The sequence below is a fragment of the Pseudorca crassidens genome, chromosome 13 (assembly GCF_039906515.1).
Source record: "Pseudorca crassidens isolate mPseCra1 chromosome 13, mPseCra1.hap1, whole genome shotgun sequence".
Classification (NCBI taxonomy): Eukaryota; Metazoa; Chordata; class Mammalia; order Artiodactyla; family Delphinidae; genus Pseudorca; species Pseudorca crassidens.
Window position 1 is genome coordinate 7602036 of NC_090308.1, and position 258296 is coordinate 7860331.

The following is a 258296-nucleotide window of genomic DNA, read 5'->3' on the forward strand; positions in this document are numbered from 1 at the left end:
CAGCGTGACGCCAGGCGTCGGGATGAGATGAACAAAATGGATGGGGGCTTTGACTTCATGGGCGATGGAGGAAGTGACCCGGTAATGACAGCACAGTGTGGAGAGTGTGCCTGGGGACAAACAGGAAGGAAAGGCCTGCGCTCCCAAAGTCAGAGCTGGGTCTGCTTCCTGAATGGGGACAGGTCTCCCTGGGGAGCTGACACTTAGCCACAGTTCCAGGAATCTGCAGACAAAGGAGAAAGTGCGTTCCATGTGGAGATGGCAGCAGGTTTGGGGAAAATACCCTGGGTGGCTGAGGTTCAGTGTGTGCAGGAAGTGGACAGGCAGGCAGAGTGGCCAGGGGTGTTGACCTTGACCTTGTGGGCAGAGAGTCGGGCAGGGAGAGTTGGGCTGGGCAGCCGGAGGCATGTGGAGCCGCCAAGTGCTGGCCCGAGGAGGGGCTGAGAGAGGGAGGCCGATGAGAGAGAGATTTAGGGAGGAAAGCAAAAGGATGGCTATTAGATGTGGGGGCAGAGGCTAAAGAGGCATTTCAGAAGAGTCTAGCAGTGTGACTTATCCCGTAACAATCTAAGAAAACAGACACACTAGAAACTAACTGCACATGCTCGGCAGCCCGGGGACACTTCACAAAGGGGCAAATGTCCAGGAGCCGGTCTAGATGTCCTGAGACTGTCGGTAGCTTAGAGCACCACACAGTAATTTTTGTCCACAAAACAACCATAAATCGTAAAAACAGTTTCAAGTATTTTCAAGTACTCTTTCAGAAAGCAAGAAAAAACAGAAAACATTTTAGAAACGCTTCGATCCAAAAATGGTTCAAAGAGAAATAGCGTTAAGATTGAGAGTACGGGGCTTCCCTGGTGACGCAGTGGTTGGGAGTCTGCCTGCCGATGCAGGGGACACGGGTTCGTGCCCCGGTCCGGGAAGATCCCACATGCCGCGGAGCGGCTGGGCCCGTGAGCCGTGGCCGCTGAGCCTGCGCGTCCAGAGCCTGTGCTCTGCAACGGGAGAGGCCACAACAGTGAGAGGCCCGCGTACCGCAAAAACAAAAGAAAAAAAAAAAGATTGAGAGTAGGGATAATAATAAATTTTCTTCTTCATAATTTTGGCATTTCCTCGATTTTCTGTAATGCATGTGTTTTTTAAAAATATTTGTTAGGGACTTCCCTGGTGGCGCAGTGGTTAAGAATCCACCTGCCAATGCAGGGGACACAGGTTCAAGCCCTGCTCTGGGAAGATCCCACATGCCACGGAGCAACTAGGCCCATGTGCCACAACTACTGAGACTGTGCTCTAGAGCCCACAAGCCACAGCTACTGAGCCCACGAGCCACAACTACTGAAGCCTGTGCCCCTAGAGTCCGTGCTCTGCAACAAGAGAAGCCACCGCAATGAGAAGCCTGCACACCGCAACGAAGAGTAGCCCCCACTCGCCGCAACTAGAAAAAGCACACACGCAGCAACAAAGACCCAACACAGCCTAAATAAATAAATAAATAAAGTTTAAAAATATATATATTTCTTAGTCAGTATTTGCTGCCTACAAAAGTACATATGTGACAGATGGGTCACTGATAAAAGTTTCCTTCCCGAATCCATTCCTGGTCCAGCGCCCATCACACCAAAGGTAACAACTGTTCCAGATTTTGTCTCTCTCATTTCCTTGCTTTTAATGTTTATCACACACACACATGCATACACACACACACACACACACACACACACACACACTCACGTATGTATGCATCCTGTTAGAAAACAAAATTCCCCTGAGTAAATCTTAAAGACCTAATTGGCTTTATTGAACAATTCATACATGAGCCTGTGTCCCATCCATCGTGTACAGGGGTGCTCCAAAGGGTGACAGAAAGGGAAACTTTCTAAAGGCAGGACAAGGAAGTCATAAACAGAAAATAGGATTATTTCAGATTAGGTCAACTTCCTTTGGTGAAAGAGGGGTCTTATTAGGTGGGCTACCTCACCTTCCTTTGGGGGATGGAGAGGGCCCATGTGACAGATTCCCTCACTGGTCCTGACCAGAAAATCCCTGATTGACAGGTTAAGGCTGTATTTCTGGGGGAGTTTGAAGCTTCACTTAAGTTAGGTATTAAGCTCTGGTTTGGTGGCCTGACCTAGCGTCAGTGACTCCATTTTGGGTCTGTGGTCTTCTTTTATCAATCTCTACTTTATTTTTTTTAATATATTTTTTAACTGTATTGAAGCATAGTTGATTTCAATCTCTTTCTTTTCATCTCTGTTGTGTATTTCATTACTTTCTGCTTTTATCTTTATCTTCATTTTTCTTACTTTGGGTTTATTCTGTGGTTCTTTTTCTAATTCCCTATTCTGAATAACCATTTAGACTCTGAGCCTCAACCATCATGAATAACTAGGATATTGGCTGATTCTTGTCTGGGAGGCTGCTCCCACCTGGGAAGCGTTCGCCACATCCCCACATCCTGTGCCCCTGTCCCATGTTCCCTGGCTGGGACCCTCACACTCAGAACGTAACTGGGAGACGGTCCCAAAGCTCCATCCCCTCTCACAGGCTCTGTTAGGCCCCTTATCAACATGGGTTGGTATAAAATACACAAAAATATTTTCCCACAGCCGACAATGTGGGTTGCTTTTTTCTTTGAGCCGTGCTGAGTTGGGAGGCCAGGAAAACATCTGTTCCTGGGTCTCCAAAGGAGAGCAGCCACTGGTGCTTTCTGGGGACCCCTCCAAAGCCAAGCCCTGCTGTCTCTAATTTTCCTACGTGGGAATAGACTGCCCCGGGTGAGACACTGACGCATCATCATCTCAGCTCAAACACGTAATGGTTTTCTCTCTTCTAGGGCCAAGAGAACGCTCTTCAATGTGAAGTGCAGCGGGGATAGTAATTAATTTAATGAGAGGACAAAGGGAAACTCTAAAAAAGAGATTCGCCCTCCCTCCTTTTAAATTTGGCTCCAGAGAACGTGGCCAAGTTCAACTAGTGAGTGATTCTTTCTAAAGCATCCCAGAGAAGGGGGGATTGGTCAAGTGTTCCTAAGGAAAGGAAGTCCCATTAAACCGATTAAACAGGGTTCTCCAACAGATCAAACTAGGTAAGTCATTGCGATGGGGTGAAGAGACAGTAGAAGATAAAGAGGGAAGACAGTGTCAGAGAGAAGTGAGGAAGGCCAGAGAGAGAGAGAGGCTTGACTTGTCTTTACTGCTGTTACTTTGTGTCTGCAACTGCAGTAAAGCTGAGGCAGTAGACAGGAGTGCTTAAGAGCTGGGATAGTGTAGCGATGAGAGCTTTCCATTTACTAGCTATGTGATGTACATTTAAAGACTTTTGCCGCATGTATCAAATTGTCCTTCAGAATGTGTTACGAGTTAATTCCACCAACACTACCCGGGAGAGTGTGCTTTTCCGTGTCCGCACCCCCACACACGGTTTCTCTCTCGCTCACTCACTCTTTCTCTCTCACCCCCCTCCACACACACACACACGCACACGCACCACTGACACACACAGTTTTGCCAAGTTGATCAGCAAAAGGTCACACCTCATGGCTGTTTACCCTGTGTTTCCTTGAGCAGTGAGGTTGAGCATGTTTTCATATTTCTTGGCAATTTTCTTTTTACTGTAACGTGACTATTTTTGTCCTTTGCCCATTTTCCCTTTGGGATCTTCCACTTTTCCTTATTAATAGGCAAGATCCTCTTATATATGAAGAATATTAACACTTTGATTGGCATGGAATCCTCAATTTTAGTTTCTTATTTTAGTTTCTTATTTGGGATTTTTCACATATAGAAATGTTTTTAGAATTTCAGTGGACAAATCTATGTGTGGTTTCCTTTATGGTTTCTTGATTGGTATTATATGTAGAAGGTCTTGCCTAAACCAAAATTATATAAATCTTGGCCTATATCATCTTCTAGTATTTTAAATGGTTTTATTTTCCACTTTTAGATAATTCAACCAGAATGTACTTGATGTAAATTGGAGGGCATTGTTGGAATTCCCCACCTTCTAGGGGTGTTCAGGATTGTCTCCATGCTTGTGGGGTAACTTTGGTGTGATTAGATTGGAAGGTCTTTTGTCTCGATCCAGTAATTCTGGATATCACCATATCTCTGCCATCTGGAAGGGGCTCCCTGCCCCACTTCCTCTTCCCACACTGCCAGCTTCACCCAGATTCCATTCCCCAGCAAAGCACTCCTCTGCTTTCTGTGGAACTCAGACGAAGCCCCAAGCTTAGGGGTAAAACAAAAGGAGACGTCATATCGAATATTCTGCATCTGCGTATCGCATCGAGGGTTTCTGCTTTCCTTGACTTTTTTTTTTTTAACATCTTTATTGGAGTATAATTGCTTTACAATGGTGTGTCAGTTTCTGCTTTATAACAAAGTGAATCAGTTATACATATACATATGTTCCCATATCTCTTCCCTCTTGCGTCTCCCTCCCTCCCAACCTCCCTATCCACAACCAGCCCCCCCACCCCACCCCCACCCCGCTCTAGGTGGTCACAAAGCACCGAGCTGATCTCCCTGTGCTATGCGGCTGCTTCCCGCTAGCTATCTATTTTACGTTTGGTAGTGTATATATGTCCATGCCTCTCTCTCACTTCGTCCCAGCTCACCCTTCCCCCTCCCCGTATCCTCAAGTCCATTCTCTAGTAGGTCTGCATCTTTACTCCTGTCTTGCCCCTAGGTTCTTCTGACCATTTTCTTTCTCTTTTTCTTTTTTTTTTTAGATTCCATATATATGTGTTAGCATGAGGTATTTGTTTTTCTCTTTCTGACTTACTTCACTCCATATGACAGTCGCTGGGTCCATCCACCTCACTACAAATAACTCAATTTTGTTTCTTTATATGGCTGAGTGATATTCCATTGTATATATGTGCCACCTCTTCTTTATCCGTTCATTTGTTGATGGACACTTAGGTTGCTTCCATCTCCGGGCTATTGTAAATAGTGCTGCAATGAGCATTTTAGTACATGACTCTTTCTGAATTATGGTTTTCTCAGGGTATATGCCCAGTAGTGGGATTGCTGGGTCATATGGTAGTTCTATTTGTAGTTTTTTAAGGAACCTCCATACTGTTCTCCATAGTGGCTGTATCCATTTACATTCCCACCAACAGTGCGAGAGGGTTCCCTTTTCTCCACACCCTCTCCAGCATTTATTGTTTGTAGATTTTTAAATGATGGCCATTCTGACTGGTGTGAGGTGATACCTCACTGTAGTTTTGACTTGCATTTCTCTAATGATTAGTGATGTTGAGCATTCTTTCATGTGTTTGTTGGCAGTCTGTATATCTTCTATGGAGAAATGTCTATTTAGGTCTTCTGCCCATTTTTGGATTGGGTTGTTTGTTTTTTGATATTGAGCTGCATGAGTTGCTTGCTCACCATTGCCACACTTCTCCTCGTTCTAGCAGAATTTCTCAAGCTCATCTCCTAATTCACTAATTTGGTTTTCTGTAGTATTCAGTGTGCTCTTTGTTACCTCTGTTGGTGTTCCAGATTTTTTCTTCTAAAAGTAATACAGTAAGTCACCTACATACAAACAAGTTGGGTTCCGAGGGCGCGTTCCAAGTCCAATTTGTTCCTAAGTCCAACAAAGTTAGCCTAGGTACCCAACTAACACAATCGGCTACACAGTACTGTGCTGTAATGGGTATATAATACTTTTCACAAAAACATACATAAAAACAAACACAAAAAATAAAGAAAACATTTTTAATCTTACAGTACAGTACCTTGAAAGGTACAGTAGTACAGTACAACAGCGGGCATCCAGGGGCTGGCATCGAGTGAACAGCAAGAAGAGTTACTGAATGGAGGAGGGAAAGAAGGTGGGAGATGGTAGAGCTGAAGGATCGTCAGCAACAGGAGATGGAGGGCGAGCTGCAATGTCACGCTCGCCTGACTTTGATGGAACCGACGTTCACCTCTTTGAAAGTTCGCAACTTGAAGGTTCATACGTAGAGGACTTACTGTATATCTATTAAAAATTTCTTTTCCCGGGCTTCCCTGGTGGCGCAGTGGTTGAGTCCACCTGCCGATGCAGGGGACACGGGTTCGTGCCCCAGTCCGGGAAGATCCCACATGCCGCGGAGTGGCTGGGCCCGTGAGCCATGGCCGCTGAGCCTGCGCGTCCGGAGCCTGTGCTCCGCAACGGGAGAGGCCACAACAGTGAGAGGCCCGCGTACCGCAAAAAAAAAAAAAAAAAAAATTTCTTTTCCCTCTTCATGACTCCATAATCTTCTAGAAACTGGGAGAGGACATGAATTAGGGATTTTCTTGAATTTTCTCCTTTTTGTGGGGGAAACTCTTTTAAAAGGAAACATTCGCTGATAGCTCACTTTTTGTGTTTGTCACTTTGGCTTGAACTCCTAAATCTTTCTAATATTTGGTTACGTTTTCTCTGCTGATTTCTTTTTTGAATATGAAATCTCCTTTTTTTTCCCCTAGAATTAATAACTAAGGTAGTTTCCTGGATTGTGTTTCTTGTTATTAAATGGAAATGTCACCACCACATTCACACAAGCAGAATGTGTGGGTCACTCTTCAAAGTTTGGGGGTACAGACAAGTGGATATTAGAACAGTTTTAATTCACTGCAAAATGGGTTTGCCCCCCATCTCCAGCCAGACTGCACTTTGATTCTCTGGCTCACAATGAGATGGAAATGTCCTGGCATCAAGAGTCTGATGTTGGGGCTTTCCCTGGTGGCACAGTGGTTAAGAATCTGCCTGCCAAAGCAGGGGACACGGGTTCGAACCCTGGTCTGGAAAGATCCCACATGTCACAGAGCAACCAAGCCCATGCACCACAACTACTGCGCCCCTGGGCCTAGAGCCCGTGCTCCGCAACAAGAGAAGCCGCCGCAATGAGAAGCCCGCGCCCCACAACAAAGAGCAGCCCCTGCTCGCCACAACTGGAGAAAGCCTGTGCGCAGCAATGAAGACCCAACACCGCCAAAAATAAGTAAATAAATAAATTTATTTTTTTTAAAAGTCTGATGTTGGTTAAAGGGTTCCACCCACCCATTTTTTCTGATTAAGTGTGACACCTAAACAGTATCTCAATATTACTTGAGTTGCTTTCAGCCTTCTGCATGGGAATTGGAAAATTACAAGAGCAGATGGGAGGCCCTGCTCCCAAAATTACAGCAACAGTGGGAGCTGTTGTTCCCACTAGAAGCAGACAAATAAAATAGTGTGCCCGCTGCCTAGAGCTGAAACTTGGGAACTGGGGGGCCATCCCACTCCAGTAATTGAAAGTTAAGAAGGCAGAATTTGTAGCTTCATAAAGAAATTCACTCACAGCCTCCCAGAGTTTTAATGTCAACAAATCTTACTGGACAAGAACAGTAAACTAAGACACAATTCTCTGTCTAAATAGATTTAGGAAGGGGTGTTACAACCAGGGGGCAGAAAAGAACATCAAATAAAACGATTTACATGTATTTTTAATCCTTCCTCAGAAGAGAGAAGGGATATACACTTTTCAGGAACCAAGGTATAAATGTATACATATTCTCTATCTGAGAAAAGAGGAAAACATTTTTTACAGAATTACTTAAACTAAATTAGCTCGGGGGGTGGGGAGGTTACATTCAAGTCTTTCTGCATCCGGTTGTCCTGTGTGACTTCACTTCCTTTGAAAATTACTTAAATCATTTGTTTATTGGTTTAGTTTGTCTCCCCCAACTAGCACTTAAGTTCTATAAGAGCAAGAGATTTTGTTTCTTCTTCTCTAACTGGATCTCCAGTACCTAAACTGTCTGGCACATAATAGATGGTTTGTTAACGACTGCTAAGTGAATTAATGGTTGGATTGATGGATTGATGAATTGATGGAAGCAGTTAAGACACTTCTTGAGGCATAGCATGCCTTGATCTTGGCCTTTATTTATCCAAGACAAAATAAAAGTCTGGGGATATGGGTGAGAGAAGCCCATTTGTGCAGCCTGACAATAATGATTATCGAATAATGACCCAATTCCTAGGTAAGAGCATTTTTACCTAGGGTCATTAATTCATTCACTGTATTTCTTTGGTGTTGATTTTTTTTGTCTTTACCAAGTATGTCATTTTTCTTTAACTTACAATTAATTAGCATCTCTGCATCCTTCTGTGCAGTGGCTCTCACACATGCATTGCCAGAAACTATGCTACTTTGACTGAATTAACCAGGATTCCTGCACCAAATGTTAGAATTACCCAGCCTTTTCCCACAGATAGTGGTGGTCCAACATCGCACAACTGTCCTTTAGAGCAAAGCCAGCACAGAACAAGATTTCAAGGGCCACTTGTATGTCTTCCATGAGCCTTTGGGATGAGATGGAAATCCATCTTTCTTGTTAGAGGACAGCCTTTGGTTTAGGACCTGGAACTCCAGTGGTCAGATGCAGTGGGTTGTGTCTCCAGCTTTTAACAATCACAACCATGTCAGGAGCAGCTGGTCCACAGGGACCGTACTGGAAAAAGAAAAATCTTCAAGAGTCTCCCAATTTCAAATGACAGTGGGTCATCAGTTTTATTTCCCAAATCCCTGGACAATATTTTTCCATGCCCTTGAATTGGGTCATAGGTTTTTCTTTTTTTCTGTGTTTAATTTTTATTGGAGTAGAGTTGATTTACAATGTTGTATTAGTTTCAGGTGTACAGCAAAGTGAATCAGTTATACATGTACATATATCCACTCTTTTTTAGATTCTTTTCCCGTATAGGTCATTACAGAGTATTGAGTAGAGTTCCCTGTGCTCTACAGCAGGTCCTTATTAGTCATCTATTTTAGTCTTGGGTTTTTCACCTTATTCTGCCCCTCCCCTATTAGCCTTCCGGCTAATTGTTAGTGGATTATCATCAAGTGAGTCCCTCATATTTTCTGGAAAAAAGGAGAAGAATACATATTGTTTTAAGTGCACATGTCTGATTGTTCTCTTCCAATTCAATCATCAAGGCAACAGTTTGGACTTGCTCCTCCATGGGGTGTGACGCAATCCCGTGAAGGTGGGCTTCACCAGGTCTCGCTGGGCCATGGCCCCTTCACTGTCTTCACCCTCCCTGATCATGTCCACAAGAGCAGGAGGAAGTGGGGAGAGCCCATGTCTGCAAAAATTTCAGAATTTTTCAGGGTGCTGGCCTGGGATTTATAGTGCCACTTGAAGGTTTGACTCTAATTACTATTAGAGTGTGACAGATAAGGTAGGAAGGAACAGTCTCATAATTTCCATCTTTTCAGGATGAATTAAGAAATTGTATCACTTTGAAATATTTTTTTTTTTTTAATCTTTGAAGGTGATAATTCCATGACTGTTTCTGCCCAACACACAACTGGCTTGTTGGGCAGCCAGGCCCACATCAGCAGCTACCTGTTGGCATCGTGAGTCATGGTTGGGGCAATGCCCATGGACCTCGCCCCTCTCCATCTGCCAGCCCTCCATCCTGCTCGGGTCATCTTTTCCCATGTGGACCAAGCAAGTCTACATGCTCTATTCCTAACCTATCGTTCTCAACTTGGAATGAGTCCCTGAAAGACTTGACCTTGGTTTCCAGGTCAGTTTAATTCTGGATGGCCCACATATTTTAATTTAAAATGATAAAACCATAGATGTTATATATTTTTAGCATGTTTTCTTTCCTTCTACATCTGTTTCTGATTTATGATTGTTAACCTTGGCATTAATCTAACCGTGAGTAGCAAATTCATATTAGTTGTGTTGAACAATTAATACAATGCCTTATAAACTTTATTGGAAACTCATGTGTGCTTTTTCCTTGGCTCAATTCCTATTATTTGCTCCTTTTAAGTATTATCATGGATTGTGACTCTTTTTATAGTCTCAGCTTGTTCCAATAGACTCTAATTACTGTTTTCATGATGTTGAAATTGTCCCTGCTTGGCCATTACGAGCCCTCCATATGTAGGCATCTTTGTCTTTTTAGCGTGACCTTAGTCATCCCTGACAGTCTTTGCTCTTTGGCAAAAACGTTCCCCCCACTTTTGAATTTTGAATTTTTCTTGTCCCTATAGGCCTAGCCACAGCAACTCTTTCTGTTTGTTTTTTTTTTTTCGGTACTTTTTTTTTCGGTACGTGGGCCTCTCACTCACAGCAACTCCTTCTGGATCTTAATTTCTTTCAAGCAAGTGTGAACGGGAGACTAAAATATGGGCGCCTGGAGTGCATATGAGATGGTCCCACTGACTCTGTCAGCAGGCAGGGCAGAGGCAGCCTCAACCACGAGCGAAGTTACAAGTATTTCCAAGACACTTGGCCACAAGTTCAAATTTGGACTGAGACTAAGATTAGGCCACAAAAGCTGGCCGTACGCAGGTCAACGACCAAATGTTTAAAGGGTACTTCTTTTAATGAAGAGCTATTCTAGATTTTATTGCTAATATTAATGTCTGGGGTTACGATAGCAGAGCAGATTAAAAACCAAACATTCTTTGGACAGTTAGAGACGTATGGACCTTTGGACTGGACGGCAAACTGTAGAGGGTAGATTATGAGCGCCAGTGTTTGGAGTCAGAGAGGATGTCAGCACATGGAGAAGAAGTCAGAGAGCTGGAGGATGAAGGGCCTGAAATCTAGGCCTGGAAAGGGGAGGAACTTTTTTTTTTTTTTTGGGCGGTACGCGGTCCTCTCACTGTTGTGGCCTCTCCCGTTGCGGAGCACAGGCTCCGGACGCGCAGGTCCAGCGGTCATGGCTCATGGGTCCAGCCGCTCCGCGGCACGTGGGATCCTCCCGGACTGGGGCACGTACCCGCGTCCCCTGCATCGGCAGGCGGACTCTCAACCACTGTGCCACCAGGGAAGCCCGACCACAGGTCTTTGATCATGCCACCAATTCACATTAGAATCTCTTTTCCCCCAATGTACTCCGAAGGGTGCCCAGTATGTTGCCTTTGTGGTTTGTCTCATGCTTAAAGAAATTTAAGTAAAGTTTTTGTGTACTCCAGGAATGAAATCACTTCTTGAACCAGATCTTGAACCAGTTACTACTAACTCACAGTAAACTGAACTCCTCTCTTTGCTATATTTACTGTGATATTCCATAGTTGGCATGAGTTCACCTTCTAGTATCTCCAACAAGAACTAAAAGCAAGAGTGAAATAGAATAAAGTATTCTTAGAATGTAAGTGGCAGAAACGTCTTCCCTAAAATAAAGCACACAGTACCTCTGGTCTCTGGATGAGGAGCATGTTTTATGTGTAAGCGGGACTCGGGGAGAGTTTGCTGGAGGAACCACCATGTTTAAAAACCAAGTGCTGGGCTTCCCTGGTGGCGCAGTGGTTGAGAGTCCGCCTGCTGATACAGGGGACACGGGTTCGTGCCCCGGTCCGGGAAGATCGCACATGCCGCGGAGCGGCTGGGCCCGTGGGCCACGGCCGCTGAGCCTGCGCGTCCGGAGCCTGTGCTCCGCAACGGGAGGGGCCACAACAGTAAGAGGCCCGCGTACCTCAAAAAAAAAAAAAAGTGCCCTCCAAGAAATCTACATGTTGAAATACTTTTGCCAACACAGGCACCTACAAATACAAAGACATTTTCTTTCAGAGAGTGAATAAAACAATACTTATTCTAGGAAACCAGTTACGGAGGTCTATTTTATAACAGTATTTAAATTCTATTGGACCTTCCAAATAATTTAGATAATTAAGTACCTGGTAACCACCAACAGCTTTCACTGGAAAGGATAAGTAGATAAAAGACAGCCAGGGCTTTGAGAGACTTAAAACAAAGAAAATAAAACAAAACAAAGCACAGTGTTCTTTAGAACTGATATTGACTTAGGGGCAGGCAAGTAGGAGGAAAAGCTTAGGGCTTCTGAGCAATTCTTCAGATGATAACTCTGTCCTCATCTCTGCCACCCGGTCCCCAGCGGAGCATCTCTCTCGGGTGCCTGCGAGTTGAATTCTGATGTTTGGACCTGAAGGTAAATCTTGTTTTCTTTGGGCTTTGCTTTCCTGTAGCAATCAAAAATTTAAAATCTAAGTTAAAACACATAATGGGGGACTTTCTTGGTAGCGCAGTGGTTAAGAACTCGCCTGCCAGTGCAGGGGACACGGGTTTGAGCCCTGGTCTGGGAAGATTCCACATGCCGCGGAGCAACAAAGCCCGTGCGCCGCAGCTACTGAGCCCACGTACCACAACTACTGAGCCCACGTGCCACAACTACTGAAGCCCGTGCGCCTAGAGCCCGTGCTCCACAGCAAGAGAAGCCACCGCAATGAGAAGCCCACGCACCACAACGAAGAGTAGCCCCCGCTCACCGCAACTAGAGAAAGCCTGCGCCCAGCAACAAAGACCTAGTGCAGCCAAAAATAAATTAATAAATTAATTAATCAATCAAAATTAATTAATTCAATAAAATACATAATGGCTTGATTAAGAAACTGTTGCAAAGTTGTACCCAGGAATAAGTCTCAAAAGAAGAGGTGAGAACAAGAACAGCAGGTGACAAAGAAGACAAGGGTCAGCAGAGACCGCCAGTGACCAGTTCTGGTTCTCTGCCTGTTTTGCTATGGCCTGTGTGCTAAGAACAGTTTCTTACATTTTTAAATAGTTTTTGAAAATCAAAAATAAAATATTATTTCTTGACACTTGGAAATTAGATGAAATCTAAATTTCAACATCCATAGATAAAGTTGTGCTGGAACTCACAAACCCATTCGTTTGTGTCCTGTCTGTGGCTGCTTCCCTGCTGAAAGGGCAGAACTCAGCAACAGAGACAATGTCCCTGAAGCCAGAAATATTTACTCCCTGGCCCTTTAACAGGAAGAGTTTGCCAACCCTTCACACAGAGCACCTGTTGTGTTGCTGCCTCACTCCATCACCTGACAGTCAACATTCCATTTTGAAGCTGGGGACTTTGAGGGTATCTGTCATTATTGCTTTCATCTGTAGAATGGGTATGCTAATGACAGGAGCTGCCTCGCCATGTTTTGGGAGGATGGAGTGAGAAGGCACCTGAAACTCAGTGAAGCTGACGCACCATGAGCCCTCTGTTAGCTAGAGCTACCACTACTCCCATTCCCTGGCCTTGTTTCCTGGAAAGTAGGGAAGAAGGTGTCATTGAAATGATCTCTCCGGCAATAGACTGTGGCCACTATTTATGGAATTAGGATAGCGGAGAAAGCAGATAATGAAATAAGTGATGATTATACTTTGTGCAGGGCATTATCAAGAACACAGGGTGAACAGGGAGGTGCTGGGCTCAGAGCAGAAGCCCCTGGCCTCACCTGGCAGGCCAGGAATGGCTATGAAGATGGAGTGAAGGGATAAACACAACATCTTAAAAGATGAGAAAGTGCCTATTAACAAATTATAATGAAACATTTTAAAATCAGAGAGTCAACCTTAGCTATATATGTCTACGACTTGGGACCAACAAGAAGCTTATTGCCAGCAATTACAAGATGTGTTTGCAGTTAAAATAGAGTGTCTGTCCCTTATCAGCACTGAGAAATGCAGATTTCCTCAAAGCGAGGAGCACAGAGGGCCTGAACAGGTATCGACTGTCATTAAAAGTTCAGGTTTCCGGGTTCCCTCATTCATTTACCAAGTCAGAAACCTAGAAGGCCCAGGAGTCTGCATTCTTCTGCATACTAAGTTTGAGAGTCACTGAGGAAATCACACCATATGCAAGAAGAATGGAGAGAATCTAAGATTTATTGAATACCTACTATGTGCCAGGCAATGGATTAGTCGCTATCACCTACTTTATCTCATTGAACTTTCACGGCAACCCTCTCAAGTATTATCATGGCTATTCTTCAGGTGAGGAAATGAAGGTTATAGGGTTCCATGACATTCCCAAAGTCACTTGGCCAAGTAGGCGACCACCCCTGGACTGAACCCAGGCCCTAATGAGTCCACGGAGTCTATTCTCTACTTCCCAGGGACACGTGTGTCCTTACGGTGGGATCCAGAGAACCGAGCCTGTAACGACCACATCATCAAATGCTTTGTCTTTCTTCCTTTCCTTTTTTTGTTTTTTCTGGTACGCGGGCCTCTTACTGTTGTGGCCTCTCCCGTTGCGGAGCACAGGCTCCGGACGCGCAGGCTCAGCGGCCATGGCTCACGGGCCCAGCCGCTCCGCGGCATGTGGGATCTTCCCGGACCGGGGCACGAACCCGCGTCCCCTGCATCGGTAGGCAGACTCTCAACCACTGCACCACCAGGGAAGCCCCTTCCTTCCTTTTTTATGGCTTTAAGGGTAGGACCTGGGACTCCATTGAGCACTTGTCCCCATCATAGGAATGAAAGTTTTTAGTCATTCTTCTTTGTGAAGAAAGTCACTAAGGAATCTGAACCAACAATCGCTAAAAAGACAAAAGATTGATTTAAAAATAACTTCCAACTCAGAGCTGTTAACTCGGGGGGTGACCTAGGGACCTTGGTGCTCCATGTGCCCAGTATCACAGACAAATCATTCTATCTCACAGTTTAGACCAGATGACTGTCTGCCCCAGCGCCCAGAGCTCACCTCCGCAGGTTCTCCGCGTCCTTGATGGTCTCTGGCAAAGCGACCCCCTTGGTCTCCGGAAGAAGCAGCGTCATTCCCCCGGCAACTAGCCCCAAAGCCGCTTCAGATGAGACAGATTTCACATGGAGCCATTAGAGCATGGTCAATACCATTTACATACGATGACAGCTAACTAAAGAGATGCCTAGGTAACACGCGTGTGAGGGTCACTTTTAAAAAGTTGGGAACATCTAGAAAATTAAAGCAATAGAATAACTGGGGAAATGGCAGAGTAAGAAAAGGGCATATTGTCTTTGTTTTACTTCCACATAAGTATCTAGTTCCACAGTAACTGATGTTTAAGTATTAAGGGGATTTATTGATTCAGGTACTTCAAAAACAATGTGGGACTCAATTTTGACTAGTTACTATATATACAAAATACTATATTAATTTAACATAATACAATATAGTATTTGTATATACTAACTATAATTTATATATTATCATTTATATTCAGTAACTATAATATATGTTATATACAATAATTTGTTGTCATATATAATAATATATAATTATATAATACTTTATAACATACATTATATATAAACTATAACATTATATTACAGTTACTATATATAAATATTATGTTACCATATATACATTTGATATGGAGCCTAGGTGATATGTATGTGGGCAGTGTGGGCCTCTCTTGTTACTCATCACTCCCCATCGCCCCTCGTGGGTTCGCCTGGGCCCAGGCCTGGAAACTCTCTACATGGGCAGCCGTTTTGCCCTCCACCGAGTGGTAGGTTTGGGAAGAGGTGGGAGAGTCCCCTCCTCCTTCTCTAACCCAATATAATCAGTAACAAAGCTGATACTAAACTTTGATTCCCATTTGTCCCCCTGTGTCTGCTGTCAATTGTTAAGATCTGGAAGCAGAACAGGGATGATAATCTAGCATCTTCAAACCTCTAGCAATTACATGTTAAATACACAAAAATTGGGAGTCAAATTCGTAAGAAACCAGGAGGCTATGTCAAATGTTCTCTCCGATTCTATTCCATAGAATGAATTATTGGACTCCAGAGCCGTAGGACATAAACCTCTGGCCCCCACCTTCTAGGAACAGCATCTTATCTTCCCCGTGAGGCAAGACAGAGTGATCCAGGAGCCAATGAAAGAGCAGGGGCCATCCTTCCCTTCTGTACACTCGCTGAGGGGTACCATTTGCTCATCAAATAGTTCTCGAGTATTCACACTGAGCTGGAAACAAGGAATGATAAATGTTCCACGAAGTCTTACCAAACAAAATGAGTGGTAAGCCTTGCCAAACCTCCATCAGCCTGAAGACCAGGAAGGGGGTGATGACCCCACCCAAGTCACACAGGGAGGAACACACCATCACTCCAAGGTTCCTGATAAAATACAGAGAACAAAAAAGATGACATCTCTGTGAATCAATTTTCCAAATGATAAACTTGTTTTAAAGCAAACACACCATTCCTGAACCTCCAGGGAGGGGAGAGGGGCTGGAGATGGAGTTAATCACTGATGATTTAATCAATCACACCTACATAATGTGCCGAGAGGGTGGCACACCCCAACTCCACAGGGATAGAAGCGCCTGTGCTCAGGACCCTTCCAGACCTTGCCCTGTGTACCTTTTCATCTGGCTGTTTCTATCCTTTATAATAAACCAGTAAATGTAAGTGCTTCCCTGAGTTCTGTGAGCCATTACAGTAAGTTACTGAACTCAAGGAGGGGGTCACGGGAATCTGATTTATAGCCAGTGGTCAGAAGTGTAGGTGTACAATGAGGGGCTTGCAACTAGCATCTAAAGTAAGGGCAGTCATGTGGGACGAAGCCTTAACCTGTGAAGTCTGCACTAATTCCAGGTAGTTAATGTCAGAATTGGATTGTAAGAATTGTTTGGAGATTGGAGAATTGGTTGGTGTCATTAGAGTTCTTTCTTTCACATAGAGGGACAGGGAAGGATAAAGAGAGGATATTAAGAAATGGAGGACAAAGAAAGCCAGAGGGGAAATGTAAGGAAACTGTCTACTTGAAATGACCTCCCTCTTCATCCCTGACAATAGTCTTTGCTCTGAAGTCTACTCTGTCTTATAGGAATATAGCCACTCTGGCTTTCTTTTTATGAGTGTTCACATGGAATATCTTTTCCATACTTCTACTTTTAAACTATCTCTGCCCTTAAATTTAAAGTTAGTTTCTTGTAGACGGCATACAGTTGGGTCTTTTTTTTGCCAACCTGATATCATTTTCCTTATTTCTGAAAGACTTTTACATTTCTTGTAGTACAGGTCTGCTTGCGACGAACTTGTTCAGCTTTTATATATCTGAAAAAGGTTTTATTTTCCATCCATTTTTTGTAAGTTTATTTTTTGATGAGTCAAGAATTCTAGGTTGACAGTTTTTCTTTCAGTACGTCAAAGATGTTGTTCTACCACCTTCTTGTTTGCATTGTTTCCAATGAGAAATCTACTGGCCTTATTATCTTTGTTCCTTTTTCTGATGTCTTTTTTCTCTGACTGCTTTTTAAGGTTTCTGTGATGTGCCTTTCTTGATGTTGTGTGTGTGTGTTCTGGGTCAGTTTGTTCTGTTACACGGCATATGCCACTCCAAATTATAAATCCAAGCATTCTTTTATTTTCAGACATTTTCTTCAAGTTTTTTTTTTTCTTGACGTTCTTTTGTTTCATTATTTCAATTATCTTCTGGGGAACATATGTTTAAACGTGATCTCTAAGCCTTTTAAATTCTGTTTATTTCAATCTTACTTTGCAATTCTTAGGCCTGTCTTGCCTTTACTATATCAGTTCTCCTTTGTAATGCTTTCAAAGTAGTTTTCATTTGTCAAATATTTTAATCTTTCTTTTTGTTTTTTTTAGCCTGAGCTGACTTCATCTATTGTCTTATCACATAGTCTCCCAAGAACTTGCATCTCTGCTTTACACTCTTTTTTTTTTTTTTTTTTTTTTGCGGTACGCGGGCCTCTCACTGTTGCGGCCTCTCCCGTTGTGGAGCACAGGCTCCGGACGTGCCGGCTCAGCGGCCATGGCTCACGGGCTCAGCCGCTCCGCGGCATGTGGAATCTTCCTGGACCGGGGCACGAACCCGTGTCCCCTGCATCGGCAGGCGGACTCTCAACCACTGCGCCACCAGGGAAGCCCTACACTCTTATTTTATAGAGATGATTGATTCATTAATATTTTGCATTTAGCTGTAGTATATTTGGCCACACTTTTTATTTGCTTTCTGACAATATTTATCCCTGTGCATTTTCTTCATTTGCCATTTGCTTTTCCTCTTCCTTTCCCCCTTTCATCTCATGATATATTTGTATAGCTCCTGGGCAAGTTACTTTTTAAGTTATTCTTCTTCTTTTAGTACTATGATTTCTTTCTGTATCAGCTATTTTAGAAGGATTTGTGGGGAGGGGCACGTTCTAGGCTACTAGACGTTTTCTTTCTGACCAGGGTTGTCTGTGATGAGATGCGTTGGCCTCTCTTATCCCTAGTCTACAGGGGCTGACAGTACAGGACTTCTCACCCTGCAGGGTCTCTCTCTTCCACCCCACCTCACAGCACACTGCTCCCTCAAAGGTTCCTGAATGTTCTCCCACAGCCTTGCCCTCCCTGGCTCATCTCCAGCCACACAACACCCAGGGGAGGAAGCACACGCCCCCAGCCCTGCATCCTCCCTGTTATTGCAGCAAGGGCTTGTGGGTTAGACCCTTCAATGTACACTTCCTGCTTTGGAAAACCACTGGCCTTGTCTCAAATTTGCCGCCACAGGGAGCTTCCCTGGAGTCTTCCAGACCCTCTTAGACTCACTGCATTAGGCAGCCCTTCTTGTTCACTATTGTCTTTCAGGGTCATCCTAGTTTCAAAAATGGCATTTGCATTTTTTTTTCTTCTGTTTCTCATTCTTCTAATAGCATTAGTGTGATTTCCAAGAGGAGGAAAAAAAGACACCCTTATTTTTTTTTACAATTTTAAGAAAATAAGTCTTAAAAAGAGAGAAAAATTTGATAAGCACACAGACGCTAGACAAAGTGAAGAACTAGGCCCCTTCTTTAAAGTTCATACATCTGTGATACTTCATTCGTTCATTCTACAAGCACCAGGTGACTGGTTAGTATAGCTATAGAACAGTGTCAGGAGGTACAGAGAGGTATGACATGTAGTTCCTGCTTTCAAGGAGCTCATAATATAGTGATGAGGTAAAAGCAGGAGGATGATTTTCAACACAAGGCAGAGCAAACTGAAGCCAAAAGAACGTTCTTGACAATATATGTTGCAGACAGTTAGAAGGAGGACGCCGTTCAACTCTAAAACCTCCTATGAATAAGAAGCAGGGTCAAAATGGTTTAACTAGAAACTGTTTGCACTTGAAGTGTTTGTAAAGTAATAATCCCTTTTTTCCAATTTCAATTTGATTCAATTGATTGAAAATATCGAAACTTTCATGACTGCCTTACTTTTGTGTGTGGTGTGTGTGGATCAAGTTTAAGTTATTTCTAAACACCTGGCCTCCCTTCCTAATTACTGAGAATCCTCATCAGACTGACTCTCTGCACAAACAGTCAAGGGCTCCTTGAGGACATGTCACTTGGCCTTCTTCCACCCAGCGCCAGGCGCTCAGTACCTTAGGCAGTTTACATTCTGAGTCAGTCCCCTGGGTCCAGTGGCCATGACAATGGAATTGTTTGGCCCGGCTATTTTAGACTCGGCTCAGAACTGCCAGATGTAGGTTTTTCTCCTTCATTTGTCTTCGTCTGTTTGTACTCATTCCAAGCAACCTTTTCCAGATGAGGATATGAGAGAGGGCCTTTTAACGAAGGGATGGGCAGGAGAGAGGAAAGAGTGAATCAGAGTCACCCTTGTGTCTTCTGGCATAGGGAGGGGTTCTGAGAGCTGTCCCGCTGTAAGAGGGGGATATGGGGAGCTGGAATATTTCTTAGGCTTCACTGGTCTGATGACATGGGGAGAAGAAACAATTTATACAGAGGAAAAACGAGTTTAAGGAAATCTGCCAAATTCTAACAAAGATCAGAATTAAAGCTTTAAATAAAGTGGTTAATTACTTTTACAATAAAAATGCTCTTCATCTGGGGCTTCCCTGGTGGCGCAGTGGTTGAGAGTCCGCCTGCCATTGCAGGGGACACGGGTTCGTGCCCCGGTCCGGGAAGATCCCACATGCCGCGGAGCGGCTGGGCCCGTGAGCCATGGCCGCTGAGCCTGCGCGTCCGGAGCCTGTGCTCCGCAACGGGAGAGGCCACAGCAGTGAGAGGCCCGCGTACACCAAAAAAAAAAAAAAAATGCTCTTCATTTAAACGAAGTCTTCTAAGATACAGATGATAACAAGTCCATGCAAAGACGCTCAACATTATTAGTAATTAGGACAATGTAAATCAAACTCACAATAATAGCTCTTTCCGTGCCGATAGTGCCCTCGCAAACATGGTGGACGTTCCTAAAGCCCGCCGGACTTTCTGTAAGAAGTGTGGCAAGCACCAACCCCACAAAGTGACACAGTACAAGAAGGGCAAGGATTCTCTCTGTGCCCAGGGAAAGCGGCGGTATGACCGGAAGCAGAGTGGCTATGGTGGGCCGACTAAGCCGATTTTCTGGAAAAAGGCTAAAACTACAAAGAACATTGTGCTGAGGCTTGAACGCGTTGAGCCGAACTGCAGATCTAAGAGGATGCTGGCTATTAAGAGATGCAGGCATTTTGAGCTGGGAGGAGATAAGAAGAGAAAGGGCCAAGTGATCCAGTTCTGAGCTTCATGTTTTGTTTTGTTATGAAGACAATAAAAATTTGAGATTGTTTACTTCGTTTAGTTTCAATTGTTTATTTATTTATTTATTTTGGAAGGGAAATAAACTAGTCCCATCAATAAAATTCTCCTTGGGGAAAAAAAAAAGTCACAGTAATACCACCATTTCCGAGAATTACTTATTTTTTCAAAAGCTGGCGACACCAAGGACTGATGAGGATGTAGAACGACCAGCTCTCTCACGTGCAGCTGGTGGAACAGAAAATGGTGCGGCCACTTTGAAAAACATTTGGACAGTTTCTCATGAATTTAAACTCACATCCACCACGTGACCCACAAAGCAACAATGACTGCAATTACCAAACACGAAACACACTCATACTATGTCTTAATATTGACGTTCAGTCCAGGAATCCTCCACTGTAACCGCTCCTTTACTTTGCAGTGAAAATTGATTTGTATATTTTTTGCCTCTGAGTCCTTGTGGGATTTTTTTTTTTTATTCAAACAGAAAGTCACAAAAATTATAATCACCCTCATCAGTTCACTCAGTCCCACGTAATTAATCACTCCTAAGTTTTTACCTAAGAGGAATGAAGACATATGTCCACTCAAAGACCTGCATGTGAATTCTTATGGGCAGGTGTATCGTAATTACCCCAATCTGGAAAGAGCCCAAACCTCCATGAGCTGGGAGATGGACAGACACATCCTGGCACATCTTCCACACACGGGACACTACTCAGCAATAAGAAGGAGCGAAGCACTGATACACGCCACAGCGTGGACGGGTCCCGTGATGCCGAGTGAAAGAAGCCAAACACAATAGGCTACACGCTATGTTATTTCATTTACGTAATATTCCAGAAAAGGCAAAACCACAGGGAGAGAAATCAGACCAGTGGTTGCCAGGTACTGGAGGTGGGAGGGGAGAAGATGGCCCACAAAGGGATATGAGGAAGCATTTGGAGGTGATGGAAATGTCTCTATATTACATCGACTGTGATGGTGGTGAAACGAGTATAATCAACACTAATCAAACTGTACCTTTTAGGGGGAATTTTGCTCTAAGAAAATTCTACTTCAACAAACCTGGCTTTAAGCAATGAGTCATCTAAGCCTGTTGCTATGTTTACAGAGTCATCATGGGAAAAGCATCAGCTTCAAGGTCAGAAAGAAGTGGGTTCTTGGTTGCCAAGAGGGTGAGGGGGTGGGGGAAGGATAGTCTGGGAGTTTGGGATTAGCAGATGCAAACTATTATATACAGAATGGATAAACAACAAGGTCCTACTGTAGAGCACAGGGAACTATATTCAATATCCTGTGATAAACCATAATGGGAAAGAATATGAAAAAGAATATATATACATATTATGCATAACTGAATCACTTTGTTGTACAGCAGAAATTAACACAACATTGTAAATCAACTATACTTCAATGAAAGAAAGAGAGAGAGAGAAAGGAAGGAAGGAAGGAAGGAAGGAAGGAAGGGGGAGGGAGAGAAAGAAAGAAAGAAAGTGGGTTCTTGTCTGGGCCCTGCCACTTTCTAGCTGTGTGACTCTTGGAAGGTCTCTTTCTCTTTGTAAACCTCAGTTTTCTCATATGTAAAATGGGGATCACAATGGTATTATAGGATGACCCGCAGCCCATGTCTGGCAATGCTCTGTCACTGTACAAGTATGAACTGCTCTTAAGCAACTTATGTCCAGAGGTGTCAGTGGAGCTGCGGAAGTTTAGACAACTGGTCGGCGCTAAGGACAGGGCTGCACCTCAGCCTCCCACGCGCCGCGCAGGGCTCTCTCCTCTGTGCCAGGTGCCTTTCTCTTGCACTTGCCCTCCGTGCAGGGCACGATGCGACCCTTAGTCCACTGAACCTGTGCATTTCACCTTCTCTACCAGGTTAGGCGAGGCCCCGTCTTTGATGCCCAGCCCCCATCTCAGTATCAGACAATCCACCCTTGGGGCATCTTGGCGGATGGTACTCACCGAGCCTGGCTGGCCCACAGCTCTGCCAGCGGCCACCCAGCCCACACCACCGTGCACTCACCTGAGGAACGTAGGGTACAACTCAGCATTCACCAGGCACACCATCTGGAACGCGAGGGTGATTCCCATTCGGCCAACACAAGCTACCACGATATTCAACCAGTGCAGATCTGGAGAAGAAACACACAGAGGGCGTGGAGAGCAAGTGAGGACTGTGCCCGTGGAGTTGCCGGGAAAAGCCGTGATCGGAACCTTGGACTTCAGAGCTGGAAGGGCCGGAAAGATTGTCTTATCTGACCCCTCCATTGTGGATACGTAAACTGAGTCCTGAAAGGTTTCGGGACTTGATGATGACGCATGAGGGGAGGCCCCGCTGGGCAGAGGGACGAATGTGCTTTTCGAATCTCAGCTCGGCCTTCCGTCAGCGGTGGGACCTGGCAAATGCTTTACTTCTTCTTCTTTTTTTTTTTTAATCAATTAATTTATTTATATTTTGGCTGTGTTGGGTAGTTGTAGCTGTGGCTCACGGGCTCTAGAGCGCAGGTTCAGCAGTTGTGGCTCACGGGCTTAGTTGCTCCGCGGCATGTGGGATCTTCCCGGACCAGGGATCGAACCCATGTCCCCTGCATTGACAGGCGGATTCTTAACCACTGCACCACCAGGGAAGTCCACGATTTACTTCTTCATGCTTCAGTCTTCTCAGTTGTAAAATGGGAATAATTTTACCCAGCTCATAGGTTGTTGTGAGATTTAGAGATAATACGTGTCAGATGTGCACCGTGACCACGCCATCAGTGTTGGCTTTTTAATTATCGTGGATACTGTGGTTGCTGGCATGGTGCCTGAAATATAATAGGTCCTCAACAGCATGGTTCTCTCGGGCAGAAGTCCTGGGGCTGGTAGACCAGATTTCTCATCCTCAGTCGAGTGTTCATTTCCCAACACATTTTTAACCCAAACACCTTTCAGAACAGTCTGAGAACATGAGGAAAGCGAACCCTCGTCTCCTCCCAGGAGACTGCTCTCGGTTCTTGATTAGCTGGAGGTACAGGAAGCCCTCTCCTTCCTGGGGCACCATCATCCACTTCACTTGGTTGGTAGGTGTTTACCCGAGCCCTAAACCACCAGTGGCTCCTGAGACAGACCAGCTCACCAACAAAGCCTCTGGGGTCACAGACAGCGTGTCATCTTGGCCCTTGTCCCCACGAGCCGGCTACCCATGGAAGGTATGCTTCCTTCACTCCGCCAGCATGAGGCTCCCGGGAGAGCGGAGCCGGTGGCCCTAAGACCCAGACAGCCCAGGGCCATCATAGTCTCTCCAGGTCTCAGCTGCCCTCCGCCTGGTGGAGAACCCAAGTCAAGCCTTTAGTGAGGGACCACACCTCCCAGCTCCGAAAAGATAGAAGATAAAGGAATTCACTCAGATATCTAGAGGGGGGCCCTTGTCACAAATTCTGTGGCCTTTGATCGATTTGGCAAGATGCTCTACTGGACATGCACAGCATCCCTGCCCTCAGAGAACTGCCCTGCCTCTGTCAGGGCCCAGGCCGCCCTCCTCAGCAGCCAGAGGGCCCAGTTAGAGCCACAGTCCTGCCACGTGGCCGCCCTGTGCAGAGCCAGGTGGTTTCCTTTCATGATCGGGATAAAATCCACGCTGGCATCTCCTGCTAACCCCTGACCTCACTCTGGCTGTCCTCGCCCCCGCCTGCCCAGCCCCAGTCACAAGGGTCCCGCCGCTCCTCCTCCAGTGCCAGCTCTCCCCATCCACGGGGTCCTCGCTCTTGCTGCTCCCCTGCCTGCAAAGCTCCTTCCCCGGATGCTTACGTGGCTCGTCCCCACTTCATTCAGGTTTCCTAAGGCCACCTGTGACCACCAGACAAAGAATTATCGCCCTGTCCCTCTCCCTCCTTCTCTTTTTCATCTAGAACATAAGCTCCACAAAACAGAAACTTTCTCTGCTTTGCTCACATCTGAGATCCTAGGGCCGAGGTGCTGCTACATCGAGTGCATAGAAGTGACTGAAATATTTCCTTGCTGTGGGGGGGTGGGTGGCAGTGAAGGTTTATCATCTAATGTGATGGGGACTAAATGGGGGCAAGCGGAGAGGGCGGGCACTGGGAGGAGGGTCCTGCGGGGGGCGCAGGACAGAGGGGGTGATGCCTGAGTCACCTCTCAGCTTAGGAATCACCTAAGGTTTATCCCTGAGGTGATAAACAGTCTCGACCTCAGGCTCCCTCTCAGCACTCCATGCTGTGACTAAAAAATAAAAATAAAAAGCTGCCCATTCATTCCATTTTACCAGGATTCCAGAAAAAGGGAGATGGGGAGAGAATGGGTAAGATCGATTTCAGATGCACTCTGCCTCTTTTCCTGCCTTCTTTGTTCTCTCTCCACAAAAGGAGGGAGAAAAAAACTTGAGTTGCCTTTTCCCATCTCTTTAAATTTCCAGCGCGATCTATAGAACCTGGTTCTTGGGAATACAGATTTTACAGGACGTCTCCCGTAATATCCTACCCAAAAGCCTGCCCAACCGACTCAAACCAATGAGCTCAGAGCACAAGCAATAAAAACTGAGAAAATAGCAAATCTGCCTTCGTATTTTTTTAACATTTCCAAAAGTAACCGATGAGAAAGGCAATTTATGTACTTCAATTAAAACCACCCAAATGAATCTCCTTTGGCTTATCTTGGATTGCTAAGAATTATGGAGTAAAGCACACAGGCACCAAAATGGCTGGTGTTAGAAAGGCCAGCATACCAAGCATTGGTGAGGACGTGCAGCCATGGGAATGCTCACGCATCGCGGTGGGAGCGTGAATTGGTCCAACCGCATGGAAAGCTGTCTGGCTATATCTGCTAAAACTAACATACATCCCCCTCGTAGCAAGGGAAATGACTGTCCACGAAAAGATGTGCCCGAATGTTCACTGCAGCCTTAATCCCAATAGGCAGACACTGGAGGCCACACAACTGTCAATCAACAGTGGCGTGGATATATAGTGGGGTATTCATACACTGGGATGCCTCACGATAAGGAAGAAGTTCAAACTTCACTCTCGTGACAACGTGGACGAACCTCGTGGACGTAAGGATGAGCAAATGAAGTGAGGCCACACAGAGCACGTGTGGTATGGTTCCGTTTGTATGAAGTTCAAGAACAGTCAACATTAATCTGCAGTGGCAGAGACCAGGGTAGTGGTGACCCACGCAGGGGTGGTGAATACTGACGGTCAAGGAGGGTGAGGAAACCTTCCGAGATGTTGGCAATGTTCTTTATCTTTTTGTAGGTCGTGGTGCCCAGACATACACTTATGTAAAAATTCACTGGCTTGAACACTTATAATGGGCTCATTGTACGTATGTTATACCTCAACGTAAATGTTTTAAAAAATGATTCTAGACTCGGGTAATGCCTTGTCTTTGTGTCTGTGCCAGAGGCTTATGAAAGAGTTAACACACCATTCCCACAATTCAATGACCCGGAAGATGATGAAAGTGGACCACTCACCGTGTGAGATAAAGATCATGAGGAAGCAGGCTGCCCCCACCACCAGATTGGACCCAGCCAGCGGGTAGAGGCAGCCGAAGCGCTCGATGGTGACGAGGATGATGAAGGCCGCCGGGAATTCGACCAGAGCAGAGTAGAAGAAATCCAGATAGAGGTTCCCGCCGGTGACGCCCATGTGCATGATGAGGCCCTGGTAGAGTACGGAGCTGGTGAGCCTGAGCAGGGAGGAGAGGCCGGGTCAAAGGCAAGCTCCTGGGAGGAGGGGAGATTTAGGATTCTGGCTGGGAGGATAAAGGACACCGCGAGCTGGGTGTAGAATGTTCTAGAGCGATATGAGAAGGGGGGATCAAAATCAAGAAAGGGGCCCTTGAGGGGCCCTCGATGAGACCCTCCTTTCACAATTTATGGGAGGGTGTGACTTACAGGATAGGTTCCCGTTTTCGAGAAATGGCAAACAATGGTAGCTACTGTTTACCGCGCACCTGGGTGCTGGCCCTGCCCTGAGCACTGCATATGCCCTACCTCATCAGATGCTCCAATGGCCTCCAAGGGGACGGGCAGGAGAAGGCAGTGGTGAGTGAGCAGTTTCAGGAATCAGACTGCTGTATGAGCTGTGTGGTCTTAAGTAAGTTAACTAACCTCTCTGCGCCTCAATTCCTTCAGCTGTGAATTTGGGTTGTCTTGAGAATTCATTGAGGTAATGGACAAGACGTGCTCAGTATAGTTCCGGGCACAGAGTGGGCACTCAGTGAAGGTGAGATTTTACTGCTGTCATTGTTGTCTCTCCAAGGGCAAGGACCCAGAACACACCAGGGTGGAGAAGTCGGCCAAGTCTTTCCAGCTCCACAGTGGTCCTCCCTCCACACATCACACCATCTTTAACAGGCACTATCCCCTTACTCTTTTTACCTCATTTCCCGCTGCACGACCCCTTCATCCATATTGGAGGAAAGAATAGCAGTGTCACAGAAAATGGCACACAGACCGATGGGGACCAGCACAGCCACTCCCACTCAGGGGGGAATTCAGAGAGTCCCATGTGTCACTTTTGGTCAAACTACATAATTTTGGAACGTTGAATGATTCTACCGGTACAGCTGTTCCTCACTATCCTTTGGGGATTGGTTCCAGGAGCCCCCAGGATACCAAGATCCAAGGATGCTTAAGACCCTTGTATTTGCATAGAACTTATGCACATCCTCCCGTATACTTGAAATCATCTCTAAATAACTTATTATACCTAATATAATGTAAATGCTATGTAAATAGTTGCTAGCATGCAGCAAATTCAAGTTTTGCTTTTGGGGACTCTCTGGAATTTTTTTCAGATATTTTTGATCTGCAGTTGGGTGAATGCCCAGAGGCAGAACCTGCAGATGTGGGGGGTCGACTGTATTCACACTGTGAGAAGAGATTTAGGTGGATAAGAAATTATTTTCTTATAGAAATGCCAATTGCCCATCAGCTCCAAAACTGAGATCACAGCGTATGTTTCTCATTACTATACCCCCTGGTTTTATAAAGCTGCACCCAGAGAAGCATGGGATGCTTTTGTTTCTAGTCCTAAATTATTCCTGGTTGAACCAAAGGGTCAAGAATACAAGAGGACTTCCCTGGTGGTCCAGTGGTTAAGAATCCGGCTTCCAATGCAGAGGACGCAGGTTCGATCCCTGATCGGGGAACTGAGATCCCACCTGCTGCGGGGCAACTAAGCCCACGCGCCACAGCTACTGAGCCCACTTATCCTGCATGCTGTAACAAAGATCCTGTGTGCCACAACTAAGACCCGACGCAGCCAAATAAATAAATATTTTTTTAAATGTAAATTAAAAAAGAAAAAGAATACAAGAAGGAAGGCCCTGGCAGCAACTCAGTGAGTTAAGATGAGCCCGGTAGGGTCCTCCATGCTGGTTCGCTTAGCCGGTTAAACGGGAACGGTCACCTTTAACCCACAAAGAGACTGATTCAAGAGAAAGGAATGGAGAACCCTGAATTTTCTGTCCAAAAAGACCCCCAAAAACAAACAAAAAACTAGCAACAGTTAACAAATGTGCAGGGCTGCCATCTCTTGGCAGGACCCGCGAATTGCATGCACACATTAAAACACACAGCAATTTGTAGTTGTCAGGCATAAGCCCTTTATACATATTATCTCATTAATTCTTCCAACAGGCCTGTGAGTAGGTCCTATCATTACATCCACTGGCTGATGAGGAAACTGAGTCACAGAGATCACGAAGCTGCCTGACAGTCACACAGCCAGGAAGTGATGGGCACCCCTCCCGAGATGCTGTGATGAATGGAGTGGATGGGGGGGCAGGGGGGAGGGGAGGGGACAGCAGGAGAAGGGGTCCAGGGGCCAGGGCGCGTGAGGCCTTGTAGGAAGGAATCTGGTTTTCTTCTCGGTGGACTAGGAAGCCGGTGAGGATGTGGACGAGGGGGTGACCCGGGCCGTGACCTTTGCCTGCTTTGTGAGCAGTTCCTGGGGGGACAGGAGTGGGGGCAGACCACCAGCGAGGAGGCTGCCCCAACAACACGGACGAGAGATCACGACACTCCCAGGGGGACCTGAGAGAGCAGGTGACGGGGAATGGCAGAGTCTCAGTATATTTGCAAGACAGAGCAGAATCTGCCCAAGGATTGCGTGGAGGAGCGTAAGACAGCAGAGGGGACAAAACCACCACCTTGACAGGAGTGCTTAGGGGATGGAAGTGGGCCATGGAGTAACATAGGAGGGGAGCAAGCCTTCCTATCTGCAGTGTCCCGGGCCTCCACACCGAAGAGACATTGCTGAGTCGAATACTGAGCATCATGAGAAATGCACCAGGCACCCGGGGTGTTTGCAGAGGCCCATCACGTAGCGGGCACAGGACTCCTGGGCCTGCCCGGAGACACAGTGACCGGGGCTGCCGGGACAGGGTCAGGTTAACCTGGCATCTAAGGAAGCTGGGATGGACTCTGTGGAACAGTGGTCATTCATTCAACCTTCAGCAAGTAATTACTGAGGGTGCCAGGGGCTGCCCTCTTAGTTGGAACCCTGATTTCATGGAAGGGCACACAAGGGCAGGGCAGCAGAGCGACTCCAGTGGAAGGGAAGCCCAGGGTGCAGCTACTCAGCCCCGGCATTCGGGGAGTAACTGAACAACCTCCCTCGTGCTGAGGAGAAAGCCCTGATGTCGGGAGCTGACCCGGCGCCCCTTGAGGAAAGAGCGCGGAGACCCCGTCTCCAGGTAGCTACCTGGGAGGTGGATGCAGCCCTGGGGGTGTGCCGGGGGTACATGGGTGAATCTGGATGTGAGTTTCCTAATCGGGGGGTGAAAAAAAGCACTGATACTCTCATCGGGGTCTATAAAGGTCTTAGATGCGAGGAAGGGCTCTTCCTCCGTGAAAGCACCAAGAGCCACTGACATCTCATCCACCTTCTGACGCTATGTCAAGACTCGGCTACTCCCCAAAGACGAGACGTGTGGGATTTGAGGCAACCTTGAGAACCCTCCGTCCAGCTTACTGTTGACCTCTCCTATGTAAGAATTTCTTCTTACTAAAATGAGGCCCTTCCTCTACTATGCAATCCTCAAGGAAGAAATCAGGTGTCTTTTTAAGGGCTCTCTGACCACTAGAAACATCTGGAAATTCCTTTTCATGCTTCTCTTTTTCCACCTGAGTTGTTCCACTGTCTTTAACTTGTACCCGGGTATGCAGGTAAGCCCACCAGTTCCATCTGGGGACAGGCGTCGGAAAGGGCCCTTACCACAGGTACATCAGGATGAAGGTGTGCTTCCTCAGGTGCGGCGTGCGGAACAGGTCTACAAACGAGGGGCTCAGCTTTTCAGTGACATCCTCTTTGAGAGACAGCATCTAGGAAGGAGTCAGGGCGTCAGCTGCACCCAAGCTGCCGTGAGCAGGAAACGCCATCAGGGTCCCCTTTCCCGGCCCCCGCCCCAAGGTCGGTCCTCGCATGGCTGCCCGCCACACCCATCACCCCAAATGTCACCAGTGCCCTCTTGCCTCCCAAGGCAGCCCCACAGGCATGCTCTAAGTGATAAATGCAACCCAAAGTTCAGTGACGGGAGAAACCCGCTGCTGGGCTGTCACCTTGAGGTCGGCAGGGGGCAATTTCCCATTCTTCTGGGCTATGTGGTCCATTATCTTTACTGCTTGAGTGTTTCTCTTTTGTGATAACAGCCATCGGGGAGACTCGGGCACAAACCTGTGGACACACATCATCACTACGTCTCATTTTCCGCGGAGCTCATCTGATGTTAAGCCCCGATCAGGGGCTCACGCTGGGACTGTGATTCCTCAAGCGTCTGGTGGACGAGCATCTGGGGCCACTGTGTGCTGGCCCAGAGCCCACACAGGAGCTCTGTGAGTCACTCGTGGTCTTAGTGCCACCTGCTAGGATTGACGGACCAGAAGAGAACCATCGCTTCCTATGTAACCTTCATCCGGTGGGGCGGGGGTCCCATTCTCTCCTGGAAGCCAGCAGCCCTTCTCCCCACCCCAGGAAATCTCTCACACATGCTCCACATGCCCCACCCCTTGCGATACAGCCGCTGCCTCCTCGTAAGACAGGGGCTGTGGAACATGTCTCAAAATATTTCCAAAACAAAATAAACTATAGTCACTTTTTTTTTAGCATCAAGTACACCATGGTGTTTATTTTAAATGGGACAGGGATGTTATAAAGTCAAAGATTGGGAATCTCTGGTCATCTGAAAACACACAGGTATAGTCTCACCCAGCCCGGCCATCGGGACTCAGCCAGGGGGTCCCGTCACTGGAGGGCCCCTTGTTTCACACTGACAAGGAGGGAGCAGGCTCTTCCCGGACGGGAGTGTGCTTAGAGCCGCAGGTTTGAGAAACTGGGTGGACTCGATGCCTCCCACGGATAAGATCTGCCCTCAGCAAAACGGTGACGAAAGCTGCATGGACGCGATCGTTCTCTCCACAAACCTCTCTGCTACCACGCCCCCCCCCACCGACCCCCACTTCCCTCCCCCACAATAAAAACTCAGCTGTCTAGTTGCCCCTCCCTTCACCCTGCCAAGGGCTGACAGCTAATAAGATTAACAGCTCACTTGAACGGGTTTTGTTCCTAACGGTTTAATGTGCACACTCCCCAAAGATCCTTTCATCCCTTCATTCACTCGACAGACAGCAGATGCCTCCTTTGTGACTCGGCGCCCTTCTGTCTGACTCGTAGCATCCCAGCCTCTATCTTGGGGACGCGAGTTGAAAGAAGCTCTATTTGAGGGCAGCGCCCCCGGGGGAATGTGACAGAGCTCCCCAAACGGCACAGATGGCTGTAAGCCCCAGGCCTGCGGGTAGGGCCGCCCTGGCCGCCGGGAAGACGGGGTCCCCGCGAGGACACAGTACCAGTAGCACAGCGGGAGGAGGAAGGTGGGCAGAGACACGGCCAGCTGCAGCCAGCGCCAGTGAGGGACCGCGTAGGCCAGCCCGGAGAGCAGCACGAGCCCCACCGTGAACGCCACCTGGTAGAGGATCGCCACCGTTCTTCTGTAGCCCAAGCCCACGAATTCTGTGACTGAAACAGGAGAAGCGTCACTGGTGAGCTCCACCGAAGAGAGAAGCCAGGGCGGCGCGCCCCCGCCTCCTCCGTGCGCCTCCGGGGCTCCTTCCCCAAACGCCCTTCCGTCTCCTCCCCAGGAGGCCCAGTCCTTTAGTCCCGGCTCTCCTGCAGCCGCCCCTTTTGGAAACCCCCCATCTGCCGTCTGGAGTTCTCCTTTTCACGCGGCAGGATTCAGTCTGCCGGGCTCTCTTCCCCGGAGCCTTCCTCCCATCGGCTCCAGGCCGAGCTGGACTATTTTCCACGACCCCCGGGAGCGCTCGTCAATTTCACGACGGTCTTTGCGTGCCCGCCAGGGACCTGGGCGTGTTGTGGGTGTTTGGATGTATCGTGAGCTCAGTCGGCAGAGTCCTGCCCTCCTAAGCCCGCATTCTCGTGAGAGATGGTGGACGACACACACAAGTGAGAAGTCACAGCCGGTCATAACGCGCTGCGCGCTGTGCGGAGAGAGAAGGTAGATGGCCCGAGGGGATTCAGGAGGGTCCAGGGTGGAGGGGGTGCAGATTTTCAGAGAGCAGTGGGGTGGAGCTCGTGCATGACATTTGAGCCAAGACCTGCAAGAGTTGAGGGAGTTTAGCCAAACACAGAAGGGCGAAGCGAGTTCCAGGCAGAGGAAACAGCAGCGCGGTGGCCCTGTGGACGAGGACCCCGTCAGTGGGGCAATGCGCCCTCCTGGGGGGCCTCACAGGCTTGCCCAGAACATTGGCTTCCACTGCGGGAAACGCAGAGCCGCCGCAGCACAGGGGTGACGCGATCCCACGTCTATTAAAGACTCGCTGTGCTGCTGCCTGTAGGTGCCACAGGGAGACCACCGTGGAGGTGAGGTGACGCTGGTGTCTGGGAGCCGTGCAGACAGCGGAGGAGTGAGATGATGGGGTTCCGGAGGGATTTTGAAAGTAAAGGGGACAGCAGGGCTGGGGAGGGGGGCATAGGTGGGACAGACTGGGGGATGGGGGAGCACAGTCTCCTGGGTCCTGCCACGTTGAGGGGTCGGGGAGCAGAAGAGGAGTCAATACAGGGGACTGCGCAGGAGCAGCGTGCACAGGACCAGGGGATGTGTGGCCCACAGCAAGCAGGGACAGCCGCGGGAAGAACGAGGCCAGGGGTAGCTCTCGCTCCACCGCGGGTAAATGGGGTTCCCAGTGGGTCTCCCTTTCTCTCTAGCCTTTGAGCTCCTTGAGGGAGGACGGGGGCCTTATCCCTCTTGGCACCCCATCTCGCCCCCTGCCTGCCAAGTGGCAGCAGGTGCGCGTGCTGCAGGGAGGAGTCCCTCTAGGCTACACCTGGGGCACCTCGTCTACCTCACAGCCTTGTCATTCCCATGCGGAGGAGCCTGAGGCACGGAGAGGTTATGGAACTTGTCTGTAAGCCCACACAGCCGGTCCGTGTTGGGTGTAGCTTTGACCTCAAAATTAATCCTCTTCACCACGGGCCAAGTAGTGCACGTTCAGCATATAGGTGGCTGGGCTCTCACTAAATATGTGCTGAACTCACTACACTTAACCGGCGTGTTCATGGTTTCTCAAGGGAGGAATATGATTTTTCTTGGCTCTAGTGAACTGTTTCTCAGGATGCCAAGCCATAGGACTTCGTCTTCAGAGGCGGCACGACATGGCAGAAATGTGGGTTATCCTCACTGCTGTCTGACGTGCCCAAAACCGGCTGAGGGAAGCACAGATGGTTCTTATACTACCTTCTTCTAAGGAAGTATTTTTCATTTTCTATTCTTACCCTTCAGAGAAAATTCGGAAAAAAAAATAGTATATAGAATTACATTGCTTTGCACTTCATTTTTTAAAATCATTATGTTTATCTCTTCTTTTATTTCCTCTATGTCTTCTCTCCTAACTGTTCAGTGTCCTTCAAACCAGTTGAGTTTGTTGTATTTACTTTGAAAGATGCTGGTTCTTTCCTATTTAAAATGTTAAAATACTCTCCCACCTGTCTCCCCTTCCTGCACACCCCCATCGTTGTAACCACATCACATGTGATCTTCTTTTCCCAAATGGATTAGTTGATAGGAAACACTGATTTATTAAAGTGGTTATATAAGTGTCTCTCAAACAGAAAGAAAGAGAGCGAGCAAGAGAGAGAGAGAAGGAGGCCATCCTGACAGCATGCCCAGCCCTAGTCACGCAGACAACGAATACAGCTGGAATGACCACCCTTTCTCTAGACCCTGCAAACATCCTCTTCCCCAAAAAAACCCACCTCCACATTCGGCTTCATCCCATTCTACCCCACCACCTGACTTCCGTGGCTCCTTAAAGTGTGTGGAAACTTCAGGCCAGCAGGTGCTTACTCAAGGTGTAACCAGCCGTCCAGCTGCCCTTGCTGACCAGCCCCTGCCCCAGGCGGAAGAGCAGCAGGGACGTGTAGTCTGGAGCAACGGCCGTCAGGACGCCCAAGATGGCGCTGATGAGGGTGGTGGCCAAGAGGCATACTTTACGGCCAAACCTTCAGAGGCAAAGAGACAGCGAGGTGAGGTGAGTATTGAGTGTTCACAGGGACAGCAAGTGTCTCTCGTGGGAGACAAGACAGTTTTTCTGAGGGACCATGCAGTCCGTTGATCACTGCCCCTCCTCAAAGCCTGACCTTGTCCATCCTCAGTGAACAGCGACCAGCGGCTCTTGCGGGGTTCATTAAGCCACACTGAAGAGGAATCCTGAGAGCTCTCAGCAGCATGGCATCGCAGCCAAGGATGAGTGGCCTCCCTCACTGACTCTCCTGCTTCTCAGACTCATCTCCTCTCGTTACCTTTGTATTTAACAGACTGTATTGTTATTAACAGGGTGCACCAGAAGCCAGGCTTTTCCCCCACATAGTTAGTCTTATCGATGGTCATACTAGTTTTTCTGGGAAAACCTTCAGTTCTAATAGTATAAATATTTTTTAATAAACTTATTTATTTTATTTTATTTATTTTTGTCTGCGTTGGGTCTTTGTTCCTGCGTGTGGGCTTTCTCTAGGTGCTGTGAGCGAGGGCTACTCTTTGTTGCAGTGTGTGGGCCTCACATTGCAGTGGCTTCTCTTGTTGTGGAGCACGGGCTCTAGAGCGCAGGCTCAGTAGTTGTGGCGCACAGGCTTAGTTGCTCCGCGGCATGTGGGATCTTCCCAGACCAGGGCTCAAACCCATGTCCCCTGTATTGGCAGGTGGATTCTTAATCACTGCACCACCAGGAAAGCCCCTAATAGGATAACTATTGAAAAGCGTTTTTCCCTTCCTTTTTCATGAATAAAATGGGCAAATTATTTGCTAAAACTTCATCCCATAATTGTGCTTTATTGATTCGATCTTTTAAATCTTATCCCACATTCTCTGGCAGTAAGGCAAGGAAGGAAGGGACCAACCTCTTATGTGGTTACATTGAACTTGCCCACACCCAGGATCTCTCCCCACCAGGCCCAGCAAGCCCTCTGCCTTTCCCTGTCATCCTCCTTCCTGGCTTCCAGCATGTCTACTTCATTTATCTACTCCATGTCTTCTTGCCTCAAACTTCTATATAGAGACACTTCTTGTCTGAAGCCCACATCTTCTTACCCAAGAATGTTCAGACATAATAGTACCAGCATCCGTTTTCTCCTGTGTCTCCTCCCAAAGGCAGCCTCACCCACTGCACTTGGGTCCAGCCCTTGACTGAGCCCCTTTGGTTCCTTGCTCTCTCCATGATATTGTTCTCATCTTCCTGGACCCTTCACCTCTCCACTTCCACATTTCCTTCACAGCCATCTTGTTTTAAAGAGTCATCTATGCAATGATCTAAAACCTATGGGATGCAGCAAAAACAGTTTTAAGAGGGAAGTTTATAGTGATACAAGCCTACCTCAGGAAACAAGAAAAATCTCAAATAAACAACCTAACCTTACACCTAAAGGAACTAGAAAAAGAAGAACAGATAAAACCCAAGTTAGTAGAAGGAAAGAAATTATAAAGATCAGAGCAGAAATAAGTGTAATAGAGACTAAGAAAACAATAGAAAAAGTCAATGAAACTAAGAGCAGGTTCTTTGAAAAGATAAACAAAATTGATAAATCTTTAGCCAGACTCATCAAGAAAAAGAGACAGAGGGCTCAAATTAATAAAATCAGAAATGAAAAAGAAGTTACAACTGACACCACAGAAATACAAAGGATCATAAGAGATTACTATGAATCATTATACACCAAAAAAATGAACAACCTGGAAGAAATGGATAAACTTCTAGAAATATACAATCTCTCAAGGCTGAATCAGGAAGAAATAGAAAATATGAACAGACCAATTACCAGTAATGAAATGGACTCAGTAATTTTTAAAAAAATTTCCCAACAAACAAAAACCCAGGACCAGACAGCTTCACAGGTGAATTCTACCAAACGTTTAAAGAAGAGTTAACACCTATCCTGTTCAAACTATTCCAGAAAATTGAAGAGAAAGGAATGCTTCCAAGCTCATTCTAAGAGGCCAGCATCATCCTGATACTGAAATCAGTCAAAGACACCACAAAAAGAGAAAATGACAGGCTGATACCACTGACGAACATAGATGCAAAAGTTTTCAAAAAAATATTAGTAAACCAAATACAACAATACATTAAAAAAAATCATACACCATGATCAAGCAGGATTTATCTCAAGGATACAAGGATGGTTCTATATCTGCAAATCAATCAATGTGATACACCACATTAACAAATTGAAGAATAAAAACCATACGATCATCTCAATAGTTACAGAAAAGGCTTTTGACAAAATTCAACCTCCATTTATAATGGAGAACTCTCCAGAAAGTAAGCATAGAGGGAACATACCTCAACATAATAAAGGCCATATATGACAAACACACAGCCAACATCATACTCAGTGGTGAAAAGCTGAAAGAAATTCCTCTAAGATCAGGAACAAGACAAGGATATCTACTCTCACCATTTTTACTCAACATGATATTGGAAGTCCTAGCCACAGCAATCAGACAAAAAAAGAAAGAAAGAAAAGAGAAAGAAAGAAAGAAAGAAAGAAAGAAAGAAAGAAAGAAAGAGAAGAAAGAAGAAAGGAATCCAACAGAAGAAGTAAAACAGTCACTGCAGAAGACATACTATATGTAGAAAATACTAAAGATGCCACCAAAAAAACTATTAGAACTAATCAATGAATTCAGCAGTTACAGGCTACAAAATTAATTTACAGAAATCTGTTGCATTTTTATACAGTAATGACAAACTATCAGAAAGAGAAATTAAGGAAACAATCCCATTTACAATTGCATCAAAAATAAAATAAAATACCTAGGAATAAATCTAACCAAGGAAGTAAAAGATGTGTACTCAGAAAACTATAAGACATTGATGAAAACATTGAAGACAATACAAAAAAATGGAAAGATATACTATGCTCATGGATTGGAAGAATTAATATTGTTAAAATGACTATACTTCATTCAAGGCAATCTACAGATTCAATACAATGTATTGAATTCAATACAATACAATACCATAGAATACCAATGACATTTTTCATGTAAGTAGAACAAATAATTCTAAAATTTGTATGGAAACACAAAAGACTCCAAATAGCCAAAACCATCTTGAGAAAGAAGAACAAAGCTGGAGGTATCAGGCTCCCTGATTTCAAAATATACTACAAAGCCACTGTAATCAAAACACTATGGTACTGGCACAAAAACAGGCACATAGATCAGTGGAACAGAATAGAGAGCCCAGAAAAAAGCCCACACTTATATGTCAATTAATCTATGAAAAAGGGGACAAGAATATACAATAAGAAAAAGACAGCCTCCTCAATAACTGATGGTGGGAAAACTGGAGAGCTACATGCAAAAGAATCAAACTAGACTACTTTCTCACACTATATACAAAAATAAACTCAAAATGAATTAATGACTTAAATGTAAGACCTGAAACTACAAAACTCCTGGAAGCAAACATAGGCAGTAGGCTCTTTGACATCAGTCTTAGCAATATTTTTTGGATATGTCTCCTCAGGCAAGGAAAACAAAAGCAAAAACAAACAAATGGTACTCCATCAAACTAAAAAGCTTTTGCACAGCAAAAGAAACTATCAACAAAATGAAAAGGCTGTCTACAGAATGGAAGAAGATATTTGCAAACAATATATCTGATAAGTGGTTAATATCCAAAATATATAAAGAGCTCATACAACTCAATATCAAAAAAACAAACAACCAGATTTTAAAATGGTCAGAGGATCTGAATAGACATTGTTCCAATGAAGACATACAGATGGCCAACAAACACATGAAGAGATGCTCAACATCACTAATCATCAGGGAAATGCAAATCAAAACTACAAGATATCACCTCACACCTATCAGAATGGCTATTATCAAAAAGACAATAAATAACAAGTGTTGACAAGGATGTGGAGAAAAGGGAACCTTAGTACACTGTTGGTGGGAATGTACATTGATGCAGCCACTATGGAAAACAGTGTGGAGTTTCTTCCAAAAACTTAAAATGGAACTACCATACAATCCAACAGTTCCACATCTGGGTATTTTTCCAAAGAAAATAAAAACACTAATTCAAAAAGATATCTGCACCTCTATGTTTATGGCAGCATTATTTACAATAGCCAATATATGGAAGCAACCTAAATGTCCATCAATGGATGAATGAATAAAGATTTGGTGTGTGTGTGTGTGTATATGTATATACATATATATATATATATATATAAAATAATGCAATATTACTCAACCATAGAAAAGAATAAATTTGTGACAACATAGATGGACGTAGAGGGTATTATGTTAAGTGAAAGTAGTCAGACAGAGAAAGACATATACCATGTGATCTCACCCATATGTGGAATTTAAGAAACAAAACAAATATATATTTTTTAAACTCATACATGAAAATTATCTACTCCTGAAAATAAATAAATAAATGCTAAAAATATTCTAATCTATTGTGACTGAAAAATTCACTCCAACTTCTTCCCACATGTAAAGATGAAATTAAGGAAACACGGGGTGCTTTAAGGAAATACGGGGTGGGGAGGTGTGTGGGGAAGAGTCGTCCACACACAAAAATCCACTCTCTCATCTCTCACTTACCTTCAACCTTCCACTGACACTGCCATTGCCCACCAACTCCTACATGTGGCTCTTCTCTCCATATGCCCTCTCCTCGCTTATCTCAGACATGGTTTATAGCTTTAAATACCAATCGCCGGTGACAAATCCCAAGTATTTAACTCTAGCCCAAACCTCATAATCCAGCTGCCTACTTGGCAGCTCTTCTCTGTCTCACAGGCTACCCTGAACACATCTCCAATCTTACCACTTCCAAGACAGAGCTCTTTTTTTTTTTTTTTTTTTTTTGTGGTACGCGGGCCTCTCACTGTCGCGGCCTCTCCCGTTGCGGAGCACAGGCTCCGGACGCGCAGGCTCAGCGGCCATGGCTCACGGGCCCAGCCGCTCCGCGGCATGTGGGATCTTCCCAGACCGGGGCACGAACCCATGTCCCCTGCATCGGCAGGCGGACTCTCAACCACTGCGCCACCAGGGAAGCCCCAAGACAGAACTCTTGCTTGCTCCCACCCGCTTCACCCCAAAAAGCAGCAACCGAGGCTGTCCCTAACCTGTTCTGTCCCATCTCAAAAAATGGCCCTGCCCGCCTCCACCCATCTGCTAGAAGCATAAACAGTGGCTTTGTCCCCCTTCCTCTCAGCCCCACACCCCAGCTATACACTCTGCGTGCAGTTTCAACCTCTGAAACCCATCCTAAATCCCCACCTGCCTCCGTCCTGCTGCCCCACAAAGTCCAAAGCACTCGCTGTCATGTCTTGTCTCCCTCAACTTCTGCAAAGATTCCCACTGGCCACGTTATCCCGCCATTGGCCCCTAAAGTCCATTCTCTCCATGGTGTTGGTGCTGTTTAGTCGGATCGGCCTTTACGTACCTGTCTGCAATGTAGCCGGCGCCCAGAGAGCCCAGGAAGAAGCCCACATTCACACAGGACTGAAAGAGGTCCACCTTCCAAGAGTCATCGCACACCAGGTTAAACTGCGGGTCACACCGCGGTCGGAGGGGCCGAAAACACAAGACCGTTTGTGAGTCAAACTACACCTTCCATCCTCCCTCCGGACAATGTAAACGTACAACACAAAATGTGGGATCCCCCAGGTGCTTCACACCTTTTTCTCTTTACCACATTTTCATAAGACAAATTCAAGGTTTCTGGTGAATCTCAGTCAATGTCATTATATGCCTAATATATTTATCGTGGCTTTACCCTCAATATACACTAAAGAGGCTGTTGTCAAGTGCCGCTGACAGCTATCAAAAGACAGCATGGCCAAAAGGGAAGGTTTCTAAAGGAAATACAGCAAAGTAATTATCCAAAGACATAAATGTGGTAAAATAAATGTTTTCCAGAGTTGGTCAAGGCCCTTAATTAAGTACATATTAATTATATGTTTAATTATGTAAATTCTACCCATAATTATGTAAATTGGTCATGACTGATGGAGCTGTGAGTGTCAACACGAGAATCGCTGAGCAAAGACACACAGGCCCGGCGGTGGGAGCTTCTAGGGAGCAGCCTGTGTGCTGCACAGTGTGCAGGGAGTGGGGTGAGGGGGACCCAGGGGTGGCAGGAGACTCAGAGGGAGGGATTGAGGGGGAAAGACCTAGGCAGAGGCAGGAGCGGGTTCCCTGGGGAAGGACACTGGTGTGTGCGGGGTTCCCTCCATGCCTGGCACACGCGTGGTGATGCCCACACGCCTGGGCAAGCTGGGAGGCCCGAATGCGGGAGCATCACCGCTTAGAGCTCAGCGGTGCAGAAAGCAGGACGGCGCCCCAGGGACGCGAGAGGGGCTGCGGGGTAGCAGCCGGGGCCCTCGCCTCCCCATTCCTGGCACAGCACCAGCTGGGTGGTGTCCAGGGACACTTTGGAGTCATGGTTCCGCCCCACCAGGCGACACTGTGGGGTGTGATGCAGGGAGATCACTTAGCAACTTTGGGCCTTAGTCTCCCAGTTTCCCAGTCTGATAGGTGTGTGGTGCCCGTCCTGTCGCCGTCACAGAGCTAGTGCAGGCACTGCAGGGACAGATCATGTGCACATGGTTTGGTAGATAGTAAACCATTTAACTTTCTCAGTGGAGGCTTTGTACCCACCACCTTTAAAGATCTGAAGTCGCCTACACGAGCCATGCCCTTTTCCGGGTCCCGGGGCTCCGTCATGAGCACTGTTAAAAAAACACAGGTAAAACTCCTTGCTACCACTGGACTTTCAGAAACTAATACTGAGCTCGCGCTACCATCTGTCTCATGCCCAGAGCCCGCTGTCTGCTTGCAAGAGTAGCTCAGATCTGAGAGACAGGAAGAGATACCAGTAGCTCCCGTTCTCTGCCGGTCCAGGTGTTTATTCCCTTTAAAATTCAGCTGAAAACGCCCTCGCCAGGAAGCTCCTCCTGCAGATCTTTGGCTTTCCTGCCACCTGGTCCCTGTCAGCAGAATGCGGGGGAGGCCACTCCTGGGTGTTATCTAGCTGTCCCAGGCCTGCACCTGCAGCTGCCTCTTTGCAGCCTCCGCCCACTCCGCCCAAGACGACTTTCGGTGCATTCTAGATTTCACCAAAGCCGCAGGCCACCGGTTTTTTTGCCCTGGGTTTGTTCTACTCTTTGCAGTCAGCATCTTTGTAAGATGTCCCTGCCACCCCTCCTGAAATGCCCTGGGTACCATCCTTCCCCGGGGGCGTGCAGAAGCCAGAGTGTTCACGGAGCTCAAGGAAGGGGCACCCGGCCTTCCCTGCTAACCCCGCCTTCCCTGAGGACTCTGCCCCCAGCTGCGCTGAGGGTCTCGGTCTGGAGGCATCTGCAAGGCTCGTGAGCCTGCCTGGCCCTGTGCTCCCAAACCCTGCCACTGCCCCCAGACACTTCTGTGCCACCAGGAAGACAAGCCTGGCCCCTGGGGAAAGCCTGGGGCTGCACAGGGGGAGTACAGGATGGGGTGTTCTAGGCCGGGTCACTGTCCCTGCTGGAATTTCACTGGGACCAGGAAGTGTGGTGGGAATACAACCTATAGAGCAGCATGGTATCCACCAAGCTCGCCCGAGCACAGAATCGCCCAGCGTCCTCGTTAGAATACAGGTTCCCGTGGACTCTGTCTCAGCAGATATGGGTCAGAATCCAGGTGATCCCTGGGATCAGGCAAGGTTGGAAACAGCACATTCCTGCCCCAGATGGACCCTGACCTCCGTCCCCAGGACGAGGGGGGTAGCGGAGCCGGGTATTCAAACAGGTCGCCTCATCGTCCTCCCTTAAGCCGGTTCCAATGTCCAAGGCAAGGCCAAGTTAAAGATTATTTCTGCAGAAATGAACAACAAAGGTGAATTCTCTCCAAATTAAGCTTCAGCTTTGGATGAGAAGGGGGGCAAAAGGGGTTTTGAGGCAGTGGGAAGGGAGAGTTAGAGGGAAGCCCACTCCTTCCAGGAGAAATTGTGCTCCCGCTGCTGACCTCAAGGCCCGCGCTCTCATGGCCTTTCATCGCCTCCAGCCGGGTCCCACCGGCCCTCACACTCCGCAGGTCCCCAGATGAGCTCTACCCTACAGCCCCTCAGCTCGCCCTCCCAGGCCTCCCCAACGCTGGATCGTAGGGCAACTGGAAGCCCACGGTTGGCCAATCGTTTCTGTGTCCCCTCCTCTCCAAGTCCACGGCCCCGCTCAGGCCACCACCTGGCCAGGCTCCCACACCTGCACAGACTGCCGCTGCCCTGTGTTCTAGCCTCAGTTTTCAGGAGCTCGGTTCCCCTTCCTTCCCAGCCAGAGCCCTCTGGCAAATTGGCCCCCAGCCCCTGCCGGGCCTGTGTCTCTTAAATCGGTTCTTCTTTTCATTCCTGTGACAACCACGTTGGTTGACAGTCCCGCCGGGACTCATGTCTCAGCCTCCTCAGGCTCTCCCCGCCTGACGAAGCCCCCAGCCCCACGCCCACCAGCGCCTGGACCATCCCCAAGGTCCAGCGAGGACAGTCTTTGTCCTCTGCCTGACCGGCGAGCTCCCTTGTTTGGCACAAAGGCAGGGTGGCCAGATTTAGAGAAAAAAAAAAAAAAACATGGTGCCCTGTTGAATTGGAATTTCAGATGAACAACTCTTGTTTTAGTATAAGGATGCCCCCTGCAGTATTTGCATTCTCAGCCTCCGTTGTGTTCCCAGGTATTGCACAACAATTGTAGCAAATGTTGTACAATACCTGGGACTTAATTATCCTGAAAAAGTGTTCGCTGTTGACCTGAAATTCAAATTTAACGGGCGTCCTGTATTTCATCTGGTGACCTGCGTAAGGACTCAGTGCTCTGGCCTGAAGGTGAGCTGGTACCACCATTCTCCCCTGGGACTCCTCTACTGGACCCTGGATTCCAATCAATTTAACAGCTCATTGCTGTCCGAATGTAGCACCGGCTCCCTCTCCCCTGAGCTTTGGCTCACGCTTCCCCGCCCACTCTGTTCCCCCTCCTTGCTGCTCAAAATACCACCCGAGGCTCCATTCAAATGCTACCTCCTAAGGACCTACTGTCTAGCACAGGGAACTATACTCAATATTTTGTAATAACCTTAAAGGAAAAAGAATCTGAAAAAAAATAGGTATGTAGGTATGTATACCTGAATCACTTTGCTGTACACCTGAAACTAACACAACATTGTACATTAACTATACTTCAAGTTTTTAAAAAATGCCACCTCCTCCTGGAAGACCCCCATGATCAGCTCAGTAGCTAAGATCCCCATCCTTAGAGCCCACTGGCCCCTCCGCATCTCCCACACATGGTCTGGGATGCCGGTCTTATTCTCACCACTGCCATCTGTCCCTCACTCCCTGGAGACTGCAAATTCCTTAAACCTCATAGGTTTCTTCTCTGTCTCCCTCCTGGCATCACACCCAGTGCCCGAACAGAGGAAAAGCTCGGAATACGTTTACTGAATGAACAGATGGAGGACTGAGTGGATGAATTCTTGCATCTGACCCTTTCCAAGCAGAGTATACTGCAGACACAGAGAACAATACTTCCCCGTCCTGGTCTGTTTCTAGATTCCCAGTGCCCACGCTTGTCACGGTACAACGCTTCCCAAAGGGTCTGTGAAGGAAAAAAAGCCTGGTGCCTTTTTACTAAAATATTCACAAAGAAAACGCTCAGATAACTCATTAAACTGTGCAGGCAAAGCCTTTGCCGCCATCTCCCTCCCCCGTGGGCCGTCCGTGGGACACCCAGCGTAGCTCGGCTTGTCTGGTAAACACCTTCATGCTGACCCCTGTGAGGGCAGGGCATTGTCATCGCTGGTTTACTGATGAGGAAACTAAGGCTCAGAGAGGTTGAGTAACCTACTCAGTTTCGCTCAGCCAATCCGGGGCAAGGCTGGGATTCTGTCTGACTGCAGGGCAGCTTCCACCCAGCTAGGAGGCCAGTGTCTAGCTGTCACGTGTCCATGGCTCTTGAATGCAGCGGGGCGGGGGGGGGGGCGCTTCACAATTCTAATAGTGGGGAAGCTAGACCCCAGGTGAATTCCGCAGGCCTGCCGAGGAGCCAGCGGGGCAGAGAGAAGAGGAGCCCCGGTCTCCCCAGAGACCCGCGCTCAAACAACCCAGCTCGGCCCGGCTCTCGATGGTCTCTCCTCAGTTTCTTCCTTTAACACCCAGAGTCTGTGCAGGATTAAACAAGGGAAGAATCCCGAGTGCCCAGCCTGGAGCCTGCTGATGCTACAGTTCAGGGAACACAGCCCTGCTCCCTCTTTCCTGCCGTGAAGCTGAACCTTGTAGTCTTCGTCATCTATTTCCTCCCTGGCCCTGAAACCCACAGGCTCGGCCCAGCGCAGGGCCTGCGCGTACCTCGGTCACGATGGAGGAGCCGGGCGTGTCGTACACCCAGCCGTGCCGACAGGGGCCCAGAGGCAGGAGGCTGCTCTTGGCGGCCAGGCCGGCCAGCGGGTCCACGCAGCCGAGGGCGCTCTGGTTCCAGTCCACCTCATAGCGGCGGCACTGGTGGGGGAAGGCCTGGCCCTCGGGCCCGGGGCCCGGCACCGTGTAGTTGAGCTCCTCGGCCAGGCTCCAGCCGCATCGACGGCTCAGCTCGGGCACCCCGGGGCTCCGGCAGCGGTGGTCCGGGGTGAAGGCCAGGAAGACGATGCCCACGTAGATGGGGGCGAAGGCGGCAGAGAGCAGGCATAGCGTCAGAAAGGCTTGCTTCTGGAACCAGCCAAACTCCCCGACCTGCTCCAGAGCGTCGTCCACGGTGAGCATGGCTGAAGCACCACCCTCATAGCTCTGACCAGACCTCTTCGGCCGCAGGGCCCAGGGCCAGGGTCTCATGTGGGTTTCTGTGCAGTGGGCTGGTCTGAGATCAACTTGCTGTCTAAGCGTAACAGCCCTGGAAGCCAACCAACTGGAAATAATCTTTCACCCTGCGGTACAGGTTTCAGGCAAGGGCGGGAGGATGACGGGCCAAATTGTTTGCTGGGCCAGGGAGTCCCCTGGGCTGAGGGCCTAATTCTGTCGAGTTGGAGTTCACAGAGCAAGAGCAGTGAGCAAGGGCGCCGCGAGCCTCCCCGCACTCTCTTCCAAAGGGATTACCTACTTTAAAACTCTTTATCACCGAGATAAACCAAAGACAGCAGCTGGCCACCGGGCACAGCTACAGGACCTACTACTTGTGATTGGCATCTGATGCAGGGTGGAGTGAGGGTCTGCCTGGGGTGATGGGAGAGCCAAGCCCTCCAGACAGACCCGTCTCCCTACCTCCTTGTCCCAGCGTAGGACGACCGTGTTCTCTGGGACCCACGTGGGACTTCACCCAGCTTCACTGCGTCCCCAGGCAGGCTCCCGGCTGCTGGACTCCACCCTGAATCCCCAGGAAAGAGGGTCAACGGGGCCGTCTGGGCACAGACCTCCATGGCCCCGGCCAGAGGTGCTGATAGAAGACCTCAAAGAGCCCCAGGCAGAAAACACCTCCCCCTCCCCCCAGCTCAGCCCGGACCTTCAGGCCAGGTCCCTCCCTGTGCACACAGGAGGGACAGATAACAGATGCAGGGGCTGCCCGTGCACCGTCTCGTTCCTGGGACTCCCGCCTCTTCACTCCGTGGACAATGGGAGCTGGCCACCAGCTGGCCTGGTAATACAGCCCGCCTCAGGGAGCTGCAGCTCTGCAAACCACCCCCTCACCTGGACTGAGCGCTCACTGCTGGGGAGGGAAGGAAGAGTGCTGGGGGCAAACCTCCCCAAGGCAGGGCCTCGGCACGCCCAGGCCAGGTGCTGAGTTAGATAATAGAAACTATATCTTGGTCTCCCCCCACCCGCCCTGTTCCTGGCACGGGGCCCCTGAAACCCTTGACATTTCCTAGCCATAGGAGTGTCTTCCGCTCAGCGAGGTGGCCCCAGGTGGGCTCCTGGATGGCTCCTGGCCACAGGAAAGACCAAGCCGTGGTTAGAGACTTGGAACTTCCAGCCCTGCCCCCATTCTCTTGAGCGGGGAGAAGGGCTGAAACTGGGGTTTGTGCTGACGACATGAGAAGTGTCCATTAGAATCTCAGTAACCAGGGTTTGGAGCGAACACACCCACACACCCCAGCCCCACGGGGACAGCAACTCCTGCACTGGGAGCCTCCCCGACCTCTCCTGTGTATCTCCTCTTGCAGCTGTCCTCCGATCCTTCACCACATCCTCTAATAAACTGGTGACCAAATCCATGTTTCCCTGTCTTCTCTGAGCCGCTCTAGCAAATCACTTGAATCCAAAGGGGGAAGAGGTCATGGGACCCTGATTTACGGCTAAGTCGGACAGACGTGTGGGTAACCTGGGCACCTAACAGTGATTGGCATCTGAGGTGCAGGGGCAGTGTCATGGGTCCGAGCCCTTAACCTGCAGGGTTTGACGCTCTCTCCAGGTAGATGGCGTCAGAATTGGGCTACACTGTGGGACACTCAGCTGGTATTGCAGAGAAGTGCTTGGCGTGGGGCAAACACCCCACATTTGGTGACCAAAAGTGAAGTGTCCTGTGTGAGGAGTGAAGGGGACTCCCTGGAGAAGGGAGAGCTGGGTTCTCCCTGCACTGGAGGAAGTGACTGGGTTTTTCTAACACAGCCAGCCCCAAATGCACGGGCTCCCCTGACACGAGTCCTTGGCTTGGGAAGCAGCCAGGGTGCGATCCTGCCCCCAACACAACCTGGGGAGGAAGCAGGACCCTCCCTGCCCCCGCCTCCCTGGCCAGGCCGACACCACTGCCCACTTTTCTCCGGGGAGAGAGCGCCCTCCGGCTCTCCGTGGCCTGGGAGCTCTGTTTTCCTCTTGGACCGGAGAACAGGGAGGCCCTCCCCTTGCCCTGCATCACTCCCTCCCCCGGTCTCCCAGCCCCTGGTCCAGGCTCACATCGGGGTGGCCGGGTCCTCCTGGGCTCAGATCGCAGAGGGCAGAAGCGACAAGGCCCGTGGGTAAGTGCCAGCTGGGAAAGGCCGGCGCCGCCGTCCTCACTGGCCCCTCGGGTGACGGCCAGGCTCCTCGCTGATCTTGATATTTACGTGATCTTGCGAGAACCCTCGAGTTACCCACGTGTTAGAGACAAGAAACCAAGGCCGCAGAGGTCAGTCCCTTGTCCACTGTCACGCTGCTGGCTCGAAAGCCCCAGGGCCAGTGACCAGCGACCAAGTTTCCAGGACTCTTACGCTGCCACTCAACTTGCCCAACGGCCAACGAAACACAGATTTCACGCAAATACGCTTCTTTCGTTTCAGGACTGTTCACCCCAGGCCTTGGGACCTCCTGAGGCCTCAGAGGTAAGAAGAGAGGCCGGGATCCCCTCCGGGAAAACAGAGAAGGAAGAGGCCTTAGGGGCAAGCCCAGATCTGCAGGTGAAAACCTGGCCACCAGGGCTCCTGAGGTTCAGGTGACCCTCACAGTGGCGTGATTCCACCACGACCGGGCTGACTTTCCAGAAGGGCTGTGGGAGAACGGGCCTGCCTGCCACCCTGCGATCCCGGCCCTGGAGCTCCTGACCTGCCGCCACTGGGCATCCCCCGCCCCCCGGGCTGTGCTGCAGCGGGGCGGGGACGGGGTGGGCCGCCGCTGCCCCGGCACCAAACCCCAGGGTCGCTGTTTCCCTCTCCGTGCTGTCAGGAGGGGACCGTCCTGGTGGAGCAGACCTCTCCTCTCAGCCCCTGACCCCGGCACCTTCTTCCAAAGCAGCACCGCTCAGTAAGGCCATTAGGGGACAGGTGTTAACTACACCAAGAAGCACGGAAACGGCCAGAAGCGTGGGAGCAGCACGGGAGGCCACCGTGAGGCTCCAGCCTGGCCATCAAAGGCCCAGCCTTTCTTAGGGGCACGGACTGTCCCTCACACCCCAGGCTCCTCCCCAAAGCCGGCGGCCAGCTCCGACGGTTCTGCTCTGCCTGCACCCAAGCCACTGACACAGAAGGCTGCCAGGAAGGATGTTCCCACCCAGGCCTCAACCAGAGGACAAAGCAGAGGCGTCCTCGGCCTCCGCCTTGTCCTCCAGGGACCGGGGCTGCCCTCCCCATGGCCTGCATCTGCCTCCGCTGCCCATGACAGTCTTCTTGTCCTCACCTGTCCCAGGACACAGGCAGCAGGGCATTATTAAATCCCTACTTACCCTCCCCACCTCCAGAGCTCAGAGGGCCGGGTGCGCACAGACGCCACCACTGAGGCTGGGGTTCCTGGGGCGTGGGCTAGCCCACGAGCGCAGGCAGGAGCCAGTTCGGTTCTATCCCTGATGAGGCGCCAACATTCCAGGGCGGGGTAGCCTCGAGACACTGTGTGGAAGCCTTGTCCAAGGGAAGCCGCTCAGCCCTCAGCTACCCACCGCCCTGTCCCCACAAAGGGACCCACTCACTCCCCCACTGCACAAAGTAGAGTGCCTACTGTCTGCCAGGCTCTGCTCTGGGCACTGAGGACGCAGCAGTGAACGAAGAAACAAACATCTCAGAGCAGAGGTCTGTACTCAGCAAGGGACATGCTAGACTGTATCACAGTAGGTGGGAAGAGCGACGGAGAAGGTCTTAAGCAGGAAGGTGTGGGCTGTGACCGCTGAACCAGTGGTCAGGGATGGCCTCTCAGAGGTGATGTGAGCCTTGAGGGAGGGAGGAGGGCAAGCCCTGTGATTGGAGGAAGAGTGTTCCAGAGAGAGGGGCCGGCAAGAGCAGGGGCCCGGCGGGCTTAGCGAGGAGGCCAGCAGGACTGCCGGAGAGCCAGCGTAGGGAGCAAAATGACGGACGCCGGAGGGGCCATGGGCCAGGGCACAGGGCTCTGCAGGCCCTGCCGGGACTGGGCTTTACCCTGCGGGCCCCCGGAGACAGTCTGAGCCTGAGCACGAGGCCGGGATGGAAAGAATCAAACTCAGGATATGACTGAAGGTAGAGAGGAGAGGATTTGCTGACGGACTGAGTGTGGGTATGAGAGCAAGGGAGGGGTCCAGAGGTGCCACGTCCAAAGAGCGTGTGGACAGCGCATGGGAGAGGGGCTTTGGAGTCAGCGAGCCCGTTCAAAGCCTGCCTCCATCAGCACCAAGCTGTACGCTATTCATCTTCTAAGCCTTAATCCTCAACGACTGCAAAATGGGTCTGCACCTGCCCCACCCCATGGCACGGCTATGCGGATCAGAAAGCCTGGGGCGGGAGGTAAGCTTTTCTGTAAAGGGCCCCGTGGTAAATGCCTGGGCGTAGTGGCCTTTCTGGGCCGTCTGGTCTCTGCAGCTGCTCCCCTTCAGTCCAAGCACTAACACAGCCCTGGATGAGACGTAAATGAACACGTGCGCCCAGCTCCCCATAGAGCTTCATTTCGGCACATGGAAATTTCAGTTTCATCCAATTCTCATGTGTCACGTAATATTCTTCTTCTTTTAATTTTTTTCGACCATTTAAAAACATAAACCCCATGCTTAGCTTGTGGGCCGAACCAACTCAGGTGGGACACAGCAGATGGACTTAAAGCTCAGGCCTTGGGTCGGGGTGAGCTGTTGTTATGACAGCAGGGGAGGGAGTCCGATGACTCCTCCTGGCTGTGCACAAATGCACAACTTCCCCCTCTTGGATGACATGCATTTCCCAGACTGGTCTCTGGTGAAAATCCAAAACAGAAAAAAAGAAGAGACAGTTAAGGGAATTCCCTGGCAGTCCAGTGCTTAGGACTCCTTGATTCCATTGCAGGGGGCATGGGTTCAATCCCTGGTCAGGGAACTAAGCTCCTGCGTGCCATGGGGCCAAAAAAAAAAAAAAAAATTAAATTAAATTTAAAAAAGAAAAGACAGTTAAAGGAAGAGACTCAGGACCATGGGACTCAGAAACCTCTATTTTGCTCACAACTGCCAAGCTCCACTGTGCCCAGCAGATAGAAAGCATTCAAGAAACAGTTCTTGACAGAGCATCTACTGAACGCTGGCAGAAGACCTCAGACCTCCCAAAAGGCAAGGAACCCCCCACGTACCTGGGTAGGGCAAAAGAAAAAACTAAACAGAGACAAAAGGATAGGGACGGGTCCTGCACCAGCGGGAGAGAGCTGTGAAGGAGGAAAAGTGTCCACACACTAGGAAGCCCCTTCGCGGGTGGAGGCTTCGGGAGGCGGAGTGGGGGAGCTTGGGAGCCGCGGAGGAGAGCACAGCAACAGGGGTGCGGAAGACAAAGCGGACAGATTCCAGCGCAGAGGATCGGGCCGACCGGAACTCGCCAGCCGAGAGGCTTGTCTGCTCGCCCGCCGGGGCGGGCGGGACTGGGAGCTGAGGCTCCGGCTTTTGTCGGAGCACCGGGAGAGGACTGAGGTTGGCGGCGTGAACACAGCCTGCAGGGCGTTAGTGCACCGCGGCTGGCCGGGAGAGAGTCCGGGGAGAAGTCTGGAACTGCCGAAGAGGCAAGAGACTTTTACGTCCCTCTTTGTTTCCTGGTGCACGAGGAGAGGGGATTAAGAACGCTGCTTGAGAGAGCTCCAGGGACGGGCGCGAGCCGCGGCTAAAAGTGCGGAGCCCAGAGACAGACATGAGACGCTAGGGCCGCTGCTGCCGCCACCGGGAGGCCTGTGTGCGAACACAGGTCACTAGCCACACTCCCTTCCGGGGAGCCTGTGCAGCCCGCCACTGCCAGGGTCCCGGGATCCAGGGACAACTCCCCCGGGAGAACGCACAGGCGCGCCTCAGGCTGCAACGTCTCGCCGGCCTCTGCCGCCGCAGGCCCGCCCCACACTCCGTGCCCCTCCCTACCCCCCGGGCCTGAGTGACCCAGAGCCTCCGAATCAGCGGCTCCTTTAACCCCGTCCTGTCTGAGCAAAGAACAGACGCCCTCCGGCGACCTACACGCACAGGCGGGGCTAAATCCAAAGCTGAGCCCCTGTGAGCTGTGAGAACAAAGAAGAGAAAGGGAAATCCCTCCCAGCAGCCTCAGAAGCAGCGGATTAAAGCTCCACAATCAACTTGATGTACCCTGCATCTGTGGAATACCTGAATAGACAACCAATCATCCCAAATTAAGGAGCCCTGTGGATGAAAGGCTCTTGGTGCTGCAGCCAGGAGTCAGTGCTGTGCCTCTGAGGTGGGAGAGCCAACTTCAGGACACTGATCCACAAGAGACCTCCCAGCTGCACATAATATCAAACAGCAAAAATTTCCGAGAGATCTCCATCTCAACGCCAGCACCCAGCTTCACTCAACGACCAGCAAACTACAGTGCTGGACATCCTATGCCAAACAACTAGCAAGACAGGAACACAACCCCACCCATTAGCAGAGAGGCGGCCCAAAATCATAATAAGTCTACAGACACCCCAAAAACACCACCAGACGTGGACCTGCCCACCAGAAAGACAAGATCTAGCCTCATCCACCAGAACACAGGCACTAGTACCCTCCACCAGGAAGCCTACACAACCCACTGAACCAACCTTAGCCACTGGGGACAGACACAAAAAACAACAGGAACTACGAACCTTCAGCCTGCAAAAAAGGAGACCCCAAACACAGTAAGATAAGCAAAATGAAAAGACAGAAAAACACACCGCAGATGAGGGAGCAAGATAAAAACCCATCAGACCTAACAAATGAAGAGGAAATAGGCAGTCTACCTGAAAAAGAATTCAAAATAATGATAGTAAGGTTGATCCGAAATCTTGGAGATAGAATGGACAATAGAATGGACAAAATGCAAGAATCAGTTAACAAGGACCTAGAAGAACTAAAGATGAAACAAGCAACGATGAACAACACAATAAATGAAATTAAAAGTACTCTAGATGGGATCAATAGCAGAATAACTGAGGCAGAAGAACGGATAAGTGACCTGGAAGATAAAATAGTGGAAATAACTACTGCAGAGCAGAATAAAGAAAAAAGAATGAAAAGAACTGAGGACAGGCTCAGAGACCTCTGGGACAACATTAAACGTACCAACATTCGAATTATAGGGGTTCCAGAAGAAGAAGAGAAAAAGAAAGGGACTGAGAAAATATTTGAAGAGATTATAGTTGAAAACTTCCCTAATATGGGAAAGGAAATAGTTAATCAAGTCCAGGAAGCACAGAGAGTCCCATACAGGATAAATCCAAGGAGAAATACGCCAAGACACATATTAATCAAACTGTCAAAAATTAAATACAAAGAAAACATATTAAAAGCAGCAAGGGAAAAACAACAAATAACACACAAGGGAATCCCCATAAAGTTAACAGCTGATCTTTCAGCAGAAACTCTGCAAGCCAGAAGGGAGTGGCAGGACATATTGAAAGTGTTGAAGGAGAAAAACCTGCAACCAAGATTACTCTACCCAGCAAGGATCTCATTCAGATTTGATGGAGAAATTAAAACCTTTAGAGACAAGCAAAAGCTGAGAGAGTTCAGCACCACCAAACCAGCTCTACAACAACTGCTAAAGGAACTTCTCTAGGCAAGAAACACAAAAGAAGGAAAAGACCTACAATAACAAACCCAAAACAATTAAGAAAATGGGAATGGGAACACACATATCGATAATTACCTTAAATGTAAATGGACTAAATGCTCCCACCAAAAGACACAGATTGGCTGAATGGATACAAAAACAAGACCCATATATTTGCTGTCTACAAGAGACCCGTATGCTAACACATATATATGGAATTTAAGAAAAAAAAAAATGTCATGAAAAACCTAGGGGTGAAACAGGAATAAAGACACAGACTTACTAGAGAATGGACTTGAGGCTATGGGGAGGGGGAAGGGTAAACGGTGACAAAGCAATAAAGAGGCATGGACATGTATACACTACCAAACGTAAGGTAGATAGCTAGTGGGAAGCAGCCGCATAGCACAGGGAGATCAGCTCGGTGCTGTGTGACCGCCTGGAGGGGTGGGATAGGGAGGGTGGGAGGGAGGGTGACGCAAGCGGGAAGAGATATGGGAACATATGTATATATATAACTGATTCATTTTGTTGTGAAGCTGAAACTAACATACCATTGTAAAGCAATTATGCTCCAATAAAGATGTTTAAAAAAAAAAAAAAAAAAAGAAACAGTTCTTACATTTATGACTGGATCTAATTTTACGGGTGTGCCAGCACTGTGTGTGTATGTGTGTACACACGTAGGGGTGCCCCTAAGGGGTGTTCAGAGGTTCCCAGAAGCCTGGCCTGAAAAGCATCTGTGTTCCCCACCTCCTGAGTGGACTGTAGCTTCTGTTCCCAGTTAGGGGTTGAACTGTGCTCTCCCTCACCCCAAACTCACATGCTGAAACCCTAGCCCCAGTACTTCAGAATTTGGAAACAGGGTCTTTAAAGAGGTAATCAAGTTAAAATGAGGTCAGTAGGTTGCGCCCTAAACTTATACATAGAGTTTCTTATTTTTATACAGGAGATTAGGACACAGACACACACAGAGGGCAGGGCGACCATGTGAATACCCGGAGGAAGGCGGCCGTCTGCAAGCCAAGGAGAGAGGCCTCAGGAGGAACCAGCCCTGCCAACACCTTGACCTCAGACTTCCAGCCTCCAGGACTGTGAGAAAATTAATTTCTGTTGTTGAAGCCCCAGTCTGTGGGCCCTTCTCTGCCACGAAGAACGACGCTGATGCACTGAGGGCGGACCAAGCACCAGCTGTTACTTCTCAGTCTCCATGCTAACCCGGTAAAGCAGGAAGCACTCTCTCCTCACCTGAGAAGCCAAGCTAAGTAACTAACCTGCAGGAGCTACTTGGATGCAAAGCCAACGCCAAGCCTGACCCCTCCCTTCACAACCAAACCACCGGCCTCCTCCAGCCTCATTCCCACCCGTGAACTGGCCTCTGAGGGGCTACTATACACAGGCAGTTAAGGGCGCAAATCCTGAGCCAGAAACTCTTGGTTCAAATGCCATCTCCGTCGTTCACCAGCTGTGACCTTAGACTGACTGCCTAACCCTCAGGGCCTCAGTTTTCCATCTGCAAAATGGGATACCAGGAGTATCCACTCCACAGGGTTGCCATGAGGTGAGGACTAGATGAGTTGGTATCTGTCAACTGCCTGGCACACAGTTAAAGGTGTATCCGTACCAGCTACCACCCCAGGGCCCTGCACCTGTGGGCACGACTGTAACCTGCATCGTGACTCAGGAGGTGTGCTAGCATCTCTCATGGTACCTGGCCTGAAAGACTTTCAGGACTGTTTGCATGGATCTTCTTCATAGTGTTTTCAGGAAATTCCAGGAAAGGCAACTGGCGTGGGCCATGATGGGCATGAAAAGTAGTGAAAGGTCACGTAGGGCAGCCTGGCCTAGGGGCCAGCGCCCAGCACAGCCGTGGGGTCGCCCTCCACAAGTCTCATCACTGCCCGGCCGCTCTGGGAGGCTGTGAGCTCCTGGAGGCCAGAGGCTGGGCCTCTGATCTCTGGATTAATTCCTGTAGCAAAGCACCATGGGCAGGGTGGCTTAAGCAACGGAAATACATGGCCTCACAGATCTGGGTGCCAGAAGTCCAGAATTCAGGTGTCAGCAGGGTTGGCTGCTACTGAGGGCCGAGCGAAGGCTGTCCCAGGCCTCCGTCCTTGCCCCGTGGCTGGCGGGCTCCTCCCTGTCTCCTCACACCTCTTCCCCCGGTGCCGTCTGTCCCTGTGTCCAAATTTCCCCTTTTTATAAGAACACAGCCCTAGTGGGTTAGGACTGACCCCACTGACCTCACTTGATCACCCCAGTAAAGACCCTGTCTCCATGTCACATTCAGAGGTGCTGGGGTTAGTACTTCAACATGTGGGTTTTGGGGAGACGAGATTCAACCCGTAACAACGTCTATACCCCAGTATTCAAATGAGGGGAAATAGATGAAGGATGGGGTCAGAGCACCATTTCAGTGGTTCCAGTACAGTGGTCCATTGGTATCCACAGGAGGCTGGTGCCAGGGACCCCCCCCGTGTCCTGAAATCCGGGGGTGCTCAAGCCCAGAGTCACCCTCCTCCACACTCACAGCTCCGCACCCACGGATTTGGCCAACCACAGAGCGTGTCGTACTGTGGTACCTACTGAAAAAAGCTCGCGTCTAAGTGGACCCGTGCAGTTCAAACCCATGTTGCTCAAGGGTCAACTGTACTTCAAGATCAGGGCTCAGGGTCAACTTCTTGGGGAACTTGACCCCAAGGAGAGAGAAGTACTGGGGGACACAAATGGCGGGGGCAAGGGTGGGGGAGGCAGCGGAGGCTTCCTCTGGGGAGGGCAGGTCTGAGGTAGTGGGTGCCCACTTGGCCTTGTGGTCGTTAATCAGCAGTGGTGTGTTCTCGAACAGACAACCCACGACCCTGCCCCTTGGGACTGTCCAGAGAACGACAAAGCCATGCCCATGGTGACAGCACCCTCAGTGGGCTGTCCACACCCCACCAGGTCCCCCAAGGGGACACGGGCCAGCATCCAGGGACTGCTGCGTGCCGTTCCCCTGCTCGGAGACTCACCGGCCACGTTTCCTACTGTAATTTCGCCCAGCAGTGTCTCCTTCTAGACTCTCTGAGAAGCCTCATAGCAAGAAAAGGCATTTACCTTTCATTCAACATTTTCCAAACTTTCTTGCACATAAATCGTTTCCAATTTTTGCAGAACATGTGTCACAATCACACAGAACAAGTGTTCCGTGGGGTGCCCTTCGGGAAATGACACTATACGACAATCCGTCTGCATGCCAATGCGATCTTCTAGTTCAGGTGTGGTTTCATTCATCCTGAGCCCCTCGCCTCTTGCCCTGTGCTTCTAGAACGAGTCCCAAAGCCGTGAGGTGGGCAGAGCAGGACAGGCCTCGTCCCAGCGGCAGGGTGGGCAAGGGCATCCCTGAGGGGAGAGTGACCATCAGGCGTGTCAGAGCGCCGTCAGGATGAGGAGGGTGACCTCACGTGTCAAGGTCACCAAAGTCAAAGGGTGAGGAACTTTCCAGACTGAGGGAAACTCAAGAGACAGGGCAACTGAATTGGACAGGATTCTGAATGGGGTCCTCTTAGTGAAAACGGTGTTGCCATGACAACTGGCAGGACCACGTGGGTGTTCTGGGTCCAGAGGGTGCATTGTGCTCGTGGGGGGTGACATCCTGAGGGGCCTGGGATGACAAGGCACCAGGGAGGCAGCTCACTCTCGCAGTTGCGGGAAAAAAGTTCTTTGTCCTTATGTTCAAATTCTCTGTGTTTTGTCAACCTTTTTTTTAAATTTGAAGCCAAGGGTCACAGGGTCTGCCTGGGACCTGACCCTCTACGCACCCACCCCATGGGATCCAGCGCCCACGTCACTTCCCTGCTCTGGTGGAATGAGCCTTGCTCCCCGGGCCGCTTTCTCCAGGACGGCGCTGAGAGCAGCTGTCGAGTGACCTGCACTGTCACCCTGTCCAGGGGCGACGGCCAACAAGACCCCACTCAGCTGTGCTCTCCTCTGACTCCGCGAGTATCAAAGTAACAGTATGAATTTCACTGAATTTGATTCACAAACTGGTCAAAACAAAATAGAGGGCTTCCCTGGTGGCGCAGTGGTTGGGAGTCCGCCTGCCGATGCAGGGGACACGGGTTCGTGCCCCGGTCTGGGAAGATCCCACGTGCCGCGGAGCGGCTGGGCCCGTGAGCCATGGCCGCTGAGCCTGCGCGTCCGGAGCCTGTGCTCCGCAACGGGAGAGGCCACGACAATGAGAGGCCCGCGTACCGCAAAAAAAAAAAAAAAAACAAAAAAACCCAAAATAGAATAAGAGGGAAAGAAACATGAGTAGCTAATAATTCGCCGCCTACCTTTGGCCTTTCCCTGCCTTTGGCCTTTCCCTGCCTTTGGCCTTTCCCTACCTTTGGCCTTTCCCTCTACCTTTAGGGGAAACACTGCATTTCCCCCAGGGTGGTACTGACAGCGACTTCCATAGGACTCTCCAATTTCCAGGACTGTTCCAGCCTTACCCTTGCAGCGCCTCCAGCCCCTCTGCCCCTGAGCACACAGCTGCCTGTCTCCGGGCCCACCCCAGCCCAGAGAGGAGCTGCAGGACCACCCGGCCAGGCCACCCCGCCCGGGCTTTGTGCAGCGAGCCACCCTGGGTGCCCGTCCTTCCAGGAGGCACAGCACGCTCAGCTTCCCTTGAGAGACGCCGGCCCCACATCAGCCACGTTCACTTGGGGAAATAAGTCGTGTCGTGACGTCAGAGTCGCGGGGATTCTCCAAAGCTGGTGAGGGGGGTTTTATCGATCTAAGCTGGCCAGTACCTTCCGCTTCCGAGGCACACCATCCCCTTGTGACCTGATCCCCTGGAAGGGAGCTAAGACCTCCATGCCCACTTCTTGAACTGGTACAAAGGGACCAGAGAATTCCTTCTGAATGCCCGGGTGGCAGTCAGCCTCCCTAAAGGAATCGTCGGAGGATCAGCCTATGTCAGAGGTTGGTGGAGAAATGGACTCAGCTGCGTTTAGAATGTTCTTGGCGGGAGCCGCGTTTCCACTCTCCCGTGGTTTTCCTGGGCCCAGGGTTTGCCTACACCGTCCTGACCCTCCACTTATCCCATTCCTCCGCCATTCAATGGACAGTCTCAAAAAAGCGGCGGGGCTTAAAGAATTTGGTTAAAAGGAAACTAACTAGAATCTAGAAGATTCTAATTCCTATTTGCTGTCAGGGAGCGTTTTCCTGAACTACCTGTGACCACAGCTGGCACGGGCTGTTAGTCTGTTTGCAGGAGCTCAAGAAAAGAGCCTGAGCGAAAGCTTCACGCACACGGCCACTTCCCCATCCCTCTGCGGCCGGCACAAGCTGGGCACCAGGGCAGGTGGCCCGAGGTGCAGACGGAGAACTCCCCCACCATCAAGTTCACCAACAGGGCCAGTGAGCACCTGCAAGTGCCCCGCCCCCGGAAGAGAGGGGAGTGGCTTAGAGAACAGCCCCCTGGGCAGTGTCCAAGGACCAGCAACTCTGGGGTCACAATGTAAACCTTGATAAGACCCCAGAGTGCCTGTCTCAGGAGTGACATTGTAAAATCCTTAAACATAAAAAAAAAAAAGTCACCCCAATTGGAAATAATCAGAAAATGAGGAGGGAAGGATGCTAACGCGGAGAAGTCTGGTCTGACACTGTAGTAACTCCCTGTCGGGTCTGCTTGCACATTAATATCTAAGCAGCTCTCATCACTAGTCAGTAATTTCAGATGGAAACCCGATTTGTGCAAGAGAAGCCCTCCTGCCCCCATGTTGGCTCGGGCTGCGCACCAGGATGCCTTCTGGTAGTATGGGATCTGCACACACGGTGGCTGTTTTGGTAACAATACCCTTTCTCGGAAGGAGGAAGAATCAGGCGTGGATGAAGCTGACAGAAGCCCTGGGGGCCTCGGGTGAGCACCTACACGCAGGGAGACTCCAGAGAGAAAGCTGATGTGCTGCACGTGAAGGGTCGGCTGCCATCCGGACGTGTAACAGGAGGCACAGAGAGGGCACTGGGCTTGGCAACTAACCAGGCAGCTTTTCACTCCCGTGGGGAAAAAGCAGGAACACCCGGTTAATAATTTATCTTTTATTCAAATTGTTGAATACTTCATATTACAGTAAATTTGATTGAAAAAAAAATGAGGAAAGAAATCAACTTTTAAAAATACACTCATGTTGAAATCAAATAAGCCATCAGCCAAACGGAGTACAAAGCAAGGAGCCCTTAGGCTGGTTTGCTTTCCAGGATATGAATACCACTGAGCCTATATACAGTTCTATAATGCAAGAAAGGTCATTCATTAAACACTTCAAGAAAGGAGCCGACAGCCGGGAAGGACAGTGGTCTCGCCCTCCCGTCCTGCAGACTGAGAGGCCGGCCTTGGCCGCCCCCCTCCCCACCCCCCACCGAGCAGGAATCCAGGTGCAACGCTAGGAGCGAGAATCTGGCCCACTGGCTTTCATGCAATTTCCGTGAGTCACACACTGTGCAAATTAAGGCTTCTTATAGGTCGAATGGTTGATAAACACTTTCTTCTTAAAAAAAAAAAAAATAAGCACAGTAAAGGTGGTATCATGTGAACCTGAAGAGGTGAGACCTACACCCCCAAGTCCGGAAAAAAGTCTGACATCTCAACTCCATTCTCTCTCTCTCACACACACATACACACACACACACACACACGCATGCACGCACAAATCAATCTTTGGGTGGGTTGTCTGACTTCACCAGCTGGCGAAAGAAATACTGATAACTGTGCTCTGTGCACCTAGGATTGAAGACGTCATGCAAAAAGCTGCAGCCGTTACTGACCAGAGGCAAACAGCAGGCAGACCCTCCAGAGCCCAGGCACTAGGGACCCACACGTGTGTGTGTGCGCGCACGCACACACGCGCCCTTACGAGACAGAAGCAAAAGGGAAAAGAGACAGAACGGCGGAGTCTAACTTAGAGGACGTGTCGTGGAGCAGTTCAAAACCTCGTATGAAACCACCCGAGCGCCCCAGCAGCCTCCCCGCTAAGGGACAGACAGATAGATTACCCCCTGCCGGCAGGAAAAAACTGTTGTTGTTATTGTGTTTTTCCTTTTTCGCAAACCTGAGTAATTGTCAAAGTCAATAAATAGGAGGAGAGAATTAAATGCTAAAATATAATGATCAAATACCCTACAGGGCCTAAAGCAGCACGGGTTTTCCGCAAACGCAGCCCTCTGTTCCCAGACGCGTCTGGCCCGGGCGCGGTAGGAAGCGCCCGGCGGCCACGTTCTGTGCGAGGACTTGGGACTGAACACGGGGCCCCGGCGCCGCCCTCTGGCAGCTGGAGCGATGCCCCATCCCGGTGACCACAGAGAGCGGCACCCACCTCCTCACCCTCTCCCCCATCAGCAAAACTCTTCCCTTTTGAAACAGTTTTTGTTAAAGGCAAAAATGACAGAAGCATCACGGAGTCAAAAGTCTCATTTGGTTGGAGGTGCCGGCGGAGGCGCCGAGCGCGCCCCGCAGTCTAGATGTGCAGGAGGTCCTCGTCGCTGTCGTCGTGGAAGGAGCTCACGGCCTTCTGCGCGGCCCGGGGCCTCCCCCTCCTGGCCTGCTCCCCACTCATCAGCCCCACCCGGTCGTCCGCTCGCTCCCGAAGTGCCTTCCTGGGCGGGGGCCTCAGTGGCTGCACGCCCTCCGCCCCGGTCCCTCTGCCCAGGTGCACTTTCACTTCCGGGATGGTCAGCACCTCATCCTCGCTGTCTTGGTCGTCCCCGTGCAGGGAGGTGAGGGCTTCGGCTTTCACGGACTTGGTAGTGATGTGACCGTTTTCCTGCCCCTCCTTCCCGGGCCTCGGTGACGGCAGCTGGATCTCTTCCATCAGCCACTCAGTTTCGTTCTCGTCCGCCTCTTCCTCCTTGTTCACCTGCCGGGACACAGCAGAGACCGTGGGTCCGCCTGAGACCTCGTCAGCCTCCTCTGCCCCCCTCCCTCCATGACCCACCCGGAGTCGGGGACCTCTTCCCAGCCCACCACAGCCATCATGGTCCCATGTTCCTCCTCAGGGAGAAGCGGAGGGCTGGCGACTGCCAGCTCCTGCTGAGACCCAACCAAGGCAGATGGTGTCAGGAGGCAAGAAGGTGGCCAGCGACAAGGCGGCAGTGCTGGGGGACGGAGCCCCTCTGCTCCAGGTGCCCTCGGGCAGCAGGGAGAGGGGCCGCGCGCAGGACACGTGGATGACTGTAGTTGAGGGAAGCCTTTCAGAAAGCAGTTGGCAGTACAGTCAAGAGCCGTGAGCGCATTTAGGCACTCTGGCCTAAATTTCTAGACACTTTTCCTAAGGAAGCCATCTAAATGCCAGAGGCACAGAAATTTTCATTACCATCTTTTTTTGTAGAATAGCCAAAAAAGTAGAAGTAAGCTAATACTGAACACTGTAAGAAATTAGCGGCAACCACGACGACAAAAACTTGAAGGAAAAAGAACAAAAAGTGTGTTCGGGTTAAGAGCAGAGGGACATTTTCCCTCTGTCCATTTCAGGCTTCCCGCGATACCAGTTTCCTCGTAGTCACTGACCAACAGCGTGAAAATGGTTCGAGCGCGCGCGTGCGCGCTGAGTCACCCAGACCTCAGCAGGGAACTACCTTTGAGTATTTGTAGGACACGTTTGCGCTTCTTCGACAGCAGCTGGTGAGCTTGCTCATCACCGTCTCCCTGAAAGGAGACCCAAGTTACTCCAGGCTGGAGCCGCGCCCCCCTCCAGCTCCCGAGTGCCTGCTACCGGGAGGCTGCACCCCCAAGAGCACGCGCTCCCTCAACCCACAACAGCAGGGCTGTAAACCAGCTCAGCAGGAAGGACGCTTTACAATCAGACGGACGCGGGTCCAAATCCTGCTCCCCGTTTTCATGGTGTAAGAAGGGCCAGAGTGAGTGAGCCAGCATTTGTCCTTCTGCTTTTTCACGTCAATACGATGACCCACACCTTCCCGCCACCCCAGGGCTGCGCTGAGATTACTGGGCCGACGGACGAACGCAGGGCCGGCTCCCACCCAGACCTCCTGCCCCAATCCTGAGTCCCGCTGACAGCCTCTCAGGGTCGGGATGGCTGCGGTCAGCACTCCCCGACCCTCTCTCGCTTGCCTCTGGCTCCTCGGGCAAGTGAGAGAGGCAACAGGGAGCCCCAGAGCTGGACCATCCCTGCGCTCTGGACAGGGCTGACTACACACAGAGCCCTGGGCCTCATTCGTGTGTGACATGAAACCTGCTGGACAGTCGTGCTGCCTGTGAGTGACAAGACCTTTCACCAGCAAAGAGGAGCCCATAGAGAAGGTGTCACAGCCGGTCCCTAACAAATGCTCCCCTTTTAAAGGGCAGACAAGCCAGCTGATCAGAAGGAAGTCAGCTTGTGACAGGTGTTTAACTCTGTCCATCTGTGGACACGTGCAGAGAGCCACATCCTGGGAACAGGTGGGCCAGGCCAAGGCCCGCAGAGCATCTGCCACGTGACCTGACAGGATCCACAGCCCTGGTCAGACAGGACACATCGTCACAAGGATGCAGACGTTTACAAAACACAGCTTTGGGGACCGCTTCCACACTCTGGCTGCTGACGGGCTCAAAATAAGGAGCCCAGATATCAACTCTGAACCACTGGCCCGGCCCCCGGCCCACTCCCCTCTCCTTACCGTCGCTCCTTCTTATGGAGCAGCAGGGCGAGCAGGCAGCCAGTGAGCGCCACCAGCAGCAGGCTGAGGACGGCCCCGACGGCCTGGCTCCGCTCCGAGAGCCCCTTGCGCTCCTGCGCGTCGTCCCCGGCGCTCTCACTGTCGAAGCCCACCCTGCGGGGAGGCCACAACACTCAGCCACCGCCAGCGCCACCGCCAGTGCCTAGCGAGGCCCAGCTCAGGCGGAGGCCCTGCCTTCGCAGCCCCGCACAGTGAGGCGGGATCCACCAGAGGTGGAGGTCAACAGCGGACAAACCCCTCTGACCATGAGACTAAGGCAAGAGGACTAGGAAAGGCGACCCCCCAGCCACACGACCCTCGTCACTAAGGGAACAAGAAAAGCCGAGCTTTGGGCAACATGCCTCCCCAAGGCCTCTCTGATCCTCTGCAAGGCCCCGAGAGCACAGAGGCGCTTCTGGAGCAAAGACTCAGGGACACGCTGGCCGCCCTCGTCTCCCGGGAACACGGCTCTCTTCTCTGGGAGGAAACAGTGATCAAAGCCCAGGTAATAGCTTCTCCCTCTCAACAACTCACCTTGGGACACAGCCTCAATGCTCCTGGAGTTAAGGGAACACCACGGGGCAGGACCCCACTTACCCCAGAGGACACACGGCAGAGGTGTACCAGGAGAAGAGGTACTGGCAGTCGGCGGTCTCGTGGCTGAACTCGGGGATCCCGTCCTTCACCAAGGGGTCACAGTGGAAGAAGATGGTGGAGGAGACAGATTTCGTCTTGTCTTTTCCACACTTGGAGGAAGAGGCAAACACCACATCCAGATCGCCATCTGTCAACAAGGCAGGCGCACACACAAGCACAGCACCATTACCATTGGTGTTTCAGTAGTGGGCCAAGTTTACCTTTTCATAGCCTGTAAAAAGTTTGCAGAGACTTAAAATCAGACGTAAGGGTCCTTCATCAAATGTCCCAGATGAGCTCTCACAGACTGCTCAACACACGTTATGGGGCCCCTGCCCTAAGTCAGAATGTGGGAAAGACTTGAACCTTATCCAAAAAGAGGTCTGGCCTTTGTCCTCCGCTAACAGTATGACCTGGAGGGGGGGGCTGCCTACACGGTATCAGTGCACCTGGAGACCGAGGTTGACCAACCAACCAACCAACCAGCCAGCCAGTCAGCCAACCAACCCACCAGTCAACCAACGAATCAGTTAACCAACCAACCAGCCAGTCAGCCAACCCACCAGTCAACCAACGAATCAGTTAACTAACCAACCAGCCAGTCAACCAACGAATCAGTTAACCAACCAACCAGCCAGTCAACCAACTAATCAGTTGACCAACCAACCAGCCAGTCAGCCAACCCACCACTCAACCAACGAATCAGTTAACCAACCAACCAGCCAACCAACAAATCAGTTAACCAACCAACCAGCCAGTCAACCAACCCACCAGTCAACCAACAAATCAGTTAACCAACCAACCAGCCAGTCAACCAACAAATCAGTTAACCAACCAACCAGCCAACCAACCAGCCAGTCAACCAACCAACCAACCAAGTGATCAATCAGTCAAGCCTACGTAATGAAGCCCCAATAAAACCTCTGGACACTGAGGGATGGGTGGGCTTCCCTGGTCAGCTCCTGAGCTCTTGTGTGTGCGTTGTCACGTTTATGCTGAGAACATAACACGTCCTGATTCCACAGGGAGAAGACACCAGAAGCGTCTGGCTCCCTCCCAGACCGTACCCTACACACTTCTCCCACTGGCCGACTTGACTCTACGTCCTTTCATTGTAATAAACTGTACGCACGACTAAAACAGCTCTCGGTTCTGAGCATCCGTCTAGTGAATTATCCAATCTGAGGCGGGGATGGAGCCCCCTGAACTTGCAGCTGGTGTCACAAGTGAGAGGAGCTTGTGTGGACTCTGCCTTGTGTGGACAACTTTGTGGTTGGAGACTCAAAATCCTCACGACCGGCCACCACTGGAGCACCAGGGAGTGCAGCGTGTGCAGCAACACGCTCGGAGGGCGGCCGAGACCCGGCCCCGCGGGCTGGGCTCGGGAACGCCCCACGTGTCCTCACTCATAACTGTCTGAGCCATGACCCGAGTGGGCTGTCCCCCAGGCTGGAACGAGGGCACAAACTGGTGAGCCAGTGAGGGGCCGAGGTGGCAGCTCTGAATCTCAGCCAGAGACGGGATTTGCGGCTTCCCACTCTTGCCCACTCGGATGCATGCAGACTCGTGAAGGGCGTTAAACTGCATTCTTCCTGAAATGTGGACGAAGGCTTAAAACTAAACCTACTTCCTAGCGCTGGTGAATGAAGGCAGTGAAAACATCTGAAATGATTTCGTTAACCAAGAATAAACAAACGTGCGCACACAAGTGTGTGTGTACATATAGACGCACGCACACCCTGAAGCTGGGGGGCCGCAGGAGGCCAACTAGACTAGATGCAGGCCGTACGGACGCGAAGGTTCTCACTCTAGTGGCTGGGCCCCTGACCTGGGCTGTGGCGTGGAGCCTGACCACTGCTGCAGGCACACCCGCAGCTGCGCCCCTGGGTGTGAGAAGGGAGCACGTCGCTGGGACAGGCAGCAGGAGGAGGATAGGGCAGGCAGAGGCAGTCCAGCGGGAAGGCCCGTGCAGTGGCGGCGTGGGACCTACAGGGGCTCGTGAGTAACCTGATGGCTGGGTCTGGGTGCATTTGCAGGACCAGCTGCTAAGAAAACGGGAGTCTGTCAAAATCTTCCAGGCTGTGTTCAAAAGAGCTTGGACTGTCCTTCTCTGCAGAGCAGTGGCCTTGGAGGCGTTTAAAGCAGCCCTTCAGTCAGTCAACAAACATTTACCAAGCGCTTACTACAGGGCCAGGCCCTGAGGACAGCACCTCAAGAGAGGGCCCAACGCCACTGCATGACTCCAGCATCTGACCCAGAATCACCGGAAGAGAACAGGGGACCAGCGGGCTGACCCTATGACAGGGAATCACGGAAGCGAGCCAGACTGACCTGGCAGGTCTCTGCCCGGCCCCTGGTGGGCGCTGTCAAGTGCAGCGACCAGCTCGGTGCCTGAGCACGGACACGCCCTCTTCTAGCTACACCTACTCAGGGAGCAGCTGCTCCCCCCTCCTCGCCGGGAATCTCTCTCTCAGCAGCCCTTTGAGGTCGAAGTCAGCTGGTTTTGTAAACACATTTAATTGTTTAAAAAGCGAGTTCATTCACCTCGTTCAAAAATCACATCATGGGGCTTCCCTGGTGGCGCAGTGGTTGAGAGTCCGCCTGCCAATGCAGGGGACACGGGTTCGAGCCCTGGTCTGGGAGGATCCCACATGCCACGGAGCAACTGGGCCCGTGAGCCACAACTACTGAGCCTGTGCATCTGGAGCCTGTGCTGCGCAACAAGAGAGGCTGCGATAGTGAGAGGCCCGCACACTGCGATGAAGAGTGGCCCCCGCTCGCCACAACTAGAGAAAACCCTCGCACAGAAACGAAGACCCAACATAGCCATAAATAAATTAATTAATTTAAAAGAAAATCAAATCATGAAATGGTATATAGTGAAAGACTAGCTGTTTAAAACAAAAGCACATGAGCTGCCTCCTGGAAATATTCTTTCAAGGTCAAGAAGGAATTAGGAAAGAAGTAAGCGAGGGCAATTAAGAGGTACAAACTTCCAGGCGCAAAATAAATGAGTCACGGGTATGAAGTGTAGAGTGTGGGGAATATGGTCAATAATTACGTAATATCTTCGTGTGGTGACACATGGTAACCAGACTTAGCGGGGTAATCATTTTGAAATAGCATTGTAGGTCAACTGTACTTCAAAAAAACACAAACTCACAGAAAAAGAGATTAGATTTGCGGTTACCGGGGGAAGAGGCTGTGGGGAGAGGAAACTGGATGAAGGTGGTCAAAAGGTACAAACTTCTAATTCTAAATTAATAACAGGGATATCATACGCTACATGCTGAACATAATTAGCCCTGCTGTGTGTTATATCTGAAAGTCACTAGGGGTGTGAATCCTAAGAGTTCTCATCACAAGAAAAAAAAAATTGTTTTTCTCTTTAATTTTGTGTCCACATGAGATGACAGATGTTCATTAAACTTGCGGTCATCATTTCATGATGTATGTAAGTCAAATCATGATGCTGCGCCCCTTAAACTTATACAGTGCTGTATGTCAATTGTATTTCAATAAAGCTGGAAGGGAACAAAAGGAACAAAGGAGAAGCTCCCTCAGCGCAGCGGCGCGCCCTCCCCTCCGCACCCACCCAAACACCTGGGTCAGGCCTCTCTTTTCTTCTCATCCTTCTGACAAACACGAAACCTCTTACCCTTCTACAGTAACATCTGAAGTTTCAAAATAAAGATGTATTGTGACAAAAACTAAACCGAAGGGAATTCCGGATGTGGCCATGCACGCCCACCTCACCACCTCTGGTTTAGACCAGGTTTTGCTTGTTTGTTTAGGAGGTAAATCTTCCCTACAGTGAACCGCTCGGGTCTGACACACGCTGCTCAGTCCGCTATGACAGCGCGTGTCAAGACACAGGATCGGACCCAGGGCTTTTGTGCTAAAACTGATCTGACGTTTCAACCGCAGGGCGTTTGTTCATGAAAATGTGTTACAGATCCTCCAAGGAAGTTAAACGTGGCACATGGATGGAGAGTTACCTTGAACGTAGTATTTGGTTTTGTCCGAAGTCCCAACTTTCCTACTGAAGTGCTGGTCGTTGGGCTTCACCTGACAGATGTTGGCCCCGGAGCATGCGGGGTTCGTGGAGCTCGTGATGGAGGACAGCTGGATCTCGTACAGGTACTTGTCCCCATTCGTTCTCATGTCCCCAGAGGCGCTGAATCGCCTAAAGAGACAGTAAAGGTCGGGTGACTCCAACGGTCCTTCAAGAGAGCCCTTTGTCACCTGGACCCAAAGCCCAGGTACGGGGCAGGGCTGCAGGATACTGCCGAGGGCACCTGCCGTCTCTCCGTCCTACTGCCCACCCCTCCGTGCTCTGGGCTTCGCTGTGCTGTTCTCAGGTGCTGTGCCCTGCACCATGCCCGCTTCCCCCTGCCCAGGCACAGCCCCGGACCCCGAGACCCACCCAGTGACACCGCTGAGCAACTGACTTTTTAATTCACAAACTAGTAAGCCCACAAGTTCCTCATCAAAAATTGTTTCAGAAGGTTCCAGCTCCAACCCCTGGGCGAGGGAGGAGGGGCAACTTTATTTTTACGCTCAAGAGAACTCAGCACCTTTGGTGTCACACTCAGTAGCTGGGCAGTGCTTGCCCTCTGCTTGAGCGAAACATGATGACTACCTGGAAACAGTAACTAAAACACACAAACGCTTGGGCCTCTTTATCTCGCGGCCCTCGGCCGGGGAGAGATCTGAATACATGGCCGCGCCAGGAAGGAAAATGCTCCACTGACTTGAAATAAATGTCCCCAAGGCTGAAGCTCCTGCCGTTGGCCGGGTTGGTGATGGTCCCGTTCACCATCTGCACCTCCTGCGGCTTCACGGCGCAGGCTGCGCGCGAGTCCCAGCTAAAGTGGTAGGTGCAGCTGTCCACGTCGAACCTGCAGGCGGCACACAGACCACGGTCACGGCCACCCTCCCAAACCAGAGGACGCCGCCGAGCTAGGAGGGCGACTGCCGATCAGGAAGATGCCCACCCAGCATATCTGCCACGTGGAAAAGCAGGCAAGCGCTTGCATGTGTTCTTAAAATTTAGAAACTGTGCAACGTCTAAAAGCTGGAACGATTTGCTCCTAGATTTTTGAATATTTGCTTTACAAGCACCTCACGCTCTCCAACTGACTGAATCCCTTGACAACGCCTGGGTCTCCCCTTTCCCAAGCCCAGTTTCTGGAAGGAATCGGTTGGTTCACAAACACAGCAGCTCACACGCTCCCTCTGCTGGCCAAACGGTGCCGCCCCCAGCCCCAGACACGGAGCTGCCCAGACATTTCCAGGATAGTCCAAGAGCAAGCATCCCAGGTGCCACCGTGCCGGCCGCGGGTCCCAGACAGGCTGCTTGAACAGCTGGCCTTGGGTGGCACCCATCAATGCCCTTTTGGTTACACTGTGACATTCAAAGCCGGAAGCCGGTGAAATCCTGCTTTTCTGCCTGTCGCAGCCCCCATCCAGGGAACCCTCCCTGTGCGGGGCAGCCCCGGCTCCATCAGGCCGCGGGTCTCAGCGGCCGGTGCCCCTCGCCGCCCCCAAGGGGAAACCACGGGGAGAAATTCCGATGGGATCCCGGCACACCCTGCGCACAGCTTCCCTGGGGGACCCCCCTCCCCTCACCTTGTGAACGAAGGCCGGCCCACTGTCTTCGCACAGGTCAGCTCGATGACGGCGGATGCTGTCTTATTGTCACCACACTGATGGCCTTTTGAATAAGTCACGATGACTCTGTCATCTGAAACACAAACGACAGAACTGACGCTATTTCCAGGGCATCGCCGGAGCCCCAGCGTCAGAAGCGAATCCTGCATCACGAACAAACGTCGGTGCCTCTGGGGACTCATCACGCGGCTCATCAGCACCGCCAAGCCTGGCGACCACGCCCGGCCCGCGTCGCTGCCCGCACAGCAAGAGGAGACCGGGGTTCAGACCCCAGCCGACCCCCGCTCGCCGTCTCCTCACCTGTGCGGCCGGGAGACCCCCGCAGCGTGCGGTCCGGGGCCAAGCGGGGAGCGCCCGGTGCAGCGTGCACGCGGGGCCCCCGCCGTGCACAACTTCTGTGCCGTTTTAGGCGCTTCCCCACCCCGAGCCTCCCGGGCAGGACAGGGCAGGCGCCAGACGTCCACCTTCCAGCGTGACACTCCACACACAACAGCTCTGGTTTCCTCAGGCCCCCTGGCTCCACGTGGAGCTCTTTCTGCTTCTGAAGATGTCGTGGTCAAAGAACCAGGGGAAGCCCAGCCTGCAGGGGCCGCGAAAAGCAAGGCCGCGCTTCCAGGGGCACGTCTCACAGGGGCCAGCGACTCCGACCAGCAGCTGAGAGCTGTCCTGGGGGTGCCCGAGGCCAGCCCGGCTCAGCGCACAGACGGTGGCTCTCGGGGCCAGCACGGGGCAGTCCTCCGGCCTGACCCTCACACACCCGACCCATGTCCTTCGAGGCAGGGGATGCGGAGGGGATGGCACCCGCTGCCCAGGTGTTCTCCGGGGCGTGGCCAAGGCACGGGGACCCCTCGACAGGAGGTGAGGCCCATGCTCCCGGACCCACCCAGGCTCAAGGCTGCTCTGGGTGAGTTTGTTTTAAATATTGGGCTTTGGTGAAAATTTTGTTAAGAAAGGGTTTCACAGCTTTGAAGAGAAATTCTTAAACTTCTGGAACGTGGAACCAACAGGTATAGGTCTTGACGAAGTGCCCCTAGCCCCATACTAGATAAACAACACACTCAGCCTTCCACACATCCAGTTACCCAACCTGTGAAATGGAGTCTAACACCTACCCGGGCCACTGAGGACTACACGTGTACACACGCGTAAATCACACACGTACACACACGTATAAAGCCTGGTTGCCAGGAATGTTAATTCCTGGGACAAGAGTCCAACTCTTCGCCCCACAAGGTCACACCCCCTAAATGCTCATGGGGGTCACGGCGACTGGCCTTAGATGGTCTCCTCTTGGGGCCTAAGGGTAAGACCCCGCCTGGCGCGTCAGCGAACAGGTTTTACTAGCTCATCTTTTCCCGAGGCTTCAACGTTCTAGTTTTTCTCACCTGGCTGTGGGAAACCGAGGGAGAGACGGGTCAAATATCTACATGCGAGAACGAGACAGCAGGGACAGACCCACCTGCAGCCCCATGCCCTTTGTGGCAGCTATGGCCAAGATCTCCAACGGAGGGCGAGCCGTGGGCCAGGAGGTCTGGCCACGCCTGCCGGGGGGTGGGGGGTGACTCGCCCCACTTCCAACCTGCAGAGTCAGGGTTTTTCTCAAGGGTGACAGTGGTTCCCCAGAATTCCTTTTCTCCCTGTCAACAGCTGGAGTGGACATGGGCTCCCCGTGTTCTAATGAGGACAGCTCGGGGACCCCCGCCAGCCAGACAGGCACAGTGAGCGTTGTTTCTTCCTCGTCCTCCCAACGCACCTGACTGCTCCTAAACTAAGAAAACCCTGCCTTTTCCTTTTACGTGATGAAAGAATCTTTCAACAACCAACTGCAAGATGAATCTTCTATTAAAACTACTAAGACAAGCTTCATTTTGTGTTTCCGAATTAAAACATTACGAAAATGCACCCTGAATCGTCTTTACCAGGTTCTCTCATGTCATCGTTCGGCTTCCCCGGACAAACACTTGCATATATACACGGAGGCTGGAGCAGGGACTCAGGAACTCTGAACGTTCTGCCCTCCTCCTGAGGACAAATACCTTCCCAAGATCGCCCAGCGTTCTAGACACACAGACTAGGTACCTGCCGTCCCGGAGGATACAGAGCAGTACCTATTCTGATGCTCCGGGAGGTGCCAAGTGCCTGAGAAACAGTTGCTGAAAATGACACCTGGAGGCTTCAACCAAAGCCAGTGCTGACCCTCTGGTCACAGGAAGACACCTCCACATTCCCGAATCTGACACAACACCTGTGACCATGCGACAAGGGTCCAGGCCTTACCTATGACGTCCAGCTTCTGCGTGTGAACGAGCCCCAAGACCTGGACGTCGCCAGAGGGGCTCTTTCTGCAAACGCTGGCTCTTTCAGAGCAGTCCAGGGGCCCTTTGTATATTTTCTGACACAAGTTGATGTAGTACCTGTAAAATGACACAGAGAGAGGCAAGGTCAGTGTCTGTCCTGCGCACTCAGGGGCAGCTCCTTCCATTCCTTTCAGAAAAGGTAATCGCTCTGATAGCCAAGGATTTCACAGCACCTCTGGACGCAGCACTGAAACAGGTCTCTGGGTAAAGAAAGGCCAAAGAGCGGCTGGATGCCAAAGAAGCGAGTGTGCCAACCAGGCACGCGGGGTGAGCCCCGAGACCCGGGTGGTTTAGAGTCAGGACAGGCAGCGGCTCAAACCCCGGCAAGTCGTTCCCTCGCTTATGGCTTAGGCCCTCCAGTTCCACGCTCCCCCCGGCCGTGTGGACGGAAGGATCCCGGAGCGCCTGGGGGACGGCTCTATGCAGGGAGCAGTCAGTGCAGCTAACCCACCGCGGGCCAGCATGGCCTAGGGACTTGGGGTAGCAGAGCTGGGACGGTTCACGCGCCCCGACACACACAGCCACGGACGGCTGCCCCTCACAAACATGAACCAAACCGAGACTAATTCCACCAGGCCCACAGCTGACCAGTAGCTTCTCTGGGTTCTGAAGGTTTCTGTCGTCTCTGCTCCCAAACCACCCGCCGCGCACCAGGCCGCCCTGAGCGTCAGAGGAACGAGGTCATCCTGCCTTCAGAGTCTGCGCTCAAGCACCAAGCACCCAGCCCGTCGGCACGCGGCCAAGGTGGGGGGCGGGCACTCACGAGGTCCCGTCATGGACAAAGAACCAGGAGCCGGTGAGGGAGGACAGCAGTCGCAGGTCGTAGGTCCTGTGTTTCTGGATGAACTTGCACTCCATCTTCTTCGGGGGGCAGATGACTTTGGTTTTCCACTCAAACGTCACCTCGCACCCACGGATTTCACTGAAGACCTGTGGCCGTCCCACGTCGGCATCCTCGTCGCACTTGAAGATAATCGCGGACGTCCGGTGGCTGTTGGCTGGGCAGCACACGGGGACCAGTCAGACCCGGCCTGTCCCTTGCTCGACCTTAGGCTCCTCCCCGCCTCCGCTGCGCTGGCCCTTAGGGACCCTGTGCATCCCTGGCCGCTCCCCACGCAGCCCCGGCCAGGTCTCGCTGTGTTCATGTATCTCAACCCTAGATAGACTAAGTTCCCTCGGGGCACAGTATCTCCTTCTGCACTCATCAAGCTCACAGCGATAGCGTGGTGCCTTGCAGACAGGTATTCAGTGTTCGATTAATGTATGAATGGCAATAAAAAATGAAAACAGGGGTTTCCCTGGTGGCGCAGCGGTTGGGAGTCCACCTGCCAATGCAGGGGACACGGGTTCGTGCCCCGGTCCGGGAAGATCCCACATGCCGCAGAGCGGCTGGGCCCGTGAGCCATGGCCACTGAGCCTGCGCGTCCGGAGCCTGTGCTCCGCAACGGGAGAGGCCACAACAGTGAGAGGCCCGCGTACCGCAAAAAAAAAAAAAAGGAAACAGTAACAATAAGATACCTGTAATTCATTACCTAAAAACGCGTCATCCGACAGACCAGGAGAAAGGTCCTGGCCCAATAAGCCTCCACAGAGAGCTACAGTTGTCCCTTGTAAACTTACCGTTTCTGACTCCTTAATTTGTATCATTTTGCTCCCTGATGACTTACAAACACTAAACAACTTCTCGTGCATTTATCCCATCGCCATCCTTGGGAACTCGCATCAGTCTGTGCCACACGTGTTACTAGGACTCCCTCGTGTGCCGGTTCTCCACGCGGCAGCAGCAAGGATGCTGGACCTGGCTGGCCGTGACCCCCGCCCCAGCCCAGCCCAGCCCAGCCCCCCACAGAGCAGACGGTCAACCTACGAGCCCCTGCAGGCTTGATCACCCCACCAGCACCCTGCAGACCCGGGACAGTAGCAATTCTGCTGAGAGTGAACATGAATCACTGGTGCTGAAAACTGGTGTGTGGACACAAGTCCCTCGAGCCGGGGAGTGGGCAAGCTGACCACCTCGAACCTGCCCCTCACCTGGCCCCGCCGCGGTGCATGTTCACGGTTACGCAATACGCCCCACGAAACAATTAAAGATGACTTTTCTTTATGGAAAAGAGGCCTGGCTAGAAGATTACATGCAACAGAATCACTGCCGTTTACTTGGACGTCCAGAAAGATCTGAGCACAAAGCAGGCCTCCAACGGGTACAAGGCTACCTCACTGGCCTGGCTGGGACCTGGCGCTCTCCCACTTACAGTGTCTGCAGAAGCCCCACTCGTGGTCTCTGTCGTAGTTTGCGGTGGTCGCACACCAGAGCCTGGCCCTGCCCTCCAGAACACACTCCTCATAGCTCTTCCCATTGAACACGAAGGGGAACACACACGGGTCGCCTTCTTCAGTTTCTGGAAAGAGAAGAAGTCTGCGTAACCCTGATTATCAGCACCACGCTGGCTGTGCCTTACCAGGCGCCGTCACCTCAAACAAGGATTCCCCGTAGATATGGTCATCCCCAGCCAACGCAGGGAAGCCAGGCCTCCCGGCCACAATATGACAAGCAGTTCGCGGGCCTGAGAGCTCACACCTAGGGCTGTTGGGATGGATCGTCCCATGGTCTGAGCCAAGGTCCCAGTGCTCGCAGCACCTACTGCATCATTCCTCAGCTCTCTCCTCCTGCCAGGTCTACTTCCATGTTTCCTGGGAACGTAAAATGCACCCCCTGCAAAGATTTACCTGGAGGACAATTATCTCCGTTGGCGTAGCTTAAAATGACAGCTTCGTCCTGGTGCCTGTAATCCAGTCTCATCGACGCCAGCCTCCCGAAAGACACCCCCTTGCTCCCGGAGAGCAGACAGACGCTTCCGTCCTTGCAGCCTCCTTGGTCCAGGCCCGCAGCCGCGGTGCACACCCCGACGCTGTAGGTGCGCGAGTCTCGGGTCACCTGGAGAGACATCACCCCGCGGCTGTGAGGTGTCTCCAGGTGCAGGGGGCCAGCACTGCGGGAGGCGGGCGCGTGGCGGCAAGTGGCGGCTGGGTCCGCAGGCTGTGCCCGGGCGCCTTGGCGCTCACCTCTTCCTCTGGGGCCCTGACGCCCTCCAGAGGGCGACGCCCTGTCCACTCGCTGGGCGCCTTCCACGCCGAGGCCCTGCCCTCCGGTGGCAGCCCTGCTGGCCGTGCTCCCGTGGGCCCGTGGGGGGCGGCAGCTGCGAGACCCCAGCCAGCTCGGCCCCCCTTCCCGAAGCCCGCGTGTCCCGCCTGTAACCTGGGAGCGCCGAGGACTGAGAGCTGAGCGCAGAGTGGCCGCAGCCTGACCGAAGGTGCCTCCCTTGCCGCCCAGCCTCTGCAGGCCGCACCTGCTGCGCACCTGTCAGGAGGGCCTGCACCCAGGCACGGTCTCTGTTACAGCAGCCAGGCCGCTGGCACCTGGGCACGCAACTCGGAGCTCACCGCTCACCAGCTGCCGTCCCCTGGGAGGCAGGGGATCTCATGGGCTCGGTCCACGGCCATACGACTTAGCAATGCCTACATCACAGGGACGTAGGCCACGGCCCCAGACACATAACAAACAGTCCTCAGCGCTCAGGCCGGGACTGGACCAGCCCCCTACACACCCAAACATGTTCGAGTCGGGGGGCCCACAGCTCCCTCCCCCCGGCACCTCTGTGGTCACGCTGGAGACAGAGGGGGTCCACGTGGCCTCTGCCGGCCTCGCCCCATACAGGCACGTGGTCACACACGTGTCCACACGCGGTCACACACGAGCGGCCACCTGCTCTCCATCTGCGACATGAAGAGCCCCCCTGCCCCCTCACCAGGCCGCGAAACCCTCCAAAACAAAGAATCGCTCTGGCCGCGACGCTCGTCTCAGGTGTGAGCCGCGACTGGTTTGCACACCGTCCGAGCCCCACCCGGGACAGAGCAAGGCCACCCCCGGCCATGCACTGCCTCGTGGCCACATGTCCTCCAATGATCACACGTGCCACGCTGCGAAATGCAAGCGAGCGTCAGAAAGAACCCAGGCGGCGGCCCCGAGATAGCGGCGCCGGGGGAGCAGCGCTACCTTGAAGGTGCTCTTGGAGAGGGTGGACAGGTTGAAGCTGTAGTGCAGCTGCTCGTCCGTCAGGGAGCAGCCCTCTGCCTTCACCTCGTCAGGACACACCAGCGGGGTCTCCCACTCGAACACGAAGTCGCAGTCGCTGGTCCTCAGCAGCTTCGGAGTCCCCTGTTTTAAGGAAGGGCTCGGGCTTGAACCCACGCGGGTTAATAAGCACAGCGTCCTCCCTGTTCCCCCGCCAAGTGCCAGAGACACCTGCCCGGGGGCTGCGGGCTCCTGCGCTGCCTCCAGACCGCCAGGGGCTCAGGGTGACCCACGGTGGCCCCTCTCCAAGAGGAGGGAGCCATCGCCCTTGCCAGCGGCAAGGAAGCAGCACTGCCCTCCAGCACTGCGAGGCAGGCCTGCCCACGCCCCAGCTCCTCGCTGCCCCTAGGCTGTGGCCCTGCACCTAGAGAGGGACAGCGTCTCAATGCTCCACGCTGCCAGCTCAAAGGCAGAAAGGGAGGGATCTTTAAACGTCGTGACAGAGAAGTGTGTGAAACCAAGACCCTCCCGCTGCAAAGGACGGAGGCAGGTGATTCTGTACGCATCTCTGCTCCACCGTCTCTGGAAGCTGAGGATGTTTACAGTAAGGTAGAGAAGTGACCTGGCAAGACATTCCACAGGCCAAGTGTCAGAAATACATATAAATCAAGGTGCTTTCTCCCTCCCTCATTCAGCAACAGCCACAAAAACAGATGAGGAATTTCATTTTTAGCTGTAGCTGAAAATCTGTTTTTCTATAAATGTAAGTGAATAAAATATCTCCACTAAAGATAAGAGACAAGGAAATAAAATCTCCTTGAAAATCTTTCCAAACTTGACTGCACATGCAGCGTGAGATACCGTTTCTAAAACCCCAAATTACTGATCACCCTTAGCGCACCGCTGCTCCGAGATCAGCGCAAGTCCAGGGGTACCTGCAGACGTGTGTCCAGACGCCCCCACTTGCAGAGACAAGGGAGCCGACGATCACGGCTTCCCTCGCCTTGATCACTCGGGATTATCCTCACACCCAACAGTCTCTGAACAGGGAAAGGTCTGTCTGGGAGCTGTGGGGCGCTATATGCAGAGGCCCCAGAAAGCAATGGTTTGTTTCTCCCCCTTCTCTCAATGGCGGTACTGTCTGTCCCTCCTCAGCAGGCCGCTGCCGGGCCACTTCCTGCCACTGTCCAGTCACCCATCTGTGGCAGCCACAGCCCCCCTCCCTCACAAACCTGCTATAGGCCAGGGAATCAGAATGTCATCTTACTGAGATTCTATGTTACAGAACCACGACCTTTACTTGCACTCCTTCAGCCACAAGAGCCTTAGAATTCATCACCAGGCAGTTCAGGATATGCGTTTCTTACACACACACACACACACACACACACACACACACACACACACACACACACACACACACGGTCCTGTAATCAAGTACATTAACACTTCCACATATTCATGTTAGCTGAGACAGATACAGACCATAAGTAGCCCCAGTCCACTCACATCAAAGGATTTTAAGTTTTTGGAGTTTTAGAGATTTCAGAAGCACAGGTAAGGGGCCGAAAGCTAGGCTGCCTGGAGCAAAGAGTTCTCCACTGGAGCAGTGGGTGGGCGCCCAGCTGCCCCTGCAGAGCCATGTGACATCAGGCGGCCCTTCTGAGTCAGTGCAAAACAGGGGCCACAATCTACCAATTTATCTCCCATTCTCAGAGCGAGGTCGAGAGAAAACTAATGCAAAACTCTTTATAAAATAGCACTTTTTTTTTAATGGAAACCAGTTCTGTTTTTTAAGTGCATGTAAAACAAAAATCAGTGGCCTCCTTAAAAGCAGATTGTACGAATTTGTTGTAGCTATTTTGATTCCAGAGGTCTTCTTTCGTTTGCTAACTTCCAAAATTTGGATTATGTCCTGAGTGACTACAGCTGCCAAAACATCTGACTTCCGAATAAGATCAGTAATGTTATAATTTTTTAAAAAAAAACTAAAGTTGACACTTTTGTATATTGGTAGGCAAAGGTGAAGGCCGCTTCTATGCTCAAGTGTTTCACATTTTTAAATTACAACAGGCCTCTGTGAGCAAACTCTGCCCTGGTAACTCAGGGTGGGCTTACTTATTGTTAAATTAATGGCTTTAAGTTACTCCATGCACCACTGGCATACCACATGATGCAAGACAGGCGCTGTGAATACAGGCATTCTTGGTCCGAAACAGATTTTATGGGTTTCCAGCTCTGGTCCATCGACCCACACGTTGGCTCCTACCTTGTAGACAGGCGCTCACTTACCATGCTCACACCCCTCTTACAATGAAAGGCGATCAGCGAGGTGTAGTTGAAACGCTTGTTCACCAGACAAGGAGTAGTACTTTCAAAGTTCAAGTAAACTTCGTTGGCTATGGGATTGAGTATCGGAGGTCCTGTGACTCGACCAATATCCTAAACAAAGAAAAAAGCAATGTTTCAGAAAAGTAATTTTTCCCCAAGTTAGTGGAGAAACGGCTAGCAGAGAATTGCAAAAATTACATGCCATCTGTTTCAAAGATGAGTAGCACCTAAAGACACTGGGTCAACAGCAGCTCACTTGAAACGTCCTGACAGGAAGGCACCACAAAGAAACCTCAGTTTGCCAGAGTGGTTATCAGTTTCGGTCCTACATTAATAACAATGGTTCTACTTCTACTCAGGGTCAATTTTTGACGATTCCAGGCAACAGGAATTTCTCTCCCCAGTTACACCGGGGCGGCTGCACAGTCTCTGGCTCCGGCTGGTGGGAAGCAGGAGCCCACGTGGCTGCCCCAACGATGCCCGTCTCCTCCTGCCCAGCACTGCGCCAGGACAGCTGCTTCCTCGGTGGTGCCCACAGTGTGGCCTCAGGGGGCACTGAGCACAAGCTTACTCACCCCCCGCCGTCTTCTGCGGCTTCGCACAGCCCCTGGAACACACTGGCTGCTCAGCAAGTGTTTTCGAGCAAATGAACACGCAAGTGAAAGCAAAGTGCCCGGCCAGGAACAGTGTGTATGTACGTGTGTGTGATGACTGTGCGTGTGTGAGTGTGCGTGTGATGAGTGAGATGAGTTTGCGATGAGTGTGATGTGTGTGAGATGAGTGTGAGATGAGGGTGTGTGATGAATGCATGTGACAAAGTGTGAGGTGTGTGATGAGTGTGCGTGATGTGTGCGTGTGATAAGCGCGTGATGTGTGAGATGAGTGTGTGTGATGACAGTGTGTGTGATGACTGTGTGATGAATGCGTGTGACGAGATGTGTGTGATGTGTGCGCGATGTGTGCGTGTGTGAGATGACTGAGATGAGTGTGGTGACTGTGTGTGATAGTGTGCGTGGTGTGAGGTGCATGTGTGATGACTGTGTGTGTGCATGTGACTCACACTCGTGTGAGTGTGTGGGTGACGAGTGTGTGATGAGTGCATGTGATGAGTGTGTGTGTGTGAGATGAGTATGTGTGTATTGAGTATGTGTGTGTGAATGAAGCCACAACGTGCTTTGTTCACCACTGTGGGGCACGTTAGGTCCACAATGACACAACACTCTAATTAGTTCTCTAATTAGAGAACTTCCTGCATTTTTTTAAATCTGAGAAAAGGTAGCCAGATGAGAAAAGCAGACTGGATCTGTAAGCAAGTGGTTCACACCAAGGCTCCCCCCCGCACCACTAGAAAGGCTGACACCACAGCACTTCCTGCCAACATCTGGTTGCTCCAGGCCCTGCACTTGTCACGTAGCTACGCCTCTGTCAAGTTCATAACACGGCCAACTTCCCCACCCCTCCCAACATCTCTCCCCACCAACACCACAGCCAACATTCATTTTTTAAAAGGACATCTAGATACCTTATGACAGGACTCACTGTTTAAAGAATGCAGAGAAACACACCACTTTTGAGATGCATTTCAAATAAAACATACCAAGAATCTCACAAACCGTGAATACAACTCATGGAGACAAGGTTTAGAGTTCCAAATCTATAACGGAAGGCAGAATACTTGGCTATTAGCAAAGCAGCTTATACCCTTAATTACAACTCATTTACCAAAGAACCTGCCTGCACTTCACAAGCGTTTCAATGACACAAGACCCGCGTGTAAGCCAAGAAAGCAAGTTCCATCGACACCCTTGAGCCTCCTGACCTGATACAAAACAGTGTGTCTACACGTGTGTGTCCACGTTGTCTCCCGTAACTGCTGACTACCCTCCTCCGCCGACAGCTCGACGCGCAATTCCTTACAGCCCGCCTCCCCTAGTGGACTCACACTCACGTGGTCCTGGCTCATTTCCCCATTCTTTCTGCCTGAAAACTCTCCAGTGAAAGCCAGAAACACGGCATGAAGGAGGTTGTTAAAAATCTTGCAGGATGGTCTCCGCCCTTGGTTCCCTACTCACCACGGGGGCGCCGTCGATGGGAACCTTGCACACAGCGGTGCCGGCGGGACAAGGCACCCCGTGCATGGGGTTCAGCGGCTGGCAGATGTTGATGTAGAAGTCAGGGCTGGTGTCAGAGGCGTCGTCCTCGCTCTCATCGTACGCTTCGTACCCCCCGGTGCGGTGGATGAGGGGGGACAAGTCGATGATGGAGCTGCCGTTCCTCACAGAACATTCCATCTGTCAAGCAGGAAACACGCCTCGTTGGTGTGTGCAATACGTGTTCCTGACCAAGGCACCCACGACAATAGAAGCTGAACCGAAAAAGCACGAGGGGTGGAAGCAGTGCCCCCAAACGCTTGGCTACCTAACGTCGGGCACTTGGAACCAAGTATGACGGGGGCCCCAGGAGTGGGGGAGACAGGCTGGGGGCCCGAGGGAGTCGCAGGAGAGGTGGAACAGGGCCCCTGGGGGGCCGTGCCACACGTGCCCAGCCCGACTCACCACCTGCTCGCAGGCCAGGGGCGTGTGCCAGTAGAAGAAGAGCGTGCACGTCTGCTTGTCCAGCGAGATGAGCACCGGCCTGTTCGCGGGCCCCGCCTCGGGCCTGCACACGAAGCTGAGCACGCTCTTGTAGCTCAGGCCGGTCTTGGAGGGACAGGGGGAGCCGTCCTCGTACACCAGCTGTAAGACCTGGTCCACGTACTTCAGCCTCTTGCTCGCCTTGCCCACGCTGATCCTGGTCTGTCCGAAGCAGGCCCCTGTCCCAAACACAGAAGGGAGAGCGGAAAACACACAATTACGGATTCAAACCACTCGCTTTCCCATGAGAACTTTCTGCAGGACCAGACTTTGAAATTCACAGCCAACACTCCGGAGGGTCCCGTGTGGTTTTAGCAAACGTTACACATCTAGTATTCCATCACGTGGCCACGAAGCCCCCACACCCCTACCAGCCCACCGCTGCCGATGAAGGAAGGCATCTGACCTCTTCGCCGGAGGGACGCGGAGACCGAGGCCGACCTCGGGGCCGGGAGGGCGGGCCACACACACTCACCTACACCAGGGGCGCAGTTCTCGTTGTCCCCGCACACGCTGAGGTAGACCAGCCCCTTCTCACTGTAGGCGGCAGTGTACCCGGCCCTGCCGCTTAGAGAGCTCAGGTCAAACAGGTGTCCTGCTCGGGGGAAAGGATGGGGACACCGTGACCCATCACCGGCGCTCACACACAGATCCCGCCGGCCATCGGGCCTCCTGATTCCTTGTCACGTGTCACCGCCCCCCTTCACTGACGCGGCCCCCAAAACCTTCCTGACAGCTAGAAAGTACCCAGGAGACAGCAGCTCAGGGCGTCCTCCTGCGCCTGGGCCACGGCGATTCCAGTGGGGTTGGGAGGGCCCGTCGGCATCCCTCCCGCTGCCAGTGACCCACCCCTAAACCTTTCCGGGCCCCAGAGCTGAGATCCTGTGGTTTCCTCGTTGCCCCACGTCAACTCTGAAAGGAACGGAAGACTGACTCCAGCTCCGCCAGCCTAAAGCTTGGGACCAGCACCCCAGAAACAGGAGTTACGGGGAGCACGGCTTTCAGGGAGGTGCTTAGTCTCTTCTCCACTGAAGAACCACAAGTCAACAGGACCGGGCAGATCCAGCAGAAAAGGCCAAACGCGCACCCACAGGACATGCTGCTGCTGCCCGGGGTGCGCCTGCCCCCCAGCCTCACACTGGGTCTCTCTCACCGCTTGCATGCACGTGCGCCCACGTGTGTGTACACGTGTATGCGTGTGTACCTGTGTGTGTGTGCACTGTGTGTGTGTTGAGGGTGTGGGGACGGGTGGCCGGCAGCGGCCCTCACCTGTGGAGGGGTTGGTGACCTGGCAGTCGTCGTGCACGTTGCTCTTCACAGGGCACGCAGCGGCTGTAGGCCAGGAAAAGGTGTACTCGCAGTCCTCTACGGCACTGAGGAACATGGGCCTGGAGTTCTAGAAACAAGCGAAGGGCAGACAGCTGCTGACAGGGTGCGCGCCTGACGCAGGTAACAGCGCCCACTGGCGCCAAGCAGGAGCTCCCCTGTGACGCACCACAGGCCCGTGACACACCCGTCTCGGTGTCTTCACGGGACGAGGGCGGACTGGGGAGAAGCAAAGGGTCAGGGTTTGCTCCTGAGATACCCCTGGGGGCTTGACACACACAGGGTGAGACAGAGCCGGAAATCCACTCGGGGGGCAGGGACGTTTTCCTACAGCTAAGGCTTTTGAGGTGGGGTCGGGGACAGGGTGGCGAAGGATGCTCAAAGGGCTACTGTGAGGCACGAATGAGGAAATAAATGATAATGTCCTGAAAAACGGAACCGACATCTGTTATGATGGACATAACAGGAAGACCCTCAGGGAGAACTAGTCATGAACTAACTAATCCCTCCACCACCCGGGCTAAGGCTCCCTGCCTCTCAGACGTGTCTCGTCCACACAGCGAGGGTAAAAGGGTAAGACTCGTGCAGCAGCGCCCTCCTTCCCAGATAAACCAGCCCCCGGCACCCGCGTGCAGAGCCCTCCACGGACCAAGCAGCTGTCTTGCTCTGCCGTGAGCCTCTCTCCTCAGATACACAGCTGAGCTAGTCTATGGGGGCCCAAGAGTCCGGACCCCAGCAGCACAGGGGTCCAGGCTCAGCCTCTGCACAGCCACCTGAGGCGGAACCTCAGCTGCCACCCCGTCAAGGGGGCAGACCTCAGGCTCCTCCCGCCACAGCTGGCCGCACGCAGCTGGACAGTGGTGGTCTGTCCTGACACTGAGGATGGAGTGCACTGGGCCAGCCTGACCTCACTCCCGAATCTTACAAGACAGCACACAGGCTGCACCTTCATCTCCGTGGCAGAGATGCTCCCGCGGTGAAAACACAGTCCAGAGAAACCAATAATTCAGCCCCCACCTGCTGCACTGCATGTACCAACCCGTCAGGGAAGGAACCATCCAGAGATGAGACGGGAACCCAGTTCCCACGCACCAACCACAGGCCAGAAACAGTGCCCGGCGCTTCACGCCGCCTCTCTCTAACCTCATGGCGACTTGGCAGGACAGGCCGAGCTCGTGCTGGTAACAGGTGCCCTGTTTAGGGAGGTTAAGTGACCGAGGTCCACGGCCAGGAAGTGGAAGAGCGACCTTGGAACCGGGTCTGCCCGACCTTCTGCTTTACCCAAGTGCCTTCATGAGGACAAGGGCAGGTTACCAAACACCAGTTCCCTCTGCGGCCTTCAGGGATCTGAGTCAGACTCCCAAGAGAACCACCGAATTCTGGAACAAGAACTGCCAGGGTGGACACCCCGGGACCACGGGCCCGAGCCGCGCCGCCCACGCCCTTTGTTAGGCTGGGTCACCCCGAGCTCTTCAACTCACATCCCAGGAAGCGAGACATCGGTCTCGCTGACCCTGGACTCGCACTGGGGCCGAGACAGCTGCGTCACTTACGACTTGGCTCTCGCTGCACGAGAAGCGGATGGTGGTTGACTTCTTCCGGATCTGGTCCGGACACGGGTCACCATCGACGTACCTCAGGAGAGTCATGCCCTCGCTCCCCTGAGGGCCATCCCTCACTCTGCCCAGGTTCACGGGCTTGGAGCCACCCAGCAGACACACAGCCGCCTCCGGAGGGCACGGCTCTGCAGCACAAGCAGAGACAATTAAGAGTGACCGTCAGCCCCTGTCCAGTCTAGGACTTAAGGGACGTAACGTCCGGCACGTGACACAGTTGATTCTAACAACTACCTCAAAATATCAGTGATTTCTCTCATTAAGTCAGATGCCAGTGACACCATGAGTTCTCACTCCATGAAACGCCATTTTACCACAGGTGGGTTGGGGGTGAGCATGAGGTGTGGGGAGAATTCAAGGCAGAACAGCCTCAATTACTCCTGATCCCCAAACGAGATGAGGCTGAAACACCTAGATTACGCCCGTGGAACATTTTAAATGGCCTCTGTTCACGTGCTATCTTACTTTAAGAAGTCACCAAGAACTGTGCCAATCTCCCAGTCCCCGAAATGTCTGAGTCATCTGCGCTGGGTAAAGAATGGGTCCCACTTCGTGGATTAATAAGAGCCTCGGCGTCACCAATCTAGCCAGCATACAAAGCGAGGGGAAGTGGGCCACGGCCTCAACCATGCAGAGGAGAAAAATAACTTTCTGGGTTTTTGTTTTTTTTTAAAAAAAAAAAAAAAAGACAGCAACAGTGCCCACTGTGAGTTGAGCCAGACAAGAGGCTGCCTCAGCGAGGCTGCGTAAAACTCCAAGAAAACGGGACAAGTTTCGTCCCCAGGATCCCAGGGGGCCGCGGGCGGCACCAAGGTCTCCGTGGGTTGCTGCTCCCAGTTGCACGGCCACAACTGAGTTCTAGCCTCATCACGGGCACCAAGGGTCTGGGTGCATCCTAACAAGACCCCACCCACTCTGCTCTCAATGAATACAGAGGGGCACATACCCAGAGCTCCATTTCCCACCCTCCTATCTCCTGCCCTGGCTAAGAATTACCTGCCACGGTGATTATTTCTACCTACCCTCCAGCTCCCCACGTTCAAACAATGGTTACAACGCTCCCAACAGAGCCTTCAGCACTGATTTATCCTGGACCACGCCAGGGATGGGTCATCAAGACCCTCAGATAATTGCTCCTGCTGCTTCTTGGCAAAACCACTCATGTGTCAGAGAGCAATGCGCCATCGAAGAATCCGCTCTTACTTCCTCTTCACCCATAAATTCACTACAAGCCATGAGCACCTCCGCCAGAGACCTCACTCACCCGAGCCGGCCTGCGGAGCCAGAGACTTGCACACGTTGATGAGGTAGTGCTCAGTGGCTCCCGTCCTCGTGACGGCTTCCCAGTTGTCACTGTACCTCGACAGGGATGAGAGATCGAAGGTGTTCCCAGCCCCGTCTCTGAAGGAAAGAAAGCACCACGGTGAGGTTCGGCTGGATTCTAACGGAGTCTAGCGCTCCGTCTGCAAAGGATCAGTATAAAGGCAGAGTCTACTCCCGACACCCTGGGAAACAGACCCTGCCAGGGACAGAACTCGACACTGGACTCTCCCAGATCCAGGCGGAACCAACAACAACACAGCTTGAGTTCAGGAAATGTCAAGCCTTAGCTCAACAAAATTATGTATTAACCAAAAAAAGCTAAGAGTAAGCACCTGTCCTGCGCAGGCCGGTGAGAAGACAAGGGTACACAGACAGCTAAGACACGCAGCGCCCAGGGCAGCCCGGGCAGCCCTGTCCAAGCTGGAGGACACCAACAGTCACTGAAATAAACCAGGCTGACGTGGACCTGCTCAGGTAACGGTTTACTTACTGCATGAACCCCAAGTAGGGACAGACACCGAGAGCCAGCCCTACGCCAGGTGCAGAGTTAATGGTAAGCAAGACAAACACTCCCTCTGCAGGGCGCCAGACCCAGGTGGAGACAGAGGACAGCCACAGGTGCCACTTCACCAGGCGGTAACCTCAGCACATCAGAGGGGACTGACTGCGAATCACCCATTCATTCAAAAACTACATGCCAACTGCGGCTACTGTGTTGAAGGAGAGATAAAAATCGCCCATTTTATGAAGTCTGCAGAAGTCACAAAGTAATACTGTAAAACGTACAGACGTCAGGTGGCAATTAGAGCGAAGAGGGAAAAAGGCAGGGAGGTGGGTATGAAGTTTGGGAGGGGAAAGAGAAGGTGAGATTTTAGACAATGGCCGCAGAAGGCCTTCCTGAGGAGGCCACCTCTGAATAAACTCAGAAAAACGCGGAAGAGCTAGTCACGCGGGGACCCGGCAAAGCGCAGCACAGGCAGAGGCAGCAGCGGGAGCAAAGGGCCTGAGGTGCAGAGAGCCCGGTGCACCCACAGGAAAGCAAGGAGCCCCATGTGGCTGGAGCAGAGCAGACACGAGGAGTGACACAGCAGGGGCTGAGCGTAGCATCACATGGAGCGCTCCAGCCAGCAGAGACGGGCTCCACCGCATCGAGGGGCACAGCAACAGCCTGGGCCGACTTACAGTCTAACGGGGCCACTGTAATCACTGCGGGACTAGCCCAGCGTGGGTCAGGGGCCCCCTGAGGGGCCACTGCGGCGATGCAGGGGCGAGATGAAGACGGCCTGAACCAGGGCAGGGAGGTGCTTCCGCAAGAGAGAACTCTAGGTATTTTGAAAGTTGATGGGCCATAAATGGGATGAGAGCGAAAGGATGGAGCTGGCATTGATACCAGCCTATGTGGGAGACACAGGTATTTATTTGCAAAAGCAGGTCCTCAAGAACTTCATATAATGGACCATCGGATAGAAACTTATTGTAAATGGTTAAAGACCTAAAAGAAGAAATTGTAACTATAATAAAAGAAGGGGGGTAGAATGGAGGGAAGAAATGATGAATCAGAGTACCAACAGGGACTTCCCTGGTGGTCCAGTGGTTAAGAATCCACCTTCCAATGCAGGGGACGTGGGTTCAATCCCTGGTTGGGGAACTAAGATCCCACATGCCCTGTGGGGCAACTAAGCCTGCGCGCCGCAACTACTGAGCCCGAGCGCCACAACTGAAGAGAAGCCCGCATGCCGCAACGAAGATCCCGCGTGCCGCAGCTAAGACCCAACACAGCCAAAATAAATTTTAAAAAAATTTTTAATAAAAAAAAATAATAAACTGTTTCTAAAATAAGTTTTAAAACAGAAAGAGTACCAAACAGAACTCCTAGCATGAAAAGGACAGTCATGAAAATTAAAGAAGGGGAACAGTCAAAACAGCAAATTAAATCAGCTGATAAGAGTATCACTAAGTTGGAAATAGGTCTAAGGAAACAGAATACAGTCCAAAAACAGATAAATAAGATATCTAAAAGACATGGTGAGGGCTTCCCTGGTGGCACAGTGGTTAAGAATCCGCCTGCCAATGCAGGGGGGACAGGGGTTCGAACCCTGGTCCAGGAAGATCCCACATGCCACGGAGCAACTAAGCCCACACGCCACAACTACTGAGTCCACATTCCTAGAGCCCATGCTCTGCAACAAGAGAAGCCACTGCGATGAAAAGCCCGTGCACCGCAACGAAGAGTAGCCCCCGCTCGCCACAACTAGAGAAAGCCCGCATGCAGCAACAAAGACGCAACACAGCCAAAAATAAATAAATGAAAAAAATAAATTTAAATTAAAGAAATAAATAAATAGAAGACATGGTGGATAGAATAAGAAAGCCTAAAATATGATTAATACAAGTCCCAGAAGAAAAGAGACAGAATAGGTTAGAGGCAACCTTCAAATATACAATCACTGCAAATATTCCTAAGTGAGTAACAGACATTCATCTTTAGCTTAGAAAGCATCAACTTCCAAGCAACATAAATAACAAAGCCATACCTAACAAATCAGACTGAGACTGCAGAACAAATACGAGAGAAAATATACAGAAAAGGTAGGTTATCTACAAAGGAATGAAAACAGGACGGATGGGGGCAGATTCTCTAATAGCAATACTAAGCACCGGAAGATGGTAGATTACCTTCAAAGTGCTGACACACACAAAAAAAGTATTCACCTGGAATTCTGTACCAAGCTAGTGACAATAAAACTAAGCCTCTTCAAGTAAAGACCAATATTTAACTCGACAGAGTCTCTGTTCGAACCACCAAGCAGTGTGACTCAGTGTGATTTGTACCCAGGACCAGTCAGCAACCGTGGAAGGAGCCAGCGCCACAAGATGAACCAGTAATGGACACTGGTTCCTTCGCTGTCCCTAGTGCAAGGGGACACAGCTCTTCACCCCATCAGAGACCAGAAGCAAATAGTTTGCAAACCAGCACTATACTAAACAGATTAAAGAAAGAGAATTGAGTCAAAAGCAAGGGGTAAAATGCAAAGAGGAAGAAGTAAGCCAAAGAAATAGAGACATTTCTTTTCCTCTTCAAAAGAAGAAATTTATATAGTCAAGCAACCAATGGATATTTTTAAAAATCACAATAATGACTTATTCAAGAGGTAAGAAAACACGTCAGAACAAAAGCACTCGACCACAATACCATGGAGATGGGGAGAGAGTGTTGGGGCTACGACACTCTACGTTATTTTATTGTTGGAGAGATGGGTATAGTTACTAACTTTAGCTTTCCATTAAATCAAAAATACGTGTTTAAGGCAACCATTAAAAGAAAATGAATTATAATTCAGGGAATGCATGGTGAGATTTTTTTAAAAAGAAACAAAAAAAAAATCATTAGTATCCTCAGAGATGATTAGAAGGACTTATTTGAAATTCCAAATGAAAATCTCCAAAGGATAGCTGATTTTCTCAAGTTCAGAAAATATTCCAGAACGGAGTAAAAACACGAAAACAGAAGATGAGCAATTAACTTTTCCACCAAACATACACAGTTCTTGTAGGAAATGGGACAATGCCTTCAAAACTGAGGAGAAATTAATTTGAATCTGTAATCCTACTACAGCCAATCAGATTTAAGAGCAAGTTATGGGCATTTTCAGACAACGCGTGGGTTCTCTCCCATCCAACCTCTCTAATAGGAGGATACACTCTAACCAAACGAAAAAGGAAGCCATGACAAAGGGCGTGAAATCCAAGAAGCAGGGGATCCAAGCCAGGAGTGATCCCCAAATGAGCTCTGATCAAAGAGCAGAAAACACACGGCCCAAATCCGAACTGAGACCTTCCCGAAGAAGAACGGTGATTATTCGCAGACACAGCATCGTGAAGAGCCCTGACAGTCTGAGATACGATGGGAAGGCATATCATTCTGTCAACAATAAAAGAGAAAGACTACGTAAAATGCCAAGATTTAAAACCTATTCGAGGTAGCTATGTTCCAAGTATTAAGCAAACTAAATGTGGAATGATTTTCGGAGCAACTTATGAAATAGAACAAATGGGAATCTTCTGACCTAAACACTAAGCCTACCTTCCTTCAGTTAAGAGGAAGCTAAGAGACACAAGATGATGTCATTTCTCTGCAGATCCAACCAGACCGTGTGATTTTGCAGCAAATGATGTTTATGCAATACTGTAAACGCCACTTATTAGTTTTTGATGCTTTAGAACCACCCTCTGAATAAAGCAGGTAAGACCATTAGAGTTACCCAGCAGGAGACACATGTTCTAAACCTTGGCAATGCACCAGCGACAGCCTGCTGGCATTGAGGCAGTGGGAGGAGCGGCTGAGGGACAGGCAGCATCCGAGGCCCTCATCTTACTTAGCGGGAAGTCAAGAGATGTCTAAAGGTGATGAAACAAGAAACAGAGCTTAGAGGGTATCATCCCGTATTCTAAAGGCAGCCAGAAGAGGAAATAAAAATGGAACTAATGAACGCGGGGCAGGGGAGAGGGGAGAGGAGACCAGAATTACATTTCTGGTGTCTGAAGACAGGGTCGACCGATACCATTTGAGGTTGACAAGCACGGGTATATCGATCATGTAGAGTCATGCAAGGCTCCAGACAGAACTACAAGAAGACACGGTAGAAAGTGGGATGAGGCTGAGGTGGGGGAAGCTTACTTCATCTGACACAGTTTTCTACACTTATGAATTCATACAATATACACGCATAAGCTTTCATTTTAACTGATTCTTCAATTAAGGATAAAAACTGGAAGGAAACAGGGAAATGATTAATTTTTCCCCAGGATGGAATGCTGTAACTCAGTGATTCTTTTCAGGCTGGGTCCTCATGCAACAGAAACGTCAGCATGTCCCTTAAATATCCACAAAGGTGTAGACCCGTGAAACCAAAATCTCCAGGGATGGAGCCCAAGGTGTGTATTTTGTAACAGTTCTGAGGGTGACGCTGATGAAATTCACACACAGTGAAGACCTCCACCTTGTCTCAGGAGCTGCCAACCACCTCATTTCAGGAGCCGACGTGAGCCACAGGAAACAGGACAAAGGACCGGTGATGGCAGCTGAGAACCTGCAGGGTGGGTGTCGCCCCCTGGTGCTCTCTCCACACACACACACACGCACACCCCACCATGCAGCTCCACCATCTCCCTCTCCACGTCCTTTTCACCAAACACAGGCAGCATCCAGGGAGGTGCAGAGGCCAGGGGACACCCTGGTCACTCCAATCCACTCACACCCACGAATCATACAAGGTTTTCTGTTTCAACTCCAGTCACTTCCTTGTACCTTAACACAAGGTAATCAAAAAATATGGAAGTCGTGAAGGATTTAGCAGTTACCCTAATCCAACTCCTCAGTTTAACATTCAGGAACCAAGGCTTAGAGAAATCACCTGACTAATCTAATCCCATCCCCCACCCAGCCACTAACTTTTTTTTTTTCTTTTTTAATATTTACTTATTTATTTAGTTGTGCCGGGCCTTAGTTGCTGCATGTGGGCTCGTTAGTTGTGGCATGTGAACTCTTACTCGCAGCATGCATGAGGGATCTAGTTCCCTGGCCAGGGATCAAACCCGGGCCCCCTGCATTGGGAGCATGAAGCCTTAGCTACTGTGCCACCAGGGAAGCCCCCGGCCACTAACTATTAAAGCAAGATATTATCAAGTAAACGTGACTGCCCCAGGGTCAACACCCGCATCGACTTACTTGAAGGAGCACTCGGTCAGGTCGAAGGGCGGGCAGGCATACTGCGTGTGCCACTCGAACAAGTAGGAGCAGTCAGAAGTCTCCTGGAGAAACACCGGCTGCGGAAGTGGAGAGACATGTCCGTGAAACGGGACACGTCAGGTAGTCGGCGCTTTAAGGATGCAAATGGTAAGGGATGGGCCTGCTCACTACACTCTACACAGACTGATCAAGGTGTGAACACAGTGACCAGGAAGTTTTATGAGACGTAAAAGCAGGTTCACTTTGTAAAGACAAAGGCAAAGGGGTGAGGGCAGAGCGGCCCCCTGCTGGTTGAGCACACTCACCGCCTGGGTGCTGCGGTCACAGTAGAAGATGATGGTCGTGGAGCGCCGGTACACCTTATGGCAGGTGTCCCCACCGGTGTAGTTCATCTTCAACACCCCATTCTCATAGGTCAGCTTCTGCGTAAGGAGACCTGCTCAAGAAGCAGCCAGTTCAACAAGGATCAGTTCAGGAAGCCCCAGGCTGGTCAACACAGACATGGTGCCTCACACACGCTGAACAAACACACGACCAAGTGTGCCTGGCCTATTGGCACTGGACCACCGGCTCCATCACGTGCCACTGTAGAGACCAGAATCAGTCCTCCTCTCGCCCAAGGCTACGATCTTATAGACTGACCACGGGATCGATGACGTACAGAGACCCCTGGCCTGACGAGCTCAGAGGATAGCACTTCCTCTTCACAGCCCCTCAGGGAGGCCCATGTACTCACCCCATCAGCTACTTCAACTTCTTTCTTAAAGATTCTTAAACTTATCATCATTGGCCCAGATGCTGAGACAGCATGAGGACCAACAGCCTGTCTTATATATTTTACAGTCCAACCCTGTATGAAATGTGTCCCCTTTGTCTCAGTTCTAGAAAGTACTACCTCAGAACACCCATTAATAGTCCAGTGCGTCCCAAAGTTGGAATAAAAAGAAGAATATAATCTCAGAATTGGTAACTGGTATTGCTAAATAAGAATGAAATAAACACTAACAACACTTATCAGTACATGTCATGATGACAAAAATCAAGTGAAATCAGAAACATCATTGGGCACGCGGGGGCGGGGGGGAGGGCCGGAGGCGGAGCCAAGATAGCAGCGTGGGAAGACGCAGAGTTCGCATCTCCCCACAACTAAGGCGCCTGCCGGATGCTGGTGGGGGACCCTGACATCTAAGGGAACGGGAAGAACCCCCGACCAAACTGGTAGGATGTGGGGGGCTGAGGGGGTTGGAGAAGTGGAGACCCGACAGGACCGGCGCCCCTGAGGGGTGGCTGAGGTGGGGAGGGGTTCCCATGCCTGAAGGGACCCCCAGGGGCTCCGATCAGCAGGGAGCAGGCCCAGCGTTTTCCCCGCCCAATCGGCCAGGGAAGTCTGCACAGCTCCCCGACCAGGTCCTACACCCTCAGAGGTCCCCTCCAGGCCGGGCTGATCCTGGGGACATAGGAGGGAGGCCAGGAGAGAACAGGAGAGGCAGGAGGGAGGCGGCTCTCCAGGACCAGAGGAGCGGGAAAGGAGCAAGGGCGTTTGCCCCACCCACTCGAACCCAGGAAGGCTGCTGGGCTCCCAGGTGGGGTCCCCTGCGGGCGGGAGGCACGCCTGGGCCCCTTCTGTTCCTTGAGCCTGAGCCCCACTCCCTACACCCCCCAGGGCCTTTTCCAGCCCTGTGGGTACTAAGCACAGGCCCCGCCCACCAGCCAAATCTTGCCCCTGCTAAGGCCCCGCCCTCCACAGCCAAGGCCTTTTCCACCTTTTTTTTTTTTATATATTTTTTCTAACATACCTGTTAGTTTCCTAGTCTAACTGTATTTTTTACTTTGTTATTGTTCTTTTAATTTTTTTGCCACCCCTCACGGCTTGCAGGATCTTGGTTCACAAGCCAGAGGTCAGGCCAAAGCTCCGGCAGTGGGTGCTCTGAGTCTCAACCACTGGACTAACAGAGAACTTTAGACCCCAGGGAATATTCATCGGAGTGAGGTCTCCCAGAGGTCCTCATCTCAGCACCAAGACCCAGCTCCACCCAACAGCCTACAAACTGCAGTGTTGGAAGCCTCAGGCCAAACAACTAGTAAGACAGGAGCACAATCCCACTCATAAAAAAACAAACAACAAAAAAAGAGACAGCAAAATAATATATCACAGATGAAGGAGCAAGGTAAAAACCTACAAGATCAAATAAAATGAGGAGGAAATAGGCAATCTACCTGAAAAAGAATTCAGAGTAATGACAGTAAAGATGATCCAGGATCTCGGAAATAGAATGGAGGCACGGATTGAGAAAATACAAGAAATGCTCAAGAAAGATCTAGAAGAACTAAAGAACAAACAAACAGAGATGAACAACACAATAAGTGAACTGAAAAATACACTAGAAGGAATCAATAACAGAATAACAGAGGCAGAAGAACGAGTACGTGAGCTGGAAGACAAAACGGTGGAAATAACTGCCGAGGAGCAGAATAAAGAAAAAAGAATGAAAAGAACTGGAGACAATCTCAGAGACTCTCTGGGACAACGCTAAACGCAACAACGTTAGAATTATAGGGGTCCCAGAAAAAGAAAGACTCTGAGAAAACATCTGAAGAGATTATAGTGGAAAACTTCACAAACATGGGAAAGGAAATAGTCACCCAAGTCCAGGAAGCACACAGAGTCCCACACAGTATAAACCCTAGGAGAAACACACCAAGACGCATATTAATAAAACAAAAATTAAATTCAAAGAAAAAACATTAAAAGCAGCAAGGAAAAAACAGAAAATAACATACAAAGGAATCCCCATAAGGTTATCAGCTGATTTTTCAGCAGAAACTCTGCAGGCCAGAAGGGAGTGGCAGGATATACTTAAAGCGATGAGAGAGAAAACCTACAACCAAGATTACTCTACCCAGCAAGGATCTCCTTCAGATTCGATGGAGAAATCAAAAGCTCTTCAGACAAGCAAAAGCTAAGAGAATCCAGCACCACCAAACCAGCTTTACAACAAATGCTAAAGAAACTTCTCTAGGCAGGAAACACAAGGAAAAGACCCACAAAAACAAACCCAAGACAATTAAGAAAATGGTAATAGGAACATACATATTGATAATAACCTTGAATGTAAATGGACTAAATGTCCCAACCAAAAGACACAGACTGGCTGAATGGATGGATACAAAAACAAGACCCGTATATATACTGTCTACAAGAGACCCACTTCAGACCTAGGGACACATAAAGACTGGAAGTGAAGGGATGGAAAAAGATATTCCATGCAAATGGAAATCAAAAGAAAGCTGGAGTAGCAATACGCATATCAGATAAAATAGACTTTAAGACTGTTACAAGAGCTAAGGAAGGGCACTACATAATGATCAAAGGACCAATCCAAGAAGAGGATATAACAATTATAAATGTTTATGCACCCAACATAGGAGCACCTCAACACATAAGGCAAATGCTAACAACCATGAAAGGGGAAATCAAAAGTAACACAATAATAGTAGGGGACTTTAACACCCCACTTACACCAATGGACAGATCATCCAAACAGAAAATAAGGAAACACAAGCTTTAAGTGACACAACAGACCAGAGAGATTTAATTGATATTTATAGACCTTTCCACCTGAAAGTGGTAGAATACACTTTCTTCTCGAGTGCACACGGAACATCCGCTAGGATAGATCACACCTTGGGTCATATATCAAGTCTCAGGAAATTTAAGAAAACTGAAATTGTATCAAGTATCTTTTCTGACCACAACGCTATGAGATTGGAAATCAATTACAGGAAAAAAATTGTAAAAACCACAAATACATGGAGGCTGAACAGTGTGCTACTAAATAACCAAGAGATCACTGAAGAAATCAAAGAAGAAATTAAAAAACACATAGAAACAAATGACAACAAAAACACAATGACCCTATGGGATGCAGCAAAAGCAGTTCTAAGAGGGAAGTTTATAGCAATTCAATCTCACCTCAAGAAACAAGAAAAATCTCAAATAAACAATTTAACCCTACACCTAAAGCAACTAGAGAAAGGACAACAAAGAAAACCCAAAGTCAGTAAAGGAAAGAAATCACAAAGATCAGAGCATAAATAAATGAAATAGAAACAAAGAAAACAGCAAAGATCAATAAAACTAAAAGTTGGATCTTTGAGAAGATAAACAAAATTGATAAACCCTTAGCCAGACTCATCAAGGAAAAAAAGGGAGAGGACGCAAATCAATAAAATTAGAAATGAAAAAGGAGAAATCACAACTGACACTGCAGAAATACAAAGGATTATAAGAGACTACTACAAACGAACTATACGCCAATAAAAAGGACAACTATGAAGAAATGGACAAATTCTTGGAAAGGTACAATTTTCCAAGACTGAACCAGGAAGAATTAGAAAATATAAACAGACCTATCACAAGAAATGAAATTGAAACTGCAATTAAAAATCTTCCAACAAACAAAAGTCCAGGACCAGATGGCTTCACAGGCGAATTCTATCAAACATTTAGAGAAGAGCTAACATCCATCCTTCCCAAACTCTTCCAAAAAATTGCAGAGGGAGGAACACTCCCAAATTCATTCTATGAAGCCACCATCGCCCTGATACCAAAACCAGAAAAAGATATCACAAAAAAAGAAAATTATAGACCAATATCACTGATGAATATAGATGCAAAAATCCTGAACAAAATACTTGCAGAGTCCAACAACATATTAAAAGGATCATACACCATGATCAAGTGGGATTTATCCCAGGGATGCAAGGATTCCTCAATACATGCAAATCAATCAATGTGATACACCATATTAACTAAGGAATAAAAACCCTATGATCATCTCAATAGACGCAGAAAAAACTTTTGACAAAACTCAACATGCATTTATGATAAAAACTCTCCACAAAATGGGCATAGAGGGAAACTACCTCAACATAATAAAGGCCATATGTAACAAACCCACAGCAAACATCATTGTCAATGGTGAAAAACTGAAAGCATTTCCATTAAGATCAGGAACAAGACAAGGATGTCCACTCTCAGCACTCTTATTCAACATAGTTTTGGAAGTCCTAGTCATGGCAATTAGAGAAGAAAAAGAAATAAAAGGAATACAAATTGGAAGAGAAGAAATAAAACTGTCACTGTTTGCAGATAACATGATACTATATATAGAAAGTCCTAAAGATGCCACCAGAAAACTACTAGAATTAATCAATGAATTTGGTAAGGTTGCAAGATACAAAATTAATGCACAGAAATCTCTTGCATTACTATATGCTAACAACGAAAAATCAGAAAGAGAAATTAAGGAAACAATCCCATTTACCATCGCGACGAAAAGAATAAAATACCTAGGAATAAACCTACCTAAGGAGGCGAAAGACTTGTACTCAGAAAACTGTAAAACACTGATGAAAGAAATCAAAGATGACATAAACAGATGGAGAAATATACTATGTTCTTGGATTGGAAGAATCAATATTGTGAAAATGACTACACTACCCAAAGCAATCTACAGATTCAATGCAATCCCTATCAAGCTACCAATGGCATTCTTCACAGAATTAGAACAAAAAAGTTTACAATTTGTATGGAAACACAAAAGACCCCGAATAGCCAAAGCAATCTTGAGAAAGAAAAACAGAGCTGGAGGAATCAGGCTCCCTGACTTCAAACTATACTACAAAGCTACAGTAATCAAGACAGTATGGTCTAGCACAAAACCAGAAATATAGATCAGTGGTACAGGATAGAAAGCCCAGAGACAGAAAGCCCAGAGATAAACCTACACACGTATGGTCACCTAATTTACAAAAAAGGAGGCAAGAACATATGATGGAGGAAAGACAGCCTCTTCAATAAGTGGTGCTGGGAAAACTGGACAGCTACATGTGAAAGAATGAAATTAGAATACTCCCTAACACCATACACAAAAATAAACTCCAAACGGATTAAAGACTTAAATGTAAGACTATAAAACTCTTAGAGGAAAACACAGGAAAAATACTCTTTGACATAAACCACAGCAAGATCTTTTTTAACCCACCTCCTAGAGTAATAAAAATAAAAACAGAAATAAACAATGGGACCTAATGAAATTTAAAAGCTTTTGCACAGCAAAGGGAACCATAAACAAGATGAAAACACAACCCTCAGAATGGGAGAAAATATTTGCAAATGAAACAATGGGACAAAGGATTAATCTCCAAAACATACAAACAGCTCATGGAACTCAATGTCAAAAAAACAAACAATTCAATTAAAAAATGGGTGGAAGACCTAAATAGACATTTCACCAAAGAAGACATACAGATGGCCAAGAGGCACATGAAAAGATGTTCAACATCACTAATTATTAGAGAAATGCAAATCAAAAGTACAATGAGGTATCACCTCACGCTGGCCATTCTGAAGAACGGCCATTATCAAAAATCTAGAAACAGTAAATGCTGGAAAGGGTGTGGTGAAAAGGGAACCCTCCTGCACTGTTGGTGGGAATGTAAACTGATACAGCCACTATGGAGAACAGTATGGAGGTTCCTTAAAAAACTACAAACAGAACTACCATATGACCCAGCAATTCCACTATTGGGCATATACCCTGAGAAAACCATAATTCAAAGAGTCATGTACCACAATGTTCACTGCAGCACTATTTACAATACCCAGGACATGGAAGCAACCTAAGTGTCCATCAACAGATGAATGGATAAAGAAGATGTGGCACATATATACAATGGAATATTACTCAGCCATAAAAAGAAACGAAATTGAGTTATTTGTAGTGAGGTGGATGGAGCTAGAGTCTGTCATACAGAGTGAAGTAAGTCAGAAAGAGAAAAACAAATACCGTATGCTAACACATATATATGGAATCTAAAAAAAAATGGTTCTGATGAACCTAGGGGCAGGACAGGAATAAAGACATAGACATAGAGAAATGACTTGAGGACACGGGGTGGTGGGGGAGGGAGAAGCTGGGGTGAAGTGAGAGTAGCATCGACATGTATACAGTATTGAATGTAAAATATTTAGCTTGTGGGAAGCAGCAGCATAGCACAGGGAGATCAGCTTTGCGATGACCTAGAGGGGTGGGATAGGGAGGGTGGGAGGGAGGCTCAAGAGGGAGGGGATATGGGGATGTATGTATGCATACAGCTGATTCACTTTGTTGTACAACAGAAACTAACAGTGTTGTGAAGCAATTATACTCCAAGAAAGATTTAAAAAAAAACACTCACTCACACACTGTTTTACAGGAACACAGCAGACATTCCTCCTACTCAGGAAAGTTATAATCTTTAGATCTTAAATCATAAGATATAATCATAACATCTTAAATGTGGAATTCCATCCTTTTGCAAAAAGAGAAGAAACAACCATGGTACCTGCCACTTTCTGAAATCCCTGGGGTCCCCGCTTTGCCTGACAGGATGAGATGACTTTGGACTTGTCATCGGTCGAGCAGACACCTGAGGACAGCTTTCCACAGACCCGGAAGTAATAGGTGTATTCACCAGCCCTCACGATGGTGTCATTTAGGCCAAGAGGCTTCAGGTCATACATGTTGCCATGCCTTGGGTCTCTCACCTCACAGTTGTCCCCTTCAAGAACACGAGAAGGGAAGGGCAATTACACACACTCACACCTTGAGGCAAAAGTTCTGCAACTTTTAATCAGCTAAGTACTGTCTTAAAAGAGGCATTAAACATCACTTCCACGTTCTCTCCTTTTGTCTGTATAGATAAGACAAACTGCCTGACAAACAGCTTTCTCGAAAAGCTTAGGTCACAGGATGAAGATCCACTTAAACAAAACCAAACCCCACGTTCATATTCTCAAGCGTGAGATGCCGAGAGTCCATCAGTCTGGGTAGGTGAGGAAAACGTAGCTGGCAAAGTGAGCAATGGAGTGGAGTAAAAAAAATCAAGGATAAGCAGCTGTCCGTCCACTAATGGATGCTTCATGATCATGCATGGGGTTTCACATCTAAGATGCTGTTAGAACACCCCCTACTTCACACATTCACCAGCATCAGTGAGCAGGGCTGGGTCTTACCTTCCACGCGGACGACGGGACAGGCTTCCACGGTTCTCCAGACAAACACATACTCACAGTCGTCCAGGAGCTGAAAGGTCGGGGATCCCTACAACAGAAACCAACAGCTCACTGTGTTCTCATTTATTTAAAAAATGAGTCAAATGGTAGCTAGAACTAATACCCAACTTTTAACCTCCACGAGAAAAATACATGGCACTTATGAAACACATCAGATCTGGGGGGAAACAGCACATTCTAGTCAAACCCCATCGATGGCCTAAAACCCCTGAAAACTCAGGCAAGTTCTACATCAGACAGAAGATCTGGAGACTGGAGGGGCGTGAGAATGAGGCACGGCAGACACGCACCGTCGTGTGGGCGCACTCGAGCGTTATCCTGGTGGAGAAGCGCTGGGTCCCGCACTTGTCGCCGTTGACGTAGACGATGCTCAGGGACCCGTTGGCGGCAACTTGAGGACTGACCTGCACGACGCCCAGGTTCCAGCTGTTGTCTTCCGACACGAGGCAGGACCCCACTGCACTGCCTGGAAGGGCCAGGAAAGCCGATGAACTCGGGGGTGGGAGGAAAGGCAGAACGAACCTGAGTCCACTGCTCGGAACTCACCGTGGCAGCCAGGAATATACGGGAGAGGATTGCAGACACTCAAGTAGAAGGTTCTCCTCTTTCCATCAGCCGAGGTGTCAACCGCAGTCCAAGGCTTCCTGGCTTTGCTTAGGCCGCTCAGATCATACTCGTTCCCAGCGAGGTCTGAAACACATGAAAACGCTGGAACTCCCTGCCTTCCTGGCAGCTTTGGGCACCGTCTTTCAACCCCAAAGACCAAGCATGCACGAACTTAACATTCATAACAGGGATTTCCCTGGTGGCGCAGTGGTTAAGACTCCAGTGCTCCCAATGCAGGGGGCCCGCGTTCGATCCCTGGTCAGGGAACTAGATCCCACACGCATACCGCAACTAAGGAGCCCGCCTGGCACACCTAGGACCCAGCACAGCCAAATAAATAAATATTTTTTAAAAAATAAAAATATTCGTAACAGAGAAATGAGGAGATCCTCAGGAAGCCGAGAGGCTTCTCCTACAGAAACACACACCTGCCCTGACCCTCAAAACCTCCATTACAACAAATCACCACGGGTGTGGAGGTGAGGCTGGGGGCCACCACAAAGAATGAGGGCTGCTGGAGACCCGGCTCAGCATCCAGGTACACCTTACGGAGCTTTATCCTCTTGTTCTTTTCTTCTCTTACACTGTAAGAAGCTCTGACAGTGTACTTGATTTTTTTCCCCTAGTTTTCTTCTCCGTTCTTAACCAGCTTCTGATCCCAAACTATAGCTCAAAACCATTAATTATGTATCTAGATTCTCTTCAAGAGAAGCTTTACAATTCCAGTATCATTCAAAGAAAATATGTAACACATATATCATGCTGCCTGTAAAGTAAAACATACAGTACACAGAGACACATGTGCGCACACACACAGACACACACGCAGGCAAAGACACACGCTTTTGACCGGCCTCTTAATTCCTGGTCCCCCGGCCTCACCCATGACTTGGCAATCCACTGGAGAAGGTACACAGGCCAATGCAGTTTCAAACTCAAAGAATGTGTCCCGGATCCCCAGGTCAGAGTCAATGTCTTGATGCAGGAATCTGGGGGTCCCTGGGTAAACGTCGTCATTGCAGATGAAGCGGATGATGAAAGTATCAGCCCTCCCTGCGAACAAGAAGACCAGACTGTAGGAAACCACAGCAATCATGGTGCAGCCTAACACGCGTGTGGCACCAGGACAGTGTGCCTGGGAACGAGCCTCCAAGCCACCCTCTAAGGCAACCACGGCGAAGCGCCGGGTCTGGTTCAGGGACCCAATCTGAACTACAAAGTGGCCACGTTCACTGTGATAGCGACCCACGTACAGACGGTGTACACCGTGAACTCGGTGTCTTGGCATTCTTCTATTCCAGGAAGTGTGCAAATGCTATATCCGTTTATCCATCCACTCTCCTTTACGGGTTTATTGGACAATATTTACTAAGTTCCTTACTACACACAGGAGTGAAAGAAACAAGAAAACCCGCCCTACTGGGAGCTGACACTCCAGTCCAGCGCCCAAGTAGTAAGCAAAAGGCAACCCCTCACAGATCAGTTGGAAACGAAGGAAAACGCAGCAGGGACGGGGCCTAAGAAACCCCAAGGGTGGTGGGGAAGAGGCATAGCGGTTTCCAACGCAGTGGCCGGGCTCCCTGAGAAGGTGCCATCTGAGCCCCCCCCCCACTGAAGAAGGGAAGAAAAGAAATGAACTGCCTGGCAGTCTTGAGGGGAGAGCACTGCGGACAGAGAGAACAGCAAGGACCAAGGCTCAGGTGGGGAGGATGGGCGAGGATGGGCCTCCCCAGTTCCAGAAGCAGGAGGTCAGCGGGAGTGAGCTAGCACAGTGGCAGGCGACCCCGTCAGAGGAGCAGCCAGTGTCCCTCGGCCACTGGACAGGGCTGGCTGCTACTCTGGGCTCCCGCAGGGCGGGGACCACGGGTGGGTGGTGAGCACCGGAGGCTGCGCTAGGGGAAGAACCCCAGGGTCATCAACACGTTAACCCTCACAGGGGACCAGAGATGCCCGGCTAATACAGGAGGAAACTGAGGCAAAAAGAGGGTAAGGAGCAAGTCTGGGGCAGCACGGCTCTACACTACCAAACGTAAAATAGATAGGTAGTGGGAAGCAGCTGGACGGCACAGGGAGATCAGCTCAGTGCTCTGTGACCACGTAGAGGGGTGGGACTGGGAGGGTGGGAGGCAGGGAGACGCAAGAGGGAAGAGATATGGGAACATATGTATATGTATAACTGATTCACTTTCTCATAAAGCAGAAACTAACACACCATTGTAAACCAATTATACTCCAATAAAGATGTAAAAAAAAAAAAAAAGGGCTGGTTATATATGTGCTGTGCCCCTGGGGTTGCCAGCGCCTGGATTCAAACCCAGCAGAATAAGTGTCAGCGGCTGTCAGCCACACGATTAGGGCCAAAAAAAAAATTATATATAAATGCCTAATCTATTTCATTTTTAAACAGCACTCTGGAACTGCAGAGCAGAAGAATTATAAACCAGAATGACGCACGCTGCTTTCTGGATACTGAAGTGAGTGAGCACCTGACTGTTTTGACCAAGAGTTGAAGAGCTTTCCACCTGTAAAGCAAAGGATTACCACTCCCCCGGCTCTACTAATTCTCCTCTAACCAACTAAAATTATCTCAGTCTGTGGTCCAAACCCTCCCCAACAAATGATACAGAACAAGATCAATTCCCTTTCTAGGACAACCCTTCCAGGATCTGATAGCAGCCCCCAGGCCCCATGTTTTCTGTCCCTGAAGAAGACCCCAATTCTTCAATCCCCTTCACAAGAATCCTGAACTCATTCCTTCGACGCCCTCAGAGTTCTCTTCCCAGCGTGTTCATGGATCCGTCAGCCTGAGCGCGATGCGCAAAAGTAGCCAGTGACCGCACACTGCCACGGGTGCAGGAGGGCAGAGCCGTCCCCACTCCCTTCTGGATACTAGGTTCCTCTGACGTCGACTCAGACGCCCCTCATGTTTTCCGCCCCACACATCACACGACTGCCCCCTCCTGAGTCCATGCCGGTGTGGTGCACAGAGCACAGGTTCACAAGCCAGAAGGCGCGGGTTCCAACCTCCGCCCTGCCGCTCACTGGCTGTGTGTGTGATGTGGCTGCACCTCTGTGGGCCTCCGATCCTCAACGCAAAGCAGAAGCGTGTGAGTCGGCAGAGCCAGGATGAGGATCGAGAGACCTGGCTGCCAGCCCTGGCTCTGCCCGGCGCTGAGCCAGTGGCTCTGTCCAGGGCACAGGGCCTTCCGGGGCCTTCGTCACCTGTGAAGCAAGAAGGTGGCTAAGCAGAGGGTGTGAGCGCAAATGAGATGCACGGGGTTGGCGGAGAACCAACCCGCTAAGCGCACACAGCACTCCACACGGGGGCACACGCGGCAAGCATTCACGACGGCAGCTGTGACTCCACCACCCCCGTCCTCCCGAGGCCCTCAGACTCGGCCTTGCACCTTATGACACCAAAAATGGCAACGTTCAGTTTACAGTCACAGCTGCAGGAAGGAGTAGAAACGTGAACCCACTGGAGATGCAAAACTGTATTTAAAGAGACAATCAAGACTGAGTAGAGGAATTGGCGGAAAGAAAGAAATTTAGGAAAAAACAAAGTAACTTCTGTTACCTTCACCCACCGCTTCTTTAATACCTGAAAAACACAGCACAAAAGGCCGAGCAAACACACTCCTATCAGAGGAGCCGCCGGAGGTGCAGGTGGAGGACACCTGGGGGCGGGCACAGCAGAGCCTAGTGGCCGGGACCCCTCCGGCCGCGGGATGCACTCAGGCGGCTGGGAGAACACACCAGAGGCTGGGCACGTGGGGCTCAGAGGCGGGGAGGGTGGCCAGGACTCAGAGTCTACAGGCACTCCCGTTACACTCTGAAAGGTTTACAGTCATGGAACCCCCAGGACACCGGTTAGCTGCAAACACAGGGATGTGAGCTCACCTCTGGGGTGGGAAGGAAGCCCCGTGTAGGTCAGAGTTATAAAGCCCTCGGTGGACAGCTGGAGGCTCTTCTCCAGTCCCACCAGCCTTCCTGGCTTCAGATTCTTCAGCTCTTCCGTCTGGGTCTCTGCCTCACAGCCAGAAGCTGGCTTTCCATCCAAGGTGCCACAGACGCGCATCGCGCCGCACACGTTAAACTGCAGGCCAGACAGCGAGAACCACACACCAACTCAGGCCACGTGACTCACCGCGAACATAACCCCAAACAACTCAAACCCTGCCCAGCCAAACAGGGTTGCCTGCTTGTTATCCAAACAATTGCATAATTTGTTCCTTATTAGGCAAATGACCAACTTTCCATGCCTGGGCAATTAAACCCTGAAGCTAGTACATAAAGCAGAAATCAAAGTCCAAACGGCAATGCCCATAAATTGCCTGTAAGGCTTTATTTATACAGCCCCGTATCTCTAAATGCATGAGACACACTGCACGTAACAATGCAGCATATATAAGAGAGGAACTGTAAGTAGTCAGAATTTTACAGTAAAAAAAAGCATATATGGTTGAAGTCACATTAATTAAAAGTAAATATAATGGGATACCCCTGTATTTCTTAAAGCTGTTGATACCATTCGATTTAAATCCAGTAGTTGATATAAGGAAGCAGGATATGCTCTTCGGTACGAGACACGAAAAGGAAAGACTTCTCTACAACTGGTATGTGGACGACGTATAAAAAGTTAAGAACTACACGTACAAAGTATTTTTCCTTCAGACCAAAGTTTACTACTTAAGAAATGGCCACTTAAGACTACACCCAGGCAGGTGCCCTGCAGCCACGTGGGCTGCGTGGTCACAGAAGTAGGGGCAGCTGAGCCCGGCAGGGCCAGGTGATAAGGGAACAGTGCCAAGCAGCCGGCTGGTGGGCGGTGGCGTCCTGAGCCCTTCTGGCAGCACAAGGGCTGTGTCCTGACTCCCAGGAGCCTAGACACCCACTAATCAACTCCACTTCCACTTGCATCGTCCACAGTCTGTCCCTGCTGTCCGCAACTGTGCACCTGCCACCTCCCGCCCCTGCTACTGCACAGGCACAGCCTTTCCGGCCTGCTTCGAGCACACTGTCTACGGGGCCACCTCTTCCGGTATGTCCACTACAGAGCTCCTCTGCTAGCATGTTCTCCCTGGGCTCGCCGTCTCTGGCATGTCCTCTATGGGACTCTCCTCTTCCGACATGCTCCCTGTGGGGCTCAGCAAAGGTCCTGTCTGTTTCTCACACTCACACCGACAGCCAAATATACTGTCACCTGTGATAACCTGGTACAAGCCGAACTCCAGAACAGCAGGTCTGAGAGGGGGTGGGGAGAGGGAGGGCTGCAAGCCACTGTGCTGCTGAGTGACGAGCCCTGTCAGGTGCCTTCTGGCTCTGGAACAATCCGCAGGCCCTCCCGCATGCGCTGTGCCTGCAAAGTCCCCTTTGCATCAAAGTGCTATGACATTCTCACCCCAACTTCCTGCTTTCAAAGGGTATTCTCTTCTTCCACTGGATTTTGCTGGAAGTTGTTAAACCTAAATAAAGATTTTTTAAAAGCTTTCTCCCTGTCTAGCAGCGCTTAGTTTACAACAGAACAGCATTAAGTGGAGATTTTCCTCCTCACCGCTCCAGACACCCTGTCAGGGCCGCCCGTGAAGGAAGCGCCGTCAGAAGATCCCAGAGCACTGCCGTCAGTCGTCTCCCTCTAATAGGGGAATATCGTTTCCACTTGACCAGTGCCTCTGAAACCCCAGTGGGCATCAGAGCCACGTGGGGCCTTGTCAAAACAGGCTGCTGGGGCTTTGCTGTTGGCACAGTGGTTAAGAATCTGCCTGCCAATGCGGGGGACACGGGTTCAAGCCCTGGCCCGGGGAGATCCCACGTGGCATGGAGCAACTAAGCCCGTGCGCCCCAACCATTGAGCCTGTGTTCTAGAGCCCATGCGCCACAACTACTGGGCCTGCGCTCTAGAGCCTGGGCTGTGCAACAAGAGAAGCCACCGCACCGCAACAGAGTAACAACTAGAGAAAGCCCATGCGCAGCAACTAAGACCCAACGCAGCCAAAAATAAATAAATAAATAAAGTTTAAACAAACAAACAAAAAACCCAGGCTGCTGGGCCCCACCCACAAGACACTGCACCTCCTGCAAGCTCCCAGGCTATGCCCACGCTGCTGGCCTGGGACCACCACTCCAGACGCGTGGCCACGGGTTAGGAATAGCCTGTTTTCTAAAGAACGACACCCTCACATCTGCAGCATAACAGGATGGGGCGACGGTTTCACCTCATTTCCCCTTCAATCTGGGTTTTCTCATCTCCTCCTGGGTAAAAGCTGCCATCACAGGGCCCTGGGCAATTCCTGAGGGCACCCGCCTCCCCTGCAGCCAGCTGCAGGTGACTTCCACGCATCCTCCCATCCTTTCAAGGCAAATCGGAACTCATCACACAAGCCTTACCACAAAAGTCTTCCCGATGCCCGAGACCACATATCCTTGGGAACTGTTTAGTGGGTTCAGATCAAACACATACCCACTGTTGGGGTCCCTGATGGAGCAGGCCTGCAGGAACAAAAGAGGCAAAGAGGCACATTCAAACCTGGTCCATGAGAACATGGCAAAGACAGAGCAGCTCCAAAGCCTGCCCCGTGTGGACTGCACTGACGCTAAACCCCGTCCGAGAAGCAGCCCTGGGAGAACTCACGGCCCCTTCCAATACCGCATCTGAAGCGCTCCATGTGGGACACCAGCTCCGAGACGCTGACCTCATCTGAGCTCCTAAGACTGCTTCACTTACCTGAACAAGACCGCTGCTGACCCCCAAAGAAAAGTGAGGAACCGTAAAGACCCACAAATAAACCCGTCTCTTCCCCTCTTCTAGAAGGATAACGAGCCCTCCCTTCCCCCACCGCCTCGTGTCTTTTTTCCACCCCACCCGCCACATGCAGAGAATGGAGCAGTGGCCACACCCTCAGAAAACACTGCCGGCGGGCCAGGGTGGCGTGCCCCGACTCCCACCCTCCCTGGGTCCCACAAGCCCGGGACTCTGCGCTGGGAACATTCATCTGGGTAAGCCTGGGCTCTGCTGCCTGATGGAGCCCTGAAAAGGGAGGGAGGGAGGGAGGGAGGGAAATCCGTCCCATCATAAAGAAAAACACCCCGTGCTGTGAACACAAGGTGCACCCCTGGGAGGGCAGAGAACACATCTCAGAGCAGCTGGCTGCCACGCTCTGCAGGCAGGGGTTCACCGAGGGCAGGAGCGCGTGCCAAGGCCGAAGAGCGGCGTGAGCCCGGCGCTGCAGCAGGCGCGGGGCTGAAGCAGGGATGCGGCTGGAAGCAGAGCATTAAAACCTTAAACATCACGTCAAACCACACGGGCTGTGTCCGACAGACGATGGGGCACGTTTTAGGCATGGTCGTGCTATTTAAGCACCCATCTCTGTGGTGACGGACAGCCCAGAGCCACCGCCACGCCTAAGGGACAGCGATGTGGAGAGAAAGGAAGTAACCCAGAGGAAAGCTGGAGGCCCTGGTTCTCATCCCAGGACTGGGAGCCGGGGCTGAGGGAGAGGCTCGCGGGATGACTTCCAGATGCCTGCTGTCGAGGCGGAGGAAAAGCAGACGCTGTAAGGGATTAAGAAGCACAAGGGGAGGGGTGCAGAGCCGGGACACCCGGGTGGGAATGGCCAGAGGCCCGGGACCGCACCCGTACCTGGTCTGTGTCTGTCGTTACTTGGACAGGACAGGCAGCCTCCGTGTTCCACAGGAAGCTGACCACACACTCCCAGCTGAGAGAAAATATGGGATGGGTGTTCTGAAAGGACAAATCCGGGATAAAAGTCAGTATGAGAAAATGGAACTTGCTCTAACCAAAAGAATACGTGCCTGATAAATAAAAAGAGCTAAAATCTATGGACTCTCACGGGACGGTGCTAGGCCAGGTGCTGCACGTGACGCATCTAATTATAACGCAGTGTCCTCAGCATTCCTACCGAGGAGATGTTCTCTCTTACGCTCGGATGCTGGGAAATTCACCTGAGGTCACGCCAGGAGTCAGTGGTAGAACTGGGATCCAAACCTAGGTCTGAGTCCAGTCCACGCTTCTGAAAACCGTTCTACACCCAGATGCGGAACAAGAGGCAGAGCCCAAGGTGCCGGTGCACGTGATCACAGCCACGCAAGCGCAGACGCAGGCGAGACTGACCTATGGGGCGCGGTATCGGCACGGGGCGGGGGAATGGACCGGGAAGGGGCACACGGAGGCTCCCGGGCTCTATCTGCAGCCGTGGGTCTAGTTACACGGGTGTGCTCATCCCGCGGTGAGTCGCTGACCATCTGGGCACTTTCCTGGGTGTGTTTTCACTAACAAGTGTGATGAGCATTCCTCACCTGAGCCTCAGGACAACCTCTACCCGCCCCCTGTGTACAGATGAGCAAATGGAGGCACCGAGGAGGGGAGACGCCCGCCCAGACACACAGGTGAAGGGGATGCTAGGCTGTCCCGCGCGCCTCACCCACCGAGCGCCCTCTGAAGTCCCCACCCTCTCAGCCGCTGCATCTCCAACAGTGAACTAAACACACACCCATCCCTCTGCCTCACCACGCGGCTCTGGAAAGTCCTGGGGCTGCGGAACTCCCCGGGACATGACCCTCATTCAGTGTTTCCTGGGCCCATGAAATGCGCCCCCCCCTGCAGCACTGATGAGGGATACAGTTAACAGCGTGCAATCGCTCTGCAAACTGACCAGCACCGTCCCAATAGGATGTCACAGGAAAGCTGGAAAAACAAGGGTCCGAGAGAACTGCCTGGAACTGTCCACTATCTCTGTGGCAACGAGACACCAGAGAGACGAAGGGGAGCAGGATGAGGCCCAGGGAGGGGACGCCCGGACGTGCCCAGCAGGAGGCGAGGGCCGGGCTGGGCAGCCAGCATTCCTTCCTGGGACGGAGAGCAGAACTCGGGAAGCCGACTCTGGCTTATCAGAGTGTGTGTTTACAGCTCAGTTATGCGACACTTTCCTTGCACAACTCAGGCTGTGCTCAGCCAGCTAACATTTTCCTTCCCTTATCAGAGTGACCTTAAGCTCTAGAGACATTATCTCTTGGGAAAACCTCGTGTGCTGGCAAAGGACAGAGAAAACTTGGCGTCTGCAGGACGCCTAGTATGTAAGTGACTGAGGCCCCCTGCCTGCGGAGAGGAGTGGACACACCGGGCCGGGTTCTTGTCTACGAAGTGAGAGGACGCTGTAGCAGACCCTTAAAAAGTGGAACCAGCCCTTGGAAAGAATCTGTTTGATAATAAACATGAGCTCTTTATTATTCCCACTCAGTTTCATCTAAGAGTTTGGCAATTATTCAAAAACACACGTGACCCAGGTATAAATGTAAAGCTCCAGGTTAGAAAAAAATTAAGTTTAGAATAACAGAGTTCTGGGAATGGACACCAGTGATGCGCGCCCAGCACTGTAGGCGCACTTAATGCCACTCAACTGTACATCTAAAAATAGCTGAAATGGTAAATCTTATGTTAGACACCTTCCACCTCATTGTTTTTAAAAAACCAATGGGGACTATTCCCAATGACCCCGGGGCATTTCTATTTGGAGTTTTCTCTTCTGTTCTGCCCCGGCCGAGGAACTCGGGCCCAGATGCAATCTCCATCACCTCCTCCATTTCCCAGCCTTGATTTTTCATTCCTGCTTTTCTGACGTATTACACACACCTCCCTCCGTGTTCACCCACTGGCCTGAGCTGCACCCAGCCTCAGTCTCCTCTATGAAGTCTGCTGTTTGGACTGAACCGTCTCTAAGACCTATTCTGCAGCCGTGATCCTCAGATCACCAACTCACAGGGACTAACAGGCAGGGCGGCATCTGTACCACTCAGAGAAAGAACTCAAGTCTACAGAAGACCATACGGTGTACGTCACAAACCAGCAGTAAGAGATCAGGCTTAAAGTTGAGAAGGGAGAGCCACACAAGCACCATCACCGTGCTCCTTGCCTCCTTGAGTTTGTATCACATGCTGGCCTGAAGCAGAATTAAGATCAACCTTTGTCCCTGTGAAGAGACACCCAAAGCAGCCAAGGTCATGGGTGACAAGCAGCGCCTTCCTTACCAGGCTGCCCCTGGAACAGACGAGGTGGATCCTGGTGGTGTAGGTGGTCCGTCTCCCATCGCTGGTGGTACAGGCTGAGCCATTCACATACTCCAGGAGGAGGCTGCCGCTGTCCTCCACCATGGGGCCCGTCTTCGCCATCCCCAAGTTGCTGATGGAGACGATTTCAGAAAATGAACCCTGCAAACAGGCGTGTCCGTTATGTTTCCTTCTGAAAACAACTGATTTCCTCATTACTAACACAGTGGATTCTCATTATTCACAGTAGTTGTGTTCCATAAACTCGCTACCAATGCTGAATTAATGAATGCTGAACCACCGTTCGTACACAGAGGGGAAACACAGTCAGTCAGCCCCCCATATCCACAGGCTCTACCTCTGCAGGTTCAACCAAATTCAGATCGAAAATATTCAGGGGAAAGAAATTCCAGGAAAAACAAAACTTAAATCTGCCACCAGCATCTACTAACGTAGCATTTACACTGTGTTAAGTATTATAAGTAACCTAGAGGGAACTCAAAAGTGAAGCTGTGTGTAGGTGATGTGCAAATACTGCGACACTGTATGTAAAGGTCTTGGGCATCCTTAGCTGTTGGTATCTGCCGAGATCCTGGAACCAATCCTCACCCCACGCACCAAAAGGGACGACTGGAGGGACCTATATGTACACTTATGTCACACAGACTGTGATCCTGAATACTCAAGATCCTGGTAGATTCTATTTTCTTTATTTTACAAAAGAGAAAACGAAGTTCAGACATGCTAAGTGACTTATCCAAGGCCACCCCACTAACGGGCAATCAGAGGAAGGACTCAAACCCCGCCCACCTGGCCAGGAGCTTCCGACACCGCACTGCCCACCCCCCGTGTCTCCACCCTCTGGCCGTCTGGGTAGAAGAGCTGAGACGAGAACGCAGAGCCACGTCAGGCCCCTCTGCGCATGTCCACGGAAGACTGTGAAAGCACCCGGTACTGATTTGGAGTTACAAATAAACATGAGCAAGTAGACAACTTCGCAGATACAGAATCTGAGAATAACGAGGACTGACTGCCCTTTGAGGCCGCTGCTCCGACAAAGAGCACGCGCGCGTATGTACACGTGTACACACCACGGGGTGCTCACTCTGAACCACCAGAGAGCGCTCGCCAGCTTCCCTTAAAACACCTCCAAGCTGCCGTGTAACAGAAGCCAGGAAAGTACATTCCCGACATGCTATTTTTAAAGAAGCACACATACATCTTTATTTTAAGATGCACCGTGTGCACGGAGCCCAGGGAAACATACCAGAGCTCCAGCAGTAACTGCATTCCATCGGATGACAAAGTGCAGCTCGCACCCTGGCGAGAGCTAACACTTGGATCTAGTTCATCCACAGCAACTCTACCGAGCAGGTGGCCCCCTAATTAGTCCAGAAGTAAGAGCTTTGGGAAGCAAAAACTCTTCTTTACAGATGTCTGCTGCTCACGCAGAGACACTTCCTCTGCCGAGTACTGTGAGCACAGGAGGTCCCCGACGCCCAGGCTTTTTAAAATTTTAAATCTGAACAATGACTCGAATAGGATCACATCTGTAGGGGGCAGGGGAGTTCACCCCGAGGCCCTCTCCCACTCAGAGGGCTTCTCGTCAGCAGCCAGGCCTGCTTAGATCTGAGAGTCCCGAAACAGGCCCCTCCACCACCAGGTCCTGGGCTCAGGAGGGGACGGCAGACTCACTTGGTCGTTTTGGTACTTCATCTGGCAAGCGGCCGCGTACCGATCGCAGCCCGGCACTGGGTTCAGAGGTCGACACACGTTTACGTAGTACTTCCTCCACGTGCTGTGTGCCCCGGCGTTGTCCAGGGCATACCAGTTTCCTCCATGACCAACCTCGGATTTTGCTAGCCTGAAATTTCAAAGGGAAATGCATGCTTTTCAAGCTGACAGATTTCGGTCCTACGATTCACTTCTAAGCAGTTAGAGAAATACTGAAGGAAACGTGCCCCGCCCACCAAACTACCAAAGCCGGCACACCTGTGTTCTCGAACTCACTAAATGCAGCCCCCGGCACACCTGGAACTGGCCCCGCACCTCTGCACCGACAGGCATGGTTTAAATGATGCAGTGAAGACTGAGGTTTTGCTGGGCGAAGACTGGTTGATCTCGCACAGGCTACAGGACCATTAGCAGAATTCCTTCCGCTTAAAGCTCCCACCTCGGTCCTGTACCTAGAGCTAACCTGATTCCCTATCATCGGCTGAGTTACATGCTCACCAGCAGGGTCTAATCGAGCTCAGTCAGCGCTATCTGGACTGGGGCCCGGCCAAGGGCAGGCTGACATGCCTCACCTAGAGAGGTCGTACTGCTCCATCGTGGACGGGTCAGTCACCACACACTCCAGGGGCTCCGCCGGGCAGGCGTAACTGCTGTACCACCGGAAGTTGTAGGTAGAGTTATCTTCTTCCTAATCTCAGGACAAGGACAGACATGGGAGGGGTGGCAGAAAAGAGTAATCATTACACAAAGCCAGCATTTCTAAAAAGACGGGGCACTTTTTTCTAAATAAAAACCACAGGAAAGTTAATTTACTTTGCCCATCCCTCTCATTTTATTAAAAGGAAGATTGCCCAGCAATAAATTAAGATGGAAACCTATCTTCTGTTAAACGGGAATAAGGGATGGTTTTGATGCTTTTGTGTGTTTTGTACCCAAAACCAACAGTGTCACGGGCTGTGACTGAGGTGTACAGCCCACTGAAGCAACAGCTCAGAAAATGAATACTGCCCGTGTCCTCTGGCAAATCTAAAAGGATTAATTAAAATCACAGGAGATGACGATTTGCCCAGGAAACCAGACTAAAAATAGCTCTCCTTCTAAATAAAGGTCCCAGGACAGGCTCCTGTGTAAGTCCTGAGGAGCCAGACAGCTTGATGGTTTATCCCCAGGGACCATCCCAGCTCCTACGTCACCTGCAACAGAATCTTGTCTCGCTCCAGAGAAGTCACAAGCCCTGTCCTGACCACTTTTTTCTCTTCCCCTGCCTTTACAAGACTGACGTTCTCTCCCTCCTTGCCTGTCGCTCTGCAGACACACACACGGGCACACACATGTGCACACACACAGCACAATTCCTACCTGATATTCAGGGAAACCCACTCCGGCGTCTCGATCACAGAGAAAGGTGAGCAGCGTGGCTCTCGGCGTGTGCCTTTCATTGTTGTAGGGCGTGCCATCTTTGTAATTCAGCTGGATCATCCCGTCATAATACGAAAGCTTAGCGTTACTGCGTCCCAAGTTCCAAGACTTCCCACCACTAAAACAAATAAACAAACATTTCTCAGGAAAGATACCAAGACCAGAAGCTCTGTGATGCTGCGATGCTGAAGGAAGCGCCGGGGACAGCGTAGGGGGTGGCAGTGCCGGGACGGCGGTTAGGACCTCAGCGCAGCGGCGGTGCGAGGGCAATCCCACCCCACACCAGACCCAAATCCACGCTCAGCGCGGCTGGGTTAAGGCACAACTCCCTGGACTAACACACTGAAGGGAGAAGCGTGTACATAAACCCATCCAACAACTGCGAAGTCCCGACTACACAGAAGGGAGGCGCTGCACGAATCCACTCCTGTCCTGCTCCTTCCCTGGGAAACGAAAGCTCCCAGCAGCATCCTCTGGTTTTCAGTCCAGGTCTTCCCAGAGTTTTAACACTCATCATAAAGCAAAGAGGTCAGCAGACAACACACCTACTCCAGAATAAAACACCTGTGAGCACAAGACACCTAACGAAAGACCGGGAACTGGGAACAGTTACTTGCCTTTTTGACACCTGACAGGCTCCCGAGTCCGGCTGGCAGGAGCCCACGGACACCACACCACACACGTTGATGTAAAACTCGTACTTCTCCGTCTCAACTTTGTAGGCACCATTCTTCTTTGTGAGAGGCGACAAGTCAAAAGAAAACCCTAGAAAAGAATCAAGACCATCCCAGGTCAGCGAGACCACAGCGAAGCAGAGCCCCCTCAGCCCCCGGCCTCCAGGAGAAGCTCGCGGCCGGGCCTGCCCAACGGCTGGGACGGGAGCTACCAGGACCGCCATCACCAACACTCTCCCCTTGGAGACGGGTCCCCCATCACCACGCCCCTTCTGCTGCATTCACCGAAGACCCGAGTCAGAGCCCAGAACTCCTGGGTGAATAAACAACCAGTGTGTTCAAAGCGGGACGACCAACGGCCGTGAAAAGTCAACGGTGCTGGGTTTCCTGGCCAGAAATTCATGCGAAAAGCCTTTTCAAACATGATTTACTTCCTGTGCTCCTCAGGTTTTGCGATCAGCAAACCTACCTCGACTTTGAATATGACAGGTTTTTCATTATCTCAGATAAGCCTGAAACACCAGATTTTCAGAGTTTTGGTCAAACAGTATTAACATAATTCTAACACAGATTATCTCTGAAACACTCATAGAAAATGTTAAGAACAAAACAAAAACAAGCTAATAAGCAGGTGCAGGAGAGCCTGCCCCACACGGCGCTCGGACACACACCTGCCTGGGAGTCGAAGACGGTGCAGTTGTCCCCCTCGGTCCTGGACAGCACGCAGGCCGCCGCCGTGTACCACTCAAACTCGTAGAAGCAACCGTTCGCCGCAGAAGTTCTCAGCACTGGGGCACTTTCTAAATCACCTGCCGAAGGAGAAGAAGGACTCATCGCTGATCCGGTCTCAAAAAGCTTCCCTTGTTCTAAATACACTCCTACAAATGCCAATCTGACGCCCCTAGAGTGGTCAAACCTTCGGAGACAGAAAGGACAAGGCTGGGGGCCAGGGCTGGGGGGAGTCCGTGTTTAATGGGGACAGAGCTTCAGTTTGGGAGGACGAGAAAGTTCTGGAGATGGATGGTGGTGTAAACATACTTAAGGTACAATGTAAATGTAAGGTGCTTAATTGCCACTGAACTGTGCACTCAAAAATGATTACAACGGTGAACTGCGTGTGACATGTGTTTTATCACAATTCCTTTAAAATGATCAATCTTATATTATGTATATTTTACCATTTTTAAAAATTAAAAAAAACTGTCCTGGTCCTTGAACTTATCCCACAGCTGGGAATTTATCCAAAGGAAATTTTCCAACAAGAGGTAGAGAGGATATGTCACAGCACAATCACCAGCACTGGAAACATGCTATTAACCCAACAATAGGGAAAATGCTTAAAAATAGTAAAAGCAAGCCATTAGCAACAAGGAAGCCCCTAAAAATTATAAACACAACTGTGAAACATAAAAGAGTCTTCACAAAATACTATGTTGTGAGGAACATAAAAATGTGCGGATCTATATAGACCTTGACCCTGAAAAACAAGGTGCATTGTGTGTATCGACGCTGAGATCACAGACAGTGTTTTCAAGAACTTGTGATGTGATGCTCCCCCTTTGGAGGAAGTGCAGCGGCCTCCACATCAGCCTGCACCAGGCCTCAGGAAGAGGAAGCCGTGCCAGGAGCGTAACTCATCTGGAAAGCTGCAGCACAACCCCCCTGGACACCATATGGTTTCTTCATCGCTGCGCTGGGGCTGGGGAGGGGGATCGAGTCCAATGGACCAACACTAATGCTTCTGGAGCCTCGGGGCTCGGCCCGAGCCCGCTCTGCCTCGGCACCCAGGCAGGGGCCGGCGGCAAACCGAAAACTAAAGAATACGGCTGCCGCTGGGGAAGCCCACGAAGGCGCCACGCGTTTGCAACGTGTACCTGGCTTGCACACGAGTGTTATATTTGTGCTTATTTTCGTGTCGCCACACTCATCGCCATCTGAGTAAGAGAGCTGAATGTGTCCTTTCTCTCTTGTGGGAGAAGAAAGAAATTTGCCCAGATTTTTACTTCCGTCCTTATCTGGAAAAGAGAAAAGAAAAGGGAAAAGAACAGAAGACGTGATTAAAAATGAGAATGACACAGACGAAGAGGTACCAAAAATGAGCCGAGACCCCGCAGGTGTTCGCAGGGTCAGTGGGTTTCTCTTGAGTGACAAGTTTGGCAGGGCAGTGGCAGCCACACTGAGGACCCCAAGGGCACCTTCAAGCTTAGGAGGAAAGTACGAGAGTGAATAAACAACGTCCTCTGAGGGCACAAGAGGCAGAAAGGCAAGAACGCACGTTACACCATCCCGGAAAATAACACTGTTCCCCCATTTGTGGGGCCCTCAGCTCTCCTGAGACACAAGGTCTGTCGAAACCGAGGGGGCAGCATTTGTCCCATGACCAAAGCAGAAACTAATTAAACCTGTGCAGCCAGCCAAAAAACGTGACCTTTTAATTCTTGGTTCAGTTGACTTTTACTGAAGGTCTGTCTCAAGTCCTTCTTAAATGAAGGCAGGGACATGGCTGGACCTGCTTTTAAAAGACACACCACCAATTCTGAATCCTGGGATAATTCCTAAAATCCAACCCAGGTTCACAATCCCTTATCTAATGCTTGTAACAGATTCCAATTACTCCCACTGTCTGTCGTTTTCCAGGTGAGTCTTAAGTGACAAACAACTAATATGCTATCAACACTTACATCCAATTGAGAAGTCGCAACCAACACAGTTACAGCAAAAGGAACCCAAGGGGTCCAGTGCTCTCACACGAGGCTACGAGAGTCCACTGGCCTGAAGCCGTAACACTTGAACAATTCCAGGCAGAAAGGTTGTTAAAAATCAAAATCAGTTCTACACGAGCACTGGCAATGCTCCTCCACAGGGGACGGAGCAGAAAGATAACCAAGTTCCCCCCAGCCGCTTCCTCCTGTTTCCAGTGTGCCCACCTCAGAAGGCTTCAGCCAACTTCAAGATACTCGAATGCACCAGTTCCCTACATTTGAGTCATTAAACTCTTTTCTTCACCATCCTTTATACGCTGAACGCAGAGAAAGGAGGCTGAGATAAACCACAGGAAGAACTTCTAATTCACTCCAACCTGGATGCAGCCGGGCTCCGCGTTACCTAGCACAGGGCACCACTCACCCACAGCGCACACGGCCGCGTCCTCGGGGCAGCCCCTCGCCCGGCCCTTCTGCAAGACCCTGTGGCAGATGTTAATGAAGAAATGCTTCTTTTCTGGTTCCCTCTGGCTGCCATCCACGGCTTCCCAATTCTGTTCCAGTTCTGTAACCAAAAAAAAAAAGAGTCTTCCAGCCACAGGCAGTGATTATTTCTCTGTGAGTCACACCATAAATGGTGATTAAGCGGAAGGTAAAGGCTTGCAGCTCACCAGGCCTGTGGTTGCTAGACGTCAGGCACTCACGTTTCTGGACCCGGCAGGCTGAGGGCACACAAACTCAGCGAGAATCTCAAGCCTGTCTTGAATGTGACAGAAACAAGCCAGCCCCGAACAGCTCCTCAGAAGAGGAGGCTTAAGGGGGGGTGGGGGGGCCGCCAGAGGATTAAACAGCAAAATTCTCCCAAGCCCCAAAGTCTGAAATCAGAAACTGAAAAGCAAAGCCAGACGCCAGCCCAGACTTGAGATGCCACTGGTGACGCATCTGCCTCCAGACCACAGATAAGGCAGACCTGGCCCAGGGCTTCGTGCTCCGTGCCCCCGGAAGATAAACAAGATACGTGGTCCCTTAATTCAAAGGGTTCATGACTCAGTCATGCATGAACAGAAGACAATCCGTGGAAGGTAGAAGGAGCACAGGCTGAGAGCAGACAGCAAGTCAAAGGCGGACCATCCCCAGACAGCCCCCAAAGGCATCACTGGAACCGTGTGGGAAGGACACACAGATAGTGAGGATGCTCCTTCTGCGGACTGGAGACTGGGGTTTAAAAGGAAAATCCCGCGTCCGTGGTAACACAGTCACTACACACCGGTGTCAATAACCGGGAAGGACTCACGGCCGACCACAACAAACTGTCCTGAAAGCTTTGGCTGGGCTGGGGAGGGCTGCAGGGCTTCAGGCAGGACGACTTCTTTAAACTGTCAGAGAAGGATGTGAGCTCTCACCTCACAGCTTCCTTAGATATCTGGGTGCAAACGCTACACAAATAACCCGGGTCCCAGAGAACCGGAGAGGTGGCCCCAGTCAGCTGAGTACGAATGCATCTCTGCAACCTCGCAGATCCTACTATCTGAAACCACCACTCAGTTTACTGTAAGAAAATTGGGGGGCGGGAGTGTAACTTGCTCAAGTCAACACACCTGGATGCGGGGCCTCAAACCCATGTCTGACCAGAGGCGAGAGCTCTTCCCACTCGGCAGACAGAAATCCAGCCTCTTGACCAAGGCACAGACTGTAACCACGGCACCAGCCCCAGGGCTCAAAGGTGCTGAACCAGGAAAGCACCGAGACGGTTATTCCCCCCGGGCAATTCGCTGCCCGACAGCATCTATAGTGGGGCTCGTGTTCAAAGGAGAGCGTTCCAGCACCCCACGAAGGAGGAATTCTCCTTCTAATATGATACTTTCCCAAGCAGCTGGGACTCTGAACACGCGAGTAATTGTTCCAATAGTAGCTGGTGACTATGGCTTCAGGCCGGTCTCCCTGTCTTGTGCACTATTCCACTTTACAGAGGCAACTTGCTTCTATCTATGCCCAATTCCAGGGCTGCTAAAAGGGTGAAACTAGAAATCCCCACCTAGATCTGGTTATCCCTGTGGGGTGACCCCACGCTTATTGCTCGGTCTTCTGTGCCCCCTGCTAAATTCCAAGGCCCGAGGGGGCAGGGGTCGTGCTCGCCAGGTTTGCTGCCGTATCCCCAGCACCTCGTCCAGCCCCCGCCAGCAACAAACACTCCGCAAGCCTTGGTTCACGGGACAAATAAATTAACCTCGATGGGTCGTCACCATGAGCCAGTCCCTGTGACAGGTCCCACATCCCGCCTCCTTTCAGCCTCACAAAAGAATCTGAGGTTGGTCAGGGAATGTAAATCCTGATTTAGAGACAGGAAAGAGGCAGTGAGACGGGGCAGGGGAGACGACACACACCTGTCACCACAGGTGTGCAACCCTCTGGGCCTCACAGTCTCTGTGTTAAGTGGGAACACTGCCTGCTTGAAGGCTGCTGTAAGAGCTTAAACTCTTTTTAATTGAGCTATGACTGACACACGACACTACCTCGGTTTTAGGTGTACAGTACGAGTCGACGTATGTATACACTGCGCAACGACTGCCTCAGTTAAGTGCAGTTAACGACCATCACCACACAGAGGTACCAATTTTCGTGGGGATTTTGACAACTTTTAAGATCTACCCTCTTAGCAACAAAAGTTTAAAAAAAAAATTTTTTTTTTCTAATCACAAAGCACAGGGCCTGGCACACAGAAGGCACTTGGCCGTTTTTACTGAACTACGATAAGATGAGCCCAAGATATTCCAAGTAGAAAACGGTAACACCGACCTCAAGTTCAGATATCTCGCCTCCTGATTCAGTGTCATTTCTGATAATTCATACTGCTCCGTGAGGAGCGGGGAAAGGCCACGATACAGTTAGCTGACAAGGAAAACTGTAACAGCATTTCCAAACGTGCTCGCGGGAAAGAGGCGAGAGAACGTGCGCGAGCACACACGGAGCGGGCGGTGGGCCTACCTGAGTGCCGGGCCAGGGCCGACAGGTCAAAGCGCTGCTTCCCGTCGGAGACGCCGCACAGTAGGGCCTCCTTCTCGTCCACGCAGGCGTACTTCGTGTCCCACGTGAAGAAGTAGGAGCAGTCCACCTCCCCGGTGAACACGGGAGCCCCTCTCCCGTTGTTACCTGTGCCGCATCAAAAGGAAGAAAGCACCCATGATGTGACCAAAACCCAGGAACGTCCCAGGAGCAGAGATCGCAAACAGGACACCCGTAGCAGCTGTGCAGGCAAACAAGTTCCGGGCTCAAACCCCAGAGATCAGAGTGGCTTTACTGCGTTTCACACGACCTAAACCCTGCAAGGGCAGGCCTGTGTCCCTTTCATCTTGGTGGGATGGTTTCAAGAGGACAGAAGCCTGTTTTCGGCGGGGTGTGAGCCCCAGGCAGCGGTCAGTCTCTGAGAGGCTCATAAACACCAAGCCAGAACAGGGAGTCACCGAAAGGGGCGCAGAGATCAGGGCTCCAGTTCCAGGAGTGCCACTGGCTTAGTGATGTGCGTGTGAGCAGGACACGCTCCCCAGGACTCGCCCCTAAAATGAGCCTGGAAGAGGGGTAAGGTCTGCAGCCGCTCCCAACTGAAGGGTGCTGAGGTTTAGTAACCTCGCCCCGAGAGGGGCCGGCATCCTGGATCCTGGGGACTCTGGCACGTGTGGGTCTCTAACGCCCCGCTCCAATCAGCCCGAGGGAGCCCCACGGGGTTCTCAACCGTGAGCCCTCCCGGCTCAGCTCCGCTCTGCAAGCCAGGCCTTCATGTGCCGCCCCCATCCCCCGTCCACGTAGCGTGGGCTTCAGCAAACTCTGTTGACTTTTCCCGTACCAGAAATTCTATCCCCTCGCCTTTCCGAGCTAGTGCACTGCTGGCACGACAGTCCGTTTTCCACCCCTTGATGGTTTAATAATCCTCCTCTGGACCTCCTACATGATTTACCTTTCTTGAGGTTTAGGGCCCTGAAGTGCACAATGTTCTAACGGAAATAATATTCTGTACCAAGGGCGAATGCTGTTTCAACTGCAACTTCTATTGAATCTTTAATATTATAAACATCATGATTGTAACACCAGCAACAGCGGCTAAGGCACACGGAGCACAAGCTGAGGCAGGCGCCGTGCGAAGCACTGAGCCCTCCACAGGGGCTGGATGCAGAGAACAGGCTCTGTGTTAGGTACTTCACATACATTCGCGTATCTCAACCGTGAAATCCTACGACACAGGGACGACCTTAGTCCCGTTTTGCAGATTTGGGGGGCTCAATAATTCGCTATGGCTTCGTAGCTAGAGGGCAGAGGAGCCAGAAATCAAACCCAGACGGTCTGGCCCCGGAGCCAGACTCATAACCGCAAGGCAAGACTTCCCTGCGCTACTGTGTGTCTTTGGTTTGTTGGGGTTTTTTTTAGTAAGTCCTCTAAGCCATTCTCTTTTAAGAACCAGCGCTCCCAACTTCCCTTCCGACAGCTCCCGCTCTAGCTGGGGGTCCGCCGTGCCCTCCACCGAGGGAGCAGTGAAGCTGCTTCGCCTCTTTCCCACATGCTCCCCACCCGTCTGCCCCTTCAAGGTTTACATACAGTTTAGTCCCACTGGATTGGTATTTCACTGTTCAGAAAAGATCTGTGTTTCCTGAAAACCTGATGCACTCACAGTGTTTTTCTTTTACCAGATAAGTTTACAGACGATTAAATGATACTATGAATGGTTCCAGGGTCCATTCCTACTAAGGAGCTAGATTTGCATCTGAAACTTACTAATGATCTGCTGGGAGAGCCCATTTTAAATAAAATTTAAATAACCACTGGCATGCACCCGACCTGCATTCTTATTTAATTCCTCCAAGAATTTGAGGAGAATAGTAAAGGAAGACTCCCCACTACCAAACCACGCTGTTTATTTAAACACAACGGCCTTGCCATCAGGACCGCTAAGCCCTACGGTTTCCAGCCACCAGCAGGATGAGGATGACTTTCTGTAATCTCTCCATCAATCTCATCCCTGAAAGTTTCCTGGCTCTCCAGGCTCCAGCACATCCCCCAGCACACCCTTTACGTGGCCTGGCGGTATGTGGATTCTGCACCAGCTGAAGGCAAAAAGTGGACCCTCCCAGTGAAACCCAGCTCTGGCCTGAGCAGCAGGCGGCTGCCCCATCCCCCCACCGCTCTGGGACAGAAACCCGTGCTGCCTGCTCACCAAACCGGTTTATCTTTCCCTCTAGGCCCACGGCTAAACTGCACTTCCCGCCTCACTGCCTCTGAGGTTGGGCCATGCCTCTTAGTTCTGGTCCATTAAGAAAACAACTGCTGTTCCCATTCTGCAGAGTCCTTGGAAGCCATGCCCACAGACGGCAGCAACACGAGGTGGAAAATGCAAAGGTCCCCACACGACCACGTGGAGCACAGCCCCCTAAGGCCTGAACGGAATTAAAGAAAATAAGTCTTCAGCGTGATCATGAGTCACCTGAATCTGTGGACAGTTTTTACTGGCCTATGCTAACACACCGCACTCCTCCCCGCAAAACGGTCTAATGTCCTTATGTGACGGGATCACCAATGATCAGGTATCACATTACATCAAACTAGATATAAGTTATTGAAACAAATGGTAAAATATATATATTATGGACAAAAAAATAAACTTATGCACCTCTGTGTCCTGAAATGCATGAAACCCTAGATTCAGAAGCATAAATAATTCCTGTAAACCACATTTCATAATATTCCATAGCCAATCAACACCCAATTCAACATGCAAAAATACATAATTACCAGTAAACACAGAAGCCACCAAGGGGTTTTCTCTAAAAACTCTAAATTTAAATTCAAACAAGGTAATAATGGAATAGTTTTAGCATACACAGAGCATAGTACCTACAGTTGGCTCCAAATCACAGAGCTGGAAGGAGTCTTAAATATTTCATAATCCAGCTCCAGCCTGAGAGGAGGCTCAAAAACACCTAAAGTCTCTGGATCTGGTCTCCGTGTCACGATCACCATGACATGAGTCTTCAGGATTAAGGCACTGCCATTAGTTTTGTCAGGTCTGATCATGGCACTGAGGTTACGTGAAGGGACGTTCTTTCCTGCAGTCTGGGTGGAGTGTTACGATCCACTGGTGACGTGACAGAGCATATAAACGTGAGGCAAGTTTGGTGAAACATTAACAGCTGTTAAGCCTGAGTGGTGGGTGTGCAGGTTTTCACTATAATGTTCTTTCTACTTATATATTCGAAAACGTGTATGACAAAAAGGAATAAAGGAAAAACAAATGGCCTCTCCTATTTGTTTCCCGTCTCAGCCCCCTTGGGCTCTACCTTCCTGGCACGACTCCTGGATGTCCATCCCTCTTCCCTGGGAGCCCCTGACCACGGGCCCTTCTCAACATCCTCCTCGTCTGCTGGGATCTTTCTGGATCATTAGTCCATCCTCCCAACATGCCCAAATGAGATCAGCGCATTCCCAAAGATCGCGGCCAAGTCATTTATAAAAAGTGCGGACAGAACAGGGCCAAAGGAGGTAGCGACAGGACAGAGGGAGCCTCGGCCCACACAAGTCACCCACCGCAGAGCAGCCCAGCAGCAGGGGAGTCTGGGAGACCCGGCAGCCCGAGTGCCTGAGGGTCTGGGGACTTGGGATAAGAAGGAGGCTGCATTTCCCAAGGGCCTGGAGTAGAAGGGGTGGACTTTGGAGAGGGTCTCCTACGAGCCTGGAAGAGGTGAGGATGACGGAAGAAAGATGGAGAATCTGGGGAAGGCAAGGCGGGCATTCAAACCAAAGGGAGATGGATCCAAAGGCCACGTCCAAGCCAGATGCATGGCCACCCCTGCTTAGTCCCTTCACGCTGATTTCTAGATAAAGTCCAACTCCTCTGCAGGACACACAAGCTTTTCACAACGTTGCTCCACCCCCTTCTTTAGCCATGGCTTGGACACCCAGCTCTGACCTGCTCACGGCTACCCAAATTCCCGCCTCTGCATGAGCTGTTTGTTCCTCCTGCCACAAAGACCAGCCCCCATGGCCACCCGGCTTCTGCGCCCAGCTTGCCCCTAACTGTCCTGCAGGGCTCCCTCACCCAGCACCTCCTCTTAACTGCCTCGGTCCTCGGGGGCAGCCAGACCCCAGACCCCTGACCTCAGGGCCTCCCTCTGGATAAAGGCCCAGGTGACAGACCTTGCCAGGCACCCGCAGCCTGCCCGCGTCCCCTGCACTACGTCATCACCGTCCTCATCTCTCTCTCTGCTGCTGGCGTGTAAATGCCCGGGGAGCTCTCAGCCATCACGGCATCCCTAGGCTTCGCAGGGTCTGAGCAAACAGGTACTAATGTAATGTGTTCAACGCATCAACTGAGAACATGCCTCCAACGTAAGCTCAGAGCGCACGTGGCAGGGGTAGGGGGCTGACAGGCAACAGTGGGCTGAGAACAACGGTGACGATGGCCAGCGGCGCCAGGAGTCAAGGGGTGTCCTGCTGTGAGGTCTCCCTCCTGCTTCAGCCCAGGTGATTCTCTGCCGACTCTCCGGGCGGGTTACCAGCGCTCGGCGGTGGTCACCACCCCTCCTGCCTGCCTCCACCACCAGACCTGCTTCTGGAGCACGGCTCCCGTCACGCACAGCTGCCTCCCCCAGGCACTGCAGTGAGTCACGGAGGAACCTGCCCCGTGACCAGATGGTTAAGAGCTCTACCATAGAAACACACAAAACAAACAGTGAGGGGCCAGGAGACCCTCAGGGGTGGGGCAGCCGTGCGAGACTGTGCCGGCTTGCGGACGGGGCCAGACCCAGGCGGCTCCCAGACCGGAGCTCTGTGCAGGGGCTCAGCCGGCTTGCAAGGCACCTGGGGTCACGGCTTGGGGGTCCACTGACTGGACGGCTCTCTCAAGATGGTGGGATCCCATCACCTCTCAAGAGATGCAAACTGTGTTCAGAATCTCTGAGATACGGACGGCAGTGCGGCTCTGTGAAATGCCAGTGCCACTGTGATGTCGAGGTAGCTTCTCCGAGTCACTCAGAAAAACCAAACATTCCACTTAAAGTTGCCCTGGGGTCTCTCGAGATCCCCAAATCCCACCTCTACAGCAGGGCCACCATTTGCAAAAAGGGTCACCTAGAAACTCAGTTCCTAAAAGAAGAGTTGTTTAGTGACAAGCCATCAGAAGGTGGTGAGTAAACCCAGACTGCCGGCTTTGAGCGCACTCCGGGAGAGCCAGCATTCAGGACAGAGAGGCTTTCCCAGCGAGCCTGACGCTGGGCCCAGTCCCCACACAAACAGAAAACGGAAACAAGACGTGTGTGTCAGGCGTCGGCAGGGCGGGGTGGGGTACTCCTACCCGCTACGACAGAGGGGGCCTCAAAGGGGCCACGTCTGCAGGAGGACGTCTGAGCACCCCACTCAGCGCTCCACGTTTCCACGGAGCCCGCCCACCCGCGCAGGGACGCGGCTGACCCAGGGCGCACTCACCCGCGGTCTGATTGCACGCGAAGTTGATGACGCTCATCCGCTGGAAGCCGGAGCTGCACGTGTCGCCCCCGAAATATACCAAGGTGAGGTCTCCGTCTGAGTACCTAGGTTTTTGTGATACACACACGCACGTGTTTGGTAGAACCAAGAAAGAAACTTGAATCCTTAAACATTTCTACAGTGAGCCTTCGCATACCATCCACAGAGCAGCAGCGACACAAAACAGCGAGCCCTCTCGCAGGCTGGGGAAGAACCGTCTACAGGAGAGGAGTTCCAAATGGACGGGCTTCTCGTCCTCTCACTTCAAAGTAATAACTGGCTGGGAAAAGGCACTGAAGGTTTTGCTAGGACCATGAGGCCTCTTCTGCTCTCATTTTCGGATTTGGTACAAGATAAGTAACGCCCAAGAAGACACAGCTTTTCCAGCAGCTGCCATGAAGTCTGACCTGAGGGATCCTGGTCCCTCAGGTCAGAGAAACTACATTCTGATAAAGCTTTTGTGAAGGTAGCTACCGAGGGAAGGGTCACGAGAATTGTGATGAATGCGTTTTCCTAGTTGTTCAACGCTTGTGTGTGATGCCAATGGTGTTTCAGATTCTCAAACCACCAGAGAAAAATCAAAACTCCTCAGAAACGTAAATTGTAACATACAAAAGCCATATCAACTAATGAAATAGCTTTCCTACAGTACGGTTCCCTGCAAACAACAGATTATAAAGCGAAACCACATTAACAGAAGCATTCTTACTGTAAAGCCAGGAAAAGCATCCACTGGTCAGGGACAAACGGCACCTGCCTGACTCATGCAGGAAAATCATGCCAGCTTAACTGATTTCCCTGTGCTCTGCGGAAGGTGGAAGGAGGAGGAAGGCGGGGGAGTATGTTACGTTCCACAGGAACACGCGCGATGCACCGGAAGTTACGTGGAGGCCGTACGCACCGAAGGGTTTGGCCCTGGAGCTTCCCTGCCACTTTGACTTGAGTGGAATCTGACTTCTTCACTTGGCAAACTGCAGCATCCTTCTTGTCACAGATGTGTGCTTCAGTTCCTCCACAGACATTCAAATAAAAAACATATTCCTCCCCCTCTGCGGTATAGTACGAGGAGTTTGAAGCTAAGGAAAAGGGAATAAACAAGAAGAGGCCCTGTTACGCACACAGGTGTGGGTGGCAAAGTGACAGCATCAAACTCGAAACGCCCACCCCAGGGCAGGGGGAGCTCGGCCCCTGGGCTCTCATTCCCTCTCCCACTTCCCGGCCCCCAGGCACCCACTCACCTCCGAGCTGGCTGAGCGGCTGGAGGTCAATGGCGACGTCGTGCTGCTCGCTGCTCAGAGAGCAGTTCCCACTTTCCAGGTAATCCCTGTGGCAGGCGTACTCAGTGATCCACTCGATTTCAAAGCGGCAGTGGGATTTCGCCGTGAGCTTGGGAAGGGTACCCTATCGTGGACGGGGTGAAAGGAATCAAATTAATTCTTTTCATGAAGCTTAAATGCAGATGTTTCTGTGCTGCTGAAAAGCCAAAGGTATGTTACTGGGGTTTGACATTTTTCTGTTCTTTTGTCTGCCTTACAACGACTGCATTTCCTTGAAATCCTTCCAGTCCCTTCCAGAGTCACGCGCAAGCGTCGGCCTGTGAGCCCGCCCTGAACGCGGTATCACCCACCCACCACGCCCCTGGCAAGCAGTCATGACGTGTGAAGGGCCTGTGGTCCGTGCACTCCTTTCAATAACAGGTGCCGCTGAGCCTGTGCCAGATGGACCCCCCCCCCCGCCCCTGCCCGCTGGGTGGACATCACTGAGCCTGCATGCATCTGGGGAGATGGTCCCTAACCCCTTTCCACGGGAACGTCCATGGCTCTAGGGCACACTTCACCTGTATTCACATCTGTTCCTGCCCCTGGGTGAAGCCAGGGTATCGCCCACCACACACCCGGCTTCTGGGAAGGATGCCACGAAGTCACTGTTCACCGGGGGGCGGTGTCATCTTTCTAACCTTCCCTGGGAGAAACGTCTCCCTGGCCTTAGCATCAGGAGTAGCTGTGCTGATTCCAGGCCCCTCACTCTGCAAGCGTCTAAGCACCTGCTACGTGCCAGGCACGGGACTAAGCGCCGGGTTTCCCGTCACATGATTAGTGAGGTGCGGAGCTGCAGTCCAGCCCCGACTACTGACTCAGAATCTACGCGTTAAGCCCTTGGCTCAGAGCAGTCAGACATACATACAGCGATGTGGACCAAGTGCTGAGTGAGAGAAGCTGGACACCACGTGCTGTGCGATTCCACTTGTGTGGGATGTCAGGAAAGGCGAGACAGAAAGGTGGTCCCCAGCTGCCGGGGCTGGGGGAGCAGGGGAGTGATGGCAACTGGGCAGCAGGCTTCTCTGGGGTAATGGAAAAGTTCTAACACGGACCGTGGCGCTGACTGTGCAATTTTGTTAGTACACTACTAACCGTTAAATTGTACTTAAAACAGGTGTATTTTTATAGTACATAAATTCAATAAAACTCTTCTAAAAAGATCTGTGTGGCAAGGTGAATGTTTACTCAAGTTCCGGCTCCTAGAAGCATTCAATGAGCCAGTGGAAATTCTTCAGTAAACCTTCAAGTATTAAGGGGTCCAAGCCCACGTCACCCGAGTTCTACCCAGGGAACAGTCAGGCTGGAAACAGAACCCTCAGCTCCACTGATAGCCCACCAGCCCAACGGCCTCACATCCCATGGAGAACAGAGGGGAACTCTCCATTCTCTCCCTCGTGATAGTGTGAAATGATTTCTCACTGAATGCAGCACAAGTAAGAAAGGGAAACACTGAAACCACTGCCGGCTTAGAACATCTCATCAGGCTCAAAAGATTTTGATTCACATCTGTAGGATGGATAGTATAAATAAACAGTCCTCAATATCACGTTCAGGACTAACGCTGATTACTGGTCAGTCAGGTCTCTGCTGAGCGGACATCACGCGACCCTAGAAGTCTGGGGACAACGAATGGAAAGCTGGCTGGACTGCACTTCTGTCTCCATACACGCCCCCCTACACACACACACACACAGACACACACACGCACACGCACACAACAGGCCAGTTGCCTGCCAGAAACCAGAGCAAATTCCATGTTTGTTTGGGGGGAGGGGAGGACATTCTTTGGCAAAAGAATTCAGTTCCTCCTACTTCATTCTACAAGGAGAAGGCAGAAATAAATTGGAGGAAAGCCCTACCCTTCCTTCCTCCCTGGGGATGTCTCCCCTCATCTGCACCGCATCTGCAAAGACACTTAAGCAGCAGTGGACCGGTGAGACACCACTGGGCACGGGGCCCAAGGACACCCCAGACGCAGGCCCTACCCTCAAGGAGTTTACAACCGCACTCGAATTGAGTAAACAGCCAGAGGACAGGGTGGTCAACTGCCTGGGAAAGTGGGGGGGGGCAGGGCGGAGGCGGGCAGGCGACGGGGTGACACGCTCCACTCTGAGTTGGCAGGAACCTCCCCCCTTCTGGCTCTAATTCTCCTACACTGGTACCCACCCCCGGAACCTCAGCCGCTGGCCCGAGCCATTTCTGCCAGGTCTACATGCCATCTGTACTACTCCCTTCTCACTATGTTGCTATAAACCAATTAGCTATTTTTACCATGCCTCATCTGAAGCACTAACAGACGTGAAATCACAGGTTTAGGATGATACGTACGGTCTTTTCAAATATTCATTCCAACCAGCATAGCTCTACAATTTTTTTAAATCCGTCTATGAAACACTTAACACCGCACTCGAACCCTGAACAAAACACCATTCTCTTAGCATAGACGCCCCCCGGATCGCTGAGAAACAGCAAACAGCAAGCCAAGCACGTGCGTCCGAGTCAGTCCCGGGAAGCATGGCTGCCACCTCCACGGAGGCATCTGTCCTGCACCAGCCCCACCCTGACTTGTGCTCACGCCACTGGGGCGTCCTCTCAGACAAGCCACTCACCTCTCTGCGCTCCGACGGGCAGACGAACGTGATAGTCACTGCCGGGCTGTGACCCTCACAGAAGTCTGGGTGAGCTGCCCCTTCTTTCACATAACTCAGGACAAGCCTGGAGGACACACGTCGAGAAAAGAGGGTTAGGGTTACGAAAGTACAAATTACATTCCAATTAGTCTGCTGCCCTGAGCCGTCAGCTCAAGCGTCTGTTCTCCCTTTCCCCACGTGTGCAGAAAGGGAGACCAGAAGCTTACGCTGTGAAAGGAGCCATAGTACGAAGTCAGTTAAATTTATTTCCATTTGGGAAAAAAAAAATTTTTTTAAGTAAACTTCAATGAGTGCTTTAAAAAAATAAGTAGAACAACCAACATATAAACTTAAATACTAAGAAAAGCTGTTTGAGTACAACAAAAAAGATTATAAACAATCTAACAAAACAAAACAAACACCGCCCGGCCGGCCAATTGCATTTCAGCCCGCAAGGCTACACAACCACTTCTTCTCTAAACGACCACTTCTCAGTGCAAGCGGAAGATCTTTTTTTTTTAAGCCTGAAGACAGCCCAGCGTGCTGGCGACACGGCCTCCCGCGGCCAGGCAGAGCCTGGAACCGCCCATGGGGGTGCTGGCCTAGCTGTGGGTTGTGGCCACAGTTCCCGGTGCACCGGCCACAGGACCACCGAAAACAGATGACCTTCCTTTCCTCTGAATACACGCTCAGGCTTTCGCTCGACGCCCACACTTTCCGAATTCGTCTCTAGCCCTCCCAGTAGGGAAAGACACCCATTTATCACTTAGGACGGTGCGACAGGCTGAACTGTGTCCCCTCAAACTTCGTATGTTGAAGCCCTAACCCCCAGGACCTCAGGATGTGACCGTATTTGGAAACGGGGCCTTGGAAGAGGTGATTAAGTTGAGTTCGCTGCTGTGGGCCCTAATCGGACAGTATGGGTGTCCTTATAAGGAGAGGAGATCAGGACACAGACACACAGAGGAGAGGCTGTGAGGGGACGCAGGAGGTGGCTGTCTACGAGCCGAGAGGAAAGGTCTCAGAAGGACCCGCTGACAGCTCGGCCTCCGGAACTGAGAGGAAACAAACTTCTGCTGCTGGAGCCGCACAGTCTGCGGCACCGCCGTGGCCGCTCTGGCAAACGAATTCAGACGCACGTACAGGAACCTCCCAGACGTTTTTAAATTTAGGTTATGCCCCAGCTCTCCCTGGGGACAGAAGTGTGATCTACTGCACACGGTGACACACCACTAGTTCCAGACTAGAGCAGGTGCAGCGAGGCGTCTACCAAAGGCTCCTGGAACAGGGAGAAAATCAAAGTCCTCGATCCAAGTTCAGGATGTGGCCACGTGTGACACACTGGAGAAAAACCTCTCCCCACCGAGAGAGGTACAAACGCATGAGAAAAATGTGTGTAAACAACACAGCTTATCAGGAGAAATGAAACATTCCCACCGGGAACTAAGGAGCGCCCCCTCGTCCCAGTCGGGAAGCAAACTCTGCACCCAGAAGGGCGGTGGCAAAGCGGCCCTCCTGTCACTCGCCTCCAGGACGGTGTTTTTTAAAGAACAGATAAAACCACGGACGTAAAACCAACGTCACAGGTGACAAAGCAAGGGAGATACCCAAACACACCTTAAGGTAGGCGTGACTTCATGAAGTGGATACCCGTATGGACATGGGCTGGATCCTGATACACATTTTCCTGCCTAAGTCACCAAGCCTACGTGACTCAAGCAACGACCGCTAACTTTACAAGCCTATGCGAGGTAGTAACTCTGCAAGCCCTGCTGAAAAGGGATATTCTTGCAGCTCCCTGAAAAGCCAGGCTCTTGCTGAAGATTACACATGCCACCAGCAGACCGACCTGTCATCGCTCATGAGCTTCAGTCCCTCCTTGGGCCGGCCGACGTCGAATGCCCGGTCCCCTCTCACCAGGCAGGCGGCAGTGCCGGTGGGACAGGAACGCACCTCCGGACTCGTGGCCCGTAGCACCTCTGTAAAATGTGTGACATTGAATCAGAGAATGTGTCAAGTGTAGCAATCACACTTAACCTTAGGTCCAGGGTCCCTTGAAAAAATTATCAAATTTTTTTAAGTCTCCATAAGTGATATAAGGTAGCAGAGGTCTGGAAACCCAGAAGAGTAGGATCCCATCCCATCCCGAGACCCTGGGCAAGCCAACGACCAATCTGAAAGTGGAAAATGGGAACAGCTTTGCTGCCCTGCAGGGCAGCCGGGAAGTGAGGGTGAAACAATGTAAGATGCTCACTCTGTACCTGGTACATAAGAGGTGCCGATAAACAGGGACTAAGGTGCTACTGGTAGTTAAGGGACACAGCCCTTCTCCTAGAGCTACAGGAACCTTAGAATCACCTACAGACAAGAAAAGGCAGGGTCTCCGTGGAGTGGACTGGTGGAAGGATGAGTAGATTCATGGAAACAACCTATGGACAGTTCTGGGTTCGAATCTTAGATCCACTCCTTTCTGTCTCTATAACTTTGGTCAAACTGCAGACGGATCCAACTGTCAGGGCGCTACCTCACCAGTCCGGGGGAGGAGTAAAGAAAAGAACAAACTAGATGTGCCTGGGATAACAGCCAGACAGTACAGCCTGCCGGCAGCAATACCACAATGACTACAGCTGTGTTTCTCTTTAGGCTGCGTTACTTTTATCGTCACCTGCCACCTTACACGTTACAGGGGGTTTACTGTGCATCTTCTCCAAGAGTGCAGGAACCTCCACGTGCTCAGTGCTGCAGCTCAGCGCCTAAATTAGAGGCCACCACGTAACAGGGGCCCTAAAATAGTTCTGCCGTGGATGGGTAAATATCACCCAGCCTGGGCTCTACCTAGTTCAAGTCTTATAGCACTCATCGAGGGCAGGGTTTCCATGTCTCCTCTGCCCCGGCAGCTCTCAGCACCCCCAGTACCCAAATCAGCCAATTCTCCCCTCATCGTGAGAAGGAAGGTTTACTTGAGAATCCTGAAACCCAAAGCATCCGGCAGACAGAACATGTTGGCATGGCCAATGGTCAGAATGGACTTTGCGATGGCATCAGAATTTCCTGGGGGCAAAGGGGAAGGGTTGTGCAGAGAGCATCTTTGGGGACAAGCTTTCTTAGAGGGCCCAATCAGCGACAGGGTTATCCACAAAGGAGTACGGTGCAGGGGCAAAAATACTGAAGCCTCCAGAGAAATCCTTCACCATCCCCACCCACAACGCCCCCGGACTCAGACCTATGTCTCTGCAAACGTTGATGAACAGAGAAGTGTCCAGGTCAGAGTCGTCCACCAAATAAGCACCGCTGATCTTGATCAGTGGGTTTAAATCATGCTTCTTCAGCTCTCTGTCAAACACGTAGCACGGCACCTAGGAGAGACAGGAGAGAACACGAGTCTTTGACACACACCTTCCTGGGGGCTGGGGGCTCAGCAAAGCCTATGCCCCACATCATGGGACACCAGTCTCCACGCCGTGAGGTTCCCCGATGACAGCAAAGCCAAGGCCGACAGGGCTCCGGTTGCTTCTGCCCACCTGTTCCCTCCCAGCCGCTCCATCCCCGTCCCCCCTTGGCGTGCTGTCCTGCTGCCGCCTCTCACGCACGTCATCCCGTCCCTACACCCCCACGGCCACCATGCCGCAGCCCTGCAACCAGCGCAGACGTTCCCGCCTGCCCACCCTCACTGTCCTCTCTCCCTCTCCGTCACCCTCTGCTGGACGCAGCCACTACCCACTCTGACCTCACTACCACTCTCGGCCTTCCCCCCCGGCCTCACGCCAATGGCCTTCCCCTGCCCGAAACTCTTTCTTCACTTGGCTGCCTGGCCTCCAGGGGCTCCTGGGGTCCCTCTGCCCACAGCCTGCTTTCTCAGCCTGCTGGGAATGTGCCTCAATTTCCTTTGAACGGACCCTAAGTGCAGAGGTGTCCCACGGCTGACTTCTCGGCCGCTCATTCCCCTGGTGACCTCGTGCACGACGCATTAGGTACCCGCCACTGGCTCCCAAGTGTATGTTTCTAGCCGTGACCTCTCCCCGCAAGCCCAGACTTCACAGCCAACGCCAGCACAAAAGATGTGTTCGTGAGCAGACTCTGCAGACAGAACGCCAGGGTCCAAACTCCGGGGCTGACACTTAGTATGACCACGAGCCAATCGAGCCTCTGTGCCTCGGTTTCCCCATGTGTCAAGTGGGAATAATAACAGTAACTATCGATACTTCACAGGGTTGCTGTAAAGACTGAACGAGTTAATACACGTAATGCTCTTGGTGCAGGTGCTGGTGAGTCAATGTAAGTGTCACCTGCTGTTATTTACCATTGTCACTTAGATACACAAAAGCATCTGAATTTTAACATATTTAAAATAGGCCTTTTTTCCCCTCAAAACCTGCTCTCATCCTAGCATTCCCCACCTCAGTAACGCACAATCATTCAGCCCGTTGCTCAGGGCCAAACCATGAAGGCCATGGAGAACCCGCACGTTCCACATCCAAACCATCGGCAAGTCCTCTCAGCGCTTCAAACCCAACCCTGGATCAGCTCCTCCGTTACCACCCGTGTCCAAGCTGCCATCACCTCTCGCCTGCAACAGTCTCTTTTAACGGGACCCCTGGTTCCAGCTTCCGTGTCCCCTTCCCCCAGCCAATGTCTCCACAAGCACCAGATCAATCCTTTTACAATTCCATTGGGTCACATCACTCCCTGCTCAAAATCCACCAGCGGCCTCCCATCACACTGAGGATGAAATCTCAGCTCCTCCACGGTCTCCAACCTCGGGGACCCTCCACGCAGCCACACTGGCTTCTGGGTACAGATCAGCCCCGTGGAAGTGATGCTGCCTCTACCTGGGATGATTCCCTTAGAGCCCCACGGCTCTCTCACTGCGTCCCGGCCTCAGGTGAAGGGCCACCTGCGTAGTGGGGCCGTTTCTGACATCGCCAGCTCTCTTCTTCAGAGCACTGGTGTCTATCACCGGGCACCTCCACCTGCTAACCTGAGTGTAAGCTCCCCGAGGACAGGGCCTTTGTCACTGCTGTAGCCCTAAGCAAGGCTTAGGACAGTACCCAGAACCTAACAGGGGTCCGTTGAACACCTGCTCACTAACATGAAGAGCAGTTCCTCCTCTGGGCCTCTAGCTGGATTCTAACTTATGAGCACTCTCTAATCTCTATGAACGAATGGTCTTTTATTTTTTTTTTAAGTCAAGGAGTATATCAAATCACGTTATACACTTTAAGTATATGCAGTTTTATTTGTCAATTATACCTCAATAACGCTAGCGGGAGAAAAAGGGGTGTAGGAAGAATGTCAAGGAACCCATTACAGGTGGCAAGACCCTGTGCTTTCGAAGTTCCACCAAATTCGGAAGGCAAGGCGTCCCAGCCCAGAGATGTACCCCGAGTAAAGGCCCGGGTCGCCCAGTCTTCAGGTGAAACATCCCCATATCATTTTAATCTCCTCGGCCAAGGAGTATTCTAAAAACTCATGTTCGCTGCAATCATTTCAAAATACTTTGTTTCATCCCTTCCTATGGATAATTTTCCTTAAATTGGCTTTTAGAAAACTGAAGCTATTCACAGGCAGGTCCGTTTACAAAAGTTAATGTTTAGCTTTTAAATGTTTCTCGGAAAGATGCTATCAAACCCGCAGGAATGCGCTGACCCACTAACCCTCTTCCCCTGTCCTGTTTGCAGAGACTTCGCGGAGAGCAAACGGATGGAACCCAAGGACTTGCACCCCCTCGGAGCCTCAGGGGGGCACCTAAACTCACTTCAACCAAACCCTTAAAGCAAAGTCTCCCATTGCCTACAACGCTGGCCAGAGATGCTGACGCCAACCAAGGAGGGTGAGCATGGGCACAGAGCAGGCGAGGTCAGGAGGCCAGAACCACGCCTGGCACTACGTCCTGCAGAAAGGCAACGGAAGTGCAAGCAAGGGAGGACTGCAGACCCGGAGGAGGCTCCGGTAAAAGTAACCCGCGTCCATAATCCTGCAAATCTAGAGCTTGTCAACCCCTAGCAGGATAACACAGAAACATGAACTCAACCCAACGGGGCAGCAATTCAAGAAAGAAGACAAAGCAGCAACTCTCCAGCTACAAAATAAAGACGAGGGAGCGGGACGGCACACAGAAGGAGGGAAGATGGGGCCACACTCCTGAAACTAGCTCGATGTCACCGAAAGGCTTGAAGGCTTCCAGTGAGCCACGCCTGATGCGGACACCCGGCTCAAGGCCGTGAGCAACTTCTGGCTGTCTCCCGACTCCAGGAAGGAACAGGAGACACGCCCAGTGCAGCGCCCCCCAGAACTAGAGGGAGCATCGGAAAAACAAGCAAGGCTCCTGGGGAAAGTCCTCCCACTTCCTGCTCCCCCGAGCAGAGCAATGGAGACATTCATCAGCGCAGGAATGCAGCGGCCGGGGAAGGAGGCTGGTGCCAGCTCCCCACACTGCGCACTGAGTCACCCTTGTTAACGGTGTACGGATGTACATTAACCGTATTTATGTAACTCCGGTAAGACCACTAGCTTGCCAGTTCTGCATTCTCTGCGTGTCCCAAGAGTAGGATGGTAGGGGATGTGTGTCCACGAGCTTTTACGGAAATTACGATCTAAAACGACCCCACCAGAATCCACTGAACAAGCACTACACCGGTGGGTTTAAAAGGCACTTTTTGGAACCACCGTGTTCTTTGCTCATCACACCATTCTAAATCTGACATAGCCAAACCAACAGAAGAAATGAGGAGCCATCGATAAGGTGTGGGATCTAGGGGTTTAAGGAATGATGAGTGTTTCGACATTTCATGTAATTTTTGAAGTTCTATCATAGCCTGTAAGGTCTAATCAAATCCTACTGAAGACAGAGAAAAGGGACTATGCTTCACAGCGATCCGCTGGCGGTGACAGCGTTGCTTTTGCAGCCATCATGCTCTCTGGTTCTTCCCGTCTAATCTAGCTACACCTAAGGCAGAGCGACGCCCTCCATACCTTCGGTCTGTGAGTTCCATGAATGCAACAACCCTTTCAAAATGTAAGGAAATTCCTAATGCTTAGCCCACAACATGCCCTCGATAAATGAAAACTCCACGAATAAAGCCCGGCTGCCAACCAGGCCCAAAGAACTGATCACTGGGAACATACCAGCACTCCTCCTGCATCTTTGGATCAGCTAAACGTCACTTCTGAGAAAAACACAGACTGTATCTTCCCGTTCCCACCCCCCAAAACGACTTAGAACAGGGGTCAGCACACTTGTTCTGTAAACATGTTAGGCTTTGTGAGTGACGTAGGTCTCTGCTGTGTATTCTTCTCTGCTTTTTTTATACAATCCTATAAAAATGTAAAAACCATTCTTAGTTCTGAGGCTGTACAAACACAGGATGTAGTTTGTGACTTCTGACCTATAGCACAAAGAAAATCAAAAACAAGTCACTATTTCTTTACTTCTTTGGGGAAGCAATTATTCCCTAGGTGGTGGGAAACAACTGTCAGTTCAGCAAAGCAAGGAAAAAGGACGCTCGGTTAAAACAGGAAAAATGGGTGTAATAACTGGCAGCTGGAGAACCAGGGCCCAAGAGAAGGAGCCTCCATGGGGCCTGGAAGGCCTGGGGTCTCACAGGAGAGCAGAAGGTGTCTGGCACTGCGGTTCAGAGATGCTTTTCCTGCCGTTAACTGTACATTGGCAAATAGTTGAAGCTAAGTTTCAAAATGCAAAGTTTAAATTTGACACCATCTCCTACTAAATATCGGTGTCATTTCATTAGGCCTTACTTCTTCCCACACTTTGAAATTTCCTCCCATTGAACATTCCTTACACCCATGGAGGCAGCATTCCGACTGCCTTTTCTTTTGTAGATTGCCACAGCTGAAGAGTCGGTGATAACTTACTATTCATAACTAAATTTGTTTTTGTTTTTTAATCTCCCGCTCCCTCCCCCTCCCCCTGCGAATCCCTAAATTCAGTTTTATTTTTTAAGAACAAACATCTCTTTTTGCCCTTCTTAAATGACAACACATTAGGTCATCAGCAGAAATGACTGATGACTCCCATCTGTCAGTTCCTAGTTCCTGAGAGTCTTTGAACTCAACCCTTCTTCAGAACAGAAAACTAACGGAGAAAAGTGAGAAAACTCAACCCATGAAGACTGTTGTCTGGGTGAACACAGGAAGTCACCTTTAAGACCCGGGCTGGTGCGAGTGGGGAAGCGGCAGAGGAAACTGTCTTCTGCCCCCTCCAGCACCAGGGGAAGTCAGAGGCTCTAGGCTAGGGAAGAGGGTGCTTCATCAACCACCAGGAACACTTGACCAGATACCAGAGAAAGAAGGGAAGTAATGATGACAGTCGTCTAGTCTCTGAGGTGAGCTGGCAAAGAACTGAAGGGCCAGGCACACCTGACCTGGATCCACAAGGCGTCCAGAAGCCACCCCAAGGCTGAGGAAATGCCATCTGTAGGTGGCATGGCACCTAAACCCAAGCTCGACTTGGGACTCGGCTCTTGAGTTGCATGGCATCAGAAACCAAGAGCTAACCTGCTCTACGCAAGTGAGCCATTCCATTTCCAGTCCGTCCTGTGTATTTAAAATGCCCCGTCGTAGAAATAAGAACCACCCAGGACAACTGAACAATTAAATCACATGGTATCTCTGCTCAAATGGAGTTTGAAAACCACAATAAGATTTCTACCCCAAAAAGTTGGCGTCAGTACTTCAAATCCTAAAGGTCCCAAGATGTATTGCACAAGCATGTAACCTTGAAGGGCCCTTGTTACCTCTTTATTCGCTTTAAAAACGTCTTTCTTGCAGGCTGCAGTTGTCCTCCACTCGAAGTAATGCACACAGTCTGTTGCAGTTACAAATTCGGGAGTTCCCTTTTTTTTAAAAAAAAAAAAAAGGAAAAATAAGTTAGCATACTGCATATTGTAAAGTGTTCTTTTTTTTAAGTCAGAAGCAGTGAAGGCTAACGAAAAATCTTAAACTAGCAGCGGGAGGCGGGGAATGACACACAACTGTTTTAGTTAAACAAGGTCATCAAGAAGTTCCCAAACCCAAAACTTCTGAGACAAAAGCTTCATAAAATCATGTTGGAATTTGGCTATAAATGATCCAAAACTGTTCTACTGCCCCAACTATGCAAGTACAGTAAGCTCATGGGAAGTAATCTTCACTGACCTCCCACTCTCAAACTCCAAATGTTCTCTGAACCAAAAGCCAACAAAACCGAAGCCAGAAAATGTGACCTCATGCTTCCTGGAAGCCGCGGGAGGAGGCCCATCTGGACCTGACCGAGCTCGTACACCAGCCTTGCTCAGACGCCCCTGCACTTGAGGGCGGCCCCTCCCAGCAGAAGGGGACCAGCGAGGACTCCGAACTGGTCAGCCACAGTGTGGCTGGTTGATGAGACGTGGCGGGGACTTACCTCTGGGCGCCCATGTGCAAATCTGAAAAGTTCTGTGAATTCTGGTTCTCACAGGGTGAACACAGAATTCTTGAAGACAATTTAGTTAAAATTCAAACAACAAGCTAGCTTATTCTGTAACTCAGACCTCCATATTTCATACCACTGCAAACAGATTTTTTCCCCAAGGTTTCAACATGGGCAGCAGTGCAACTGATAGGCTGGTCCAAAATTAACAACATAAGTTCTATTTTTAAAGTTCTCCAGACAAGACAGTATGGCCCTGAAAATGCAACAGTCACAGCACCAAATTCTAAAAATGATACTTCAAAGCAATCTGGTAACCGCCTAAGTTTCACTCAACCTGATTTTTCTGAACACTTGGATTCTTACTCTTATTAGAGAACATTCACAGGGTTTGTACACAAATTGCTTTTGCTAAAAGCCAGCAACCATTTGCTGAGAGCCCCTTTCTAAACACTAAAGATTAAAATCAAAAAATCACATACAATATGCAGATAGTGAGAACACCAGCATCACGCTTTCGACAATTAGGTCCCATTTCAACACTAGTGATACCCCAAAAGTTGGGAACCCCATTACCCACTGGCCAAGGCTTCTTCTAGACAGATGTTAATATGTTCCATTTAATGTAAATGACGACAAATGTTTAAAACAATAAACACATTGCCTTGACAATATCAAAATAAAATGCTGGGAGAAGAAGTTTCAGAAAGAAAAAAAAAAATTTATGCTGCAACATAAACATTCAACAGTGCTTTGAGTTTAAACACCCTAACCTTTACACTGGAGTTTTACACAGGATGTGGGTCAAATTTCACTGAAACGTTGTAACTATAGGCTTAGGATTTGTTTACTTATTGGTTCTTAATGGTGACGGTAATTAGGCTGGGGTTCCTGTTCATCTGTTTGCTCGTGTTTTTAATTTTGCTCCCTTGGTCATCCTAGAATACCCGCTACAGCAAGAACACCCCAAGGACAAACGTTTTTAAAAGAAAGATTATAAAGTGCCTCTGTGTGGACTCACCAAGGTTTTCCCACATAAGAAGGTGATGCTACTCTGCACTCTGTGATTTGTGCTCTGCTGCCCGCAGCTCATTGTGGTGTTGAATTCCAGGAGAGATCTGGTTGCGTTCTTCAAATGAGAGTCACCTATTCGAAAGAAAAGAGTATGAACAAGCCATAAAACATTCATAACCATAGAGCTATTTCCAAGCATCAGCAAAGTAAAAATGGCACTATAATTCATTTGAAAGCTTACAAACGGCCCCTTCCCCAGAATTCTCCGTCTCAGGAATGGCATCCCCACACAGCCCCAAACACATTGCACTCAGTCCTATCTTCCTCTCACCTGTCACATCAGAAAGTTGTATTGCTTCTACCTGCACCTCAAATGCGTCCACCTCTCTCCTTCTCTACAACTACTGAAACCACTGTCACCTCCCACCTGTATTCTGGCAACAGCCTCCTAATTGGGCCCCTTGCCTCCAACTCCTGTCTCGTTCCTCACCATCCTCTCTTCCCCATCCATCTTGCACCAAAAACATAAATCAGAACATATAGCTTGGCTGCTGAAATTCTTCAATAACTTCCCATCATACATGCTATAGAATCAAAATTCTTTAGAATGGTCCACAAGTACGCTGATCACTTCTCAGTCTGCCTGGGATATTATTGCAATAAAAAGTCTCCATAATATCAATATGATGGTAGTTGGCACAGGAACAAATAAACTGACAAACAGACTGTAACAAAGATCAAGACACCAGAACAGAGAGCACACAGACATATCTATGAGTCAAACTTTGATACACAATAGAAGTAACGTATCAGGTCAGTGAGCAAAGAGACTGTTCAATAAATGATACTGGAAACAAAATGGCAATCCATACAGGAAAAAGGATAAAAACTGAATCCCTACCTACCACTGTATACAAAAATCAACTCTAAATGGATTAAAAGATGTAAACATCAGAAACCAAATTTTAACTCAGTAAAAGCTGGAGTTATCTTTTAGATCGTAATGTAGGGAAATACTGAAGACTCAAAAGCATTAACTACAAAAAAAAATAATAACTGTGGCTTATTAAAAAGTTTATATTCATGAAAAAGTAGCTTAAGGAAAACTATTTAAGCTATTTTTAAAAAATAGCTTAAAAAAGTTTAGAACAAGTTATAAACTAGGAGACACAAAGAGCTGGCAAAGAACTAGCATCAAGAAGATATATACTCACACACAAAAACAAAAAAAGTTTTTTTATAATTCTAGGAAATAAAATGAACGACGTATGACAGAGAGAACACACTGAGAGGAGAGAGAAGGGAAAACCCACACCTAGTCACAGTATGGTGATTCTAATATCAAAGGCAAAGATAAAATTCTAAAGCTTCTAGAGGGAAAGAATTGATCACATGCAATAGATAACTCAATATAAAATGGACAAGACATGATCAGACAGGAGAAAAACACCTTCATAAATAAAGAGATGTTCAACATCACTGGTGATCAAGACCATGCGACTTACCAATTCCAGCCATTCTATCGACAAAAATTAAACACCAAATGTGGGAGAAGAGAAGCTCCAGAGCTCTCCTGTGTTGCTGGTGGAAGTGTGAACTGGTACAACCACTACATAAGTGGGCATGGCATTGTGTCCTATCATTGAACGTTCATGTACCCTACGGCCTAGTTATTCAACTCTTAGGTAAATACATAAGCGAAAGCCATAGACGTATACATGACAAGAAACATGTGAAAGACCATCTCGTGTTCTTCACACTAGCAAAAACCTGGAAACAGGGACTCCCGTGGTGGTCCAGTGGTTAAGACCCTGCGCTCCCAACACAGGAGGCCCAGGTCCTATCCCTGGTCAGGAAACTAGATCCCGCATGCCGCGACTAAGACCCAGAGCAACCTAATTAATTAATTTCTTAAAAACTTGGAAACAACTCAAATGCCCATCAGGAGAAGAGTGGACAAATTAACTCTGGTAGATCTACAATATTACGTAGGAATCAGAGGAATAAATCACAGTGAAAGATAATATAGTTGTTTTTCAACAATATAACATTGTTACCACTTAAGTCCCAAAACATTACACACAGCGTGATACATACTTTCTATTAAGTTGAAAACACCACATACAGCCAGACATTTGAGAAAGAGAGAAAGACAGACAGACTCTGGGAAAAGAGAGGAAAGAAGAAAGAAAATCATTCGCTCACAAATACAGGATGTGAGCGAATGATTACCTCCAGTGAAGAGAGACAGGAGGATGGAAGACCACACAGACAGTGGTTATTGTCAAGGTCCTGGATTTTGTTAGAGAAGGGGTTCGTTGCATTATCCAAAACAACTAATTAAAAAACAGAAAGAGGTGACTTCACAGATTGATGATGAGTGCATGTCATGACCTCAGGATTACAACTGGTCCAATTTGATAAATACACCAGAGATCTTTAAAAGAGAGAGACAGAGTAGAAAGGGTAAAAATTAAGACGCCAATGGAGAGCGGATAATGGCTTTCAGACCCACAGCACCATACCAACAACAGTACAGCGGTTCTTTCTCCTGCCTGCCTACGTGATTCGGCCTGCCAGAATCGTCCTTCTCTGCCAGAAACTCCAGGGTTCTGTTTGAAAATCTTTTTTCGACTGCATAGGCGCAAAAGCCCTGAGGCGGCTGCGGGACCGAGGACAGCGCCCGTAGCCCCGCCCACAGTGGGCGTGCCTGGGACCGGGAGAGAGGGTGGGGCTTCGACGCGCCCTACAGCGCTGCGCTCCGGGAGACACGGAGGGCGGGCTAGGCCGGTGGGAAGCGGCGCGCAGCGGCCAGGAGGGGGCGCTCCCAGGCTGCGGGTCCCCCACCTTAAAGACCCTCCCCCCACGCCTCCTGTCCCCCCACACGGCGGCCCCATCCGGCCCTGTGCCCAGAGCTCCTGGGGGCTCCTCATAACTGCTGGGTTCGCCCTGAAAAGAAAACGAGGAGGGCTCTGGCCTCAGGCCGGGAGGGATCCGGCCGACCTCTGCCACCGCGGCGCGGGGCACCGGCATCCCTCAGCGTCAGGCCCCATCGGCATCGCGCCCGCCTGTCCACCTTGCCTTCTTCCTCTGCCCGCTCCACCTGGCGGCCAGGACCGACTGCCGACCCCGGCACTCGGAGAGAGGCCGCAGTGCACCGCGGCAGTGAACCGCGGCAGACAACCGCGGCAACCGGCCAGCCTGGCCGTCCTCCCCGGACGAGAGCCGGGCGAGGACTGCGGGGCGGCGGCCAGCACGCCAGGCCCACGGCCAGCTCCCGAGGACGGCGCCAAATGGGCTGGGCCGCGCTCGCCGGGCCCGCCACACCGCGCCGGGTCCTCCAGACCGCGCGCCGGGCCCGCCAGACCACGCTCTCCAGGCCGGGTCCGCCAGACCAGACCGCACTGGCGGGGCCCCACCAGACCAGACCGCGCCGGGTCCTCCAGGCCGCGCTCTCCAGGCCGGGTCCTCCAGACCAGGCTGCGCGCCCCAGGCCCGTCAGACCGCGGTCTCCAGGCCGGGCCCGCCAGACCAGGCCGCGCTCGCCCAGGCCCGCCAGGCCGCGCCGGGTCCTCCAGACCGCGCTCTCCAGGCCGGGTCCGCCAGACCGCGCTGGGTCCTCCAGACCGCGCGCTGGGCCCGCCAGACCGCGCGCTGGGCCCGCCGGACCGCGCCAGGCCCACCAGACCGCGCGCGCCAGGTCCTCCAGACCACGCTCTCCAGGCCGGGTCCGCCAGACCAGGCCGCGCTCGCTGGGCCCGCCAGACCAGCCCGAGCTCGCCGGGCCCGCCAGATCGCGCCGGGTCCTCCGGACCGCGCCAGGCCGTGCGCGCCAGGTCCTCCAGACCACGGTCTCCAGGCCGGGTCCTCCAAACCAGGCCACGCGCGCCGGGCCCACCAGACGGCGCTCTCCAGGCCGGGTCCGCCAGACCAGGCCGAGCTCTCCAGGCCAGGCCGCGCCGGGTCCTTCAGACCCTGCGCCCCGGGCCCGCCAGGCCGCGCTCACCAGGGCCCGCCAGGCCGCGCCGGGTCATCCAGACCGCGCTCTCCAGGCCGGGTCCGCCAGACCAGGCCGAGCTCGCCCGGGCCCACCAGACCAGACCGCACTGGCGAGGCCCCACCAGACTAGACCGCGCCGGGTCCTCCAGGCCGCGCTCTCCAGGCCGGGTCCTCCAGACCAGGCCACGCACCCCGGGCCCGCCAGACCCGCCCGACCGCGGCCTCCAGGCCGGGCCCCCCAGACCGGGCCGCGCTCACCTGGGCCCGCCAGACCAAACCGCACTTGCCGAGCCCGCCAGGCCGTGGCGGGTCCGCCCGACCGCGGTCTCCAGGCCGGGGCCACCAGACCGCGCCGGGTCCGCCAGACCACGCGCTGGGGCCTCCAGACAGCGCTCTCCAGGCCGGGCCCTCCAGGCCGCGCTCGCCCGGGCCCGCCAGACCAGGCCACGCTCACCCGGACCCGCCAGACCCGGCCACGCGCCACCGGCCAGGCCCCGGGAGGTCCTCCCGACCCTGCGCGCCAGGGCGCCCGCCAGGCCACGCTCGCCCGCACCCGCCAGACCCGGCCACGCTCCGCAGCCCAGGCCGCGCCGGGTCCTCCCGACCCTGCGCGCCAGGCCCGCCCGGCCGCGCTCGCCCGCGCCCGCCAGCCCCGGCCACGCGCTGCCAGCCAGGCCGCGCCGGGTCCTGCAGACCCTGCGCGCCAGGCCGCGCTCACCAGAGCCCGCCCGACCAGGCCGCGCTCCGGGCCTGCCAGGCCTCGCCTGCCACCCTCGCCGTCCGCGGCCGAGCCCAGCCGAGCTCGCAACCCGGCCTCGCTGAGGCTGCCGGGCCTGGCAATCGCGCCTCCCCCTGCTGCCTCGGGGCCCAGCTCTCGGCCGCCGGGCCTCCTCAGCACCTCGCTCAGAGCCTGCCAGCCAGGCCGCCAGCCCTCTCCGTGCTAGTCTCCGACGTGCTCCAGCAAGGAAGGCCTCCCTCGCTGTCCACTCTCCCTTCTCTATTGTACCGTGTCTTTCGACGTGTGCTGTTCACGTGTTATTTCACCAAATTAAGAGTCCCCTCTGTCCAACTTTCCCCTACAGCTATACTGCCTCACTTTTCCGCTCCTCTTTATATGAACACTCTGAGATTTCTACTCTCGCTTCTACCAGACACTCCCCTCCCCTTGTCCCCTGCACTGGCTGTTCCCCCAGAGCCACGTGACCCACGGCTTTTCGGCTTCAAGTCTTTTGCTCAAATGTCACTTTCTCAGCGACACTTACCCCACTGAATATTCCTGAACACACACTCCTGAGACCCCCAGCACTCCTGACACTCCTTCCTTTTCTTTTTTACAGCATTCATCACAGTCTGATATACCACTGAGCCATTGTTTGTTCTTGTCTGTCTCCCACTCCACTAGAATGTAAGCTCCATGAGAAAAGGGATTTTTGTCTGTTTTGGTGACTGATTCAAATATTTGTTACAAATAAATAAATGAATATTAAGCGTTGGCTGTTTTAAAAATATTTATATATACATATATCTGTCATGGTGTGATTTAACCAAGTAAATCAATAAAGTACACTAAAATTTATTGAACTATCCCCATAGTTAGGCTGTTTCAGCATATTTGCCACCATTACCAATGCTCCAAGTAATTTTTTTGTACAAAAATCTATGTACAGTATTAATTCCTCCATTGTTGGTAAGATTACAAAAGTACATTACAGGAATCTAAGTTTTTAAATTTGATGGACAATGCCAGACAACCAGGAGAGACTATAAATGAGATGAAAACATGAGTTATACCTAAAAATCAACCAGATATCACCTTAAATATCCAATAGAATTATATAATTTTAGAAAGTTAAAGATACAAGAGGAAAAGGTATTTTCACATGTTAATAGAGACACAAAATTGAATCTAGCGATCAACCTGGATAGCTGTTGTAGATTTCTGTGAGTGCACACAAGAATCAGACAGTAAGTATCACCTGAAGTCAAGGGTCAGGCTCCTTAAGAGTAAATGAAGTCACATGACCAGCAACTACAATTGAATTCACTCTATCCTACACCCAGGTCACCTATAAAAAAGCCAGGCAGCATCCCAGGCTTTGGTGGTGAGTAACCTCACGTAACATCCTTCCTTAGTGGGTCTGCTACCTCGGTTAAAATGGGCTGGTAACAGCCTTCACGAAGTGGACACCTGGTTTTTAACCCTCAGAAAGATTAATTAAATGAAAACCATGGTATTAATATTTAGGATTTTAGGAGGAATGTGAACATATTCAGTATTTTTACATACTTGCAATGTCTAATTTTATAACTAATTCAAAGGTTATAACTAAGCAATTGATTTAGAATTGTGACAGTATTTGAACAACTAAGGGAACTTCAGGTTTATCATATTTCTACATTTAAACTATTAAATTTTTAAGAATTATTATTAGTCCTTAAGTTTTTACTGTCAGATCAGACATCTGAAGTACTTTAAAGAGAAATCAAATATATAAAATGTATAAATCACTTTAAAATGTGAAGATGATTCAACTCGGTTGTAAATGGAACCAAATGGTTGTTCACAGACCCCATATAAATGACTGCTAAACTCTGTTAGATTTATACATGTAACAATATAATATCCTTGGCCTAAGGAAGAACTAACACAGGATTTTTATCAAAAATAATGTAATATTATTTAAACCAAAACTGAGGTCTTAATATTTGTTTCTAAGTACAAAAACTGCCCTTGCGGGCACTATAAAACTCACATCAACAACGATCTTCCCAGAGGGTTACAGACAACCATCTTCCTATAGCAATGTACGAATGTGCCCGCTTCTAGGCTCCTTGCCAGTAGTCCATGATTCAACCATTTAAACTTCTGCCAATGTGACTGAAGGAAAACTAGATTTCATTATTGCTTTGATTTGCATTTACGCCTGGCTTACTAATGAAGCTGAATTGACCATCTGGATTTCTTCTTTTGTGAATTGCCTGTTCTTAGACTTTGCCGTTTTTCTACTGGGTTTTCTTACCATTTATTAAGAGAAATTCCTACCTCCTCCAGATTAAGTTTCTATGTTACTAGGTTTTTCCCAATGTTCTACTGTCTTTTTACTTTTAATTTTAACTAATCCATAATTTCTGTTACACAATATGAAGGAGAGGTCTAACGTTGTTTCCTAACAGATAAACAGCTTAATTACATACAAATTTTAGGTTATCCGTTAAGTTCTCGTATGTATTTGGATCTATTGTTAAACTAACTCTTCTGTTCCTCTGATCTGCTCCAGTTTTTGTGGCTATTTTCAAAATTCACATTTTTTTTCCTTTCTAGGAAGTTCATGTTAGTTTCCAGCTGTCCTCTAAGAGCCAGGAGTTCAGGTTACCCACCGTAGTTCCCATATTAGCTCTACAACTGTCTGATGTGACCCTGTGACTAGCAGAACAAGAACCCTGAATAAATCGACAGGCTCTGCAGCTGGCCTGCCAGCATTCAAATCCATAAGCATGCAACCTCTGGCAAGCTGCTTATCCATTTAATGCTTCAGTTTCTTCATTTATAAAATGAGGGAAATGAGATCATCTACTGCAAAAGTTGTTGAATGAATTAAATGAGATAGTCTACTTAAAAACATAACACCTGGCATGTAAGTGCACACCAAATTTCGTTATTATTTAGTTATAAAACTAAATTTACAATAACAAATTTAGTTATTTCTACCGTACAACACAAATTAGCAAAATTAGATCAGATTCAAGATTATCTGTGATAATGTTAATGTCCCTCTCATTCGTTCATAGTAGTGTGCTTTCCCGAGTTGAAGGACAGGGTAATAACCACTAGTGCTGAAAGTACACATCATCTAGCATACCATTCTCTCCCTCAGGGAGTTTGAGGCCCTAGGAAAAGTATGTCATGTGTGTCTGGGGGTAAAATGAGATTAGAAACAGCTGGTTTATATCATCATCAACTAGTAACAATTCATCTTTTTAACTCTCCCTTTTAACCAACCTTTCCTAGTCCATCAGGCCCAGCTTTCTAAAAACACATTCTATCAGATTACCTCCCCCATTATCATCACAAAGAACCTATAACAGATCCACTACCTACCCCAGAAAATATCAACTCTCCTGTCTGGCTTTCAAAGCCGACCTGACTTGGTCATTCTCAAATTTTGTGCCAACCTCACAAATCACCCTCCTAGTGACTTGTGTGCATCTGGTATACATCTACGTTACATTACACTATACTGCACTACCACAAACTAGAAGACACACTTTCATTAGCCAAAAATGCTATAGCCAAGTATTATAATAAAGTCAAGAGGAAAACTACTTTTCCTCTTTCTGAAAACCTAAGTAACACTGGCCAACAGGCCCACTTGTGGCCTCTCTCTCTGAATGGTCAGAAGATCCCAACCAGGAAACTGGTGATCTCATTTCCAAGTTTTTTAAGTATATCACAAAGTAATAAAATTTGGTCCAAGAATTCAGAACAACCTGGTGCTTTCTCAGATCTCTACCCAGGGCCTCAAATCCCTCTTAGCAGTGTTTTCAATCTAAACCGTCTCCGTGCTGGAAGAGAGGGAAATCAAACACACGCTGGACCTGACCAGGAGACCTCCCAGACCTCGCTCTTCTTACTCTAAACCATTACTTTCTAAAAAGCCCTTTTGAACTGTGCTTAGGAATTTCCATTCAAGATAGAGATGGAGCTACCAAAGTAAGCTGCCCCTCCCAACTCCAAAAACCTACCGAGTTCCCTCTTCTCACTGCTGCACTGTCCCCGGTCACACGCTGTCTCCACTTCATGACTGACCCTCACCATCAGACCTCACCATTGAGAACACCTTGGTCAAAAGGTCACCACCCACCGACATCCATGACATCACATCTAAGGATGGCACTGGCTGCCTTTATGTCTGCCCTACGTCTCTTTAGGCATCTGCCCCTTTCCCACTCCATGTAACTTGGTAGGGCTGTCAAGCACTTGGATTACCCTGCCAAAGGAAAGGGATACTGACCAAAAAAAGAGGGCTTTGGGGGAAATGAAATGAGCCCTACCTAGGAGAGAAAGGTTTGTGCTTTTTCCTCTGGGATGGGCAGTCCTTAGGACTATTTAGTTTTTAGTGTAAGCCCAAAACCAGTGACCGTCTTTGACCCCATGTGAATACAGACTGCCTGAGACTCAAACCACCACAGAAGAAGGCGGAAAGATACAAGGGGGAAGGGATCTAGGTACTAGAGGAAATGAGGTGAAACAGGGAGAAAAGTAAGGACAGGGTTTAAGAAAAACATGAGGAGGCAGATCCATGGAGAAAACATCCTTCTATATCAATAAACACAAACGTGCGTAATTCTTCACAATGATTGCATAGTATCCGCTAGATGGGAGTAACCTAATCTGGTCTCAAATTGGACGTTTAAATTGTTACCACTTTTAACTCCTATACAGCATAAAATGTATATTATGTACATAAGCATATGTAATTGTATAGACAGCTGTATATACATAGAGTCATTTTTGCAAAATTGGGCTCCTGCACATCCAGTAATTTAAGGGTAGTTTTACTTACCCACGGAACGAAAGCTGTTTGTCTTCAAGTCGTGCATACAAACAGCACTTGATGTTCCACACTGGGCAATATTCACATTTCCACAGATGTTGATTTTATAAAGCATGTTATTTCTGGTATCAACAGCTTCCCATGTATAACTAGAAAGGAAGAAAAGCAATTTGTCACTGTCACTGATCTGCCAATAATTAAACTTCTCTCTAGTTTCATATTCAAGCCACAGTTGCTTAAGATTACCATAACCCAGAAGATACACTTTCATTAGCCAAAAATACTAAAGTCAAACTATGTTAAGTTGAATAGAAGCCAGGGCAGAAACCGCTAAATACCACCTCACTCTGGTTCAATCCACCCTGAAGCAGCCTCAAGACTCCATGAACATTGAAATACTTAAAATTCTACCATTAATTTAAGAATAGCAGCTCAGATGTCTAAGTCATTGCTCAAGAATCATGTTGAATTTTAAGATAGTGACCTTTCCAATCACACTGGAATGCTGAAAAGCCAGATGATTGTTTTTAACTTCATCTTAGTTAAAAACTCGTTATGGCATGAAAGACAGTTCTAGCTCTGGTTTTACTTTTTACAGCTACAGTTCAGATCTGAACTGACAAGATGAAGCTGTGCCATGAGGCAACTGATCCAAAATCAGACAAAATTTACTTTAGGTTGATTCAATGTTATCCAGCATTTTACATGCATTAAAACTTGCTGTCTGGGGCTTCCCTGGTGGCGCAGTGGTTGAGAGTCCGCCTGCCGATGCAGGGGACACAGGTTCGTGCCCTGGTCCGGGAAGATCCCACATGCCGCGGAGCGGCTGGGCCCGTGAAGCCATGGCCGCTAAGCCTGCGCGTCCGGAGCCTGTGCTCCGCAACGGGAGAGGCCACAACAGTGAGAGGCCTGCGTACCGCAAAAAAAAAAAAAAAACTTGCTGTCTGTTCAAATCTCTGGCAAAGTAGATATTGAGCAAACTGCCTATGAACCAAAATGCACACTTGGGACAAAACACAGCTGACCCTTGAACAACATGGGTTTGAACTGCATGGGTCCACTTAATATGTGTATTTTTTCCCCTAAGTACTGTACTGCCACATACCGAACTACATGATCCACGGTTGGCTGAATCCACAGAAGCAAACTGCGGATACAGAGGGCGAACTGTAAAGTTATATGCGAATTTTCGATGGGGGTGGGCAGGGTAGGGGAGTGGCACTCCTAACACCCACACTGTGCAAGGGTCAACGATAATGCTCTGTCAGTCCTGTCATAAAAATTCTTCTCAATTCTCCACTCTTCCCAGGGAAAATGTTGTGTCCATTTTGTAAAACTTCCTCAGCAAGGGTAGACAGGAAATGAGGAAAGAAAATAAAAAGTTCCCCGCAAAACGCAAGGATACATTCATGCAACAGTATTGTTGAACGGAAGATAAATCAAATCAGACTTGCTTCGGCTAGGCCTATCCTGGAATTGTGGAGGGCCTGGGTGTGAGACCCTGAGGGTGCTAAACCCTAAGAGCCTGTGTGTGTGTCAGGAGTGTCCAAAGCAGTACCAGCTGGATGAGAGAATGCACTCCCCCAGGAGTCCACTTACCACAGCGGAGACAAAACACCAGGCAACACACCCCTCCCTGACCAGAGCCCGCCTCCCCAGAGCCCCGCCCAGCAATGGAGGAGCCCTAACCCAGGGTTACTGGCAGGCAAGGAGCCAAGCATTCTCCTGAACCCAGGTCTGGGGACCCATCAATTCCACCTGCTAGGAAGCCAAGGACCTGGGCACAGTCAGCACGCAGGCAGGGCTGCAGAATGCTCCCCTGGGAGTTCTGACAGCCTCTGAAGTGCAAGAAACCTGAAAAACAGGCTGGGCTGCTTTGGTGAGGGCCCAGCTGGGCTCAAAAGCAGTTACCACTGAACGCAGCTTCTTCATCGGTAACACCTTAGAGATACCTCCCAGAGTCAGGAGAGTTACATGGCCCGAGAAAATGACCCAAATAATACCAGGCACGAGAAAATCAGCCATCAAGGCCTGTTTCTTTTGACCTACACTAACCCTCATTCATTTCGCTTCACAAGGTATTTTCTTAAGTACTTAGTGAGGAGTACAGCGATGATCAAACAACAATCAGACCAAAAAACCCCTGCCCTCCTGGAGTGTATATTCCAGGGGAGGACAGAAAATAAACAGGTAAAGAAATACACAGGAAAAGTCCATCTCCTAACACCAGCATGCTTTTACGAAAACAAAATAGCAGAATGGGATAGGAAATGACCCAGTAGTTACTTAATGTCGTTGGGGAAGTCTTTTGAGATCATACTCACCCTGGGGCTTGAATGACAAAGAGCAACCCAGGGGGAGACGTGGTGGGCAGAATATCCAGCAGACTTACTAGCCCTTTTGAGGTCCTGAGGCAGGAATAAACTCAGCATGTGGATGGAAAAGAAAGGAAGGCCCTGTGGCTGGAGCAAGGTGGATAGAGAGACCAGGAGAAGATGACGCCCAGGAGATGGGGACACCTGGTCACACAGATTAAAGGAAGCAGTTTTGATTTTGTACTTGAAGCAAAGAAAGGCCACTCAAAGACCCACTCTGCAGATCTTTCCTTAAAAATTTAAGCTAGGGTTTTCATGTGCAGAGTATTAGTAAACTTTTCTATTAATTATAGTTAATTAAGGAAAATCGTGAATCTCTTACTCAGGACCCCTAAGTTTTTCCAGGATAGCAGACGTCAGATTTAAAGCCAAATTTAAAGCAATGGCATCATTAAAGTGTTCCAGAATCCTAATAACATGAGAGGTGTGTGAAGGTATTTGAGAATGACTGAATGAGTAGGAATCAACTCCAAAGACATCCATGTGGTTACTGAAAATGCTACGCTTTTCTTAAAACAGAAACCCACTGCTGTTTTTGCAGAGGTGATAGTTAAGTAAGCTAGATGGAAAGTGCCTGTGTTTGTGGAGCAGAAAAGAGATGGAAAAGAGTAAAATGCGGGATGTTGTCCTGATTATCTGGAAAGCAGCGTTCCTAGAAAGAAAGACGTTGCTCTAGTCAACTATATTTCTTTTCTCTATTTGTATCTCATCATATTTGCTTTCTGTCAAGATTTATCAAAATGATAAGCGGTGGGCCTCCCTGGTGGCGCAGTGGTTGAGAGTCCGCCTGCCGATGCAGGGGACACGGGTTCGTGCCCCGGTCCGGGAAGATCCCACATGCTGCGGAGCGGCTGGACCCGTGAGCCATGGCCGCTGAGCCTGCGTGTCCGGAGCCTGTGCTCCGCAACGGGAGAGGCCGCAACAGTGAGAGGCCCGCGTACTGCAAAAAAAAAAAAAAAAAAAAAATGATAAGCGGTTATCAGATTAAGGGGTGAGGACCCTGTGAAAGTACGTGAGTGCTGGGTTTCTTCAGGACTTTCATTTAACCACGCACCACAGGGCAGCAACTCACAAATCCAAACTGCAGCACCTGGGCAAAGAGTCCTTAGTCATCTCCCTTAAAACTGGAGAAAGGGCATCTGCAGGCTGTCAGGGCTTGAAACGCTTGGATTCCAATGGACGCGTTTTGCTTTAAAACAGATACACATGCCCAGTGCCTTGTATCAACAGGAGCTCAGGGATAATCACTCCGTTGAAATCATCGATCTGAAAACTCACGGAGCATACTCCCAAAACTACAGTGTATCCTGCTATGCCCCCAGTTAGATTCAAGTATCATCTAGATAAGCTTTCACTAGGAGGAAATATTTTTTAAAGATGACTTCATTAAACTTGAAAATCACAGAAATATCTGATAGCACTTTTTAAGAAAATTACATGTTTGGAACTAGATGATCCTACACTCCTGGCCAGATTGAAGGCCACATGACCAGAATGGCCTAGGCTGAAACCATTCTTTAAATTTATGCTGAAGTTTTAAAGCACCATGATCATATTCTAGAACCAGAGAATGGCTTCAGAAATAAAAGTTCATAGACTAAATAACATTTCATGATACATTTAATGAATAATAATCTTTTGTCCAAAAGTTTTCCACTAGAAAATTCTCTGCGATAAAGTGAACATGTACAGCCAAAATGAGGAAACCCAACAGTATGATTTACTTAAGAGCCAAGCAACTGAGACTGTTCAGCTGAGATTCCCAGGGAAGTCTACATTCTAAACTAAGCTACTTGGACTTACACAAATAAAGAGGAAAAAAAAACTAACAGGAAAAAAATGAGACCAACATATTAGACCAAAGAGAAAACTAAGCTGTAATATTAAAATTTTAAACTTTTAGCAGGAAACAAACGGTGGAATAAAATACCTGCAAGTTGTGTGGAAATGTAGTCTTCGTTCAGAGATACACACACACACACACACACACACACACACAAATGTTTTAAATACATCTGCGCTACAAGCATCTCCTGCGGCAGGATAGGTATGAAAGCCCAGCGGGCATTTTCATGAAACTCTGACACTCATATCAGGTCAAGTCTTCTTCTAAAAGACACCATGGTTCTATGCCGTCCTCCAACTCATCTGTGAGAAACAGGGATGCAAAGAGGTGGCGCAGAAGAACCACGAAGGCCGGAGGAAGCGGGTGGTCCCCGGGGAGCATCACCCAGAAGCCCCACCCACTTCCAAGTCTTGCAAAATTCAGTTCATATCCTCTGTGGAGGCAGCCTAATCCCGGTTAGAAATGTTCCTCCGGACACAAAACCACCTGTGTTAGAACCCTGGCTTCGAAAATCAGCAAAAGCAAGCAAAATCCTTGCCATTCTTACCTCATTTTCCAGAGTATAACATGCTGCTAGCCAATGTCCCCCTCGCCCTCTTAAAAACTCCAAATTCATTTCAAAGCAAACCTGACGATTAGACACACGGGTACGCATGCAATGCCCCCCAGACCACGTGGGCTAGTCCCTGCTGCATCCTTAGCTCTGATGCCAGCCCTCCTGGCATTTCCCACCACCCATCACTAGATCTTCTTAGGTGTCTGGCATCCCCAACTGCCCCGTGGCTCTGGACAGGAGTGTCCTCTGCCCCAGAATGACATATGGACATATATATGGACAGAATCAATATATGCTGGCAGGTTGGGAAGGAAGCCGGTCAGTGAACTAAGAACGCGTCACAGCAAACTCTCAACCACAGGTGCTGACGGCCACTCAGCAAGCCACCCAAGCACCTCACGCCATTAATCAACTCTCCCGAACTCCTCTGCTTCAGAGCCAGAGACTCCAAGGCTCAGAGACTTGAAGCTCCTTGCCCAACATCACCCAAGTATGAAATGACAAGGCCAGGCTTATGCCAGGCCTGTCTCGGCCCCACGGGCCAGCGCTTACACTAAGATAAACTGCCTCATTTACTTTCAATTTTTTTACGTTTTTTTTTTTTTTAACTTTTCAGAAAATATTTGCTTTCAATTATAACACTGAAGCTGGCAAACCATTCCAGGAAACTTTACAATTTAAATCTTGTCACAATAGATGCCCCTAAAATGGCAGATCCAGGGGCTTCTCTGGTGGCACAGTGGTTAAGAATCCGCCTGTCAATGCAGGGGACATGGGTTCGAGCCCTGATCCAGGAAGATCCCACATGACGTGGAGCAACTAAGCCCGTGCACCACAACTACTGAGCCTGCGCTCTAGAGCCCGCGAGCCACAACTACTGAGCCAACGAGCTGCAACTACTGATGCCTGTGTGTCTATAGCCCATGCTCCACAACAAGAGAAGAGAGAGGCTGTGACCTTTGTGAAGATCCAGGCTACCCTATGTGAAACTGATCAACAGATGAGACACTTTTCTGAGCTCAAGTTCTTGCCTAAGTTTTCAACTTCTGCTACTATTTCCCCCCCATCCCGTCCAGTTCTGCTTCCTCTTTTGCACAGTCTGAATTGCCACACACCAGAGGCACTGCCTTCAGCAACCTATTTCCCACACCCAACTGGTTTCCATGGAAAGAATATCAATTCCCTCAGCCCCCTCCTCCCCATGGGCTGCCCTCACCTCACTTTTGTATCCAGGCCGGTTGAGGATTCCACTAAGGAGGAACACATCTGTATTGTTTTCCCCGCCTCAGATGCACACCCTCCTTTAAAATGACTCCTTAGCTCAGCAGAAAGCTGCCCTCCGAAAACCTCAGCCAACAGTCCAATAGCGTCATCAGTAACTGGGAAGCATTCTGCGATCGAACCAGCGAGCCAGCAGGGAGCAGGGGAGAGGACAGAAGTCGCACACAAGGCAAATGGCTTTAAGAGATAACATCTGATTCTAAAGTGAATTCTGGAGACTTCCCTGGTGGCCCACGCTCCCAGTGCAGGGGGCCCAGGTTCGATCCCTGGTCGGGGAACTAGGTCCCACATGCATGTCACAACTAAGAAGCCCACACCCCCCAACTAAAGACCCAGCTCAGCCAAAATTCATTAATTATATTAAAAAATACAAAAATAAAATGAATTCTGTGGCTGAGATATGCCCTGGAGGTGGACAATTCATCTCACTGTATAAGGTGAGCACACAGGCTGTCGTTCCCTTGGTTAAAGAAAACTTGAGACCATCTGCCCCTGACTGTAATCCCACCGCTTCTGCCGAAACTACCCTGGACGATGGCAGTCAGTCTGCGTCTATTCGGTGGCACAGAGGTTCCATTTTAACCTCATTTGGTTTACATTTCATAATATCCTGAAAGGTGTTGGCAGATCACCAATTAGAAGGAAGTACACAAGTAGCATACTTGTGTCAACCAACCCAGAGGCAGGAAGGCATTTCTACTTTCCCAGTCCTGTTCGGCAAATGCCACATTGAGAACGCAACCTGGTCAAAACGGGACCAAGCTAGAGGTAGCAAGGAAGAAGCAAATCTAACTGGCTATCACAAGTGCCTAGAGATCAGAAAGCGTCATGAAGAGAAACACAAAGCCATCTCCACTGAATGCGGTGCAAACGTCTGTCCAAAAGAGAGCAGTCAGAAGAAAAAGCCAGGCTTCCCTGGTGGCACAGTGGTTGAGAGTCCGCCTGCCGATGCAGGGGACACGGGTTCGTGCCCTGGTCCGGAAAGATCCCACTTACCGCGGAGCGGCTGGGCACGTGAGCCATGGCCACTGAGCCTGCGCGTCCGGAGCCTGTGCTCCGCAACGGGAGAGGCCACAACAGTGAGAGGCCCGCATACCGGAAAAAAAAAAAAAAAAAAAAAAAAAAGCCAGAAGGCTACAACTGGACAATTATTCTCAACTATGTGACACTGGTGTCTTAATGTGACACCTCTCAAGTTTTCATATATTATCATCACTGAATACCTGCAAAATTGCAACACCTTGCAAATATAATTTGCGGTTCTTTCTAAATTTTTAAAAGAGCTAACATCTAAAATGAAGTATATAAAGTCCCACTATAAAACGTATGGTATGCCCAACCCCTTAAAGAAAAGAAAAAAAAAAAATCTTAGAAAACCGAGTCCCTGGGACTTCCCCCAGTGGTCCAGTGGTTAAGACTCCAAGCCTCCACTGCAGGGGGCGTGGGTTCGATCCCTGGTCAGGGAACTAAGATCCCACAAGCCATGTGGTGTGGCCAAAAATACTAATAATTTTTTAAAGTTTTTAAAATATTTTAAAAAAGAAAACTGAGTCCCTTCCCTCCAAAACAGCTCCATGAACCTTCATTCTGTCCTTCACTCACATGTGGCCACACGGCCACACTCTTTTGAAATCTTAGTTCCCCCACTCGCCATGAGTCTTGGGGTTATGGTAATGGCCATGTGGCTGTTAAACACTTGATTACCGGCCTACAATCATTGGTACATAAAGCAGGATAGAGGTACGATGTAATCAGTAACAAAATTAGTAAGCATGTACGAATCTATAATTTGGCTTCCTTTTTTAAAAAAAAAAAAGATATACAAGCTAAACTCACATAGCATGGTCACTGGCTAAAGGGAATGTTTTTCTGAATCTAGAGTGAGCAGCGAATACCAAATCTGGGGGATGAGGGGAATGCAAAGTCTTTGCAACCTGAACATCAAAAAGGATTTCTCTGCTTCTGGCCTGCATCCAAGTCCTCTAACAGAACATTCAGGAAACATTTGGCTCACTACTGCCCCTTATCATCATCAGATAGTTTCTCAGCTCATACCTCCAGACCACCAACCTTCAAAATCTGCAACAGTCTCCTAAAATAGGAAGAGGGGAGGGAGTGGTGGGAAATGGCAGAGGGAAAGGAGGTCATGGAAAGAGGCAGGGTTTCCAAAACGGACATTTGCAGCAGAAATGTCAAGAGCATAATGTAACCACTGTTGTCAATAACTTTTTGCTGCTGACACTAAGAGAGAAAAATCTGATCTGACACAATAAATATGCACCCTGATCTGAAGGCCGGGGGACACATGAGTCTGACACAGCATCACGGCCAACGCTTATATAGGAAGTACTTCACTTCCTATTCTAAGAAACCCACAAAGCTGTGGATAAAGATATGGAGCCAGCAAAAAATAAAAAGCAAGGAAATGCCAGACTTTAGTCTCTGGTTTTCCCTGGTAGTTACGCAGGGTCTGGGAGCAGGAAGCCAGTGTCTGGAGAGGGATCCGCTGGAGGCGAGGCTCTAAGTCAGCGTTAGGGCCCGAGGCACCAGGGGGTTGGCAGGGATGCTTTTAAAACCGGCATCGTGAGTGAGTGACCGGGAGAGGTCACGTGAACTAGAGGCAAGCTCCCCCAGAAAGGTGCCAGGGCAGCAGGGGAAGGAGCCCACACACCTGGGCCTGAATCCTGCCTCGCCCTGACCAGCCCTGTGGGACACACTTAAGCTCTGTGAGCCCCACCTTTCCAGTCTACAAAGTTGTCTACCTCACAGCCACAGCGAGGAAAATCAAGACTGGGAACGTGGAGCTTTTGAGACTATTACGATCTAAGCTCTCACCTGGATCTACAGCAGGACTCAGACTGCCTAAAAACTGAGTTCACCGACTTACCTTGCTGAGTCCATCCTAAAGGACTGTCACACGACACTGCCAGGCCCTGGAGAGGAGACGGAAAGGGGGGGGCAGACCCTTGTTTGGGGGCCATCTCCAGGAGCAGCTCAAGACAGAGACCGGGGGCTCTGGACACACACGCGCTCACACACACAGAGATCCGCGCACACACCAGCCACCTCCTGGGACGTCTCAGAAGACAGAACAGGCACTTGGGAGCACCCAAGCCTGCACCATGCAGCCACCAGCTGCCACCAGATCAGAGGTCCGATGAATCGGAACCTTGTGGAAAAGGATAGGTCATACTCTCCCTCAAGAGGTTTCACCGCACTGCAAGGCTGGGCTTCTTGGTGAATCGGCACGGCCCTCCACAACAGAAATCTACCACGAAGGACCGCCTGTCCTGCCTCTGCTACACCTGCCGTATTTCCTCCCATCAACTCTATGGTACCAGGATGCAGGCCAGGATTTCAACCCGAAACCCTGCTCGCTGAGGACCTTTTTAAAATCTAGATGCTCTCATACCTTGTTCCTCAAATGCAGAAAGAAGGGTTGAATTCCAGCCTAAGCCTCCTCCTTAATTATATGGATGTCGGAATTCAACTGCCTTTAATGTCAACCCAGCCCACAGCAAAGATATCAAACCTTAAGGCTCGGTCCCCTCATACGCCATCACCAATGTCCCCCAAACCCTCCCAGATCTGGTACCCTTCCTTCAGAGCCCTCAGTACAAGAGGAAGTCTGCCTTCCTAATTTCCGGGCAGTCAGCTCAGCTGGTTAGCTCGCGATACTGATGAAGCCACTCTCTGGGGGGAGTTCTTCACAAAGGCCAGTGATGTTGTCACAGGAGAAGACTCTGCCTTCAAGATGCTGGGGTCATACAACTCAGAAACCCTAACACCCAGCTGGGGACCGGAAGCACAGTGCCATGTCAGCGGTCACCTTCCTGCGTTCATCTAAAAGAACTACTATATCCCCCCACCCCTCCCCAAGCACTTTCCCTGAATGACCTGCGAACACTGTCACAACCTCCACCCAATCCCTCCAGGCAGTCCCTAAACCTGCTTTCCCCACAACCCTGCCCACCTCTGAAAACGGAACTCCATCCTTTCGATTGCTCAGACCAAAAACCTAAGAGTCCGCCTTTCTCCTTCTTTCCTTACATCCCATACCCAATCATGGGCAAATCCTATCAGCTCCACCTTCAAAGTATCCACAATCTGACCACTTGTCACCACAACCCTGGTCCAATCTGTTATAACTTCTTACCTGGTCCATCAGAAATACCAGCTTCCCCTCTAGGTCACTCCTGTGCTCAAAATCCTCCCAGGCTCCCGCCTCCCTCAGAATAAAAGCCAGAGTTGTACTTTTTTTTTTCATTTTTTTATTGAAGTCTAGTTGATTTACAATGTTAATTTCCGCTGTACGGCAAAGTGATTCAGTTATACGTACACATACGTTCTTTTTCAGAGTCATCTTGATGGCCTGTGGGACCTGGCCCCCAGCTAATCCTCTGCTAAACATTCCTGGCTTCCACCCTCTCCCTTGCTCACGGTGTTCCAGCCACGTCAGCCAGCATCCTCGCCGGAGCACTGCTACGTGGGTCCCTCTGCCTAGAACACCCTTCCCCTGTTAGACGCGCAGGTCTCCGCCTACAGCAAGACCCCGGGACAGTGCACCCTCCATGCAACAGCTCCACCCACAGACCCTCTCCCCTGCCTCACTCAGCCCATCCACCCAAGTGTCTAACTCACACGGCCCCCTGCAAAGGATCCACCCTCAAAAGGCAGAGAGAGAGAGAGCCTTGTGGGCTTCTCACTCTGTTTTGTGGTAACACTCCTCCGGCAGACAGCAGGTGGAGGGGCCTCAGAGGACACAGAAGGTGGCTCGGTGGAGGCGCGCCCTTGTCACTTCTAGGAAGCCACCCCTTCAGCACGTCCAAGCTGGTGGTTTGGGTTTCTGTTTGCAGGCCAGGGGTGAGAGGCCAGGAGTGCTGGGGAGTGGCTTTCAGTACAGAACAGTGTTTTTTAAATGTCTAACTGGTTTTCAACTAGAGAATCACACAGATGGTAACAAATTAACGTCACACACGATCAAGACCCAGTGGGCTGTCGACCCCTGGATGAGCTCTCCGTGTGCGCTCCGCATGTTTTATTACCACACACACGTATGTGCGAAGGATATTTACAGCATTAAAGCACAAAGGCTCTGATATAAAAGACAGCTCCTCCCAGGCTGCCACGGCAAAGGCCACGTTTCACTCTTTCCACATCCCTTCGTCTTTCCCTGGCCCCTCCATATCCTGAAACAAAGCTAGAATTGATACTTTCACAACCTCTGATTTCCTGCAACTCTCCTGGCCCCCAATGAGCAGTGACACGTGCAGGACTCTGCTCTGTAGCCCTGGGGAAGCTGCCCTCCGCAGGTTCACCAAAGGATCTAAAAGCAACAGCAAAACGCCAGCGAAGGTCTCTGGTCGATCTGAAAGGCAAGTTTCATGCTCCCAGAAACTAGAGGGACTGGGATCTCCCCACCCTGCACACAGGCCGGCCCCCCCCCCCCGCTGGTTACCATAAGGACAGAAATAGGCATGTGACACACTGCTTCGGGCACCTCAAAACCCCAGCAGCAGCAGCTGGTTCTTAAGTTGTACGGCAAAGTGGAGCTGACGAAGGGCTTTCACATCCATCCCGCTGGCCGCATTCTTGCACCCGCTCCCCACCTACAACAAACGCCCCAGAACCCAGCACCCACCCCCTCCAGGGAAGCCGGGATGGGAGCCCCTTCTGACCACGGACACCGTGCATTAGTCCTCTGGGCCTCCAGGGCCCCTACAAAAGACAAACAAGGAGGCTCTCTCTTCTCCCCTGGATGGTGGACTAATGCAGCCACCACAGGAAGGAGGGCGATGCCAAGAAAACGGCAGGAAAGGGCCTGGGGCCGCCTGACATATGGCACCTGGCACCCGCCCAACCCTACACCTCCTTGTGCAAGCGAACTCGAGTTGGGCTTTCTGCTACTCAGAGCTAAAGGAATCCTGAAGGATACATACCTCGCAACCACAGAATTCTGGATGCAAAATGGACCCTGAGAGTCACACAGCCCAGTGGTTTTAAAGCTTTTTTAAATGATGGAGATGTTTCTTTCTCAAAAGGACTCTTACACGGAGTGCCAATGGCTAGAATGGATAAAGACGAAACGCCCTCTGGTTGAGGCAGAAAGCCCCAGGCACTAACGGAGAAGCCAGGGGTTCAGAGTAACCAGCTAAAAATATCACTGACCTAACGCAGAGACTCTTAACCTATAGAAATAAAGCAATCACTGCCGCCACCGCCGTTTATGAACACTGAGGATGGCCAGGCACTTAAACGCACTCTGGTTCTCACACCACCCTAAAAACCCGATTAGCACCCTGATGTGACACAGAAGGAAACCAAAACTCAGCAGATCGGTAACTATCCACATTCAAAAGCTGGACAGTTGACTTCCAAAACTCCACTCTCGGCCCTCTTGAGGAGGAAACGGAGATCCAGAGAAAAGAGGTGATCTGCCACACCAGCACAGGAACCCGGCTCTCCCGACTCCACCTGCAGGCAGCCCTCACTGTACCCTGCCGACCGCAATCAACAGAGATCCAGCAGCTGTCTCCAAGCAGGAACAAGGCTGGGCGTGATACTCGGGACAGAAAAGCACCTCAGACCAGCCACACAGACACACCAGCCAGAGGAACGCCCTGCCCATCCCCCAGTCTCCCCCCAGCAACTTGCAGCCAAGCTCCAACAACTGCTCCCAGCTCGATCCTGCACAGCTGCACAAAAAGAGACCACAAATGTCCCGGAGAAGGCTTACTGCAAAGAGCACGATCAAGAAGCACCCGTCGTCACGAGGGCACCAACACCATGAAAATGAGATGACAAATGCCAACAAAGAAACTGGGCCCAAGGAAAGAGAATTAATAGAGCAATCGGAGCAGGACTTCACAATGCATCTCCCACGGGATGAGAAGAGCTGTGGCATCCATGAAGAACAGGCAGCTGTGAATATATATCAACTCTAAACCTTGTTGGAATTTTTTTAAAAAACAGGAAAGTTGAAGAGCTGATGAACAACAGGAGAATTGCTGGCCTGGGAGCCAGAACACGAGACATTCTTCTGGAACCCTGACCAAAGTGGTAGTCGGATACAAAGTATAAAAGAGAAACCAAGCAGAACAAAATGTAAGTTATGATAAAGAACGGCTGAACAGCACAATTAATGAAACTCTGACCCAAGCAGAGAACATTTTTTCCAAACACACAGAACACTATTAACTTGACTAGGTGCTAGGCCACAGTTTCACCACATTTACTGCCCACAGTGCGGGGGTGGGGTGGGGGTGGGGATTCCATTTACCTGGGGAAAGAAAAGATTTTTAAAAATTAGTGGGCCCAGGAAGTTTAAATAGTTAGAACTTTTGGGTACAAGAAGGAAATATTTAGAACTGAAGGATGAAAAAACTATGTATCAAAACCTAAGTAGTATAGGACTCAGGACAAAGAAACACGTAGCTTTAAATTCATCCCTCAGTTACGTAAACTGATTTAAAAGATCTAAGCTTTCAACTCGAACTAGAAAAAAAGAGGATAAACAACAAGATCCTACTGTGTGGCACAGGAAACTATATTCAATATCCTGTAATAAACCATAACGGAAAATAATATATATGTATAACTGAATCACTTTGCTGTACAGCAGAAATTCACACAATATTGCAAATCAGCTATACTTCAATTAAACAAATTTAAAAAAAGAAAAAATAAAAATTAGGTAGAAGTTAGAAATAGCAGAAATTAATAAAATCAAGATTTAATGGTGATAGAGATGGTGAACCAAAAAAAAAAAAAAAAAATGCTATGGGCTTCCCTGGTGGTGCAGTGGTTAACATCCACCTGCCAATGCAGGGGACACAGGTTTGAGCCCTGGTCCGGGAAGATCCCACTTGCCACGGAGCAACTAAGTCTGTGCACCATAACTACTGAGCCTGCACTCTAGAGCCCGTGAGCCACAACTACTGAGCCCACAAGGCACAACTACTGAGCCTGTGCACCTAGAGCCCGTGCTTCCCAACAAGAGAAGCCACCGCAATGAGAAGCCCGCACACCGCAACCGAGTGGCCCCCACTCGCCGCAACTAGAGAAAGCCCATGCGCACAGCAACGAAGACCCGATGCAGTCAACTATAAATTAACTAATTAAAATGCTAGTTCTTTTGAAAAGACTAAAAAAGGGTAGAAAAGTCTTTAGTAAATATGTTAAGGGAAAAAAAAACAGGAATTTTTAAAATGTACCTACAGATTCAAAAAGTATTTCCAAAAGCAAATATGTAGCATGCTACATGTTTATATGTGAATACATAATTAAAATGACAATTTCCTCAGAAAATACAGATCATCAAAATTGGCTCAAAGAAAGTACAGAATCTTAATAAACAAAGTAGATGAAATGGAAACCATAATCAAAACTCCTCTTCCACTACATTCTACCTCCACAAAGGCACCAGGCCCAGATAGTTTTACTAGTGAGTTCTACCAAAATTTAAGGAAGAGAAATTGTCCATCCTATACAAAAACTGTTCCACAGCATATAAAATACTAAAAGCTAACTGGCTCTCTCCACAAAGCAAACATTCTTTATACTAAATTCAGGCAAGAATAGTACAGCAAAGAAAATTATAGCCCAAGCTCACTTAAAAACACAGCTGCAAGCCTCCTATATAAAACATCAAGAAATAGAAACGGATCTATTTCTATTTCACCTTTTCCTCACATCACACATAAAAATTAACTAGCAAAATTGATCACAGGGCTAAACATAAAGTTAAAACTATAAAACTTCCAGAAACAAACATAGGAGAGAATATTTTTGACCTTAGAGTAGACCAGTTGTTCTCAACTGCAGGTAATTTTGCCTCCTCCCCACCCCCTGGGGTCATTTAAAATGTCTGAGGACATTATTGTTTGTCACAAATGGGGGGAAGGGTTGTTCCTGGCATCTAATGGGTGAGACCAGGGGTGCTCTTATCAATGCTAAGGACGGGCCCCACAACAAAGATTTATCCAGGCCAAATGTCAAATGTGCTGAGGTTGAGAAACCTTGGTACAGGCAAAGATTTCTTAGGCTACACAAAGCACAAACAATTAAAAAAAAAAGAAAGATAAATTGAAGTCCATCAAAATTAAGAACTATCCTTTCTTCAAAGAATATATTAAGAAAATAAAAAAGCAAGCCAAAGACTGGGAGAAAATACACATTATACGTACCTGAGAAAGGACTTGATCCATAATATATAAAGAACTCTTAAAACACAGTAAAATGACCCCCCAAAAAAGTGTGTTAAGGGATGAGAGGGAAAAACAAAAACAATTTTTCTTAAAGAATCACTACAAAAGATATCCAAATGGTCCATAAGCACATGAGAGATGTTCATCATTAGGCATCCCAAGAAATACAGAAAAAGATGCCCAACACCACGAGTCAGCAGGGATATGAAAATTAAAGCCACACTGAGGTACCACTAGACACGCACTAGGATGACTAAAATTAAGACTGATACGATCAAGTGTTGTTAAGGATGTAGAAACACTGGAACTTTCACACTGCTGATGGGAATACAAAATGGACAACCCCTTTGGAAGTCAGTTTGACAACTCACTCACTCCCCATTCACTGAACAATCCCACTCCTAGGTATCAAAAAAAAAAAAGCGTATGTCCACACAAAATCTTACACACAAATATGCACAACAGCTTTGTTTCGTAATAGCCAAAAACTAGTAACAGGTAGATGAGTCTTGGGTCAAAAAGAAAATCAAAACTAAGACCACACATTATTTAAAATTGCAGGGCTTCCCTGGTGGCGCAGTGGCTAATAATCCACCTGCCAATGCAGGGGACACAGGTTCGAGCCCTGGTCCGGGAAGATCCTACATGCCGTGGAGCAACTAAGCTCGTGTGCCACAGCTACTGAGCCTGCGCTCTAGAGCCCGCGTGCCACAACTACTGAAGCCCGCGCCTAGAGCCCGTGCTCCACAAAAGAAGCCACCACAATGAGAAGCTCGCGCACTGCAACAAAGAGCAGCCCCCGCTCCCCGAATCTAAAGAAAGCCAGTGCACAGCAACAGAGACCCAACGCAACCAAAAATAAATAAATAAAAAAATTAATTTAAAAAACTGCAAAAAAAAAATTTTTTTAATAAATAAAATAAAATTAGCAAAACTAAAGGGAAAAGGACGTTTGTTGCTGCCTCCCTGGGGGGAGCAGTCGTAGCCAGCAGTCTCCTGGATCTGTTCAGTTGGTGGTGTCTCCACTCCAGCTCTGGCCCTTCCCAGTTTTCCCCTCTGCTTAAGAAATGCCTAAGGAATACTTGGAAAATAAATGAATCCTGTGTCACCCTGCCAGGATTAAAAGGGAGGAGACACCATTAGCATAAATTCAGGCCTCTGTCCCTCACTGGTCATGAGCCAGCTATGAGGAAGATACAAAGGACCCACAGGTATACCGGATCTCAGCTACCTCCACCTCCATGACCAGCGGGGGCACTACCAAGAGGGCTCGTGGCTGGGACAATAAAAAGGAAAGAGAAAAGAAAAAGGAGAAAAAGAACAGTATCTGCAAAGGAACAAGCTACTTTCCACCATCAGTCCCAGTTCTTCGACCCTCATGAATTCTCTCTGCCCAGCACACTACAGTTTTATAGGCCAAGATCAAAATAAAGATGAGACATCTAAATTATTTTACTCAACCCCATCTTTTAAAAATCCCTCCGTGAAACACTGATAAAAGACATGAAGCCCAATCAGGAATTCATTTCCTGGGAATCTGTCAGGACGCTGTTCTAAGAATTAAAGCATGCGGTCTAACATACCCCTAATTAACAATCTTGGGCTACACACACTTATTGTTGCAAGAAACATACACAAATGGATGTGGTCCAGGTTCAACATGTGGCCTAAATTAGGCATATAAGCACTATTCCTTCAGAAAAATCACAGGGAAAAAAAATATCTCCTTAGAAACATCAACTAAACCAACCTCAACTCCCAGCTGGCTTCATTATTCTCTTGTCCTCAATGTAACAAAAACTTTCCAGCATTTATACCCAAACAATTGGGGGAAAACTTGTTCTGAATAAATTTTAAGGTACTTAACTAACTAAATCAAGCCAGCCCAAAGCGTTACTTTATAAACTGTTAGAACCGCACTCATTGAGAACGTTAACACCAAAATAAAGGGTGGAAACTAACCGATTACATATGTAAGATGGCCTTTTACAAAATGTATCTCACACAGTAAAGAGTAAAGCTGTGGACAAGTGGAGGGCCTTCTGGTCACTCTGGTGACTCTGCATGGCTGCCCTCTGCCCCCCTCACCTCTTGTTCTCGTGGGTCCTGCCCCAGCGACCTTTGGACATCCCTCACCAGCACAGCACTCCTTCGGGCCCCAGGCCCTCCATGCGTGCCAGTCCCACGGGCACTCACGCTGGCCTCTGGATTCAAGCGCTTTCTTTCTACTACACACCACCTCCCGAGAAATAGGTGAGTGATAAGAATCACCGACTTTTTGCACAGCACAGGACTCACCTGGTGCGTCAATCCTTGTGAAGCTTAAAAAACACACAACTGAGGCTCTCCAACAAACAAGCGCTAAAAGTGCCGAGAGCGCAGATACACTTTGGGAAACTTGCCTTTGTCGTGCCTGCTTTTCACTGCCCAGCTCTCTCCACAGACACAAAGATATGAAAGCTGCTGCTGAGTCAGTTGCTTCGCTGTTGCCTTCATCCCCGCCATTAACGAACTGCAAGGGGACAGCACCCTGCCCACCACCCTCACCCCAGGAGGGGTCAGAGCCACACGGGTGCCCTGCAGGCAACCCTGAAGCAGGCCCAGACCTCCCTCGTGTCGGTCCTAAGGGACTGCAGGTGAAAAGTACCCTCTCAGGTTCTAGAGAGCTGGGCTTGGGAGGAGAGGTGGTTTTCCCAGAAATCCAACTCCCTTTTCCAGTGACACGAGAACTGCCTGCCAGGGCTCTAGCTGATGCTGGGTGGCATCCGGGCACCCCAAACCTGCGCCTGAGGGGATCTGGAAACCGCGCCAGGCACCAAACCACCAGGAACAGGAGAGTCTTCCACGGAAAAACATGTTTCTCGTTACAAGCAACCAATTTACAAACATTTGGAACGTGACCCGGTGTCTACGGGGACTGCTACCACCGACAAGCTGCACAAACAGTAACAGCAGAAGTCTGCTTTTCACAGTGAGACCTGGGGAGTTATTTACAAGTGGACGCCCAGGGGTGGAATAAAAGGCAGCTGAAAACATCCGGCTTTGGGGCTACTTGGTAGAATTTTTCAAACTGCATTTAAAAAGACGTTCAGCCCACGTTCCCATTCAAATATGCGCTAGAGTTAAGGAACTTTTAGCCAGTGTTACCTCATTCACGAAAACCAATTTTTTTAAACCCCCTCCCCAAGGGTAAAAAAAAAAAAAAGAAACAAGTCTTAATGAGTATTTAAGCCAAGGAATCCATTTGAAACAGGAACAAATAGAAAGAATTCACTTTGCAGGTAGGGAGTTTGAGTGTAGATTTTTAAACACAGCTATGGGGAAGTCTCAAGGAGAAACCACAGAGCAGTAACGGGAAAGAAACGTGCACAAGCCCAGCTGTGACCTGCCTGGGGCTGCGGTCCTGAGGAAGGCTGGCAGAAAGGACCTAAACCCACGTGAAAGCTCTCCTAAGACCTCAGAGGGCACATGCTAAATGCATATCCCCTCGGAACACCATGGAGCACTTCCTAAGTTATGCCCACGTGTGACCATGAGGCGAAGCATTTCAAGATACAACGGCCATTTCCTACTGGACCAAGAGGCCAAAGTCCACCTGGAGATGAGGATCATAAACCAGGTTCCAGGCGCTGGGACAATACCACCCTAACGCAGAAGTGAGGGCCCCCGCAGCAGCCGCGGAGTAGGGGTCTGCCCTCGAGGCCAACTTTAACCTCAACTATTAAGAAATCAATTCCAATTTGCTAACACCACCAAGACTTCAACACCACGAGCCCAGCTGAGCTAACTTCTCACAGATGCGTTTGGTCACAGCAGCCATTACTCCAAAACTTCCTCCTTTAAAGGTCAGTTGCAGCTTGACCTTGTGTCAGCTAGGGCCTTTTTCTCTGTAACGGGGGCTTCCGTGAGTAACTACTATCTTAGGGCGGCTAACTGGCCTACTAACTTATGTGCTGTAAACTCTCCCTCCCGCCCCGCTACCCCTTTCCAAAAAAGGGAAAAGAAAGAATACGGGCCTTTCCGTTTCGATTGTGAGCTCGGCCTCACTCTCCAAGTTCTGAATTCAGGGGTAATAGGACCATCTCTGATGCCAGGGAAGAATATGAACCCCATAAACGGCACCACAAACTCAAAATTCAGCTCAAAGTGGGCTAAACCTCACTTCATTCTGCGAAGTAACTTGCTAACACCAGGGATAACTTGACTGTTCACTCATCTTTCAGAACTTTTCATACTTTTTTTTTAACCAAAGTTTAAAAAATAAATAAAAGTTGTACTTTCCATCATCCTAAACAGTCCAGAGAAAGTTGGTTAGAAAATTCTCGGAATTGGCAGTTCCCCAGCCCCAGGACTCCCGGCCATGGCAGGACACTAACAGCCCTCATTGGGACGTGCGATTATACAATCATGGTTCCCAGAGCAAAAGACTCCACTAGAATAATCCACCCGGAGACAATGACATCATGTGAACAACTAGACAGGAAGTTAGGCTCGGAGAAGTGAAGGGTGAAGTCTTGAAAGCCAATACTGGATGACCACCCTCCATTCCCCCGATCCAAAAAAAAAAACCCAAAAAGTCACCTTCTGCAGAAAGGCTACTTTAAAGAAAAAATGGAAAACCCACATGGAGGAAAGCAATCAGCAAATGAAACCAAAACCCCCCAACTCCACGGCCACTGGTGCGGGTGAGTCTTTCCACACTAATGGCCCCTCTAAAGCCCCGCTGGTGGAACTTTGAGGAAAACGTGGAGTGGGAACAATGCAGAGCGGCAGTTCCTGCGTCCTCCAACTTTCGCAGGCACGCCGCTGAGAGGGCAAGCGCTGGGCGTGAGGTGGCCGCAGTGTGTCACCCGGGCGGGTGGCGGCGGCCGGCCGCTCGCACACAAAGCCGCCCCGGACTTAGTGACAGCCACAAGTGGTCCGGCGACGGACCCCAGCCAGCGCCGGGCCGCCGGAGCCCCCGCGCCCCCCGCGCCCCCCGCCCGCGCCCATGACCCCCAGTCTCTTATCCTCCGCCACCACGCGGGCAACTTTCCCTCGGGGACGGGCTGACCCAAGCCCGGACGAGAGGCGACTCGGGGACCCCGGCCCCTCCCCCGAGCGCCCCTGCCCCCCACCCCGCCCGCCGCACGCTGGGGCACCGCGACAGAAGCCTGCACCCAGGCGGGCCACCCACCTGCACAGCTCGGGGAACTCGGCGCCCTGGGTCCCCGCGGCCCCCGGGGCCCAGACCAGTAGCAGCAGCTGCAGCAGGAGCAGGGAGCGCGGCGAGCGGCCGGAGGGCGCGGGCCCCAGGTGGGCGCTCCGGCCGGCAGCGGCCCCCATTGCGCCGGGCCCCGGCTGCGCGGCTGGAGCGGAGCTAGCGGCGCGCGGCTGCCGGGGGCCGCGTTCGGGACATGGCTGCGCCGCCAGGGCGGAGGCGGAGGCGGAGAGGAGCGCGAGGAGCTGGATCAGAGCAGGAGCCCGAGAGGCGCGCGGCTTGTCTGGACTCAGCTGCGGCCCCGGAACCGGTCACGTGACCGCCGGGCGGCACCGCCCCCTCCCCCGCCCAGCTCACATGACTCGCTTGTTCAGGTGATCCCCGCCCGCCGGGCTCCGCCCAGGCCCGGTCACGTGAGCGTTGCACGCGCCGGGCAGGAAGCGGCGCGGCGGCCTCGCAGGCGCAGGTGCGGGCTCGAGGCCTGCGTCCCGGATGCTGCCACGGCGGGGACCCGGCCACCGCCTCAGTTTCTCCCAGCGCGCGCTCTGGGTCGCGATGTAGGTGCTTCCCAACTTGGAGTCACCGTTTCCCACCCTCGACCGTTAGGGAGGGGAAAATAAGGCTTAGACTTAAGGTGCCGTAAATGCCACCGCACAGCCCTGTTATTTCGGATCCTTGATGAATGGGAACCCACTTTTCTTGCCCTACGGAAGTAGATCGCAGAGCCCTAACAGAGGCTTTAACATTGCCCAGCAGAGCTTCTCACAACCTTGTGTGACAATGTTATTTCCCAAGCGTGGGCTTCCTACAATAAGGAAGGGCGGCGCCAATATAGGAACTTGAAATATAGAGGAGGCAAAAATGTAACTATCAAACGAGTGCCACTCAGCAAAGCTTTATTAATCCCTCTATTCAAGTATTTTATTAAACCCATACTATGTGACTGACTGAGCTAGGCACAATGAAAATGAGAAGGTAAATCCGAAAAGACATGAACTCAAAAAGTTTACCTTACACAGAATAATCTGATTATTATACAGAATAATCATGATGGTAACCGCTCATCCTTTTTAGTGCTTACTCCATACCAGACACTGTGTTAGCACTTAACATGCATGAATCCAGGAACCGTTATAAATGAGGAATGAAGGCATAAAGATGTTAAGTAACTTACCCAAAGCCACTTTGATGTGGCAAAGCAGGAATTCAAACGCATACAATAATAGCTAACATTTATTGAGCAGGTAATTATGTGCCAAGTACGGTTGTGGTGCTTTGATCTAGCTCAGTTAATCTTAACACAATCCTATAAGAGATGTGTCTTTATAGCACCCATTTTACAGATAAGGAAACTGAGGCACAGAGAGATTAAAAAGCTTGCAAGTCACACGGCTAGTAAGCGGAGAAGCCAGGGTTTAAGCTCAAGCTAGACAGTCCCAGAGCGTGTGGCTTGGCCACGATGCTCTATTGCCAAAGAGGAATATGGCCCAAGAAAGGAAAGTTGGTGTGGTGGCTCAAAGGGCGTGCTCAGATATCCAACTGTGGGCATCATGAAAGGGTTCATATTTTGCAACTCCAGTGTTATAATTGATACAGGCAAAGATCTTCAGTGGAAACTAAAACCATCAGGTGAAAAATAATTGCAAATCGGAATATTCACTTTGTCTCAAAGGATATTTCCCTAATAAAGAAAAATATATCTTTACAATGGAAAGGTCTGGTAGAACCACCTTTATCGAGAAATTAAAGTTAATATCACCAAGATTTGGAAAAACTAACATTTTCTGCTTCCTAAAATGATGCAATGAAAAATACTGCTAAAGGATAATATGTAAAAGAGTATAATCATGACTCAGATGCATGTGTAAAATGAACATGTGTCAAAGATAATACTTAACTCCTTAATGTCAGACCGCTAACATGTTCCAACTGGTTCAAAAGAGAATCCAAAGACGATCCAACATACACATGCAGTCAGGGATGCTGAAGTTAAGTTGCCTAATAGATGGAAGATTAGTCAATGCTTATAGGTCAAATGAATGTCAAAGGAACAAAATTTGCATTTCTAAAGACAAGAATGCTAGACATTACCATCAGTATTCCACAATTTAGAGAGTTGTAAAATAGCTCAATGATAATGAAAGGCTCAAAACCCCATAGAATCAGCTAATGCCCAAAGTTGCATTAGGCAGCAGCTAGCTTTCCACTGAAGTTACCCAATAATTTTTTTGGTCCATTTCAAAGTCTTTCACAATTTCCCCCTGTAGTACACAATATCACTTATGTGGTGTTATTGCCAAAATGTTTAACCTAAATCTAATAAAGATAAAACTAACAAATCCAGATTGTGAAACATTCTACAGGAAAACTGAACTGGACAATTCAAAAATGTCAGTGCTCTGAAAGATGTCCCGCTTCCCTCCTTCACCCACCGCCCCCCCAAAAAAACAGCAAGAATAAACAACAGACTGAGGTCAGATCTGACCAGGTAGCTGTTTTATAAATAAAAAATAAAGTTTTACTGGAATGTAGCAGCGCCCACTTATGTATTCCTATGGCTGCTTTTGCCTACAATGGCAGAATTAACTGGTTGCAACAGAGTCTAAAGTATTTTACCATCTGGCCTCTACAGAAAAAACTTGCCAACCCTCATTCTAGATCCGTAGTTATCAAACGTGTGGTGCTTGGACCAGCAGCTTCGGCATCACCTACCAGCTTGTTAGAAATGCCAATTCGGGCTTCCCTGGTGGCGCAGTGGTTGAGAGTCCGCCTGCCGATGCAGGGAACACGGGTTCATGCCCCGGTCCGGGAAGATCCCACATGCCGCAGAGCGGCTGGGCCCGTGAGCCATGGCCACTGGGCCTGCGCGTCTGGAGCCTGTGCTCCGCAACGGGAGAGGCCACAGCAGTGAGAGGCCTGCGTACCGCAAAAAAAACAAACAAACAAACAAATAAAGAAAAAAAAGAAATGCCAATTCATGGGCCTCACTCCAACCTGTTGACTCAGAATCTTTGGAGATGGGCCCCAGAAAATTGTTTCAATAAGCTTGGTAGGGTATTCTAATACACATGATGGTATGAGAACCACTGTCGCAAAAGGGTGAGTGAGAGAATTCCCAGGTCTCTGGAGAGTTCCTGGGATGGGCTGCCAAGGGAGGGTCCTTGGCTCCAATCAGGAAAGAATTCAAGACGGAGCCATAGTAAAGTGAAAGCGAGTTTATTTAGAGAGACGTGCGTCCCCTAGTCAGAGTGCAGTCGTCTCAGAAGGTGAGAGGCCCGGGGGTGTGGAGGTGGTTAGCTTTTATGGGCTGGGTAATTTCATAGCCTAACAAGTGGGAGGATTAATCCAACCATTTTGGGGGAAGGGGTGGGGATTTCCAGGAATTGGACTACCACCCACTTTTTGGCCTATTACGGTCAGCCTAGAAATTGTCATGGCGCCTGTGGGTGTGTCCTTTGGCATATGCTAGTGTATTACAGTGAGGGTATAATGAGGCTCAAGGTCTACTGGCAGTCAGATCTTCTGCCATCTTGGACATAATTGGTTCTAACCAGTTTTTGTTGTATCCTCAAGGGCTGTGTCATTATTTTAATGGTTGTGCCCTGCCCCCTTCCCTCTTGTCTCGCCACTGTCTTAAATTAAAGGAAAATAAAGAGGCAAGACAAGAAAATGTGATGCATGACCCTTAACTGGAGCCCAGATCCCTAAAAAGGAAGGTGTAAGGGACACTTGGGGATAACTGGGAAAACTTGAATGTAAATTGCATATTAGATACTCTAAAGTCAAATGGTAGAGGACATAACTCTCCTGTATTTCATTTAAATTTTGCAGCAAACCTTTGAGAAAACAGAGACTTGGAGATGTAGCTCAAGACCCCGTGTTATGGGTTGTATTATGTCCCCTAAAAAGATATGCTGAAGTCCTAACCTCCACTACCTTGGAACGTGACCTTATTTGAAAATACGGTCGTTGCAGGGTAATTTTTGTTAGCTCGTACTACAGGAGGGTGGGCTCAGTCCCATATGACTGGTGCCCTTGTAAGAAATGGTGTAGAGACACCGAGACACACACAGAGAAGAAGGCCTTATGAGGATGGAGGAGTGAGATATCTGCAGGCCAAGGAATGCTTGAATGAAAACCACATGGGAACACAGAGAAACAACTCTGGCCAAAGATTGCGCTAAATCCTGGGCTTATAGAATGTGATCCTTCCCTCAAGTAGTTTATGATTTAGTAGGGGAGATAGTCAATTTTAATATAAGTTTGGAAAAATTGTATTGGGGTCAGCTCCTACAGGATCTTAAATGGGGACCTAAGAAATTTAGATTTAATTGGATATAAAGTGAGGAACAATAATGGCTGATAAAATACTATGTATTAAAAAGTCACTGTGTCAAAAACCATTCCTGTATTTCATGGTTTACCCTTTATAGAATCCTCTGAGCATAGGAATCCTATCCACGCTTAAAACATGAGAAATTCAGGTATAAAATTAAATACCTTCCCTGGGGTCATGCAATTAGTAAGAGCTTCAATGTGAATGATATGATCTAGTATGAAAGTCCAAGATTTTAACTCATAAACTTCCTTCTCATTGAAAGATTTGGAACATGAGAGAGAGAGAGGGAGAGTTAGTTCACAGTTATACTTCAGGAAAATCCATCTAGCTGCAGGATGGACTGAAAGCCACTTTAATAAAAGCACCAGAATTAAGGTGACAAAAGAGACAGTGGAAAGGCTTTTGCCCTTCCCCAGGAACACCCAGTTCCCATTTGGTTAACACCCGGCCAAAAGTAGAACTCAGGTCTTGTGACTCTGCAGGGCACTTAGGTGCCCAGTGACCACCTGGAACAGCGGCAGTGGGAACAGAGGGGGCATGGGAATAGAGATGGATGCGGTTGGCTGCCTTCCCGCAGGCATTGCCCATGCCCTTGTTTGCTGGCAAAGCCCACCTCCCACGAAAGAGGCTAAAGATGTGAGACCCTTGCCACACAGCCTTTCTTACAACAGAGGGAGAGCATATGCCCCAATCCTGACCGTGGAAATTGACGGGAAGTCTCCTGAGATTTTTCTGCAAAATGTTTTTCTCTCCAATAAGTGATGCAAAGGAAATCCTCTCCCCCCCAACCCCACTTTTTTTTTTTTTTTCCTGGAAGCAGTACTGTCTGTATAAGGCACTTGTAGCTGCTACAGCCCCTTGTAACTCCAAGGGAAGATATGGCCGACACAGTGGGAGAAAGATGGAAAACGTCAGGATCATTGGTGACGTTGCCGACCACTTCACCAAAAGCCTAGAACTGGCCAGTATCTGATCATTCACTTTATGACATGATAAATTTCCTTAAGCCGTGTGTGTTAGTTAATAATTTATTGCCTCTCAGCTCCAAGCGCACCCTTCAATATGTGCTATTTTATGAACAAAGGGATTCTTGTAAGTAGTTCTCTTTACAATGAGCATGATGTTAAGCTTTCTGAGCGTAGAACACGCTCTGGAGGGAAATCTCAAGAGAAGAGAGTTTCCTGCTGTTTCCAGGACATCCACACCACTGGTTGCTGACTGACTGCCCCTCTACCTGCATGCCAGAGGGTGAGCTAATGCAACTACAGACCAGCCTGGCTATACTAGGGAACTACTCTGCTATTCAGTGAGCTGAACCACACCTTCTCCAATGAGATCTAAACCCCTTCCAAGCTTGTCCTCCCTTGGTACCAGCCCTAGGGTACCATATAGAGTTCCTTTAAATCTTATAGTTTCTCTTTTGTCATAGTTAATAATTTTCCATATTGAATATCCCCTGTTTCTATCCTCTGATTGGACCCAGACCGCTACACCATGTTTTTCTGGCTTTTGTATTCCTTGCAGCCCAAAGCATACCAACTGACAACACAGTGCAACGCTTGGCAACTGGTTGGACAGGACAGACAGAAGGCGTCAGTGAAAATTAAAGTTTCTAGGGCTTCCCTGGTGGCGCAGTGGTTGAGAGTCCGCCTGCCGATGCAGGGGACACGGGTTTGTGTCCCAGTCTGGGAGGATCCCACATGCCGCGGAGCGGCTGCGCCCGTGAGCCATGGCCACTGAGCCTGCGCGTCCAGAGCCTGCGCTCCGCAACGGGAGAGGCCACAGCAGTGAGAGGCCCGCGTACCGCAAAAAAATAATAATAATAAAGTTTCTAGATTGGAAAGAGTGATGCCAAGAACAGAAAAAGGGAACAGAAGAAGAAAAATGGATTTGAAAAGAAAGATGCTATGTCTTTCTGTGCAATAACTAGTCAGGAATAGCCAGGGGAAGGTGCCCTGCAGGCACTGGTAATACAACATGAAACAGAGCTGGGAGTAATTACAGGGGAGACAGTTGCAAAGACAGGAGCATTGGTGATGGGAGGGGTAACTGGACAACAGCAGAGTGAACGAAAGAGCCCAGGGAGAGAACAAAATGGATTCTTGGTGTATTCGTGATCTACTGGAGTATGACAAATTACCTTACAGTGACAATCATCAGTTATTAATTCTCACAAGTTTCCGTGGGTCAGGAATTCAGACAGGGCCCAGTAGGAAGGTCTCCTTTCTGCTCCATGACTTTTGGCTCTGAGCTGGAAGATTTGAAGGTTCATTCGCTCCAATGTCTGATGGTTGGTGCTGGCTGTCGGCTGAGACCTCAGCTGGAATGCCTTGCATGTGGCCTCGACACATGGCCCGAGCTCCTTCAAACATGGTGGCTGGGCTCCAAGTCAAGCAGAGAGAGAGACAGAGAGAGACAGAGAGAAGGGGGAGAGAGGGGGACTCAGCTTGAAAGTCCCAGAACACTGGTTTGGGTGTGCACTCTTGGTCAGGGCAGTCACTAGGCCCTGCCCAGATCCAGGGGGAGGAGCCCTGGACCCCAGTTTTCAATGAGCAAGTGGAAGGGGACAGGTATTAAGGTGTGGCCATGTTTGGAAAATGCAAAGTGCCCCTTTGGGGAGCACCATGCTTATGGGGAAGAGAGAACAGGCCAGAAAAGAAGCAGAGACATGGAAAGCAAACTGAGGGGACTCATAGGAGCTGAGGGGGAAGAGAAAGTTCCTGTGAAATTCCCCTTGAAAACTGTGTGGAGCTCATTATGAGACGCACATGTGAGAATGAACGGTGGCAGCTGCATTGTGGCAACTTCAGCAAGAATCTCACTTTAGGTTGGTGGCTGGAAGGGAATGTCCTCAGATTAATTACAACATTCATTCTTTAAGTTCTCCTGAAGTAAGTGAGAAGATGGGAAATAATGTCCTTCAAACAAACCATCATGTGACTCAGGATATGTGCTGTGGTTTCCTTAGTTTGTAACATTCTCTACAAGGAGAGTCAGGAGCTCATGAATAAATACAAGCATTTGATTTGTATTAGCAAGACTTCTACGAGTGAGGGCTCTCAAAAAACTATAATAGGACCATTGGACCACCATCTTTCTCTTCTCTACTCACTCTCCACAAAATGCGTAATTCCATGAGAAGACAGTAAAGTTAATTCAACAAACACATATTGAATATTTATTTTTTAATTGATACTATACTCAACACTAGGAGTGCAAGGAAGGCACAGTCCCTGCCTCAAGGGACTCAGAGATTTAAGAAGAAAGATGAGAAACCAACAATTTACTACTTAGTGTCATAAGGAGGTAGGCAATTACTTACAGGGAGCTAAGGGAGACAGAATTTCCTCTAAGAGGGATTCCCGAAGGAGAAGATTTGAGCTGGTTTAGCCAGAACACAAGTCAGAGTAAAGGATTGGGGATGGGGCGGGGGATTGGGGACGGGAGGTGCTAGTGAGGGTAGCTCAAGCCAGATTTTGAGGAACTTTGTGCTTTGCTAAAGAGAGGTAAGTCAGAAAGAGAAAGACAAATACCATATGATATCACTTACATATGGAATCTAAAATATGACACAAATGAACATATCTATGAAAGAGAAACAGATACACAGACGTAGAGAACAGACTTGTGGTTCCCAAGGGGGAGAGGGGTAGCAGAGGGGAGGATTGAGAGTTTGGGGTCAGCAGATGCAAACTATTATATATAGAATGGATAAACAATGAAGTCCTATCACAGAGCACAGGGAATTATATTCAATATCCTGTAATAAGCCATAACGGAAAAGAATGTGAAAAAGAATATATACATATGTATAACTGAGTCCCTGCTGTACAGCAGAAATTAACACAACATTGTAAATCTACTATACTTCAATTAAAAATAATAATAATAATAATAAAGAGAAGAGAAACTCGGGAGGATTTTTAGCTGAGTAGCCACGTAATCAGATTTTTATTTTAGCCAGATCACACTGACCACCCTGTGAAGGATAGGTGTAGGGCTCATGTGAGAGGGACTTACTAGAGGCAGGGAGGCTGGTTGAAAAGGAGGCTGGTAACTTAACCCAGGTGTTATGGGTTGAATTGTATCCCTCAGAAAGATGCTAAAGTCCCAATCCTCAGTAACCCAGAATGTGACCTTATTTGGAAACAGAGTTGTTGCAGATGCAATTAGTTAAGATGAAGTCATTCTGGAGTAGGGTGGGCCCCGATCCAATATGACAGGTGTCCATATAAAAAGAACATCACGGGCTTCCCTGGTGGCGCAGTGGTTGAGAGTCCGCCTGCTGATGTAGGGGACGCGGGTTCTAAGCCCCGGTCTGGGAGGATCCCACGTGCCGCGGAGCGGCTGTGCCCATGAGCCATAGCCACTGAGCCTGCGCATCCGGAGCCTGTGCTCCGCAACGGGAGAGGCCACAACAGTGAGGGCCCCGCGTACCGCAAAAAAAAAAAATTGGGGTTTGTATTTTTTAAAATACTTTTAATTGTGGTAAAATACACATAACTTAAAATTTACCATCTTAACCTTTTTTTTTTTTTTTTTTTGCGGTACGCAAAAAAAAAAAACAATAAAAAGAACATCATGTGAAGAGGCAGACACACACACCAGGAGAACACCAAGTGAAGGTTGGAGTTATGCCACCATGAACCAAGGAACTACCGGAAGTTAGGAGAGATGCCTGGAACAGTCCCTTCCCCAGAGCCTTCAGACGGAGCACGGCCCTGCCAATACTTTGATCTCGGACTTCCGGCCTCCAGAACTATGAGACAATAAATTTCAGTTGCTCTAAGCCACCCAGTTTGTGGTACTGGTTAGAGCAGCCCCAGGAAACTGATCCACCAGGATAGAATGATGAATGTTCACATGAAGGCTGCAGCAGTGGGAACAGAGAACAGAAAGAAGTGCAAACTCATCAGCATGTCGGGGACCAGCTGTGGAGGTTGGAAGAGAGAGGAATTAGGATGAGTCCCAGGTTTCTGGTAGGATGCCTCGGTATTTGGTGATGCCGTCCACTGAGAAAGAGAAAATCCTCCTAAAATGCAAGCTCTGTGACTGTGTTTGCTCGTGCTGGATCCCAGGGCCAGAACGGTGATCGCTCAGTACCTAGATATTTATTGAATCAATGGAAAAATGAAATGAAATAGGGAAAAGAGGAAGAATGTCTTATATCTATAATACACACATAGATATTTTCAACATTTCCCCTTACCTCATCAAGTTTTTGTTTGTTTGTTTTTGTTTTTTATTTATTTATTTGTTTTGGCTGAGTGGGGTCTTTGTTGCTGCGCGCGGGCTTTCTCTAGTTGCGGCGAGCGGGGGCTACTCTTCATTGCGGTGCGTGGGCTTCTCATTGCGGTGGCTTCTCTTGCTGCGGAGCACAGGCTCTAGGTGTGCAGGCTTCAGTAGTTGTGGCTCGCAGGCTCTAGAGCGCAGGCTCAGTGGTTGTGGCCCATGGGCTTAGTTGCTCCGCAGCATGTGGGATCTTCCCGGACCAGGGCTCGAACTTGTGTCCCCTGCATTGGCAGGTGGATTCTTAACCACTGCACCACCAGGGAAGCCCCTCATCCAGTTTTAAAAGTTCCATATAAATATATATTTTTTGTTTAGCCTTATTTTCAAAGTTCCCTACTGTCCAGATTTTCTCCCGCGTACTTACTGTTCCCTCCCTTTTCCTCTTCCCTTATTCTAAGGTGCATATTTTCTAATCCAAGAAATCAGAACCATGGTCCCTTAAAGAAAGTACACTTAGAGATACCACCACACATAGTAAGTGCTCAATAAAAGCTACTATTGTTATTGTTATCAGAATAGTGAGCTTGTACTGCTCTTAAAAATCTGGGCCATATAGCTATCATACATTCCCCCTTTTATTTCCCTCCTCCTCAGGTCATCTGACTTCTTACTAAGTCTCCTTCTTTGTCCTTTGTTTCATTGCTAACCCTTCTTTCTGACCTGCCTGCTACTCTACCATGAATATTTTGACCTAAGATGGAAGAAATGTATATGTTATCTACTGCCGCTTAACAAATTACCCCCAAACTTGATGATTTAAATAGCAATAAGCATTTATTATCTCCCACTTTCTGTGGGTTGGCAGAGAAGTTCGGGCTCAGTGTCTCTCTTAAGGTTGCAGTTGAATGTTAACCAAGGTTGCCATCACCTGAAGGTTTGATGGGCTGGATCTGCTTCCATGGTGCTCACTCATGTGGCTAGCAAGTTGGTGATGCTGTTGGTGGGAGGCTTCAGTTCCTCTCCGTGGGGCCTCTCCACAGGGCTGCTTGAGCATCCTCACAGCATGGTGACTGGATTTCCCTCAGAGCAAGCAATCCAGGAAACCAAGATAGGAGTTGCAATGCCTTATAAGGCAAAGCCTTGAGTTACATACCATCAGTTTGCCCATATTCTATTGGCCACGTAGACCAACACTTATATAATGTGGGAGGGAACTACACAAAAGCATGAATGCCAAAAGCTGAGGGTAACTGAAAGTCATCTTGGAGACTGGCTGCTACAGAAAGGCAGAGGGGAAGGTGAGGGGCTGAAGAAGGAAAGGTGGAAGGCATAGTGAATGCATAATTAAGGAAAAGCAGATATCAGAGGTAAGTCTTTTTTGTGAATACAGTATTCATTCATTCCACTGTTTTCTCCTTCATTTAAAAAATTTTTTTCAATTGGGATATAGTTGTTTTACAATGCTGTGTTAGTTTCTACTGTACAGCGAAGTGGAGTTCCCTGTGCTATACAGCAGGTTCTCATTAGTTATCTATTTTATACATATTAGTGTATATATGTCAGTCCCAATCTCCCAATTCATCCCATCCCCCTTTCTCCCCTTGGTGTCCATATGTTTGTTCTCTACATCTGTGTCTCTATTTCTGCCTTGCAAACCAGTTCATGCAGACCATTTTTCTAGATTCCACTCTCCTTCATTCTTAAAACTAATTTTTTTTGTGAATAAACTTCATCAAGATAACATGAATCAACCTTTCATCTATGTGAAGTTATTTTCTGAAAATCTTTAATTTTATTCCCCATGGTTAATGACAAATTTTATTCCTGTCCCAGTTGTTTGTGTTTTTTTGAATGGCATGTCAAGCTTATCATGATGAATTATAGAATTCAGTGTTCTCATACCCCAACCTATTTCTCTATTTATAGTAGCGTGTGAACTTATTGTTCCTAAGAATTGAATTTGTCATTATGGACATATTTATTTCAGCAGGCCTATGTCAGTGATGCTGTATGCAAAAGGCTGCATTGGCACACCTCACAGAAAATGCAAGCCTATCCCAAGAGACTCTCCCAGTAGAACTGGTAGCAGAGAGAGCCTCGGGCATCTGAGTTATAATCCAGTCTCCGCCTCTTTGACTTTGGAGGTCATTTAACCTCAACCACACTTACTTCATCTAGAACCAGGGTCAAAAACACTCTCTTAAGACCAGATGGTAAATATTTTAGGCTTTGTGGTCTCTGTCACAACTATTCAGCTCTACTATTGTAGCATGAAAGCAGCTATGAATCTTTGTAAGCAAATGAGCACGGCTGCGTTCCAATAAAACTTTATTTACAAGGACCGGCCGTCAGCCAGATGTGGTCCAAGGGCTATATAGTCTGCCAACCCAGATCTAGAAAATGGACACATGTAGAGGATGTTGTGGTTGACTGCTTGATATCTATTACATCGCAGCTGATTAGTCTGAGCCAATCGAAGATGTCTATCTCCTGGGCCGTATTAGTTCAGAAATGGGTGTGCCTAAGCCATTCCATGCCAGTGATACACAAGGAGAGGGTTATTGAAGGCTTCTGGGAAATCAGCATCCCTGCTCTTAAGAAAATGCTGCTGCACAAACTAGCCTCTCTCTCTCTCTCCAAGGCATGAACGGGGAATCTTATAGGTCTAGTCACCACCATCAGCCATCCTACCAGCCTTAGAGAATATTTGACAATGCAGATGGCAGAGAGAAGCCTTTCTCTAGACTTCTTTGCATGTGAGCTAAAAAAAAAATGTCCAACTTCTCTTTATTAACTCTAAGTTGGGTCATCTGTTATTTCAGCTAAAGGCATCCTAAGTGAAAACCCCATTCAAAGAGTAGTTATGAGATCTAAATATGATAGCAGTGTGTGTGACGTGGCATGCAAATTTTCCAATATAGATCTCTGCCAATATGGGTATTGGTAAGATTGAAATAATCCAAATCCTCCCGCAGATCATCACTGGGTCTCAGTCACATTGACTGTCTACACATGCCTTTGACACCCTTATTTCATTAAAAATGAACATCATCGTCTCTCTTGAATAATTTTTTTTAATTGCGAACTATCACTTCTCATAGCTTGAGATACCCAACCAACATAAGAAAGACTTGGTGGAAAGAAACCAACAGTGATTATTAGCCTGTCAAAGTGATGAAGTAGTGGCATCTGCAAGAGTGGGTGAAGGTTCTTATAAAGCAGTTTGTTGTTTTTTTTTTTCTTCCTTTCTTTCTTTCTTTCCTTCTTTCTTTTTTTCTTTCTTCCTTTCTTTCTTTCTTCTTTCTTTCTTTCTTTCTTTCTTTCTTTCTTTCTTTCTTTCTTCCTTCCTTCCTTCCTTCCTTCCTTCCTTCCTTTCTTTCTTTCTTCCTTCATTTTCTGGAAAACAGCAATGGGGAAAGTTAAGTTTGAGGAATGTGGGACTAGAGTCAAAAATCATCATCTTTGACCGTCCGACTTCTGCCCCTGAGTAAATAATTACATACTAGATCTGACTAGCCCTCATAAATAATATTCTCTAGTATCAAAAGGGTATTAATGGGGACTTGTGGTTATTTATGAAGATCAAAAAGTGCTGAGAACATTATAAAGTTAAAATGCTCCCAGTCTCATTTTCCCTCCCTCTCTCTCCACTCCCCCTGGAGACGGTTCTCTCAACTAGCAGTATTTTTTTTCTGTTTCTTTTTTTATCTATCCATGATGACCCAGTTCCATGACGATTTGAAATTTGAAACAAAGTAATGAAGTAATCCAATACAACATTTCATAACTTATATTGCTGGCAACTATGTCATAGGTACAGTATATGAGAGATGGGTAATAAATAGACATTCTAATTGTTCAAGAACTTACAGTGTACCAAGTGTTATACACGTACGGGGTGGTTGACAATCATTCACCTTCACAACAACTCTGTAAGGCATCATTTTCTTCATTTTACACATGAGAAAATTGCAGTTCCTAAGAGAATAAAGCAACTGCCTAAGGTTGTAGAACAAGGGAGCGGAGGGACCTCGAGTGGAATACGGGTCTGTCAGATTTCAGAGGAGGTTCAGGGAGAAGAGGTCGGGTGGGAAACTATGAGAAGTATGAGAAGAGCTCATGTTTCCGGGGCGCTGCTGGCTGAGGGTCAGCTCCAGAGTGCACAAGCCACATCGAGGTGGCAGGGCTCAGGACATGCCCATTGCGCACAAGCAAGGAAAGGGGACAACAAGCTGCCCAGAGGTAGTGAGACCCGGGCCAGTCCCTGGACACGTCACGGCTGCGCGGCTGCCCTCACCCCCAGGACGCCTGGACTGGGCTCTGAGTGATGATGGAACTGGGGCTCAGCTGAAGTCTAGTTTCTGATCCCAATTCCAGTCTATCTTCCTGGAAACCTTCCGTCTTGCCTTGCAGCCCAGCACAAACCCTCCTTCTCTATGATGGCGTGGCGGTTCCCTCCAGCCCAGTGGCGCCTCCGCTCTGAATGCCAAGGACACGCCTCTTCCTTGGCGTTGGCCATGTACTAACTCACTCATGTCGTTAGTTAACTCCCCATGTGGAGGCATTTGCTTCGGTAAACTCAAAGGCAGGGGCTGTATTTGATTGATTTTTTGTGCCCACATGTTATTTTTTGTGTCCTCCACAGGATCTAATACAACGCTGAAAGGGAGCAGAATCGGCCGCCCCAAAATGTGCCGCTTTGGCACGTGGATTGTTTTGAGCTGAAGGCAAACAAGACCCAGCAGATTCAAGAAAACCGTTTACTCTTCCCGTAACGACCTGAAAAAATTTAGTTAGGGGGCCTGGCCAAAAAGAGAGCTATGATCAGAGATGATTTTTTATCTGAAGGACCTACCTGTGGCAGGACAAACATCTAATTACCAAACACCTGCTCTTCTCTTGGCCTGTGAATCCCCCTCCTCCCCTTGGAAGCCCCAGACCCCATCCCATTCCTTAGCTCAGGATGGCATATAAGCCCCAACTGCCCAATTTGTCCTGCGTCTCACGTCATTGAGCTCCCATATGTACGTAATTAAAATTTTCTCCTGTTAATCTGTCTTCTATTAATTTAGTTATTAGACCAGTCAATTTACGTATTAATTATTAGATCAATTTAATCAAAGAACCTCGAAAGGAGGAAGGGAAAAGTTTTTCTTCCCGACAACAAGAAGCATGTAATAACATTCCCTTATTTGATGTTGAATCGACCTGGTGAGAGAGACTGACCGGTGACATAGGTCTACATGTCTGGACCTTTTTCTGTAGGCTCTTGAAGGCACAGGGGTGTTTATGGGATGTACTATGGTTTTGTGGTTAAGCATCTGGGCTTTCAAAAGGCATCCCGGGTCTGAAAATTTGTTCTCCTCTTACCTTCTAGCTGGGCCATCTGGGTGACTAACTTAACCTCCCTCCACTTTAATTTCCGAATCTGCAAAATACAAATAGCAATTAGTGGCTGGAAAGTGCCCACCACTGTCTTGACAGAGAACTTCCATGTGCTCCATACACATTCAGTGCTTGATAAATAATATAGGTGTGGTGACGGTTTTTAAATATCAGTGACAAAATCATGTGTTGAATGCACATGAAAAGGTAGACTAAGAATGAATAGAAAGGAACTTGACATTCAACTGTGCTGCTCTCTTGCTGTACACCTGCTCTGGAGATGTATCTTTAATTTCTATAAAATGGGAATCCTCTTCTGTTCCACACTGTGCTGTGACTCTTTCTTTGGACTGTAGATTGTAAACTAAACAGTACTAATGGAGTGTCCCTCTGTGCACAGAATTCAGTTCTTCAGTGGTATTCATCAGGGACCCAGGAATTATTTATATTTCTCTATAACAGTGGTCCTCAAAGTGTGGTCCAGGGACCCCTGAGGGGTCCTGAGACCTTTTTAAGGTGTCCATGAGGTTAAAGCTCCTTTTATAATAATACTAGGATGTATTTTGCTTTTTTCACTCTTTCACGCATGTACACTGGTGTTTTCCAGAGGCTCCCTGTGGTGTGGTGATGTCAGATTGCTCAGCTAATGGCTTAAGGGTTTCACTATTCCTGTGTTTTAAAAATTTCTCAGTTTTAATATTGAATATGGTAAATATCAGTAGATATAACCCACACTTTAAAAAAAGTACTTTGAGTTCCTCAATAATTTTTAAAAGTGCCAAGGAATCCTGAGAGCGAAAGGCTCAGGAACCCCAGAATTAGATGCTTTTGCACTAGTTTCCAAGTGCAGTGTGTGTGACGTCACCTCACCCACATTCCTGCATCCGCCACCTTACAGTCTTCATTGCCTCTGTTATAAAGCCACAGGAGCGGGGGTGAAGATTCCCTTTGATTTTAGAATACATATTTCTGGTCTGTTTAAAGAGGCCCTGCCAGCATTCTTGTTTACAATTACAGCTGCAAAAAAAGCAACACCCTCTTCAGCTCCAGGCCTACAGATGTTCTCATGGAATAATCAATCTTCCTTGTAGCTTAAGAAAAGCGCACACCATTACAGGCTGCTGCTCCAGAAAATGGTCCCGGCAAACCAGCTGTTCTAAGTGTCCCTTTGTTCTGCATTTGATTTTCCACCTTGAACGCTGTGCTTTGCTTTAAGCAATTCTGCTCCAGGGTTTGTGAAATAGCTCCACTGAGCAGTTCTTATAATGATTTTCTGTTTCCCAAGCGTATGCTATAGGCACCGTGGTTACAGAAGTTAGAATGGGCCGGCGGGGTGGGCTGATTATACCTGGGGACTGTTGCTCCACGCTTTCCTGTCCTGCAGACTCAAGGCAGATGGTGTGATTGTTCACACAGCAGGGACAGATTTGCCACCAAAGGGACAGGAAATCTCGGCGGGAGGCACCCAAGTACCAGGGGTGTGTCGCTCATTGACCTGGGCATCCCGCCAGCAAAACTTTCCTTTTTGGACAATGAGACAGACCGCTTGTGTGGGCTCCACCAAGGCTAATCGAGCTCTAATTTGCCCGCACTTTGGAACCTGCTGGCTTTCGGCTAAAAAGAGAAATTAGACACCTTTCAAGAACAAACAGCAAATGCACATTCCCTTTTAATTATACTGTCTAATCGCCTACAACCAGGATCCTTCCTGAATATAGCCCCCTCCGGAGATGACTGTTCAGTAGACGAAGTAGATCCTGAGCGTGTTTACAAAAGACAGCTGCTTTCTTTGGCTAGTTGTTGCCATTAATCAAAATTTATATGGAATGGCTAGTCTTTGCCAGAACAAGAATGTAATCAAGATGACCCTGAAAGGTTGAGAAAGGTTAATAGACTGAAAAAGAATTCATAAATTCCACTCATACGCAGAGCTAGTCTCCAAGTGTCCTTCATATATTGAAAGAAGGTCCCTTACTTAGAGGCACACACAATATAGTAGGCCTACAAATACAAAATACAAGACAAATCAGTACAGTTCTGTGTGTCCCCCTCCCTAGGGTCACCCCAGGCCCAGCCACCATCTGCGCTAGCCTACTGCAGCCTCATCCTCTGCTGCTAGGCGGCAGCCACTGGGAAGTTTTAGATGTTTAGAATGCTCTAGAATCAGATTTCAACGCACTCGCTGGTGAATTTCTCTCTCAGCAATTCATCCCCACTCCACCTGAAAGCTGTCCTCTGGTAACACAGTCCCTCCTCCTTAGCAGTGGGCCTGAGTCACCCACTTGACCCAGACCAGGAACAGCAACGTTTGCAAATACTTATCTGTTGGGCTCAGGAGCTGTTGCCTCAGGGCCCTGAGGATGTGAAGACTCAGATGCAGAGTTACAGAGCTGGTTTAAGCTCCCAGAGCTGAGATAAAATATGCCAGGAGCTGAGGAAGCAGAGAGGAAGCGGGAACGCCGGGTGTGGGCCTCCGGCAGCCTTGAGCCTGAAAGAGTTGGAGAGACCAGCCCCCGGTGCCCTTTGTTGATGAGCAGCACCCTGTCTATTGTCTGAGGGCCCAGGTCACTCCCGAGTCCCCTGATGTGGAGGACGGAGGTGCTCGCGGATGTGAGCATCCTGAAAGTGGGGCTGGTGGGATGAAGGGAAATCTGACCGTTGACCAAGGGCTTAAGTGGAACCACTTTTTACCCTCCCCAACTAGGTGGAATATCGTGACCCTGTTACACTTCCCAGGACTGGGGTAACTCTGCCTTCACAGTGGAAGCACGTGGAAACACAAGAGCCATTTCTCACCCAGAAGGCTGAGCTCAGCCTGCAATTGAGAAAAAGGCAGTTGTGAGTCATCCCTAATTTAGATGCTGGGAGGGGTCCCTGGGAAGGGGTCCAGCATCCCATCTCCTGGGCTGACTGCTGCAATGGGAGAGTACAGCAAGCGTGGTAGAAATCCCAGGTAAGTTGAAGGATGCCTGGCTCCCAGGAACTCATCCTAGAGGCTGCAAACCCCCGAGACAGTTTCTGCGCCCGCGGGGCCCCTGAGTGGTTGGGCAGCAGTGCTGAGGTGCTCAGGCAGGGGAGCCTTTGAGAAGCTTCACAGGAGACAAGGCAACAAGGAAATGGCCAGAGTGGCCAGGGGTCCTGGGCTCTCCCGATTGGGACAGAGACCAACTAAGATGGCCCGGTGAGGGCGGCCTTGCAGGACAGTGTACCTCCTTGGAAGGTAGCGAGAACAAGATGACCAAGGATCATCGAGCACCTCCCTGACCCAGAACGGTAGGGGACCCTCCCCCGAACCCTGACACCACCCAGGGAGAAAGGACAAGGAAGAGAGGTTGGAGAGGATCACCAATTAACCAAGCAGTTTCCCAAAAGAATCTGTTGTAAACCAGAGGCAACCGGATTATGGCAAGGTGAAGTTCTCCTCCTTCAGAAGAAATGAAACGTTGTCAGCTAAGTTGAAGTCCATTTTAGAGAAGTCACATTTCTGCGCACCTCAGTTTGTGGATAGAGAAATTTATGCCTATTATGAGGTCACAGCAATATCCTGCTAAAAGAGTATTGTTTCCCATTGCACTTGTAAATTAATCCAAGCCCTCGCTTGTGGCCTCCAAGACCATGAACCTGTTCTTCCTCCTCTGGCTCCACCTCTCCCCCTCACTAACCTTTTGTCCCACTGGCCCCCTTTGTGAACAGCGTGACGGCTCCTTCTTTCCTGACTCAGGCTTATGTTTCTACAGTTTCTTCCTCTAGGAACACTCTTTCCCACACCAGCAGAGGAAACTGGCGCCTTCTCAAATTCGGAGAGGCCAGCTGCAACTGTGCCAAACAGTTGTTCTCGCCACATCTTCTTCTCTATCTCAGCACTCTTTTCTTTTCTTTTTCGCTCCATACAAAGCATTTCATACTTTATTGTCACTTATTGCGCAGCCAGAAGAATGCTGAAAAATAATGATGATACAGGTGGTCTCTTTTTAAAGAAGAAATTTCGTATTTAGGGAAGAGATAAATGAAGTCAATTATTTCCTTACAAATTATTCTTTTAGTTTCACCACCAACAAAAATGTCTACTGTTTGCTGAATGAATAAATGACCTTAAACACTGCTAAGATTTGGTGTGTCACTTTATATTCATTCTTATCTGAGGCTGAGTGCATGCTGGATGTGTCAGGAACTGTGGCTGCCTGAGACATGGCTCTGTACAATGTGTTGGAGCTCTGTCCAACGTGTCAGTCTCATTCCAGAGAACTCTGTGTCATCAACTCCTGACGAGCCTGACATAACTCGTGTGACCATTCTGGGTTGCTATAATTCTTGACTCAAGGAAAGAAATCTGAGAGTGTAATTATTCTGTGAGAACTCGTGACTGGTATATGTATACATTTTGGAAATGTTTTTCAAAATTATAATACATATATGAAACTCCTAAGGACCATGTGTCCCCAGACTGGGATATGCTGCTTCAAATATTAACCCGCCCCCCACCCCCGCTTAAAGACCAGGCACCTTCTTACAACTCAATTATAAAAAGACAAATAACCTAATTTTAAAATGGACAGAGGAGGGCTTCCCTGGTGGCGCAGTGGTTGAGAGTCCGCCTGCCGATGCAGGGGACACAGGTTCATGCCCCAGTCCAGGAAGATTCCATATGCTGTGGAGCGGCTGGGTCCGTGAGCCATGGCCGCTGAGCCTGCGCATCCGGAGCCTGTGCTCCGCAATGGGAGAGGCCACAACAGTGAGAGGCCCGCGTACCGCAAAAAAAAAAAAAAAAAAAAAAAAGGACAGAGGAATGAAATAGGCATTTCTCCAAGAAAGATATACAAATGGCCAATAATCACATGAAAAGATGCTCAGTGACATTAGTTATTAGGGAAATGCAAATCAAAACCACAAGATACCACTTCACATTCACTAGGATGGCTAAAATCAAAAAGATGAGATAACAAGTGTTGGCAAGGACACAAAATAGCACATATTATATAATTCCATTGATATGAAATGTCCAGGAAAGGGAAATCTATAGAGAAAGTAGATGAGTGGTTGCTTGGGTTGGGGTGAGGGATGGCGGGGGGACAGGTAGCTAGAGAGTATGGGGTTTCTTTTTGAGGTGATGAAAATGTTCTAAAATTGACTGTGGTGATGACTGCACATATCTGTGAATATACTTAAATACAATTCAGTTATATACTTTACTTTTTTTGAATTATTTTAATTTTTACTGGAGTAAACTTGCTCTAGAAGGTTGTGTTAGTTTCTGCTGTACAGTGAAGTGAATCAGCTATATGTATGCCTATATCTCCTCTCTCTTGGACCTCCTCCCCACCCCATCCCACCCATTTAGGTCATCACAGAGCACTGAGCTGATCTCCCTGTGCTATACAGCAGGTTCCCACTAGCTATCTATTCTACACATGGTAGTGTATTTATGTCAAACTTAATCTCCCAATTCGTCCCACTCTCCCCTTCCCCCTCTGTGTGTACATGTCTGTTCTCTATGTCTGTCTCTATTCCTGTCCTACAAATAGGTTCATGAATTATATACTTTAAATAGGCAAAATTCTATGGTATGTGAATTATATCTCAATAAACCTGTTTAAATAATAATTTTTTAAAAGACCAGGCAGGCTATGGAATGGAGTTAGAGAGGTTTTCCAACACACATATTCCGGATAAATCATCTTTTTTTTTTTTTGCCATGTCTGTTCTTTATTTTTTTTTAACATCTTTATTGGAGTATAATTGCTTTACAATGGTGTGTTAGTTTCTGCTGTATAAGAAAGTGAATCAGCTATACGTATACATCTATCCCCGTATCCCCCCGCCTCTTGCGTCTCCCTCCCACCCTCCCTATCCCACCCCTCTAGGTGGTCACAAAGCACCGAGCTGATCTCCCTGTGCTATGCAGCTGCTTCCCACTAGCTACTGATTTTACATTTGGTAGTGTATATATGTCCATGCCACTCTCTCACTTCGTCCCAGCTTACCCTTCCTCCTCCCTGTGTCCTCAAGTCCATTCTCTATGTCTGCGTCTTTATTCCTTTCCTGCCCCTAGGTTCTTCAGAACCTTTTTTTCTTTTAGATTCCATACATATGTGTTAGCATACAGTATTTGTTTTTCTCTTTCTGACTTACTTCACTCTGTATGACAGACTCTAGGTCCATCCACCTCACTACAAATAACTCAATTTTGTTTCTTTATATGGCTGAGTAATATTCCATTGTATATATGTGCCCCGTCTTCTTTATCCATTCATCTGTTGATGGACACTTAGGTTGCTTCCATATCCTGGGTGTTGTAAATAGTGCTGCAATGAACACTGTGATACATGACACTTTTTGAATTATGGTTTTCTCAGGGTATATGCCCAGTAGTGGGACTGCTGGATCATATGGTAGTTCTATTTTTAGTTTTTTAAGGAACCTCCATACTTTTCTCCACAGTGGCTCTATCAATTTACATTCCCACCAACAGTGCAAGAGGGCTCCCTTCTCTCCACACCCTCTCCAGCATTTATTGTTTGTAGACTTTTTGATGATGGCCATTCTGACCCGTGTGAGGTGATACCTCATTGTAGTTTTGATTTGCATTTCTCTAATCATTAGTGATGTTGCGCATTCTTTCATGTGTTTTTTTGGCAGTCTGTATATCTTCTCTGGAGAAATGTCTATTTAGGACTTCTGACCATTTCTGGGTTGCGTTGTTTGTTTTTTTGTTATTGAGCTGCATGAGCTGCTTGTATATTTTGGAGATTAATCCTTTGTCAGTTGCTTCGTTTGCAAATATTTTCCCCCATTCTGGGGCTGTCTTTTCATCTTGTTTATGGTTTCCTTTGCTGTGCAAAAGCTTTTAAGTTTCATTAGGTCCCATTTGTTTATTTTTGTTTTTATTTCCATTTCTTCAGGAGGTGGGTCAAAAAGGATCTTGCTGTGATTGATGTCAGAGTGTTCTGCCTATGTTTTCCTCTAAGAGTTTTATAGTGTCTGGCATTACATTTAGGTCTTTAATCCATTTTGAGTTTATTTTTGTGCATGGTGTTAGGGAGTGTTCTAATTTCATTCTTCTACATGTAGCTATCCAGTTTTCCCAGCACCACTTATTGAAGAGGTTGTCTTTTCTCCATTGTATACTCTTGCCTCCTTTATCAAAGATGAGGTGACCGTATGTACGTGGGTTTATTCATCACCTTTTTAAACCAGGAACACATTCAACACAGTGGCCTCTAAGTGACCAATGCAATGCTGTGCACATAAGAAGAATTCAGTAAAATTGCTGATAAATAAATGAGCAGAAAAGTAACATACTTATGAGTGAGTATTTTCTGTTTTTCCTAAGAAGACTGAGTAAGAGGGATAAATGCCAGGAGGAAGCTTTAGATTAGGCATTTGGCAAAAATGGCCTAACGTGAAGGCTTGGACCATTTAGAAGAAGAATCTGTCGTGGCCTATTCATTATAAAGTTGAAAATCAGTTCAGTCCAGGAAGGGCTCAGTGAACTTTTCTCTGGCAAGAATCAAATGATTCAACCCCCCTGTTTGCTGTTACCAGCCCTTGACTTTTCCTCAGCTGTGGTAAACAGCATGGAAAGCCAGAAGCATCAAAGAATCAACAACCTAGTGGGAGAGGCAAAAATAACACCCCCCGAGCAATTAAAGGGTAAGACCTAGGGGCTTCCCTGGTGGTGCAGTGGTTTGAGAGTCCGCCTGCCGATGCAGGGGATGCGGGTTCGTGCCCCGGTCCGGGAAGATCCCACGTGCCACGGAGCGGCTGGGCCCGTGAGCCATGGCCGCTGAGCCTGCGCGTCCGGAGCCTGTGCTCCGCAGTGGGAGAGGCCACAACAGTGAGAGGCCCGCGTACCGCCAAAAAAAAAAAAAAAAAAAAGGGAGCACAGCTGTATCCCTGTTCTGAGTCCAAACCACAGGCTAATAATGGTTCAACTCCTCTCAGACAGGAAACCGGACTCATTCTGAAGAACATTGCACGTGAAACATACTTGGTAAAAGTTGGACAGATGAATCTCTAGAAGGATCCTGGATCTGGGGTCGGGGGGAGGGTGAGAGGCCCTGGTTTCCAGAGAAGGAATGCTTCCCTTGGGGCCACAGAGGCCACCAGATCTCCCTGTGCCAAGAGATGAGCTGGCAGGAAAAAAAAAAAAAAAAAGGATTCTTCATGTCAGTGGGGGGAATTGGCTCTGGTCGTCAGGAGAGTCTGCCCTTCCACACGGGGGTGTCGAAGAGCACATTTACCCACTGGTGGTCTTGATGTTTCCCTGCTCAATTCTGATGGTAAATAGTCATCATGTGACAGCCACAGCCTGGGAAGGGCATGATGACCAGGACTTTCAACCCCTGGAGATGAATACTTGGGTCATCCTACCTGGAAGGCTGCCTAGACCAGCAGAGGTACTGGCTGAGTGGCAGGGGAATCTAGAATGGATGGAAAAGGAGGGGGTGGAGAACGATGAATAGCATGTGACCTTGAGCAGACCAATCTTCCTCCTGTACGTTTCCCAGGGAAAGAGACTGACCAGAATCCTGGAGTAGCTATTTCCAGATGAGGTGAACTTAATATATGAAGCAGTTGTGCAAAACGTGGGCTGTAGTGGATGACGGTGCCCTGCCCACTTTCCCCCTTCACATTCAGGACACTAGTTTCTCCAGATGCAGGGGATGTCTACTGCTGAAGGCTCACAGCTGTGTTCTTTTCCGGGTGTGGTCCTCAACTGAAGGGAGATGCCCCACCTGAGGGACATCCCCTCTCCAGGGGCAGCCCCCAGCCAACGACTAGTTAATGCAAATTAAGAAGATTCCGTCCCCTTACCTCATTAGAGACATCGCTGTGTATCCTGGTACGTATTTAGCAACCAGTTCTCTGGGAAGAAAAGCCCTGGTTTGTTGGGCGATTTCCATGGTGTAAATACTCCCACCCACTGCGGCCGATTTCCAGATGAAGCTCATCACTGAAAGAGGAGCTGCAGGGAGACGCACACAGTCACCCTCCGCGAGCCGGTAGGAACCTGCCAGCCACACCTCCGCGTACCTCGTGAAGGGCCATGTCAGACTCAGAGCTCCCGTGGCATCGGCTGAGACCCGCTGAAACCACATCACATCTCGGCATCTCCTCCACTCAGCTCTGCTTCTTCAGTCCTTACAGGCGATGGTCCTGAGACTCTCTCACAAGCTCACGATCCTCCATCGCAGAGTCTATTCCTGGGGAACCCGCCCTGTAACTGCCCCTGGGACTCTGTGTCCTTGGGAGTCTGTCCTTGGCTTATTTTCTCCTCACTCTGTAATCTTTCCCTGGGCAACTCCATACCCTCCTACCGCTAGCCATCACCTCTGAATCAGATGACACTGCTCCACTCTGGACTTCAGGAAAGAAATTTCCAGATCCCTATGGAAGTCAAACAGATTTCGCTGCGGCTTAGCACTCGAAACGTACAAGCTCATTATCTTCTCCCGAAATCTGCCTTTTCTTCTACATTCTCTTTCAGCAAAGGATTCAACATCTTCTCAAAGGCATATAATTTCAAAACAAAATAAAACAAAAAACTCAGAAGTATCTTTAACAGTTCTTTCTCCCTAACTCTTGGCGATCCTCTAGTTTTCTCTCTCAAAGTCTGTCCCTTTTCTCACATTCTGTCTCCACCTTACTTAGGTCCATAATAGCTTTTGCCTGCACTGTCTTAATGCCTCCAAGAGGCTCTCTGATTCTTTTCTCTCCATCTTCCTGCCCACACTGGTCCACACCAGCAACATCCAACGTATCTAGGTCTAACGGTCCAGTAGGAAGCAAGAAATGCAAGGGCTACTCTATTATTTTAGTCTGTTCCTCTTAATATATGCCTTATAATTTACATGTTATATCCATAAATCCATAAGCTTTTATCTTTTATAAATAAAATATTTTAGTGGAATGCATGCTCACTTTTTTGTTTGTTTGATTTTTAGTGGTACATGATCAAAAAAGTTTGCAGGTCACTGCTCGCCACTAATCCAGTGACCTTTCTACCTCACAGATCCTCTTATGTCCCTCCTGTATTTGGTGACTCCCTGGACTCAGATGTCACCTCCTCACTAGACCTCCCCCAGTTTCCCACATCATCAACTTCCTTCCTCATTTATCCAGAGATCCTCATATGACACATACATTTTGGGGTTTTGCCTTGTAATATAGAAATTGACATAAAATGTTGTTATTCTCTGGTAGATTTTGACCTCGTTGAGGACAGAGACTGTATATTTTTCCCCAGAGCCTCGCATATAGGAAGATCGATGTTTGTTGAATGAATATTTTAAGTATCATACACCTCAAAGACTGATCTTAATGATATGTTTTACATTTAAATAACCTATCTTTCATAGAAAGCATAATGGTAGTTAATAAGACACTGTGTAGGATTAAACAGTCATCCTTTTCAGGAAAAGTTAGTGCTCACTGACAGTCGTTAGGTTACTGGCCACAGAAACAAATTCACAGAATGATATTACCACCAGGTGGCAGGATGACAGTGCTCTTCAATTTGTATTTTTCGACTTGAGTTCTCTTCCAAAACATCATTAGCCTACCCGTTAAGCTACCTTAGAGCACATCACGTGTCCCCAGAAGAAAGTGGAGTTGGAGTTCATTCTACTCCTGGGTCATCCTCACCCCTTTCTGTTGAGCCCTGACCTTTGCAAAGGGCAGCAGGTCCCAGGTAATGCCGCTCTCCTGAGCCCGTGCTGCGGGAGGTTCTGACCCGGCAGGTCTGGTCTCTGCATGGAGACGTCTAATGCAGTCATCTCGGCTGCAATACCTGTGGGGTCAGGGCACCAGGGGGCTTCTGCTGGCAATTCTCCCTCTGTACCAGGCACCTCCTCTCAGACCCCAGCGAGCCAGGCAAAGGATAACCTTTGGAGATGTTAACACAGGGTGCCCCCTGCATGTCCCTGTGTCCACATTCAGTCACAGGGTGCCCGCCCACATGGCTCGTCATTGGTGTCCTGCATCACACAGGATGCAGAAGCAAAAGAGTCAGTACTTGGCTTTGAGATTTGAGAGCCTGGTTGTAGGTACTTTTTGAATGGATTTTGGGGGAGAATGCAACAAGGTGTTCTGCTCTTCCCCTTTCTCCCCCAGACTGGATAAAGATTCCCAGATAGGGCCTCTCTGGAGAGAAGAGCCTTCCAGTCGATTATGCTGGAAACCTGGGCCCTGACCTCTCCCTCCCAGAGAAGCCCCAGATCATCTGGGGGAAGATAAGACCAAAAGGGCAAAGTGCCACCTTTCCTGTTAGAGCCTAGAGGGGCCAAGAGCCCAGGCAGAAGGACAGACAGGGCCCTGCACACTCCAGCACGACAAAATAAATGTCGTTTATCAAAGACTCGCCAAGTTCTGGGCACTATTTTAGTTCTGACTCATTTGATTTTCACAACCACCATATGAGTTAAGTTATTTTAATCCCTATTGTTTTCGAAATTATTTTAAGCCCTATTGTTTTCGGATGTGAAAATGAAGTTTTGCCTTGCTAGGAAATGGCGGGGCAGGTCTTCACATCCAAGCAGTCTCTAGGCCCGTGCCTCTAACTTCTGTGCCAATTGCTTCCGTGATTGGGGCATAAGGAAGGAAAGGAGCAGAGCCTGCAGGGGGCTGAGGTCGCAGGAGGTATGACTCAACCATGAGCCGTACCACTTGTCCCTGAAAGGCCAGGCAAGACATCTGATCAGACCTCCACCTCCACCACGGCCCCCACTTAACCCTCCAAAATTTGGAAGTTAGTCTGGGGAAAGGCACTGACCAAGTTGATTTCTACTCTCCAGCGGGTTGATGTCTCCACATAGAAATTAAATTCAGTGTCAAACTCCAATTAAAAAAAAAGAATGAATTAAAAAAAAGTATTTATAAAACAGAAACAGACTCACAGACATAGGAAGCAAACTTACGGTTACCAGAAAGGATGGCGGGCCGGGGGTGGAGAGATAAGTTAGGAGTTTGGAATTAACATATATACACTACTCTGTATAAAATAAACAACAAGGACCTACTGTACAGCACAGGGAATTATATTCAATGTCTTGTAATAACCTATAAGGGAAAAGAATCTGAAAAAGAATAGATATATATGTATCACTGAATCACGTGGCTGTACACCTGAAGCTAACATACATTGTAAATTAACTATACTTCAATTAGAAAACAGTTAAAGAAAAAAAATTCAGTTATCAGAAAAGTAAAGAAAATTTCCGATTATCCAATTTCTTGCACATCTGGCTTGGTAGACCGAGACTCATGCCCAGTAGAATAAGGGGAGGGAAGAACTGAAGCCCATGCTGAATAACTGCTCAAGCCAGGCACTCTTTATCATCAATACCTTAATCCTCCCCACAGCCCTCGAGGGGCTGATGACCTCTCCACGTTGACTGAGCCAGGATCTAAGAGAACAAGTTTACAAGGCTGAGACGAGTGCGAGGTGGAGCCAGGATTCAAGTTCAGATTCGTCCAGCGGAAAATTGCAGGGCATTTGCACCGTGCCAGGAAGCCTTGCTATTAGAGGTCAGCCCATCCGAGGCAGCTGTCTCACAGGTGAAGGATGAAGGGAAGGCTCTTGGACATGCCAGCCAGCTGGTTCTTCTCCATCCTCTCACTCCATCGCTCTGACTGAACACAGAAGATTCTCTTCTCATTCCGTAGGAGTGATTCCTGGTTTGCAGTTTCTGGCACTGGCTTATCTCTGATTCTGATAAAGGGAACTCTGCTGAAAAGCTCCTGGCAGTGGTTCAGTAGAGGAATTTTGAAAACTTCAATAGCTTTATTGAGGTATCATTGGCATGCAATAATTTGCGCATTGACAGACAATAAACTGTCCATTTGAAGCAGACAACTTGGTAAGTTCTGCTATATGTACACACTTGTGAAACCGTCAGCACAGTCGGGATGGTGAAAATATCCACCCCCCCTCTGAAAGCTTCCTTGTGTCTCTCGTCTGTAAACCCTCCCTCCCTCACTGCTCCCCTCAAGCAACTGCTGACCTGCTTTCTGGCACCCCAGATCAGTTTGCATTTTCTCGACTTTACATGAATGGATTCGTATAATATGGACTCCTTTTGACTGGAGGTTTTCGCTCAAAATAATTATTTTGGGATTCATCCACAGTGTTACATGTATCAATGGTTCGTTCCTTTCTCTGGTTGAGTAATAGTCTATTATACCACCGTTTGTTTATCCATTCACCTGGTCTCTCTGTTCTGTTCCATTGATCTATTCATCTATCTTTCTATCAATGCCACACTGTTTTGATTACAGTAGTAGAATTTAAGGTGGGATGAGAAAATGATTTAAAAATGCCCCTGAGGTCCATTCCATGCAGGAGAGTCTGCAGGTTCCTCTTTCTTTCCCAGGACGATGAAAAGCCTGTGTTCTCCTCCCAGAGGGCAGCAGGGTCCACCTTTTGCTTAAATGGTCTTAGAACAGTTGCCACACGAGTTGCAGCAGAGAATATTCTGGGCTTCTGTGGAGAATATCAGTGTGGGAAACTGCAGAAAATTGCCCCGTCATTTGCTCCTTGCTCCCTAAACCAGCACCTGAGCCAAACTAAGAGCAAACCCAGTGACCTGGCGCAGTCCCTCCCTCAGGCAGGGAGGAACATCGTCCTTCAGGAACGAGCCTTGCTGGTGTTCCCAGCACGGGGTCACCCAACTGGACACTTGCTAGCAGTTTCTCTAGAGATGTGCAGATGGTAGGAGACTGAAATTAGCCATTAAAATACAATTTGAGAATGTGAAAGAATCTGTGGCCCTATCTCCTTTCCTTCCCTGTCCCTCTTCCAACATCACTCCCAATCCCTCTGCTTTGAAAATTGTGAGCCAGTTATGTACTAAAAAGGAAATAGAAAAAAGAGGCTGTCTTTCGTCTCCCCACACCCTCTGGGCACGGTACTGACTCTCTGTGTCAACTTCACGACTGCACGCTGCAAAGCTTTGAGCCAAAAGGGAAGAAGTGTCTCTGGAATCTCTCCGTACTATCTTCACAAACTGTCTGTAAATATAAAACTATTTTAAAATTAAAACATTATTTTTAAAAAGTCAACAGAGCCATTTGAAAGGGAAGTTAGGGAAAGGGAAGATCTACTAAAATTGCTGAAAAATAACACTACCGTTCTAAAAAGTAACCATCCTCTTTCTTTTCATCTTCCCAACTGAAAATTGACCGTTCATCTTCCAGATGCTTCTCTCTGATTGGGTATGTATTTCTTCAAGCTGTAAGATGGTCCTTAGATGCTGCAGGAAGCAGAAGCCTGAGTGTGTTTTTGTTTCACCCCCACCCTTCTGGGTGAAGACACCCACCCATCTGTTACTCCCTCTCCCCAGCACTGATTGTGTCATTTTTCCTGGTTTAATCAGAGATAAGTAGAACAGATATTGAAAGCCTCCTCAAAGGGGAGTCTGGAGATGTTCAGGGCTCACAGAAGGTATGAAAGCATGGAATTTAAAAATGAGAACTTCAGGCTGTTGTCATGGTCACCACTGTTCTTGTGTAATAAAGATGGAGGACTTAAAAACATCCATTCTCTGTGCTGGGAAGCAGGGGTGGCAAGGCTGATACTGAAGAGTATCCCACTAATGGGATAATCACATAAATGGGTAAAGACAAAAACACAGGGTCTATCACCCACTAACACCAACCTGTCTCCTGGTTACAGGTTTGCCTGGGAGGAAGCCCATCCAGTAAACACTAGTGTCTAAATGAAAACAGAGTCCCTGGAATCTGACTCTGACAATACACACTACTGAGTGGAATTCCATGAAAGGCAGGTATACCTTGAACCTCAACACAGTTATTACTTAAAAAAAAAAAATCACAAGGAGGAGTTCAGGTTCATACTGACCACTGCATAGTACGTACAAGGGCAGCATCAATCTGAGACTTTTAGGTACTTACCAACAGAACACAGAAGGTGTTAGATACTCATTCACAGGTCAAGTCAATCCTTCCCTGTGTGAGCTCTGTGTAAGAATGTGCGAGCGGCCCTTAGGTGACCCCCAAGGAAGCCCACCTCCTGGGATTCATACCTTTGTGTGATCCCCTCCCCCTGAGTGTGGGCAAGACCTGTGACTTGCTTGTAACCAAGAGAACATGGCAGAGGTGATGGGATGTCGCTCCTTGATCAGTTTACCACATATTGATAAGTTCCATCTTGCTAACAAACATGCTGGACACTTCATCACTGGCCTTGAAGAAGTTGCTGTGAAGTCAAGGGCCACAGTGAGCAGCCCACGAGACAGAGAATCATGGGTGCCTCTATTTTCAAAGAGCAGCTTCCAGCAAGAAGCCAAAGGCTTAGCCCGGTGACAAGAAGTAAATGAATTCTGCCAACCACCTGAAGGAGTGTGGGAACAAGCCTTACTCAGCCCTGGCCGACACCTTGACCACAGCCCAGGCTAAGGACCCAGCTAAGCCACAGAAACCCTGTGATGATGAATGTATGTTATTTTAAGTTGCTAAATTTGTGGCAGTTTGTTATGCAGCATTGCTGACTGATACAGGGGATGAAATATACTTTTGTGCCTTAGCCATTTTTACTTTAACATAAAAATTTCGTTCCTAGGAGGTCCCTTCGTGCTATGAGAAGCATCCTTTCTGATCCCTTCCTGCCACAGAAGGGATCCCCAAATCCAGGCTTGTGTTGGAGCCCCATCTGAAAAACATGACAGTGGAAGAAGGGTGGTGCTCCAAAGGAAAGCCAGGGTCCCATGACCAGAAGAAAAAGGAAACAGAAAGTGAATATCCCCCAAATAACAATTGCCCCCCTGAGAGTCCAACCCACTTAATTTGACAGAGGAAGAAATAGGCCCCAAGAGGTAAATGGCTTCCAGAGTCCACACCCCGTGACAGGGTCAGAAGCAAAACCACGTTTTCTCATCCCCAGTCCAGGACTCTTATCACTAGAGCACATTGTATGACTCATGTTTTTGGATGATCTTATTTCTCTGTTCCTTTAACCTATTTAGGCATATTTATTCAGTGAGAAAACATTAAAATCAAAGTTAAATTATTCGTGAAAAGTTTAAAAAATCCAACAGTGGAATCAGACTTGTTATTTGGAAGAGAAACGCCTATCTGGCTGCCCTTTTAAAACATTTCCAACTGGGTTTTGCATACTTGGGACTTTGAATTACTCCCACAATCAAGAACAACGGAAGAGCCAACACGAACCTGTTAAAGAAAGAGAGAAGAGAGAACTAAGCTTTGGGCTTCTATTTCTCTCTCTCTTTCCTTACACGCAAAACTCTTGGGGGTCTTTTCATATAAAGAGGTGGAAATGTAAGCTCTCTCACTGGAAGAAAGCTTTGAGCTCCCAGAGTCAAATGTCCTCCAGTCTACGTAAATGAACGAGTAGCTGCAGGGCCAGTTCAGTGCTGAGCATGGTAGGCTCGGTGGCCGAGGTCCCCTGCGGGCTTCCTTCCCTCACCACGTGACTTCCGTCAAGCCCACCTGAGATGCAAGAGCACCGGGAGCTTCCAAAGGCAGCAGTAGATGTGAAAGAGGCTTCCTGAGACCGGAACAGAGCTGCTCACTGCCCCGCAGTGGCCCTGGTATCCCCAGAGCGGCTGCGTCGTGGACCGGATCCCTTAGGAGCAGCATGTCCCTGGACAGGCCCTCGGAAAATAGCTTCTGGCCCCTGCCTCCTGCACTGCTTCCTACTATTATTTCAGTAGGCATGCTCTTAGGGATGGCCACAGTTCCCCCAAGGCCGAGGGGCGGGGGAGGAGGGAGGTGGCCGATAGAGGAGAGAAGGTAAGTATGAAGCCACATCCTGCTGTGTGACTCAGAGCAAGGCACCCTCTCTGAGCCTCAGCTTCTCCCGTGTAGAATAAAGGTGATGTCTGTTGCCCTACAACCTCTCCATGGGGAGCAAGTGAACTGACATGGGTGAGAGCCGTGCCCAAGGTGTTTAATAAATACCCAGCCAGTGGGAGCCGATTCCGCCTCCGTAACCACATCTCAGCCACAGCTGAGGCCCGAGGGCTGCGAAATCATCATGACTGACGCTCTGCAGTTTACTGCACCCCACATTCTAAGTGCTGCTCGTATAATGGCGTTCAATCCTCACAACCGCAGGTGAGGTGAACACTGTTATACTCATCCCCGTTGTACAGATAAGGAAACTGGGTCACGGGGAGGGTGAGGTTTGGAGCAACCAGCTAGGGTGCTGCCACGGCCAGAACACAGACCCAGGCAAAGGGGCCCCCAATGTCAGGTTCCTCATTACCACGTTCTGTCACCTCTTAGATAAATGCAATACCCCCCCAGAAGGGACCAAGCAGCCCAGGGGCCCAACCTCCTCACCTTATTTCCTCCCATTCTCCACCACCCTCTTCTTCAACCCTCTTTGGGTCTGGGATTCCTCTGTCTCACTCCAAGATCCCTAGCTTTTGACCCTCTCTGGACCCCTCCACATTACAGCCTCCACTGGGTCACCTGCCCCGTTGGTATCCACTGAGACCTGTGGCTTTCTCTGCAGCCTGGGGATGGTCCACCTGGCCCAGGGCCCGAAAATGAGGAAGTAGGAAGACTGCCATTGTTGATTGGCAAAGGCTTCTTGGTGGCCCACTGAAACCAATATAGAATGATCAGACATAACGCGCCCGACCATGCTAATGTAGCAACGATGCCGGCCAATCATCAACAGATCTGACACCCCTGGTGGTGAGTTTCCTTTCAGGTAAGCCCCAGGAGGAAAGAGACATGGCTCCAGAAGGAGATCACACCTGGGTTCGGATGTGCTTCCACACAGGTTCTGTAAATGTTCTAACGAGCCCTTGGGGAGAAGGAGCTGAGGGGCTGAGGATCCCCTTTCCAGCATCTGTGGAACCAGAGTCTTTAGCATCAGGCCAAGCTGTGGGACGTGTCATAGAGCCATATGGACTCCCTCCAAGTCACACTTAGGCGAACGATTTTTTCGTTTTGTCAAAAAGGTCTTTTACGTTCATGAAAATCTCTTTTCCCCCCCATAATTTTCAATCTGATAAAGAGCTGGTGCGTTTCTGATCGCTGTCCGATACATTTCACAAATGGAAAACTCTGTTCCTTGTAGTGATGCTCGGAAAACCGCATCTGATGATACAGTAGTAGCAGCTTTCAGCGTTGTCCCACCTGGAGATGCTGACCAGGATGAGTCCTCATGGGCCGGCCATGCAGACGCTTGTCATTTCTAACCAATTAGCTGCTGAGGTGCCGTGGGTGTGTTGAGTTTGGGTTGTGTCTGATGACATGAGGCCAGAAGAGGCAAGAGAAGATCCGTGTGATCTGCCTTAGCAAGTAGGGCAGCTACCTCTTCCCGGATGATGGGGGACTGGGGTCCTTGAACCCCAGACGTAGCCGCCTGGGACACCGCCTGGAGGAGCCACCATTGCACCGTGTGCTACTGGCTTCCAGCCTGGCTGGCCTGGGTCTCCCTTTCTCCTCCAGGCCCATGTGCCTCTCTGCAAAGATATTCCCTTGACTGAAGGACATGACCTTCTCAGACAGAGAGGAGCCCTTCTTAGATCGAGAATAACCTCCAGAGATACATCTGGAATTATTTATGGGAGACACACTATCTGGATTTGCTTTAAAATACGTCAGCAGCAATCACTACAAACACCGCCACCAAACAGGGTGGGGTAAAGGAAAACAGCCTGCAGAATGTTGACAACTGTTGAAGCGGAGCCATGAGTTCATGGGAACCAGTGTTTTCTCAATGTTTGTCTATATTTGAAATTTACCATAAGAAAGCATTTTTTTTAAAGGAGTAGGTGTCATGGTCTCAACTTGGTGTAGAAGGACATAGACACTTCCAAGAGACCGGGAGCCAGTAATTTTCTTTTTTTTTTAAATAACTTTATTTATTTTATTTATTTATTTTTGGCTGCGTTGGGTCTTCGTTGCTGCACGTGGGCTTTCTCTAGTTGAGGTGAGCGGGGGCTACTCTTCGTTGCGGTGCACGGGCTTCTCATTGCGGTGGCTTCTCTTGTTGCAGAGCACAGGCTTTAGGCTCACCGGCTTCAGTAGTTGTGGCACACGGGCTCAGTAGTTGTGGCACGCGGGCTTAGTTGCTTGGCGACATGTGGAATCTTCCCGGACCAGGGCTCCAACCCATGTCCCCTGCATTGGCAGGAGGATTCTTAACCACTGAGCCACCAGGGAAGCCCGCCAGTGGTTTTCTGACATGAGGAGAATATTGGGGTGAGTGTTACCCTCACACCGTGGGGCATGATGACTTATTTTTACCTGAATAGGTCCGTTGTTTGAAATAAGCATTCATGTTCATAGTCTGATATGGTCATATAGTACAGAAATGGGCCATACATGGCCCTCCGACCTGGTATTTTTTCAACCCTTGCTCTGTGAGGAGATGCTTCAGAAGGAAACACACAAATCCTTGTCCTCATGGAGTTTATGCTGGGGGAGGTGTGGGAAACAGACAAAATAGATACCTATGTTCATGGTGATGTGGAGAAAACAAAGCAGGGAGGGGAATGGGTTCACCGAGGGAAAAAGTTATACTCTGCACGTGGTGGCCTGGGAAGACCTCACCCAGAGGGCAGCAGTGACCTGTGCTCCAGAGCAGTGAAAGGAGTCAGAGAGCCGTGAAGAGCATTCATGGCCAGGGCAGAGCAGGTGCAAAGGCCCTGAGGTCGAAGCCTGCCTGGTGTGCTGGGGTTAATACCTAGGAGGTCAGTGTGCCTGGAGCAGAATGAGAGGCAGAGGGGTAGGAGGTGAGCCAGAGAACTAAAAGGGCTAGGGCAGGTCGGGTCCCATAAGCTGCTGTGGGGTCTTCGGTTTTACTCTGAGCGGGATGGGAGCCACTGCAGACTTTGAGCAGAAAAATGACATGATGTGGCTGTTACCTGAAAAGGGCACTTGAGTTCCTGCAAGAAGACAAGAGAAGAAGCAGAGAGACCAGTTAAGTCCCCTGCACTGATCCAAGTCAGAGATGAAGGTGGCCTGGAGCAGGTGGCAGAGCGGGGACGTGAGAAGGAGAAGAATTCTGGATAGATCTCGGAGGTAGAGGGAAGAGGATTTGCTGCCACGTTGGACGTGCGACCCCAGAGAACCAAGGGTCACGGAGGACTCGGGCCAACCGCAGGGCTGGAGCTGCCGTCAAGGGGCTGGTGGGCAAGCAGGTCTCAGGTCTGCCCTGCGTCCAAGCGAACAGCTCGATTTTTATCTGCTTATTGTTTGAAAAAATGCGCACTGCAAAAAAAAAGTTTAAATGTTAGAGTCCACTGCTGTGATTAACTCTGTCCCTGCGGAGGGACTGGTCCCCCGGGGGCAGTTCAGACAGAAAAATACTTCGAGTGGTTGGACACTGAGTCTTCAGAAGGGAGGGAAGTCGTGCGGGGCCCTCACCAAGCTCACGACCTTACACAGCCTTTTGTCCAACTTTCAGGCTGGAGAGCCAGATCTCCCCGGCCAGCCGCCTGCCCGGAAACAGGGAGAGCAGTATTCACGACTGGGTGCCAGACCGAGGACCCGGCACAGCCCTGCACTGAGGACCGCTCTCCTCCAAGTGTGGTAGGCGGTGAACTTGGCCTCACTGGGGCTCGTGAGTGAGCTCCGAGCTGAGGCCACGGCGATAGAGCCTCTGGGAGGCGCGGGGCACCCTTATTTTGCTCTTAGTGTCCCTTTAACGCCAAGCTCTGCTGTGTACCCTCATACCCCATGGTGCTTATTATCTTTATTTTGTGCAAAATAAAAAGAGACCCCAGGGCTTCCCTGGTGGCGCAGTGGTTGAGAGTCCGCCTGCCGATGCAAGGGACACGGGTTCGTGCCCCGGTCCGGGAAGATCCCACATGCCGCGGAGCGGCTGGGCCCGTGAGCCATGGCCGCTGAGCCTGCGCGTCCGGAACCTGTGCTCCGCAACGGGAGAGGCCACAACAGTGAGAGGCCCGCGTACCGCAAAAAGAAAAAAAAAACGTGAGAAGATCAGGCGCCACGGAGCCTGCCTCTCTCGTGGCGCTGATGGACTGACAGTGTCGCCCCCCTTGCGCTGGCCTTTCATCTCCTTGCCAGCGCTCCCGCTGTACTCCCGGCCACCTGTCTTTTCTATCCGCTGCCCGGTTCCTGTAGGTATTTGAGTTTGGTCCTGAGGGAGGGACGGCCGGTTGTACAGCTTCCTGTACTGGCCCTGCGGCTGGACCTGACAGAAGCTGTAGGAAGCACCTAAGGGTGGGAGTAGCCACATGCAAGCACCATATGAAGGTTAAAGATAATGAGGATGGCTGGGCTTTCCCCACCAGATCCAATTCCCCGTCCACCAGGGAACCCTTGTACACCCTTCCTCCTGCAAGGCTCCCCAGTCAGCTCCTGGGCAGGAGACAGGGCCCACCTCATCTATTGGAGCAGAAATAATTTAATATAAAAGACTGTCACTTACATATAAAGTTGTTAATTAGGTAACTGAAAGGGCAAGAGGAGACCCTATAATACCTTTTTTTTTTTTAACATCTTTATTGGAGTATAATTGCTTTACAATGAATGGTGTGTTAGTTTCTGCTTTACAACAAAGTGAATCAGTTATACATATACGTATGTTCCCATATCTCTTCCCTCTTGCGTCTCCCTTGTTGGTGGGAATGTAAATTGATACAACCACTATGGAGAACGGTATGGAGTTTCCTATAGTACCTTTAAGGCGTCTTTAAGGATACACTAAAGGAACTGCAGGAGACATACCCCGGGGCTGGAGAACGGAGACGAGGTTGGTATTACTAAGCCTGCGGCTCTTGGCGGGGCGTGGCCCTGGAATCCCGGCCTCTGAGGAGGGGGTACCGGCAGCTGGTGCTGGGGTCTCTGAAGTGGGCTCAGTGACACCGGCAGAGTTGAGGATCACAGGATCATAAGCTGTGATGAGAAAAACAACTTCTGAGAAAAACAACTTTTGAGGAAAACAGCTCTGTTTTTCTGAGTTGCTGCTTAGGCATTTTATAGTCTGATAACTTCTCACACCCAGGGTCTGGAGACTTGGGTTTAGGACGCCCGCCACAGTTCCTGCTTTACTTTTCCTGGGACATCTTTTACAACAACCACTTAGAGTGAAGCGTGGGAAAAGTCCGCGACCTTCGCCCCAACCATCTCATAAGTACTGGCTGTTCGCTGCCCTGCTCTCTGTCTCCTACTCCCAGGTGACCTGGGATGGGAGACTGCCCGCCCCTCGGCTCTCTGCACCCCGCTCATTTTTAGGATCTGTAAGTAACAATAAATCCTGTGACTCTGCTTCCTTTGTGTGGGTCTATTGAAACTGCACCTTCAATCAGAGTGACCCCAGGGTTTTCACTTCCTCAAAGTGGAAGCTCGGATGCCGAAGGAGCTCCCTGCGGTCCCCGAGTGGCTGTCTTGGCCCCCACCCCCCAAATCTGTATATTCTTCATTCAGTACACCAGCTCTGGCTTCTCAGCACACAAGCAAACACGGAGCCCATAGGAAGCAAGCAAGAAGGAGCGGCCCCCCCTTCGACCTCCCTCTTGGGCCCCCAGTTGGCAGTAACTTGGAGGAGCCATTAGCAAAGCAGCCCTTTGTTTGCAGAGCCCCCGCCCCAGCATCACACAGCTGAGTGCAGAGGCTGCTTCTTGAGAGACAATAACTTGATGACCGGCTCAGAGGGCTCCCTGGGAGCCTTTCCAACTTAGGTGCATCCGTTCAACAAACCTTGAGCACCCCCTGTTCTATATGCAGAGAGTATAGTGTCTGCAAGGTAGACACACCATTCCTGCCCTGGTGGACCTGGCAATCAACCTGAACTCTTTTTTTTTTTTAGGTCTTTCACTCTTCTACTAGGTTCTAGCATAGGGCTCCGCCTCTGCTGCTGTGCAACCACAGCCAAGACACGGAAACAACCTAAATGGCCATCGACAGATGAATGGTTAAAGAAGATGTGGCACATGTATACAGTGGAATATTGCTCAGCCATAAAAAAGAAGGAAATAATGCCATTGCAGCAATACGGATGGACCTAGAGATGATCATACTAAGCGAAGTAAGTCAGACAGAGAAATATCACATGATATCACTTATATGTGGAATCCAAAAAATTATACAAATGAATTTATTTACAAAACAGAAACAGACTCACAGACTTAGAACACAAATTTAGGGTTACCAAAGGGCAAAGGGACAGGGGGGTATAAATTAAGAGGTTGGGAGTAACATATACACACTACTATATATGAAATAGATAACCAACAAGGACCTATTGTATAGCACAGGGAACTCTACTCAATACTCTGTAATAACCTATAAGGGAAAAGAATCTGAAAAAGAATATATATATGTATATGTATAACTAAATCACTTTGCTGTACACCAGAAACTAACACAACATTGTAAATCAACTCTACTCCAATATAAACTAAAAAATTTTTTAAAAGAATGGAATCATTAAGGAAAATATCAAGAAGGTTGTAAACTCCTAAATATAAAAAAATTAATAAAATTTAAAGGTTAAAGAAAATAGTCTTTCACTCTTCTACTAGGTTTCAGCGTCAGGCTCTACTCCTGTGGCTCTGCAACCATCGTGTGCATGTTTATTCTTTGTGGAAAATATACATAACAAAAAATTTACCATTTTAATCATGTTTAAGTGTACAGTTCAGTGGTACTAAGTACATTTACAGTCTTGTACAATCACTGCCACCATCCATCTCCAGAACTTTTTTATCTTGTAAAACTGAAACTATATCCAGTAAACAAGGATCCCCCATTGGCCCTGCTCCCCAGCCCCCAGCAACTACCACTTTACTTTCTGTCCCATGAATCTCATTACCCTAGTACCTCACATAAGTGGAATCCTCTTCTGTCTGGCTTACTTCAGTTAGCAGGTTGTCTTCTGGGTTCATCCATGTTGCAGCGTGTATCAGAATTTCACCCTTTTTTAAGGCTAAGTAATATTCCACTGTATGGATATACCACATTTTGTTTTTCTGTCCATCTGTTGGTAAACATTTGGACTATTTCCACTTTTTGGCTTTTGTGCGTAATGCTGCTATGAACAGGGTAGACCAATACCAGTTCAAGTCCCTGCTTTCAATTATGCCCAAATTCAATTTGGGCACATACTAGGAGAGGAACTGCTGGATGGTATGGTAGTTCTGCGTTAACTTTCTGAGGACCCATCATGCTGTTTTCCATAGCTGCTGCACCACTTGCATTCTTACCGACAGCACGTAAGGGCTCCTATTCTCCACACCCTTGCCAACTCTGGCTAGTTTCCATTTTTTGGATAGCAGCCATCTTAATGGGTACGAGGTGGCTCATTATGGGTTTTAACATGAATTCAGTGTGAAAACACCACGTTTGTGTAGTGTTCTTTTTGGCATAATGCCTCAATTATCACCCAGGAAGCTTCCGGTCAGCCAGCTCTTCTCTCCTTTTCCAGCCAGTTGGGTTTATTTGCTTTGGCGGCTTCAGCCTTTCTCAGAAGAGAGCTTGGACCCACTTAATAGGACGACATTAAAGAAATGTTGTAAGATCAGAGATGCAGAGAGAGACTGAGAAGTGCTTTCATCTTCTTAGATGCCTAGAAGCGTTAACACTGACAGGGCAGAGAGAGCCCTTCCCGACCTCCTCTGGACCAACAGCAGTGCATGCATCCAGGGCCCTGCAGTGATTGGCCATTGGTTATCAATGGGAAAACTGGGAACCAAATTGAACATCCAACAATTGGACAAATTATGCTAAAACTGTAGAGTGTAATTTTATGCTGACATTAAAATTCTCCTTCTAAAGCATACTTAATGACACAGGAAAAGCGTATGATTTAATGTAAAGTGCAAAAATGTTTTTGCATTATAATGTAAAGTGCAAAAATGTTTTTACATTATGATATAATGTAAAGTGCAAAAAGCTGAATACAAAACATTAATGATGTTCAATATTTACAAACATACCTTTAAAAATACTAAGAGGAAGTATATAAAAATGTTAGTAGTTATCTCTAGTATGGGTCACTTTTAATTCTCAATGTTCTTCTACTTCCCAGATCCTCTGTGATAAGCTTTTAATATCTTTAAATTATTAAAACAAAATTAACGCTATTAAGCAAACACAGTGACGGCAGTAGACGCACGGAAGTACGTAGAACTGCCTGGAACTCCGCCAGGGAAAGGTAAAGGCATAGATAGTGGCTGAGAGGATGCAGCTATTCTTGTTACTGTTGCTATGGTTACCTGAGTCCTCACTCCCCTCTCCAGGATGGTGTGGTGTGGACAAACAAGGGTGATAGAGAGTTCACATGAAAGATAAGATCCCCTCAGCTCACTGCCATCCCGTAACAGAGAGGACTCCAGAATTAGGGAAAGCACAATTAGCTATCAAGACTTTCACTAATTAAGGATCCTCCTCTTTTCCCTCCAGAGTTGTTGTATAAATGGTCCAGAGAGGGCTCCTGTACATTGGCCTAAAATGGTCCCCATGTCATTTTCTTCTTCACAGTAGGCTAGGACTGTTAGCTCAGGGCCCATTGGCACCCAAACTCAATTTCTCACACATTCAGTTGTTTTGAATATAGTCCAAATAAATGTATTTTCAGCCATTTGGAGACTGCCTACTTTACATACCGCATGAAACTGCACTTAACACATCCACTAGCCATGGATAAGACAAACCCTGTAGCTCTAGAAGACCCCTTATTAGATTCTTCAGAGAAACAGAATCGATAGGAGAGATGGATAGATGGAAAGATATATAGATATAGATATAGAGATACACACACACACACATATATATATATACATATAAATGATTTGTTACAAGGAATTGGCTCATGTGGTTCTGGAGGCTGAGACTTCCTTAGATTTGCAGTTGGCAACTGGATATCCAGGAGAGCTGATGGTGTAGATTCCAGTTCAACTCCAAGTCCAAGTCCAAAGACAAGGTCCCAACCTGGAGACAGGCAGGCAGAGGGAGCACATTCTCCCTTACTCAGGCTTTTTTGTTCTATTCAGGTCTCCAGTGGGTTGAATGAGACCCACCCATGTTGCGGAGGGCAATTTGCTTCACTCCGTCTATCAATTCAAATGTCAGTCTCATCCAGAAACACCCGGAATCAGGTTTAACCAAAAATCTGAGCGCCCCATGGTCCAGTCAAGTTGATACATAAAATTAACCACCCTAGATCCCTGCTGCCCTTGGGAGCTCTCCAACCCACCCTGCTGCTGAGTGACATCACCTGGACACCCTGGGAGTTTCCCACCCTCTTCCCCAGTTTGGTGGTGGCCCAGTGCCCGCTGTCCCTGGAGGGGCGCCTGCTGAGAGGGACTTCCCCATAGACAACCCAATAATTCTTATTGTGCAACACTGCCACCTCGTGGTCCTGTCTCTTCCTTGATCAGCCTTGAAATTCTTGACTGACCACAAGAGTCGCGTCTCATGGAAGAACTTTTGTATGACCCTTCCTGCCCCCCCTTCAAACTCTTGGGAGGTGAGAGATAACCTTGAAATTCCCACGTTCTCTGCATCAAAATTTCCCCCACCCTCCTTGAATTTCTTGCCCCTAGCCCAAAGAATTCTAGAGGGTTTGCTGGGGAGGAGAAGCAGGCAGGGTGAATGAAGAAGTATCCTTCCTCTATCTTCTAAGCTTCTCTCAACTGAGTTTGCAAATTCAGAACTTAAACTCAAACTACACCGAGACCTTTAGTGTCCCCCAGCACTGAAAAGGGTATGATGCCCACCACCTGCCCTCAAGGAACTTCAAAATAAGAACACTAAACTATAAAACTCCAAACTTACATGTGTGCTGAAATTAAAAATAACTTCTAGCTTTTTCCGAATGCAAAAGGCTAAATAAATTCATGGAAAATAAATATTGCATTCAAAAAATATTTTGTTTTGCTTTGTTTTTGATCCCTGACTTGTTGGTACACTTAGCCTATGGAGCAATCCTGTACTGCTGACACTCAGGCATGGTGTAACGTATAGACTCTTTGAGCCAGGACCACAATACTGTTGCTTAGCATAGGGCACAGCATGTAGAAGATGCTCAATAAACGTTGAACTGATTTAAACAGATAAGGTGGAGAATTATAATAACAATTTTAAAGCCACTATGGAGGACTGTATTTTTCTTCCAGCTGACCTCAAGTCATTGAAATAATGTGATGTGGAGAGTATTATACTATATTTATTGTTGTATCTTTATTAAAAAGAAAAAATATGTAAAAAATCCAAAGGGAAAAAATTCTTCTTGCACAATCCATGAAAAAATAGTTGATAAACTGAGAAGCTGAGCTTCATTAAAATTAAAAACTTCTGCCATGTAAAAGACAATGTCAACAGAATGAGAAGACAGGGCACTGACTAGGTAAAAAATATTTGCAAAAGACACATCTGATCAAGAACTGTTATTTAAAATATACAAAGAACACTTAAAACTCAACAATAAGAAAACAAACAACCTGATATGAAAATAGCCAAAGACCTTAACAGATACTTCACCAAAAAAGATACGCAGATGGCATATAAGCATATGAAATGATGCTCCACATCATATGTCATCAGAGAAATACAAACTAAAACAACAGGGGGATACCACTACACACCTAGTAGAATGGCCAGAATCCAGAAATCCGACAACACCAAATGCTAGTGAGGCTGTGGAGCTACAGGAACGCTCATTTACTGCTGATGGGAACGCAAGAAGTTACACTCACTTTGGAAGACAGTTGGACAGTTTCTTACAAAACTGATCATACTAAACATACGATCCAGCAACCATGCTCCTTGGTATTTACCCAAAGGAGTTGAAAATTTATGTCCACACAAAAAGCTGCACATGTGTGTTTACAGTGGCTTTATTCATAATTGCCAAAACTTGGAAGCAACAAGGTATCGTTTAATAGGTGAATGGATAAATAAACTATGGTACATACAGACAATAGAATATTATTCTGAGCTAAAAAAAAAATGAGCTTTCAAGCCATGAAAAGACATGGAGAAACCTTAAATACAAATTAATTACTAAGTGTAAGAAGCCAATCTGAATAGGCTATATATTGTATGATTTCAACTATATAACATTCTGGAAAAGGCAAAACTATAAAGACAGTAAAAACAGAAATCAGTGGCTGCCAGGCGTTTGGGGGAGAGATGAATAGGCAGAGCACAGAGGATTTTTAAGGCAGTGAAACCACCCTGTATGATATGATAATGATGGATGCATACCGTCATGCTTTCATTCAAGTCCACAGCATGTACAACATAAGAACTGAACTGTAATGTAAACCATGGACTGTGTCTACGATGTGTCAGTGTAGGTCCATCAGTGGTACCCAATATACCCTCTAGTGGAGGTTGTTGATAATGGAGGAGGCTGTGCATATGCGGGGGCGGGGCTTATAAGAAATCTCTGTATCTTCCTGTCAATTTTGTGGTGAAGCTAAAAAGACTCTAAAAAAAAAAGGTCTTAAAAAATTTTACTTCGTAACCAGAGTCAATATTTTCTAAATTTAAATAGTGAGGTTTTTTTAAAACTCAGATCTCTATTTGATAGAAGGAGGTTGCACAATTATATAACCCTTTCTGTTGCCAAAACCCAATGTAAATTAACTATAAGTTCAGAACTGTACATTAAGAATATCTTAAACAATTTTTTGGATCACTGAAAGAAAAGATGGAAGACAAGTGACCTCTGACCTTTCATTTGTCTTATAATTAATAAATATATTTAGAAATGTCCTGTCCTTCACAAAAATATTATACTAGAGGAATAATGTTCCTCATAAAGAGATGACAGACAGAACTTGTAAAATGCTCTTTATAGCATTTTAAGCAGAAAACGAAATGATAATTTATTTGGCTTATTAAACTCTGCCTATCTTTAAAAGCCAACAAAACTCCAAACCCCTGAGTTCTTAAATGTCAGAACCCTGTGATCAAGTCCTGATATCTACACTCTGTCAGAGGCTGTTATCTGCAGAAATATACCTGCTTCTGCTAAATATATTACTCCCTAAAACCCTGGGTGGTTGAGATTTTCTCTTTGTTGGGAGGTATCAAACACTAAAATAAGCCCCTATTTGGAACTCCTGGAGGGGTGGCACCCTAGCGGGGGAGTGCCAACCAGAAACAGACAAAGCCTTCCAAAACTGCAGGTCAGTCTCAGATCAGCTCAGCTCATGACTGGATTGAGGTCCTCAAACTCCACTCTCTCTACTTCACCACAGTTTGCCGTGAACCTTCTCTGGTGGAAGATAACATCGCCCAGAACTTCTACACTGTTCTTCAACTAGGATCTATGGACCCCCCAGATCATTTGGGCTACAATTCAATATCACTGGTTTCTTTGTAATCTCATGCATTTTATTTTCTGCATTTAAAAAGATTCTTCTAAGAAGGAGTCTGTGGGCTTCACTCGACTGACAAAGAGATCCTGACATAGAGTTCTCATATACAACGTCCAGAATTCAACCAAAAATTACCAGGCATACCAAGCATTAGGACCAAGAGGAGTAAGTCTATCGCCTTTCTATACAGTAGCAACAGTTAGGAAGCAAAATTAAAACAAAACCCTCACCATTTACAACAGCAGTAAAAACTACAGAAATAAATCTGATAAAATATGTGCAAGATCATTACTCAGGAAATTATGAAACATTTGTTGAAAGTTACTAAAGACTTATAAATAGAAAAATATTTTATATTCACATGTAAAAAATATTTCGTAACATAAGGGCATAATTCTCCACCTAAACTGATCTATATACACAGTTCCAAACAAAATCGCAACAGGATTTTTATGTAACCTGAAAAGATACTCTAAAATGTATGTGGAATATCAAAATTTTTAAATAGTTCTCCAGAAGACCCTGAGACAGGGGTACATAGGAAAGTAATTTATTAGGAAATGTTCCTGGGAAACTAGTAGTGAAATGGACCTTGTAAAGGAATCCAAGGGATACACTGGCAGCATTTGCTACATTACTCCTAAAAAAGTAAATCGGGTGAGGAAATTTCCCTACCGGATATCAAGACTTAATTACTAAAGCTATAGTAATTAAGGCAGTATGGTCTTGCCAGAGAGATTTTTAAAAATTTGACCGGGGGAAAAGATGCACGGTGCCGGCAGGGGCGTGCGCCCTCTGAAGGTTCGGGAGAGGAATACTCCTTTGTCTCCATCTGGTGGTCGCTGGCCGTTTTGGGCATTCCTTGGCTTGTAGATGCGACTCCAGTTTCCTCTTCTGTTTTCACATGGCTGTCCTCCCTCTGAGTCTGTCTTCACACGGCACTCTTATTAGCGCACACGTCATTGGATTCAAGGCTTACCCTCATCCAGAATGACCCCATCCTAAATTAATTAATTCCATATACAAAGACTCTATTTCCAAGTAAGGTTACATTCTGAGGTTCCGAGTAGACATGAATTTTTTGGCCTGTTTGTTTTTCTTTCGTATTTATTTATTTAGTTTTAATTCATTTCTTTTTTCTTTTTTTTGGAGTGGACATGAATTTTGGGGGCGGAGGGGACACTATTCACTTCAGTCCAGCATAAATGGCTGATAACCATAAAAAGATGCTCAACTCTTTTGGACTCTGGTAAGTGCAAATTAAGTCTACAACAGTATACTGTTTTATACCCTCTAGACTGGCAAACGTTGAGTCACGTACAGAGGACCAGCCGGATCCTCTGCACCCACTGGGGGGTCAGCTGGACTTGTGTACTGTGGGGGAGTGTGAACTGGTTCACACCATCTGACCTACTGCACTTCAGAAAACACTCTGCTGTGGTATCATAAATCTGACCCAGAAATGTTACTTCCAGGTATGTGCCCAAGAGAAATTCTTGCACAAGTGTACAAAGAGACATGTATAGAAAAACTCCCAGACAGAACCATTTCCAGTTTATTTTATTTATTTATTTATTTATTTATTTATTTTTTTTGCGGAACGCGGACCTCTCACTGCCGTGGCCTCTGCCGTTGCGGAGCACAGGCTCCGGTCGCGCAGGCTCAGAGGCCATGGCTCACGCGCCCAGCCACTCCGCGGCATGTGGGCCGCGGGCACGAACCCGCGTCCCCTGCATCCGCAGGCGGACTCTCAACCACTGCGCCACCAGGGAAGCCCCCATTTCCAGTTTAAAAACAAACAAAAAAAAAACTGGAAACAGTTCACTGACAGGAGAATAAATAAACTGTGGTATTTCAGAAAAGTAAGTGAACTAAACCACACACAACAGCACAGGTGAACTCGTCAACATAACGTTAGGTGGAAAAAGAATTTTTCAGAAAACTACATAGAATATGACACCATTTTTATAAAAACACACACACAAAAAGGATATGTTATGTAGCATGTGTGACAAAATGTTAATTGAAAGACAGTGATAATGAGAAAATGTAAGGCAGCCGTTGATGTAGGTGTGAGTAGATTAAACAAGGACATAACGGCTGCCTTGAAGGAATTTCCAAAAGCAGAATCTGAGCCTGGCACACAGAAGGGGAAAGAGGAAATTCATTTACTCATTATTAGCTTTTCATATGAAAGCTTTTTTCACTCATTCATTCAACAGTTAATTGAGAGATGAAAGCTGTCAGAGATGAGGCCTCTCTGGAGGCTTGAGGCTAAAAGGGTGGGTCATTGATCCACTGCCCTGGATCATTCTGGAAAAGGAAGGGGCTCCCAAAATGGGGAGGGGGATAGGGTACATAAAGAGTTTAAAATGTATTTTTAAACATGTAAGCTCCTTGATGAAAGAAGGAATAGATTCCTGCTCATCATGACACAATTCATGCTTCATTCATAAGTTTGTGTACTGTTCATTCTTATCTTTCTCAAACTAATTTCAGCCTTCTTAGTTCATTTATCAAGTGTTTCGTCATGTCTTTAGCCTTATGTTGTATTGACTGATTTCTTTCCGATTCTTCTCAAGATGCTTTAGAGCCCTTCGTGTTTCCAGCCCTGTCTGTCTTACATTCTCATTCTGTACCCTTCAACTTGCCAGGTTCTGCACTGGAATGTCTACAAGGCACAGGTCCACAGGATCCGTTCCCAGGAGGAACCACCACAAGGTAAAAATGGCCCATGAAGCAGGAATTTGCAGACACTCCCTAGAGGCAGCCCTAATTCTCCATCCCCTGGGTTATTGTGGTCTTCTTGGTGGGCAATGGCAGCCCAGTGTCCTGCAGAACCTCCCTTTAAAACCTGAGATGAGAATCTTGGAGCAGCCCCAGTTCTGCTTTTTCCGTAGATTTAACAGTTATATCAGCAAACCGCAGCAGCTGGGCTGGGGGAGGAAGACAGGGCAACAACTGAGGAGCCAGAACATCAAGACTTTGTCTTCCTAACAGCTAAACTCTGCACCGCTCGTCTCTGCGAAAGATATTAAGCTTGAAGGAACATCTTCATCTTTCCCCAGCGATTCCTCATGTCATCTACATGACATAGATTTCTCAACTTCCTTTTCAGAATCCACAGTGGAAGTGATCTTTGGTCAGCATGGGAAAGACTCTGACGTAGGAGCAAGACGAAGAGCAGAAGTTCCGGAGTCAGACCGTCACAGCTTGGATTCTTCATCTACCGTTAACTAGTGTGGGGACGTTGGTCTGAAAAGTAGAGATAATAATAGCATGTCTTTACAGGCTTGTATTAAGTGAGATACACAACTGGAGCCCGAAGAAAAGTGCCTGGCAAACAGGAGATATCGATGTGAGTTGGTAGTATTAGTTTCTACTTCTCACAAGGTAGGTATCATTCTTTATGCAAATGAAGTCTCATAACAATGGCCAGTTGGTCTTACTTGTGAACTCATGTGCACTCCAGAAAAGAATATTGCTCTAAATCCTGCTCTTGGGCATACATCTGGATAAAACTATGATTCAAAAATACACATGCACCCCTCTGTTCATAGCAGCACTGTTCACAATAACCAAGACATGAAAACAACCTAAATGTCCATCAACAGATGAATGGATAAAGAAGATGTGGTACATACATACAATGGAATACTACTCAGCCATAAAAAAGTGAGATATTTGCAGCAATATGGATGGACCTAGAGATGATCATACCATGTGAAGTAAGTCAGAAAGAGAAAGACAAATACCATATAGTATCACTTATATGTGGAATCTAAAATATGACACAAATGAACTTATCTCCGAAACAAAAGCAGACTCACAGACATAGAGAGCAGACCTGTGGTTGCTAAGGGATGGGGGATGGGGAGGGTTGGATTGGGAGTCTGGGATTAGCAGAGGCAAACTATTATACACAGAATGGGTAAACAACACATATAGCACAGAGAACTACATTCAATATCCTGTAATAAACCGTAGTGGAAAAGAATATGAAAAAGAATATACATATGTATAACTGAATCACTTTGCTGTACAGCAGAAATTAACACATCATTGTAAATCAACTATACTTCAATAAAATGAATTTTTAAAAAAGAATATTGCTTTAAAAGATGTGAAAAATTCACTGTGCAATATCAACTGTCCCCCTTTTGTTTAAAACACAAGTCCCACACATACCCAAACTTAAAGCTGCCCAAGGTTCTTGAAACGATAAGGAAGTTTGTCCCTTAGCTTCTTATGAAAAATCATGGAATCGAAAAAAAGCTCTCACAGCTGGTCATTATATAATTTTTTACTGTCATCCACTCCTTCACATGTAGATCATGCTAGAGCTGTACCATAGGATGCACCATCTAGGTGTGCAGATTGAAGCTTGACAGAATGTAAATTGAATGAAAAATAACTTTTCAGGGGCTAATTACCAAAATGATGACTATTCGCTACCCTGTGATTTTCTTCTTAGGGTTTCCTATTTCGTTGCTTCTCTCTAAACCCAGAAGAGGATTCCAGGGCAAGAAAAAAGAAGAGAAAAGTCATCCCCAAAACATCCTAGAGTCGCAGCTGATGCAATGACTGGAGATGCTTTGAGCTGGAGAGGGAGGTGGGAGCGCTTAGAAAAGCTTAGAAATGGGGGAGGGACGTGTGGGCAGGAAAGGCGTGGAGCAGGCATTTGCCGTTTCGGAGGGTCCCATGATGTGGAGCTTCTGTGGACTGTAGAGGCCCAGGTGTCACGAGGGCAGGTACCCCCTCCACCTGCCCTCTGGTGGCCAAGTCCTGAGTGTGTAAACTCGCCCAGGACTCTGCCCACACGCGATGAGAGTGTAACTGTGTGGCCAGGAACCCTTCCAGAAGCCACTTGGGCCTGGACTCTTTCTCTGAGGAGTCCCCTGGTCTCATCCCAGGCTGTGGACCGAGGCGGGAGCTGGGACCTTTCTGGGGACACCTCCTGAGAAACCCTAACTTGCAGAGTTAGTCTATCATCCAACAGATACCGTTCAACTCCTAAGACAAAGGTGTCCTGGGCTTGCCTGGTGGCGCAGTGGTTGAGAGTCCACCTGTCAATGCAGGGGACATGGGTTCGTGCCCCGGTCCGGGAAGATCCCACATGCCGCGGAGCGGCTGGGCCCGTGAGCCATGGCCGCTGAGCCTGCGCGTGCGGAGCCTGTGCTCCGCAACGGGAGAGGCCACAGCAGTGAGAGGCCCGCGTACTGCAAAAAAAAAAAAAAAAGGTGTCCTGCCTCGTCCTCCCAACGCTCCCTCACTGAACTCAGACCGGCTTTGATGAGCACCCCCGGTCATTCAGGGCCTCTCTGTAACCCGAGGAGAGGGCACAGGTTCACCCCATCTCCCAGGCCACTTGCGCAGCGTTATCATTTCATTCTGTTCTCCTCGGCGCTGTCATCTGTGCCGGGAGGGCCTGGGGACCCAGGGGTTCTCTCCGACGTCTGTAACCTCAACGATGCTGGGCCCTCACTGGCATCGTCTTCTCTCATCTCAGTTCATCAGACTTTAAGACGAGTAAGGAAAATGATAAAAAGTGGGGAATAAAGTGTGTGAGGAAAAGCCAAAGTGAGCAGGAATGATCTAAGAGTGATGATTAACACCCGCAGGACCCTGGGGAGAGGGCGCTGCACCCCTTCCCCATGGACGGGCCCAGAGAACACGGCTGGATGGGGAGGACTGAGCCGGGCCACCCACCTGATGGACACACTCCATCCATGTGAAACTAACGTTGATCTTCCTACTTCATGTGTCTAACCGAAGGCCCTTCAAACCTGACACTGAAAACACCCTTGTTCTGGTCTATAGAGATAAAAGGCAAGAGTTGGGTGTTAAGCCCTCCAAAAACACAATCTGAGCTGTCGTGCCCTCACTGGGTTAGTGAGTCCCTGACTCAAATGCAGTGGGGGAACAGGCCTGTCGGCCCCTCCGGCCCCATTGATTTCCTCTCTCCTTGGAAGAAGGAAGGAAGGAAGACACGGGAGCCCACTTCGTTTTCCCATAAACATTTGTGCACACTCAACCAGTAATGAGACTGAAGGATTTTTTTTTTGACATCTTTATTGGGGTATAATTGCTTTACAATGGTGTGTTAGTTTCTGCTTTATAACAAAGTGAATCAGTTATACATATGTTCCCATATGTCTTCCCTCTTTGAAGGATTTTTTTAAAATTTATTTATTTATTTATTTTTGGCTGCGTTGGGTCTTCGTTGCTGCGTGCGGGCTTTCTCTAGTTGCAGAGAGCGGGGGCTACTCTCCGTTGCGGTGCGCGGGCTTCTCATTGCGGTGGCTTCTCTTGTTGCGGGGCACAGGCTCTAAGCGCGCGGGCTTCAGTAGTTGTGGCATGTGGGCTCAGTAGCTGTGGCTCGTGGGCTCTAGAGCAGAGGCTCAGTAGTTGTGGCGCTTGGTCTTAGTTGCTCCGCAGCACGTGGGATCTTCCTGGACCAGGGCTTGAACCCGTGTCCCCTGCACTGGCAGGCAGATTCTTAACCACTGCGCCACCAGGGAAGCCCAGGCTGAAGGATTGTTAAAGATGGTTCATTGTGCCGTTATTTTGTTTGTGCTTTAAGGAATATTTTTAGCTTTTTCTGTGTTTGACTAAGAGCAAATCATTCTAAAGGGCACACTTTGATCCAAAGCACACATCAATACATCAGTGTGATCGTGACCTTTGCATAAAAAATATCCTGTAATATTTATCCCACAACTCGGGACAAGGCTTATGTTCCTAAATTAAGATGGTGATGGTACAAAGCTTACAAGTGCTAATCAACCCAGTATTAGAAATGTTCTGGTTTTTTAATTTGTTAGCAATTAGAGTTTATTCATGCTGTACCCAAGAGGCATATGCGAGATCTTTATCCTTCTGAAACCCCAACAAGAATTCTTAAGCACGAATATTTCATTCCTGGTTTCTGAAAAACTCCGATAAGTCCCTCTGAATCCAGAGAGTGTAGCTTGGTATGGCTGAGTAAAATGGTCTCTGAGCATAGCATCGGAATTCTATTTACAACCGAGAATATTTCTACCATAGAAAATTTCTCCTTCGTTTTCTAGTGTCACCTTATGATTTTCCAAAAATGAAATTTCTCAGCTTTACACCAACCTCATCCACCAGGTTTGGGTCAGGATGTCTGCTGGTCCTTTTGCAAAGTCCAGTCTCCAGGAAGCAATGAAGATTTGCCACCAGCGAGGTCAGGAGTCCAAATGGGTGTGCTGCTGCCACACTGAAGGCCACTCCAGAAGAGAGATCCCAGAATACCTAGGCCAGGGGGGCAAAGCACAGCTGACACCAGAGCTGCCCACCACTTGCTTTCCTACAAACTAAGAGTAATTTTTGACATTTTTTAATGGTTGAAGGAAAAAAGAATTTTCATGACATATAATTACATGATGTCTGGGCTTCCCTGGTGGCGCAGTGGTTGAGACTCCGCCTGCAGATGCAGGGGACACGGGTTCGTGCCCCGGTCCGGGAAGATCCCACATACCGTGGAGCGGCTGGGCCCGTGAGCCATGGCCGCTAGGCCTGCGCCTCCGGAGCCTGTGCTCCGCAATGGGAGAGGCCACAACAGTGACAGGCCCGCGTACCTCAAAAAAAAAAAAAAAAAACTGATTCTGAGCTGTACTGTTAATTAGCCTCCTGTCTCTGTGCTGTCCCTGGAGGCAGTGCCAGGGCCACGCCCCCCGGGGTAACAGAGGAAGTCTGTCTTCATTCTTTGTCATCAGCACCATGGGCTTGGCTCTCATCACAGGGCCAGATACCATAGAGCGAGCTGAGAATCACACCTACTGCCTCGAAAGTGTGAGCACGGATTGTTTTTATTTCGCTAAAATATACATCACGTGAAATTTACCGCGTTAACGATTTTTAAGCGTACATTTTAGTGGCATGAAATATATACACATTGTCGTGCACTCATCCTCACCGTCACCAGAACTTATTCATCTTCCCTGACTAAAGCTCTGTCCTCACTAAGCAATAGCTCCCTGTCCCCCTCTCCCAGCCCCTGGCACCCACCCCTCCGCTTTCTGTCTCTGGGAATTTGATTCCTCTAGGCGCCTCTCATATGCGGGATTGTATGGTATTTGTGCTTCTGTGATTGGTCCATCACTTAGCGTGATGTCTTCAAGGAACAGCTAACTTTTAATGGCTGCTCCCCAGTTTACACAGAGTTTCACACACATTATCTCACTTCCTTGGCACAATTACTTTGTGAGGCAGGTTATTTTTATCCCATTAGCGCAGATGCTGTCAGGCAGCTACAGGGCCACCTGAGGTCACCTACAAGCAGTGTGCCACACTATGCCTGGCACAGGGCAGGCCCAGAAGAGCTGGATGTTATCACTCTGAAAGTGACCCTCGCCTATGAGGGGCAGGAGGTGGTGGCTCGGCACCACCTTCACCCCCAAGGAGGGCAGTTCTGAGGTGAGTTACCCGTGGTCCCTCAGAGGGTCCCCACTGTCCTGGGCCCCTGTACTCACTGAGTCACCCTATTTTGACGTCCTTGCTTCCGTCTGAATTCCTCACTCCCTCTCGTGCTCCCTGGGATGAGCTTCTACATATTTCGATTATAGGCACAAAATCCTTGCCTCAGGCTCTGCTTTGGGGGGAATTCCAACTAAATCACTGAGTATAGATAACGGAGTCAGAGAGGTTAATGTGTTGACTCTTGCACAGTTAGGAAATAGAGAGTCAGGCTTTAGTCCTGTCTCCTCACCACACGTGCAGTGTCCTCTCGCTGCTCCCCTACTTGTAAGACAAGGTCTCTGCCTCAAGCATTTAGTCTGGTGTTGGCTAAGAGATTAGAAAGGCAGTGTTTGCCTGGAACTCTCTTCCCTACAGGGAGTGCCCTGGGGAACGAATGACCTCAACTGGGGCTCCTTGAAGAGACTCTAACCTCGGTTAGACTGCCTTGTAAACATGTTGTACTCAGGGAAATGGTCCTATTTTCAGCAGGGTATACCTGATCTGTCAAGATTGACTATTGTGAATAAATTTGGAATGTATAGACCAGTAAGGACCTCCTGTAGAGCACAGGGAACTCTGCTTGATACTCTGTAATGACCTAAATGGGAAAAGAATTTGAAAAAGAATAGATACGTGTATATATATAATATGAATCACTTTGCTGTACACCTGAAACTAACACAATATTATTATTCACCTGTACTCCAATATAAAATAAAATTTTTTTAAAAATTTGGAATATACAGGTTTATGGGGCAGAGAAGGGGAAGTGGTCACATACACATTTTCTATCTGTGTAAGTAACAGAGTATAAAGCAGAGGGGCCCCAAACCTAAATGTCTTCCTTCGAGAACCATATGTCTGTCTTCATCACTCAAAACTGGTCAGTCAGTTGGACACTAAGATATGTTCTGGTGTAGGAAAAGGGGACGTTTGGAGAACTGCATCTCAGTTCTGGGCTCCTCCAGGACAGAATGTTTCATTGGTGCCTGCCCTTGCCTGTATTACTTGAATCATTAGTTTTCTGTTGGGTAAGATGTATAATTCACATTGAATCTGCTTTGACAATTTAAACCTTTGTCTTCCATGCATATGTACACATTTTAAAATAATAATTAGTGAAGAGGATCTCCTTATCCAAGAATGACTAGTTTTAAAAACGTTCTTTAAAAAGTTTCTTAAAAAGGAAACTTGTTAAAATGAAGACCAAAACCTCACAGTAAATCCTGAAGAAAAGAAAAAGCCGAGTACATTATTTTGAAAAGTAAAATTAAAATTATGAAAACAATTTTTATTTTGTTTTTTATCAAAACTTATTGTAATGTTGTACATCTAAAACTAATACAATGTCTTAGGTCAATTATATCTCAATAAAACAGGGGGAATATCTGTAATGTCAACCACATGTTGATTTGGGGCCTTTGGAAAAGCTCATTCTCAGGAGCTTTTTCCCTCAGAACACAGTTGCCATGTTGTAAGAAACTCTAGCCACGTCAAGAGGCCACGTGTGGCCTGAGCAGCTGAGCCCACAGTGGCCCGCCATCAACCACGTGAGTGTTGCGCCATCTTGGATTCCTTCCCAGTCCAGCCTTCAGACCCCTGTGGCCTCAGCCAACATCTGACGGCAGCTACAAGAGACCCCAAATGAGAAGCACCCAGCTGAGCTCAACGATCCCACAGAACCTTGAGAAATGACCATATCTTCTTGTTGTCAGCTGCAAAAAAGTGCTAATGACGCGATACCGTGATGTGATGTCCTTTACTTCATGGTTACTTTTGCTGAGTGTTGAGAAATGGCTAATTTTTGCAAAAATACCTGAGGGCTTCATCAGGTTTCCCAAGACCCTTCCTTAAATGTTTCACATTAAAACCCTTCTTTTGGGAAGCTCTCCTGTCATCACTGCCCTTATTTATTTCCCTCTGATTCAACTGCATCACGTCTAACTCTGCCCCCTGCTCTCTTGACAATAGTTTGCAGTATTATTACCCCTACTTCTCTTACCAGTTCCACAGAATCCCAAGTATCTTGCAGGATCGCCAATTTAACTTTGCAGTCAGTTTGCGTGGTGTTTGCATTGACTGTCAACTGTCGCGAGACTGAGTCACAAAAACGTTGATGAGGCAGTGGGAGAGAGAGCCGCCTTCTGCGCGGAGAGGGAGGCTTGGTGGGAACCAGTTTTATAAGTGACACATTTGGTTATTAGTGTTTTCCTGTTTTGAGGATTTTCACTCTCAACGCGACTTTGTAACGCTAGGGAGTCAAATGTGAAAGAAAAAGGAAAGAAGCTCCCTGTACACGTGCTATCAGGAGACCAGGTACGTTATGGCTCCTCCTCCTGCTTTCTGCACCCCTGCCCCCAACTCCCCACTTACTGATTCAGCAGCCTTAACACCGGGGTGTCTAGTCTTGTAATACTCCTCTCCGTGAGAAAAAGCACAGAAAGAATTATATATGACTTGGTATGTTGTCCCTTCCACAGATGATTTGTAATTTCACAAAGGATTGAGTGAAAAGTCAAAATTTAACCTCAGGGGAATTATTGCACTAGCGGTGAAATTGTAGGAATCTCATGAGGCATCTGCCGGGTGCTCCCCATACAGCTCTGTCCCGAGTCCATCTCCACCAGGCACAGGGCAGGGGAAGAGGACAGGGGACCACCGGGCCCTCTGCTCGCTAACTCAGTGCACGAGTGTTATCTGCAGAGAAACGACTGTCACGCGTGGTTGGGGACCAGCTAGTCCAGGTGGGTGCTGCACCGACTCGCCCCCTTCCTGCTTCCTGAACATCTGTCTTCTCTTGGCCTGGACTGAAACTGATGATACAGGACAATGAGGACAGAACTGCTGGAGAAATGTCCCTGGGCAGGCAACAAGGGAGGGGGGCCAGAGCACAGGTGTGCGGGTTCACCTCAGCCAGGAGCTCGGTGAGCACCCCCAGAGCGAGACGAGGAGAAACCTGTGTGCAGAGAGATGCAGCTGGATCGGAAGATGTCATGCTGGTAAGATGTGGAAAGCTTCTATTCTTGGTAAAGGGAAGCAAGGCATCCGCTGAGAGTGAGGCCAGGAAGAAGATGCAGGAAGAAAGACTAGGAAAGAGAAGGTGTGATATGGTCACCCAGGAAGTCAGGTTCCAGGCAGGCGCAGCTAAGTGGCTGATGCGGGAGCTGGACGTGGATGAATAAGTGGAGTTTGCCACATTAAAGGGTGGGGGAGGGCCATCTCAGCAAAGGGAATAGCATCGCTTGGGAGACAGGGTGACTAGGGTGTCACCCTGAGAGAGGAGTACAGGAGGAATGGTGGGGACTGAGCAGGCTGCATTTGAGGTGTTGCAGGGCGTCAAGTTCACGTGTCCTTTAGGTGGCTGAATGTACAGGACTGGAGCCCGGCGAAGCGTGTTGCCAGTCAGTGCAGAGCTGAGGGTCATGACTATGTGAGCGACTGTGGATCAGGATCCAGGGAGATCGTGCAGAGGGGGAAGGGCAGAGGCCCAGGTACTGAGTCCTGGGAAACACAGACACATTTAAGGGAGGAGCAGGATAAAGAGCAAGGACCTACTGCACAGCACACGGAACTATATTCAATGTCCTAATAATAAACCATAATGGAAGAGAATACGAAAAAGAATACATATACGTATGTGTGTATAACTGAATCACTTTGCTGTATGGCAGAAACGAACACAACATTGTACGTCAACTAGACTCCAATAAAAAATAACTAAATAAAGGAGGAGCAGAGAAAGAGCAATGACAGAGACGAGATGACTCAGAATAGGAAGGATTGGATTAAGATGAGAGCTGGAAGGGAGAGTGGCGAACTAGAATCCGAGAAAAGAGAGACTCTCAGGAAGGGGATGGTCAGCGTGTCAGATGCCACAAACGGTGTGAGTAGAAGAGAACCCATCAGCTGAGCAACGTGGAAGGCGCCCGTGTTCCTCGCTGGGCCAATTACAATGTGGTGGGGAGGTCTGGAGTCAGCCTGCAGCGGGTGGAGGGGGTTGGTAAGGAGAAAATGCAGAGCATGAGCGTGCAAGGGCCTTTCCAGAAGGAAAGGAAGGAGAGGTGGCGGAGGAGCTGAGCAGGAGTGTGCAGAATGGCTTCCCTGTTTGAACTATTGGTTTGTGTGAAGATGCAAGCAATGGAGCCCGCGTGTTTGCGGGAGAAAAGGAGCCCAGAGAGGGGAGCAGTGGATTCCAGGTGTGCTTCCAGGGAGCTGAGCCCTCTGGGTGCACAGACAAGGGAGCTGAGCCCTCTAGGTGCACAGACAAGGGAGCTGACCTTCTAGAGGCACAGACAAGGGAGCTGACCTAGGTGCACAGACAAGGGAGCTGACCTTCTAGGTGCACAGACAAGGGAGCTGAACCCTCTAGAGGCACAGACAAGGGAGCTGACCTTCTAGAGGCACAGACGAGCCAATCGACGTGTGACACAGTGACGATCATGAGTGCTGAGGAGAACCGGGGAGGAGAAGAGAGGGGGCAGGGGCTGTTGTCCGGTGGCAGAGAGCCCCCTGCTGAGGTGACATCTGACCAGATGCTGAGGGGAGAGGGGGAGCAGAGACCTGTGGGGAAGCATCCCAGGCAGAAGGAACATCGAAGAGGAAAGCCCAGGAGTAGGAGGGCACTTGGCATTTCCAAAGGATCTCGAGGAGGGTAGGAGGGGCGGGAGAAGCGAGCCACTCGAGCCCCGGAGAGTCACACGGGGGCCAGGTCACGGAGAGCCTTGTGGACCACTTCAAAGACTTGGTTTTTCACTTAAAAAATAAAACCCCACTTTGGGACTTCCCTGGTGGTCCAGTGGTTGGGACTCCGCGCTTCCACTGCAGGGGACATGGGTTCAATCCCTGATCGGGGAGCTAAGACCCCCTATGTCACTTTGGTTGCTAATATAAGCGTAGAATTATTGTCTGGGAGGCTGGCGGACAGGAAAGTTTGGAAGAGAAGAAAAATCTTCCTAGTGGAGATGAAGAGGAAAGGAATGGTGAAGCTTGGGGTCCTTCTAGATGGAGGGGGATCTGAGAGTCATTGCCTAATGGCTTGACTCTTTTTTTTCAGTCACCTATGACTGAAGGTAGGGAAGAGAGAGTGACAGTGAGGGGAAAGGTTCCAGACAGAGAGATTTCAGAGAGAGAGGGGGTTTGGGAGAGCTGCCCAGGTTATGGAGGAAGACTTCACGGGCCCCTGACAAGAGGCCAGCCTGCTAGGACCGCACCTTGGCTGGAGCCCTGATCACACCATGGGGAGGGTTCTTTGCCTGCTCAACAGCCTGGGCGAGACAGAGAATGAGGGGGACACGGTGAGAGTGACTGGACCAGGGCCACCAGGGGTCTCCCAGACGGGGTGAGAGATGACGCAGCGGGGGCTCACTGACAGGGCAGATGCCATGGCCAGAGACAAGTGGTCTCAGCGGTGTAGAAATTGCCTGGTTTCTAAGGGTATTTAAGTTCCTCTTGAGACCAAGATCCCTTTGAGATGAGATGAGGTTGACCCCTTTTTCACTAACCCAGAGGCAGCGCGGCATCAGGGCAGACGATGGTGAACAGAGGAGAGTGACTCTGATCTCCATATTCTGTTCTTTCCCAGCGAAGATGCTCTGTTTTCAATCAAAAATAAGATCATCCTAAATGTCACTGCTCCACACCCATCTGGGCTCCTGAAAGCAAGCTGCCTTGTTTCTGAATCAGATGTCATCACCCACTGAAAAGCCTCCTGCCTCCAAGTTTGGCTGGGTGGGAAAGCCTTGCGCATCGCTCCCAGCGAGGCTGGCCCCATGGTTACAGGCGACCGTTTCCTGCAAAGGAAGAGGATGGAGCAGAAACAGGTGGTAACAGAGAACCATTTCATCACGGCTTCTCTGAACCTTCGGAGACCCACAGTAATTTATTATATAAATTACTATATATATATTATATATTTATTACTATATATATATAAATTACTATATATATAACTATATATAAATGACTATATATAATATATATATTATATATTTATGATATAAATTATTATATATTTATTATATAAATATTACTGAGCTGATTTATGGGTGTGAACATTTTACTCCCCCAGAGTTACATGAAGCATTGCCATTTTCGTGGGACGTCCCGAAGAGGCAGCAGGAAACCAAACACGGCAACGTAGTCTATAAGCTACGATGGGTTTCCCAGCTAAAACCTGGGACATCGTGCCTGAACGTACAGACACAAGTCACGGCAGGCAAGCAGCAGGGCACTGAGATGCCAATGAAACCCTGCAAAGATCTGTCTTGGGAGAAATGTCCGGGTTCCCTCCGAGATATGGCCACACTCTCCTCAGCCCCTGCTGCTGAGCCTCCTTCCAGGAACGACAGAAGAATATGTTCAGGACCCTGTACCTGCCTGCAGGCTGGAACTTTGTGGCTATAAATACATCACCCACTTCATGGGGGCAGGGCGGGGCAGGGCGGGGCAGGGGGAGTGGTGAGCTTCCAAAAGCACAATCACCCTCATGAACTGGTGAAGTAAGTTTCATTCATAAACATTTATATCCAGCAAAAGATTTCAAAACAGACTTTCTTTACATCAAGCATTCCCACAGAGGGAAGGGAAGCCATGAGAAATTCCTCTACTGGTAGCCAAACGTTTTCCCTCACAACAGGAAATGATGCTCTAACACATGACGGTTGAGGGGTTATAACATCTGCAGATGTTTTCTATAGAAGTGTTGTCCCATGAAAAGTTCTCGTGTAGCAAACAGAAAGAACATTCAACATTTAAAAACATGTAACAGTGTTTGTACACCCTAGAGTTGTGTGTACACGTGTGTGTACGCATGTCTGTGTTTGTGTGTGTCTGTGCTTTACAGAACAGAAATGTGTATTTCTTCTTCCACTTAAAGGTATCAGAAAGACTGAGGTTTCTTAACACTGAGGTGTGCCAGATGCTTTGCATGCATACCTCATGTTCTCGTTTCATCCTCACCACAAGCCCGGGAGGTACGGACTATTGCTGTTACCATTTTATACTGAGGAAATGAGGTCCCTGGTGGTTAAACCTGAGGTCACACCAGCAGCAAAGGACAGAGTCAGCCTGATTCCAAAACCCATGTTCTTCCCACTATATGGCTTCACCTCCTCAAGGTCCATCAAATGCTTGTACCCTTTCCTGTACACACATGTAAATGTTTCTGCTGGAGTAATTTTTATAGTTTGTGGGAAAGTGCTACCAGGAGAGCTGAAGAGGAACAGAAGGAGATTTTTGAAAGCTACAGAAAGGATAGAGTTCCAACATGTATTTGGGCATTTCCAGAAGGTACAACGCAAGAGTACAGTCTCAGCATTAATTAGCATCTCATGCATATGGGGTAAGGTGTCCTATACCGTATTTAGGAGATATTCAGTTGCATCCCAAGCACAAACTATAGCTCGTCTGCGTCCCACTGTTTTTGTCCACAATTTCCTCCACCTGTCAGACGACAGTCTCAGTTTCAGTGGTGGTGGTGTGGTCTTCTGGGCGCCTGGGTTGCATCTCATCTTTGAGAGCCCTGGTCAGAACCACTTTTAAGGACTCTTTGAACCGCTTCTTCCTGCTGCTGCCCACGAAGAAGTAAATAAAAGGGTTGGCGCTGCTATTGATTGTAGAGAAGAGAAGAGAAATGTGGTGCAAGTTCCTGAACGTCGACCAATACTCATAATAGAGCAGGTAGAGGAGCCTCATGGGCACGGCGAAGATGAAGAATATGATGATGGAGACCGTGATGACAAGGTACAGCTTCGAGGAGTGGGATGCCCACGTATTCTTCCGAATCTTCACTACCAAGATGGTGCTGGACACCACCATGAGTGGAGTGAAGACCAGGAAGCTCAGAACGACTATGAAGACGATCACCGCCCTGCAGTCACTTCGGGATTGAGTCTGTCCTTCACCGTCAATGCACATGACGTATTCCATGGTGGTCACTAAGCAGGAAAGTGCCCACAGGAGGGCACAGACGAATGCTGACTGGTGCTTGGGGCGATGGCAGCGGTACCAGATGGGGTACAGGACGGACAGGCACCTCTCCACACTGATGGCTGTCAGCAGATACAGACCCGTGTTGTAGCCAAAGAGAAAGGTCACCGACAATGTGACGATTGTGTAGTAATAGCCGGAAGAGAGCTCGTAATCTAAAGCATAGTCGACAGACAGAATAAAAATGCAAAAGAGTAACGAGATGTCCGCAATAGACAAGTGGGTGACGTAGACGGTGAAGGGGTTTCTTCTCATCCGGAAGCAGAGGAACCAGAGGAGAATTCCATTCTCAACAAAGCCCAGTGGGGAAATGCTCATGATCACCCAGTGCACGATGGGAATTTCCCGACGCGGCTCTGCTACTGAGGTGTTCCCTCTGGTTGAGGCGTTCGAGGACTCCTCAGCGACAAATGATGTCCTGTTTGCCTCATCCATGAGGGGACCTCAGCCTGGGCTCTTCAGGTATTTTTCTGTAAATAAGTTTAAGAAAAAATCAAGGTTGATGAATTGCAGTAAAAGGGAGACTTCAGCTACGGATTATAACCTTCAAGTTATACAAAAAGTGTTTACTAGACTGTACAATTCTCTTTCCAACGAAGATAAAATTACACATTTTACTGAGAGGGAACTGATTGAATAATCTTTTTTGATCCCCCCAATAGCCTTTGTTTCTGTATTACTACTTGCTTGTGGTTCAGCACCAAAGGGGATCCGCCAAAGCAAGAGGGTCAAATTCCTGGTGTCCGTATCTGGTCTGGCCCGAGCTTTCTGAACGGTGTTTTGAAAACCATCTCATCTTCTGTGCCTTCATTTCCTGGCCTGAGAGACCAGGTTCATCACATTAAAATGCAATGACAAAATACATCTTTGGGCAATGCTGTTGTTGTCGCTTTTTAATGCATAAAGTACCGTAAGTGATGGGTGACTGAGAGGGTACCAGTACTTGCAAAAAGTGTGAACAATTAGAAGGTACGTGTTTTATGTGGTTCAATAGGCGACCAATATTCAATATGGAAAAGGTATGTTCAGTAGGGTACCAATATTTTCAAAATGTGAACAATTAGAAGGTATGTGTTTCATGTGGTCTCAATATCTGTGACGAAGCTGTGCACCTACTCAGACCAGGTATGCCCTGCAAACCATCGCTGGGGAACAGATGGTGCTTTTCAACAAGGTGTATTCATATCCTCGTGCTCCATAGGCCAGACCATGCGGCAAAACACTATTGACAGATACTAAACAAAGCACTAACCCAAAACCAATAAAAATGCTAAATATTTGAGACTGCAAAGCGAAGATTATCAGCCACTTTCCCTCACACTTTAGGAATTGCTAAATAAACATATGCAGGGCTCCTACCCTCTTCCTGTTATATGACAAATATACATTAGCCACTTCCACCACTGGGGAATGGAACAGGGAGGCGCCCACAGAGATCATCTCCTTTGTTCCAACTCATGACGTCCTTGGCTTTTGTTTTTTGGTGGTGGTGGTAAAACATTTTTCTTTGCTTTTGGTCCTTCCAAAACAGAGTCCTATATGTGCAAAATAATTAACCTCTAGAAAGTTAATTTGTAGATAGATGCCTCTTCTGAACGAGCTCACCTGAGGCAGAACAGTACATAGACGCAATATTGTGTGAGCAGGTGGGCTGGTGAAAAGGCTAGTTTCCTCTCCAGTGTTTGATCCAGGAGCCCACAGAGGTCCTGGCTTCATGGTCCTGAGACCCCTCTCCCCACTAACCCTTCCCTCAGCTGTTCTGATGACATCCTGGAAATTATTTTTACTGGAGCAGATTCTCCTTTTGTTTCATAATTAGATAAGATATAGACCCCAGTACCCTTAGGAGCCAAACACAAGGACCGGAATTCACAATTCCATGGCATGGCTGAACAAAGAGCAGCTGTACAGACCAGACTTTATTTGAAGTTTGTAGGTAAGATAGCCATATTCCCCAAGTTCATCCACCAAGTATTTTTCAGTGCCAACTTCAGGCCAGGCACCGTTTCAGGCACGGGGCTACAGCCGTGAATGAAACAAAGCATCAACCTCTTGGAGTTTATATTCCAGTGGGGAGGCAGCCAGTAACCAATAACTAATAACAACAGCAACAAACAAATAGAGGTCAGATCGTAATAAGCACCACAGAGAAAAGTAAAGCACAGACCATGGCGCAGACCAGAGTGTGGTTTTGGAGACAGTGAGACATGGTTGGATTCTGGATGCAATTTGAATTGCTAACAGGTGAGATATGAGTTACTGAAGGAAAAGAGAAGAGTTTGTAGCCACTTGCTGAATGGACAATGTGCAGGGAGAGCAGTTTGGGAGGGGCCATACGGAGCTTGGGAAGCTCATGCAACAGCCAGACGGAGCTGTCTCAAAGCATGTCGGGAGCTGGGGTGTGGGAGCAGATGTAGGCTGTGTGCAAACAGGTGAAATGTTACTCAGCCATAAAAAGGAACGAAACGGTGCCATTTGCAGAGACGCGGATGGACCTAGAGACAGTCATACAGAGTGAAGTAAGTCAGAAAGAGAAAGACAAATACCGTATAATATCGCTTATATGTGGAATCTAGAAAAATGGTACAGGTGACCTTATTTGCAAAGGAGAAATAGAGACACATGTAGGGAACAAACGTATGGGTACCAAGGGGGGAGGGGGGTGGGATGAACTGGGAGACTGGGATTGACATATATACACTACTATGTATAAAATAGATAACTAATGAGAACCTACTGTATAGCACAGGGAACTCGATGCTCTGTGGTGACCTAAATGGGAAGGAAATCCAAAAATGAGGGGATATACATATATGTGTAGCTGATTCACTTTGCTGTACAGCGGAAACTAACACAACATTGTAAAGCAACTATACTCCAATAAAGATGTTACAAATAAATAAAGATCATCATGCACAGACACGCACACACACAAAAACGAGGTGAAACGTAAAATCATGAGGCTAGATGAGATAACCTATGAAATGTGGGTCATTAAAAAGGAGAAGAGGTCCAAGGACTGAGCCTTGGAGCGTTTCAAAGTTTAGAGCTTGGGGGAATGAAGAGAAGGAAGCAAAAGAAACTGAGAAGCTGGGAGCATAATTTATTCATGGGAACAGGAGGGAAGGCAGAGTGTGTGGCTTAAGATGCAGCCAGGTGGGTCGAGTGACGAGGGAGTGTTACAAGTTGGAAGAAGTTCTCTTCTGAATGTGCAGTATCTCTTTTTTCAGCAAAGTCAGGAGCAAGGTCATCCGCTGAGAGTGAGGAGATGTTAAGGGTTTAAGGAGAGAGGGCAAGAAGTGAAGTAATTAGGAGAAAGAGGGAAAGGACTGGGTAAATATACAAAAAGCAACATTTCCGGGCAAACCTTAGAGATTGCCTGGATTAGTGCTCATGAATTTAAAGAGAGATGATTGGCATGACATGTGCTTTTCTCCAGCTATGGCTCAGCTGTCCAGGTGTGAGTGTGCAGAAAGAGGAGAGATGGATTTAACCAGGATTGGGGTTCTACCAGGCTGGTGCAATGGAAAGTGGGAGACACATTATAGCACATACAAAGTGGGGGACACACTACAGCACATAGACTATGGAATTCAGTAGAGTTATGAGAAAAGTGAGGCCAGGAGAGAGGTGACAGAGGGTGAACAGGAAACAGGAGCCCTCGACTGTAGATCCCAGCAGTGTCAGAGAACTAACTGCTGAAGTCCGAGTACTAAAGGTAGAGAACTGGAAAATAGGAGGCGGAGGTTGAACAGTCGGATGCTTGAAGCTGAGATTGCAGTGGTGTGGTTTGGGGGTTACTGGCATTGATAAATGTAGTGCATGACCATGGGAATGAATGGCTGAGGGAGAGTGGAGGACGAGATCCTTTGATCAGGACCTGGAGCCAGGGTGTTGGAAGAATTGTCTACATGGACATTGAAATCACTGGGAAATAGGCTAGAATACAGGAATATCATTAGAAAAAACTGGCTGTGATCCAGGTGTAAAATCCTTAAGGAATTTGGAAGAGCGGCCCAGAGGTCTGTAGACAGTCACAGCAAGGAGGGTGGTAAGTAACATAGTTGGATGGTATGCACTTTAGAGCTGGGTGTTTTGTTGGTGGTGGTGGTGATGGTGTTTCAGGGGAGAGAAGAAGCAAACAGAAAAACCTGAAACACAAAAACGGTAGAGGGTATGAAGGGTCTAGATCAGTGTTGTCCAACAGAAATGTAATGTGAGCCATGTGTGTAATTTAAGGTTTTCTGGGAGCCACACACAAAAACGTAAAAAGAAATATGTGAAATGAATTTTAATAGCATATTTTATTTAATTCGATGTGTTCAAAATATCATTTCAATGTGTAATCGATATAAAAATATTAATGAGCTATTTTAGCTTCTTTTTTTCACAGTAAGTCTTCAAAATGCAGTGTGCAGTTTACTCTCATAGAGCATCATGTTTCAGACCAGCAACACTTCACATGTGCACTGGCCACACATGGCCAGTGGCTACCATATTGGATGGCACAGATCTAGGGCCATCACCAAATCAAAATAGCTTACATGAGGGAGTCAAATGTTTTCATCTTTTAATAACAAACCTAAATCAAAGACGAGAAATGTAAAATCAGGACCTAATAAGAATTTTTAAGAAAAGAGACAAGAACATCTTTCTGACTCAGTTCACAGTCTGGAATCTCTCATGGACCATAGCGTCATTCAGCTTTTAGTTTCTCATTATATGTAAGAGAGCTCTCGTGTACTCCTCAAAAAAATCAGTCAGGAATTAATACACAGAAATCTCTTGCATTCTTATACACTAATGATGAAAAATATGAAAGAGAAATTAAGGAAACACTCCCATTTACCACTGCAAGAAAAAGAATAAAATACCTAGGAATAAACCTACGTAAGGAGACAAAAGACCTGTATGCAGAAAACTATAAGACACTGATGAAAGAAATTAAAGACAATACAAACAGATGGAGAGATATACCATGTTCTTGGATTGGAAGAATCAACATTGTGAAAATGATTATACTACCCAAAGCAATGTACACATTCAACGCAATCCCTACCAAACTACCAATGGCATTTTTCACAGAACTAGAACAAAAAAATTTCACAATTTGTATGGAAACACAAAAGACCCCGAATAGCCAAAGCAATCTTGAGAAAGAAAAATGGAGCTGAAGGAATCAGTCTCCCGGACATCAGACTATACTACAAAAGCTACAGTAATCAAGACAGTATGGTACTGACACAAAAACAGAAATATAGATCAATGGAACAGGACAGAAAGCCCAGAGATAAACCTATGTACATATGGTCACCTTATCTTTGATAAAGGAGGCAAGAACATATGATGGAGAAAAGACAGCCTCTTCAATAAGTGGTGCTGGGAAAACTGGACAGCTACATGTAAAAGAATGAAATTAGAACTCTTCCTGATTAGAACATTCCTTAGAATGTGAGGAAATATTTGCAAATGAAGCAACTGACAAAGGATTAATCTCCAAAATATACAAGCAGCTCATGCAGCTCAATATCAAAAAAACAAATAATCCAATCCAAAAATGGGCAGAAGACCTAAATAGACATTTCTCCAAAGAAGATATACAGACTGCCAACAAACACATGAAAGAATGCTCAACATCATTAATCATTAGAGAAATGCAAATCAAAACTACAATGAGGTATCACCTCACACCGGTCAGAATGGCCATCATCAAAGAATCTACAAACAATAAATGCTGGAGAGGGTGTGGAGAAAAGGGAACTCTCTTGCACTGTTGGTGGGAATGTAAATTGATACAGCCACTATGGAGAACAGTATGGAGTTTCCTTAAAAAACTAAAAATAGAACTACCATATGACCCAGCAATCCCACTACCGGACATATACCCTGAGAAAACCATACTTCAAAAACAGACAGGTGGGCTTCCCTGGTAGCACAGTGGTTGAGAGTCTGCCTGCCGATGCAGGGGACATGGGTTCATGCCCCGGTCCAGGAAGATCCCACATGCCGCAGAGCAGCTAGGCCCGTGAGCCATGGCTGCTGAGCCTGCGCGTCCAGAGCCTATGCTCCGCAACGGGAGAGGCCACAACAGTGAGAGGCCCGCGTACCGCAAAAACAAAACAAAACAAAACAAAAAAACAGACAGATACTACGATATTCGTTGCAGCACTATTTACAATAGTCAGGACATGGAAGCAACCTAAGTGTCTATCAACAGATGAATGGATAAAGAAGACGGGGCACATATATACAATGGAATATTACTCAGCCATAAAAAGAAACGAAACTGAGTTATTTGTAGTGAGGTGGATGGACCTAGAGTCTGTCATACAGAGTGAAGTAAGTCAGAAAGAGAAAAACAAATACTGTATGCTAACACATGTATATGGAATCTAAAAAAAAAAAAAAAAAGAGAAGGTTCTGATGAACCTAGGGGCAGGAGAAGAATAAAGACACAGACGTAGAGAATGGACTTGAGGACACGGGGAGGGGGAAGGGTAAGCTGGGACGAAGTGAGAGAGTGGCATGGACTTATATATACTACCAAATGTAAAATAGGTAGCTAGTGGGAAGCAGCCGCATAGCACAGGGAGATCAGCTCGTTGCTTTGTGACCACCTAGAGGGGTTGGATAGGGAGGGTGGGAGACAGACGCCGGAGGGAGAGGATATGGGGATATATGTATACATATCACTGATTCACTTTCTTATACAGCAGAAAATAACACAACATTGTAAAGCAATTATACTCCAATAAAGATGTTAAAAAAATAAATTAAATGCACTCACATTAAATATTAAAAGAAAATCCGTTAGGAAAGTTGTTTCAACACATAAGACCAAATTGTATTTTTCTATGACAGTCAAACTCAAGTAACCAAATTCTCTTTCTAAAGAGAGATCATCTTGTTTCCGTTGTTTAACCAACACATAGGTTTCAGTCACTGCACTAGGAGTTAAGGATACAGAAATAAATAAGACACAGACATCTGCACAGTTTTACAGGGGAGGCAGACAGAACTAAATCTAATTCAATATGGGAAATGGAATAAAGGAGACTGACCGCATCAGAGCAAACACGCACCAGGAAGCCTTGTCTCAGGGAGCAAACACGCACCAGGAAGCCTTGTCTCAGGGTTTCAAGGTGGGCTTCACAGGGCTGGGCCTTGAAGGGTCAGTAGGAGTTTGTTAGCTGAGGAAGGAAAAGAAAGGCATTTTAAGAAAAAAGAACAGATGGACAAAGGCATGGAGGCAGGAGGGCACAGAATGTTGGTGGTGGAGTTTGAGGAGACTGGTGGACCCAAGGTGGAGGTACGACTTAACAAGAAGAAAAAAACAACTGGACTGAGCATGAAGGCCTGGCTATGATGCTTCTTTAAATATCAGGCTTATTTTATAGGTTATGCTTATTCAACATTAGTGCTTAAAAATTATATGGGGTTGTTTATTAAAAATGCAAATTCCAGGGCCCCACTGTTTCAGGAAGCCTGGGGTGGGACCCTGGAATCTGATCTTTCATAACCCAGGGCATTCTGATGCAGATGGGTCCTGGGCCATGGTTTGAAAAACACTACCTTACTGTATAGCACAGGGAACTCTACTTAATACTCTGCAATGACCTATATGGGAATAGAATCTGAAAAAGAGTGGAGGTATATATATATATGTATATATATATATATATATATATAATTGATTCACTTTGCTGTACAGCAGAAACTAAGACAACATCGTAAATCAACTAGACTCCAATTAAAATTAATTTTAAAAAAATGAAAAATACTACTTTTTGTACTAGGGAGCCATTAAAGTTTCAGTGCAAGGCTGGGATGTGACCTGAACTGTGCTTTAGAAAGGTTACCCTGGTCATTGTCTACAGGCTGAATGGAAGGGAATAGTGGATGGATCAGAGAAACCAGTAGGGAGTTGTTGGAATAGTCCCAGTGAGAAATCAGAGCTAGGATAATGACTGAAGGAAAGAACGGATTCCAGAGACATTTCAGAGAAGACTGGTAAGGCCCCAGTGACCATGAAGGGGAAGAGAAATGGAGGCATCAGCGGACTGAGCTTCCCATCTGAGGAGGCTGTGTAGACAACTCCTGTTGACTGAGATCAGGGACGGGAAGGGCAGCGGCCGGGAGAACAAAGAACTCGTTTCGTTGTGTGTTGAGAATGAAGCATCAGGAGGACACGCATAAGGGTGGATTCCAGATGTGCTAGCCTGTGTGTTCTCTGCTCCCAAGGGCCTACATCTTTTAATAAGCAGAACTTCACAAAACAAAGAATAATAGACACACGAGATCTTTAGAACATTATTCATTACTGTGCATTTGCCTGATTATAAACTTCAAATGTAGTATGTTATATGCATAACTGATTCACTTTGCTGTACACCTGAAACTAACACAACATTGTAAATCAACTAAATTCCAACAAATATTTTTAAAAATATAAATAAAAAAATAAATTTCTGGGCTTCCCTGGTGGCGCAGTGGTTGAGAGTCCACCTGCCAATGCAGGGGACACGGGTTCGTGCCCCGGTCCGGGAAGATCCCACATGCTGTGGAGCAGCAGAGCCCGTGAGCCATGGTTGCTGAGCCTGTGCGTCCGGAACCTGTGCTCCACAACAGGATAGGCCACAACAGTGAGAGGCCCGCATACCCCCCAAAAAAAAAAAAAAAAATTTCAAAGGCAGAAGTCACCTAAGATCACATGCTCCTCTTTTATTCCCATGTCTTTGGCCTGGACTCCTGGGATCAGTCTCCTCATTTCCTGTTCTTGCTCCCTGCACCAATCTATCCTTCCCAGACCCTCACATTGCCATTCCTTCCTTTTCTAATACTCCCTCCACCACTCTGGTGTTACTCATTAATTACCTCTATAGCCATGACATTCCTCCTTATAGAGTTAAAATTATATCTTTGCATTAAACTGCAAACTCTTCCAAGGCAAAACTTTATTATTCACGTCTGAATCTCTAGGACTTGACACAGCTATTCAATAAATACATACTGAATTATTCCAAGGGACAAAGGCCGTCACCATGGCCCTGAGAATGCACCCTGGTTACCCATGAAAGAAAACCGCCATCTTGAGCCCAGGCCATCACATGTGTCTTGATCATGATGTGGTTGGAAAGCAAATAAAAACCCCATTAAAACTAATTCTCATTAAAAACTAACAATAACCCTGGGGACTTCCCTGGTGGCGCAGTGGTTAAGACCTCACACTCCCAATGCAGGGGGCCCGGGTTCAAGCCCTGATCAGGGAAGTAGATCCCACGTGCCGCAACTAAGAGTTCGCACGCCTCAACTAAGGAGCCTGCCTGCCGCAACTAAGACCCGGTGCAACCAAATAAATAAATAAATATTAAAAAAAAAAAACCTAACAATAACCCTCCAAATAGATTTGTTATAGCGTGGTTTTATTTAAATGAACACATTGCTAAAAGTTACATTCCCAGTCTTACCAGACCAAACTGAATTTCAGTCCCTCAGGTGAAATAGCGGGTGGCAAGAAGTACCTTGAACACAGCTGGTCCTACCTGCTCACCACCCCCAGACCCTTCCTTCCTCCAGGCCCCCGGGTCACTTTGCAGACTATTCACCTCCATGGGTGGATGACAAAGATGTTTGAGGTCGGGAAGGGTAAGGAGAGTAGAAGGGTGAGTGCTGCCAGCTGAAAAGACCGTCTAGCTCAGAAAGCAGTGCAGATGAGGGGAAGCAATTGCACTGCAGGATTAACTGCTATGGGCAACCTGTCTCCATGTCACCCCAGTTCTGGTACCATGGGCTCTCTGTCCAGGCACATGCAGCGTCTTCTTTGTGCAGCTCTCTTTCTAGGCAGCAATCATCTTTGCAGTGATGCACGTTTATCCAACCGTGACTGTCCCAGATGGAAGGAGAGTATCCTGACAGCACTCTGCGTCCCTGACATGGTTGGTAACACAGCAACACAGCAGTAGAAACCCCACTATGTAGGAAATGGCATCATTCTGGGAAGCACTATTGGCAGCATCAGAGAAGCATCTTCCCAGCCTCTCTGCCCTCTCATTCCCTACAAGTCCTAGGGAGACAGCAGAAAGGTGGAGCGTGAGAATGCCATTGCCTAGGACTTCAGGGTTCCGGGCATCTTCCCTTTGTGTTAGCGTTGGATACTTCAGTCAGCTTGGGAGGCTGTTAAGTATGAATGAAAAATATCGCCTGCCTTATCAGTAAACAAAGCATGTTGCAGCCGTCAAGTCATCACATTACAGCCGCCTTGACGGTGAGCCCTGAGGGAACTCAGGATGGAGGCAGGACGCACCCCCACCCCACCCCCACCCCCACCCCCCCACCCCACCCCCACCCCCCCACCCCACCCCCACCCCACCCCCACCCCCCACCCCCCCACCCCACCCCCACCCCCCCACCCCCCACCCCATCCCCCCCACCCCCCACCCCCCACCCCATCCCCCACCCCCAACCACACCCCACCCCACCCACCCCCACCCCCTCCACCCCGCCAACAAGCAGCCAGACCCAAAGTGATGCACCCTGAGGAGACTCCGGATGAGAAAGCGCAGGGCACTGGCCTCAGACAGCTGAGGTGCGCACAAAGGAAAGATTTCAGTGAGCCCCGAGCGACTGTGAGATACACACATTCTCCACTAATTTGAGGCTTCTTTCTCCGAGCTCTTCCCACTCTGCCCTGGGGCCGAATCCTCTTTTTAAGACCTGTCTCCGGACGCGCAGGCTCAGCGGCCATGCCTCACGGGCCCAGCCGCTCCGCGGCATGTGGGATCCTCCCGGACCGGGGCACGAACCCGTGTCCCCTGCATCGGCAGGTGGACTCTCAACCACTGTGCCACCAGGGAAGCCCCCTATAGCCTCTCTGTTATAAATCTAATCTAATCTGCCTCTAATCCTTCCTACTTAAGGAGTTGAAAACATCACATTTCCTAATGTTATAGGATTTCTTTTTTCTCCAAAGACTCATTTAATTTCTGTTTATGACTTAGACAACGTAAGACTGAAATCACTGTGTTGTCTCTACATTCAAAGTCCACTGTGAAGTAAAGTAGCCACCAGTACTGTTTAAATGGCCCCCCAGTACCCAAGGGATCACCCCAACAGGCTCATTTTACAGTCTGTTTAATCTTTGTTTATTTATTTATCTATTTATTATTTATTCATTTTTGGCTGCATTGGGTCTTTGTTGCTGTGCACAGGCTTTCTCTAGTTGCAGCAAGGGGGGCTACTCTTCGGTGCGTTGCGTGGGCTTCTTTATGCGGTGGCTTCTCTTGCTGTGGAGCACAGGCTCTAGGCACACGGGCTTCAGTAGTTGTGGCACGCGGGCTCAGTAGCTGTGGCACACAGGCTTAGTTGCTCTGTGGTGTGTAAGATCTTCCCGGACCAGGGCTCGAACCCGTGTCCCCTGCATTGGCAGGAGGATTCTTAACCACTGCGCCACCAGGGAAGTCCTATAGTCTGTTTAATCTTAACACAAAATGAGGGATTTAACTTTTATCATTGCCTTTTTTCTAATTATAAAACAATATTTGTGTTCATTGAAGAAAATTTGAAAAATTCAATAGGAAAAATAAATCACATAAAACCACTACTCAAAATTAACCTGATCTAACGTTTTGGGATGTTTCTTTTTTTCTCCGTCTCACACACACTCTCTTTTAAAACTGAGATTGCATTTTATCATCTGTTTTGATTGCCTGCTTTTTTGTTTCGCTCAATATCATACTGTAAGCATTTTCTCTGTCAGCCTTTACTTTAAAAAACATGACTTTAATCATCGCTATTTGGATGTACCATAATTTATTTTTAATAATCCTCTAACTTTGGACATACCAGTTGCTTCTGATGTTTCACCATTATTTTTTCAAAATAACAAAACACTGTAATGAACTCTCTTGGATGCAAATCTTGTGCACATCTTTCATCATCTCCCCAGGACATATTTCTAAAAGTGGAATTGCTGGATCAAAGGGTATAAATATTTTTCAAGATTTTAAAACATTTTAACAAGTTGTCTTCCAAAAACTGTATCAATTATACTGACATCACGGTATGAGAATGCTTTTTTCACAGCATATATACTTTTTTGTCCCCATAACGTCTCCATTTAAAAAAATTCCCAACTTTGATAGGTGATTAAAAAGGTATCTTGACTTAATTTGCATTTATTTGATCTCTCATGAGTTTGAATATTTTTCATGATAACAGTCCTTTGAATTTCTTCTTCGACATTATTTTTTCATGTTATTTTTTATTTCTTTTACTGAGTTGCAAGAATTCTTCGTAAATATAATACTTTGTCAAATATGTTGGAAATTCTTTTCCCCAGAAACCGGAGTATTTGATAGAAGATGTAAGAGGATACAGCTTGCAGTTTTCATAAAAACACTTCCTGACTGTTACAAGTCTGCCTGTCCTCTGTTGATAATTAAGGTTTAGAAGTTGAAGGAATCATGTAGATACTGCAATCCACTCTTTGTTTTACATGTGAGGAAGCTAGCTCATAACTAGCTCGAGATTACATATTTACTTAGCAGCCAAGCCAGAACCAGAGTTTAGATTGCCCAGGTCCAAGTGGGCACTATTTCTCCTCCCCACTGCAGCCTTTTGTCAACAGTTCATCTATGTGTGAAGTTCACTCACCCATGCATGTGGCTAGTAGAACTTTGGGGACATTTAACAATGGCCTTAATGTCCCCACAATCAATTTGACTGTTAGTAAAGATTTTTATTAAAAGCCTCAAGGATTGGACTCTTTGTTTATTAAAGAATGCTATTATTTATTAGAAGATGGATTTTTATTTATTAAAGCACCATCTCATCTACCCAATGCCAAACACTGAACAACAATAAAAACAGACAGGGATGAGCTGTTTTCAGTTTCTTCTCATCCGACTTTCTTCTGCCAAGTGGAGTGACCACTTTGGTGATAGTAGTCATCTCCACTATCAACAAACACCTCCATTAGAAAACAATAAAAGTGAGACGGTCCAGACAGCAGCATCATGCTTTTAGACAAGTCCCCCAAAAGGGAGTAAGATGTAATCTCATTCTCGCAGCCCTGCCCCCACACAATACAGTGTGTTATGAGAGTCTACTCCATCTCCTCGCTATGGTCTCAGAGACGACACCATTGCCTAGACACGCTTTCTCCCCTCTGGCTCTCTTGTCTCTTTGTAGTTTCTTCTCTGTCTCCTTTCCTGGGTCTGTTCTCACCCTCCCTTTGGGCCACCAGGCTCCATTCCTGGCCCTCCTCCCTTCTCACCCTCCCTGGGTGGCTTCATCCAATCCCCTCATTTCAACTGTTACCACATACTAATGAAACGCAAATCTACAGTTCTAAGTCAGACATCTCTCCGGAATATCAGACCCTATAACGAATAGCCCTGGATATCTCTAACTGGGCCTCACTTAACAGCACACCAACCTCAGCTGATCCAAAACAGCAATCAGCCCTTCGCTGCTGTTCCGTTCTTCCTCTGGTATTTTCAGTCCGCCAAGCCAAAACACTGGAGGTTTTACGAGGCACCACTCATCTTGTATGTTCCCTGCACCAGTCCCTAGAATCAGCCATTTCTCCAAGGAGCCCTGGTCCTTTGAGTAGAGTATATAGAAGCCAAGATCTGGATGTGGGGTGTACCTGTTGCTATTGAGGTGTCACTGCTCCCAGGCCCTCTCAGGGGACAGAGCTAAGGAGTATATGTATATAAATATATATGTACAGGCATACATGTATGCACTGACATCCATATTTCCATAACTCTCTACATATGTACTGATTACCAATGACTTCATACCAGTATCTCCAATTCTGATCCAGCATCACTGAGTCCAGTTTAGTTTTCTTCCGCTCCGCATCTGCAGTTCCCATCTCTGATGGTAAGAAACCTGACTCCCATTATCCTCAAGGCATTTACCTGTTTGATCAATCCACGAATAGGGAAACAGTCTCCTCTGTCCACCACTGCCCATCCTCCACCCCCACCCAGATGTCCTCCTCATTTTGTTGGGCCTTTCACCTCATGCCGCTGTCTCCTGCCCTGGGACATACTCCTCCCCCAGCAGAAGCTCTGAACTTGGCTCCAGGTCCCCTCCCCCGCCGTGCAGGTGCCCTCCTCGTCCTGCCACGTCACTGCTACCTCTCTCACCCCAGCTGGGCTGCACAGGCTCCACCACCGCACACAAGCCCCAGGCTATGAGAGAGGGTGTACTTAACACCCATCTCCCCCCCTCAAACATCTAAAGAATTGTGGGCAGTAAGGCATCTGAATGCAAAAGAGATGTTTGAGAAAAGAGGTTGCACGTTGTTCAAACTACATTGCAGGGGTGACTGTCTATTCTGCCTGTACTTAGCCTGCTTCGTCTCTGAGCCATGCTTTCACTCAAACTGACCATAGATGTGAGTCCTACACAAAGCAGCTTAGCCCCTCTGAACCTCAGGTCCTTCACATGGTTGGCACACAGTTTACTGTATTTCTGGAAGCCTGGGGTGTACAAAAAGCTAGAGACTGAAAAGCATTTTGCCAATACGAGTCTCATGGAAACGCCAAACTGAGATCATAAATCAACAAGCAGGGAGACAAGAATGGTGGTTTCCACAGATGTTTAAGGCTGTGGCTGGCAGGTCTACTCGAAATTGCTCCCTGCATTTACTTCTCAACGAAAGTGAGAGGAACAGACGAGCAGCGGAGGTGATGTAAAAACAAGAAGAATGAAAGAAGGCAGAGTTGTGGGGAGTTTCAGCTTGAATGAGGTATAAGGTGGAGTCTTAAATGCTCTACGTACATGCTTGCTGAAGTTTTCTCTAAAGACCTGAGAAGCAGGCATCCTCTTCCACATTCCCATTCAGTTGCCCACAGTGCTCCCATGATCCTGAGTTCCCAGTCTACCACGTCAGTCTTAAAAGGAAGGAAGGAAAGAAGGAAGGAAGGAGGGAGGGAGGAGGGGGAAAGAAAAGGAAAGGAAAGGAAAGGAGAGAAAAGCCAACCAAATGAGTGTCCGGGGTTGGCCATCTGAAACCTTGTATGTTCCTAGGCAACAAGAAGGGGAGGCCTGACCCTAGGCTGGACCTTCCAGGTGTGCACCTCTAGAGGAAAAGGAAATTCTCCCCTCTGTGTGTGTGCAGTAACCTGGACAAACAGAAACCCATCTGTGAGATGGAATTTCCATGGCAGGTACGGGACCTGATGGGAATGTGCCAGCAGGAACATCTGTCCTGATTTTAAACACCTCATTCCCAGCTTCCTAACCCTGGAGCCATCTGCACAGAGAAGCAGGAACTCCTTGCTCCCTTTGCACTCGTCTCAGAAGTGGGGGGACTGGGGGTAACTTTCTCTCCTGGGGGACATTGGGCATCTTGATGGTCCCACTGAGAGGAGGAGGCTAGTGGCATCTAGTGGGCCGAGGCCAGTGATACTACTAAACGTCCCACAGTGCACAGAAGAGCTTCCCCCAGCAAAGCATTTCTGGCCTCACATGTCGCGGTGCCAAGGCTGAGGCAGCTAGAGGCAGGCTTGTTTCCACCCTCTCACTGCTGCCTACATAGCGATCCGACAAAATCCTGCACGTTCTCTCCCAGTTTCCCCTCCCCACCCTGCCTGGGCAATACTGCCAAGATACATCAAAGAGCAGGAGATTCTTTTCAACGGAACCTTGCCACCTGTGGGCCATACACCTGTCTTTAGAAGCCACAGAAACCAATACTAATGCCGGTGCCCCCTGAGGAAAGGCAGAGGAACATCAATGCAGCCTCCAGCCAAGAGATTTCCCCAGAGGAATCAAATGCACTAACAATCCCTTCACACCCCAACACCTTTATCGTTTATCACATCCCATTAGACAACCTTGAGCACCTCCAAGTCCACCATCAGATTCGTGAATGGATTCTAAGATTCTTGTCCCCTGTCGCGAGTCAAAGAGAAAAAGTTAACACAGAAGTTTAAACCCCGAAGCTGAAAAACGACGTCTGGGGACAGCTAACGCAGCAAAGAAGCAAATTTTCCAAAACGAAGGCAGGAGGAGACAGAGGTTTTTGCCAACAAACACCAAACATCTAACACACTATGAAAACAACCAGCACAGAAAGAGTGGCCCGGGCAATAGCTTTTTGAAGAGGGAAAATCTTACTCTGGTTGTCAAGCTGCACCATTAGAAACTGGGGTGCTGACTCACTAGGTCCACTTGCTCAGGGAGAGTCAGAGGTGGCAGCAGGAAGGCTTGTCATTCACATCCTGGGGCACTGCTGCCCCACCAGCCTGCAGGGTCTCCGGTCCCAGCATGTCTTCCCAGGATGGCTGCAGCCTCCCTTCTCTGAAGAAATCAGAGCTGCTCTCCCACTGCTGAAAGTATTTGCGAAGTACCAAGCAGATGGTCCCACGCTTATCAGCAGAAGCTGTGCTTCAAACGGCATCGTTCGGTGACACACGCAAGTGAAAATCTTCGCGCTGATCCGCAATGGGAAGAAGCTGGTGACCACGTGAGGTGGTTGACCCCCTTGAACCACCAGTGCCGGCCAGGGCTGAGGAGGCAGATGGCCCAGAGACACGCTGCATGGAAGGGCAGAATCGCGAGTGCAGCAGAAAGACAGACCCAGCTCGAATTCCTGACTCAGCCTGTAACTAACCAAGTGATGTCTGCCAAGCTCTCGAAGACTCAGTTTTGTCCCCTGTAAAATGGAGCTAATCATGACCACCCAAAGTTGCGATGGTTAGGGACCTCCCTGGCGGTCCAGTGTCTAAGACTTTGCCTTCCAATGCAGGGGGTGCAGGTTCGGTCCCTGGTCGGGGAGCTAAGATCCCACACACAGCTAAGATCCCACATGCCTCACGGCCAAAAAAATAAAACAGAAGCCATATTGTAACAAATTCAATAAAGACTTTAAAAATGGTCCACATCAAAAGAAACTTAAAAAAAAAAGTTGCAATGGTTAAATGAGGCATAGGTAGACACCTGCACAGTGAGGGACATTTTGTTAAATAATTAAATATCCGTTCCCTTCCTACAACCCATTTGCAGAGCGTCTCATGCCCACATGAGACTGTAAGTGTGATGCAATGGAGGACAGAGAGAGAGCGAGCCCAGAAGCTACGTCCCAGGCGTGGACGAGCATCAACGCCCAGCTTGCTTCTCAGCCTGGTTCAAAGACAATTCCTGGGAGCAGCTGTTTCTGTTAGGTGCAGATTTGCAGTTAAGTTACTTCCCTGCCGCCACCCACGTTCCCTTTGTCCACAGACCCGAGGTGAAGGCGCAAAGGCAAGCCGGAGGCTTCTGGATGGTCTGAGTAGCCAAGCCCTGTGGTCAAGACCCTCCCCCGCTTCATGGCAGCATTTATTTCTTCTTTTTTCAAACGTATTCCTTCATGGTTATTGTGTCAAAGTAGTCATGGACTCCCGGGACTGACTAAAATCAAAAGAGGGCAAGGATGCAATTTCAGATTCTGTGGGAAAGCCGACTTAGGAACCCACAGATGAAGCTTTCCTCGGACTATTTTCATAAGCAGGAAGACAAAAGGCGAGCCAAACGGGTCCTGTGGGAAACCTGACCTGGGGCTCTGTCCTCCGTTGGGAAGAGGAGAGGGGTGACCAGGGCACGTCCCTGAAGACCTTCAAGCCACAGGCAAAACAAGGTGAGGTCTGGGCATTTACTAGGTCAGCAGGTGCTGAGCAGCAAATCAAAATCGGGTGAACTCAGTGCGTTTTCATTACCTGGATTTGATGTTCCAAGGGAGGAAAGGTCAGCCCCCTGAAGACCTTTAATTTCCCAGGGGATCATCGAACCTGCCGGGAAAACCAGGACAGCCTAAGGCAAATGGCCAGGCCCAGGGGGAGAAGCAGCCAGAGGAGAGGGGATCAGACACGGGGAAGCAAACACAGATCGGGAGAGAAGGAACAGGCTGACTGAGAGAGTGCCAAGGTCACGGGCAGGAAGGAAGAGCCCGGAAGGGAAGGAGGAGTGAGGGAAGGAGAGAGGGAAGCAGTCGGCTGCTTCTCAGAAGCTCAGGGACCGTCCAGATCTTATGAGCGTTTCACCCTGTCCCTTCGGGGGCTCTGAAACCCTGAGCCGAGGGACCAACGGGAAGGAAGCCTCCAACGTCATGATTTAAGTCAACAGAATAGAGGGCCTCACCGATCTGCTTCTCCCAGCTCCTAACAGAACAGAGGAGTCTGTCCATCCTGCAGAGGACAACAAGTCTCCCCATTTGGAAACTGGTAACGGTCAGCAGGTAAACCTGCTGGAGCGAGGCAGCAGGAAGTGATGCCTGGAGAGGTCGGGCGGGGTCCAGGCAGGGGGAGAGGACCCAGGGTGGCGGGCGGCCGCTCGGGGGGAGCCCGGAAGAGGTGGCGCTGTCTGCCCCCAGATCGAGTGGGCAGTGGAAGGCACTGATTGTTTTGTGAGTAATTGGCACCACTAACGAAAGCAGGAACTCTTGCAGATGGAGCCGGAATTTCACTGTGGGAGCTAATGATTTATACTTAGAGAAAATACGGCAACTCTGTAAAAATAAAACTGCTTTTGCATTTAAGCCACAAATAGGTTGTCTATTTCTGTGCTGGCTTGTCTTTGTGAGTAAACATCCTCCTCTTGAGAGGTAGGGAAAGCTTGGGCTGAGGGAGGTGTAGAGAGAAGGGGTGATGGAGTCCACGGAGCCCCGGAAAATGAAGAGTCCCAAACGTCCAGGGTGGAAAGAGCTTCCATCTTTCGCCTCCACAAGTTCCCTACAGAAACAAGATCCCTCTTTCTCCCATCAAACAACAGGGAAACATGGTGGAGGAGGCCTGGGGAAGGACCTTATGGGACCAAGGAAGGAGGAAGCTTGGTAACCAAGGAGGCCGCAGAGTGGATCTATGTGTGGGAGAACCCATGAGCGGTAGACCCATTAGGTGGTGGAACCCATAAGTTGACCCCCACGTGGGAGAATTCCTTTCTTCCATCAAGAGTTTACTCTTACGTTTTAAACCCTCTTAAGGCCACGTATGCTTTGCTCAGGGTTAACCCCACGGACACCCAGTGAATTCCAGTCACATCCTAGAATGTTCTCCTCATGTGGAAGGACCTCTACTTTACCCTAGGTATTGAGCCCTTGGTTATGAGGAGACAGCCATCAAGTGCTTCCCAAAAGCCCAGCGCTCCCCTCAGTGTTAGAAAAACGGAGAGTCAGCATAGCAAGGGGGTAGGCCGCTCAGACTGAGAGAAGGGCAACGGTGGGGCAGTTGCGGGCGCTCAGGCCCGTAGGAAAAGGACAGAACTCAGAGTCAGGGCTGGAGACGGCAGGTCCTCGAAACGGTGGGCAAGTCACTTAGCAGCAATTGTCTTGGTTCACCATTTGGCCTCAGAACAGCTTCAGGTCTGCTAGAAATTTGGAGCGAGCTTGACTGGAGTGGTGAGTGAAGCTTTATCCCATCCATTTGATTGACAGGGTCTCAGAGCAGGGCTGGCCCCGCCCTCTGTCCTGCAGTCCTGCAAAAGGGACTCCAGATCTCACTGGCCAGATAAAAGTCCAAGATAAAGCCCTGAGAACAGAGCTCTGATCTGAATCCCATCAGCCTCGGGGACGCTTCGCCCTGCATCTCCTCACCTACCCTGGCCCGGCATTGGTTGGGTCTCTCCCAAGTAAGGATCTTTACTTTCAGGGCGCGTTTCTAAAACGTCAAATCTTAAAGAGAAATGCATTTTCTACTCCCTGCCCTTTGTTTTCCTCCAACTAGACAGGACAGCGTGGCAGGGCCCGTGAGAACACCGTGGAGCAGAGTCTATAGCAGGTGCTGCATGGGGGGAAGCAGCCCCACAGGAATCTGTGGAAGCAGCCCTCCCGGGTGGACTGTGGAAGGAGCCTGAACCCAGATTGGACCCAGCTGCGGGAGGCTAGGTCCCCAGCCCTGAGCCTCCCCGGACCTTCCCTCGGTATTTGGAATGTTCCAGAAAGACTCTTCCTGCCCAGCACCTTTGCAGGGAGAATGTAAAGTGACCCACAATGGGGTGAGCAGTCCTCCATCAAGTTGGCTCTCAGCACCGAGGGGCAGCGGGGACACTCACGGTGCGGTGGTCACCCGTGTAGACCCAGCACCGGGCAGTTTCCTTAACGGTAATAGATGGACCGTCTCCTGCTCTGAGTCAGCACCAAATCGGCAGCACAGACACTTTGCCCTCTAGACTCCTTACCTAGATCGTAATCGTGTGCTCTCTCTTGTCCAAACATCATGAAAAAATCCACTTGTGAGAAAGAGTATTTCTGGAGCATTGCCTTGGGACATGGAATCTGTCCATCACTCAGGATGTTCTAAATATTACCCTGGGTTCAGCCCTGCATTCTTGGCCAGCATTGTCTCGGCCCTTCATAAAACTGCAATTTCTAAATTACCCTTTGGAGATATTCATCAGCCAGCATTTAGAGGCTCTATAAGAAAAGAGACATAAAAGGATCAAAACCGTGTTCGTGTAGGAACTGGCGAGCACCCTTCCCGCCGTACCTCCAGCGCCTCCTGTGGGAGATTCCCGCGTCAGGAGCAGCTGAGTTTCTTCTGAGAAGCAGCCACTTTGTTTATGTCAATAGAACACAATAAAGAGTATAACTGGGGGGCTTTCTGTCCCTGCTAGGAAGCCTGAAGACACATCTTTGATCTGCCTTTGCAAATGCCCCACATGGCTTAAAAGAAGAATGTTAGAAATAACAAATGTAGTCAAAGGTCAGATTTGGGCACATTAAACTTGTGTTCATTGTCCTTTTTCTGCCAATGACTGTGGATTTTGGCAAACAATGTTTTTCTACCTACAGTTTCCTCAAGGAGACTGAAAAAATCAGTCACCTTCAAATGACAGAAACTTAAATATTGGGACTACCACAAGTAGCGAACCTAAATAGCTGTGACTCTGGACGCACGCAGAAGAGTTCTCTAACTTCTGTGACAGCACCTACTCAATTACTTTATTAGAGGCACTTGTTTATGTGTCTGTTTTCCCCCAAACACTTAGCTCCTCAAGGCAGAGGCCACGCCTTTCTCATTTGAGAAAAAGAGTTACTTGAATAAACCAATTATGTGTAAAGTTGGGACCACAATTTTAAGTATTGGTGGTTTATTAGTTGTTTCTTGAGTATTAGTCTAATTTCCCCAGCTGGACAGCACGTCACCTGGGGAAGGAACCACATGTACACTTCCTGAGGGGCTGAACGCTGCTAGATGGCTTGACAGATACCCGGCTTCACGTAACTGAGAGTGAAACTCCTAAGCCCTCGGGTGACACTTTGCTGGACTAATCTGTCTCCGTTCATCACAACTAGCACCTAGCAAACCCTTCGGAATATATCACGATATCATGCTGCTGACTTCCATCTGTTTAGGGTATGAGAGGGTCCTCGGTCATCACTCCTGCCGTGTTTTAGAGGGACTTGCTACTCTCTTTTTAAAACCAGAGTGCCCTATCGTGGCCTACTGTGTCCTTGCTAGGTGATTTAGGTGGCAAGTAACAAAGGTGAAAGTGCATCCCACTAGCTTTGCTCCAGTTGTCTGAAAATAACACGTGCGACAGGCTCATTACCGGTAAGTCAACCTCCATACGTTGCCCTAATGAAGGACGCTCAGCGTCCGCGGCCGAGAAAACAATAGTTAAATATTTCTGGCAGCCATGGCTCCTTTAGACCTACCCAGCGGCCCTATGCTTGGTTATAAAAATCGTATCAGACAAAAATGAAAACGTCCAGCCTACAACAGTGTAAATTAGGCAAAATAACTAAAACCAACCTTAATTTGTCCCAACTTTAATCACCATTCTGGGTAAAGAGGAAAGTACAGTCAACTCCCATTCCTTCCGACTTGACCGCTAGGTGTGTGGTTCTCCAAGACCTTGACCTTGTGCTTTCAGTGTTTGCTCCTTCCTCATTTCCGCAGACCGATCACCATGCCAGGGTGAGCCAGGAAAACAAGGTGGGGGGGACGCCCACTGAACTCATGTTCTTAGCAGAATGTGCTGAAGGAGAAGGAGGTTGTGCTATTGGCCAAAATGAGATTAGGGATTTTCAACATTTTCCTTTGAACATTCTTCCTGTGCTCTGCTGACAAGGATGTGTTAGGTCACCTCTGGTCACCATCCCTGAGTCAGAGAGGTGGGCTTTCAGACGCCCTCCGAGTCCCGAGATGGGTGGCGCAGAAGTGGTCCCTAAGAGATGAGAGGAAAGCAGTGGGTGATGGAGAAAGCAGAGGCCTCCGTGCACAAGGCAAAAATGAGTGACCCCTGGGACGTGCACTTCCACCCCTCAGAGAATCCCTGAAACCCCTGGGGAGAGGTCGGGGTGATGGGCAGAGACCTATCGATACAGGTCAAGCCAAGCACAACCTAGGTTAATTTTATCATTAATCTGAGTTGCGTTCCAATCCCTTAAATAGTTCTGATACCCTGGAATTGTAAAAGGAGTAACCTGAGGTGAAAGTTCTAGAAAGTTCTAGAACAGGAACATTCTAGGCTCAAGAGCCTTTCCTGAAAAGAGAAAGAGGGAGAGGGTAGGAAACTCAGGCATATTACCCACTGGGCATTTTTGGTGGATGGCTTTGTAATAGCAAATATGTGGTCCGTGTATCACCTGACCAGCCACAGAGAGGCTCTATTTTGTCCCCCCCAAGCTGGGATCAGGGTTTTCCCTGCGTGCCTTTATCAGTCCAAAGATGTCAAGTGTCCCACTCTGCTCTGGAGGATTGCGGAACCGAAGGCTGTCCACGCGGCAAGGGGCTGGCAGAGCAGGGCAGCGTCCCAGGCACAGATGGACAAGCGCCTCGCTGTGCCATGGACGACAGCTGAGCTCGGGGACAAGAAGCCGAGAGGGACGGCTCAGGGCTGAGTCCTGCCCAGGTGGCTTTCCCCTCCCCTGCTGTAATCCGGCGCCTGCCCCCACCTCTTTGGTCCGCATGGTCCTTCTTCCTCCCAGCCTGTTACCGTCTATCTAGTCACTGTCAGCGGAAAAATTGCTCTGCAAATAGGCACCTGATCTTTCTGTCTTGGGCAGACTGCAGCCTCTTGTTTCCCCCCGTAACTTCAGTCAATGATTGTACTGAGCAATGCGGGCTGGGGGCTGGGGAGGAGCCTTCAGGGCACAATGGTGAGAAGTTGGATTATCAGAAAACCTGTGGTCCCAGGGTTCCCCCAAGAGAGGGGCTGGGACTCTATCTCCAGTCTCTGCCTCCAGAAATGGACCAGCAAGGGGCAGCTTGTGGCCCTTCCACTTGACTCCCCAGCGGCAGCAGATAAGCCAAGGTGCACGATGGCTTATTGCACGCCCCCCTGCCCCCCGAAGGGCCCTTAGCCCTACCTCCTGCCCGCAGGTGCTCTGACTCTACGTCCTGAAGCAAGGGTAGGATGCTCCCTAAGGGCAGCAGGTTTTTCTGTGGATTATGACGTCTTGCCCTCTTTCATCCTCCTTCCCTACTTATGGGTATATTCATTTGCTAGGGCAGCCATAACAAAATACGACAGACTGGGGGGCTGGGACAACAGAAACTTATTTCTCACAGTCTTGGAGGCTGGAGGTCTGAGGTCAAGGTGTCGGCAGGGTCGGTTCCTCCTGAGACCTCTCTCCTTGGCGTGTAGACGGCCGTCTTCTCTCTGTGTCCTCACGTCCCTCTGTGTGTGTCTGTGTCCTAATCTCCTCTTCTTATAAGAACACCAGTCATCTTGGATTAGGGCACACCCCAAGGACCTCATTCTAACTTAACCACCTCTTTAAAGAACTTGTCTCCAAATACAGTCACATCCTGAAGTGCTGGGGGTAGGACTTCAACACCTGAATTGGGAGCGACACAATTCAGCTCACAACAGTAACCAATTAGGATAAGGCCCTAAACTGTCCCAGGACAGGACACAGAGGGGCTTCAGCAGTTAACCGTCTTGCTCCTATACTGTAGCCCCTGGGTCCCCAGCAGCACTCTGTCCCCCGACAGCCCCCAAGCCCTCCCTCCAGCCCCCAGCTATTGCCTATTCCCATCTGAGCAGCTCCAGGACGCGGCAGCAGCCACTCACGCAGTTCTTGTCCCTAAAATTAGCTGCCACTGGATGAGGTTTCCTGCGTCTTGACTCTTTCCAGGCGGAGACGGGCAGCCTAGGTTCCCCCCATCCCCCAACCTGAGACGTCTGTGGCATCACTGCTACAGATGTTATGGACAAGCAATAGTCCAACATCTTTAGGAAGTTTACTTGAATCTCCCTAGTTGAGGCCCCCTTGGGAGTGGTTGCTGGACAGTTCTGGATTTCTGCCCTTCCCCAGCTGAGGTCCATGCCGTGTGCATCACCCCCATGTGAGAAGTTTCTAGCAGGAGGATTCTTACCATGAAATGTTGGGATCCTGGCCCAGGGGGGATCCGACTTGTGCATGATGCGTGACCGGGGCAGACGTACCAATGCATACCCAGGCTTGTGCTCTGGAGTTCCTAGGAGAAGAGGTTTGGACACATTAATACCTGTGACGTGCTGTCTTGAAGAGTCTACACCCAAATGTCCCTGGGGTCAATTGTCCCCCTCTGGATACAGCAAGCTCAAGGTGCTCAAATACAATCACCACATCCTGCCATCTTGAACCAGGAATGTGCCTTCCGGAAGTCCACAATCATAGTTTGATGCCTCCAGAACCGTAAACATTTATCAGGAGGAAAAACCACCCTGGAACACGGCTCTGAAGCCCTTCTATTCTACTCTAGTTCGCGGTAAAATGTTGAGGTCCCCGGAGACAAAAGCTTTACTAACACCCTCGGCTCAGGACCATCCCCCCTGCATCCGCCCCCATCTCCTGCCCTGGCTGAAGTGGGACAGAGCTGCCTAGTTCCACAGAGTTCTCAGCTTTGGGGATGGGGGCTCTCAGCCATGAATCCTTACCAGACTTCCAGCAGGAATATCTGCTGACCTCTTTGAGTCCCAAATGTTCTCAAGCCTTTCCTGAGGAGGACAGTCAGCGATCTACACATGAGATCTGTAGGAATGGGCAGCCATAGCTTCGGTGCTGCAGCTCAGTCCACACTGAATCCTGAAATAATAGCTAAGACAACCGCATCTCAGACTGTCTGCGTCCGTTTTGGTTCCAGTGAGCAGTTACGTGAGGGGACCACGGCGGGTCCTTACCACAAAGATGGCCCCATACACATCCTCCTGCAACCAGTTTCTAAGGGCCAACTTGACTTAGGAAATCTAATTTGATGTAGGGTTCAAGTCTCATTATCAGACAGACTCTGATACACAAAACCTTCCCTGTGGAGGACATCTTTTCTTGTATTTTTTGTGTTAAAATACAGATAACATGAAATTTACCATTTTAACCATCTTTAAGTGCACAGGTCACTGACATTAAGTACATTCATGTTGTTGTGCAACCATCACCACGTTCCATCTCCAGGACGTTTTCCATCTTCCCAAACTGAAATTCTGCCCATTACACAAAGACTCCCCACTTGCCCTTTTCCCCAGGCGCTGGCAACCACCCTTCTACTTTCTGTCTCTATGGGTTTAACTGCTCTAGGGGCCTCACATAAGTGGAATCATAGAGTATTTGTCCTTCTGTGCCCACACAATGTCCACCTTAGCACGACGTCTTCAAGGGTCATCCATGTTGTAGCATGTGTCAGAACTTCATTCCTTTTATTATTTTTTAAAATATTTATTTATCTATTTGGCTGCCCCAGGTCTTAGTTGCAGCACGTGGGATCTTTTAGTTGCATCATGTGGGATCTAGTTCCCTGACCAGGGATCGAACCCGGGCCCCCTGCATTGGGAGCACAGAGTCTTAGCCACTGGACCACCAGGGAAGTCCCAGAACTTCATTCCTTTTAAAGGCTGGCTAATAGTCTATTGTATGGTATGGAAGGTGTATGTAGCCCATTTTGTTTCTCCATCCATCCAATGGTGGACACTTGGGTTTTTGGAGGACGTCCTTTTTTAAGAGTGCTACGTTACAGATCAATGCCCAGATACCCTTCTTTCCATCTAGTTTTCAGGAACGTTTCTGCAATCAATAGCTTGGTATACTTCACTTAAAACTACACGGGAGGTACTTTGCATATACTTCCGGCCCTGGACTCCACACGTGCCGAGAGACCTGTATCAGGGCTCTTAACTGCAAACCACAGAACTAGACTCCAGCTAATTTGAGTAGAAAGGGGATTTATTAAAAGCACATTTGCTAGCTCACAGAATCTCCAGGAGGACAGAAAAATCCAGGCTAAGTAAGGACACCCAAAACAACTGTGTGATGCTCAAATCGTGCAGCAGAATGAGTCCATCAAGACACCGCCGCATCCTTCGCTAAAGCCACGGGCGATCCGGTTGCTGCCTCAGCCCTGCAGGCGCCCAGTCCCACTGCCCTGGGGCCCCCTGAACACCACCCCCACCAGAGAGGGTCCTCAGTGTTCCTTCTTCTTGTCACCAGCTGCCAGGCAAAGCCAAGACCAGAAAAATCTGGTCAACTGTGCCAAGGTCAACTGCCTCGATTCACAGGAAGGGAGCCTGGGAAAGTGAGACTCTCATGAGGTGGGGAACGCCCCCAGGGTGGGCAGGGGTCTGGATTCTGCAGGTCCAAAAAGAGAAGCAAAGATCCAGGTCAGGCTTAATGGCCTCTCCAGTCTGAACTGTATCCTCATCACAGGGAGCGGGTGTCCCAGACTGTCCTATACTGCCTTAGGCCTGATGAAGTGGGGCCCCTGCCCTGAGCCCCGCACCCAAAGGCCCCCGGCGACCCTTCCCTATCCAGTCCCACCCACCAACGTTCACAGACCCGGTCCCTGGGTCCGCCTGCAGCCGGAGGTCATCCTCTGGGTACCCAGGACCCTGGAGCACCAGGGCACCGATGGCATTAACTACAATCACCATACCGTGCAACCATCACCACTATCTAGTTCCAGAACTCTTTCACCTTCCCAGACTGAAACTCTGTACCCATTAAACACTAACTCCATCCCTCCGTCCTCCGTGCCCTGTGACCTCTAATCTGCTCTCTCTCTGAGTTTCACTGCCCTGGGTACCTTCTGTAAGTGGAGTCATACAGTATTCGTCCATGTCTGGCTTATTTCACTTACCATGATGTTTTCAAGGTCCATCCGGGTTGTACCACGTGTCAGAATGTCCTTTTCAAGGCTGAATCATATTCACGTATGGACAGACCTCATGGTGTTTATCCATGTGGCAGTTGATGGACACTTGGTTGTTCCCACCTTTTGGCTACTGTGAATAATACTGCAAACATGGGTGCAGAGTCCCTGCTTTCAATTTGGGGGGTATATACCTAGGCGTGGGATGGCTGGATCAAATGGGAATCCCATATTTAAGTATTTGGGGACCTGCCCATTTGTTCTCCACAGCAACTGCACCATTTTACATTCCTACCAGCAATGTACGAGACTTCAGTTTCTCCACACCCTCACCAGCACTTGTTATTTTGTAGTTTTCTCTTTTTAATAATCGCTATCCTGGGGGCTTCCCTGGTGGCGCAGTGGTTAAGAATCTGCCTGCCAATGCAAGGGACACGGGTTTGAGCCCTGGTCCGGGAAGATCCCACATGGCGCGGAGCAACAAAGCCTGTGCGCCACAACTACTGAGCCTGCGCTCTAGAGCCTGCAAGCCACAACTACTAAGCCCACGTGCCACAACTGCTGAAGCCCAAGCACCTGGAGCCCGTGCTCCGCAACAAGAGAAGCCACGGCAACGAGAAGCCTGCGCACCGCAACAAAGAGTAGCCCCCGCTTGCCGCAACTAGAGAAAGCTCGCACGCAGCAACGAAGACTTAACGCAGCCAAAAATAAAATAAATAAATAAGTAAGTAAATGAACGCTATCCTAGTGGGTATGGAGGGTAGCTTGTTTTATAACATTTAAATATTTAGATGTAGAGGGTGTGGGCTTCCATTGGTACTTTTATCTGAGCCTCAAAATTACTAGGGCTGGGCCTGTTCTTAACAGTATAAATTTATTAGAGAGGTGTACTAGTTTCCTGGGGCTGCCATAACAAATTATCACAATATGGGTGACTTAAACAACAGAAATTTATTTTCTCATCGTTTTGGAGGCCAGAAGTTTGAAATCAAGGTGTCAGCAGGGCCTGCTCCCTCCTCAGGCTCTAAGGGAGGAAGCTTCCTGGCCTCTTCCAGCTTCTGGTGGCTGCTAGCACCCCTTGGCTTGTGGCAGCTTCACTCCACTCTCTGCCTCTGTCTTCACAGCCTCCTTCCCTGTGTCTGTGTGTCCTTTTCTGTCTCTTATAAGGACACCCCCATGGATTTATTGTTATGCTTTAATCTAGTATAACCTCAGCTCGACCCTCAGTTACATCTGCAAAGACCTTATTTCCAAATAAGTTCTCATCCTGAGGTTCTGGGTGGTTGTGAATTTGGGAGGGACACTGTTCAATCCACTGTAAGAGGTAATTCCCTTCCCAGTGTTCCATTCCACTAGCAACACGGAGCCAGCCCATCACGATGGTGCCACAGAGGTGAGAGGTAGCTCAGGTGACCCCAAGTCCACAGTCAAGAGCAGCCCAGACAGGCTCCGTGTGCAGTGAATCAGGCAGAGGTAGAGTCACTCTGCCTCCGGTACTGAGAAATACATCCGTCTTTAACTTTCTAGAACAAAGCTTAAACTCCCGTAACCACTTTGTTCTGGAAAAATCCTTAATCTTGGCACCCCAATGTTACTCATCTCTTCTAGCTTAAACTGTTTCTTTCAGGTAAGCAGGCAATTAAGATTTTCAGTTCAGTCACTTCAAAGTCCCACCCAGTCTTTCTCTCCCTTCCCCTCTGCAGAGTAAAGACAGCACTGCACGTAAGGGCAGCTTTGGGACCTCGTGGTGTCAGGGGACTGTGTGAGCCCAGGGCCTCTGAGAGGCAAACCAGAAGGTAGGATTAACGTACAAGGACAGCATGGGGGGAAATGCCTGTGTAGAGGAAACGGGAAGGGAGCAACGGCTGGGAGAGTTGCCAGACCACAATCAAGGCAAGTCTGACCCTGAGTGAAGGGATGGGAAGTTGGTGGACATGTCCTGACCTCCTGCAGAAGGCTCAGCAGGGCCAGTGGGGCATCCCTGAGCCCAAGCTGGCTGTCAGGGGAGTCCCATTTGCCCCAGCATCCTGCAGATCAGCCTTGGCTGGGAGCGGGCCCAGGGAAGTGAGGCCTCGGGCGCACATGTAGGGGGAGTCCCTGCGCTGGACACAGCGCTCCTCGCAGCTGTCACCTGAGCTGCTGGTCTGGGAGCCTCCGCAGCGCCCTCCTGGCCTGGCTCTGGAGTGCCTCCCTGCCGCATCCCACCTCTAGCCCCAGCGGAAATTTAAGCGCTTGTTCTCACCCTGCACAACGAAGCAGGGGCTCATCCAGGCTGCTACGGGACACCCGGCCCACCATGGTCACCCCCGGGTCTGTGCAGGACGCCCAAGGGCCCCTGCAGCCAGGAGGAAGCAGCAGCGTGGGACCACCTCTCCTGCAGGTCCCACACCCTCTGGGCTACCCTCCCCTTGGGGTCCGTCTCAGGCATCCCCCTGTCTGGTGCCCCTCGCCTTCCCAGGCCCCGTGCCAGCTCTGCTAGGACTTCCTGACCAGCACTAGCCCCTGAGTGTCTGCAGTCTGTCTTCAGATCGACACTCCAGGCTGTAGTCCTCCAGCCCAGACCTACTGACATTCGCAAGCCCCGCCTTCAAGTACCCAGGAAACCTCCTCCTCGCTGTCTGAGCCATCATTTTCTAAACTGTTTTAAACTCCAGCCTGGGCAGTGATGTCCATCCCAGGCAGGGGAAGAG

At 48.8% G+C, this 258296-nt stretch overlaps 4 protein-coding genes across 5 annotated transcripts; 1 reads left to right on the plus strand and 3 right to left on the minus strand.

The window, feature by feature from the left end:
* Positions 1-11764: 11764 nt before the first annotated feature.
* LOC137204930 (solute carrier family 22 member 1) lies at positions 11765-44695 on the minus strand. Of its 2 annotated transcripts, XM_067702920.1 has the most exons (11): positions 44199-44695; positions 39276-39379; positions 33656-33810; positions 31143-31311; positions 29859-29973; positions 29515-29621; positions 25764-25978; positions 22317-22425; positions 15769-15881; positions 14485-14584; positions 11765-11962 (listed from the first exon to the last, which is right to left on the minus strand). In XM_067702920.1, the coding sequence occupies exons 1-11, from the start codon at positions 44676-44678 to the stop codon at positions 11854-11856; spliced, it is 1776 nt and encodes a 591-aa protein (XP_067559021.1). In that variant the 5' UTR covers positions 44679-44695; the 3' UTR covers positions 11765-11853. The 2 variants fall into 2 exon arrangements, with proteins under 2 accessions (XP_067559021.1, XP_067559022.1); XM_067702921.1 differs by lacking the exon at positions 15769-15881.
* LOC137204929 (large ribosomal subunit protein eL42-like) lies at positions 19925-20325 on the plus strand. Its single transcript, XM_067702919.1, has one exon. The coding sequence runs from the start codon at positions 19950-19952 to the stop codon at positions 20268-20270; it is 321 nt and encodes a 106-aa protein (XP_067559020.1). The 5' UTR covers positions 19925-19949; the 3' UTR covers positions 20271-20325.
* Positions 44696-58282: 13587 nt separating the features above from the next.
* Positions 58283-168135, minus strand: IGF2R (insulin like growth factor 2 receptor). The gene is made up of 48 exons (XM_067701612.1): positions 167810-168135; positions 147379-147518; positions 137823-137947; positions 136149-136247; positions 130619-130751; positions 129245-129374; positions 127375-127480; positions 124685-124847; positions 124348-124522; positions 123408-123511; positions 117927-118091; positions 115366-115506; positions 114114-114254; positions 112911-113048; positions 112183-112330; positions 111506-111683; positions 110719-110834; positions 110108-110276; positions 108395-108574; positions 105990-106091; positions 104738-104839; positions 102251-102446; positions 99233-99403; positions 98291-98434; positions 98035-98210; positions 97685-97772; positions 97015-97230; positions 89931-90061; positions 89605-89702; positions 83818-83954; positions 82491-82681; positions 80881-81007; positions 80087-80206; positions 79534-79790; positions 79051-79269; positions 76940-77089; positions 74630-74791; positions 73303-73510; positions 72828-72974; positions 71339-71573; positions 70496-70632; positions 68177-68291; positions 67300-67446; positions 66544-66731; positions 62507-62693; positions 61871-62023; positions 60830-60899; positions 58283-60111 (listed from the first exon to the last, which is right to left on the minus strand). The coding sequence occupies exons 1-48, from the start codon at positions 167956-167958 to the stop codon at positions 59713-59715; spliced, it is 7473 nt and encodes a 2490-aa protein (XP_067557713.1). The 5' UTR covers positions 167959-168135; the 3' UTR covers positions 58283-59712.
* A 58924-nt stretch (positions 168136-227059) lies between these two features.
* MAS1 (MAS1 proto-oncogene, G protein-coupled receptor) lies at positions 227060-229017 on the minus strand. Its single transcript, XM_067702922.1, has one exon. The coding sequence runs from the start codon at positions 228980-228982 to the stop codon at positions 228005-228007; it is 978 nt and encodes a 325-aa protein (XP_067559023.1). The 5' UTR covers positions 228983-229017; the 3' UTR covers positions 227060-228004.
* Positions 229018-258296: the final 29279 nt, after the last annotated feature.

Coding starts and splice junctions, on each gene's coding strand:
- LOC137204929 (XM_067702919.1), top strand. CDS start 19,950: ATGGTGGACGTTCCTAAAGCCCGCCGGACTTTCTGTAAGAAGTGTGGC.
- LOC137204930 (XM_067702920.1), bottom strand. CDS start 44,678: ATGAGACCCTGGCCCTGGGCCCTGCGGCCGAAGAGGTCTGGTCAGAGC. Junction 31,312..33,655: donor GACGGCTGGTTACACCTTGA/GTAAGCACCTGC, acceptor CTCCTGTTTCAG/TCACAGAATTCGTGGGCTTG. Junction 29,974..31,142: donor CTCCTCCCGCTGTGCTACTG/GTACTGTGTCCT, acceptor GTGTGTCCACAG/GTTTGTGCCCGAGTCTCCCC.
- MAS1 (XM_067702922.1), bottom strand. CDS start 228,982: ATGGATGAGGCAAACAGGACATCATTTGTCGCTGAGGAGTCCTCGAAC.
- IGF2R (XM_067701612.1), bottom strand. CDS start 167,958: ATGGGGGCCGCTGCCGGCCGGAGCGCCCACCTGGGGCCCGCGCCCTCC. Junction 98,211..98,290: donor GTATATTCCTGGCTGCCACG/GTGAGTTCCGAG, acceptor TGGCCCTTCCAG/GCAGTGCAGTGGGGTCCTGC. Junction 83,955..89,604: donor CTGACCGAGTGCTCCTTCAA/GTAAGTCGATGC, acceptor TCTTTCCTTCAG/AGACGGGGCTGGGAACACCT.